This window comes from Trachypithecus francoisi, unplaced genomic scaffold, assembly GCF_009764315.1.
Source record: "Trachypithecus francoisi isolate TF-2019V2 unplaced genomic scaffold, Tfra_2.0 Contig01461, whole genome shotgun sequence".
In the NCBI taxonomy this organism is placed as follows: Eukaryota; Metazoa; Chordata; class Mammalia; order Primates; family Cercopithecidae; genus Trachypithecus; species Trachypithecus francoisi.
This window is the reverse complement of record NW_022681433.1, coordinates 1259461-1547818: the sequence shown is the minus strand read 5'-3', so window position 1 is coordinate 1547818 and position 288358 is coordinate 1259461. Positions and strand designations below refer to the sequence as shown.

The 288358-nt window shown below is 39.3% G+C and overlaps 1 protein-coding gene, 1 long non-coding RNA gene and 2 pseudogenes across 9 annotated transcripts; 1 reads left to right on the top strand and 3 right to left on the bottom strand.

Moving 5' to 3' along the window:
• Window positions 1–11101: 11101 nt before the first annotated feature.
• On the bottom strand, window positions 11102–25413 carry LOC117096424. The gene is made up of 4 exons (XR_004442481.1): window positions 25340–25413; window positions 22960–23225; window positions 20462–20629; window positions 11102–11320 (listed from the first exon to the last, which is right to left on the bottom strand). It is a non-coding gene; the product is annotated as an uncharacterized LOC117096424 (long non-coding RNA).
• Window positions 25414–48696: 23283 nt separating this feature from the next.
• On the top strand, window positions 48697–271074 carry DGKH (diacylglycerol kinase eta). Of its 7 annotated transcripts, XM_033234136.1 has the most exons (31): window positions 48697–49004; window positions 56870–57073; window positions 150377–150487; window positions 152464–152544; window positions 181425–181529; window positions 181801–181933; window positions 187999–188105; window positions 188730–188855; window positions 192655–192757; window positions 194153–194312; window positions 196383–196491; window positions 196620–196759; window positions 201877–201961; window positions 205922–206007; window positions 214149–214248; window positions 216149–216422; window positions 217512–217634; window positions 222756–222887; window positions 226722–226839; window positions 227823–227933; window positions 228069–228165; window positions 234248–234355; window positions 236957–237070; window positions 237329–237463; window positions 238634–238797; window positions 242865–242970; window positions 243930–244022; window positions 247536–247655; window positions 247997–248105; window positions 249572–249702; window positions 257312–271073. In XM_033234136.1, the coding sequence occupies exons 1-31, from the start codon at window positions 48945–48947 to the stop codon at window positions 257399–257401; spliced, it is 3735 nt and encodes a 1244-aa protein (XP_033090027.1). In that variant the 5' UTR covers window positions 48697–48944; the 3' UTR covers window positions 257402–271073. The 7 variants fall into 7 exon arrangements, with proteins under 7 accessions (XP_033090027.1, XP_033090040.1, XP_033090031.1 ...); XM_033234140.1 differs by lacking the exon at window positions 249572–249702 and having other exon boundaries at window positions 48699–49004; window positions 257312–271074; XM_033234142.1 differs by lacking the exons at window positions 48697–49004; window positions 56870–57073; window positions 150377–150487; window positions 152464–152544 and adding exons at window positions 171267–171520; window positions 179801–179966 and having other exon boundaries at window positions 257312–258424.
• LOC117096313 lies at window positions 76828–79490 on the bottom strand (annotated as a pseudogene).
• LOC117096787 lies at window positions 129840–131240 on the bottom strand (annotated as a pseudogene). Its single transcript, XR_004442639.1, has one exon. The product of XR_004442639.1 is annotated as a heterogeneous nuclear ribonucleoprotein A1-like (transcript).
• Window positions 271075–288358: the final 17284 nt, after the last annotated feature.

The window sequence follows — 288358 nt, the reverse complement described above, 5'->3', positions numbered from 1 at the left end:
CTGCTAAAGGAAAAAGGAAAGCTATCATTTAGTGGACTGAAAAACCCAGATTTCATTTTATTTCTGGGCGGAAACATTTTTTAAATACTTAAATGACTCAATTCATTTCCATTTTCCAATCTAACTTCTCCTCATCAGCTCCAGTTACCCTCCTGAAGCAGAATAAAGGGTTTTGTGTCCTACATGTGCTCTCCGGGGAGCTCCATTCAAGTAGAGAGAAGCCCACCCTCCTGCCAGAGCTGCTGTCAGTAGAGTTGGTAAACGTCATCAGATGCATAAGAAGGTCCTGTGTGTGTGTCAGCAAATAGACTAAGACAGGAAGCTTCCCTCTATCCCTCTCCTCCTCCCTCCTTTTTACTTGCATAAAATATTTAACAGCACCCAAAGTGAAATGTTGGAAGAAACAAGACAAAGAAGTCCTCCTTGTCTTCTTTTAGTCACTTGAATTCCCTACTTAGAAGCAAACCACTCTCTAGTATCCTTGACTCTCAGCTGCAAGCCTCAACCATCTTCTCTATTTATTCTCTTCTCCAAGAGCATCCTGGGTAGCTTATGTCCTGTGCTCCCACTTTAGTCAGGAGCAACTTCATATTTTCAACTCTACCTTTTCATCTGGGGCAAGCTCAGACTTGTGAGCCTTTTCTGCCTACACACAGCACGTAAGTGTGAGCAAGGTCTTCTATTCACTACAATTGTTGCTACCAGTGAATTTTTATTGAGTACTTACTATGTTTTAGGGATTCTGCTACATTATGTTAACCCTCAAACTACTTAGGAGCCAGGATCTGTTCGTATATCCATTTTACAGACATTAGCATGCAGCTTTTAAAGTTTATTTTTATTTTTATTTTGATACAGCATCCCGCTCTGTCATCCAGGCTGGAGTGCATTGGTGTGATCAAAGCTCACTGCAGCCTCAACCTCCCTGGCTCAAACGATGCTTCCAGCTCAGCCTCTCAAGTAGCTAGGACTACAGGTGCATGCCACCACACCCAGCTATTTTTTTTTGTATTTTTTTTGTAGAGACAGGGTCTTGCAATGTTGCCCAGGCTGCTCTTGAACTCCCAGGCTCAAGCAATCCACCCACCTCAGCTTCTCAAAGTGCTAGGATTACAGAGGTGAGCCACCACAGCCAGCCTATGCAGCTTTGATAAGGTTCTTCACATAGCTAGAAGATGGAAGGCCCTGGACCCAATTCTGTGTATTTCCACAGCCGTGGCTCATAGCTATCATATTATTATTGCTTTTACATGTTAGACATTTTGAAATGTTGAGTTCTGAACCAGTATTTCTGAGGGGTCTTAAAATATGGGCCAGGCGCAGTGGCTCATGCCTGTAATCCCAGCACTTTGGGAGGCTGAGGCGGGCAGATTGCCTGAGCTCAGCAGTTCACACCCAGCCTGGGCAACATGGTGAAACCCCATCTCTACTAAAATACAAAAAAATTAGCCAGGTCTGGCGGCGTGCACCTGTAGTCCCAGCTACTTGAGAGGCTGAGGCAGGAGAATTGCTTGAACCTGGGAGGCAGAGGTTGCAGTGAGCAGAGATTGCGCCACTGCACTCCAGCCTGGGCAACAGAGCAAGACTCTGTTAAAAAAAAAACAAAAAAATGCGTCACATAAAATTCACCATTTTAACCATTGTTAAGTGTATAATTCAGTGTCATAAGTACATTCACAATGTTGCATGATCATCACCACTATCCATTTCCAGAGTTTTCATTGTCCCAGACAGAAACTCTGTATCCATTAAACATTAACTTTCCATTTCCCCCTCACTCCAGCCCCTGGTAACCACTATGCCACTTTCTGTCTCGATTAATTTGCCTAGTCTCGGTAGCTCATATATGTGAAATTGTACAATATTTGTTCTCTCTTTAACCAATACATTCTTTGCGGAATAAAAATATGATTGATTCCACCCTGCTTAAGAGATCCCTGCCCTGCATTCAATGTCTAGCCTTCCTGAGTCTCAATATCCAGCTCATCCTTCCAATCCTGAGCATTTCTCTGACCTCAGCCGTGGTCTTTCTGATCATGATACCTGCCCAAATCACATAGCAGTACTCCAAATTCTGGCCTCTTCTATACGCTCTGCTCAGATGCTACCATAGTCTGCACATCTAACACAGGCAATGAACATCCACGCAGCACTTCACTGTTTACAAAGTGTTCTATTGTGCATATATCTTATTTGTTCCTCACAATATCTTTATGAAGTAGATAGTGCAGCATTTTGCAAATGAGGGAACAAAGAATTAAAGACAGGGTAACTTACCCACATTTAGGCAGCTGCCAAATGCAGGACCAAGAGTCTCAAGGCCCTGGGCTTCTCTTTATAGCTCTTGGTCTTCCTCACAAAGTCTGTCCCCCTCCCTCCTTTTAAAGAAGCTCATCTCCTGAGTTAGGCAGAGGAATGCTCAGGAATGGCTTCTGTGTGTGTGTGGAGTGGGGGCAGATAGGAGGAGGGATCAGAAGGAGGGAGAAATCAATTGCAGTTTTCCTCCCTTTAGATTCTGAGTTTATATTATTGTTTCCCCAATAATTTAGATTAGGTAAATCCGAATCCTGTCTATTGCTTATTGCTGTTATATGGTTTACAAGAAATAAAATGCATGGAGTTATTCTAGCCAAACACACACTCTCCTAGAGTTTCCTTCTTGCATCTTTATCTGCTTTTGTAACCTGTTGCACTGGACTGGAGAACACAGATACCTTCACAGGCAGTATATGTCTTCCTAAGCCTGTGGCCAGCTCTAAACAGCCAACATCTAAATCCCACCCTCTTTGGCCTTACTCTATTTCCTCTTAAAATTCTAGAATCAAAGATGCTGCCTAAGATGGCACATACAGCCTGTGCCCTATGCTGCAAGACAGAAAGTATAGAGAATGTACACGAGTGGAAGATGACTTCTGAAGTTCTGTCACTAGTCCAGCTAAGTGTTTTAGCTCTTAGCCCTGAAGATCCCTTCCCAGAGGACGCTGGTATGAAACGGCAAAAGCTGAGTGTGTGGCTAACAGTTCTGCACATTCTGTGTCGTAAATTACCATAGGCCTGTGGGTATCCATGGGGTTACGTTAATAGCAGTTACCCAACTCCTTTGCATAAATGAACTTCTGCCCCAACAAGCCTACCTATGAGTTCCCCCGCAAAGGTTCCTTCAGATACTTCCAGGAGTCCTTAGAGAACATCTTTTATGCCCTTGCTAACCTTTCTCCACTGGGTACCACCACCTCCCACTTGGCATCCACCAGCTTCCTGGGGCTTCAACACCTCCCAAGACAGCTGATGCACAGAGCTTTTGAGGTACCAAAAGTTTGTACCGTTCTGTTACAAAGCAGGGGCTTCTTATGTGGAACACTCTTAGAGGAGGTGGAAAGCTGACCTAGTCCTGTGAGTTATACAAAGTTAAGTATCTCCTTTAATATTTCCTTTACAGACCTCCTCTTCCCAATTACCCAATACAAGTCCAGTGGGTTCTGTCTGGGTCAGGAAACAAATCCGAACATTAGGACTTGACATTTCAGATTGATATCGATGTTGTTTCCATAGCATCCCCTCCTCCTCCAACTACCAACATTTTCTTACTGAGTCCAGCTCTTGTAACGTCTAGCATCCGCTTTCTCCAGAATGAGTTTTCCCCAAGAGGCTTTTCAGGGCTCAGGAAAATGTGCTTCTGGAAAGTTCATCCCACTGTTTTGCCAAAAAAATGTTTAGACACATCTGACTTCAGTCTACCTGCTACACAGGTGTGTTGTGTCCACAGTGGCCTTTTCTCAAGCAAGACAGAATGTTGATACAAACAGGAAGGTGTCCCAGCTGCAAACAGCATGAAGTCTGACTAATAGACTTTTAGGGTGTCCCCACCCCAAAATGAGCTACACATCTTCATGTCTCACCTGCCTTTATCTAAATAATGGCATGAAGGCCAGGCGTGGTGGCTCATACCTGCAATCCTAGTACTTTGGGAGGCCAAGGTGGGAGGATTGCTTGAGGCTAGGAGTTTGAGATTGTAGTGAGCTATGATCATGCCACTCCACTCCAGCCTGTTGCACTCCAGGACAATAGAGCAAGACCCTGTCTCTAAGAAATAAATAAATAAATAATGACATGAAGCTATCTAGTTAAACGGACAGTTTAGGACCTCAAGACTTTTTACAAAGTTTTTTAGCATGACCTCTAGAAAGCCACTAAAAAATTTTAGGAAATTGCATCAACTAATTTATACCATGTCAGACTATTCTCTAGGTCAAGAGTTCCTCTGGTGTTTCAGTATTTCTCCAAGTGTGTTTTAAAGAATACCAGTCCTATCAGATTTTCTGAAACACACACATACACTGGAGATGTTGCATGCTATATCTGACTCTTAGAGCTCCACGGTGCACATTGGCATGAAAGGTTCTTACAAGTCAAACTATAAATAAACTTGTTTACTTTAACTCACTACTTCCCAAATTTTTTGAATAAAAGAACATTGTGAGGCATAATGCCTATGAATGTCTTATGGAACTGGGGTTCTATGGCATTTATTTTGGGAAAGGTTGACTTACTCTATTTCTTTTTCTTTCTTTCTTTTTTTTTTTTTTAAGATGGAGTCTTGCTCTGTTGCCCAGGCTGGAGTGCAGATCTTGGCTAACTGCAACCTTCACCTCCCGGGTTCAAGCAATTCTTCTGCCTCAGCCTCCCGAGTAGCTGGGGCTACAGGCAAGCGTCACCACACCCGGCTAATTTTTGTATTTTTAGTAGAGATGGGGCTTCACCATGTTGGTGAGGCTTGTCTTGAACTCCTGACCTCGTGATCCACCCACCTCGGCCTCCCAAAGTGCTGGGATCACAAGCATGAGCCACCATACCTGGCCGACCTACTCTATTTCTTACGTTAAACTAGCTGGGTTATCCAACCAAGCTTATCAGGTTAAGTTGTCAAGCATGAACTGTTGATAACATAATACACATGATGCCATGCCAGCAGTTTAACATGCTTCCAAATGGTTCCTTTTACCTTTGAAATTCATTAATAGAAACACTTTCCCTTTTATAAGATCATAATATAATTTCTTATTCATATAGATTAATTAAGAAAAAATGTTTTAGTTTAATATATGGCAGAATTTTTTGAAATAAGTAACAGTTTGGTTACTTAAAACAGAAACATATCTAAGGAAAAAAATATTATTTAAAAAGTTAAACTTAGTAGCATATAGAAAGTATTAAAAAGAAGAATTTTGTTAAAAAAAAAAAAAGCATTCCATAACCAGGCAGGAAATAACTAGACTATAATATTATGGTTACCAATAAGAACTAAAATGAAATCAGTATCTTAGATATGCAACCAAGGAGGAAAAAATAAGAAAAAAAAAAAAAACCTATTGAATTGTAACTGCTAACAACCTTCACAAAGGTAAGCAATTCTGAGGAGTCAAATAATTGAACAGAACCCAAGTTCAGATTATATGCTTCATTAAAATTTGTGGTCAGTGAGCAGAACATTCTCAAGTGCCTCATGCCTGGACTAATTTTCTATCATGTCCACACAGACACATGCAGAGTCACGTTGATGAAACACCCAGCAGAGATAACAGCCAAATATGGCCAGCCTCATAATAACGTTGGAGAAGCAGTGCAGACTGTGGCCTGGAAACCCACAAGGTAGACCTGTGGGTGGTGACAAATTGGGCCTCAGGTAGTGCTGTTAGCATTTTGCAATTAACCACGTATCATACTTCACTCGTAGACGGGCAGTCTTTCTGACTTAAGGGTGGATAATCAGTAGCTTCTACAGCTACAGCAGGATTAGACATGAGCCTACATAAGTATCAGAAAATATATGTCTCTAAATGCCTGCCTCAGAAACAAACAAGTGTCATCGTTTATACATGTATTGGATCTTATGTAAACTTTTTATTTACTTTTAGTAGATATTTTAGATCTGGATTCCCCAGGGAAGAGTGCAAAATTTTACTTATGTCATTCTTGGATCTGCTCATGATTTGAAAAAAAAAAAAAAATACTGGTGCTATTTTGTTACTGTTATTAAAAAAAAACAGAGGTTATTGTAGAGCACATGTAACCCAGTGAAATGAGATTCTTGACTGAAAAACCTTTCAGAGTGTTGTAAAGATGAATGTGGGAAGCAGAGTAAAGGGAATCTCTGTATGTGTAATTTGATGGCTTCTGGTACTATGCTCGTATCAATTAAAAAGTTGCTTTGGAGATCGAAATCTTCAAAACTATCATTACCTCTGAGAATTTAACGAATAGGGTTTAGAAAAAGAAGAGATGAATCTACAGTTTAGAAATAGACTGTAACACAGAGGCTCTTCTAGAAGTGAAAAAATCACAGCATCGTAGGTGCAACAGTACTGGATTCCGATGATGTTTGACATTCAGCTCTTGCCACATTCTATATGTAGAACAAGGCAAATCCAGGGCCTACACATGAACATGGAGGTAGATGGAATTTGGCATTCTGATATTGATATTAATTTATTTGGACATTTATTTTAGGGGATGAAAGGATTCTATTACGGATAACCTATTATCACTCCGTGAAGACTTGCCTGTTGAAAACAAGTCCTGGTGGTTGTGTTTTCTTTCTGTATCACATTCTAGTGAAGTGGTTGTTTAATAATCTGTACCAAACAAATGAAATAAAATAAACACATTTATTAAAAGATGTTGTATTCTAAAAGCTAGGCTCATTTCCAGCATGTGGTCTATGGCTGAAGCTCTGAGTTCTTAAAATCATTGAGTTGAGAAATTTGTTTCTGTGAGAGTGCTTTAACTCTATGAGGACACAGTAGGACTCTCCAAGGAAAGAAACCTGCCAGGGAACTCTCGTACCTTTACATTGATACAATCTCCCTTTTAAAAATGGTTTTAATTGTGATAAGATACACTTAACATAAAATTGACCATCTTAACCATGTTTAAGTGTATTGTGTCAAAGGAATTAAATACATTCATATTAGTGTGCAACCATCACCAACACCCACCTCCAGAACTTTTCATCTTGCAAAACTGTAACTCTTCACCCATTAAACAACAACTCCACTTCTCCCTTCTCCCAGGCCCTGGCAGCCACCATTTCTGCTTTCTGTATCTGTGAATTTGACTACTCTAGGTACTTCATATAAATGGAATCATACAATATTTGTCCTTTTTTGACTGGCTTATTTCACTTAGCATGATGTCTTCAAGGTTCATTCCTGTTGTAGCATGAGTCTACAATCTCCCGTTTCAGTGGGTAAACAAAATAGTAGCCCTAGTCACTTTATCTTTTTATATCCATATAATATTTTATATCAACTTACTTCAAAGGGACTTTATAAAGTTTGCCTGAGTTGTGATTTGAGTTCCCTTTAAGAGAAACCCATAATAACAAAGCAGTGGTAATGAAGGCGATGGCAGCGGTGGTGGTAGGTTGACTACATAATAAACAGGAGGAGGGATGAAGAGAAGAGGCAGTTTTGACTCTACATTAAAGACCACCTGCTCTACTCCCAGAGATTCTGGATCCACAGATCTGGGTGAGGTGCAAGAATTAATATTAAAAAAACAACACAAAGAATGGGGAGAATTAAAATTCTTCTCTGTATTGCACTGTACTGGCTCTACTTGTGACTTCCACTCACCATCAGCTGCTACACAGATAAATCAAATCCATCCTCTTTGTCACTTTCAAAATTTGAATTTGTCTCCTTTGCTTGAGGTAAAACATCTCAGTTTTGCTTAAGTAACAGACTTCATTTTATGTAGTTTTTAGTCCTTTAACATATAGTTTTCTTTCTTGTAGATATTCATTAAGTGTCAACATCTATTCAAAACGAGGCATCCAAAACTGCTCCTTGTTCAGCATCATTATCCAAAAGTCTGCCTATGATAGGCAGAATTCTAAGATGGCATGTGGAATTAAGTTTGCTCATCAGTTGACGGTAAGAAAGGAAGATTATCCTGGTTAGCCTAACCTAATCACATGGGCCTCTTAAAACCAGAGAGTTTTCTCCTGCTGGTTGCAGAAGTCAAAGAGATTCAAATCGAGAGAGGGATCCACTGAAAGGACGCTTTTCTATTGCTGAACTCGGGGGAGCCACATGGCAAGGACCTGAGAGTGACCTCTCTGAGCTGGGAGTAGTTCCCTGCTGAGAGCCAGCAAGAAAACAAGACCTCAGTCCTAAAACCACAAGTCCTACAACTGCCAACAACCAATGGTGCTTGGAAACAGATTTCTCCCTAGCCGAGGCTCCAAGAAAGGATGCCAATATCTTGATTTTAGCCTTATGAGACCCTCAATGGAGGACCCAGTTAAAACATGCCAGGCTCCTCAGTCATAGAAACTGTGTTGTTTTAAGTCACTAAATATGTGGTAATTTGTTATACAAATATAGATAATGAATATACTGCCCCTTCTACTTTACATTTCAACAATACTTATCTATGTGCACTTTCTGAACTTAGTTGCTCTCTTGGTCTTGCACAGATAGCTTTGTTCATGACATTTCCTTGCCTGGAGTATTCCCTCTTATCTGATCAGATGTCAGATGGACAAACTCTCCACTCTTCATGTTCAAGATGCATCTCAGGCATTGCTGCACCAGAAAATGCCGTTGCCTTCCCCGGGCAGAATTCTTGTGTTTATTAGTCCCTTCTGCCTGTAGGAATTAGAGAGCCCTGAAAAACTACAGGCAGGAGAATTTTCAGTTAGCACCTTTACGATTTTACGGAAAAACTAAGATCATGAGGACTGAAATTGGGAATTAATGTAAGAAAGTCCTTATAGATATTTTTATATTCCTTTAAATAATACAAGCAGTTTGCCATGTAACGATAGGAACAATGACGTTCTATATATCACATTGGCAACAATTGGTGGTCTGCTTTTTGCATTTACCACTTTTTGCAAAATAGATACTTTTAAGGATTTCTTTCCTCTGAAGTTTCGGTGAGATGCTTGTGAATGCCTCCTGTTCTGGTCCAGAGGCATGTGACTGTGTCACTGGAGTTACTGGCATGAGGAACAGGAGCCAACCTCAGTATCTCAGAGTACCAAGAGGCTATAATAACCTTCCTGGTAGCTTCATACCAAACCTCAGACCCTCCTATACTCCATCCTCCACATCATTCAAGCTCTCCCTTTCCTTTGGCTCTGGTACTAGAAAGCAGCATGCAAATACCACGAATTTCATCTACTTGATCTTCAGAACTGCAGAAACTCTATCTCTGCACTCCCCTGTACTTCCTTTTTCTATCCTAATGCTTAATTCCATTTTCTAATTAAAGTATATTCTGCATGCACAAGGTCTACGTCCCCTAATCTTTGATAATTCCCAGATGCACAAGTACATCATGGCAAGATGCAAGCCCCTATCGTAAGACAGAGCCCGTAAGGCTACAAAGAAGAATAATGTGCAATTCTGTCTGTTTTCAAGAAGTTCATCTACAGATACAAGCAATCCAATTCAGCAGATAAAGTGCTATCCAGAAATTTAGGCAACAAATTGAAGTTGATATAGATGGTATCAATGAGATTCAGTATTTATTAACAGGTATCCAATATGTAAAGCATGGAAATTGGAATTTAGGTACAGAAATATTCCAATATGGAAGCAGACATCAGGGAAGTCTGTTAAGAGGTGACAAAGTAGAAAGCAGGGTACTTGGAAGGAGGTTCAGATGCAGGATTTTAGACTCTGGTAAGAAACTAACAAGAGCAAAGCCAAGTCTCAGTTCTTTGGGGATTGGAGTACTGATAAACAAAAGACCAGGACTCCCCCATGGAAAAGCTAAATCTGTGACCCAATTACCAGAAGGAGGCCACAAACCAGGGGCTTCTTCTTGAATACAGTTTTTAAAACTGGAGCAAGCCAGAAACTCCGTGTCATTCTAGAAATCTACTCGAACAAGTATGCAAACATAAACGTGCAAAGCTGTTCATTGCAGTGTTGTTGGTAATAGCAAAAAACTTAGAAACAATTGAATGCTCACCAGTGGAGTCCTGGTTACATAAATGATGGGATATCCAACCAGGTAAATACTTTGCATCCCTTAGAATCAATGAGGAAGCTAGCTCATATGAACTGATATGGAAAGATTTCCAATATGTACTATTAACTGAAAAAAACTGAGAGACAGGATAATATGAACACTCTGATATCACCAATGCAAAAAGGAAAGATACACAGTAGCTGGATAAGATACACTTACGTAAACACGTACACCCATGCACACGTACACCCATGCACACGTACACCCTTGCACACGTACACCCATGCACACGTACACCCATGCACACGTACACCCTTGCACACGTACACCCATGCACACGTACACCCATGCACACGTACACCCTTGCACACACACACACACCCCTGCACATATGTATTATCAGTGTTCATTCCAGAAAACAAAAACCATTCTAAGTATTTCAAACACAGAGAATTTAATACAAGGATTGGTTAAAAATTGTTGCTTATCCAAAGGGGAAAGGGAAGAGAAGTCTATCCAAAGGTGAACAATGTTAGGAAACCAATAACATCGAGTGGAGCAAAAGGGAACATTATTTGAGCAAGAATCCACAATTGCTGTGGTGCTGAAGCTGCCGGAGGAATGTCTAGGATCAGTCCTAAATACTCCACATTCCAACCATGACATCTCCTTTATGTGTTTTCTTTTGGGCCCTCATTAGACTGAGGGAAGGTCTTAAATGGCAGTCTACTGGTTATATTATTAGTCATTTTATAGAATTAATCAATTGTGTCAAGGGCAGGGATCTTATATTAATCCTTTTGGCTTTTTGTTTGTTACCAGATACACTCCTCCTGTTTTGTAAATGTGGAATGACTCAAGGCTTTGCTTAACTCGTTAGGGCAGAGCTGGTGGGAAGAACGGAGAGGAAGCCTGATATATTATTAAAGACAACTAAAGCCAAGGTATTTACAACAATAATCTACAAATTATTTTATTTTAGCCTCTCTGAAAAGAGCTTGTTTAAAACTGAGTGAGAAAAGTGTTGGGATTTTTTCGATTAACTCTCCAAACAAAAATGTGTATTATATTTTTAAAAGAGACAAGTGTATTACTTCTTTATGAGTCAGTTGAATCAATTTCATCATGAAGGTCTCCGTGTGTGATGTTTCTTGGGTACCTGTTGAAATCCTCCCAGCCTCACCTGTCTCTTATTCCAGCTCCTACTGCGGCAACCAGTTCTGTGTGGGCTCCAGTTTTCTGCAATCACAATCAGACAGTGCCTGGCATCTTTGCACATGGCCGTCTCCGGTGCTCCAGCCTGGGCTTCTCTGTGGACACTGAGGGCTGCTACAGTCTGCAAAGGCAGGGCCAAACCCTTGATGAGATAAATGCTTTTTCCACTTTCTCCCTGGTTGGGCAGCCCTGAGTTTCACAAGGCAGTCCAGCAGTCCAGTGAGAGGGAGTAAGCAAACAGGAGTACATCTTTGTATTAGCTCTCCCCCGTCATTCCTCCTTCCTGAATCACACTCCTCAGTAAAGTACTTCAAGTTAAGTACAGTATTTGTTTCAGGCTCTCCTTTAAGGGGAACTCAGGCTATGACAGTCTCCAATATACAATACTGTGGCTCTGATGATGGTCCAATTTGGTGATGGCTGGGAGAAAAATGCACTGAAAATATGATCACCGTATGTTACATAGCCAAGACCTGAGCCTGATGATTTTGTTATAATTTTCATGGAACATAGTAAAATGGAAAAAATCCACAGGCAGGAGGAACAACTGGAACCAGAGACTCAAATGCTATCAGGACTTTCTCTACATCTCTCATTTGCTTTGTTTCTCTCCCTTTCTGTTTCCCTGTCTCTACAGTTTCATCTGCTTCTCTGGTTCACATGGTAAGAAAGTACCAAGGTTGGGCAGAGGGGACTCTTCCCCTTTTTCCCCCTATTTCCAAGTGCAGGCACTTGTATCAAGGCCCACCTTCTACTTTCTCTGCAGCCCTACACCTAAACCTCTCCCCAGAGAAGGAGTGATCTGGCTGATTTGTGAGTTTGGAGAAAGAGATGGAATATATGTAACTGAGATGCATCCTTCCTTCTCTCTGTTTGTTTTTGTTTTGTTTTGTTTTGTTTGTTTGTTTGAGACAGGGTTTCGCTCTTGTTGCCCAGGCTGGAGTGCAATGGTGTGATCTCGGCTCACTGCACCCTCCACCTCTCGGGTTCAAGCGACTCTCCTGCCTGAGCCTCCTGAGTAGCTGGGATTACAGGCACCCACCACCGCGCCTGGCTAATTTTTGTATTTTTAGTAGAGACGGGGTTTCACCATGTTAGCCAGGCTGGTCTCAAACTCCTGACCTCAGATGATCCACCCGCTTTGGCCTCCCAAAGTGTTGGGATTACAGATGTGAACCACCGCACCCAGCCCATGCAGTGAGTTTTAAAGAGTCAGGTCCCTACTGGGAGAGCCAGCCCGAATGCAGCTGTGCCTATGACTGGGTAGTAATTCTCTTTAACTCAGGGGTGGAACATAAGTAGGTCCACATATCATATTCTCTGCTACCGTCTCCAGGCTTGTTGGCATTTATTAATGGACCAATGGACAAGATGACCAATGGACATCTTGATCTCCAATGGTCTGAGTCCTGCATCTATCTCTCAATTGGTTCTGAGCTTGGATATATATTAATATGTGTTATTATAATATATATTAATGTGAAATGTATTAGTATACATCAATAAATATAGCAGGGGTTTTATATATTGATCCTCCTAAGACCTTCCAGTCACCAACATCCTCCATCTTTATGTCTTACAATTTTTACACAAGAAGAGAGATGATTTATTTTCACTTCTACTTTTTCCTGGGTAGGGACTCTAGTTAGTGCAGAATAAACCCTGATTGGCAGGCAAGAAAATAGGATTGGCTAAGTTTGGATCAGGTGCCCACTGATGAACCAAACATCTATGATCAGAAGGGTAAGTCAATTTCTAACACAGCATCTCTGCCCGACCACAGCTGTGCTGCCACCATGGGCAGGACTCACTAGCAGGGACAGTGCACACAGGTGCATGTGGAATTCATGGACTTCCTGAGCTACTCCATAATCAAGAACATGAAAGGCCAGGTGGGAGGGAGATGTGCTCACCCTATTGGGGTCAGGGCTAGAGGCTTGCAGGCTACATAGAACCTGCTGCTTGGTCTTGGATAGGTCAACCACTTGGCCCACATGGAATATCTGTTGCTCTTAAATAAAGTGTTTATATTGTATGCAGAGAAAATTGGAACATGGGTGATCCAACTGCATCTGGGTAGATGGCATGGGAGGACAGACAGTTCTTAGAGGCAGACAAGCTTTGAGGCCCCAGATTTAGAGATGTCTTCTTCCCCCAGCAATTATTCTGAAATTTCACCTCTGCCCTCAGTTTCCCTATCATATCTTCACGTTGCCCTACTTTGCCTCAGAAAAGGAACTCAAAGGCCAGGCACAGTGGCTCATGCCTGTAATCCCAGCACTTTGGGAGGCTGAGGTGGGCACATCACTTGAGGCTGGGAGTTCAAGACCAGCCTGGCCAACATGGTGGCACCCCCAACTCTACTAAAAATTAGCTGGGCGTGGTAACACGTGCCTGTAATCTCAGCTACTCAGGATGCTGAGGGAGGAGAATCACTTCAACTCGGGAGGTGGAGGTTGCGGTGAGCTGAAATTGCACCACTACCCTCCAGCCTGGGCAACAGAGTGAGTGACACTTGTCTCAAACAAACAAACAAACAAACAAAGGAACAAACAAACACACAGAAAAGGAACTCAAAGTCTTAACAGAGAAAATGGAAGCTTACGTGAATTGCACAAATTTCGTCCACTCCCACACAGCCAATATTTGCCTTCACATGTCCCTTACCTTCTTCCCTCCTGTCTCCATGGAAAAGATATTCTTCCTCCTGGTGTGGCATCTATGAGGTATTATAGTTGCTATAGACTGAATGTTTAAGTCCCCTCCAACACTGTACCCCAAATTCATGTGCTGAAACGTAATCCCTAATGCAAAGGTATTTGAAGGTGGGGCCTTTGGGAGGTTATTAGGTCATGAGGGTGAAGCCCTCAGGAAATGGTTTTGTGTCCTTACTAAAGAGATCTAGCAACTTCTCTCACCCCTTCCACCACGTGAGAACATAGTGGAAAGTGGCCATACATAAACCAGAGAGCAGGCTCTTTTTTTTTTTTTTTTTTTTTTTTTTTTTTTTAGATGATGTCTTGCTCTGTCGCCCAGGCTGGAGTGCAGTGGCATGATCTCGGCTCACTGCAACCTCCGCCTCCTGGGTTCACGCCATTCTCCTGCCTCAGCCTCCTGAGTAGCTGGGACTACAGGTGCCCGCCACCACGCCCAGCTAATTTTTTTTTGTATTTTTAGTAGAGAAGGGGTTTCACCGTGTTAGCCAGGATGGTCTCGATCTCCTGACTTCATGATCCGCCCGCCTCGGCCTCCCAAAGTGCTGGGATTACAGGCGTGAGCCACCGCGCCCGGCCGTGACATAATCTTTCTGTGTCTTCCACCCCTCATGTGTCACACTCTGCATAGAATCGTGGCAACAACTCAGAGCGCTGGCTGGAGGATTCAGTGAAAGAGTGGACACAGAGCGCCTGGCCCAGGGCCTGGTGTGGCATGGCAGCAGCAACTCTCACTATGCTATGATCCCCAACCAATTCTCCATCACTAAACCCAAAAGATACTTTTCACTTTTCATTTCCTTGACCTCTGTATAGTGGCTGGCATTGTTGTCTTCTCTCCCCGGCATTCTCACTGCCCTTGGTTCCCATTTTATTACTTTCTCATGATTTTCCTTCTACTCCTTCAACCACAGGTTCTCAATATCCATCTTGGAGTTCTCTTTCTTTACCTGCCATTTAAACATCAAGGCTCTGTTCTCTACTCTCGTCTCTCCTCATTCTACATACTCTGCATAATCTCACTTACACCTACATCCTTGATAACCCCTTAGGATGGGTTTAGATACATCTGTGTTTCTAGATTTCACCTCTCCCCTGAGTTCAGAGACAGTTAATGCATGGCCAGATGCACCCAGTCCTTAAATAGGTTCAGAGTGCTTTTACAAATCGAATAAAGGCAGGTATCTAATGGATTCATGTTTCAGACATGTAATTATAAGATGTCACCACCTGTACATTCTATAGGCACCATAGACATTTAATGAGCAAAGCTGAACTTGCCATATTCCTCATCGTATAAACAAGTTTTCTATCCTTCCCTCTGTATCTGCCTACTCTGCTGCCATAACCAGAAACTTCTTTCTCCCCCTTTCTCCCATTAAAACACCATTTGCCTTTCACAAGTCTTGTCAGTCAACTTCCTGAATTTCTTTTGGATTCATCTCTTTCTCTCTATTCTTGCACATTATCCCTACCTAAACATTCGTGCTTCTCTTAGTGTGCTCCCTCTTTTGCTCAAGCTCCTCTGTATATTAGAACACCTTTTCTCCTTTGCCCATTCCTCTTCGAGGTTTAACTTCGGGCTTGTTTACTCTGGGAAACCTCCTCTCCCTTCTCCAAAATAAAATTAGGAGTCCCTTAATTTTATTTTTGTAGCCAGTGCTTGTGATGCTCTGTGCCACAGCTTCTTGGCCCTCCTGGGAAGGGGCTCATGTGCTTTGCCCACTCCCCACTTCAAATCCTCTCTGAAGCTTCCCTCTGCTTTGCTGCCTCTGGGCTCTCTCTGAATCCATACAAAGCTGCTCAGCTTGGTTACAGAAGCAATATGCAAGTGTGGAGGACACTAATACACCCCAGAGGCAACGGCCAATTAGTAGGGGGCTGGAATCAGTGGATCCTCCAGTGAGATGATCTGAGGTACGTTCTACCCAGTTCTTCAGAGGGACTCCAGTGGGATTGTGCCCCTGATGCCCACAGTGGCTCATTGACATCCTTTATCAACTTTTTTTTAATCCCCTCTCTCACTCTCCACACTTTCACCTCTGCTTCTTGGAATGATCAACTAAGTAAACACTCACACATCATATTTTTCTTAGACTCCAGTTTAGGTGTGCCCTAAACTAAGATATGCTCCAATAGCCTCTAGTTTATACAATGGGCATAGCATTTATTATATTGAATTATCATTGCTACTTTACTTTATTCATCTTTGAATATTTAATGCCCAGTGCTTTGATACAGGGCCTGGATTAAAACAGACATTATGTAAAATATGTAAAAGCAGGTAGAAAGAGAGAGAGAGAGAAAAAGACTTCTTCTTTTCTTTTCTTTTTTTTTTTTTTTTCAGATGGGGTCTCACTCTGTCACCCAGGCTGGAGTGGTGCAGTGGCACAATCAGAGCTCACTGCAGCCTCAGCCTTCAGGGCTCAAGCAATCCTCCCACCTCAGCCTCCCAAGTAGCTGGAACTACAGACATGTGTCACCCCACCTAGCTGATTTATTTTGTATTTTTAGTAGAGATGGGATTTTGCCGTGTTGCCCAGGATGGTCTCAACCTCCTGGGCTCAAGCCATCTGCCCGCCTTGGCCCCCCAAAGTGCTGGGATTACAGGCTTGAGCCACCACACCTGGCCAAGAAAGAGACTTTTGGCCAATATCACTTGTGCTTAGTGCTGGCTATTCCTACTGCTGTACTTTTCACTTTGTGAAAGTATAAAATGTAAATAATGCAATGCAAATAAGGAATATTATTGGAAAATCATCTCAAACACAGGCATAGGGTGGGTTTTTGCCTGATCATTCATGATAAGGGGACTATGAGACTGAGCCGCATCCCATTGTTACATCACTTTGTAAATTACATCACATCTTAATTGTATGCACAGTTACAGATTCGCTGTGAACATCTGATTGATAATTTAACACAACAATGGTTCATTGGGAGATGCCATTAGAACAAAATACCTGTGATGGAGACAATGATAAAGATGGAGTCAACAGAGGGACCGCCATTGAACTTCCAACTTCCTCAAGAAGTTTGGAAGCAAGATGGGGTATCAGAGATGGGGACTTGGGGGATATTAAAAAAGTGATACATCTTTTACTGGAATTTCACAGATGAGTTCTTTGCAACAACTTTAAAAGCAATATGTCTCATTAGTGAATAATAACAAAATCTAGCACATAATTATTTATGAAGTTATCATCCCAGTAGCACCTAAACACTTCAGAGATACTTGATGTGTAGCCTAGATTCACCCAGAGCTTTTTTAGACTCAGGGTACATTCATAAATGTAATAAAGGTAAATGTCTAATTGATTCATGGTGGAAAAAAGAGAGAGAGAGAAAGAAAATAGAAACAACGATTCTTTGCCAAGGCACTTGCAAACGTTCGATTGTTCCACACTACCCAAATACCAACCTCAGGAGAAATACTTGTAATGGAGCATAAATAAGTGAGATAAAATTTCTTGGCCTTGGAAGGAGATTAGTGCCAGGAAATAAAAAAGTAACTTAGCAGAAGTAAAAATTAGTCATAGTAGACTCTTATATCTCCCTTTTGATTTCTTTCTTTCTTTCTTCTTCCATTTTAATGATTTTTATTCTGCTGTTTTTCCCCAGAATTTCTTTTGTTTATATTCAGAAAATCCAGATAGCCAGGAATCCTTGGTGCAAATCATTTCCTTTTAAAGAGATTTGTGCAGTTACTGATATTCCTTTCCTAGTCTATTTCACTAAGGCCGAGACTGTCTATAGAGATGGATTTTCACACAAAATGGATGTTTCAAAAACTTAAAACACAGCTATATTTGGATCTATGAACTATAAACAGCAGGAAACCTACAAGATTCTAAAACCTGTTATTTCCCTCTTATTATCTCTATTTTACAAAGCTCTGTGTATTCCATCTTCAGAAGCTACCTCCATTCTTCCAGTTCAAGAAAATTTACCTTAACACATTGCTAAGGCTTTAGATTTTTCTGACTTTACCCCCAGATATCACCCCAGAAATGATGCATACCACTCGGTACAATTTGCATCATTACACAAAAGGGACTCTCCTTGGAAACCTTTTATGCACTTCTAAAACATAATAGCATTAAAAGAAATGTGTTCTTTTTAAGATAATAACTGCTGTTAACTCCCCCACTTGAGCTTGCTGAAGCATTTGACAATTAACCCAGCTTACTACTGGCTTGAAATGATTTGACAATGGTTTAACTCTTTTGGGAAATGCTTTTTCCAATTTTTTTCCTTTTTAGTGCATTTTAACACATTTAAATGTCATCTCTATTCTTCCTCTACACTTATCCCTTAACACATGAATACATTTTTGGTTATACGTGTTTGTGGTTATTAAAAACATATAGAATCATTGTGTTGCGGGGTGAATTATGTGTCCCGAAATTCATATGTTGAAGTGCTAACCTCTGAACCTGAGAATGCTACTGTATTTGGAGACAGAGCCTTGAAAAAGCTGATCAAGTTAAAATGAGCCTGTTAGGGTGGGCCCGCATCCAACATCATTGGTGTCCTTATAAGAAGAGCATATTTGGATATACAGAGACACACTAAGGATGCATGTGCACATGTGAGGGCACAGGAAGTAGGTGGCCATCTGCCAGCCACAGAGACCAATCCTGCTAGCAACCTAACCCCCAGAACTGTGAGAAAATCAATTTCTGTCATTTAAGCCACCCAGTCTACAGTATTCTATTATGGTGGTCCTGCCAGACAAATACACCTAGATTCTAGTTAGTGGGCTACTCCCACTAACTATTTCACTTAGGGCAGTCCTTTGCACAAGCATTTCCTTCTGAGTTACCAGGATTTCCTATAGTAATTCCACTGCCAGAAACGACATCACAATACATACAGAGATGTCCTTTGATTTTTATAGAAACCCAGTGCTTTCAAAATTGGCCGGGCATGGTGGCTCACACCTGTAATCCCAGCATTTTGGGAGGCCGACGTGGGCGGATCACTTGAGGTCAGGAGTTGAAGACCAGCCTGGCCAACATGGTGAAAACTCCATCTCCACTTAAAAAAAAAAAAAAGTTAGCCAGGCACAGTGGCATGCACCTGTAATCCCAGCTATTCAGGAGGCTGAGGCAAGAGAATCTCTTGAACCCAGGAGGCAGAGATTGCAGTGAGTTGAGATTGCACACTGCACTCCAGCCTGGATGACAGATCGAGACTTCATCTAAAAAAAAAAAAAAAAAAAAAAAAACCAAGCCAAGTGCTTTTGATTACAAATGTCCCTAAATGATTGAATGTCCAGGCAGTGCCACTGAACTCTGTTGCACTATCCACATACACTTAATTGTTAAACCCAGATTTTTCTGCCTCCATCACAATATTCAATACTGGCTGTTCCCTTCCTATTCTCTTAGTCAATGTGGTCTTAACTGTCATCTTGCTGGTTTTTCTGCCTCTAACTTTTGGTAGTTCCTACTAAAAAGAGAGAGTCTTATGAACACTGGAGGGGTAGAACATGCTATGGCTGATCACCCACTTTTCACCATCCTGTTTTTGTTTGATGAGATTGAACTATACTGAACAATAAAGCATGCCTTTGAAAAAGACACCCAGAGGCAGTATAGATGCCCCATATGAGGAACACAAACTCTTTGCCTTGTATACAGTGTGTGCTGCACCAGCTTCCTAACAAGGTTCCATGTTTCTGTCCTTGTACCACTACAATCCACTGAAATCTTATAGCCTAAGGATGATTTTAAATTCTAAATCACACCCTCACAGACCCCCCATGCCCCAGCTTTCCATCTCACTCAGGGTAAAACCTGAGTCCTCACGACAGCCTGTTAGAGTTTCATGCCTGGGCTCCCTGTGATGTCTCTGACACCTACCACTGACTTGGGCTCTGCTGTCGTCAAACACTCCTGACTCCCACACTGTGGCCTTTTCTCCTGTTATTCTCTCATCTTGGAATTCTTTTCCACCAGCTGCCTGTCAAATGACATTTTTCCTTTTTTCAGCCTCTCCCAATCCCACCAACAATAAGAATATTGATGACAATAACAGTAGTAATAGTAATAAAAACATGGTCTTTTCCACCATTGTTTAAAGTTTTTGCCAAGGGTCTCTCCACTCAGTTCTCTGGGAAGAGGCACAATTTAAAGAGTCTAAGTGCCAAAGATGAGGACATAGATATTCTCTACTATCTCACAGGTACCACCCTGGGAACTCACATGCTAAACAGTAATGTCAAGGATACTGATCAATATTGTGGTACTCATTTGCAAAGCTAGCTTTAATTAGATTTTTTAAAACTTACATTTGCAAGATTAATATAGTGAGTGAATTAATACAATTGTATTGCTCAATGTCCATTTCTTTTTTTCCTGCATCTAGGTCAAAAATTTAGTTCCTAGGTTTCTGGTTTCTTCCTAAAAAATGGTCATTTGTATTCCAGAATCAACCTCTCCTCACCAGCCAAGTCCTCAGGGGACATCTGAAATAATCCTAAAGGAGGGTGCTGTCAGCTGCCGCTGCACCTGCTAAATGTCTTGAGATCCACAAAGGCTCACCTGAATGCTTGCATAGTCGCCTCTGAGGAACATGTGTCTTGCCTCATTTGCACTTCTTTGGACATTTAATTGCAGTATGCATCACACTCCACTGCAAGTATTTCTTTAGCTGTCTGCCTGACTTCATATCCTCTGAGCTCTTTAAGGACAGGGTCTTTAGTAATCATGCTGAAAAATCCAAACAGTTCACAAGTGGAAAGTTACTCATGTCCCCAGTCCTTCACTTCTACTCCCAGAGAGGTCCCCTGTTAAATCTCTGAAATACCTTCCTGAATTTCCCTATGTATAAACAAGCATGTATCTATACATAGCAGGTGTGATTATTTTCAGAACATCGCATTCAGGAGTGGAAAATGTAACTTTTTAAAAATAACATTTTAATCCCTATTTTGAGCACCAGTTCTGTCAAGAAGCAGAACATGTTATGTTTGTCAATTCAGAGGAAACTCAGGCATTTCAGGAGTTCTCAGTCGCTGGAGGAGCTTCCTCTCTCTTCTTCCGCCCTGGATTATTGTCATTGTTGCTGTTGTTCTAGATTCTAGGGGTGGGGCATTTTGGAGGTGGCCAGCCATTGGTCAGATCGAAACACACTAGCATCTATTGTGGTGCCCACTGCCCACATCTGGCTCTGGGCTACTGCCGTCCATCTACCCTCGTGGCATCGGGTACAGACCAGGTGGCTGAAGCTGCATCTGCTAATGGGGTTGCCTAATGCCGACCCAGAGCTCCCAGCTGGCTGTGGATTCTTTTCATGAAACCAGAGTCTGCTTCCTGGACCGCAGCCAGTGAAGGTGCCCCAGGTCCATTGGCCTGGCACACCTTCTACCTGTCTCTCCCTATGCTCCTGTGTCACGACAGCAAAGAGAATGTCCTTGTTCTCTTGCTCCCCCACTCTCTCTGCGGCCAGCCCAAGGTGGGTGGGGCTCTGGTCCTCTGAGTGATGTTACTCCCACCAGCTCTCCTCTGTCCCCTGCTCCCTTCTCTCCTGGAGTATTTTTATCTTGTCTAAAGCAGGAAAATTGGCTTTTGGATCAACAGTCTTTCTTTCCAACACTATTTGTTTAACCCATTGTCTCCGCCAGTAGTTTCAAAAGTCTATTTTGCAATTAAAAAGCTGAGAATTAATTATTTTATTCTCTGTTCAGTTGTGGCCCTGCTTCCCTGAGGCCCAGAAGGCCCTCATTGCTTCCTGCAGTGGGTGTTGGGGTACAGAGGTAATAGCAATGATGGTGATGGTGGTGAGGAGGAGGACTCAGCAAACAATCCTACCACATTTATAGATTTTTTTTTTTTTGGTCCCAAAAGTGTAATCCTTCTGTACCTACTATTCTATAGCTTGCTTTTTTCACTTAATAAAATATCTGGGATATCTTTACAAATCAGTACTTATATGTCTAGCTCATTCCTTTTCACATTTGCATAATATATCTTTGTCTTGATACACTATTTTTATCAACCAGTCCACTGTTGATGGAAATTTAAGTAGTTTCAGGTTTGGCTTTCCAAACAAAGCAACAATGTGCATCTTTATAAACACATATTGGCTTATTTATAATGGGATATCCATAGTACAGTTTGCTAGAAATGGAATTGCCACATCACACAGTATATCCACTTTACATTTTGGTTCATACTGGCACACCATTTCTAAAAATATGTACCAGTTTACACACCCAGCAAAAGGATATAAGAACATCAGTTTCCCACAGCATTTACCAACACTAGACATTTGTCAAGCTAGAAATTGTTCTTGGTTCTTTTAGGGTTCTTATTTTTTATTATTTTATTTTTGAAAGAGGGTCTTGCTCTGTCACCCAGGCTGGAGTGCAGTGATGCAGTCTCAGTTCACTACAGCCTCAAACTCCTGGGCTCAAAGCCATCTTCTTACCTCAACCTCTCAAGTAGCTGGGACTACAGGCGTGTGCCACCACGCCTGGCCTGGGGGGCTTTTTTCATGTAAATTGATCACTCATTTTCTCAGACCAGTTTTTTTCTACTAAACATTTGTGTTTCTTATTGATTTACAAAAGGTCTTTATATGGGAAGGAAATTCTACCTTTGAGTACTTTTCTTAATTCGCTTTATTTTTAACTTAATGAATGCCTTTTTCCTGTGGAAAAGTTTAAATATGGAGTAAAATATGTGAAATATATTCCGCCTTTGCTAAGACACCCAGGAACAACTTACCTCATTTAAATAATAAATGAATATTAATGCATATTTTATTATCATGCTCTTTTGTTTTTCTATTTCACACCTCACTGAAATTTATTCAGGTGCAAAGTATAAGGTGGGGGATATAATGTTATATTTTTCCAAATATTTCAATACCTTTTATTGAATATTCTTTCTATGGAGTACTTTTAAAGCAAAAGAATTACATTTAGCTTTCTGATATAATTTTAACAAATTGGGGATTATCCAGGACAGGGGCTTTTCTACCTCCTATTTCCCCAGTCACTTCTTCCTTAAAGTAGGCCAGTGAGGCATATTTTTACCTTTAGGTGGATCTAGCCAAGAGAGGAGACCAAAGCAAATGACTCCAGTTGGCTCTTCTTCCTCCCAAAAGACAGGCGCTCCTGCGGAGGGATCCCGAAGAACGCTCCACAGAGAGGCTGAGCTTGTTAGAGGCACAGGATTTCCGCTAGTAGTGCTGGACTCCTTGCTGAAAGTAAGTCTAGGTGCTAGCGGTGACTCAGCAGGCTGTTATCTTGCAAGGTGACTTGCCCACGACCCTGAGCAAATGATAGCAACCATGCCCGCTCTGAAAATGCAGAAAATGAAGATTAGAGTCCTGAGCCTAATGCGTATTCCTTCTTTTGCTGACATTCTCTCTCTCTTTTTTTTAATTAGTTCTTTGTTTTTGTTTTACAGACAAGGTCTTGCTATGTTGTCCAGGCTGGAATGCAGTGGCAATTCACAGATGTAATCATGATGCCCTACAGTCTTGAACTCCTGGGCTCCAGGGATCCTCCTGCCTCAGCCTGTGTGAAGGTCCTAAGGTAGGGCGCGCTTGGCATGGTAAAGGTCCAGCGTGAAGTGAACGCTGGATGAGTGAAGGGAAGTAGAGGGTAAAAGGCCAGAGAAGTGAGTGGGGTGGGACCTCCAGGGCCTACTTGCAAATTAGTATGGAGCCATCATACCTCATTTTCACTGGCTTTTTTCTTCATAGTGCAAATGACTAAATACTAAAAGTTAATCCAAATAGCACCAAAATAACGCATTTAAGCAACTTATGCAGTCAATCAAATTGGCAGTTAATGTTTTCCAATGCAGAATAGGTTATATGTTTGCAGCAAAATAATTCAATGTTATATGGTAATAAAACATATATATACATTATGTAACATATAAGTTATATTATAAACTTAGTAAGTTAAAGTCACATTAATATGTTTGTTATATTATAAACATAATTCAAATGAATTTATATAAATAGAATTCAATACAGTAGAATTCCAATTAATAATTTTGTCATATGATAAATTCAGTAAATTAAACCTACTTAAATGAAAACTGCTTTTCAAATTCTAAACATGCTATTGGGATGGAGGACAGAAATGGACAAAATAGAAATATGCATGTTATATATGGCTTTTTCCTAACTTCTTTCTCACAAAACAAACAAACAAACAAGCAAATTAAACCAGAAACAAGGAAACAAGAAACAATGCCTACTGATATTCTGTCACTTCCCCGGGAATTTTTATTTGCCTATTATTCAAAGAGGCACTATTGTCTCAGACCAGCTCTCAGAACCAGGACTCAGAGTTGGGCTTATACAAATGCCACTGGATCTTTGATTTTAACTCACTGGGTAGCTTAAATGCAAGACTTCACTTCCAGTCCTAGGTTTCCTTTTCAGAAAAATAGAATAACAAAATTGAATGAACTCTCTGGGATAAAGTGCTTAAATATTGATAATATAAGGATTTTTTGGTGACAGATCAGAGAAAAATAAGAAAAATGATACTTTATGTCAAACTGCAAATCTTTCTGATAATTAATGCTAATGTAGTTTATTCAGTAAATATTTATCATGTGATAAGTTAGGTAGGAAAGCTTGCAAAGAGCCTACGACGCTATGTTTGGACAGGTAGGGAAATAATAAAGTCTCAGAGAAGCTTATCAGGGACAGATTCAGGAGGAAGCAAATGTCCAATGGCTTTAAATATCGCAAAGAAATTAGGTGTATCCAGTGCAGTTGGCATTTAGGAGTTCATTGGCAACTTTACTGACAATGGTTTCTATTGTGTGTGGTGTTTTAGAACATATCAAGCAGTCTCAGATGCATTTTATCCTTATATTAAGTTATGTCTGCTGAATTACGAGAGTTGTTTCTACGTTCCCTATTGGACCCTAACTAACACACAGGGCCTATCAGCTAGATCATGGCTGAAATTTAAATTTGTTGGGTAGATGGAGTTAGGTGGTACTTACTGTCCCTGCCCACTCCTACCTACATCACTGATACGTATGACAGCCAGGAGCCTCCTGGAGGAGAAAAATTTTACTTCCTCCGGGTTTGTAGACACAGATCAGCACATATGAAGAACTGACATGTGGGTGCGTTTTAAGGGTAGGAGTTGTGATGAGACGTGATAAATTACTAGAAGAATATGGACCCTCTGACAGACAGACCTCCATAAAAGGAGTCAAATACAATGATAAAGAGTTAAAAAATAGCCTGTGGTCACCATGTAGCAACCCCAATATGAACTAGTTGCAACCAAGACAGATAGTTTGTGCACTGAGGGGGAAAAAGTTCTGCGTGAACTGAAAGAACCTTAATAAGCTCTGGAACGCCTCTCCAACCAGATAATCTTGCTGTGGGATTCCTCTAACAGACCATGACTCAGATGGAACAGAGCCACTCACTTGTGTATGCCAATTTGTCACGATGCCCTGAGCTTCAAGAGGATCTGCACCTTGAAAGAGCAAGAGTATTGCCAGCAGCACGGCCTCAGCTCAGTAGAGGTGTGTGACCACCCTGGACACAAAACCTGGCAACAAGCAAAGGCCACAACAATTTGTACTAATTGTGACTTCACAGGAGTCCATTCTAGGAACCCCCAAAACTTTGAGAGAGCCGGGTAATACTTTGGCTGAAGTTTCTGACAGGTTGGATGAGGCCTCAGCGTAATTAACGTTACAAAGAGCAAACAATGTAATTGACTGTTGCTCAAACTTATAAGGAGTGAAAGATTTTCTGAGATTTGCAGCAATAGAATTCTCAAGTTTTGTTTCATGTTTCTGTGATGTCATATTTAAATTTTTCATTTAGGTGTAAAATTTAGTGTATAAATTGTACATGATCGTTTCTAATCACTTTTTCATATTAGTTATTACAGATCTTTCCTTATTTTGGATTTTTAAGTTTGATTTCTCCCTTTTGGCCCAGTTATGCTTGGGATGAAACAGTTTTGTTAACACATAAAGCCAGCTCTTGATCCAGTTTGACAATAAAACTGCTAAATTTCCAATATCTATCTGTCTTTTTTATATAAAGTCTAGTTTTTTCCATCTCTCCTTTATTTTTGATGTTTTTCCAAATTATTTTGATATAGAGAAGGAAGGAAATTAATGTTTATTGAGCTCTCTATTGAGTATAAAGTGTTAATATAAATTAAGATTTGTTTATCTTTTAGTATTATATTCAAACTTTAAATTTTGTTCAGAAACAATTTTCATAGTGTTAACTTTTTGTCTCCTACATTTCATGACAATAATATTTAAGGTACTTCTATGTCTTTGCTGTTATAGTCATATAAATCACGTAAACTTGTTGTCTCCCTCTACAGTTCCAATCTTTTGTAGTTCTTTTTGTAGATGTAGAGTGTATTGAAATATTCTTTTAGGTTCTGTATTTGCAAAAGACCCTTCTGCCTGAAACACAAACAAACAACCAAAACAAAACAAGTACTATCCAAAAAAACAGTGAAATGGCATTATGATGAGTTTGTAGTGAGAATCAAGTATTTTTAAAAGTTCTATGATAATTTTATCATCAGGACTTGCTTATGTTCCCTGTTGAATGAATTTAAAAATCTTATGGTAGGCTGAGTGCGGTGGCTCACGCCTATAATCCCAGAACTTTGGGAGGCCAAGGCGGATGGACCGTGAAGTCAAGAGATCGAGACTCTCTTGGCCAACAGGGTGAAACCCCATCTCTACTGGAAACACACAAATTAGTTGGGCGTGGTGGCGCACGCCTGTTGTCCCAGCTACTGGGGAGGGTGAGGCAGGAGAATTGCTTGAATCCAGGACACAGAGGTTGCAGTGAGCCGAAATTGCCCTCTGCACTCCAGCCTGGCAACAGAGTAAGACTCAGTCTCAAAAAAAACAAAAAACAAAACAAAACAAAAAAACCTTATAGTCATTGAATCTCTGAAGGATAGCTCTCTCTCTTCTCTTCATCTGTTTCCATTAAGTATCCCATGTCTTTATAGCTCAAGAATTTGACAAGTAGCTATTCAGAATAGCTACTTCAGAGTAGTCCTCTAGATAGTCAAGAAAGAAGACGAATGATTTTCAATGATTTCTTAACTGAAGACGAATGGTTTTCAATGATTTCTATCAGTGTGCTTTCTACTATATTTTTCTTCTTTTTCTCTGGCAACACAATTCACAGATAGAATTAGAGAGATCTGTTATTTTAGGTCTATAGGGGTATTTTTAGAAGAAAAATACTTTAAATTTTAAACCACCTCTCTTGGATTTAATTTTCTGTTCTGTTGAACTTTTAAAGATACATGCAACTCTCTCAGTGGGCTTAAGATAGAAGAGGCACCTCATATTGTTTATTTCTTCTTTAAAAGCTAATTCAGTAGAACTGAAAACGGCCAGGTGACAGTCTCAAATTTTACGTCACTAGAAGAAGCATTGTTACAGACTTCAGAGGAAGTATCACTGCCTTGAGAGCTATGGCCTTAAACCAGCGGAGACTCAAGCTGCAGGATGAGAAGCAAATATTTGTGAGTTCTTACATGTAGTAGTGAGAGGAGTGACTTCTGCTTCCATACCTCAATGTTATATATGGCTTTTTCCTAACTTCTTTCTCACAAAACAAACAAGCAAATTAAAATAGGAGGTAGCATTCTGGCTGTAGGAGAAACACCACTATATATTGGTGACTTTGGTCACTAGTTCAAAGAATGTATTTCTTATTCAACCACAAAATGTTGTTCAACCATTAAAAAAACAAGCAAATCCTGCCATCTGTGACAATATAGATGAACTAGGAAGAAAATATGATCAGTGAATAAGCCAGACACAGAAAGACAAATGCTGTATGATATTACTTATATGTGGAATCTAAAAAAGTCAAACTTATAGAAGTAGAGAGTAGAGAGAGGTTGTTGCCAGGGGCTGAGGAGGTGGGAGAAATGGGGAGATGGTCAAAGGACATAAATGTTAAGTTATAAGATGAATAATTTCTGAAGAGCTAATGTATAGTATGGTGACTATAGTTAATAACATTAAGCCTGGTGTGGCAACACACGCCTGTAATTCCTGCTACTCAGGAAACTGAGGCAGGAGAATCACTTGAGCTCAGGAGTTTCAGACCAGGTTAGGCAACATAGTGAGTCTGTCTCAAAAAACAATAATAATGCTAACATCATATTGTTTACTCGAAATTTGCTAAAAGAGTAGATCCTAAGTGTCTTCACCCCCAACCCCATCCCCACTACACACACAAAATGGTAACTGTGGGCTGGGCGCAGTGGCTCACGCCTGTAATCCCGGCAGTTTGCGAGGCTGAGGCAGGTGGATCACTCGCGGTTAGGAGCTCAAGACCAGCCTGGCCAATATGGTGAAACCCTGTCTCTACTAAAAATATGAAAATTAGCTGGGGGTGGTGGCACACATCTGTAGTCCCAGCTACTTGGGAGGCTGAGGCAGGAGGACTGCTTGAGCCCAGGAGGTGGAGGTTGTAGTGAGCAGAGATGGCACCATTGCACACCAGCCTGGGTGACAGGAGAGAAATCCTGTCTCAAAAAAAACCAAAACCAAAATCAAAATAGTAACCACACAATGTATATGTACAATACATGTACATGAGATTATCCCATCATAAACCTTGAATATATTTAATATTTTATAAATTATTCTGCAATAAAACTGGAAAAAAGTTTTTAAAATAAATGTTCACTTATGTCAGAGAAAATGCCCTAACTTATGCTCAGTCCTATTTCTGCTTTGTCTTCACATCAAAACAAAACAAAAATAATAAAGGAGATGACAAAGAAGATGATGCTCTGATTGTTTTTATCATCATGACAGTGATGGTCTTTTCTCCAATTAGTAGCCTAAAACTTACTTGTTTGCCTATAATGTATTAGATTAGCTAAATAATCCTCAAAATATTCAAAAAGTACAAACTTTAAAATACAAGAAATTCTTAAGCAGCTTCCACTTCATTATGTAATGACAATTGGATAAATTTGGGTACATAATATTTTGAATCAATATTTGGTTATATTGACAATTATATATGTGTATCATATAAATAGTTACATAGATTCTGTATAGATATATAGATGTGGTTCCATTGATTATATTGATAGATGTTATAATTATTTTCTTCAACTAATCAAACCCTGCAAATAGTTTACTGTGTAACCTTCCAAACCTTTTTATATACATGTATATATGAACGCACACATTTTTGTTGTTGTTTGTTTTTAATATGGCATCCTACTGCACATATTATCCTATAACTTGCTTTTAAAGATATTAGAGACATCTGTGGATGGATATAATCATTGCGGTTTTAGGAATTGCATTGATTTGATAGCTCAATTTGGGGAAATTTTATGTATGTATAATATTAAATCTTTCTATTTAGGAATAAGATACATATTTTGAATGTCCTTTAGCAAAGTTTTACAGTTTTCTTCATGTAGGCCTTATATTTCTATTTAACCAAGATATTTTATATTTTTGTTGCTATTATGAATGCATTTTTTAAAAGTACAGCTTGTTGCTATTGCTTCTTGTAAAAATAATCTGTAGCAGTAATAAAAGGCCTTTGTGTTGTCTCCTCAGCTTTAAATGTACAAATGTTAAGGATGATATTTGCTGTTGGTTCTGATTAATACTCCTTTTCAACTTGGGAAATTGTCTCCCTTTTCCTAGCTTATGCATAGTTTTTATTGAGAATAAATGCTGAACTTTATTACATGCTTTTTGAGGGTATCTATTGAACTGATTTTTGGACTGTTCCTCTGAAGGAAGTCCAAAATCAGATTCAATCATCATTTTCTGGATCTTCATACCTGGATTAGTGGCACGAAATTACCAGTTGTATAAAATTGTTATGTTTGTTGAAGACGGCCTTTAAAATCATTTCAATAAATCCTAAAATTAGAGTTAGTTATGTATCAATAACACGTGTTGGCAAACTGTACCTATTGAGTTAATTTATTGAATTGACATACGGAAGTCAAACAGAGAATAGAAAACATAGTAAAATTGAGTTAAGACAGATTGTTTCTGTGTTTCTTCCAACAACTGGTAAAGCCACTTGTACATTCACACACAAATTAAGAACAGTTTTCTTTTTTCTTTTTCTTTTTTGTTTTTTGAGACTAAGTCTTGCTCTGTCGCCCAGGCTGGGGTGCAGTGGTGCAATCTCAGTTCACTGCAAGCTCTGCCTCCTGGGTTCACGCCATTCTCCTGCCTCAGCCTCCCGAGTAACTGGTACTACAGGCACCCGCCACCATGCTCGGCTAATTTTTTGTATTTTTAGTAGAGACGAGGTTTCACCGTGTTAGCCCGGATGGTCTCCATCTCCTGACCTCGTGATCCACCCGCCTCGGCCTCCCAAAGTGCTGGGATTACAGGCGTGAGCCACCGCGCCTGGCCAAGAACAGTTTTATTATCTTTACAGAACCTCTGCCAAAGTAACTTATAAATACCTCAATTAAACTTTGAAATTTTACTGGAAAATATATTATGCACTATGGTTGACAAAGATCTATGCACTATGGTTGACAAAATCTTTAAGACTCTAAACTAGATATAAATAGAGTTCACACTCCTAACTGCAACCCCCAGGGGGATGGGACAAAAGGAGGTACAGCACATGTAGAGAACAGAACTGAATGAGGCGGTCTCAATTTCCTCTATAGACTAAAGCCGTTTCAACCCTCACCCACAGCATCCATCTGATACGGGTTTCTCTGAGTCCGGGAACCATGTTATTTATTCAAATAATAATCTAAAAAGTGATCACGGGCCGGGCATGGTGGCTCACGCCTGTAGTCCCAGCTACTCAGGAGGCTGAGGCAGGAGAATGGTGTGAACCCAGGAGGCGGAACTTGCAGTGAGCCGAGATTGCGCCACTGTACTCCAGCCTGGGAGACAGAGCGGGACTCCGTCTCAAAAAAAAAACAAAAAAAAGTGAGCATGTGAGAATGTGGGAGCTTAGATTATTGAGGACCTTGGATACCGTGTTGAAGAGTTTGAACTTGATTCTGTAGGCAATCCTGTGTTCCTAGAGGAACAGGGAACTATCATAGAAGTACATATTTATACCTAGAACCCTTCCACTGTGAAGATGGGGGAAACAATGCTATATATTTCCATAGAGAAAATTAAAACTCTATCCTCTAGTCATTCTTTTTCCTTCTCTATCTAAGTTTATTTGTCTTGCTTTCACTTTACCTACTGCTGGTCTTCTGCGATCGTGGTGAAGATCATGCTGGAAAGAGCACTGTGAATAAAACAGAAATAACAACAACAACAAAACAATGGTGACACGCAACATAGTTACTGTAGGCTATCCTGAGATAAACAGCATCATCATGTGTGAATTCTGTTTTTTTCATTCCTAGTGCCATATTCTTCTAGATTTGCTGCCCCAGATCACACTTACTTTCTTTCTTTTTTTTTGAGATTGTCTCACTCTCTGGCCCAGGCTGGAGTGCAGTGGCGCCATCTCAGCTCACTGCAAGCTCCGCCTCCCAGGTTCACGCCATTCTCCTGCCTCAGCCTCCTGAGTAGCTGGGACTATAGGCACCCGCCACCACACCTGGCTAATTTTTTGTATTTTTTTAAGTAGAGATGGGGTTTCACCATGTTAGCCAGGGTAGTCTCGATCTCCTAACCTCGTGATCCGCCCACCTCAGCCTTCCAAAGTATTGGGATTACAGGCGTGAGCCACCGCACCCAGCTGATCACACTCATTTTTAAAAATACTTCTTACTGTTTTCCTGTCTTTGCCAACATCTTAGAGCCAATCTGCAATCAAAAATGGATCCAAGGTAGTATTCCACTGTGAGAATGTCCATGGCCTGTTCACAGTCCCTCTGGACTCTCTGCCCCAGGCTCCCAGGTCGGTTCTAGTTACAGCCCTCTGTTGTCTGTAAGCCAGCAGGGAAGGTAGAGAGGTAAGCAAAAAGGCTAGTCATAGCGGTCTGTGAGGTTTGACAGCAGGCCTCATAGATGTCCCTGTGGATACTAGAGAAGCCTAGATTGTGGCTAGGGATGTCAGAGTCCCAGAGTAGTGAAGTCTGTCAGTGAACAGATACAAAGGCACAGGTGGATCTGCCGTAATTTCTGCTTGGGCAGAGGTAAGACTAAATTTAGATCATCCAGAAACCAAACATCAACAATACTGCTAAAGAAAAACTCTGTGCCAGAAAGGCCTTGGCTTATCAGGTTGGTACAGAAACAGGGGATATCTGGTTGGCCAGCAGAGCAACACAGGGCGTTACAAATGCAGACAGCAGTTGCCCAGGAAACAGTCTTAGCTTTAGACAGGACCACAGAAGCTCAAAGTGAGAGAGATGGTGGCTTGAGATCTTAGAGGTCAGGAAAGAGCCATGTGCATCCACATCTAATTGCTTTTCACAATGAGGACTGGAAACAGCAGGAGGGTTTAATGTTCTATGGTCAGGGCTAGGGACTGGAGTCAACGTGGTTAACAGAGGCAGAGGGAAGCGCTCCGATAATAAACTGTAATATCTGTTGACAATGTATCCTCGGTTTGGGGAAGGATGAAAAGGATTCCCTGAACACTGTGTGGCTAGAGGGACATAACAAAATCACGTGAGGACCTTAAGGCATTGAGCCTCCTTGCTATGGTCTGAATGTTTGTGTTCCTCTGAAATTCATATGCTTACATTCATTCACCAATGTGATGGTATTAGGAGATGGGGCTGTTGGGAGGTGATTAGGTCATGAAGGTGGAGCTCTCATGAATGAGATTAGTGCCCTTATAAACGAGGCCCGAGGGAGCTCTGTTGCTCCTTTGCCGTATGAAGAAGTGGGCTCTCACGAACACTGAATCTTCTGGTGCTTTGTTCTTGGACTTCCCATCCTCCACAGCTATGAGAAATAAATTTCTGTTGTTTAGAAGCCACCAAGTTTATGGTATTTTGTTACAGCAGCCCAAATGGACCAAGGCACCCCATGCCATTGGCCCTGAAAGGACCCTCAAGGGTTGAAGGTACTGCTAGGCCCCAGCCTCTTGAAAGCATAGGCAGGGTTCTTTGTATGTTGCACTGATCTCCTCCCTTCCAATTGACCATGTGGTGGCTAATCAAAAACCAGAGGAATGCTGGCCCTTGTTCTCCTTTCTTCCTCTGCTCCCTGGGGGTGTGGTGTGGTGTGGTGGGGATGAACACACACACACTCACATGCACTCAGGTTGTGTTATTAAAGCACAATCAGAGTGGCTGGAGCATTCTGCCAAGACAAGCAAAAGCCATAGGTCTAACTAACTAAACCCAGATAGGTTGTTCTTTAACACAGTCTTAGGCTCTTTCTGCTCCCCCTTGAGATTCTCTTTCTCTCGTTAGTATTCAGGTTGACAGGCCTGAGGATCCTTTCCTGACCCAAGAAGAACAAAGGTGGGCAACTCAAAGCAAGCAGTGTAATATAGTATTGAAAAGCATGGACTTCAGGGCTAGGCTGCCTGGGTTGAAATTCCAACTCTGCCATTTACTGAGTGTGTAACCTCTCAGTGCTGCATTTTCCTCATCTGTAAAATATACAGAAAATAATACCAAGCTCTAGGGTTACTTTGAGGTTTAAACAAAGGCAAATGTGTAAAGTTCTTATAACAGTCTTTGGCTTATGGCCGGTGTTACATAAATGTTAGCTTTTAGACATTGGGACAAAGTACTCATGCCACAATAATTTATTGAGCATCTACTATATTTCAGGCACTAAAGTCCTGGTAATAAAGCAGTGAATAAGATCAGGTCCCTACATATATGATGCTTACCTTCTATCAAGAAGGCGGTTAGTAAACCAATGAACAAGTAAAAAAAGAAGATAAGAGACAGTGATAAGTGCTATGAAGAGTATAAAACAGGTTGAAGTGATAGAGAATGACTGGGGGGCTACTGTAGTCGGAGTGCAGGGATAGCCTCTTTGGGGAGATGACACTGAGTGAAAAGGAGCCAGCCATGCAGAGATGCTGCCTGTGAAGGAGCATCACAGGCAAAGAGAACAGCTGTGCAAAGTCTCCAAGGCTGGAAGATGCTCGATATATTTGGGAACATAAAGGACAATGTGGCTGGAGTATAGAGAATGGAGAGTGGTATGACATGAGATCAAGGAAGTAGGCAGAGGACAGATCATAAAGGACCTTACGAATTTTAGAATGTCTGCAAGAATTTCAGATATCCTCCGAGTGGTATATGAAGCCATTAGTAAATGTTAAGCAGACAACTGACATGGTCTGATTTATGCTTTGCAAAAATCACTCGGTCTGCCATGGTGAACATGGATTGTACAGGAGGGGCGATAGTGGAAGCAGGAAGACCAGTTAGGAGATTGATGCAATAGTCTGGGTAAGAGATCATGGTGACTTGCACTAAGGTGGAAGTAGAAAGAGCTACAGGCAGATAGATACACTTTGGATGTAAAGTAGATGGATTTGATTTTGCTAATGAATGGGATATGGGGGTTGAGGATAAAAGGGAACTCATTCTAGGTCTTTGACTTGAGCTTCTGTGTAAATATTGATATTTTTACTGGCATAGGAAATAGAGAAGCAGGTTGTAGGGAAAATCTATTTAGAATATATTAAGCTTAAGATAAGTTTCAGTATGCAGGTGGATACATGAGAATGGAGTGTAAAGGAAGATTCGGGTTTGGAAATATAAATACAGATGTCATTGTGCAGGGCAGGAAAGCCCCAATATGGAACTTAGTCCATGAAGATTCTTAGCTTTGCCCAGGAAAGAATTCAAGGGCAAGCCAGAGGTAGAAGAAAACAGCTTTATTGAAGCAGCAGTGTTACTCCTTGGACATGTTACAGCTCTATGACTGCTCCTGGAGAACAGGGCTACCCCCAGACAGAAAGTAGCAGCTCAGGGAATGTTTGCAGTCATATATATACTAACTTTTAATTGCATGTACGTTAAGGGCTGGTTTATGCAGAAATTTCTAGGGAAGGGGTAGTGACTTTTGGGTCGTTGCCATGGAAAGGGGCAGTAACACTCAGGTGTTACCATGGCAATGGTAAATTGACACAGCACACTGATGGGCATGTCTGATTGAAAACTGCTTTTGCCCTGGTCCAGTTTTGGCTAGTTCTCAATCTGGTCCAGTGTCTGAGCCCTGCCTCTGGAGTCGAGTCCTGCTTTTTACCTCATCATCAGCATCTAGTTGGAAGGGAAAGCCGTGAAATTGACTGAGAGTACCTGGGAAGAAGGTATAGATAGAGAAGAAAAAAGGCCCTGAAATGGATCTCTGGGACACATCAACAGTCAGAGATTGGGCAGAAGAGGAGAGGCCAGCAAAGGAGTCTGAGGCACGGTCAGTGAGGTGGGAAGAAAACTCAAGGAGTGTAATGGCATGGCTCTTTGTAAACACAAAAGCCAAAAGAAGGAAGCATTTCAAAAAGTAGAGAATGGTCAACTGTGTTGAAAGGTAAACTGTTGTTGAAAGGTTAAGGTAGATGAGGACTGAAAATTGTCCATTGGATTTGGCAACATGGAGGATGCTAGTGATCTTGGCCAGACAGGTTTCTATGATGGGGGAAGAACAGAAGCTGGATTATAAGTGACTCCCACAGAGGGTGGGGAGTGGGGAAGTGGAGTCAGTGACTGTATTCTTTGGACTGCTCTTTCCTTACCATTCAATAGTAAGGAAAGAAGGCAAGGAAAGGCCAGTTTGTTTTTCAAGGGAAAATGGGCAAGAAAGGCCTGTCTCTGGCCCAGCTCAGCTCAGCAAGGGACTGCATCAGAGGCATACTGCTTCTTCTTTTTTTTTGTTTTTTTTTTGAGTTTAAACATTTAGGTTTATTCAGAAAATTTGCTAATCCACTCCCTAAAGACTGATCTATCATCAAATCTAAGTGAATTCATTCTTTATCATATTGCTAGAAATAAATCAACAATTCTAATTTCCATATAATCTTATATAGGGAGGAGCAAAACTGTTCTTGTTTAAATAATATTTGCATAAGAATCATACTTGAAGTTTGCAATTTCAAAACACTCATTTTTTAAATATTTTTTTTCCTATTCCTTCCTCCGAGTCCTTCACATTGCCTCTTTCTGCTTGCACTTTCTTTATCTCTGAAGAACCTTTGGGCAGGGCTGGCCATGGCAGGGTACCATCCAGGTATTTTGTCACAATCTGTTTTTCTCTCTACTCACTAAGAAAATCAAGTTATAGTTATCTTTCATACTGACAAGAAACCATTAGACTATTAATTTCATAAATCACTTCATTTCTTTTTTGGTATAGGTGTTTAATGCTAATGACCCTTTACCTTCAATCCTAGCTTTTGGAAAGCTTTTCATCTTGTTAATCATATGCTTAAACAAATTAAACAACATGACTAAGTCTGTGATCTAGTCACTGGCTGATTCCAACAGGAAATTCTCTTGAGGAAAGTTCACTCTGCAGGTACATTCATATGATGTCTGGTCATAGATAGCACGTGTTTCAGACTGTGAGGCAAGAGTATAATATTCTAATAATAGGCCAGCTGAACCTGTAAAATTGTTTATTCACTTTGATTTCTTTTCTTTTCTTTTTTTTTTTTTTTTTTTTTGGTGTGTGTGTGAGACAGGCTCTTGCTTCACTGCCCAGGCTGGAGTGCAGTGGTGTGATCGGGTCACTGCAGCCTCCACCTCCTGGCCTCAAGCAATCCTCCCACCTCAGCCTCCTGAGTAGCTGGGACCACAGGTGCACTCTACCACATCCAACTCATTTCTGTATTTTTAGTGGAGACAGAGTTTTGCCATGTTGCCCAGGCTGGTCTTGAACTCCTGAGTTCCAGCGATCTGCCCACCTCGGCCTCCCAAAGTGCTGGACTGCGGTGTGAGCCACCACTCCTGGCTCATTTTGATTTCTTTATCCAAAGCAGTGCTTTAAACATTAAATAGTTAAGAACGCTATGTTTGAAATAGGTTTCCAACCCACATCCCCACCCTGTCCTGAAGGCTAAAGCCTGCTCCAGCTTGTATTCTTTACTCCACCCTGGAGGAAACTGTTCATTTCTAGATCTTTTAAGATGCCAAACTGGTTAGTCAGAGGATTTCTAAGCTCATTCAAAATTCATCCTTCTATTCAATCATCGCTCTTAGGCTTACCCACTCCACTCAAAGAAAAAAAAAGAAAAGAAAAGAAAGAAAGAAAGAGGAGAAAAATCGATCTTTTAAAACGGCACCTGTGCTCTCTAGTTTTGAAGGCATAATATCAGGGTATTAACAATGAAAGATAATAAGTTGTTATAATCGAAACTCTCTTGCTTTTAGGAGTTATAAGGATTAATTAGTTAATCAATCAAGTGATGAGCTCACTGCTTGCTATTATTATTATGTTAAAAGATGTGAACACAGAAAGTCTTTGCTGCTGAATTAAGCCCTTCATGATCCATTCTTTGTTCATTTCTTCAGTCTCATCTCTTATTCCCCACGTCATACTGTAGTTAACAATTATATCACAATTCTTTTCAAAACCTGAAAGAACCAGCAGAGCTCCTTTGTTTCTTGGACTTAATAAAAAATTAGTTTTTTCCCCCCCTCTAGGAATACTTTTCTTCCTCCTTTCCTTTCCCTAGGCATCTTGGTCTAGTTAATGAATGAGAGTTAGGTCTCACTTTAGATGTCACTTCCTCCAGGAAGCCTTCCTAACTATCCAAGGTTGGATTAGACATCCCTCTTCCATGCCCTGGTACTCCCTGCATCACAGCACTTATAACACCCTATTAGAAAAGTACAGCTGCTGGTGCACATGTCTCCCTGGTACCAAACCTCAGGTATAGTAGTTACTCAACACATATTTATTGAATGAATACATTGAATAATATGATTTTGTAAATAGTAAATTAAAAACACACTTCCCTTTAACACATTTTTAAAAATTACAGTGATAGGTAAAACATTAAATGAACATTGAGTATTAAATAAAATATTAAATAAACTGAACTTTAACTTCAGTTTGACAATTTGTAAAGTTCTAAAAGTTCCATGCCTTGTGACCAGAGACACCAAGCTTATGAGGACTGTTTAATTTTCTGCACAAGTCAAAGTTAATGATTTACATGGAGTAGGTGTTCTTTTTATTGGTAAAGAAATTAAACTTTAAGATGTTGAGGTACTTTCTTGATGACAAGGCACACGTATGCTGAAATGGCTTTCACATCCAAGTTAGCAGCACCATAGCGTCCTCTGTGACACTGCAGTGCACTTTCTACCACGGAGATGAAACCCAAACAACCCCACCCCCCTAGCCCTCACATTCTTCACTGCCTTCTCCAGCAGTCACCGGTGGAACCCCAAGTCTGCCATCAGCCTCACTGGGTGCATGATCTGTGTGAGCACCCACAGGGTTGGGGGTTGCATAAGGGACAGGCAGGACTGGGCAGACAGAATGGCATGCAGTTTGTTCTGGGCTCAGGTACAGCTGGAACCCATTTGTGGCACAGGCATGACACAGGAGGTAACACCAGCCAGGCCAGGCCAAGCTCCTGAAGTCCTAGCCCATCATCTGCCTGTGGCTTCCCAGGCTCCTTCTGGGCTAAAAAGGCAGAGAGATGGAGGAGAGAAAGGGGCACCTCAGAATGATTTGCTGGGTCTCCGGTGGGTGAGAAGGTGCAGGAAGCAGGGTCAAAAGAAAGCAAATGAAGAAGTGTCTAGGAAAGGGGGTGTCATGTATGCAAGAGGCTGGTAAAAGGGAGGGACAGACTGGACCCAGCCTGTTTAAGACCTTTGTACTGAGGGCAGCTGCTGTATCCTGGGGCAACAGGAAAGAAAACACACTTTAGCACTGGATTCCAGTCCAGGTCATAACAACAGTTAACATTTGCTGTGCGTTTCTCTTCCTTGTGTCCTTTATTCTTGGCTCTGAAAAGACAGAGTTCTCCAAGTCTTATTCCTCAACCTGCACACCAGACCTTTCCCCATCGATCAGTCCTCTCTCTTTGGAATGTGTCTTTTTATTCCCCCCCTCCACAGTTGCCTAAACACATGTTTGTTTCCCTATGTTGCAAGACAGTAATAACCTCCCTCCACAACTTCACCACCCGAGTTCAAGTGTAGTCCATTCTCCTTCCCACTCCTCCCTTTACACGGTGATTTCCTGATTCGTCTTCTACTCCTTTTTATTGGTAAGGAAATTAATCTGTGAGGGGACTTCTGTGCGCTCAGAACTCCACATCTTAGCTCCATTTCCATAAGAGTGCTCCAACCTTGGACAAATTGCTTAATTCCTGACCCTTGGTCTCCTCATCTATAAAATGGGGATAATGATAATCTCCTCATATGGTTGTTCTGATGATTAAAACTAAAGTGTCACTCATTTAAAAGAGAGCTTTAAAAACCTGTTATGTGCAAAATTTTTTAAAACCTATGGTTTTCTAATTCTAATAGCCACTAAAAGTACATGAAAAGTACATGACTTCTTGCATTAATGATGAGAGGCAATGCTCCCCAAGTAATTTGTGTGACATAAAAGTAATAATCCTCCCATTTTTTTTCCTTTTCAGCTGGGACTTTTATGTGTGTAAAGAACTCTTATATCATGCCAGACATTTTTAGTACAGTCTTTCGTTTCGCCCTCCAAGGGTACCAAGAAATTGGTATTATAATGCTTGTTTTAAAATGGGAGAAACAGCTGGGTGCAGTGGCTCACGCCTGTGATCCCAGCACTTTGGGAGGCCAAGGTGGGTGGATCACCTGAGGTTAAGAGTTCGAGACCAGCCTGGCCAATATGGTGAAACCCCGTCTCTACTAAAAATACAAAAATTAGCCGGGCATGGTGGTGCACACCTGTAGTCCCAACTACTTGGGAGGCTGAGGCCGGAGAATCGCTTGAATCCAGGAGGTGGAGGTTGCAGTGAGCTGAGATTGCGCCACTGCACTCCAGCCTGGGTGACAGAGCGAGACTCTATCTCAAAAAATAAAAATAAAAATAAAATAAAATAAAATAAAATGGAAGAAGCAGCTTGCCCAAAGTCCCGAGGTTAATAAGCAGAAGAACAGGAGTTCTAGCTTTAACAGCAATTCCATGCTCTTTTCACTAAGCGCTAGTGTAGCTAGTGTACCTTGGTGACAAAGTGCCAACCCTCACTCTTCTTGCCATGATTCCTTCCTTGCATCGTTTTCCAAAAGAAAAGTGCTCCTTACCCTCTGAGAAAACCACTGCGTAAACATTGCTGCATTTCTTGCTTTAGGTTAGACCCTTAACCTGGCGTGCTTTTGCTGAAGTTCCCTGCCCCTGCTGTCGAAAGCCAAGAACTGGCCACTGCTCCCACTGTGCTCTCCAGCCTCCTTGACTCCTGATTCCTTTTCTGCTGATGGGCACCCAGCTTGGTCCTGAGCTGCTTGCCTTGGAGATTCCTTCATTCCCACTGCCTCATTTCTCCGCACTTCACCTGGGCTTGATTCATGCTGTTCAGTTCTTGGCAGCCCCCCAGCTACAATCTAGAACATAGTCCTTCAATGCGGCTGGGCTTCGCCACTGCCCAGATGATGTCTGCTGAATGTACTCTCAGGGATCACGAGAGCTACATTCCCCATCCTTTGCTCTGCTTGCTTGGTGGGAACCCCATTTTTTTTAGACGCGGCCTTGCTCTGTTGCCTAGGCTGGAGTGCAGTGGCACGATCCTGGCTCACTGCAGCCTCCGTCTCCTGGGGTCAAGCGATTTTCCTGTCTCAGCCTCCTGAATAGCTGGGATTACAGACGCCGACCATCACCCCAAGCTAATTTTTGTATTTTTAGTAGAGACGGGGTTTCACCATGTTACCCAGGCTGGTCTCAAACTCCTGACCTTGGGTGATCTACCTGCCTCGGGCTCCCAAAGTGCTGGGATTACAGGCGTGAGCCAATCGTGCCTGGCTGTAACCCCCTGCAGTAACCCAACATTTTGCTGTTGCTTGAATCACAATTAAACCTGTCACATCATATCTTAACTCTAGATCCAATTTTGCACCCTTGCCCAGCCTAGAACAGGGATCCCAAACCCCTGGGTTGCGGACGAGTACTGGTCCATAACCTATTAGAAACTGAGCTGCACAGCAGGAGGTGTGTGGAGTGGGTGGGTGTGCGATCATTACCACCTGAGCTCTTCCTCCTGTCAGATCAGCGGCAGCATTAGGTTCTCATAGGAGCGCAAACCCTATTGTGAACTGTGCATGTGAGGGATCTAGTTACACACTCCTTATGAGAACCTAATACTTGATGATCTGAGACAGAAGAGTTTCATCCCCAAACTATTCCCCACCCCATTGTCCGTGGAAAACTTGTGGAAAAACTGTCTTCCATGAAACTGGTCCCTGGTGCCAAAAAGATTGGGGACCGCTGCCCTAGCAGAGAGAACCCTACGCCCTGTTATTTTGCCTTCTCCTCTGCCCCATTGCTACCTCATTCTCAGGCCCCAAATACATTTTTTCTTTATTTAGGGATTTATATTTTCATAATTGTGTTCTACATTGATTTTTTGTTAACCTAGTTATGAGCATTTATTAATAATTTTCTTCTCTCATAAGCAAAAAATGTTTATTGTGGGAAAACAAAGAATATAAAAAAATCCTACATGTCAAACAAAAACAAGAAAGGAAAAAACACATGAGGATTATGGACTCCTACTGTCCATCACCAATCACTAACCACTTTCCCAGGCTGCAGTCACTGCAGCTTCAACCTGCTGGGCTTAAGTGATCCTCCTGCCTCAGCCTACCAAGTAGCTGGGACTGTAGCCACCTGCCACCACACTCCACTAATTTTTAAACATTTTTAGGAGACAGTAGTTTTCGCCACACTACCCAGACTGGTGATCTCCTGGCCTCAAGCAGTCCTCCCACCTTGGCCTCCCAAAGTGCTGGGATTACAAGTGTGAGCCACTGCCCAGGTGGCCAATATATTTTAAATAATTTTAAAGTTTTTTTCTCTTTATATTAAATGGGATGAGGGCAGGAGAGAAAGATAAGATCATTTGTAGAATTTGCACACCTGAATTGTGGTCTGTAAGAAATCGAGAATATCACTGCACACTTGGCTACACGAAGAACTATGAAGGCCATTCTCACTAAAGACAGCAGGGATAATCTAGCCAATGAGGCTAGAGAATAGTTTGGTTTGTTATGAATTCTCTTTTTGTGTGTTTCAGATTACTTTCATAAAGTAAAATGGGGACTAAAATGTCCACTCCTTGCTTCAGGTGCATTATTACTAAGATGCCATCTGCTTATGAACTTACTTCAAGTGTAATCCTCAATTAGAAAGTCTTTATCAGATTATTTCTATGAGAAGGTTTGTTAGACTCCAATATATGCTCCATAAAAGCTCTGGCTGGGCAGTGAAATGCTGCAGCTCTTTGCTTTTCCAGTATGAGGATTCTATGCCTGTATGTCAGTGGTTACATTCCCCATTGGAGAGAATCCATGGTCTTCAGGTGTTGTGTCAGAGGGAAGGAATATCCTTCTATGCTTGCAGACTGTGCTGATAATGGACCTCTGAGTCCCCAGGAGCATCAATACCAAAACCTACTGAGATACACCAGTGCTGTATTGGATTGTCCTAAAGACGACAGCACGAGCATACATAGCTCATTCCACATGTACTTCTTACAATGTTCCTGACTTCTCCCCCTGATAGGTGAGAGTCTATGTTCTATACTCTTCAATCTGGACTAGGTCGTTTTTTTGTTTGTTTGTTTGTTTTGTGTGTATGTGTGTTTTACAGTTCCAACCAATTCATTTGGTGGAAGTGATGCTATGTGATTTCTGAGGTGACTTTATAAAAAGGATAGAGCTTTCACCTAGCTCTCACTCTTGACATACACCATAGGAATCCTGATCCTACATGTAAGAAGTCAGTTCAGCTACTTCAAAGCTATGATGCTGGGAGGAGTTGTGGGGAGGGCTCTTGGAGATAGGGAGAGATACCCAAGGCTTCTCAGTTATGATAGCCCTCAGCTGTTTTGAGTCTTCCAGCATCAGCTGCCAGAATATGAGTGAGCCAAGTAAATCTATAGATTCCTGGCAGAGTCAAAAGTGAGACCCCTCTAGATAGGTGGCTCCATAGGGCATGCACTACTTCCATGTGGAAGAAGTCTCACTGAAGAGAAGCTCAAGGAAACAAGCCACCACAAATATGACTCAGCAAAGGCAACAAAGGCGAGAATTTACACACCAGCAACTCTAGATAATAGAACAACTTGAAACCCACTTCTAAATAAATGTGTTTAAAATGTTTAAAAAGACAAACAAAGACTAGACTCTAAACTAAAGTAAGATATTATGAAAAAAGAATGTGTAAATCTGAAAAATAATGAACATTCTAGAAATGTAAATAAATAAAAAGTCAATGGACATATTAAAGAGTAGACTGAATATAATTGCAAAGAGAATTAGAGAATCAGGTAATAAATATGAGGAAATTACCCAAGACTAGCAAAGAGAAGTAAAAAGATGGAAAATACCAAAGAAAAATGAAGACATGGAGGATAAAATGAGAAACTCCAGCCCACATCTAATAGGAACTCTAGAAGGATAAAACAGAGGAGAATGCATGGAGTAGGGGGTGGGGTAAGTAATATTTGAATACATAAGGGCTGACCAATTTCCAGAATTGAAGGATTTGGGTCTTCAGGTTAAAATGCACACCAAATCCTGAACAAGATATCCAAAAACAAAACCCACCTTGACACAATGCAATGATGCAAATATCAACTGAAAAAAGAAAACATTAACTAGAGAGAGAAAAAAATTTGTAAGTGATAATGAGACTGACTGCAGACTTCTAATCAACAGCAGCAGATGAACAAAGATAATGGAATAGTCACTTTGAAATGTTAGTGTCAATAATGTCAATTTAGAATTCCCTAGCTGATAAAATTATTACTCAACAGCATAAGGGAAATGGAGTGAGAGTGATATACAAATATGTAGAAAATTTTACCCACAGACCTTTGGTGAAAGAATTCCTAAAGAATGTGCTTCCTTAAGACAGAAATTGAGCCCAAAAGGAAAGCCTGGGATACAAAAAACAAGCAATAAGAGAAAACATTGGTAAAATATTTTGGTAAATTGAATTAGATAATAACTATAAAAGCAGTAACAATGATGACTAATCAGAGGAGAATTTAAAATAAGAGGGAATTTAAAAATGCTAGACAGTAATACATAGTTTATATGTGGGGAATTTGAGAGTTAAAATGTTTTGTTTGTTTAAGATCTTGAAAAGAAGGGGGAGATATTAACTAAGCTCTGATATTAAGTATAAATGTTAATATTTTAAGGGTAATCACTAAGAATTGAAACAGAAGGTATAAATTTTAAATCAGTAGAAGTGTTTAGAAAAGTGAGTAAACTAAAGAAAATTCAATCAATTCAATCAACAAAACGGAAGACAAGACAGGAGGAAAAAAAAGCAAAGAAAAAGAAAGTGAATACAAAATGAGAATGTGGTAATAAATCCAAAGATAGTCATCATAATGTAACAGAGAGTGCTAGTTTTCAGCAAAATCTGTTATGTCTTCCGTAGTAACAGAATTGTGGTTGGGATATGGCTGGCCAGCTAGTGAACTCATTTTCCTGCTGCTTTGCCGCTACCTAGTCATGAAACTAAGTTCTGGCCATTGGGATATGAGCAGGTGAGAAGTGGGGTCACTCACTTCTGGGTCTGGGCCTTAGGCAGTTGGGTTTCTGCTCCTTTGTGCTCTCTTCTTCCCTTCTTAAACAGGGTCTCCCTAATCAGCTTTCACCCTGTAGATAAGGGCAATGCTCTAGAAATTGGAACAGCAATGTGGAGCAAAGGAACCACCCTGAACAACCTGACCACTAATCCTGGCACTGTTCCATGAGAGCAAGCAACACTGTGTGTCTGGTGAGGCAGGAGGAAGGATCTTTCTTATAACAACTTTTTATTCTAATTAACAGACATGATAAATGAAAACAGATGAAAATAGACTACTAAAAGGCAGATGCTCAGAATGGGTCAATAATACAAAAATTCAAGTGTTATTTACAAGACACACTTAAAATGTAATGACTCAGACTGGTTTAAAATAAAGAGATGGAGAGATATTCTTGGCAACCACTAACAAAAATCTACAAAATAGAATCGTACAAAACAGAATTTAAGGGGAAAAACAATGGATAGCTGTTGTAGTCTGTTTCGGCTGCTGTAACAACATACCATAGACCGGGTGGCTAATAAACAACAGAAATGTATTTCTTACAGTTCTGGAGGCTGGGAAGTCCAAGATGCAGATGTGTTGTCTGGTGAGGTCCTATTTCCTCACAGTCAGCCATCTGCTCACTTTAACCTCACATGGCAGAAGGAGTGAAAAGTCTCTCTCTGGACCTCTTTTATAAGGGAACTAATCCCATTTATGAGGGTTCAACCCTTATGACCAAACAGTCTTCCAAAATCCTCACTTTCTAATGCCATCACCCTGGGAATGAGGATTTCAACATACGAATTTTGGGGAGACATAAACATTCAGACCATAGAAACAGGCAAATATATAATGACCTGAACTGGGCAAACTGAGTTCGAGTCCTGGCTCTGAAGTTTATACAGTAGAACCTTGGGCAGATTGCTTTATTCCTTTGTAGCTTCAGTTTCCATTTCTATAAAAGGTGATAATAATATATCTTTTGCAGAACTGTCAGAATGAAATGAGATAATGCATGGGAAAATGATTTTCTATAAGCCACAAAAATATAATAACTCAAGGTACATCACATAATTAATTCATTCCACAAACACTGAGCACCTACTAATGTCGGGAACTGTACTGGGAACTAAGAAGACAAAAGTAAGTCTGTCATAATACTTGCCATCAGAAGACTATACATAAAAACTGAGTTTAATAAATCTTCTAAAGCATTATAATTGGGGGAGAGAGAGACATTTAGTGTAGGGAAAGCGCAGTGAAATCAGTTCTAACCTGCAGCAGGGTCAGAAATGATTTCATAACGAATGTGACTCTCAGGGTGAATCTTGAAAGAGCAGGTAAACTTGACAGGCTGAGTAAGAGAAAGCACACTCCATGTGAGCGCACAGCATAAAAATAAGTGGCCCAATAGGGAATGGTGGCACAAGAAACTCAGTGTTTAAAGAGACTGGAGACTTAGGCCCTGACTAAGATATTGGGACTTTACCCTGCAGGCTATGGGGAGCCATTGGCAGGGCTGATGTGGGGAATGACTTGGTCAAAAATGTGTATTTTAGAAGGCTTACTTCAGTCACAACATGAGATGGCAAGGGTGGAGATGCCACAAACTTAGAGGCAGTGAGACTAATAAGGAGAGTAATGTAGTGTTTCAGGGTCTTGAAACAAGAGACCTGAAACTAGGCAAAAAGCAGTGGAATGGAGGGAAGGTGATAGACAGAAAGGATAGGTGCATGGATGGGCAGACAGCAGATGAGAGAAGGAAAAGCCTGGGATAATTTCCAGATTTCTCCTTTGGGTGACTAAGTGGATCGTGGTGACATTTACTGAGAATGAGACTAGAGAGAAAAGCCAGCTGGCAGGAAAGTTGAGTTCTGTTTTAGTCAATTTGAGTTTAAGACCGGTGGGACATTTGGGTAGAGATTTCTGGTAAAAAGTTCGTTTTATAGAACTGGAGATGTGGGACAGAAATGGAAATTTATGAGTTATCAGCACATGGTTGGTAACCGAAGCCATGTGAAGGTCTGGATAGACCACTTATTGTGCCTAGGCAGCATTAGAGACAGACTAAGGCAAGACCATTAAGACTCTCCAACATGTAAGAAGTGGCGTAGCAGGAAAAGGTTAGGAAACAGGGAGATCGAGGTGTCATAGAGCCAACGGAAGGGATAGTTTCAAGAATAAAAATCTGGGCCAGGCGCATCGGCTCACTCCTGTAATCCCAGCATTTTGGGAGGCCCAGACCAAAGGATCGCTTGAGGCCAACTTGGGTAACATAGTTAGTCCCCCCTCGTCTCTACTAACAATGAAACAATTAGCTGGACTTTGCGGCGCCCGTCTATAATCCCACTACTGGAGAGGCTGAGGCGGGAGGATGGCTTGAGCCCAGGAGGTCGAGGATACAGGGAGCCAGGATCGCGCCACTGTACTCCAGCTCGGGGGACAGAACGAGATCCTGTCTGAAAATAAATGCATAGAAAATGTGGCACATATACACCATGGAACACTATGCAGCCATCAAAAAGGATGAGTTTGCGTCCTTTGTAGGGACATGGATGCAGCTGGAAACCATCATTCTCAGCAAACTATCACAAGAACAGAAAACCAAACACCGTATGTTCTCACTCATAGGTGGGAACTGAACAATGAGATCACTTGGACTCGGGAAGGGGAACATCACACACCGGGGCCTATCATGGGGAGGGGGGAGGGGGGAGGGGGGAGGGGGGAGGGGAAGGGATTGCATTGAGAGTTATACCTGATATAAATGATGAATTGATGGGTGCTGACGAGTTGATCGGTGCAGCACACCAACATGGCACAAGTATACATATGTAACAAACCTGCACGTTATGCACATGTACCCTAGAACTTAAAGTATAATAAAAAATAAAATAAAATAAAAATAAATAAATAAATAAATAAATAAATAAATAAAAATCTGATCGACAATGCAAACGCCGCAAATAGGTCAAGTAAGACGGGCATTGGAAAATATCCAATGGTTTAGGGGATTTTCAAAACTATGAGGTGACTTTTGTCAGTGCAGTCCCCGTGGAACAGCAGGCACAGAAGTCGATTTGCAGGATCCTGAAGAATTAGTGGGCTGGGGACAGGTTATATCAGTTCAGTGTTTTTGACTTGCCGATTTGTTTTTAAAATTTGCGAATGCATTTGACATGATGGCATGATTGAGGGTCCTGAAAAGATGTTGAAAGAACGAACCTGAAAGCCCAGGAGGGGGAATAACCTGTGTAAAGCCAGTCACACTTGGACTGGAACTAGATGCAAATCGCTTTCAATGCCAAGATGATCCGAAACGCTATCTGAAACGCTTTTACAAAGGGCAGGAGGAGACTTGCTGTTTATTGAGCGCTCACTGAGAGCCACCCCATGTCCTAATTTGAGTCTAGGGATAAAACTGGAAGACAGATCAACTCCTTAGCCGGTTCTTTCCATGAAAACGTTGATAATGAATTTTAAAAGCACTACCTCAAGTTTAACCTCTCCTGTAGTTGGTAACCCATCTGCATTCTTTAAACGTCACAAGGAAGAAACCGTGCCCGGCGCAGCTTGCCCTGGAGCGCAGCTGGAGTGCGGCTGAGTCTTCGCTCAGCTGAAGCCGGTTACTGTCCAGTGGGATTTCGCTCAAGCTTCAGCACCCCCAGGAGGGGAGGCGCCTGCAGCGCGGGCCGCCAGCGTTTGGAGGGAGGCGGGCGCGGGCTGCAGGCACCGGGAGACTGCAAGAGCGAGAGACAGGGGCGTTGGGAGGCGTCTCCCGGGACCCGTGTGTGCTCCCGTCGCCAGCGCGGTGGCCAGCCTAACCCAGCCCAGCCCGGGCTTTCCTCGCCACTCTCCGCGCGTCCGGCCCCTGGGGAGGCCGCTCCTCTCCGCGCGGCCGCCCCGGTGCCCGTGACCACCCGGCGGCCGCTTTCGGTTCCGCGCCTTATAAGGCCTGACAGGGGGGGTCACGTGCGTCCCGGGCCGCCCGCCGGGAGGAGGGGGCGGCGGGGGGGGGGGAGGGGCGGGCAGCGGGGAGGAAAAGGGGAGGGCGCCGGGGGCGGAGGAAGGAGCGAGGGGCGGATTCTGCGCCCGTGGGAGGCGGCGGCGGCGGCGGGGAGCGGACCGTTCGGAGCCGCGCAGGGGAGCGGGACCGTGGAGAAGGAGGCGGCGGCGGAGGAGGAAGGGACCGGCGCGGGGGCGGGAGAGCGCGGCGGAAGCCGGAGTCGGCGGGTGGGCCGGTGGCTGGCCCTGGGCGGGGAGCCGGGGCGGCGGCGGCTGCCGAGAGGGACCGCGGCGAGGGAAGCGCATCCAGCAGCTCCGGCGCAGCGGCGGCGGCGGGGACCCGGGTCCGCGCGCCCGGGCGGCCGGCGGGCGCGGGCCGGCGCGATGGAGCCGCAGCACGTGCGCCCCGCGCCTGGCGCCCACAGCCCAGCGTGGGAGGAACCGGTGGGTACCGCGCCCGCGCCCACCCCCTCCTGCTTCTCCTCTGCTCCCCCCGCCCGGGCCGGGTTCCGTTCAGGAAATGGCCCGGGATGAGGTCCCCAGCTGCTTCCCAGCCGGGGCAGCGCTTCCTCCGCCGCCCGGGCTCCTCCTCGCGCGCCGCCTGGAGCGCCTTTGTCCGGCTGATCGAGGCTCTCCGCGAGCAACCGCTGGCGACGGCCCTGCGAGGACCGTTTCCCGGCTTCATCGACTCAACTTTTCACTTGCTTTGAGAGCGTGGAATGTAGGCGGGGGAGAGGAGAAGCCAGGCTGCGCGGTCGGCGTGGGGAGTCGGAAGAGCCCGGTTTTCCCTGCCGAGACCGCGCCCTGGTCGTCACCTGGGCGCGCAGGTTCCCCGGGACCCGCGCCGGGAGAGGGTGAGCGCGGCGCGGAGCCCAGAACCACGCCTCCGACTCCTGCCCGCCGCTAAAGCTTGGGCGTCTGGAGGGTGCAACGGGTTTTGCCGGGGACGAAGCTGAAAGCTGACTTCGCTTTCGCCTGAGATTTCGCTGCACACGCAACGCGGAGGTTGAGTAATTTTAGGAGCCAAGAGTAGTGTGTGTGCCTGTCTTATGTGTGCAAGGATAAGGAGGAAGAGACCGGGGGGCTTTGGATTTGTTCCCTCAAACTCCCTCAACTTTCTTCTTTCTTCCGATTCTAACAGAACCGTCTCACATCCCTCCAGGGATTCCACCCCGGAATCCCCCTCTCTCACTCAGAGCTCTGGAAGCCTGTGTGGGCTGCCTTTTCCCTGGCGTCGAATTTTGGCTCTCCACGCCCTGCCTCGATGTTTGCTACTCCTTCTTGGTTGACATTCTGAGCCAGTCTGAAAAGCCCCGTCCGAAATTTCTGGCCTCACCCGTGTTCCGGTCAACGTGTTCGGATGCTGGTTTCCCAGGGACTCTCCGAGTCTGCTCAGCTGGCCCTCTGCCTGTTGAGAGCCGCTAGGTCAGGTGCCAGGGTTGGCTGTCCTTTTTCTTTTCTAAGTATATACGCTGTCAGCTCCTTTGCTCAGAGTACGTTTCTCGGCTTGATTCCTGACCTTTCAGAAGCGTCCTTCGACTCTGAGCCCTCTGCATCTGCAGCTGTCTTTGCTTTCGTGAATTTGAACATGTCGTCAGGTTGCCCATCTGCTCATGTTTCTTCCATTGTGGTTATCACGGGCCTTAAGCTAGTCTCCAGATTAAAAATACAATCCAGTTTTGAAGTTTAAATCAAAGATCATTGAGAACTAAACTCAGTGACTTGACTTTTAAACTTTCCTGTAGGAACCTGGATACTTTAAGCCAACACCAATCACAATGGAAATATCCGGGTGTATGTTATTTTCCTTTAGGCTGCTGATGTCAGAACTACTTGACATTTAGAAGATTAGAGAAAGAAGTTTATTTTTTTGCGTCTCTAAAGTGACAAGTGAAATGCTCATTTATTTTCCACAGAAAATATTCAGTTCCCAGTCTTAGGCACTGGAGCTTTTAAAACTAGAGCCCTAACATAAATGTGTGAATGGACTGCAATACTTTATCCAGACTGCAGAACCATTTTTAAAAAATTAGGGTTATTTTCTTTAAACACTGAAGACCTTTTCATTTGCTCTGCACCTATTTTCATTCCGCACCTATTATGTTCCAGGACTGTTGGATAGCAGTTACCAACAACAGAGAGACAGATCCTTGACCTCAGAAAGCTGACGTTCTTAACTAAACAGAATGTCTTGTTTCATATATGTTAATGGTTTACAATCAGAAAGTCACAGAAAATACATTCAGAGATCATGGGTGTGAGGCTTCAAATAATACTTTTCACAAGCGACTTTATTCTAAACCCTGTGGTCACACAGATATGACCAAGTCCATCTAAGAACTAACGAGGGGAATTCTCATTTAACTTCTTTTAAAAAGACAATTTATCCAAATTACTAAAAAGTGGCATATAAAGATAAATGTGGGATACGTTAGGGAAAAAAGTGTTTAAATGTTAAATCTTCCAGGCATTTGGAGCAAGGGGAAGGGGGAGGGAGAGACAGTTTAATCTACATATGTTTTGAAGGGACACAAAATCCATCAGAATTGGGGATTTGTGACCTTTTTGGGGGTTAGCAATCCCTTTAAGAATCTAATCAAAGCTATGGACCCTCTTTCCCTCAAACATGCGCTAATGTGACATACATGTTACATACATATGTTTTATATATGTATTTGTGTGTATATATGTAAAACATTTTAATACAATTTCAAGAGTATCACAGATTTCTTTTAAGACCAGTCTGTGGATCCTCAAGGACCTCAGGTTAGAAACACCTGCTTTGACTTGGACTCCATTTCAAAGTTTTTTTTTAATTTAAAAACGTTTTTGTTTATTTTTTTTGAGACAGGGACTTGCTCTGTTGCCCGGGCTGGAGTGCAGTGCTGTGATCGTAGCTCACTGCAGCCAGGAACTCCTGGACTCGAGGGATCCTCCCGCCTCAGCCTCCTGAGTAGCTAGGACTACAGGCACATGCCACCACGCTGGGCTCATTTTGGATTTTTTTTGTAGAGGTGGGATCTACCCAGGCTGGTCTCAAACTTGTGGCCTTAAGGGATCCTCCTGACATGGCATCCCAAAGAGCTAGGATTACAGGTCAAGAGTTTATAAAATTTGCTTTTTAAATTCAAATATAGGCAACTTAATGCTTTACCATAAAAGTATGCTCATTTACATTTATGAAAAGAAATGTTCAATACTCAACAATATTGAATACGCTTAATATTCATTCTGTTCAATAATGAACAGATCCTGTTGCATTATCCCTTACAGGATAACATAAGGGCATGTACATATAACAACAGCATACGTGTAACCATTTACTCTCCTCATTGTTTGAGACAGTGTCTCACTGTGTCACCCAGGCTGGAGTGCAGGGGCCAGATTCTCAGCTCACTGCAACCTCTGCCTCCTGGGCTCAAGCAATTCTTCTACCTCAGCCTCCCAAGTAGCTGGGACTATAGGTGCTTGCCACCATGCCAGGCTAATTTTGGTATAGATGGGCATGGTGGTGCGCACTTATAGTCCCAGCTATGTTGCCCAGACTGGCCTTGAACTCCTGGGCTCAAGCAATCTGTCCACCTCAGCCTCCTAAAGTGTTGGGATTACTGGCATGAGCCACTTCACCTGGCCTGTTCTTACTCATTTTTGATGGAACCTAAAACGTGATCATGTGATTCTGCATGGAACTATTCATGCAGAAGAGCAAACACAGTATCAGGAATTGATGATGACAAACAGTAAAGAGAACAGCACTTTTCTTTCTTTTTTGTTTTTGAGACAGAGTGTCGCTCTGTTGCCCAGGCAGGAGTTCAGTGGTGCCATCTTGACTCACCGCAACCTCCGCCTCCTGGATTCAAGCGATTCTCCTGTCTCAGCCTCCCGAGTAGCTGGGATTATAGGCGCCTGCCACCATGCCCGGCTAATTTTTTGTATTTTTAGTAGAGACGGGGTTTCACCTTGTTAGCCAGGATGGTCCCCATCTCCTGACCTTGTGATCCACTCACCTCAGCCTCCCAAAATTTTGGGATTACAGGGGTGAGCCACCGCGCCCGGCCCAGCACTTCTTTCTTAAAATGCAGCCATGTTGAGCTGTTGCTGAACTTTACGACACGATTGGGAGATGAACTGAAGTTAGTTAAGTGAACCATTTAAATAAATGATCAGCCTTATTCTGGCTAAGTCATTGTCCTAAAGAAGATAAATTTTAGCATTCTAAGTTTCTGTGTATTTTCTTTAATGCTAGCTTTGAAATGCAATCAAATTTCAGTGGAAATAGAGGCATAACCTAAATTTCTAATCAATTAAAAATACTTTAGTGGTGGGCATGGGTGGGTAGAAAGATATGTAGCCAAACAAGCCTTACTGGGGGGAAAATAGGTAGTTAGAATTCTAGCCAACACTTCAAAAATGTGGAAGTACTTACAAAATAGTGCTTAGTGGGGCGATGCTAGAGTACACTTATAAAATTTGCTTTTGGTGCAGTGGCTCACGCCTGTAATCCCAACACTTTGGGAGGCCATAGTGGGAGGATCTCTTGAGGCCAGGAGTTTGAGACCAGCCTGGGGAAGATGACCAGACCATGTTTCTAAACAACAACAACAACAAAACTAACAACAACAACAACAACAAAACTAGCCAGGCCTGGTGATGCATGTCTGTAGTCCCAGCTATCCTGTGACTACCCTGGGAGGCTGATGCCAGAGGAGCCTTTGAGCCCAGAGTTTAAGGACGCAGTGAGCTGTGATTGGCCATTGCACTCCAGCCTGGGCAAGAGAGCAAGAACTTGTCGCTAAAAAAAGAAAAAAAAATTGCTTTATTTTGAAATGGTTTTATACTAGTTAGTGCTGATAAAACTATCCAGGTCTAAAGGAAAATTAGAAAGGAAAGAGTTTCAGAGGATAGGGCCAAAATATAAATGAGAGGTTTATAAACATCTTTGCATTGGGTCTAGATGATGAAAGGTTTTTGCCTCAGGTACAAGGATGACCATATGTATATGCAGTTACTATCATGATTAATCCCCAAATCTTTTTCATTCAGGTAACAACTAAGGAAATGGTAATAGGTTAAAAGTTTTGAATGTTAAATTCTGAATATGTAGCAAATAGCATGTTCTTAAGTTTTAATTAAGGCAGTTTCTCAATGCCTGTACTTGGTCAACCTGCAGTATTCTTTGATTGCATGGTTCCTTATTGATTAGGAACACAAGTCCTAGAACACGGCTATATTTTAAGTGCTGACTTGAGCTCTTCAGGATATAAGATGTAACATTCTGTGTATTTATGGTATAATATTTAAGATAAAACCATAGAACATATGAGATTTAAAAGTTGCCAATGGGTATAAACCCCTTTTGTTATGAATAGTGATCAGTAAAAATATAATTCAAAATACCTCTGTAGAAAATAATACACTAATATTCATAAAGTTGGTATCAGCATGAAATTTGGCAGTGACTTACACATCTTCAGTCTAATAGGTGTTCTTTATTTTAGTGGGCCAGGATCTCTATTAAGTAAAAACCTAATGTAGGGGTAACTACCACCTATTTCCATTTCATCCTAAATGCAGTGTCTACACAGCTTATGTTCAAGTCTTTAATAGTGTGTTTGTCATATGTTCTGAACAGAGATTTCAAAGTAACAATAAAAATGTAAGATGTATCTAAGCAATTATTGGAAAATCTGAAATCACTAAGTAAGGAAAAGATCAAGAATTCTTATAAATCAAATAAATAATGTAAGATACCTCATATTTGGAATTGTTTCAGTTGCTATTTTGAGCTACATGGTTGAAATGGTTGGAAAGATTGAGACCTTGATGTTGTAATACTTTTAAAGAAGGTGAAGTACATTGCAGGTACACAGTGCACAAATTAGATACTCATTCTAAAAACTTCTAATTTACAGATAAGACCGAGAAGAGGGTAGTAAGTCAGGTATCTTAAATAATGGATTGGTTGAAACTGGCTCTTCAGAAGAGGTGATTGCAGAAGTGCAAAGCTGGCTCTGAGGTTAAATCTTTATGAGAAGGGAATACCTTTACTCTGAGGTATTAATGGCTCAGCTCTGGGATATGAAACATTTTAAGTATCTTTAAGCAATCAGTGTCTGAATCAAAGGGTGAGGTGTGTAATCTGACCTCTTAAAATCACAAAATCAGCGTGGGCATGAGATAATGCCTTTCAGTTTTAATCACTCGCTGCCTGGATTCTGGAAAATGTTGCTGTATAAAACAAAGTATGAATAGAAGTATATGGTAACTGACAGACTGACTTTTGTTATACAGTGTGGTCAAGTGAATAGAACATTAGAATAGTAACCGCATGATTTTGACTTTGGTCAAAAGTCAAAATGACTTTGGTCAGTTTGTGATTTGGGGCCTCAGTTTCTTTACATTAAAAGAGAGGACTAAACTAAGTTTATTCTTTCAAAAGACCCTGTACTAGGTGTCCTTGTCTACGTTTCCAAAATATTGGGCTTGTCCATGACCAAACAGGTGGGGATGAAGGCCATTATTTTGATTATTTTTCTCTTTTAAGAATTTCCAGAAATACGTTCTTTGCAGATAGAGAATTACACATTTGTAGAGCTCTAAGCGCTCTTAAAATTCGTTTTGCCCAACTCCTTCCTTTCCTAAAGGAGTCAATATTAGCTGCAGAAATAGCTTCTCTGTTATTATTACATAGCAGCAGTCTGCTGTCTTTAAATATTTGAACTAAACACATTTTACATCTTAATGAATTTAATTTACAATGTGATGTCCAGTATTGGGATTGCATACTATTTCTTAAAACTTCTTAGAACTATTAGCTCTAATAAATCAAATTTCTTGTTGGGAGTAAGACTGCAAGTTAAAAAAAAAACCAAAACAGAATCTTAGCTTGGAGGAACCTTAAAGGTCATGTCAACTGAAAAAATACGAAAGGAATGGGTACTGAAAGGCATGAACATGATAACAGAAATTGACTGCTTTCTCCAGGTGGAGAGACTCCACAGTCTGGCAGGGACTTTTTGTCCTATTTAAAATATTTAAAAATACAGCTAACACCAGTTTGGTGTTCTCTTTGGATGACAAGAGGGATCTGTCGTTTTAGTGTCTTCTCCCGCAGCCCGCTCACACCTGTGAGGCTTCTTTGACGTTGAGCGTGCACAACCCGCTGCCAGTCCGCGGTTCCCAAGTGCTCGCGCAGCCAGCTCGCAGGGGAGTTGTGCGCGGTGGCCACAGCCTGTTGATCCCATTTCCTCTTGCTCTAGTGCGGGCTAGGGAGTGGCTCTGCCAGGACTTCCAAGGCTTTTTGTCTCGGGTACTGGTGTTCGCATGGCTCGAGTGCATTGTTTTCTTCCAGGCAATCTCGGTTAGCGCTTCAGCTTAGACAGTTCTTGTGCATTCTGTCGTCTTGGGCTGCGTGTAGTCTCTTGTTTCTGCGCTTTCTCCACGCCCTTCCCAGTTTCCTGTTAGCCGAAGGGGATCGCTCTTTCTGAACGAAAAGTTCTCAGAGCGGAGCTGAACCTCCCGGAAAATGCTCTTCTCTTCCGTGTGCGCCGGATGGGGGTGGGGGTGGGCCAGAAACTGAACGCCGCAGTCGGGAGAGCTGAGAGGGAGAGCTGAGAGGATCGGACGGCCCTGGCTGAGGCGGGAGAGGTACGGTCCTCGGAGTGGGGCTGGGGGTCGGGAGACCGACGAGGGGCAGCGCCCGACTGTCTTGGGGGCAGAGGGGACTTTTATTCAGCTGGAACCGCGCGGCGAGGCCCAAGTGTCTCTGGAGAGATTCGGGGTCCAGGAGGTGGCGGGTGCACCCAAGGGTGCCGGGAGGAAGCTGCAGGTTTCCATTCTTCCCCAGGGATTGGTGTTGCCCCTGCTGCACAGAAGTGAGAGGGGGTGTGCGGGCATCGCCACTGCGGGGTGGGCTGCAGAGGTTTCCTGCCTCCCCCACCCTCCTGTCCATCCTGGGGACCCCAGATCGTAGAGGGAGTGGAAGAGATGTTGTTCCAAACCCTGTCACCCCATCCTCTCTACCCGCGCTGGTCCTATCCAAGGCTGGGTGCGCAGGGGTCCCAGGCGGGCGGGGGTCAGCGACCCCTGTGCCCCACCGTGGCCGCCACTCCGGCGGGAACCGGGCGGAGGAGCCGGGTGGACTCCTGCCTGGAGGGCTCCTGTCCCGGGCGACCCTTCCCCCGCGGGAGTAGCTGGGGGAACGGAAGATGGCGGCGGCGGCCGGGCGCGGGGTTCCGGGCTCCGCTTGGGCAGAACCCACCCGCTGACCGCCGCCGCCGCCCCCGGCGGGCGGTGCTGTGTCCCTGCAGGAGTCGGAGAGGATGGCAGGGGCCAGAGGCCAGCACCACCCTCCGGGCGCCGCTGGAGGAGCGGCCGCCGCGGCCGGCGCCGCGGTCCCCTCCGCCGCTGCCTCGGCGGGGCCGGGAGAGGATTCGTCTGACAGCGAAGCGGAGCAAGAGGGACCCCAGAAACTGATCCGCAAAGTGTCCACCTCCGGACAGATCCGGACCAAGGTAGGGCGGAGGAGGCGGGCCTGAAGGCCGCGTGGAAAGCGGGAGGTGGAGAGGGTGCGGGGGCGCTGGAGCGCTGGAGCGCTGGAGCGCGCCGGGCGATCCCGGGAAGGCGGGGATGGTGGGGATGGTAAGGCGGGGCGGGGCCTGGGGCACGGGCGGGGCGGGGCGGGACGGGACGGGGCGGGGCCCGGGGGTCGCTGGACCGGGGTGCTGCGGCAAGGATTCCCGGCTGGCGTGCGGGAGGCTGCGAGCCTGGGCTCCCAGGGAATTCGGCTGGCAGAGGCGGGTGCAGGGAACCCGCGGCTCGGCGGGAGCGTGGGAAAAAGCTGACGCGCAGTCGCGAGTTCCCACTTAGGGAACTTAAAAGGAGAGTTTCAATTTTTCTTCCCTGCTGTTCGGGGGAGCGTGCGCGTGTGCTGGCCAACCAGCCCGCGCTGCAGTGAGCCCTGCTGCTTTCCCTCTTAGGCCCACTCAGAGGGTGGGTGGGAGGTGGCAGCGGTCAGCCTTTCCTGCCTCTCTGCCTCCTGCTGCATGCAGTCTGGGAGGCAGAAGCCCCGAGGCAGGCCAGTGGGACATGGTACTCGCGGCTTAACCGCACCCTGCGTGGCTCCAAGGGCTGGCCTGGCTCTCTTGTCGCAGGTTCCCGCCAAGTGCAGGGTTCAGAACCATGCGTCCGTGGTTCTTTTTAATAATGAAAAGTTATCTCTGTGCTATGTGGACATTAGAATGGTGTATTACTCTTGTTAATGGAGCTTGTGCTGTCGACCTGTGAGGTCTCAAAGTTAATTTTTAATTTGATCATGAACATACACAAAGCAAATGCTTATGGACAGTAAAGGATTTTTATATATTCTAATTTTTATCGTAGTTTAGAAATCTTCACAGAGTCTGTTATCAGTAGGGAACTTTAATGAGGAATTTGAAAAGGGAACCAATAAAATCACTGGCTTTGGGTACCGTCTTTAAAAATAAATTTGCAAAAAATTCATTCTACACCTATTTTTATGAAAAAATTTTCCCTAAAGTCAATGAACTCCTATTTGGAAAAATAATTTTTATTAAATGCCTGTGGAGGCAGGTCACGGTGGCTCATGCCTGTAATCCCAGCACTTTGGGAGGCTGAGGCAGGCGGATCACTTGAGGCCAGGAGTTCCACACCAGCCTGGCCAACATGGTGAAACCCCATCTCTATTAGCAATACAAAAATTAGCTGGGCTTTGGGGCACGCACCTGTGATCCCAGCTCCTCTGGAGGCTGAGGCAGGAGAATCGCTTAAACCTGGGAGGCAGAGGTTGCCGCGAGCAGAGATTGCACAACTGCACTCCAGCCTGAATGACAGTTAGACTGTCCAAAAAAGGCTAGTGGATTAATGTTTGTATTAACCTGCCTCCTTATTTTCTGAAATACATATGTGTAAGAACAACACACAAGAACAACCGTTGACAAGACACACTTATTAAATAGTTAGGGATTCAGTCCCCTTAGTTAAGAGTACATCTTGTAACTCCTTTTAATAGTGACTTTTTGAGTTTGTAGTAAATTAAGAATATGGCATTTAATGTGTTTTTATAAGATTAAGGCTAAAAAGTTAGGGACTTTTTCCTAAAAGTGTTTTAAACATTTCAAATCTTAATTCTGAAAAAAGTTCATAAAACTGTGTCAATGATGGGCAAAATGGCAGGTTAAGAAAAAAAAAAAAATTGTATGGAGGCCAGGCATGGTGGCTCACGCCTATAATCCCAGCACTTTGGGAAATCAAGGTACCTGAGGATGACTGGAGCCCCGGAGTTCAAGGCTGCAGTGAACTGAGATCGTGCCATTGCACTCCAACCTAGGCAATGAAATGAGACTCTGTCTCTTAAATAAACAAGCAAACAAACAAACATGTATGTTACATGTTTATATGAAATGGTCAAAATTCCATGCATACTTATATCAGGATTAACCAGTAGATTTATACTGTTCGAAAGAAAACTTAGAGATGACTCTAAATTGAATTGAATCATGTCAAACAACAAATTTGTTGGGAGTACCACTATATTTTATAGGTTTCATGAGCTCATTGTAATAGCTAAGATGATATGCTTATGGAGACTAAAAGTAAATTTAAAAAGCACATTATTTGTGATTTTCTGTCTTTCTAATAAAAACATTTAGCATATACATTTTGCCATCATGAGAGATAATTTTTGATTATGAAATGAAATATTGCTTGAATTTCAAAAGTGTATTGAATGTCAGAAATTCTGCATTTTACACTTTCTCATATGTTAGAGAGCATATAAGTTCATCAACATTTTCATATATGAGCACCTGAGATCAGGGTATAAGATTTCTGAGACCAGTGAACTTCAACCTCATACCCCATCTCCTGCAATTGGACTGTTCATGTATGTCACAGACTTCAGCATTTATGTCTTTTATCACATATACTGATATGTGAAGAAAGTGAGAGCAATAGGGGGAATTTATAGAATGAGAACTACTAAATTTAACGTTGGTTCCAAGTCTTCAGTTATGATTCAGATGAGAATTAAGGGAAGGATCTTTAGAAAAAGACAAATACTTTCTGTGTCCCTGCACAGGTGTGTAAGATAAGAGCTCCTGGAGGAGAGGTAGGCCCTAAGATTAGCTCAAAGCCCAGTCTTTCTTTTTTTTTTTTTTGAGATGGAGTTTCACTCTTGTTGCCCAGGCTAGAGTGCAATGGTATGATCTCTGTCACTGCAACCTCCACCTCCCAGGTTCAAACGATTCTCCTGCCCCTGCCTCAAGCCTCCCGGGTAGCTGGGATTACAGGCATGCGCCACCACGCCCAGCTAATTTTTTATTTTTAGTAAAGACAGGGTTTCTCCATGTTGGTCAGGCTGGTCTCGAACTCCCGACCTCAGGTGATCCGCCCACTTCTGCCTCCCAAAGTGCTGGGATTACAGGTGTGAGCCTCGGCGCTCAGCCCTGGTCATTTTTAAGACAGCACAAGCAGTTCTTGCTCGTCCATCCTGCTTTGTCAGTAGGTCAAAACTGCTCAAATATGGAATGCTTCGTATGGTTCAACCTAATATGTCATCATTTAACTAATCAGTTCTTTGCAGAAGTAAATATGGGTTGTTTTAGGACAGTGCACTAATCTAAACTTTTTCATAGTGGATTTGATGACTTTTTAAGTAAAGAATGGAACTGGTATTGCTTTTGAAATCAGTGTGGCTTAATAAAATCCTCATGTATATTTTAGCACCCTCATCATAACTCCATACAGTATACTTTTTGTTCCCCTTTTCATCTTCCATTTATTCCTGGTTTTGTTGTATGTCTATGCTGTCCTCTCTACTATTTTCCTCTTTCTCTGTTTTGAACTTTTTCCTTTCTCTGAATAACCTAAGTGGAATTTCAGGTGGTCTCATCTAGTCACTCAGGTGCTAAACACTGAATGATTTTATGGCTGCCTTTATTTCTCAAAGACAGAAAGTCACTTATGTACAAAAGTGAAAGTGGTACTGATGTAGGAAAGCCAAAATGGAGTCCCAACACTTGTCATATGTCTTCCTCCTCTTTACCTTCTTGAGTTTTTGGATTTGCATTCAGACATGCTGTTGTAGAGAATTTCACAGGTGTTTACTGAGAATAAGACATTTTTGAAACAATGCTAATACAGATTCAGACAAATTGGGTTTTGAGGATGAATGTGAAAGAAGCTTTGCGTGCTTTTTGTTGGCCCATGAATACTGCAACCTTTCATTTTATGGGAATGACTGGAAGAAACTTGGTCAGGCTTACAGCCTAGGATTGTTCAACAATCATAAACCGAACAGTATAAACAAATGGTAACCATCTCAATGACTTTTTCTGCCCTTAGGTCATCTCGGCTAAGGTTAAACTGCATGTGTCAAAAATACTTCCTGATGAGGTTTATTGTGTTCTCATTTATTTATTTTTTTGACATTCATATGTCTTCTTACAGCTAATGGCCACAAATGAGTCTCTAAATTTAGGAAAAACATACCTAAACACAAAAGATACTCAGAATTTTGCATCAACATTTTATCTAGGCTGAAGGCAGTGGCTCATGCCTGTAATCCTACCACTTTCAGAGGCCAAGGTAGGACAATCAGTTGAACCCAGGAATTCAAGACTAGCTTGGGCAACAGTGAGACTCCATCTCAAAGAAAAAAACAAACCCAAAACAAGACCAAAAAACACACCAGTATTCTATCTGGATTAAGATATATTTTTGGTGCAGCAAACCACTATGACACATGTATATCTATGTAACAAACCTGCAGGTTCTGCACATGCAACCCAGAATTTAAAGTAAAATAAAAGAAAGAACACAAATCTTACTGCTACTACTAATTATATGTATAACTGTGTGTGTATATATGTGTGTGTGTGTGTGTGTGTGTGTGTGTGTATATATATATATATTTTTTTTTTGAGACGGAGTCTCACTCTGTTGGCCAGGCTGGAGTGCAGTGGCACGATCTCGGCTCACTGCAACCTCTGCCTCCCGGGTTCAAGCGATTCTCCTGCCTCAGCCTCCCGAGTAACTGGGACTACAGGCACATGCCACCACGCCCAGCTAATTTTTTGTATTTTTAGTAGAGACGGGGTTTCACCATGTTGGCCATGGTGGTCTCGATCTCTTGACCTCGTGATCCACCTGCCTTGGCCTCCCAAAGTGTTGGTATTACAGGCGTCAGCCACCACACCCGGCCAAAAACATGTATTTTTAAGCCCAGTAAGGATAATGATCACATTCTTCAATTGATATCTTGGTTTCAATTTAATATGAAGGATGTATAAACAAACTCCTGTTCCTTTATGGTAAGGCAGTATATGAAAATATTGATTTGCATTTTTCACTGCCTTATACAATTTTAATTTGTGCCATTAAACATTATCTTTCATCACAAACGCTAGGTGAAGTATGCCGGGGAAGACTTGCTCTGTGTTTTTGAAATTGTAGGTGGCAGCCCATTACTGGGTCATGATGGTCCATGGCCAGCATTTAAAAGAGAAGCAGAATAAATTAGGAAATATTGTTTATTAGCTAGAGTTCTGAGTGGAAACATGGGAATCATAATGATCCAAATAGATGGGAAACAGAAACATGGCCAGAAGAATATTAGGAAATGAGAGTAAAGTGATACCGACAGGTTTATTGCTCTGAAACTCAATATGAAATCAGAAGCAAGTAGGAACTTTTACATTTTGATAGGTGGTGAGCAGAAAGATATCTCAAGCAATTAACACACATTCAGGCCAGAAGTTGGCTAACTTTTCCCATAAAGGGCCAGATAGTAAATAGTTTAAATTCTGTGGGCCGTAAGTTGTCTGCTGAAGTTATTTAGCTCAGAGAATGGAGGTTACTAAGAAGGGGAGGGTGCTGGGGAGAACTGGAGAACTCCAGAATGATTCTGGAGAATAAGTTCTTATTCTGGAGAATAGAAGAAATTCTTTAGTAGAACATGGTGACTGTAGTTAATAATAAAGCATTGTATACTTAAAAATTGCCAAGAATAGATCTTAAATGTTCTCACCCACAAAAAATTAAGTATGTGAGCTGATGGATATATTAATTTGCTTGATTTAATCATTTCATAATGTATACATACATGAAAAATCACTCCATGTACCAGAAATATATAAAATTTTTATTTGTCAGTTATACCTTAGTAAAAAAAAGAAAAAAATTACTCTACTTTGCCATTGTAGTATCAAACAGCCATAGACAATACTTTAAGTGTTGCTGTGTTCCAACAAAACTTTATTTAAGGACACTGAAATTTGAATTTCATATAATTTTCATGTGCTAAGAAATATTATTATTCCTCTTTTTAAGAAATCAATTTGAACATGTGAAAACCTTAGCTCGTTGACTGTATAAAATCAGGCGGCCGGCAGGATATGGCCCATGGATATAATCTGTGGGCTGTAGTTTGCTGGCACCTGTGTTAGAAAATGGAAGGTAGTATAGTTAGGTTTGCCAAGCATTGCAAAGTTAAGGTGCTGTTAAATCTGATCCACATTTAAGGGACCAAATAAAGCTAGATTTCAGTCCATTTAAAAAATCTCATCTTTGTAGAACATTTTATTTTTAGCTTGGTTTGCGTCTTTGCTTCCATTTTAATGTGAACTAAATATAGACTGGAAATTCTGACTCTCAGTACGGTAATATATGGTATAACAGCTTTCTTTCCATTTTGATTACAAGTTAAACATGATATCCCATTATTAAAGATAAGAGACATAATAAATAATTTGCTAAACCTTTACATATAACTTAAAGATGCCTTATTTTAAGGTATCTAAATTTAGAACTCTTTCATTTAGTTTAAGTTTGCTTGTTTGCTATTGTGGTAAAGAGGCAAAAGGTTATATGAAACTACCATTATAAAGGATGTGGGGCCCCTTTCTGTTTCCAGGGTACAATGTTTTTCACTCATATTGGATTTGTTAGGCTTTAATTACTCAGGAAATGTGTTTAATAGCAAAGGTTTTAATTAAAGAGAGTTTGTTTTACATCTAAGAATAGACCTTTGAAAAAGGCCATAACATGTTAGTAGGTTACAGTTTCCCTTGGCAAATTTGTTTGGTTTTGTTGGATATTGAGTATTTTACTCTATGACTATTTAGTCACTGGAAACACATTTGTAACTGGGCACCGTGGCTCGTGCCTGTAATTCTAGCAATTTGGGAGGCTGAGCTGGTAAGACTGCTTAATGCCAAGAGTCTGAGACAAACCTTAGCAAAACAGGGAGACCCCATCTCTATAAAACATTAAAAAAATAAGGAAGTTAGCTGGCCGTGGTGGCACCTGTGGTCCCAGCAACTTGGAACCACTGCACTCTAGCCTGGGTGACAGAGCAAGACCTTGCCTCTAAAATAAGAGAAATAAAGAAATATTTGTATTTTTGAGTTGGTTAAATGATTTTAAAATGATCAACAACTATTGGTGATAGTAGTTTTAAATTAGGAGTCAATGTGCATCATTCCTATTTTATATAGTTCCTTTTTTTTTTTTTTTTCAAATGATCATATATGGTAATAATTCTCTCCCTCCTGCTTTTTGTTGTGAGGCTATTTGGGAGACTGTTAGGCTTCTGTTTTATATGAGGAAGTACGGTTAACTTTATCATGTGTAGATCTGGAATCTCTGACCTTCTTACTGTGTCATTTGAGTATCAGTGCTTTTTCAGACCACCAGAATGTAATTTAGTATAATAGATCTTTTTAAATATAAGCTTGGTGCATTTAATTCAGAAATTTAAAAATACTTTTCTGTTTAGCATTTTCTTGGTTACACAGCAGTTTTCTATACATGATCTTATGAAACAGTTGTGTACAGTTACCTAAATTTTACAAATGGTTATACTGAGACCGAGTTTGAATATCTGCTGAGTAACGGACAAAGCTGGAACTCAAAAGCAGTTCCTTCTGATGATTGTACCCATATCCCTTTCACAGTGGATTAAAATGGGTGGGTTCCAGATGCCTTGCTTTCAGTAGCCTCATAGCTTCTTGGGCAGTGAAACGTTAATCTACAGCATGCAAGCATGTGTGTGTGCAGGCAGGCGGGCTCCTTACTTCTCTTGGTCTCTCTCTCCTTCTCCTTCCCTTCCCCCTTTTCTCTCTCCTTTAAATTCCTCTTTTCCTCTCCCTTATTTCCTCCTTCTTCCTGTTCCCGCCTTTATTCATTTGTTTAATCTGTGAGCATATCTCTCATCAATGCTTTAGGTTTCATCATGCCTTTTTGCATTTGGAGACTGTGTTTTTAGGGACAGATATATGACTGCACATTTGAAAAGTAAATTTTGAAATAAAAAATTCCAGCTGAAATTTATATTCATTTGAATTAAACTTAACAAAAATCATTGAGACATTTTTAATGTACTTTTAAAAGGATTATTTTAAAAGAAAATGCTTCTAGGTACCTAACTCTTCAAATAGGTTTTCAAAGAAAACTCTTAGTTTCACTTCTATAAGGTAAGATGCCATTTTTGAAAGGTCATGGTATAGTGTTAAAAAGAATCACGTGAAGTAATTTTCCACATGGCCTATTAAAACATATTTGAGGAAAAAATATGAGTGAAATTTATTTTTACCTAGCTAGGGAATGAAAATGACAGGATTTTTTCGGCCTACTTTTCTCCATCTCACTATTTTACTTAGGTAAGAAAAAGTGCAAGAGTTTATATCTGAGCAAGCATGGTGATTTGAGTTGTATTGTTCATCTACACTCTTGTAGTACTTCAAAATTAAGTGATAATATAATATTTGATATTTGTAAGAATATATAATATCTCTGTAGTTTGTGAATCTCAATGGTAAAATGAACACCTGTGAATCTAGCTTCAGAATGGGAACATTTTCAATATCATGCATCTTCCTGTGTGCTCCTTCTCAGTTTACTCCTTTGTTGCTCCTCAGTTCATGCATTCAAAGAAATATCTATGGTGTTCCAAGTACTGTTGTAGGTACCAGGGATAGAGCGATATGCAAAAAATATACAAAAACCTCTGCCCTCATGGAGCTCACATTTTAATGCAAGGAGAATTTATGAACTTGTAAATACATGAAATGCATAGTATATGAGAAGGTGAGAAGTGCTATAGAGAGAAATAAAGCATGGCTGTGAGTGGAGGTGCAGTGGGAAGGGATTTTTAGGCAATGAGCCATGTGGACCTCTAGGGGAAGAGCAGGCTAAGTAGAAGGAACAGCAGCTGCAAAGAGGGAGGTCAGTGGGGCTGAAGGGGGTTGGGGGGAACCGGGTAGAAAGTTGAAAGTGAGTTAACAGTGTCCAAAGTAAAGTACTATAGAGAAGGTTCTTAGCCTGGCATTCATGCATGCCTGATTTGGTTGGGTTTTAGAGGGCTCCCCCCAAAGTTTATGTCTATGTGTATGCCCCTCAGAAGGTTAAAACCATTGATTTGTGAAGGGGAACTGCAGGTCAGAAAATAGAGATAGATGAAAAAAATACATATATATATAGAGAGAGAGAGAGTAAGTCCTCACTCAACATCGTTGATAGATTCATGGAAACTGACTTTTAAGTGAAATGACGTATAACAAACCCAATTTTCTTTCTCCTTGATGTTATAATGAAATGATGTTGCATGAAAAAGTGTTATTCTAGGACCTACTGTACATCATTTTACTTAACATCACAGTTTCTGAGAACCTATTGATGTTGTTAAGTGAGGACTTACTGTATACACAATATAATTCCACAGTAATATTGAACTCTTGAATATAAACCAGCTGTTGTCATTTTCATTTGGAGAAAATGTTAAATTTGCTGGTGGGTTCAATGAAATGGAGTGAGCCAGCAGCATAGAATAGCAAGGTTCCTGGAGAAGTTAGATAGTGTTGGGTTTGATTCTCAGCTTTTCATGTACTATTAGATGGCCTCAGACATGTAACTTAAGGGGACAGAGAATGCTCTGCCCACTGATAACTGTGTTTTTCTGTTCTTCTTGGCCCACCATTAGACTTCCTTTTCCCGTTGCAGATAGATGGAGATATGTAACTAGCCAGTGAAGTACAGGTGAGAGTGATGTCTGTCACTTGGCCTCTCAAGCTGTTTGTGGGACTCTCCACACCCTGTGTTTTCCCTCACCTGCCAGGTAGATGTAGATTATCCAGTGGAAGGAGCCTGGATCCCTGAATGACTTCATGGAGCAGAGCCCTTTGTGCTCCTCCCTGAATCCCATTAGCCACATTGGATTGTAACATGAAGGGGACTCCCAGAGTGCTAGGATTATAGCACTTTGTGAGCCACCGCACCTGGTCTTCAAGTGTCTGTTGAAAAAATATTTTAATAAGAACGAATGACCACTTGGAGGTGGTAGTGGAAATAATTGGCCAGGTTGACTTTTAGGTGCTTCTATGGCCCATTCTACTTAATCTTGAAATATCTTTCTAAGAGCCTTCTTATCTGCCCTTCTTCAGCTTCTATTTACTCTTCATTCTACTGCAGCTATTTCATGAAACTTCTTTTGCAAAGGCCCTTAATAATTTTAATTGCTTAAATCGAGTGGTCTCTAGTTTTTTGTCAACTGCTTCTTGCCAGTTTGGATGCTATTGACCACATCTTCTCATATCTTCTCTTCTTTTGCTTTCAAAGTTTAAGTTCTCTTATCTTTATATATATATATATGTAGTCTTACTCTCTCATCCAGGCTGGACTACAGTGGCACAATCTTGGCTCACTGCAACCTCTGCCTCCCAGGTTTAAGTGATTCTCCTGCTTCAGCATTACAAGCAGTTGGGATTACAGGTGCATGCCACCACGCCTGGCTAATTTTTGTATTTTTAGTAGAGATGGGGTTTCACCGTGTTGGCCAGGCCGGTTGTGAACTCCTGACCTCAGGTGATCCACCCGTCTCGGCCTCCCAAAGTGCTGGGATTACAGGCATGAGCCACTGGGCCTGGCCAAGTTCTCTTATCTTTCTTACTATCTTTTCACTGCCTCTTAGCCTCTATCCCTGATTCCTTTATTGTCAAATGTTTTTGTTTCCTAGAAGTCTTAATTCTGTTTGCCCCTTTCTAAGTTAATTTGATCAATTAGATTAGGCTTTGGCCACCAGCAATATTGGCCTTTTTCTAGCCTGTATTTCTGAGATCTGGGCCTCTAGTTCCTTTACCTACCAGACACTTCCTGTAGGGGGTCCCCTAGCCATCTCAGTCTCCATGTTCTCAAACTGAACATATTTGTGCAGTCCACCCACTCCCAGCCAAATGTTACTCCACAGCTTTTATGTCATATAGAATAAATTGCCTTGTAGAGAAGAGATTGACTTTTTGTCTTGCTAATCACCATCATTAATTCATTTGCTTTCATCACATACCCGTTTAGTGCCTGCTATGGCCAGGCATAGTGTTAGGTGCTGGTGATTTAGAAGTGTATGAAAGAGACACGTCCCCACCCACGAGGACCTCACTCATTGTCAGCGGTCACCACATTTGGTCAATTCTATGTATCTTAGATCTTATTTAATCCTCACAGTAAAACTATGAGGTAGGTAAGTACAATTATTCTCTCCTTTTTAGAAATAAGGAAAGCAAGGATTAGATAAGTAACATGCCCCAGGTCGCACATGTCAAGTGACTTGTTTGATGCCTGATTTAACTGTTACTGAAGTGGCTACGTTGTCTGGGGTATATACTCTGGGGTTTGTTGTCACACTCCAGGAAAACTTAGGACATGGACACACAGGAGGAGTTTAGGAGTGAAGATTTAATAGGTAGAATAGAAGAGAAGGAGAAACAACTTCCTCCATAGAGGAAGGGGTGTCCGAGCAGAAAGGACTGGCTGGTGGCAAATGTACCGAGTTTTATAGTCCAGTTTGAGGAGGTGGTGTCTGATTTACACAGGGCTCACAGATTGGTTCGGTCAGGTATGATGTTTACATAGCACGTGTGGAAGGCTGGTTGCCCTACCCTAATCTTCTTATGCAACTGGGCTTTCCCATTGATCTGCGCCATCTTGTCTGCTCCTTACAATACACGTAGCTGGCAGAGAAGGGAAGATGGAACTGCCATCTTGAAAATGTCTAGTCCTTAGTTCCTGCGGGCATTCACCTATGCAGGCTCCCAGCTTGTAGGCTGCTCTTTGTTAGAAAATGATTTGGGGCTGCTTTTCATTAAAAAGAAAAGCCTTACCAAGGACTCCCATACCTTTGCTATCTGTCTAAGTAATTCCTTCTTAACTCCTATATCATTATGATATACTGTCCCTTTGATGCATGAATCTCTCATGAATTCATTTCTCCCTTTCCATTTGCTGCTTACCCTAACTTCATTTAACCTTTATTATCTGTCATTTGGATTTTTGCCATGTATTTCCTCTCTTCTCCATTCTCTACTCCAGTGCCAGAGTTATCTTTAGAAAAGAGAAGTATGATACATAATACATTTTGCATAAGCTCTTAGATGTTGCCCATTACTGGTGGGATAAAGTCTAAAGTAGTCTTTCCTAACTTGATAGTAAACGACCTTTCTATTCATTCAGCCAATTTTTATTGAGTTCTATTCTAGGTGCTGGGATGGTAAAAGAACATAAAAGCCCTGCTGTTACAGAGCTTATAGTCTATCAAGGGAGAAGTTAATTAACATATAAACAGACACGGTTCTATCATATAACTGGTGTTCATAAGCATAATGAAGGAAGATAAAGCAGGGTAAAGGGAGAAGGAGAGATGGAGAGGGTGTGTGTGTATGTGTGTGTGTGTGTGTGTGTGTGTGTGTGTGTGTGTGTGTAAAATATTTTGGTTCAATTAACCAGGATAGGCTTTCTTTGATAAGGTAATATTTGAACAGAGATCTTAGTGAAGTGACAGAAGCTATGTATGCAGATATCTGGGCTCCAAACACCCTAGGCAGAGCCAATGCCATGGTATTCCAGTTGTGTTTTCTGTCACTGTCATCCTCTGTCCAGTCATGCAAAACTCTTCTCTGTTTCCAAAGTAAGGCAGGCGTTTTTATCCATCCAAATGTTACAGGTGTCTCCCTTTTCCTATTTCTCTGTTTGATTTTTTATTTATATACCATTATTTCCACACATTTTTCAAAATATTCAAAATGGTTTATATTCCACACTATGTATTAAGCTTAGGTAAAATAGGACTAGAGGACTATGAGATCAGGAGGAAGGTTAGAAGGCTAATATATAGAGTGGGGTGTCTTGCACAGCTAGAGATGAGTTGTAAATTTGATCCCAGGTAGCCAGAGCAACAAGACCAGTTATAAAGTTGTATTACCAGTGGGAAAAAAAAGCCCTCTAGATTTTAAGGGGGAAAAGCTTTTCTAGCTTTTCTTGATAGAATAAAGAAATCTGTTCTATCAGTTTTTGATGTGGGTGGGAGTGAGGTCTGCAATGTGTTCCCCTCACCTACATCCACTTGGGAGGTGTCCTTATGATGTCCTCCCTTGTGAGGTCCGGACATAATCCAGACTTCAACTTTGTGTGACAGTAGTTCTGTAGGAGATTTAATTAAGGCAGTTTTAGTTACGGCCAACTCCAGGCATAAAATCCAAATTATTTTTGAAGACTGAATAAACGGCATGTACTTTAAACAGTTCTCGGGTTAAACCAGGCATCTACTGAAATACTTTCGAAGTGTAGAATCTCAAGTTATCTGCTGTTTTTACCTATTTATTCAGGTGTAGTTGATACAAGGGGATGGAGTGATGTTCTTAGCTATTATGGGAAGAAAAATCTGGTATTTCTTGGTGGCTCTCATAAAAACTGATAAAATGGTTCTACATTCAGGTTTAAAAAATGTTCTTTAGAGCTTTATGAGTGCATTGCAGAATATTAAAAGCTGTGTATGTTTTAGGATTATTGTGAAAATAGTGTTGACTTCATGGACCCTTGAAAAAGGTCTTGGGAACACTTGAAAATCCTGCTAGGGCAATGTATCTGGACCTATTTTTTTTTTTCTTGAAGAGAGTGCCATGAGGATATCTGGAAGAAGAGCAGAGCAAGCTGAAAGAACAGCAAATGCAAAGGTTTTGAGGAAGAGACACACCTGACACCGTTCCAGGGATGAGCATTCCCAAACAGCTGACACATTCCAGCTGAAGGGAAGGGAGTGAGGGGAAAGTGAGTAGCAGGAAAAAAGTCAGACATCAGGGGAGCAGTAGAGAGGTCGCTGTGACAATTTCCTTGACAATTTAGCACAGTGGTTAGCACATAATTAGCACTTAATAGATGCTAGTTATATTAATATTAAAAGAATATGATCCATTAGCAAGTTTGATATTTAAAATCAGCATCTAAAACAAACCCTTTAACGAGAGGAGGGAAAAATGTAGCAATGGTTGGAGAGGGATGTTGGGGTCAAGCTAGAGCTTTTTGTAAAAAGTGAAATGACTGTTTTAGGAGAAAGACTGTGGGCTGGCTGGGCGCAGTGGCTCACATCTGTAATCCCAGCACTTTGGGAAGCCGAGGGGACGGATCACCTGAGGTCGGGAGTTTGAGACCACCCTGACCAACATTAAGTAACCCTGTCTCTATTAAAAATACAAAATTAGCCGGGCTTGTTGGTGCATGCTAACAAGCCCAGCTACTCAGGAGGCTGAGGCAGGAGAATCGCTTGAACCCGGAAGGCGGAGGTTGCGGTGAGCTGGGATCGCGCCATTGCACTCCAGCCTGGGAAACGAGAGCAAAACTCCGTCTCAAAAAAAAAAAAAAAAAAAAAAAAAAAAACCACCATGGGCTGAGAATAATCCACTTGAGGGAAGAGATTAAATGATGCAAAAAAAGAAAGAATTACTGTCCTTGTATATGCAAGACGGGGTGGGATGACGTGAGGAGCTGGGTTTCCCTCCAAGCAGGTCAGTTTATCCATGAAATGCAGTGGGGGCAGAGGTTGGCACTTCTAGAAATTATTTTCTGATAATTTTGATTTTCTCAGTGGAATATGAAGTTAGGTCGTCAGCTGAGAATCAAGATGGGGGAGAGGGTATGGAGGTCTGAGGCTAGAGGAAAGGTATGGAATGCTTGAACAGAGGCATGGGAAAGGGAATGGGCTAGAGAAATGCAGCAGTGTAAATATCAAGTTGCATTGAGGGCACACCTGAGCCGGGTGACCAGGACTCGAAGCACTGTCAATCTGGTGTGGGATCATGTTCAGCTGCTTGGGTGCAGTAAGTGAAGTGGAGGACATGGTCAAGCCGCTGTTGCGGTTTGTCTGTGTGTGCCAGGGAAAGTGTGGGTGGATACAGTGATAAGCTCTGGAAATGATGTTGGATGAAGAGGGAGCGCTTGAGTCAGGTCCTAGGGAGTAACCATGGGACGGAGCAGTTGAGGTAGGAAGGAAGAGAAGACTGTTGGCAAAGGTTAAGTCCAAGAATTAAACTTTAATCATTAAAATTTAATAAAGGAAAGAAATAAAAGAGTACGAAAAGAAACTATATAATTTTAATGATTTTAAATATGCTTTAGAGATGCATTAATAACAGGTTTTCTCTAGATCGTGTATGCACAGCTGGGGGCCCTTTTTAGTAAAATACAAAGACCATTTTACTTAGAACATGAAAAGAAAGTTTCCTAAAGAAGGAAAGAAATCTGATTTGGAATTTTTTTTTTTTTTTAATATACAAATGAAACCCTGAAATGCATTAAAGAAAACGAGTCCCAGTTTGAGTTCCTATTGGCAAGCTACGTAACCTCTTCAAACCTTACTTTTCCTCATATGTAAATGCTCGTAAGGATATTCTGAGGATTAAGGAGATAAAGCCTTCAGCCTGGCATCCAGTAAGTGCTAGTAAATGCCAACTATGTATTCAGGAATCTTGACGTGAAGGGCACTTTTTCCAATAGGGCACCTCCGAACGTCAGAAGGATGTGAGTGAATGAGGAGCTAGTGAAATCTTCCAGTCACAGGGAAAGAATTCTCACGCTTGTTCTGCCTTGGACAAGCCAAAAACCAGAACTGTTTGTAAACCTTTTTGTAGATTGAGTATCATCTAAGTAGACAGAGCTTTTTATCATAGATCTAGTTAAGATTCCACAGTAGGAAGGGAAGAATGTTGAAGGAAATTCAACCTTCCCTTGGTAATAAACACTTCTACCTTATCATCATTCATAGATGTCACAACAATTCTAAATTATTACTGTTTGAGTATTTGTGGTCTTACTCTTTCTCTTCTTAACGAGGCAGCACTCTAGCCTGTTGGATCAACTCCTTCATTCACCTTTGCTGTGGAACAAGAGAGTGGATATAATGAAGGGAGAGGAGAGAATCACTTTATGGCATTGCCTTAAGGCCCCAGGGTTTGTGGAGTAGTTGAGGGTCTAGAGTGAACAGGTGAGTCACAGGAACTTTACTTTCCTGTACAGTGGTGGAGTGGGGGTAGTTGAAGGGAGAGGCGAATGTGAGCATATGTGAGATATTCTCTAGGAAATATCTGGGTGAGGAAGGAGGCCGGGGTTCCATCTGGGTAAGTAAGGGGAATGGTCAGTAGTAAAGTGTGGATTATTGTCATCATTGTAACCTGATGTTTATCTGTAGGATGATAAAGCTTGGGGAGCTTGATGTACTCTTTAATTAGCCATAAACAATGTGATCATATGATATAGAAAACATGAAAATTATTAGTTTTCGAGACAGAGTCTCCTTCTGTGACCCAGGCTGGAGTGCGGTGGTGTGATCTTGGCTCACTGCAATCTCTCCCTCCCAGGTTCAAGCAATTCTCCTGCCTCAGCCTTCTGAATAGCTGGGATTGCAGGCATGTATCACAATGCCCAGCTAATTTTCTTGTATTTTTACTGGAGACAGGGTTTCATCATGTTGGCCAGGCTGGTCACTTCTGAGCTCAAGTGATCTGCTCGTCTTGGCCTCCCAAAGTGCTGGGATTATAGGTGTGAGCCACCGGGCCCGGCCGAAAACAATGAAATTGTGAAGCAGTTCTACACCATGTTCATAGCAGCGTTATTCATAGGAGCCAAAAAGTGGAAGCAACCCAAGTGTTCATTGATAGAGGAATGGATAAACAAAATGTGGCACACACATATAATGGGACATTATTCAGCCTTGAACCGGAGGGAAATTCTGACAGGTCACTGTGAGGTGAAAGGTCGCATTTTCAGGTGTCAGGCAATCTTTTTTTTTTTTTTTTTTTGAGACAGAGTGTCGCTCTGTTGCTCAGGCTGGAGTGCAGTGGCCGGATCTCAGCTCACTGCAAGCTTTGCCTCCCGGGTTTATGCCATTCTCCTGCCTCAGACTCCCGAGTAGCTGGGACTACAGGTGCCTGCCACCTCGCCCGGCTAGTTTTTTGTATTTCTTTTAGTAGAGACGGGGTTTCACCGTGTTAGCCAGGATGGTCTCGATCTCCTGACCTCGTGATCTGCCCATCTCGGCCTCTCAAAGTGCTGGGATTACAGGCTTGAGCCACCGCGCCCGGCCGGTGTCAAGCAATCTTTACTGCAATTTTGCTGACACTATTGAACACAGCACCACATTGAGCATATTTTCACATAACAGAAAACACGACATGTACGTACTTAACATTTTATAGGGTCGATCTTCCTTATTCATGGTTTCAGTATTTGCTAATTTGCCTACTCACGAACGTTTATTTGTGACTTCAAAATCAATACTTGTATGTAATTTTTCACATGTGAACAGTTGGAGTTGCCCAGTGTGCACATTCGCACCCAAGGATGAACCTGGCTGTGCTCTGTTATCTTGTTTCAGCTCTCATGCAATAAACAAGTGCCCTTTCATGACATGGTTTTGCATGTTTGTACTTTTTGTTGATGATCTCACTGTTTACAGTGGCTCCCTGTGCGGAAGTGCTGTCTGGTTTTCCTAAAAGTAAAATGCTATGATGTGCATTATTGAAAAAAATATGTGTGTTAGACAGGCTTCCTTCAGGCATGAGCTGTAGTGCTGTTGGCCCTGAGTATAATGTTAATGAATCAAGTATACTTACATTCTGTTTAAAGAATGTATGTGTATGTTTTATTAAGAATATAACATATAACATGTGATGTTATATGTATCATATATATTCTGTTAATATATATGTATACACATATTCTTTAAACAGAAGCACACATAAAATGAAATTATATGTTGATTAATTGACGAAGATGTTGTGAGGTTTGCAGGAACCTAAACCTAGTATTTCCCATAGGGTCAGTGGTTCACTATCTGTTAATCCAGAGTTGTAGTGACTTTATTGAACATAACTGCTGTAAGTAATGAGAATCAAATGTGCGTTAAACTGTTTTAAAGGAAAAATAGTATTAATTTATGTGTTTTTCAAGGAAAACCAATATTTGAGTTGAAATCCATCACTTTAGAACCTGTCAAATGAGAATAGTATATCAAATCAGAATAGTATACCCAAAAATCTCTTCTGTAAAAATAGATACTAGTTTATGCTTTAATTTTCAACACATTTAAAAAAGAATTTTGAAGATAGAACACAGAATTACTCATTTCATTTAAGAAGACCATTTTTCTGTCCTCACCAAGCACGTATCTGGCTTTGAGATAATTTGTTCATGTCATAGAAAAATGTCTTTTATCCTAGAAAGATCATAAAAGTTTGAAATGACAAATAGATATCATTGTGTGTGCTAACGCCAACATTTTATATTACCTCTTAATCTTTAATTATTAATTATTGCCACAACCGATGTAGCAATTAATAGTGTATTTGTTGCTTTTATAGTTGGATTAATTAATTATTTTTTTTTTCGCTGGCCATGTTTTATTTGTCCTTTTACTTCAAACAGGATAACCGAAAATATAGACAATATTCAATAAAATAAAATAGATGAAACAAATTCTAAGAGACCGTGACGCCACATGCTACATTAATCTAATTTTATTTATGCTTGCCTTGCGATGGGGAATAGATCATTCAGTAAAAACAAAATGTCTTATCATGTATAGCTTTTAAACTATAATAATGATGTACCTTAATTACTTCCATGCACACAATTCTAACAGTCTTTTTTTTTTTTTGAGATGGAGTCTCGCTCTGTCTCCCAGGCTGGAGTGCAGTGGCCGGATCTCAGCTCACTGTAAGCTCCGCCTCCCGGGTTTATGCCATTCCCCTGCCTCAGCCTCCCGAGTAGCTGGGACTACAGGCGCCCGCCACCGCGCCCAGCTAATTTTTTGTATTTTTTAGTAGAGACGGGGTTTCACCGTGTTAGCGAGGATGGTCTGGATCTCCTGACCTCGTGATCCGCCCGTCTCGGCCTCCCAAAGTGCCGGGATTACAGGCTTGAGCCACCAGGCCCGGCCAGCCACCGCACCTGGCCCAGTCATTTTTTTTTTTTTTTAAGAAAAACACAATTAAGACTTCTAGAGCATTTTATAATAAAGTAATTCCTAATTAATTTTTCTTTGTGGCTAGATCAAGCACCTCCAAAATCCAAATTCCTATACACAGTGAGCAAGTTACTTAAAATGAGTATGGGGACAGCCTTAGGATAAACTGACATAGATTCAGCTAGGTAGGCAACAAACCATAGTGCCAAATGGAAAAAGTGTGTTTGCAAATAAATTTTTAAAACCAAGTTAATTTTTATAAGTAAATACAGAAAATATACTGATTGGCTAAAATAAATAAGATGTGGTGTATTAACACTTCACTATAAAGAGTGAATACCAGAACCTTTATAAACAGTGAATGAGTCTTATTAAGAATAGTTTAGTACAATAAACGCTGGCTAAATAGAAGTGCATTTTGTGAAGCACTATGGGTGGTATATGTTTTGCCACATATTTTTGTTACTTTGAGGTAGATAACACACGTATACCAAATTCCACATTCATTTTCGGTTGCTTCTGGTATCATGTGTTTTAAGAAATGTGTACAGTATGAAAAACTGGAAACTACTCATGAATGAAAAATGTCTTAGAAAAAAATAGATATTTTCATGCAATTGTGTACAGTCTCACTGTGTAAATTTCAGGCAAGATTTGCTTCCTGTAAAACAGATCATTGTTCTATGAGAGGATGTTCTTTACTTGTCTTAGTGCGTTTCTTTTGTCTCCTCCTGCATTGCATTATTTTGCTCTATTCGTTATTTTTGTGTGCAAATGACATGTCAGTTAAAATGAAAACTATCTCACATGTAGAAAAAGAAAGCCTGGATTTTAAAAACCAAGTACTGATAAAATCCTTACTAAATGACACCACCTGATTCAAGTAAAAAATGACTTAAACTCTAGCAATAAAAAAAGACAACATACATTTCATAAGAATACAAAGGTAAATGTCTGCTGAGTGTTTTAGTTCAGATGTTTCAGAATGCTGCTGTATGTTTTATGAAGAATTTGAGGGGAAAATGTCATAGTAGAAGGTGTTAATTGGCTTAAGTGGTGACCCAACTGGACTGTAAAACTGCGGGATACTATGGACTCCAGCTGCTTGTTAAAGAGGAACTCCCCATTGTTGTTCAGAAAGCCTTCCTCATTTCTCTCTCCCCAAGCTTCCCATCCTCTGCCAACTCAGTTTCTAGATTTCAGGATCTTCTTTCCTGCTAAAGAACTTGTCTAAGTAACTAGTGTGTTTTCCTTCTCCACTTGTTCATCCTTTCTTACTTCACAAAACCGATTTATGAGAAAACAGTTCTCCCCATCACTCACAAATGGGCTGTCCCAAGAAGATGGGTACAAAGTTTCTAATTGAGCCAGATTTGCCATTTCTTTTTGCTGTTTTTCTTGGCTTACTGACTTGGATATCAAACTTTTCAATTCTAGTTGGGACACTGAGCTATTCAAGTCATTTAATTTATCAACAACATCAGTAGGCTAATGTTGGAAACTAAATTAAATAGTTCCTGCAACAAAGGAATGAAAATCAAATCCCTGCTTCTTTTCCCTTTCTTTTCCAGCCAGTTGCTGTGATGCTTCCTCTAGCGCTGTCTGGGTTATAACCAATCCATTCCTTTCACATTTTGATATGCTTTTCTTAGCAGATTTTTCTTTGCTTTGTTCTTTCCAATTGGAAAGATCTGTAATAAGCTTGAGTTCATAGTAACGGTTAACTTCACTCTCTCTCCAAACTAAGTTATCTAAATATGATCATGACCTCGTTTTGTAATTACAAGTATGGCTACACTCCAGATCACAATATTTGTTTTCACGATGATCTGGGTACTGCCAACAAGCCTCCGTAGAGTAATTGGTATCAAAAGCAGGATCCCCCAGATACCTTTCCCAATCTCCATCCAGATATTTTCGGGGATCAACTTGTACTTCTTCATCAGTGACATCAGGCAGAGTTCTTGGATGTAGCGGTACTACAATATGAAAATTGTTATGTATAGGCCAATCATGCTCTGAAAACTGACAATCATGGTACCTTTCCCAGTTATAAATGTGACTGAGTTTCATCCATAAGCGAAATATCATGAGCTTCATCTTCCATATGAAAAGGATGGCTTGAAATTGGCTTATCCATTGGAAAAGAATATATGCTCATGTAAGGATGGGAGAGCGCTTCTTCTGCTGTTAACTGATCCATGGGGCTAAATGTCAAAATTTGTTCCAGGAAATTCAGTGCTTCTCGCCTAATTCCTGGAAGTGGCTGAGTTAAAGGTTTGTGTGGCTCAGTCATGTGATTTCTAATGTAAACTGGAATTACACTGAGAAGCTCCTGACGATCTTTTTCATGTACAACAGGAATAGATTCTAAAGTCAGCTATATCTGTTTAAGTTCATGTGCACCTGCAAAAAGGGTTTTACCAGTCAGCATTTCAGCAGAGATGCAGCCTGCAGCCCACATGTCAATGGCTTTAGTATAATTATTAGGAGAAAGTAAAAGACATGGAGATCTGTACCATTTAGTAACCAGTCCTTCAAAAGATGACCCTTATGGGAATAATGAGGATCCATGATCCATGCAAGACCAAAGTCACCTGTCTTCAGCACCAAGTCTTCAGTATTAATGAAAAGATTAGCTGTTTGAGATCTCTGTGCAGTACATTTGCAGAGTAAATACACTTGAGCCCCCCTAGCAGCTGATACATGAAAAACCTGGCATGCTCTTCCAGTAAAGGGCCCTGCTCCAGCACTTTAGACAAGTCTGTCTTCATGTACTCCTGAACAATGTAAACACTGTTTAGTTCCATAAGAGAGCCCATCCACATCATCTGTTAATTGGCTCCCACTGGGACCAGAAATTTCAAACACTTTCACAATGTTACCATGGTCAAGTCTTCTAATAATTTCGATTTCACGAAACAAGGAAGAAAACTGGCATCAAAAGGAAAGATCTTTCGAAAAGGGAGAAGAAAAATCATTATGTTTCCACAGCAAGATGGTTTCTTGATGTTCATTGCTTATGCCAAACAGGCCTGTTGAGTTCCCTGTAGATTTAAAGCTCAAAAAGCTCTACTCATGTTGAGAATTTAAAAGATTGCAGTACTCATAGTTCAAGAAAGGGGCAGCAACTCTGCAGACATTTAAAGAGAACACTCAAGAAACTCAAACAGAATAAAATGACATACTATGCGCTCAGATTACTGTGCTAAACGATTTAACATTTAACAAAAATGTGAATAAATATGCACCCAACAGGCTTCTATGAGCATTCTCCTCACGGTGCAGATACATTCAGTGTTGGACTGGTCCTGAGCAGCATCGTTCTAAGGTGCTGGTAAGCACTATTTGTGTTTGCTTCTTTTCTTCTTTTGTTGCTATATATTTCAACAGGAAGCCCTGGCGGCTGTTAGTTAACAGAAGATGTCCTTTGTTAATGATCTGGTGGCTCCAGCTCACCACAATTAAAATCAAAGCTACTGTCCATCTTACTCTGATACAACGGGACTTCTCTGAATCATCAAGAGGGTGCAGGCCCTGAGGACAGCCCCCAGTGTCAGCTCAGGTCTTCGGCTGTGCTGGTGGCAGTGGTGTCTCTGAGGCCTTCGCTTTGCTGCAGTCGCCGCCATGTGACACCGACCCATGAGAGAGGGCCCTGTTGGTTTAATTTATTTATTTTATTTTATTTTTTTATTTTTATTTTTCCTGTTGGTTTGATTTAAAAGGAACAACCCTGAGACTAGAGACATTCTTAGAGACAGAAGGATGTGGCTTACTTTTATCAGTACATTTTATTTTATTTTATTTTATTTTATTTTTTGAGACGGAGTCTCGCTCTGTCACCCAGGCTGGAGTGCTGTGGCCGGATCTCAGCTCACTGCAAGCTCCGCCTCCCGGGTTCACGCCATTCCCCTGCCTCAGCCTCCCGGGTAGCTGGAACTACAGGCGCCGCCACGTTGTCTGGCTAGTTTTTTTTGTATTTTTTTTTTTTTTTTAGTAGAGACGGGGTTTCACCGTGTTAGCCAGGATGGTCTCGATCTCCTGACCTCGTGATCCGCCCGTCTCGGCCTCCCAAAGTGCTGGGATTACAGGCTTGAGCCACCGCGCCCGGCCCGGTACATTTTATTTCCTTTTCTCTATCATAATGACCCCTGGCATCACTACTCAGTGTTTATATAATAGATTTCCAAAATGGTCTTTAAAAATAGGAGCTGTATTTTGCTTCTGAGTTCATATTGCTTAATGTTTGAATTAGAAGAAAAAACTTTTGTTACGAGGTCACTTTCTTATTAAGTTTATATTTGAACAGTTAGTAAGCAGGCTTATTGAAATGCTGTATGACATAACTGCTTTTATCTTTGAGGCAATGCAGTGTTGTGGTTAAGATCATGGACTTTGTTTTTTGAGAAAGGCCTGGTCTTAAATCTCAGTTGTCCTGTTTACCCTCTAAGTGACTTCAGGTAAATTACTTAATCTCTGTGACCCAGCCTTATCTCTAAAATCTGGACAATAAATGTACCTACCTGATAGAGTTGTTGTGATGATTTGCATGAGATAATTTGAGTATTCAGAACCGTGGCTGGAACATAATTGGTTCTTAAAAGAGGTAAATTATTGTATTGGTGTTAAGAGAATATAGATGATGTTCCACTGTAAGTAAATAAAATCAGCATCTAAATTTGAATTGCGATGATCAAGAAAAAAATGTTTACCTTGTAAAGAAATACAGATCTGCCCACTATCATGAGGCAGTGGCTTCTCATTAGCTCTGTTTTAGATCATTTCTAAATTTACTAGACTGTGAAATCTCATTATGAAAGCCTAGACAGGGTGATGTATGTGGAGTTCTGTTTATAATTAACACCTCATAGAATGTAATGTTTTTAACCAATGAGTTTTTAAACAAAAGAAAAAGGGATTTTCAACTAATAAAAGTCCCTCCCTCACCTCAGAGGTCACCTTCTCAGTGCGACCTGCCGTGGTGATGCTATCCAGCATCGCAGTCCCCACCCCCAACCTGGCATGCCCCAACTTCTTTTCCTTCTTAACTTCTCCCCTTAGCACTGATCACCATCGAATACACTAGAAAGTACCATTTTCTCTAAATCCATCTTCTAATATTAGAATATAAACTCCATGGGGGGCAGGGATATTGGTCTGTTGTATTCCTTGCCCTGTCTCCTGTGCCCAGATCACTGCCTGTTTTATATAGTAATTGCTTAAATGATATTTGTTGAATGAAAAAGGAATAGTTCTGGTTTTGAGAAATTCTTTTATATATTTTAGCTGTTATGATAATATTCATCCTTCTCTTTGCTATCTATTTGGTAAGAGGAATGAAATTTTAGAGCAGTGTCCTGCTCGATATACCCTCAAGATTTTAGAGCAGGGCATGCAGTGTATTAATTCCTTCTTTTCTTTGCCATTTATTAAAATAGTGTGTATTTTGTGCAGGAGATCAAAAATTAGTAGAATACAGTCCTTTCTTATAGTGGGGGAGACAGCTATATATACAGATATACAGATGGTCCTTGACTTTTGATGGTTTGACTAAAGATTTTTCAAATTTACGGTGGCAGAAGCAATACACATTTAGTAGAAATCATACTTCGAATGCCCACACAACTATTCTGTTTCTCACTTTCAGTACGGTACTCGATAAATTATATGAGATATCCAACACTGTATTATAAAATGGGCTTCGTGTTAGATGATTTTGTCCAATTGTAGGCAAAATGTGAGTGTTCTGAGCACATGTAAAGTAGGCTAAGGTAAGCTATGATATCTGGCAGGTTAGGTGTATTAAATGCATTTTCAGCTTATGATATTTTTAACTTTCTATTGGTTTAAGAGGATGTAACGCCATTGTAAGTTGAGCAGCATCTGTATATGGTATACAGCCATGCATGCAAATATATATGGTAATGGATACATGCTGTCACAGAAACAAACATAGTGGGTGTTCTTGAGCAGATATGGAAGGCTTCCAGAGAAGGTCACATTGAGCTGAGTCTTGAAGTGTGGTTAATGACAGTCGTGCACCAGGAAAAGAATAGCATTCTAGCAGGACTGAACTGCATGATGCCTTTGGCGTTTCCTGCGAGTACTCTGCTATGAAGCGTCCACTGAATTCATGGAACTTAGTTCTCATAGAAATTATCATGGTGTTTTTGTTAGACTGTCTACAACAGGAAAGATGAATTAGAAAATTTACTGAGTTCTGTTTATACTCTTATTATGATCAGATAAGTGTTTTGAATTAAATATATATGAAATTAGAGTCATTGTTGTCTTTTTTTTTTTTTTTTTTTTTTTTTTTTTTTTTGAGACGGAGTCTCGCTCTGTCGCCCAGGCTGGAGTGCAGTGGCGCAATCTCGGCTCACTGCAAGCTCCGCCTCCCGGGTTCACGCCATTCTCCTGCCTCAGCCTCCTGAGTAGCTGGGACTACAGGCGCCCGCCACCGCGCCCGGCTAATTTTTTGTATTTTTAGTAGAGACGGGGTTTCACCATGTTAGCCAGGATGGTCTCGATCTCCTGACCTTGTGATCCGCCCGTCTCGGCCTCCCAAAGTGCTGGGATTACAGGCGTGAGCCACCGTGCCCGGCCAGTGTTGTCTTAAGGTACATAGAAAACTCAATAATAGTTGAAGGTAGCTGATTTGTTTGCATTGCTGTGTTTTGGACATAGAGAATTATTACTGGGGTAATGTGTGTTTTGTTTTAAAGAGTAATTTGGCTTAGGTATTATTATTCTTCAGAATATGATTTTTGCCATTTTTAAACCCAGTTATTCTTACAGCTTCATGTCTTCTGTGAGGTCTTCACATCATTTATCAAAATTTCCATCCTGAGGATGATAAAAGTTCAGGTATCTCATTCCAAATTGGTTGTGTGAAAATCACCTAGATTTCATCTTCCTGTTTTCCTTTGAATAAATTAAAGGAAATATTTGCAAACTTTTTATTTATCAGTGACACAGTAAAATAACTATTAAGATATGATTTGAAAGAATCCACATGGAACGGCAAGAAAGACACCCTTGCCCTACCTTGGCACACAGGCTATAACCTACCTGTTTATTTCCTAACTCAGGCGATGTATCAGAACAAGTCACTGTCTGTATCCATCCATCCATCCATCCATCCATGCATGCATCCACTGATCCCCTAACAACTTGAATATAGATCCTATTTATGTGCTGGACTTACAAAGACTAATGAAACACATCTACATTTTAGCTGTTCATTCTCTAGTGTGGTTATCTACTGTTGAAGAAAAGCTAGAGACATGCTTCTAATAAATGCGTAATTTAATTTAGCAAAACAGTTTTTGGAAAAATAGAATTGGAATTTGAAAGTGTGTTCCACTCATGAAATAAGGGTTACGTGGGGCTTTTGTTTCACATGGAGCATGAGACTGGCAGTGTGTAGTAATGGAGATTAAGTTAGTACAGCAAACAGACCCTTATGCCTTTTATTCTTACTAATTGTGTGATAATAAAGGAGTTGTGTAACATATTAAAACCTCAGTTTCCTAATTTTGAAACTGAGATACATTCATGTGGTTGGATTGTTATTCAGATTAAATGAGATAACTACAAATGAGCTTTGATTTGCTGTTTTTTTCATACTTTTTCCTGCGTTAGTCATGTTTCTGCAGTTTGTTAAATTCATGTGTACATTTTCTAGTGGTGTTTGAAGGTGTCATAATCCTTCCAATTTTTGTTAATACATTTAGAGTAGTGCTTTGGGGCTAGAAGATTGGTGGTGACCATGCTGTCACATTGTTTCTCACTGTTCTAAAGTGAAATAACTTTATAATGAAAATACTTATTTCATCATGAAAGTGCATCTCTTGGGACCCAGGACGTCAGTGAACATGTGAGCTAAGTGTAAAAGTGCACTCAGGACTTGGCTCAACTTCCACTATCATTATTTTTGCACCATTGTTAATCTGTATATAAAATAACTTTTTCTTCCCTTAAATCTTTCAGATCCCCCTTTGAAACTTAGCTCTTAACAAATTTGTCAACTCATGCCTATTGCTGCTGCTAGCTTACTTAGTCTACTGAAAGGTTATTTATTAATGTCTACAGGTTGCTGGAGTCACTAACTGAAACTTAAGAAAGGTGCAGGTGGGGATTCTTTTAAGCCTCATGCCATGATGGATGTTCATCCAGTCAACATGGTTACCATGGCAAGCACTGGCTGCTACCTGTTTCAGCAGCTTCCTCCTACTCTTTCCTATTTTCAGACTGCTATCTACATTTTACAAGCTCATTGTCACCTTGGTTCTGCCAGTGTTACCTAATTCCATCCCTTGATTTCTATGCTTCTCATTGAACCTTCCTGTTTTTAAAGGCACCAAATCTCCAGAACAGTCTTAAAAAATGTTATAATACCATAAGTATCATATAAAAATAGCCTTTTCCTTTTTAACATAGTCCACTTTCAATGTGATTCTACTTTCCATTTGGGATTGTTGTGTGTAATCCTCTTACAGCCTTTTTCTGGAAATTCCAGATGGTGTTTGTAAATATTGTGCAAGTGTATTTTGTAAATAAATTCCTCAAAATTTAGTCTATTTTTTTTTAAAAAAACCCCAAGTCTCTAGGTGCCAACACACCAACTGAAGTTTTTAAAAATTACTTAACAAGTAAAATCATTTCTCATGTTGTGTGCAGCCTGCGTTAACAGACTGCTGTGTTTGTTGGATAGGAGACAGCGCAATTCTTTATTGGCTTAAAGAATAAAAGAATTATTATATATAGAGAAATTCCATGTATGCTATATTTGTATGTGCAGCCGATCTAAGGTAGTGATTCATTTTCTATTACCTGTCATATTCTTGTCATGCAAACTTTCTATACTGGCCTTTTGGATAATGACCAGTTGAAGAGAGAAAAGAAAATCAGTCCTCAACACAGAGCTGGAAGGAGAAAGATACAGTATTTATATCAGGAGACTGCTGTGTAAGAAAACATCGTAACCCTCTTTTTTATTGCCCATTTTCCAGAAATCTTACTGCTATTCAAGTTTAGGTTAACCACTTTTTATCTGCAGTTGGCTCTATTTTTACTTTGTTTCTATTTCTTGTGACCATAATGTTTTAACATATAATGTTGAGAACGTAATTATTTCATCACAAGTAATTTATGGCTCTTTTCCAAGAATATATAAGCAACAGAATATTGGTTTAAAAAACGTACTATTTAGATATTTTTTTTTTTCCTACAGATGTGACAGTGTAATTCATCCAAGGGAAGCTGCTTGAATCTGCTAATTAAAATGACTTGCTATAGCTCCACCAGTTTCTGTAGGATGAGAAAGAAGTTATGAGTTATTGGAAGTTATAGGTTCTTATTTTTTTTTTTTTTTTTGAGACGGAGTCTCGCTCTGTCACCCAGGCTGGAGTGCAGTGGCGCGATCTCGGCTCACTGCAAGCTCCGCCTCCCGGGTTCACGCCATTCTCCTGCCTCAGCCTCCTGAGTAACTGGGACTACAGGCGCCCGCCACTGCGCCCGGCTAATTTTTTTGTATTTTTAGCAGAGACGGGGTTTCACCGTGTTAGCCAGGATGGTCTCGATCTCCTGACCTTGTGATCCGCCCGCCTCGGCCTCCCAAAGTGCTGGGATTACAGGCGTGAGCCACCGTGCCCGGCAGGTTCTTATTTCTTAAACATGCCATAAAATGTGTCTGTCTGTAATTTTTTTCTTTCAGTAGTTCATAACTGAGATTTTTATCCTGTTAAATGAAAGCCCTCAAAGATTTTCTTCATCACCTTTTATAGAACACAGAATTATGCATCACTTTCTCTTCATAATGTGTTCTTACTACTTTCTTTTGGCAGTTCGATTTAGATATTCTTGGTGCTTTCAAATTGCTCATATTTGTAATAATTCTTCCACTAGACCATTAATAAATTCTGTAACATAGCCCCTGAGAGACTGGATAGTGTGTAGAAAGACTAAAAGCTGCTTTATTATTCTGCCCATATTATGAATTTAACAACATTTCTAAAAATAACAGTATGTTTTCCTGATGTGGTTTAGATCTCCACTATATTAATACTTAAAATACTTAAACATGAGTTGCAAACTTCAGAGCAGAAAAACATCATTAGAGAAAGTCTGGTATCAGAACCTTGGAAAGCTTCATGAAGCTTTACTATTGATTATTACTGGTGACACTACCTTAATGTTTCAATAGCAAGAAAGAATACAGTCATTTACCCAAGAAATAAAAAAAAGGATCAATAGTATGTTCATGTAAGGAATGATGAATACGGTTTTCTGAATATTATCCATCTGAAGCAGAATGGAAATTGGAAAATAACTTTTACTATCCTTGGCCCTGGCCTTGTATTTTTATCTGGTTAATGGAAAAGTTAGAGCAATTTAGGTCAGCCTATTTAGAAACATCTTAGACTGGTTTGTCTTTTGGTTGAAGGCATTCATATTCTCTTCTAGCTAAAGAAAATAAAAGAGACAGCTGACCATCCAGATTTAAAGGCTGTCTACTTCCATTTCAACCAAATAGAATTAGGATAAAAATATCCAGCTATAATGTGAGCTGCAAGGGTAGTTTGGGGTTATTTCATCAGGAATCTAAATGATTTTTCTGATTCCAGCCCTGCTTCCCCCTAGTTCTTTCTCTGCAGTTAAAGTGATCTGTTTATTTCTTTAAAGGAGAAATATTTTGGGGAAAATGAATGGAAAAGTAAAAAGAAGATAATAGTCTTTCATAGTTCCACCATCCAGAATTAAATAGCATGAACATCTTATTATAGTGGCTCCTATTCTTTTTTTTATTTTCTGGAACTAATATTACTCTGTTCTTTTTGCAAATATAAATATGATTCATGAAATTGTAAAGAATCAAAGGAAGTGTAGTAAGTACTGCATCAGTGAGCTTTCAATGCTGGAAGCAAAATATTTTAGACGTTTTAAGCAGAAAAGGATTCAATTCAGGGAATTGTGTTCTTAAAAAATTCCTGAGAGGTCGGGATGTGTGAAAATCAGAGACCGCCACTGGACTGGAAGTGTTAAGTTGCCATCTAGAGGTCAGGAGGCTGCTTCCATTACTGGTAGCTCTGCTGCCACTGCCATAGCTGTCTCAAACCTTCAGGGCTGGTGACTAGATGCTGGAATATGGATTCTCGTCACTGCAAACACATACTTCTGTTGGACCTTGTTTTCTGGCTACCTGTTAACAGCTAGAAGGTGGCCTTTGCTTCACTTTCACCTTCCAAATCTAGTGCATCTGATTGGCAGAACTCAAATCACATCCAGAACCTATGGGAGTCTGGGAAATGGAGTTTTTAGCTTTCCTGCCCATGTGCTCTGAGGGGTTGGGTGGAGGACACAGGGGATGCACATGGATGCCAGATGCCAACAGATAATACCAAACTGAAGCATAAAACTGAAAACTCTAAAAAACCTTGAAATTCCACTTGCCAGAAATAACTCTAATTAACATTAGGAGTACTTCATTCCAGACATACTTTCTATGCCTATAGACAGATAGATAAAAATACTTTAAAAAATAGGTTCATACAATAGATATTTTAAAAGTAATTCATTTTACTTTAACATACTGACAGAATGATTGAATTTCAAATACATTTATTTCCTCTCTTAGAGAGGTATATTCTTTTCTTTTCTTTTTTTTTTTTTTTTGAGATGGAGTCTGTCTCTGTTGCCCAGAGTACAGTGGCATGATCTCAGCTCACTGCAACCTCCACCTTCCGGGTTCAAGTGATTCTCCCGCCTTAGCCTCCCAAGTAGCTGGGATTACAGGCACCCACCATCAGGTCCAGCTAATTTTTTATATAATTTTTAGTAGAGATGGGGTTTTGCCATGTTGCCTAGGTTGTTCTTGAACTACTGACCTCAGGTGATCCACCTGCCTCGGCCTCCCAAAGTGCTGGGATTACAGGCGTGAGCCACCGTGCCTGGCCCAAGAGGTATATTCTTTAAAAAATACGTAGAGATTTATGGGGTATATGTACAAAGTTATTTGTATATTTTTTCAAAATATATACAAAGTTATGGGTATATATACAAAACTTGGGGTATATGTGCAATTTCACCACATGCACAGATTGCATAGTGATCAAGTCAGGGCTTTTAGGGTATCCATCACCCAGATAATGTACAGAATACCCACTAACCAATTTCTTATCATCCATCCCCCTCCTACCTTCTCGCCCTTCCAAGCCTCCATTGTCTCATTTCACGAAAAGAGGGATGTTCTTAAAGAACCCTCTAGGTTTAAGAAAAGAGTAAGAAAAGGATTTCAGTTGCTTTGGTCAGTGGGTTTTTGCTCATCACCCCCATTCCAGTTTAGGTGTGCTCCCTTGACCTCCTAGGAAAGATGAACTATTCTCACTCACAGAGTTCATCCCTGTCCCCTCCCACCACCTCCTAACTTTGTATGATCAGGTCGACCTTTTGTTTTGTAACCATAATGCTAACTTTAAAAATTATTTTTATTTGAATGCATTCAGCACTCATCATAAGTCATTTTACCACAGTTTGTGCACTTCTGAGTTCTTTATTTTTGACTCTGTTCTTAACTGCTTGTATTTCATTGTTAAGTAGTACTTCCAAGAATGGTGCGTGAGTGTTTTTTGAGTTCTCTGAGGTTTGAAAATGTCTGCTTGTTGTTTTTAATCCATGAATAACTTGACTAAATATGATACTCTTTGGTCCCATTTTCCTTCCACTTTCTTTTGACTTTTTTATCGTGGAAAAACCCAAGGTCAGCCTGATTTTCTCACATTGCTTTTTCTATCAGGATACCTGAAAAATTCTTTATCCTTGAAGTTCAATAATTTAATGTCTTTGTTTTCACTATACCCAAGTACAAAATTACTTAACATGGTAATTTTGATTTCTTCCTCATCTGTTGGTGCCCTTTTTACTTTATGCTTTTTGATGTGGTGCATTCTACAGAATAGTTAATGTTTATCAGATCAAATGTAAGAGTGTTAGAGAAGGCATTTAACTGCCCACTTCCAGATTCACTCTATACCTTATGAGGTGCTGAGTTTCGTACCATATAGGTGGATGAGCACTTGTGGTTATGAGATGGATTTCTGCCCCCTGGAATAGAAGTTCCTTCCCAGCTCTGGTATTCCTTAATGAGTATATTATGACTTCCAGTATAAGCTCATATCTAGGTAGTATTCTAGTGAAATCTTTTGAGTGGTCATTATGTTTAGTGTAATGACATGAATGAACTGTTTCCATTTCTTGATCATGATCTGTTAAAAACTAACTTCTGAATCCATTTTACAGAAATCTTCCTCTAAGAGTTTTAGATTTGGAAAAGGCTATTAAATATGACCATTGTAAATGAAGGAAAAATCAAGTCTACAATATTAAATTATAACAAATAATATTTGTGACTATTTATTTTTCTGTCCTACTTTTTTTTTTTTTTTTTTTCCTTGAAATCTGTAAGCTCCAGGTTTCTAAGCATTTTCTGGTAAGTACACCATTTTAACTGTTATTTAAGTTTTCCTCAGAAGATATTTATCTCATTATTTATCTGGGTTTTATATATTACACTTTTTATAAGATTTTATTTGAAAAAAAGAGGCTTTATTGAATTTAATAGTTTAGAACTATGAATCTAAGTTCATATCACTTTACAGGCGAGGAAACCAAGAATCAGAGAAGCAAGTGACCTACCCCAGCCCAGCTAGTAAGTCACAGAGCCTAACTCCTAGTTTTTATGCTTCTTTAGCCAAACAGTACTGGGAAATGAAAGCTTGGAGTGTTCTTTGTTCAAAATTTACCATGCTATATATGTATTTTTAAATACTAGAGATACATTTTATTTTGAAATAATTACTATCATGGTTGCCAAATGAATTTTCCAATTTTATCATTCTTTTCTTTATTTTCATCATTCTTTTCTATATTTAGGTTGCCATGCTACTAAGAAAAATCTTTCTCTCCTATTTTTTTTTTTTTTTTTTCCTGGAGATGGGTTCTCGCTCTGTTGCCCAGGCTGGAATGCAGCAGCCTGATCTTGGCTCACTGCAACTTCTGTCTCCCGGGTCCAGCGATTCTCCTACCTCAGCCTCCCAAGTAGCTGGGACTGTAGGTGTGCAGCACCATACCTAGCTAACTTTTGTGTTTTTAACAGAGACAGGGTTTCATCATGTAGGGCCAGGCTGGTCCTGAACTCCTGACCTCAAGTGATCTACCCGCCTTGGCTTCCCAAAGTGCTGAGATTATAGGTGTGAGCTACTGTGCCTGGCCTTTTTCTCCTGTTTTTAAAATTACCTTTGTATATATCAGTTTGGACTCACAGCTCCATGTTTTATTCAATGTATGTAAACCATTAGAATTATTATTTCTTTGGATGCCCGAATTGTCTCAGATTATAACAGTAGGAGCCAGCTCAGGCTGTTTTCTCAATTCTTCTGATATGTCCCCATCATTCTTAAGCACTTAATTTTCTGGTATAATGAGATATCCAGAGTTCATCTTGCTCTCTCTTTGCCCCAGCTTTGAAATCAGCTCTTTCTCTAAGGATTCCTGCTTCCTTTCAGTGAAGAATGGTATTTAGAAACCAAGATCTGAGCCTTACATGTGCTCATTGGTATTGAGGTGTCACTGTTCCCAGGCCCTCTCAGTGGACAGAGTTATATCTTATTTATTTTTGTATCAATTAATATTGAAAACAATGAGTTCACATAGGAACCTTTGATTCCAATCCACCCCACAAAGGTCATTCACGTTTTTTTCCTTAGACAATGAGAAACCTGGCTCTCATTGTCAATATATTTAATGTATCAGATCAATCCTCCTCATTGCTATCCTCATTCCATGTAGGTTCTTACACCTCCTTGTAGGTTGCACACATAGCCTTCTTGCTCTGCTTAGGCTCTGACACGGGCACTGGCCCATGAGGAGACCTGCATTGCCCTTCTTGGCATTTGACACCCCACACTTTCTACCTTGCTCAGTCTCACGTAATGGCTTTTGGATTGAGTTACTAAAGAAGGAGAAACATCTTTTTTTTTTTTTTTTTTTTTTTTTTGAGGCAGAGTCTCGCTCTGTCGCCTGGACTGGAGTGCAGTGGCCAGATCTCAGCTCACTGCAAGCTCCGCCTCCTGGGTTTCCGCCATTCTCCTGCCTCAGCCTCCCAAGTAGCTGGGACTACAGGCGCCCGCCACCTCCCCCGGCTAGTTTTTGTATTTTTAGTAGAGACGGGGTTTCACCGTATTAGCCAGGATGGTCTCGATCTCCTGACCTCGTGATCCGCCTGTCTCGGCCTCCCAAAGTGCTGGGATTACAGGCTTGAGCCACCGCGCCCGGCCCTAAGGAGAAACATCTTACATGTTTATTGATAGCAATAATAGCAAAAGTAAAGCTATTAAAAAAATTTTTCTAGACCTTACAATTGTATTTTTAATGACCTTCTTTATGTTCTTGTGATTTTCATATTCTTAGTGTTTATTCTCATGTTGTTTGCCTGATTATCCCAAATTATATTCAGCCATCAATTTCTATTATACGATTTTTCCCTCCCCAGAGTTAATACATTTCCAAGACAATGACCCATTTTTTTTTTTTTTTTTTTTTTTTTTTTTTTTTTTTTTTTTTTTGAGACGGAGTCTTGCTCTGCCGCCCAGGCTGGAGTGCAGTGGCCGGCTCTCAGCTCACTGCAAGCTCCGCCTCCCGGGTTCACGCCATTCTCCTGTCTCAGCCTCCCGAGTAGCTGGGACTACAGGCGCCCGCCTCGTCGCCCGGCTAGTTTTTTTTTTTTTGTATTTTTTAGTAGAGACGGGGTTTCGCCGTATTAGCCAGGATGGCCTCGATCTCCTGACCTCGTGATCCGCCCGTCTCGGTAACTTTAGTTTATGGTACAGTGATTTTGCTTGAGGTCATGGATGATTGGATCTCACTGCTTGTCCTGCAGTAGAAATAATGTTTTTAAAATAATGCTAGCTTGCTCCACGTAGTCAGTATTTTCAAGTCACCATTTTCACCAGGTTCTAGAGTGCTGTCTAAATTTATTAAGAGAAAGGCACTCCATATTGACATTTCTCATAGAAGGTTAGATGCCCCTTCTGTGGACATCAGTAATACTCTGTATTTCCCTTTTCTTTACATGTACAAATTAAATTGCCAATTCATATTTGTTTCCCCAGTAAAGCCTTCAAACCTTGCTTGTTTGGTTTAAGTATCTCTGGGGCTCATCATGGAGCCTGTTGAAGTTCTTTTGAAACGATTTGAAGAATGAGAATAATAGTTCTATTTCTTCGGGATAATGGAAACTAGGCTTTTATGCTGGGACTCTCTTCCTGTTTTTGGTTTTTAGGAAAAAGGCTAGAAAATCCAGCTTCAGCTAGAGTAACAGTAGTAATTGACTTGACAGTATATCAAAACAAAAACTGTTAAGGTCATGAGGATTTTAAAAGATTAGTGAATATAAATGAAGTTGTTTAAAGATGACACTGCTAGTAAATATGTTGTCAGTGGTCAGCATTTTAAAATGTGTGTGAAGCAAAAACACAAAAAAAGAGGGGGAGAGATTTGCTTCGTGCTTCAAGGAACTTGCAACTTAAATGATGAGAAATCCAGAGGGGTGGTGATGGAGGGTGTGCTGATACAATAAGTAGCCGTATGACATCGGAAGGTCATTGAAACTCTTTTTCCCGCTTGTAAAATGGTGACATGCCCTCCTCTCTTTCTATTTTATTCAGCTGTGAGACTCAAATGGAGAACTTTTAAAAACCATAGTTATACATATTCAAGGTTGGGTTATTTTACCGTTTGGTAATGCAGGAAGTTCTGGTGGGGTTCCTGACGCCATTTTATCTAGCGCTGCCGCTGTAGACAGAGGGCGCCGTGCGGAGGGAGCAGGGAGTGCATTGCTCTCCTGCCCAGGGATACAGCGGAAGTTGGGGTGCGGCCTGAACTGAGCTTACGGTTGGACTGGGCTTCGATGGCTTCCATGAGCAACTCATTGCTTCTTGAGGACCCATGTCTGACTCACTAACCCACCCACTAATCTTTTCCCTTTAGGGAGCCCAAGCTACTAGGACAGACAACTTAACCTTCTTTGTTTTTAAAAGCTTTAAAGAAATATTGAAAAAAAGGAAACAGGCTAAATAAAAAGCGAGAGAAAAGAAAAGGTACCCCTGGAAACCAACAATATTTTCTCAAGTATTGTACTTTGTAAGAAATAAAAGTGGAATTAGTGTTAAACCCACTTTTAAGAAGCATGAACGACACGGAGAGGGGCAGCATTCCGGCCTGTCTCTACCTACAGTCCAGGTAGAGACAGCGACCAAAATATGAGAGCAAATTATGGTGAAGCCATAACTAGAAATTGATCACTAACCTTTAATCACAATCTAGGCATAATTATTGATATAAAAGAACTCCTGGTCATCCATATTAATGTAAATATATTCAATATTTAATATAAAAGACAATAGACGTTTATACATATATGTCTTGCACCATAGTTTGTATACGCTTACAATGCTTGCACCATAAAGTTATTTTTAAAAATCACTTAATTTTTTTTTTTTTTTTGCCATGTTTATTCACAGGTATCTCTTAGAAGTGCTTTGCTGTTCATCTTATTGCTGTCCAAATAGAAATAGTACGATCTGTTTTTTTTTTTCTTTGATACTACATCTTAGGAAATTATCCCATCTGCTATTCAGTATTGTATATAAGAGTGCTTGCATGTTTTTAGTTTAGGTGTAAATATTTAAAACTACCAGATTTTTTAAAAGGAAGTTATTTACAGTAGATTCATTCATCTTAAAGAGTTTTATAATTAAAAATTGATACTAAGGTTAAATCTATATAAACATAAGATATAGTTACCTAAAAATGTATTTCAATGTATTGTGTATTTTTAAACAAATGTTAAAATAACTTTGATGGTTATGTTTTATTTAACCATTGTATTTTTAGAATATAATTTTACAGTTAACAATATTCTGTATAGGTTGCTACAGCTAAGGATTAGACTTTTTTTTTTTTTTAACCAGGCTAGTAGTATAAACGTGCTATACCCTTAATAATTTGGGTTGGTAGTGTCTGGCAAAATGAAAAGAACTTTAATGCCACCTAAGTTCTCACCATCATTAAGATGTATAGCAATTTGGAAAACAGATGTTAGTGGTTAATCTTGCTTTATTAACCTAGTGAAAAGTTTCATAATGATTGTTCTTAGTAAAAAAAAAAAAAGAAATATTTAATCTTATAAATAGATATGTATGCGTTCTGGATTTCTGTTTTTGCTCATGATACTTTACATTGCTATTTTTATTCCTACTTTTAAACATGAAGTAGTTATACATTTTGAGTTACCCATTTTATGAATTGGCATATGATACAACATAAGAAAAAAATTTAAATTTCGGTTATGTTAATGCAGATGATATAAAAACGTTAGCTGAGACATGCTAGATCATTACCTGAATTAATAGCTGGGGTGTACTGACCAACACAGTCTTTATAGGGCATGCGAAACCTCTTAGAATATAACCGAATATGTAAATCATAATGAATGTTACATTTCATGCTGGTGAAATGTAGGTGAGCAAAATAGTTTATGGATTTCCTTTCTCCCTCCCCCATGCCTCTCTCCTCACAAAATGGCCATCCTGCCTGTGAACCTCTCTAAAAGCTGCCCAGAAATGCCATGGTTCCTTGGAGTATGCTCTGAGATATATTGCTGTAAAGGGAAAAGCACAGTGATTGTGATTTGGAGTTTGTGGCAATAGGTAGTTTGAAGGTTCTGACCATTCTCAAAATATGAGCAATAAGGCTGCTATAATATGGCAGACCTACAATGTGAAATGCTATAATATGGCAGACCTACATGATTTAAGATGGTAGGTTTACAGCAGAGTAAGCCTATTATGTGGATGGAAAGGATTGTTTTTGGGGAAAAATGTAAAGTAGAAATAACATTTTCAAAGAGAACAAAAAAACGAGCCAGAGCGATTCTAAGACATAATCTTGTGCTTTTTACTTGAAGCTAATGTAGCCAGAATATTTAAGTTGCAATAATTGTTTTTAAAAAATTATTTGACTCTTGGAAAATCTAGGTATGTTTAAAGTCCATAGTCTGAGTGATCTCTTTCCTCTGTGAATTTCTGTAACACTTAAGAAATACTTTTCCAAAGATATTTACTACATACTGATGTGCATGCATGATGTCTATATTTTTATCTAACCTATTAAACTAAGTTTTTTTTTTTTTTTTTTTGATACAGTCTTACTCTGTTGCCTAGGCTGGAGTGCAGTGGTGCAGTCACGGCTCACTGCAACCTCTGCCTCCAGGTTCAAGCGATTCTCGTGCCTCAGCCCCTGAGTATTTGGGATTACAGGCATGCACCACCATGCCCAGCTAATTTTTGTATTTTTAGTAAAGATGGGTTTCATCATGTTGTCCGGGCTGGTCTTGAACTCCTGACCTCAAGTAATCCGCCCACCTTTGTTTCCCAAAGTGTTGGGATTACAGTTGTGAGCCCCCATGCCCAGCAAACCTTAAATTTCTTATAAAAGCAATAAAAACAGGGATCTTTCACTCATTTTTATATCAACCTTGTTGCCTCAAGCATTGCTTTAGATATAATCAGATTCAGTAAGTGTTTATTAATGAATGAAGAAGTGAACACATTTCCTTGCCATTTCTCTTACTTTACAGTCTTTGCAATATTGGTATAAGGACAAGCCTGAAAGCTATAACTTTATTGTTATATGGTCAACCTGAAAATTTTACATTTTTATGGTTTCATATACTGAGGAAAAAAACTACTCTGACATATATCTTTCCAACTATAATTTTTCTCAAGCAAACAACAAAAATCAGTTATAATATGTTCTTTTAAAATTTATTTTATACAATTGGATTTTTAGAGAAAGGAAAGTTTTAATTGATAACAAAATAATTTGTCTTTGGCAGTGATAGAGTAACAGGGACTTTCTGCCTTAAAGATCTATTCTAAACATTGGTCTGTTTTCAGACCACAGGCAACACATAACAGTGATAACTTAGAGAAGAAAGAAAACCAATGTAAGAAACAAACCTGGATGTGAGCCCTCTGATTGTCTCAACTTGCTGCCTAGAGAGTTTTCAGATCACAGTGCTGGAGGGGAAACCCAAAGAATGCCCTATGGTCTTGTTGAGTTGCAGCAGCAGAGTTCAGAGTTTGAGGAGGCTAGAATTTGTAGGGAAAAATATGAGAGAGGTGAGAACTACACAGAAAGAAAGCTCTAGAGATCTGCTGAGTTGGCCTGAGTCTGTGGCCAAGCACTATTCTATGCATTAATGGGAGAAAATTGTTGGAGGAAAGAAATGCCAGAAGGAACAAACAAACGAAAGAAACCACACACACACACACCAGAATGGAGTAGGCAAAACAATCCTTGGAGCTTATACAGAACTAAGAGTGCTTCATATTCCCACTGGACAGAGTGGAAAGGCCTCATAATACACAGAGATCCTGTAGAAGCCTCAGAAGCGCCTTGCCTCAGTAATGGGACAGATTAACCTTAGTCTGAAGGCTGCCCTGGATGTGCCATAACAGAACTTAAAAAGTAAGCCTGAAGTGAATTTAAGTGTATCGCACTACAAAGCCTGACAATATTTAAAGGAATACAACAAAATCCAGATCCCAACAGGATAACATTAATAATGTTGAATATTCATTAGAGAATTATCACACATACAAAAGCTGGAAAATTCAACCCAGAAATAGGAGAAAATGTAAGCAATAGAAAGTGAGTTACAAATGAAAAAGATGATAGAATTGGTTAACAAGTTCATTCAAACAACTACTATAAGTATACTTCATTTGTTCAAGGAGGTAGAAAAAACACGAACACAAGAAGAGCATTCATAAAGGACTCAGATTCAGCTTCTACTGATGAAAAGTGCAATATCTGAAATGAAAATACCCTGGATGGGATTAACAGATTAGATACTATAGAAGTAAAGAAAAGTCAATTTGAAGACACAGAATTTAAAAATACAGAATATAAAACAATAAAAAGTTGATGCACTGCTCATTTTTTTTTGCAATGAGCTGTGGGACAGTATCATGCTTCTTACATAAGCATATTTGGAGTTCTAGTAGGAGAAGAGAGAGAGACAGAAAAAGCATTTGAAGAAGTAATGGCCACAGTTTCCCTAAATTTGATGAAAATCATAAGTGCACAAAATCCAAGAAGCTCCCTCAGCTTCAATAGGAAGAATCATGAACAAAACAACCTGATAGCACATCAGAATCAACTTGCAGGAAACCAGTAGTAAGGAGAAAATCGTAAAAGCAGCCAGAGGAACAAAGACAGATTTTATATGGAACAAAGATTAAAAATTAACAGCAGATTTCTCAACACAAACTATGACAGATAGAAAACAATAGAGCGACAGTTTTAAATTGCGAAAGAAAAAAACTGTCAACCTAGAATTATATGCTCAGTGAAAAATATCTTTCAAAAGTGAAGGCAAAATAAAGAATTTTGGACAAACAAAAACTGAGAATTTATCAATCAGGAGACCTTCACTGGAAGAAATATTAAAGAAGTTATCTAGGCCAAATAAAAATAGTACCAGATGAAAATTTGCAAGTTCAGAGAGGAATGAAGAGCCCTAGAAATAATTAGAATATGGATAAATACGAAAGACATTTTCTGATTGTTTTCAAAATTAGAGGATAATCAGCTCTTTAAAGTAAAACTAATAATGTGTTCTGGGGCTTATAAACTTGTGAAATAAATAACAGTAGAACAAAAAAGGGGAGTGTGAGGAAATGGACATTTATCATTGTAACAGTCTCATACTGTAACCGAAGAGAAAGTGTTTTTTGAGTGCACGTTGTGATAAATTATAGATGGTTATAGTAAACCTTAGAGAAACCACTTTAAAAAATTGAAACACTAAATAAAAAAAAAAAGAGGCATGTCTAATAAGCCAATAATGTTGATAATTTGAATCCTAGAAAATAATGAGTTTATCAGTATTTTATATAAAAATAAGACAAGAAAAAAAAGAATAGATGAGACCAATATTAAACAGCAAAATTATAGATTTAAACGTAATTATATTGATAATCACATTAATTGTGAGTGTTCTAAACACTTCCTTTTGAATGACTTGTTGGGTTGGATAAATCAATACAATCCAATTATTTGCTCTACAAGAATCTCACTTTAAATACAAAGATACAGATGTTTTAAAAGTAAAATGATGGGAAAAGATATACCATGCAAATGTAAATCAAAAGGAAAAACGAGTTGTTATATTAGTATCAGACAAAATAGACATCAGAACAAGAACCATTATTAGGGATAGTGAGGGATATTACATATGACAAAGGGATAAATTCATCAAGAAGATCTAATAATCCTAAATGTGCATGCAGCTGATAACAGCTTTAAAATGCATGAAGCAAGGATGGCTGGATCTGAAAGGAGAAATGGACAAATTCCCAATTATATTTGGGAATTTCAGCACTCGTTTTTCAATAACTAATAGAACAAGTAGACAAAAATCAGTAGGGATATTAAGACTAGAACATCATTAAGTAACTTGACCCAATTAATATTTGCAGAGCATACATTCTTTTCAAATATATTTCTATATATTAGAAAAGAAGCAGACTATACATTCTTTTCAAATATATTTCCTAATATAGGCCATATTCTGGATAATAAAGTCTTAATAAATTTAATGTTTTCATTTTTTATGGGTATGGTGACAAATGACCACAGACTTACTGGCCTAATACAATACAAATTTATTATCTTATAGTTCTGGAGGTCTGAAGTCCAGAATGGGTCTCAGCTAAAATCAAGGTATTAGCAAAGCTGTGTTCTTTCTGGAGGTTCTGGGAAGAGAATCTATTTCCTTGCCTTTTCCAAGTGCTAGAGACCACTAACATTCTTGGCTTGCTGTTCCATTCTTCTATCTCCAACGGCAGCAATATCTAGCTGAGTTTTTCCTCACACCACCATCTCTGCTTCTCTGCCTTCTGCTGCCTTCTTCTACTTATAAGGATCCTTGTGATTTCATTGGGCCTCCTTGGGTAATCCAGAATAACCTCCATCTCTCAAGATAAGCTGATTAGCAAACTTAACTTCATCTGCAAACTTAATCCCCCTTTGCCACATAAAGTAATGTATGCACAGGTTCTGGGGATTAGGACATGGACTCTTTGTGGAGGGACATTATTCTGCCTATTACATTTTAAATAGTTGAAATCATGTCAAATATATTCTCATATTACAAAAAAAAATTAGAAAAAACAAAACAAACCCCAGAATGGTATTTGGAAAATCCTCAAATATTTGGAAACCAAGTAATACACTTCCAAATAACCCATGGATCAAAGAATAAATCACAACCCTAATTATAATATATTTGGAAAAGTAGGGTAAAATCCCAGAGGAGCCAATTGGAAAAAAGGTGAAGATGTGGCTACTGGAGTGGGACACTCTGATTTTGTAGAGCAACAGTCCTGGCATCTGAAGAGAGAAAACTGCACTTAAATTAGTATAAAAGAAGGGCACGCCCAAGATGACTGAATAAGAACAGCTCCAGCCTCCAGCTCCCAGCGTAAGCGACACAGAAGACGGATGATTTCTGCATTTTCAACTGAGGTACTGGGTTCATCTCACTGGGGCATGTCAGACAGTTGGCGCTGGTTCGCAGGTGCACCCCAACCAGTGAGAGCTGAAGCAGGGCGAGGCATCGCCTCACCTGGGAAGCGCAAGGGGGAAGGGAATTCCTTTTCCTAGCCCAAGGAAATTGAGACACACAACACCTGGAAAATCAGGTAACTCCCACCCTAATACTACACTTTACCAAGGGTCTTAGCAAACGGCACACCAGGAGATTATATCCCACGCCTGGCCCAGAGGATCCCACGCCCATGGAGCCTCCCTCATTGCTAGCACAGCAGTCTGAGATCTAACTGCAAGGTGGCAGTGAGGCTGGGGGAGGGGCGCCTGCCATTGCTGAGGCTTAAGTAGGTAAACAAAGCCGCTGGGAAGCTCGAATTGGATGGAGCCCACCACAGCTCAAGGAGGCCGGCCTGCCTCTGTAGACTCCTTCTCTGGGGACAGGACATAGCTAAACAAAAAGCAACAGAAACCTTGGCAGAGGTAAATGCCCCCGTCTGACAGCTTTGAAGACAGCAGTGGATCTCCCAGCACGGAGATTGAGATCTGAGAACAGACAGACTGCCTGCTTAAGTGGGTCCCTGACCCCTGAGTAGCTTAACTGGGAGACATCCCCCACTAGGTGCAGACCGACACCTCACACCTCACACAGCAGGGTACACCCCAGAGACGAAGCTTCCAGAGCAAGAATCAGACAGCAACACTCGTTGTTCAGCAAGTGTTTCTATCTTCTGCAGAATAGAATACAAGATATTCTATCTTCTGCAGCCTCTACTGCTGATACCCAGGCAAACAGGGTCTGGAGTGGACCTCAAGCAAACTCCAACAGACCTACAGCTGAGGGTCCTTACTGTTAGAAGGAAAACTAACAAACAGAAAGGACACCCACTCCAAAACCCCATCAGTACATCACCATCATCAAAGACCAATGGCAGATAAAACCACAAAGATGGGAAAAAGCAGTGCAGAAGACCTGGAAATTCAAAAAATCAGAGCGCATTTCCCCCTCCAAAGGAACGCAGCTCATCGCCAGCAACGGAACAAAGCTGGACGGAAAATGACTTTGACGAGTTGAGAGAAGAAGGCTTCAGTTGATCAAACTTCTGAGAGCTAAAGGAGGAACTACGTAATGAGCGCAAAGAAACTAAAAACCTTGAAAAAAGAATGGATGAATGGATAACTAGAATAATCAATGCAGAGAAGACCTTAAAAGAACTGATAGAGATGAAAACCATAACATGAGAACTATGTGACAGACGCACAAGCTTCAGTAACCGACTCGATCAGCTGGAAGAAAGAGTATCAGCAATTGAAGATCAAATGAATGAGGTGAAGCGAGAAGAGAAGTGTAGAGAAAAAAGAGTAAAAAGAAATATGGGATTATGTGAAAAGACCAAATCTACGTCTGGTGTGCCTGAAAGTGACGGGGAAAATGGAACCAAGTTGGAAAACACTCTGCAGGATATCATCCAGGAGATCTTCCCCAACCTAGTAAGGCAGGCCAACATTCAAATTCAGGAAATACAGAGAATACCACAAAGATACTCCTGGAGAAGGGCAATTCCAAGACACATAATTGTCAGATTCACCAAAGTTGAAACAAAGGAAAAAATGTTAAGGGCAGCCAGAGAGAAAGGTCGAGTTACACACAAAAGGAATCCCATCAGACTAACAGCAGGTCTCCAAGCCAGAAGAGAGTGGGGACCAATATTCAACATTCTTAAAGAAAAGAATTTTCAACCCAGAATTTCATATCCAGCCAAACTAAGTTTCATAAGTGAAGGAGAAATAAAATCCTTTATAGACAAGCAAATGCTTAGAGATTTTGTCACCACCAGGCCTGCCCTACAAGAGATCCTGAAGGAAGCACTGAATATGGAAAGGAACACCAGGTACCAGCCATTGAAAAAACATGTCAAAACGTAAAGTCCATTGATGCTAGGAAGAAACTGCATCAACTAGCGAGCAAAATAACCAGCTAATATCTTAATGAAATGATCAAGTTCACACATAACAATATTAACCTTAAATGTAAATGGACTAAATGGTCCAATTAAAAGACACAGACTGGCAAATTGGATAAAGAGTCAAGACCCATCAGTTTGCTGTATTCAGGAGACCCATCTCATGTGCAGAGACACACATAGGCTCAAAATAAAGGGATGGAAGAAGATCTACCAAGCAAATGGGAAACAAAAAAAGCAGGGTTTGCAATCCTAGTCTCTGATAAAACAGACTTTAAACCATCAAAGATCAAAAGAGACAAAGAAGGCCATTACATAATGGTAAAGGCATCAATTCAACAGGAAGAGCTAACTATCCTAAATATATATGCACCCAATACAGGAGCACCCAGATTCATAAAGCAAGTCCTTAGAGACTTACAAAGGGACTTAGACTCCCATACAATAATACTGGGAGACTTTAACACCCCACTGTCAACATTAGACAGATCAACGAGACAGAAAGTTAACAAGGATATCCAGGAATTGAACTCAACTCCACACCAAGCGGACCTAATAGACATCTACAGAACTCTCCACCCCAAAGCAACAGAATATACATTCTTCTCAGCACCACATCGCACTTATTCCAAAATTGACCACATAGTTGGAAGTAAAGCACTCCTCAGCAAATGTCAAAGAACAGAAATTATAACAAACTGTCTCTCAGACCACAGTGCAATCAAACTAGAACTCAGGATTAAGAAACTCACTCAAAACCGCTCAACTGCATGGAAACTGAACAACCTGCTCCTGAATGACTACTGGGTACATAACGAAATGAAGGCTGAAAAAAAGATGTTCTTTGAAACCAGTGAGAACAAAGATACAACATACCAGAATCTCTGGGACACATTGAAAGCAGTGTGTAGAGGGAAATTTATAGCACTAAATGCCCACAAGAGAAAGCAGGAAAGATCTAAAATTGACTCCCTAACATCACAATTAAAAGAACTAGAGAAGCAAGAGCAGACACATTCAAAAGCTAACAGAAGGCAAGAAATAACTAAGATCAGAGCAGAACTGAAGGAGATAGAGACACACAAAACCCTCCAAAAAATCAATGAATCCAGGAACTGGTTTTTTGAAAAGATCAACAAAATTGATAGACTGCTAGCAAGATTAATAAAGAAGAAAAGAGAGAAGAATCAAATCAATGCAGTAAAAAATGATAAAGGAGATATCACCACCGACACCACAGAAATAGAAACTACCATCAGAGAATACTATAAACACCTTTATGCAAATCAACTAGAAAACCTAGAAGAAATGGATAATTTCCTGGACACTTACACTCTCCCAAGACTAAACCAGGAAGAAGTTGAATCCCTGAATAGACCAATAGCAAGCTCTGAAGTTGAGGCAATAATTAATAGCCTACCAACCAAAAAAAAGTCCAAGACCAGACGGATTCACAGCTGAATTCTACCGGAGGTACAAGGAGGAGTTGGTACCATTCCTTCTGAAACTATTCCAATCAATAGAAAAAGAGGGAATCCTCCCTAACTCATTTTACGAGGCCAATATCATCCTGATACCAAAGCCTGACAGAGATACAACAAAAAAAGAGAATTTTAGACCAATGTCCCTGATGAACATCCATGCAAAAATCCTCAATAAAATACTGGCAAACTGAATCCAGCAGCACATCAAAAAGCTTATCCACCATGATCAAGTGGGTTTCATCCCTGGGATGCAAAGCTGGTTCAACATACGCAAATCAATAAATGTAATCCAGCATATAAACAGAACCAAAGACAAAAACCACATGATTATCTCAATAGATGCAGAAAAGGCCTTTGACAAAATTCAACACCCCTTCATGCTAAAAAGTCTCAATACATTCAGTATTGATGGAACGTATCTCAAAATAATAAGAGCTATTTATGGCAAACCCACAACCAATATCATACTGAATGGGCCAAAATTCGAAGCATTCCCTTTGAAAACTGGCACGAGATAGGCATGCCCTCTCTCATCACTCCTATTCAACATAGTGTTGGAAGTCCTGGCTAGGGGAGTCAGGCAAGAGAAAGAGAAAGAAATTGAGGGTATTCAGTTAGGAAAAGAAGAAGTCAAATTGTCCATGTTTGCAGATGACATGATTGTATATTTAGAAAACCCCATTGTCTCAGCCCAAAATCTCCTTAAGCTGATAAGCAACTTCAGCAAAGTCTCAGGATACAAAATCAATGTGCAAAAATCACAAGCATTCTTATACACCAGTAACAGACAAACAGAGAGCCAAATCATGAATGAGCTCCCATTCACAATTGCTTCAAAGAGAATAAAATACCTAGGAATCCAACTTACAAAGGGATGTAAAGGACCTCTTCAAAGAGAACTACAAACCACTGCTCAGTGAAATAAAAGAGGATATGAACAAATGGAAGAACATACCATGCTCATGGATAGGAAGAATCAATATCGTGAAAATGGCCATACTGCCCAAGGTAATCTATAGATTCAATGCCATCCCCATTAAACTACCAATGACTTTCTTCACAGAATTGGAAAAAACGGCTTTAAAGTTCATATGGAACCAAAAAAGACCCCGCATTGCCAAGACAATCCTAAGCCAAAAGAACAAAGCTGGAGGCATCATGCTACCTGACTTCAAACTATACTACAAGGCTACAGTAACCAAAACAGCATGGTACTGGTACCAAAACAGAGATATAGACCAATGGAACAGAACAGAGCCCTCAGAAATGATACCACACATCTACAGCCATCTGTTCTTTGACAAACCTGACAAAAACAAGAAATGGGGAAAGGATTCCCTATTTAATAAATGGTGCTGGGAAAATTGGCTAGCCATAAGTAGAAAGCTGAAAGTGAATCCTTTCCTTACTCCTTATATGAAAATTAATTCAAGATGGATTAGAGACTTAAATGTTAGACCTAAAACCATAAAAACCCTAGAAGAAAACTTAGGTAATACCATTCAGGACATAGGCATGGGCAAGGACTTCATGTCTAAAACACCAAAAGCAACGGCAACAAAAGCCAAAATTGACAAATGGGATCTAATTAAACTAAAGAGCTTCTGCACAGCAAAAGAAACTACCATCAGAGTGAACAGGCAACCTACAGAATGGGAGAAAATTTTTGCAATCTACTCATCTGACAAAGGGCTAATATCCAGAACCTATAAAGAACTCCATCAAATTTACAAGAAAAAAACAACCCCATCAAAACGTGAGCAAAGGATATGAACAGACATTTCTCAAAAGAAGACATTCATACAGCCAACAGACACGTGAAAAAATGCTCATCATCACTTGCCATCAGAGAGATGCAAATCAAAACCACAATGAGATACCATCTCATACCAGTTAGAATGGCAATCATTAAAAAATCAGGAAACAACAGGTGTTGGAGAGGATGTGGAGAAATAGGAACACTTTTACACTGTTGGTGGGACTGTAAACTAGTTCAACCATTGTGAAAAACAATTCCTCAAGGATCTAGAACTAGAAATACCATTCAACCCAGCCATCCCATTACTGGGGATATACCCAAAGGATTATAAGTCATGCTGCTATAAAGACACATGCACAGGTATATTTATTGCGGCACTATTCATAATAACAAAGACTTGGAATCAACCCAAATGTCCATCAGTGACAGACTGGATTAAGAAAATGTGGCACATATACACCATGGAATACTATGCAGCCATAAAAAAGGATGAATTCGTGTCCTTTGTAGGGACATGGATGCAGCTGGAAACCATCATTCTTAGCAAACTATCGCAAGAACAGAAAACCAAATACCGCATGTTCTCACTCATAGGTGGGAATTGAACAATGAGATCACTTGGACACAGGAAGGGAATCATCACACACCGGGTCCTATTGTGGGGTGGTGGGGGTGGGAGGGATAGCATTAGGAGATATACCTAATGTAAATGGCGGGTTAATGGGTGCAGCACACCAACATGGCACATGTATACATATGTAACAAACCTGCACATTGTGCAGATTTACCCTAGAACTTAAAGTATAATAAAAAAAAAAATTAGTATAAAAATGAAATATCTACGAATAAATTTTAAAAACCTGTATGCAAAATTGTGAACTAAATATTATAAGACATACATAAAATAGAAAGATATCTTGGGTTTATATATTAGGAGGAATTAATATTGTTAAAATGTCAGTACTCTCCAAAGTGACCTACAGATTCAATATAATCCCTATGAAAATCCCAGTGGCATTTTTTTCATAAATAGAAAAACACATTCTAAATTTCATAGAGAATCTCAAGGGACCCCAAATAGACAAAACAAATCTTGGAAAAGAACAAAGTTGGATGTCTCACACTGCCTGGTTTCAAAACTTAAAATCTACAGTAATGCAAAGAGTGGTACTGGTATAAAGACAGACATATAGATGAGTAGAATAGAATAGAGAGCCTAGAAATCAACCCATACACCTATTTTCTAATGATTTTCCATGACGATGCTAAGATCTTTCACTAGGGAAAGGACAATGTTTTAACACATTGTTTTGGGAGAACTAGATATCTGTATTGCAAAAGCATGAAGTTGGACCCTTACTGCTATGATCTGAATGTTTTCATCTCCTTCAAAATTCATGTTGAAACTTAATTGCCAGTGTGAAGGTATTAAGAGGTAGGGCTTTGAAGAGGTGATTGAGCCATGGGGACAGAGCCCCTGTGGATGGATAGCATTGGGGTGCTTATGATAGGGTTTGAGGGAATGGGTGTGCTTCTCTTCCACTCTTCTGCCAGTAAGGAGACAGCGTTCCTCCTCTCTGGAGGGTGCGGCAACAAGGAGCCACCTTGTTGCCGCAGAGAGAGCAGCCCTCACCAACACTGAACCTGCAGGTGACTTGATCATGGACTTCCCAGCCTTCAGAACTGTGAGAAATACATTTCTGTTATTTATAAATTACTAATTTCATGGAATTTTGTTATAGCAGCACAAACAGACTAAGACATTTATCTTAAATTATATGCAAAAATTATCTCAAAAGTGAACAAAGACCTAAACATAAGAGCTAAAACTAGAAGAACATAGATATGCTCATAGAAGAAAACAGAAGAAAAGTTTCATGAAGAGTTTCATTGGATTTAGCAATGACTTCTTGGATATGACACCAAAACATAGATAATAAAAGAAAAAATAAATAAATTGAACCACATTAAAATTAAAAACTTGTGTGCATCAAAGGACACTATCAAGGTTGAAAAGTTGTCCTAAGAATGGATGAAAATATTTGCAAATCATATATCTGATAAGCAGTTAATATCCAGAAAATGAAAAGAACTCCTGCAATTCAACAAAAATACAAACAACCCAATTAAAAAAATGGGCAAAGAACTTGAATAGACATTTCTCCCAAGATATACAAATCATTTTGTATAAGGTACAAGCAACAAAAGCATAAATAGATAAATGGTATTACATCAAGCCAGAAAGCCCTGCACAGCAAAGGAAACAAATGAAATGAAGAGACAACCTACAGAATGGGAGGAAATATTTGCAAACTATTCATCTGACAAGGGATTAATAACCAGAATATAGAGGGAACTCAACTCAATAACAACAACAAAAACTGATTTAAAACTGGGCAAAATACTTGAATAGACATTTCTTAAAAGAAGACATAGAAATGGCCAACAGGTATATGAAAAAATGCTCAACATCACTAATCATCAGGGAAATGCAAATCAAAACCACAATGAGCTATCATTTTACACCTGTTAGAATGGCTATTATCAAAAAGGCAAAAATTAATAAATGCTGGGATTGTTGGATCATATAGTAGTTCTTTTTTAGTTTTTTGAGGAACCTCCACACTGTTTTCTATAATTGGCTCTACTACTTTATAGTCTCGCCAGCACTGTATGAGTGTTCATTTCACTTCAGTCAGAATGGCTATTATCAAAAGACAAAAGATAACAAGTTTTGGCAAGGATGTAAGGGGATCCCTTACACAATATTGGTAGGAATATAAAGTAGTAAAGTAGTGCAGCCATTATGGAAAGTAGTATGAAGGTTCCTCTACAAACCAAAAATACATCTACTATATGATCCAACAATCCCACTGCCAGCTATATATCCAAAATAAAGGGTATCAGTATACTGAAGAAATATCTGCACTTCCATATTTATTGCCCACTGTTCACAATAGTCAATATGTGGAATCAACCTAAGTATTCATCAGTGGATGGGTGGATAACAAATGTGGTATATATACAAAATATTATTCAGCCATAAAAAGAATGAAATTCTGTGATTTTCTGCAACATGGATGGAATTGGAGGTCATTATATGAAGGGAAATAAAACAAGCACAGAAAGACAAATATTGCATGTTCTCACTCATATGTGAGAGCTTACAAAAAGGTGAATCTATCATAGAGATAGAGTGGAATAGTGGTTACTAGAGGCTAGGAAGGAAAATGGGGAGGGAGAGGATGAAAGAGGCTTGTTAAAGGGTACAAAAATATAGTTAGAAGGAATAAGTTGTAGTGTTTGATAGTATCAAATGGAAATTATAGTTAATAATTTATTGTGTATTTCAAGAAAGCTAGAAAAAAGAATTGTAATGTTACAAGCATAAAGAAAAGGTAAATGTTAAAGGTGTGATGGATATCCCAATTAACCTGATTTTATCATTACACGTTGTATATGAGTATCAAAAACAGCGCATGTACACCCAAAATGTTACAATTATGGTGTAACAATGCAAAAGTACAAAAAAAATTTAAAAAGAAGATATACAAATCATCAGCAAGCACACAAAAAATGCTCAACATTGGCCAGGCACAGTGGCTCACACCTAAAATCCCAACACCTTTGGGAGGCCGAGGTGGGCAGATCGCTTGAGTCCAGGAGTTCAAGACCAGCCAGGGCAACATGGTGAAGCCCTATCTCTACTAAAAATGCAACTATTAGCCAGGTATTGTGGCACTCACCTGTAGTCCTAGCTACTTGTTAGGCTGAGGTGGGAGGATTACCTGAGCCCCAGAAGATGGAGGTTGCAGTGAACTGAGATTATGCCACTGCACTACAGCCTGGGTGTCAGAGTGAGACTCTGTCTCCAAAAAAAAAAGAAAAAAAAGATGTTCAACGTCAGTAATCGTTTGGGAAATGCATTCACAACTACAATGAGATACCACCTTACACTCACTAGGATGGCTGCTCTTAAAAAAAAAATGATGAAAAGAAAATAGCAATGTTGACAAGAATGTAGAGAAAGTGGGACCCTTGTGCATTGATGTATAATTGTGTAGCCATGGTGGAAACAGTATGATGGCTCTTTAAAAAAATTAAAATAGAATAATTACCTTATGATCCAGCAATTTCACTTCTGGTAATATTCTCAAAATAATTGAAAGCAGGATCTCACAGTGGTATTTGTATATCCATGTCCATAGCAGTATTATTCTTAATAGCCAAAAGGTGTAAACAACCCAGGTGCCAATAAACAGACGAATACGTAAAGAAAATGTGCTGTATACATGCAATGGAATATTTTTCAGCCTTAAACAGGAAGGGAATTCTGACATGTTCCACAACGTGGATGAGCCTTGAGGGCATTATGCTAAGTGAAATAAGCCAGTCACAAAGGGATATTTCTGTATGATTCCACTTGTATGAGGTACCTCGAGTAGTCAAACTTATAAAGACAGAAAGTAGAATGGTAGTTGCCAGGGGCTGAGAAGCCAGGGAGTGGGGAGTTGTTCAATGGGTATAGAATTTTGGTTTTGCAAAGTGAAGCATTCTAGAGATTGGTTGCACACACAGTACTGTGAATATACTTAACAGCACTCAACTGTACACTTAAAAATGGTTAAGATGGTAAATTTTGTCATGTGTATCTTCCCTCAATAAAAACTTGCAGAAATTGTATAAAAATGATATCAAAATAGTGTTTCTGATCTAACAATTGATCAGCTCTGATAATACTTTTAAATCTTAAGCAGCTTTAAAAGGCAAACTTTGGCTCAAACTTGTTAGTACAGTTTTCATCTTTATATATACTTTTTTTCCAATCATAAATTAGAGTTGGGCTTGGGGTAAATATTAGAATTTAGTGTGCGTCTTTGAGAAGCATCACGAAGTTCAAAGAGGTCTGTCTGGGTATCTCTGTGGTAATGCTTTGTTTGAATGTTGATGTTTCACAAAGAGTTTACATTGTATCTTCCTATTTCTCACAGGCCTAGGTCTGTGTTATGAATTGAGCGTCCTCAGTTGGATGGAGTTAAGAGCCAAACGTACAACACTGTACCATTTACAAGTTTTATTTGGAAAGGAGATTCAAATTTTTATACAGTCAAATTTCTGCCAAAAGAGAGATTCCAAATTAATTTTTGTTTATGCAAAGCCCATATGTTGTTTTCCACAGTCTCAAAAAGAGTGCAAATTGACAGATTCCTACATCTGTATCTCACAGGATACATATGTATCATCGCTACCACTCACTTATTTCCTGCCAGATTTTTAGCAATTGTGTTTTAAAAGAAAATCTGTAGAAAGGTAGCGGAAAACAAATGGGTAGTGGGATGTGTGTCAGCTAGTTCCCTAACTGTAGAAACCCTTGAAATAAGGCAAAAAACCTGTATTAGCCTGGGAGGGGAAGGAAAGATTGGGCAGCAGGATATGAAGGGGCCATGGAAGGAGCAGTGGGCCCTCCTGAGATGCTTTCCTGCTTTATAATTTTTTCCATTCTGACTGTGGGAGATACTACTGTAATACTTTCCTAGATACAGCAGCTGCTCAATAAATATTGACTACTTTTTTTTTTTTTTTTTTTTGTGAGGCAGTCTCCCTCTGTTGCCTAGACTGGAGTGCAGTGGTGCGATCTTGGCTCACTGCAGCCTCTGCCTCCCAGGTTCAAGTGATTCTCCTCCCTCAGCCTCCTGAGTAACTGGGATTACAAGCACCTGCCACCATGCCTGGCTAATTTTTGTATTTTTCATAGAGATGGGATTTCACCATGTTGGCCAGGCTGGTCTTGAACAACTGACCTCAAGTGATCCCCCTGCCTCAGCCTCCTGAAGTGCTGGGATTACAGGCATGAGCCACTGCACCCGGCCAAATATTGACTACTTTTAATGAGTGCTTAATACCTATTGGTAGAAGAAATTGCATGTTGGAGTTAGGAGTTGTGTTTTTAGCCTTTTAACTTGAATTAGACACTGATGATTAGTAATTTTTTGTTCCTCCCAATGTTCTTCTGTATTTCCTCTCCTTCAAAGAAAAGCAAAAGAAACTTGTTCTTCCCGTTTTTCTTAAAATGAATTTAAAATTTTACCATCTCTATATATCCATCTGAATATATATTTATATACCCCACTTCTATAAAGCAGTATTTGGTTTGGTACCTATGGATGACCATTAGCCTAATACTGCCATAATTACAATTCAATTAAGTTTATAACCTGACTTGTTCACTAGTTGGGAAGTAACTATGCATTTGTTGGTATTCTGGTGTAAAAACTTTACATTTGCTGGAACCAATCTGTCTAAATGTATAGAACAGAGTACTTACAAATGTCTGTTTTAAAGTTATCTTGTTTCTGTGTCATTGCTTGTTATTTTCTTAATAGAATTGAAAACTTTTTGATTTTATGACTACTTATGTTTTGATTTTTGTAAATTCAATAGTTTTGGGTCACAACAAGTAATATTTTGTCTTTCAAATTTAATTTTTCATTTTATTTTAAACTTTTATTTTCAGGGGGTCCGTGTGCAGGTTTGTTACCTGGATATATTGTGGGATGCTGAGGTTTGGAGTATGAGTGATCCTGTCACCCAGGTACTGAACACAGTACCCAACAGTTAATTTTCTAACCCCTCCCCCACCCGCCCATCTAGTAGTCCTTAGTGTCTGTTGTTCCCATCTTTATGTCCATGTGTACCCAGTGTTTAGCTCCCACTTATAAATGAGAACAGGCAGTATTTGGTTTTCTGTTTCCGTGTTAATTTGCTTAGGATAATGGCCTCCATCTGCATCCATGTTGCTGCAAAGGACATGATTTCATTCTTGTTTATGGCTGCATAGTATTCCATGGTGTATATGTACCACATTTTCTTTATCTAATCCACCATTGGTAGGCACCTGGGATGATTCCATGTTTTTGCCATATGACAAGTAATTTTCGAGAGACTTTAAATTTAATTCAGATCCCGTTTATGTGATAAGCTTTTCAGTCACTCCAGACTTGCCTGTTCTCTCCTGGCTATGAATTTCAGTGATTCATTATTATTACTCAATAATGTCAAGCATTGCACATTCTTCAAGGTTTAGTGGAATTGGCAAAGATTCATAAAATTGCTACCCTATTGGAAGCTAATGTTCCTGTTACCTGACTGAGGACCCTTTCAAGATGGAGGTATCATAATTTGAGGTGGGGTTGAGGGAACCACATGAGAAAGGGAAATGTACAAAGATTTATTCAGGGATCAATGAGTTTGATCATATGGGAAGAAAGAGTCCTGCACACATGGGTTTCCATGTCTGAAGGTGGTTCCATTTTTCTTTAACACAAGATTAGTGGTTCATCTGGGTTTAGAATTCTAGGTGGGAAACCATTGATCTCTCAGAACATTGATGGCATTGTTCCACTGCCTTCTAGCCTCCAGAACTGGGAAATCCTTTACAAGCTGGATCTTTGTATAATAGCTTTCCCCCAGCCTTTCCCTCTAGGGCTTTCAGGATCCTCCCTTTTCCTCGGGAATCTGAAACTTCACAGTGAAATTCGTGTGGGTTTATTTTCATCCATTGTGTGGGCTTTTTGTATCCCCTTTCAGTCTTCAGTTCTGGGAAATCGTCCTGAATTAGCTCTTCCTTCTGTTTTCTCTGGTCTTTCTTTTCGGAATCGTTATTATTTAGATGTTGGACCTCTTCTACTTCTTGTGTAATTTTCCTATCTCCCTATCTCCCCCATTTTTAATCTTTTTGTCTTTTCATTTACACACACACAGACAAGAGAACACGAATACCCTTGAAGCCGACTGGAATCTCTGTGTTAGTTCAGTGGGGGGTCTTGTCAGCTGTGTCCGTCACTGTTTAATCAAACTAGTCATTATGTTGGTAGCCCCTGTTACCAGCATTTTTTAAAGTCTTTTCTCTCAACTTTGTCAGATCCCCAAAGAAACCTCATCCAGTGGAAAGTTGTAGCCCCCGATGCCAGCAACTGCAAGCCCAATAAACAGGAAGTCCAGGGAACTCTCAATATTTAATATGTAAACTTTTGTATAACCCTCCTGTTTTCAATAATATATTCTTGCCCTTAGTTATTTTTGGGTCTTCTATTCCAGACATTCTCTGCTGGACCCTCTCCAGAATAAACCTCCAGCCTTATTCCTGGGTTGGGGGAGTCAGTTGCAGCTATCCAGAGGTGAAGAAATTGGGAGTGAGGTGCAGGGGGTGTGTAGGGGGAGGAAGGAGCACTTAGTGATTCTGGAATACATTTTCACCCATCCTTGTTAGCTTCATCTTTATCCTGGCATCCAGAGGTACATGGTACTGCCAGTTTTTGAGCCATTTGGGGATTGTTTGTTCAAGCAAGTTGATTTTCAACCCTATATCTGTCTTCTGGTTGTGCTAAGTCAATTCTCAGCCGTCTGTCTGCTTTATGTCTTACAAAAGTCTTCCAGTTCTTGTCTTCTCTCCCATTTTGTTTTCCTTATAGTTTTACACATTTTTAGAAATCTCGTTTCTATTGGGAATGAATAGAGCTAAAAGCATACGCTCATTAAGGTGTTTTTAATTAGGAATTTGAGAAATTAAAACTTTACACAGGTGATAAAAGAATTAGTATTATAAATTGAAAATTAGGCCAGGGCGTGGTGCCTCATGCCTGTAATCCCAGTACTTTGGGAGGCCAAAGTGGGCGGATCACTGGAGGCCAGAAGTTCAAGACCAGCCTGGCCAATACGGCAAAACCCTGTCTCTACTAAAAATACAAAAATTAGCTGGGCATGGTGGCGCATGCCTGTGGTCACAGCTACTCGGGAGGCTGAGGCATGAGAATTGCTTGAACGTGGGAGGCAGAGGTTCCAACGAGCCAAGATCATGCCACTACACTTCAGCCCGGGCAACAGAGCGAGACTCTGTCTCAAAAAAAATAATAAATTAATACTTAAAAGTTTGTTAATGTGTACTGGCACCTGTATAATATTTTAAGAGCCATTCCTTTTGATGACACTTCCTAAATCAATCAGAAGATTCTTAAGTATATGATTCCTCAAGTTTTTATTTTCTTTATGTTCTTAATGTAATGCTGGTCTCTTTGTGATCTAAATGATGCAGTGAATATTTCATAAATACAAATAATTTAGTCTTAAAGTTGTTAGTAGTATGTATTTATAAAGCGAATTATATTAAAAATCCACTAACAACTGTTTGAGTACATCTTTGTGCTAATGCTATGAGGTCATTATATTCTTAAGCTAAAGTCAGCACTTTCGAGTTACTCTTAGTTGAGAAAAATAACTTTTAATATAAAAGGGCACATTCCAGAAGTATACTGGAGTGCATAAGGAGTTACCAAAGGGTTTTCTTGTTGGAAAAATTAGAAATTCATAGGAAACATGATTAAATGCCAAATTCTATATTAGACTTAATTGTGATAGAAGGTCACAGAGAGAGAAATCAGCGTGGGCCAGGATAGCAAGAGGATGCTTCATCCCTGCTTGTGTAGCCTTTTGTCAAAAATGCACCGTTAGAAGTGGACTCCTCATCTTCTCGCCTATACTAATTCATAGAGTCAGGTTTGCGAGTCACCTTAGGTTCACTGGCAGTTTCCGGCTGATTTCATCCCGTCCTGCTTGTGTTTCTTTGCCTTATCCCACATTATCAATGCTTGTTGATTCTTCCTTTGTAAGAGGCCTCAGTTTGTCCATTCAACTCTAGTGCCTCAACGTGTTTAAGCATCTACTGTGTACCAGATGTTGTGCAGAGTGCAGAGCCGAATAAGGGCCCTGAGGGAGCCTGCATTCCTTCATGTGTGCAGTGGACACAGAAAATTTCAGGAAAAATGTGGGGTGTGTTAGGAAAGTGTTCATACTGGGTCTGTGGCAGCATGGAGGATTGATGCTGAAGCTACCTGGGGAGAAGACCTGAGAGAGCAGGGAGTATTTGGGCATAGTTCAGTGTCTCTGAAGTGTGAATGGCAGGGCTGAGGCCATCTTCACTGCAGGTGAAGCAGCACTGGTAGTAAGCAAGGGTAAAGGCTTGAAAGGTGTGTTACCCATTCAGCAAATACTTACTGTGTGCCAACTACGAGCTAGGCAACTATTTTGCAACCAAATGCAACAGTGAAGAAAACATATGAAAATCGTAAGTATGATAAATAAGTTGACTGGGTAGCACGTGTGAAGGTGAAATGTGTTGTCGAAAACGATAAAGCAAGATGATGGAGTTGGGGACTTTGGGCCCTAAGCTGGGGTTGAAGGATGTTTACACTGTATTCCACAGAACCCTGGGGCTGCAGAGGTACTTCTGGGGTCTATAAGAATTGTTCTAAATTTTGTTTTAAAATATGCCTTTAAACATTACAAAAACAGTAATGAAAAACAACATGAGCAAACAAATACATTATTGTGAAAATATACACATTAGATCGGGGTCCCCATCCCCTGGGCCACCAGTCTGTGGCCTCTTAGGAACCAGTCCACACAGTAGGAGGTGAATGGGGGACAAGTGAGGGAAGCTTCATCTGTATTTGCAGTTGCTACCCATTACCCACATTACCACCTGAGCTCCGCCTCCTGTCAGGTCTGCCGCGGCATTAGATTCTCATAGGAGTGCAAACCCTGTTGGGAACAGTGCATGCAAGGGATCTAGGTTGCGCGCTCCTTATGAGAATCTCACTAATGCCTGATGATCTGTCACTGTCTCCCATCAGCCCCAGATGGGACTGTCTAGTTGCAAGAAAACAAGCTCAGGGCTCCCACTGATTCTACATTATGGGGAGTTGAATTATTTTGTTATATATTACAATGTAGTAATAATAAAAATAAAGTGCACAATAAATGTAATGTGCTTAAATCATCCCGAAAGCACCCCCCAACCCCCGGTCCATGGAAAAAGTGTTTTTCATGAAACCGGTACCTGGTGCTAAAAAGGTTGGGGACTGCTGTGTTAGATACCACCAGCGCATTAACTGGTGCCGCCATGGTAGCTCATGTTTGGAAAAATGCATGAATTTTTAAACAACTTCGTTTTATTAATTGACTTCATAATATATAATTTTGCCCATTTAAACCTCAAGTTGCATTTACATTAATAAAACATCTCATTTACATATTTTGTATGTAGAGAATCTGCTGCTGAAATTATTGGATTCACCTTATAGGAATTCAACCCGCCTTACTCTTGGATTGTGATAGTTGCCCTCAGCATCTTCAAATTTTCTCCCTTCTCATCTTTTTTGCATACTATTGCTAGAGTTAATTTTCTTAAATCACTAAATCTTTTAATTAAATGCTTGAAACTCAAACTCTGTGGTGGGGCAAGTAGACTTATTAGTTACAGTTCTGCCACCAAATGCTCTGTGACCTTAAGCAAGTCTTTGTTTTCTCGTCTGTAAGAATCTTTTTTTGCTCTCAGTTTTTAACTCCCATAACTCGCCTCGCTAGCTGTTGATGATTTTTGTGACCTGTCTCTAGCTTATCCATCCAGCACCCCCTCCCCAACTAATCTCTGCCTTTATCCTGTGTTCTAGTATGGCCGTTCTCTTCACTCCTGTCTCTTTCCTTCCACAATGCACACACCACTTGCTGGTTAATTATGCCTCGCATATATTCATGTTATTTCCCCAGCCCAGACTGGTCTCTTTAGCTCACTGACTTACATTCTGCATATCCTTTAAAAATAGTCTTCTAGAACTTATGGTTAAAGAAAATGTATTGGAAGAACAATAGCAGCACCAAATGATACAGTATTAAGGCAGATTGAGAACTAGGAATAAACCGTTTGATTTGTTGAAAGCTGTGCTGTCTAGTACAGTAGCCACTAGCTACATGTGGCTATTTAAATTAAAATCAATTAAAATATCATGCAATGAAAAACCCAGTTTCTCAGTCTTACCAGTCACAGGTCAATGGTTCCATATGGCTACTGGCTATGCTATCGGACAGTGCAGATAGTGAACATTTCCATCATTGCAGAAAGGTTTGTTGGACAGTGTTGGTCACAGGTGACTTGAAAGTTTTGTTTCCGGGACTTCTGGAGGAGAAATAATATATTTACAGATGGTCCAGAAGGAAATGTTTGATAAATTAATGGAGGTGAGGAGTATAGACAGTTGATTCTAGAGGTCTGACAGTGGCAAGAAAGAGGGATGGGGAAAAGGTAACGTCCAAGTTAAAAGAAGGGTGTGTGTGTGTGTGTGTGTGTGCACGCGTGTGAGACAGAGAGACAGAACATTTTTAAAGGCAAAGAAAGTTGTGGCAATGGAAAGACTGGATCTGTTGTAGACATGGGAAGAAGAGTGTGTAGGAGGAGGTAAGCATATTGGATGTCAGGAAAACAAGTGAAACAGGATGTTGAGATAGGTTTCATTCTGTCTCAGTTTTGGCTGAGGCCCCAAAACATTACCAAGAAAACAATAAGTGGCAATGACATCACATTCCTTAGGGAAGGTTTCTAACCCTTAGCCCAGCATGTTGATGGTGTGATTGAAGTCCAAGAGACCAAGACGGGGGCTGGGAAGGCAGGAAGGAAGGGGATGATTCTGTCTCACCTCAAGCTGAGTGAGGGAGTTGCAAGGAGACTGCTTGGCTCTCTTGACTTGCTCTGTGTCTTCTGGAGGCTGTGGAGACACTAAACCTACTAACCCTGAACTAGAGAAGTTTAGAGGTCAAACACCTGCTGGAGCTACACCTGCCTGGCTGACTGTAGAGCAAAGAGGCAGCTGCATTGGGAGCCAGCTGTGCTTTTGCTAATAAAGCAGCAGGATCTGCTGTCCAGGGGCCAGGAGAAGCCTGGTGGCCTTTTAAAAAGTGGCTCCACCCAAGAGCCCTTCCTACCAACAGACAATGTGGCCTTGGCAGTGGAGGCTGGAGGTGTGCCCAGCAGACGCAGATGTTGGAGTGTGGGCAGCATTCTAAGTGACCACCTGCTTGGCCCCTGGGAGCTGCAGAAGACTTCTTCCAGCACGAACATCTCTGCAGAATGAATGAAGAAGCCCCACTTGAGGAGCAGACACTCTGCCTAGTGAATTAAAGGAAGGAGCTGAGTGATTCAGGAGAATCCTGCTGTGTGTGGAATAGCCCAGATAGGGGAGAGGAGAGGCCTAACTTTGAGTAGAGTTTGGAATTGGGGCCTGGTCATTTTCCCTACTGAAATGTAACATGTTTTTGTGACTAGAGGTGACCAGAGAACTTCAAATTTTTTATGAATGACTGGGAAAACCTTAGAACAGAGTTCATTCAGGACACGAAATGAATAGGCTTCTGAATGACTTTAGGTGCCTGGAGAAAGCATAGCTTCTTGCTGCCTGCACTTTGTGGGGTTCTGCTTATTTGGGACAATGACTATACTAATTTGGTGTTTGATGAGAGTACAGAATGTTTAGAAAAGCTCTGAAAGATGTGTTGAGAATTAAGAAGTAAGTGAATAATAACCTGCAAGAGGCCTGATTGAAGAGAAGCAGCAGGAATTAAGTGGACTGCTCAAATGAGATTTTTTGCCTCCCTTTGCAGGAGAAGTCTGCAGCCTGGGATCACGAGATTGTTGTGTATTTATTTGGGGTTATAGTGTGGGTAATTGGAAGCCTCGTGGTTTTGTGGAGTGTCTTTTTGAAGAAAGCGTAAGGTAAATGGAGAATGCTACTTTAATGCGGCTGGGTTTTCTGCCGCATGTTGTGCAGGAGCCCTTTGATGTTATTAGGGTTAAACACGTTTCTTCCATATGAAGTGAGTGGGATGGGGAGTAGTATAATATTTCTGTTTCACTTCTAGCATGGTTTACTTATTATCTACATTATATGGGGACTCTTGTTATATTTTATTTGTTAGGATGCTGCAGTTAACAAAAAACCCCACATCATGTTGGCAAAGCACCTGGAGACAGGGCCGGCTCTGACTCACTCCTCTCTGCAGTTCCCAAGTCTCTGCTCTCCTGCATGAGTGGTATCCTTAGCAAAGTGCCTGAATCAATTCCAGGTGTCACATCCAGACAGCCGACAGAAAAAGGGTTCTCTCTTGCTGTGCACCGAATGAAGCCCCCATGACACCTCCACTCACCTCTGATTGGCTGGAACTGGGTCACATCTCACCTCCGAACTAATTACTAATGGCAAGGGGAAAGGAATCCTCATAAGCAATGTATTAAACTAATTAGTATGTACTTGCTAGAGCCAGGAATAGAGTCAGCATTCCCTAAGCACATGACTTAGAGAGAAGGAGTGGATACCTAAACCGAATCGGGGTTTGGATAGGAAGGAGGAAAGGGGAAATGGATGTTGGGTAATCTTGCACCTCTTCCTAGAATTATGTAGAATGATTAATGTAACTAATTAAAAATGAGTGATTACAGATTAGATGGTAGGAACACATTAATAGTATATATAGACTAACAAGCTGTGGCAAACGTCGGAAATGCAGTGGCTCAAATAACATAAAACTTTATTTCTCTCTCACCAGTAACAGTTCAGAAGTATGTGGTCCTAAGCTGGTGGGATGCCTCTAATTATAGCTTAAATATTAGAGTTGTAAAGTTGTAATAAAAAGTAAATCCCCAAAATTCAGGAACTTAGAGAACAAAGACATTTCTGTCTTACATCCCAGTCCAAGGAAGACTGCTGAAGTATCTCTGTTGCATGGGACCATTCAAGGGCCCAGGTTCCTCCCATGTTGTTTCTCTGACATCTCTCCCCAGGGAATTGTCCTTGCTCTGGGGCTAAAACTGGGTCACCATTTCCAGGTTCCAGCTGGAAAGTGGAAAAGGAGAACATGAAGGAGATAGATCAGTTTATAAAGGCCTAGGCCAAAGTGGCACCCGTGACGATTGCTCGCATTTCATTGGCAAGATCTTAGTGACATGGGGGCTTCAAACTTCAAATAGCCTGGGATATGTAGTCTCACAGGGCAGTTTTCAATGTTGCTTGAGTCATCCCTATTTCTGGCCAGCAGGAAGCAATAGAACCAGGTGCCCTTAAGACAATGGATCTTAAGTTGCACCCCTCATTTCCACTCATGTCCTGTTGGCCTAAAGTTATTCACATGGTCAGATACAAGGGAAGTCAGGAAATGGAGTTTGTAGCTGAGAGGGTAAGTACTGGGAGAAAGAATGGATTATGGTAGACCATTAGCTGTTTTTCTCACACAAAAATTTCTCTCTGCTCTACATAGGATCTTTCTATCTGGAGACCTGGCTTATTAAGCATTAAAGGAAGTTTTATCTAATGCCTAAAGCTGGTAATTACTCATCAGTTGTTTGGCTGAATTTGGTAACTTGCCATTCTTCTACCATAGGAAAGACTAATATTAATAGTAAAGCAATATTAGTAGACATTACATAAAATTTTTTCCAAAACGCTTTTTGTAAAATATGTGAACTTGGCCTTCTAAAACAACCTGTATAGTTGTATCATGTATTTATGTACATATGTATGTATGTATGTATGTGTAATTTTAAACTTTTATGACTGTCTTAGTCTGTTTAGTGTTGCTCTAATAGAATACCTGAGATTGGGTAATTTATAATGCACAGAAATTGACTGGCTCACAGTTCCGGAGGCTGGGAAGTCCAGTATCAAGGGTCTGGCATCTTGTAAGGACCTCTTGCTGTGACATCCCATGGCTGACGGCAGAAGGGCAAGAGAGGGCCAGAGAGAGAGAGAGAGAAAGAGAGGGGCAATGAGAGCAAGTGCACAGGGGGTTAAACTCATCCTTTCATAAGGAACCCCCCCTATGATAACATTAATCCATTCATGAGGGCAGAGCCCCCATGACCCAAACACCTCTCATTAGTCCCCACCTCCCAACACCACCACACTGGGGATCAAGTGGAGTGTGGGTACGATGAAGAAATAAAGTAATGTGGATGCTGGAATGACTTTTGGGGGTTAAGGAGATAAAGTTAGACTATCTTCTAAAGATTGAGTGGATAAACTTGACCTGTTTTATGATTTACCTTCTCCTCATACTGTAATACAGATTTCAGAATTCATTTACCACTGAAAATAATTGAAAATGAGAGGCTGGGCGCAGTGGCTCATGTCTATAATCTCAGCACTTTGGGAGGCCGAGGCGGGTGGATCACAAGGTCAGGAGTTCAAGACCAGCCTGGCTAAAATGGTGAAAGCCCATCTCTACTAAAAATAAAAAAAAAATTAGCCAGGCACAGTGGCAGGTGCCTGTAACCACAGCTACTTGGGAGGTTGAGGCAGGAGAATCACTTGAACTCGAGCAGCAGAGGTTGCAGTGAACTGAAATCACACCACCGCACTCCAGCCTGGCAACAGAGTGAGTCTGTCTCAAAAAAAAAAAAAATAATAATAATATAAAAAATAAAAAAGAAAGAAAAATGAGAGAGAGAAAAGATAATTTTGTGTATCACACTCCTGTGTGAGACTATTGCATTTTACAAATATGGCTCTGTGAGGACTGGGAACATAGAATTACAAATGAGTGAGCTTTGCTTGAGTGACATTTGGAGGAGCGGGTATTTAAGTCCAGCATTTAAGGGTGAGTCATGAGAGGAGAGGTTTGGGGAGGGGGTGCGCATTCTGCACCTGCAGAAAGCCACCTGTATGAAGAACCCAAGGTGGGAGGAAGATGAGTGTTCTGTTTGGCCAATGGCAGGTAGACCAGAATGCCAGGAGCAGACACTGCAGGGGGTGGGGAGTGGGGATGGAAGTGACATTTCAAGAGCAGGCTGCAAAATCTGTGAAGATGAAACCAGTCAGAGGCCTTCCTTGTAGAATTAAAGCGCTTTGCCCTGTTCTGTGGTTGATGAACAACCAACAAAGATTTCGAGCAGGGAAGTGACCAGATGAGATCTGCCTTAAGGAAATAATTCTGGAGGGAGGGAGTATGGAGGATTAATTAGACAGGGGGCTAGTTCAGTATAAGGAAATACATCTGTTTTTCATGTTTCTGTCCATATGATTGCCTTGTGAACAGTGGGGGACTTTTGTGGGACTGTGGTGTTCAGTGGAGGCCTGCCCCAGTGAGTACAGGAACAAGAACTGCAAAGACAGATTGTAGATGGGCGAGCAGGAGGGCTCGGCTTCTTAGCTTTGATGTGGAGACCTTGAGTGTGCTGTCTCTCTGAGCTTGTGCTTCTTGGCCTTAGGGGACCCCTGGTATGCCCCTGATGGGGGAGCTGAAACAGAAGGGCCCTAGAGTCTCTCTTTGGGCTCAGAGGCATGGAGGACAAAAGGGATTTTGTCCTATTGTCTGAAATGGTACTTTTTGTCTACTTTCCTTTGATTAGTGCCAACATTTAGAAAAGTCTTGTTTGAGTGTTCTGTGTCTCCTCTGCTTTATTATGGGTCCTTAAAAGAAGAGTCATTTTTCATTTTCACCCTCGGGCCAAACTTCAAGGGGAACCAAATGAAGGGTTAGTGTTGTGACAGGCAGGTGGTGGTTCCAGCACTGCTCACCATCAGGAGGTTCGCCTGGCGTGCTGGTCTTGGAAGCATTTATTCATAGGGGGTCATTGCTGTAGTCTAGGCGAGAAATAATAGAATCACGAGCATTAGGGCACTGGGCGCAGGAGCAAAAAGGAAGACCGGTTTTTAGAAACCTTTTAATGGCAGATTAATTTAAGGGTGAGGGAAAATAAAAGATAGGTTGGAAGTTGTGGGGTTGTGTGCTTAGGAAAATGACACTGCTGCTAACAGATGAGGTCATAGGAGGAGGGGCAGAATTGCCACGGGAAGGTGCTGAATTCATTTGGAATTCCGTATAGAGTGACTTTTTACCCAGTGCCATGTAGTTAGCTGCTGGCAATTTTGGAATTAGAATTTAGGTGTTCTGAAGCCGGGCCAGTGTCTTTTCTATTATACTAATACATGTGTTACATGAAATAAAATGTACTTGAGTTTCAGGTGGTGATGGCATCTCTAAGTAGAGGTGTCAGGCAGGCAGTTGTAAATGGAGCTGGAGTGAAAATGAGAATAAATATAGAAATTTATTTTAGGAGTTATGTATATATTTAGAGGAGATAATTGGAACTATGGGAAGAAGTTCATTCAGAGAGATTTGGCACATAGGCTGTAATTGGAAATAGCCAAGGGGTAGATTTCCTGAAAAGGAGGGAGTGGAAGCTATAATGCATGCAGTAAGGCTGAAGGAAAGGAAAAGGCAGAGTCAGCGAGAGGATTCTAATTTTTTAAAGCAGTTTTGTAGTAATGGAGAGGAAGGCATAGCTTGGAAGCTGAGACATAATCAAGAGGTGGAAAAAGTTGTTACTTTTTAAAATCAGATATGCCAACGGGAAGGAAAGGATGGAGAGAGAATGATTAGAGATGAAAGACAGAGGGAATAGAATAGTTCAATTTAGTTTAACAAACAAATTGTAAGTACCACTGAGGTGATAGGCATAGTGCCAGGTGCTAAGGAGACAAAGATGAAGTAAATATGAACTTGACTTGGGGACATTTACCGTCTAATAAAGGACAGAAGCGAGAGTAATACAAGACCAGCTGGTATTTACTGAGCACCGTGTGTCGGGAACTGCTGCAGATACTTTACATGCATTGACTCACTGAGTCCTCACAACACCCCTATGGCTTAGTTATTGTTATTATCTGTGAAGAAGCAGAAACTCAGGCACAGAAACGTTAAGTAATTTGCTCAAAATCTTTAACAACTAGTCAGCCGTGGAGCCAAGGTTTGAACCTAGGCCGTACCTCTGCACCTCTGTGCATGATGGACACAGACGATTACACCACAATGCAAAGGTGGAAGCAAGAACAATATACAGAAGTAGCCTAAGGGAGGGAGGGCTTATATTGTTTTGGCAAATGATAGAGAAATATAGAAAGATCTCAGAGGAGGAATAATGGAAGATGGGATGGATCCGGGTGAAGGGACACAGGAAAATGCTGTTGTGACCAAAGTAGAGAACCCGCGTGCAGCCGTGTGTGTGTGCGTGCATGTGCATGCGTGCGTGTGCGTCTGTGTGCGTGCCCGTGCGTGTGTGTGTTGCTGTTTTTTCTAGTCGTTTGCACAGCCTTCATCTCTGACCATTTCTTGGTTCCATGCTAATCACAGCAGACACTCACATTTGATTCTCTTCTTTTCTGTGAACGATTATTAATAAGATATTTTTTAAAAATCTTCTAGAACTGGGTTATCCTTTTTAGGGGTAGCAATCTTGTCCATCAAAACCATCATTGGAGTGGAGTTTATGATATTAAATATAACATGTATATGTCTATCTACTATCTATCTATCTATCTATCTATCTATCTATCTATCTATCTAATCTGTCTATCCATGTGGAGAACTGGCAGATTTCTAACTAATTTCTAATTTCCTATGTAGTTGGGACTCAGATATTCTTTGGGGAAAGAACTAGAGAATTTCAGAGGCAGATTATTGAAAATGCAATTGAAATTCCAGAAAATAAGCAGATCTTTTGCATGAAATGCTGAGTAGCTCTTTCTGAGATAGCTGTACGTGGTAGATGTGAGACTCCTGATTGTGTATGGCTCAGCAATCAGATGCCTGCACTTCACCCTGTTTCCCATCCTACCCTTGACCTTTCCACTGACCCCCCAGCTCCTCCTGCAGCCACGAACTGCATTCCAGGATAGGGGACATGGTAAGCGCAGCAGTCTTGTGAGCCTCAGGTATGCTGTGAGGCTCTCTAATTTGCACATTAGTTATTAGTTAAAAAAACAAACATGATGTCTAGTGGTTTATCTTAGGCCACATCAAAATGCCCTCACATCAAAATAGTTGTATCATTGTGGCCATGGGGGAAAGTGGTTACATCAAAATGTCATATGTGGGCAAAGGGGTTATTCTTGGATATGAATAGGGCATTTGATAAGGAATACGTAAATTCAGAATTTGAATGATAATATTCATTCATTCATTCATTCATTCACCCATTTACAACATAGTTACACATATGGCATTCAGGCATTCACCAGTTACAGGGAAGGATTTGTGCAACTGACAAAAAGCCCATCTGTGTTCACATTTGCGAAAGAAAATCCTGATCATTAGCATAGCACTACTGCCATCTTGTGGTAATGCCTGGTAGTTCATTATATTTTATGAAAAAACTATGTCTGGTATTATACAGCATGTACATTTTGTGTCTTCTCTGTGTAACAGTACATTATAAAGCCATATACTTTTACCTAATATTAACTAAAAATACACTCAGTGGGGGGGGGGAAGAGCATTAGGAAAAATAGCTAATGCATGCTGGCTTAACACCTAGGTTGACAGGTGTAGCAAACCACTAAGGCACATGTTTACCTGTGTAACAAACCTGCACATCCTGCATATGTACTCTGGAACTTAAAATAAAAATAAAAATTAAAAAAGAAAAATACATTCAGAAACTGCTCTAAAGAAGGTACATATTAAAAAAGGAGAGAGAGCTTAATTTTAGAAATTAATAAATAAATGTTCACAAAATACAGTCTCAAGAAGGTAATTATATCATTATAGATATTCTCAAGAAAATTATAAGCCATTGCGAGGACAAAGTACATTAGTAATCACTAGATGGTTTACTGATACGGAGGGTAACTAGAATATGTTGGATAGGCCGGGCGCAGTGGCTCACGCCTGTAATCCCAGTACTTTGGGAGGCGAGGTGGGCAGATCTCTTGAGGTCAGGATTTCGAGACCAGCCTGAGCAACATGGTGAAACCCCATGTCTACTAAAAATGCAAAAGTTAGCCAGGCGTGGTGGCGTGCGCCTGTAGTCCCAGCTACTTGGGAGGTTGAGGTGCAAGTATTGCTTGAACCCGGGAGGCGGAGGTTGCAGTGAGCTGAGAGCGCATCACTGCACTCCAGCCTGGCAACAGAGTGAGACTCCATCTCAAAAAAAAATATAGGCTGGGCGCGGTGGCTCACGCCTGTAATCCCAGCACTTTGGGAGGCCGAGACGGGCGGATCACGAGGTCAGGAGATCGAGACCATCCTGGCTAATATGGTGAAACCCTGTCTCTACTAACAATACAAAAAATTAGCTGGACGTGGTGGCGGATGCCTGTAGTCCTAGCAACTCGGGAGGCTGAGGCAAAAAAATGGCGTGAACCCGGGAGGTGGAGCTTGCAGTGAGCCAAGATTGCGCCACTGCACTCCAGCCTGGACGAAAGAGTGAGACTCCGTCTCAAGGAAAAAAAAAATATGTTGGATAATCTTCATTATTTTGCTTTAGAATGCATTGATTTATATTTAAATGTAAATATCCCAAATATTAGAGTTTATAGTATTTCAAACAGGGGGATGCTTGCTTCTTTACATTCCTTGGGCATACATTCCCTCAGTTAGGTCTTGAGGGGCAGACATAACCACTTGTCAGGTTTGCACAGGCTGCAGCATAACTGGCTTTTGACAGGTTGAATTTCTTCCTTCCTGGACAGGGAAAAGGGCAGAGGAATTGTGGTGGGAAGCCATTTTTTATCCCTGGGTTGAGCATGGCAGGATGGAATACTGCAGACAGACCCACTGAAGAACAAGCGCGTCACTGGGCTTCACCCTGGCACGCCCTGCACAGAGAGTAAATGTTGCCAGCAGACACCACACTGTGGCCAGACTACAGCTGTCTGTCACATGGACGTCTCAGACAACCAGAATCAGAACATGTGTGTTTTATATGTAAAAGTAAACAATTACTTCTAGTAAAATTAAAAACAAAAACAATAGTCATGTATGGTTTTTGAGAATAAAAACAAAGACTATTGTACAAACCTCTAGAATATTAAATGTCAAGGTTTTATGTCATGTTAAATGTCATTATAGTCAATGCATACCATCTAGCCTTGTGGCTTTTTATTTTTTTCTGACTTATTCTCGTTTTGTTGCCCAGGCTGGAGTGCAGTGATGCAATCCTAGCTCACTGCAGCCTTGACGTCCTGGGCTCAAGCGATCCTCTGGCCTTGGCCTCCTGAGTAGGTGGGACTACAGGAGTGAACCACCATGTCTGGCCCTGCGTGGCTTTGGAACTCTGTTTCACAGCTGTAGAATTCCTCAGAGTCATCCCGGAATGGGGAGGCTGAGCTGCTTAGGTTCTGGATGGCCGATTCAAAGTGCCTGGTCACATGTATTTGGGAAAAGCTCAGATGATCCTGCTACACCAAACTGCTTGAGGACAACTGCTCCTGGTGGCAGTTTATAAAAAGGGAAATGTTTTGTGATATTGTAAATGACAAATCACCCTCATCATCTGATTGCATTGTCATTAAACGTTGGTCCCAGAAACATCCCTCACCACCATTCCCCTGTAAGCGGGGACATCATTCTCCAAAGCTCCCATTGTACCCGCTGCAGTTCTTCCACCAGCATTTGCTTTCCTGGCGAGATCAGCCTGACAGTGCGGGGATGGACATGTCACAAAAGGGAGCGTACAGCAGCTGGGGCCATTCTTCTCCGCCACCGTCCAGAAATTTCCCAGCACACAGGTTTGAGTCCAGTACCCATGTAGCTCTTACTCCCTCACTGGAGGTCGCATCCCAGTCTTCATCTGCAGTTGGATCTGGCTTTTGTTCGGATCATAATTGAGTGTAGCTTGGTTTCTTGTGGGTGGTTGGCCCTGAAGAAGGGAGAGCTACAGTGAGCATGCTCAGTCATTAAACCTAAATTAGCTTCTCCCCCTACTCCTGGGTGGGGGCAGAGCTTCCTAAATATGTGTTTTAGGAAGATTTTGACACCAGATTTTTAAAATGCACAGAGCCAGATAAAAGTAAGTGGCTACACTTAATGATATTAGTTAAAGGTGCGTGGGAAAAGAAACAAAAGTGCTGAATTATACCTTTTTAAAGGGTTTGTGCAAATTATTATATGTATAAGAGTCTTTTAAGCCTGATAATTCCAATCACCAAAAGAGATTTTAGTATGTGTAGGTCCCTATGCCCTACTCTAAACCAATTGAATCAAGGTGCATTAATGTTTATAAAGGTCTCCGTGCAATGATCAGCCGGACTTTAGAGCAACTGGCGTTATTTAATAGAGCTTAGTATCATGCGTGTGTCCTTATTTAAATACAGAGGCTTACATTCACTTTTAAGAAAGTAGGAAATTCATGGTGGGACAAAATTCACACGGGGAAAGGAGGATATCAGCACAAAGCCAAGAGTCTGGAGTCAAAAGGAGCCGACGGGCAAGTTTGGAGGCTGATAGGAAAGCCAGCCTTGAAGCAGTTTCACAGGTGGCCGATGGAGGAGGTTGACAGGCTGAATCAGAGCAAGATCAAATGACTTCCCTTCCAGACCCATGAGAGGAGGAGCAGTTGTTGCTCAGATACGAGTTCCAGCATGGCTGTGGGGAAACATAGTTCTCATTTTATAATCACACAAAAATATTTAGAAGGACAAATACAAGGAAAAAGCAGTGTTACGATAGGAGACACAGTCTATTGAAGGGCAAACCTGTGGTGAAGATAGGCTTTAGGATGGGGTCAAACGTGGGTCTGTGTGGTTTGTGTTTGGCCACCTTTCACACTCAATTATGTTAAGTTTAACTGTTGGATAAAATATGGAAGGATAGAAAATGTACTATCTTTTAATGTCACTATCTACAAATAGTAGTTCATTTACACATTTTGTGGGTATATCTCTTCTGTATACCCGTCCCCTCCACGAAGATAATATTAATGCGGACAAGATAGATGGCTTCCCCTAATAACAGTGAAGTGGTAGTGGATAAAAGCAGAATGGCTTTCAATTGGGGGGAAAAAGCCCAGAATAGACAACAGCTAATTGCTTATATTTCCCACAGGGACATTTGCAAGTGAGGAGATGACCCGCCACAAAATAGGCACCTGTGGCTGGAGTTGTCACAGTGCTGCTGGGTTCCTGCCGAGGGTCTGCCTGAAGAGCTCCTAAAGAGAGGCTTCTGTGCAAGTTTCCCCCAAAAGCCATCTCAGCTACTTTATCTGAATGTCAGTGTTCATTCATTCATTTGTTCAGTGCATCATTACTAAGTGCTATTATCTGTGCCAGGAACTCTGGTTAGTGCCAGGGCTCCAGTGGTGACTGAGGTGGACGTGGCCTCTGCTCTCACTGAGCATGCAGGCTACTCGGGGAGACAGATGTATTAGTTTGGGGCTTATTGAATTTTGAAGAGTCGGTGGCATCCAAGTGGAGTTATCCAGCAGCAATTCTAATCCTTTCCTAATTTTCACTGGTAAACAAGATAAGATCGGTGTTCTAAGAATTAAAATAATATTACATAGCGTGTTATAAACCATGCTCCATTATTATATTAAATACAATTTCGTCATTGATTTTTACTTTTATGTTTAAGATTTAGAAAACTTTAGACATTTTCTTTATGTGGTTAAATTAGGGTTTTGTGCAATAATGGATCCAAATAGAAGCATTAGGCCCTTGTTCAGGATGGTCTCTTTATGTACTTTGTATCAGTCCCACTAAAAACACCTGTTTCCCCAAAGTATGAGCTACTCAAACAGTACCTTACTTCTTTTTTTTTTTCTCAAGAGAATTAAATCGTTTATTGATTACACATGATAATGGATGATACACAAGCTTCATTCCCATCTATAATTTTATCTGGTACCATTATTCAATTTAGATATATTGCGTAGGATGTGCCAACAATCACTTTTATAACCAGTAATTCCATGATTTTGCTTGGGTAATCCCTTTTAATGGTGAACTTCAGGTCACAACAGTAACTATCAGTTTAACTACACCAAGGTTTCCGAAGACAATGGCTTCTCCACCCAAGCAGGTTATATATAAATTCCAGCCGGGCGCGGTGGCTCAAGCCTGTAATCCCAGCACTTTGGGAGGCCGAGACGGGCGGATCACGAGGTCAGGAGATCGAGACCATCCTGGCTAATACGGTGAAACCCTGTCTCTACTTAAAAATACAAAAAACTAGCCGGGCGACGAGGCGGGCGCCTGTAGTCCCAGCTACTCGGGAGGCTGAGGCAGGAGAATGGCGTAAACCCGGGAGGCGGAGCTTGCAGTGAGCTGAGATCCGGCCACTGCACTCCAGCCTGGGTGGCAGAGCAAGACTCCGTCTCAAAAAAAAATAAATAAATAAATTCCAAATAGAACCTGGCATCACCCTGAAGGAATTCTAACTTCACACTGTTGGGGAAATTTACCAAGATGGCTTCAGAGTAGACTAACTTTACACAGCACATTAAAAAAGAGACATTTTTTCAGCGTCACGATCAGACTATTACATTTAGCAATCAACAGCATGGGTGCAAAAAAAAAAAATCTACATTAAAACCCTTTGTTGGAATGCTTTACACTTTCCACAGAGCAGAAACTAAAATAACCTGTTATACAATTAGTCACAAATACAGTCCTCGAGTTTTTTGGCCGTACACATGAGTATTTGTCTAAAACATGTCTTCTTTGTAGCAGCTAGGCCCTGCCACCACTGTGCTTGGCTGAGTTCACAAATCTGTTGTAACCTGTAGCTTCCCTGTCACTTCTCCGGCTCTCCTCTCCTGCTAAGCTTTGTTTCCTAATTAAAATCTTCTGCCACGGCCATAGCTACTGCTGCTGCTGGAACCGCCATGGCCACCTTGGTTTCGTGGTCTTGCAAAGTATTGGCCTCCATCACCACAGGCGCCAGAGCTTCTGCCTCCAAAATTTCCTCCCTTCATGGGTCCAACATTTGAAGACTGATTGTTGTAATTGCCAAAATCATTGTAGCTTCCACCACCTCCAAAATTGCTTCCATCATGACCAAATCCATTATAGCCATCCCCACTGCCACCATATCCACCACCACCACGGCTGCCACCAAAGCCACCACGACCACGGAAGTCTCCTCCACGACCGAAGTTGTCATTCCCACCGAAACCACCTCCACGACCACCACCAAAGTTTCCAGAACCACTTCGACCTCTTTGGCTGGATGAAGCACTCGCCATCTCTTGCTTTGACAGGGCTTTCCTAACTTCACAGTCGTGGCCATTCACAGTATGGTATTTCTGAATGACAGTCTGACCCACGGAGTCATGGTCGTCCAAGGTTACAAAGGCAAAGACCCTTTTCTTGCCACGGCCTCGGTCGGTCATGATTTCAATCACTTCAGTTTTCCATACTGTTCAAAATAATCTCTTAGGTGATGTTCTTCAGTGTCTTCTTTAATGCCACCAACAAATATCTTTGTCACAGTTAAGTGGGCACCTGGTCTTTGAGAATCTTCTCTTGAGACAGCTCTCTTTGGTTCCACAACTCTTCCGTCCACCTTGGGTGGCCTTGCATTCATAGCTGCATCCACCTCCACAGTGGCATAGGTGACAAACCCACAGCCCCTGGAACGCTTGGTGTTTGGATCTCTCATGACCACACAGTCGGTGAGCGTTCCCCATTGCTCAAAATGGCTCCTCAGGCTCTCATCGGTTGTTTCAAAGCTCAACCCTCCAATGAAGAGCTTCCTCAGCTGTTCGGGCTCTTTAGGAGACTCTGACTTAGACATGACAGCAGGGAGAAGAGAGACTTTAACGATGCCTCTTCGGCGGCGTCCACGGGCAGAAAGGAGTACCTTACTTCTGATACTTCGTAGCATTTGGGAGTTTACAGGAGATATTTGCTCATCATTTTGTTTCTTCCTGACAACTCTGAGGAATACAGGGCAGGTAATGTTTATTTATTTACAGATAGGGAAACTTAGGTTCATAGATATGATTACTTACTTGAAGTCACAGAGCTAGCAAATGGTGGAGGCAGAAGTGGAACCCAGCCTGGGACTCTTTTTCAGGAGTCAGGTCTATTTTTGTTGTATGCTTCCTGTCAATGTATTGACTTACTGGAAAGATAAATTGAATTGTCTTTTTCCACTGAATTCCTCCAGTGGGTATCATTCAAAGAAAAAAAGTTTTAATCCTTTAATTTCTTACTTTTTGTTTCCTGATTCTTCAACAAATTAGTTAATATGTATTAATTATTTTCTATGTATAAATGAGATATAGTTTTTGTCACAAGAAACTCAGTCCTATAGGAGAGGCCCAGGCATTAAAAAAAATCCCTATGCAGCATGATTAATGCTATCAATAATGCATGAGCATAGAGCTTTGGATGTGATACCAAGGATGTGATAGTGGCCTGAGCTTTGAAAGAGGATGGGATGGGGTGGGAGGTTTAGAAGAGGCAGTGGAGGATGATACTGAGTAGAAGGGAGAGCTGGTGAAAAAGCTTGGACACAGGGAAGCATGGTGTATTTGGGGATTACCAAGTACTTCTCTTTTACTTTACTATTAGGGGAACTTAGGGGGATTGCTGAAGATGGGGCTGTTAAGGAAAGTGGGACACTTGTGGACAGAAGAGTATTTGTATGCCCAGCTAAGAGGTCTGGAATATGCGGGTGATGGTCACACCTTGAACATACTGAACCAGAGTTTGGCAGGATTTCAGAGATAATTTTGTCCACAGTGGAAAGAATGGACTAGTGGTGGGAAAAATTCATGGCACGGAGAGCACCTAGTAAACTATTGAGTCCAAGAGAATTAGAGGAGCCCAAAGTGAGGCAATAGCAGGAGGGGTGGAAAGGGATGGATTTAAGGAACAAAAACTTTTCCATAACAAATAATGCATAGGATGAGGACTATTATGATGATAATATCTTGACATATCATGTTTTTAAAGAATTATATATTCTTTTGGGCCGGGCGCGGTGGCTCAAGCCTGTAATCCCAGCACTTTGGGAGGCCGAGACGGGCGGATCACGAGGTCAGGAGATCGAGACCATCCTGGCTAACACGGTGAAACCCCGTCTCTACTAAAAAAATACGAAAAAACGAGCCGGGCGAGGTGGCGGGCGCCTGTAGTCCCAGCTACTCAGGAGGCTGAGGCCGGAGAATGGCATAAACCCGGGGGGGCGGAGCTTGCAGTGAGCTGAGATCCGGCCACTGCACTCCAGCCCGAGCGACAGAGCTAGACTCCATCTTGAAAAAAAAAGAATTATATATTCTTTTGAATCCATTGCCTCACATACCATCGTAGCACATAGTGATATGCAGGCATTATTTCCACTTCAGAGGTGAAAGTCTGTTAGCTATAGAGGCTAAGTTTGACCATTAAAGATGGTCAGGTAGATTCATGATGTTACAGGTTTTGTACAGACATCCAAGAAAGCCTAACACAGCTTTCCTGGAATTTATATGACAAATGAATAAGGAAATATATAGGCCAAAGAAAAATTCTTTGTATGAGAGGACAGAATAGATAGTAGTTAGGATAGGAAAGAAGTGACACAAATAAAATGTAGAGTATTGAAATCTCCCTTGATCCATCTCTCCCATTACAGCAAATTCCATTCCCTAGATGAGAAATGGAGGTCATGCTGGGACATGACTGGTAGAAGCTAGAGGTTCTTCTAGAACTCTTGAAGGCATCTGTAAAAGACATGCACTTTGCACTTTGCACTTTACACACCTGTTTAATGCTTCTCTAAAAGTCAGCATTGCATATGAAAGTGTATACTTACTGGATAAATCAGGTAGTGCCTGATTTTTCAAGGACTCTTAGCTTTACAAAAGGCTCATCGAAGAGCTATATTTAAAGTTGCATTCTCCTTGGGGCATTAAAGTGGCTTTCCATCTAAGCAGCTTCAACTTGTGACACAAAGGCGTTTCTGAAAATTTAGGTGAAATCCTGGAGCATCCATGTATGTATATAATTTAAAAGAGAAATTATTTTCTTTAAGCAAAGGGCATGAAATGAGCAATTCTGCAGCTTTAGGACATTGGACTAAAAACCGTCTCAGAAAGCCAGCTAGATAAGAATTTATTCAACTTGTAATGCTTTTATTTTTTGAAAATGATTTTTCAAATCAGGTTCATTGATCTTTTTGCTGTTAATTTTTTTAAACTAGGTTATTAGATTCCAGTTGGAGTCTATGTGGCTTTACTGATTTTTCATGAGGGGCAGGTAGTACTAAACCTATTAACTGACAGATTATATAACTAAATGGCAGTTAATATAAATGTTTCTAAGCCCTTTTTGGGACGAGGGGGGAGTTTATGCCTCATCCTAGAATTTGTGAACAAAATAAAACGAAAGCATACTTGTTTTTAACAGATTCTTAACCATAACTCTGATTATAACTATTTCTTATATTTGTTACTAACTTTATTATTTTGGTTGAACATTAACATCGAATATAATAGCATGATTTTTAAAAATGAATCTTTGTTTCTTCACTTGGTATACTCATTATTTTGAAATATCTGGAGCCATGTGTTTTTTTCTTAACCACACTTTGATTATATAATTATATTTGCTAGAGCTGTTACAAATTAATCACTTTTTGGTTATGCTTGTTCTTTTATAAGAAGTGTTTGTTTAGCCATACATAAACAGAAGTTTATTTTGAGGATTAACTTTCATGTGAATAACTGCCTCCCAGCTAAATCTTTTTAATCACATCTTTTAGAGGACAGCAATAATGTGTTTGTCTTTTTTTTTCTTCAAGAATTTCAAATTAACTGTTTGTATATTGTAACATGGAGAGGTTTGTAGCTTCATGAAGGCAAAGACTACATCTTATACATCTTTATATATACACCACCGCCTCACACATCCCAGGAGATTAATCCGTGCTTATATAAGATTTGAAGAATGTAATAATTCTGTAGAAAAAACATAAATTATTTGCTTTGAAAATGACTCTATAAGGAACATCTCTAAATGCACAATATTCTCATAAAAAATCCGGGTAGACATTTTCTGCCCCTCTAGATGTATGCCTTTGCGCATTGTGTCCATTTTCATACACGTGAAAAGAAACAGCCTCACGGGAGGCTGAGGCAGGAGAATGGCGTAAACCCGGGAGGCGGAGCTTGCAGTGAGCTGAGATCTGGCCACTGCACTCCAGTCCGGGCGACAGAGCGAGACTCCGCCTCAAAAAAAAAAAAAAAGAAAAAGAAACAGCCTCAAATCTACTGAACCCTGGAAACCATAAAAGCATTTCCAGCCTGTGTTTCTTGTTTACTTATTGATACCATTTCCCCTCAATCAGGGGCCCAGGGCTTTCCCGTTTTCTAATGTTTTTCTTTGTTTTATAATGCACAGTTACCTTACGTACTATTTTATACTGTCGCTAAAAGTTGTTTAGGTCAAGTCAACCAACATTTGTTTATGGAGGCCCTCTGATGTGTTACCTAACACCACAGACGGTGATGTTACAAAAATGGGGAGGATGCAGTCTTTGCCCTCTTAAAGGCCGTGACCTGGTGGGACCATAAACATGTGGATGGACACTGTTCAGCGTCATAGATGCTGTTACACAGACAGGATAAGGATGTGTTAGCGACCCAAAGATGGGAGTGGTGGCTTCTTCCTTCCCCTGCAGGGTCAAGGAAGCCTTCCCAGGGCTAATGGTGCTGGATGAATGTTGAGATGAATAGATTTCAAGACAGACAAATGGAGCAGAGGATATGGAGGGCAGAGGAAGGAGCTTGGGAGGGGCAGGCCATACGTTTGGAGGGCTACGTAGGGGCCTTCTATGGTACATGTAGGAGCTTGGACTTTATATGGAAGGCAGAAGAGAGCTAATGAAGGGCTTCAAGCGGTGGCGTAATTTAACTAGATTTTCATTTTAGGAAATTACCCACATAACCATGGGAGAATGAAGTAGGGTATTTACATTTCCTTAAAACCGTGCTTTTAGGACATAAATAGACCAAACATTAACTTTTCTTCCCCATTGCCTTAAACAGAACTTTACAAAAATCCGAATACACCCACTTCTGCCATTTGAATTTCCAAATGATTTATTCTTTGGCCAAGATATATTTTTATAGCACTTTAATGTTCTGTGTTTGGGTTTAAGAATTACGGGCTGCCTACCTTGGGTGACACCAGATGCTACAGTGATGCAGCTCACCATATAACTCTCCCTAATCCCCCTTGGCAGTGACAACAGGCTTCCCGTATTTCTCCTCAAAGCGTCTTGAAATAGGACTGTATTGAATGGGCATGACTGGGCTGCATATTTTAGGCATTTTCAGGAAAAGAAATAAAGAATTCGTATGCGAATGAATCTGACCAAGCATCTGAAAGAAGAGGAAAGGATTTACAGTAACAGAAAAGTAACATGATGTCACATGACAAAGTTCAGAGACCTCCTCTTAGCTGAGGTGGCTTCCCATGGTGTTACTGGTCATCTGCAGTCTGGTCCAAAAAGCAGTCCTGTGGTCAGTGCTAGGCCATAAGTCTTGAGTTCTGAACACGATGAGATGGCTTTTCCATGATATTCAATGTAGTTTCTTTCTCCTTCTCTCACTAACTTTGTTAGACTAGAAGCTACATTACCCTCTTAAAAGTTTTTAGCTCTTATCCCAAGGACTTTCTGGACATTTAACAGTGTTGTAGGGGCGGAGCAAGATGGCCGAATAGGAACAGCTCCAGTCTCCAACTCCCAGCGCGAGTGACACAGAAGACCAGTGATTTCTGCATTTTCAACTGAGGTACTGGGGTCATCTCTCTAGGGAGTGCCGGACAATCGGTGCTGGTCAGCTGCTGCAGCCTGACCAGCGTGAGCTGAAGCAGGGCGAGGCATCGCCTCACCTGGAAGCGCAAGGGGGAAGGAAATCCGTTTTCCTAGCCAGGGGAACTGAGACACATAACACCTGGAAAATCGGGTAACTCCCACCCCAATACTGCGCTTTAAGGAAACAGGCACACCAGGAGAATATATCCCACACCTGGCCGGGAGGGTCCCACGCCCACGGAGCCTCCCTCACTGCTAACACAGCAGTCTGCCGCGATCTATCCGCAAGGTAGCAGCGAGGCTGGGGGAGGGGCGCCCGCCATTGCTGAGGCTTAAGTAGGTAAACAAAGCCGCTGGGAAGCTCGAACTGGGTGGAGCTCACAGCAGCTCAAGGAAACCTGCCTGTCTCTGTAGACTCCACCTCTGGGGACAGCCCACAGCTGAGGTCCAATAGGGAAAGCAGCCGGGGCCAGTGCAGAGGCGAACGACTCTGTCTGACAGCTTTGGGGAGAGCCGTGGATCTCCCAACGCGGAGGTTGAGCTCCGAGAACGGACAGACTGCCTGCTCAGGTGGGTCCCTGACCCCTGAGTAGCCTAGCTGGGAGACATCCCCCACTAGGGGCAGTCTGACACCCCACACCTCACAGGGTGGAGTCATCCCTGAGAGGAAACTTCCAAAGGAAGAATCAGACAGGTACACTCGCTGTTCAGCAATATTCTATCTTCGGCAACCTCTGCTGCTGATACCCAGGCAAACAGGGTCTGGAGTGGACCTCAAGCAATCTCCAACAGACCAACAGACAGTCCTTCTGACTGTCAGACGGAAAACTATCAAACAGGAAGGACACTATACCAAAACCCCATCAGTACGTCACCGTCATCAAAGACCAGAGACAGATAAAACCACAAAGATGGGGAAGAAGCAGGGCAGAAAAGCTGGAAATTCAAAAAATAAGAGCGCATCTCCCCCTGCAAAGGAGTGCAGCCCATCGCCAGCAACGGATCAAAGCTGGTCAGAGAATGACTTTGACGAGATGAGAGAAGAAGGCTTCAGCCCATCAAACTTCTCAGAGCTAAAGGAGAATTACGTACCCAGTGCAAAGAAACTAAAAATCTTGAAAAAAGAGTGGAAGAATTGACAGCTAGACTAATTAATGCAGAGAAGATCATAAACGAAATGACAGAGATGAAAACCATGACACGAGAAATACGTGACAAATGCACAAGCTTCAGTAACCGACTCGATCAACTGGAAGAAAGAGTATCAGCGATTGAGGATCAAATGAATGAAATGAAGCGAGAAGAGAAACCAAAAGAAAAAAGAAGAAAAAGAAATGAACAAAGCCTGCAAGAAGTATGGGATTATGTAAAAAGACCAAATCTACGTCTGATTGGGGTGCCTGAAAGTGAGGGGGAAAATGGAACCAAGTTGGAAAACACTCTTCAGGATATCATCCAGGAGAACTTCCCCAACCTAGTAGGGCAGGCCAACATTCAAATTCAGGAAATACAGAGAACGCCACAAAGATACTCCTCCAGAAGAGCAACTCCAAGACACATAATTGCCAGATTCACCAAAGTTGAAATGAAGGAAAAAATCTTAAGGGCAGCCAGAGAGAAAGGTCGGGTTACCCACAAAGGGAAGCCCATCAGACTAACAGCAGATCTCTCGGCAGAAACTCTACAAGCCAGAAGAGAGTGGGGGCCAATATTCAACGTTCTTAAAGAAAAGAATTTTCAACCCAGAATTTCATATCCAGCCAAACTAAGTTTCATCAGTGAAGGAGAAATAAAATCCTTTACAGATAAGCAAATGCTTAGAGATTTTGTCACCACCAGGCCTGCCTTACAAGAGACCCTGAAGGAAGCCCTAAACATGGAAAGGAACAAGCGGTACCAGCCATTGCAAAAACATGCCAAAATGTAAAGACCATCGAGGCTAGGAAGAAACCGCATCAACTAACGAGCAAAATAACCAGTTAATATCATAATGACAGGATCAAGTTCACACATAACATATTAACCTTAAATGTTAATGGACTAAATGCTCCAATTAAAAGACACAGACTGGCAAACTGGATAAAGAGTCAAGACCCATCAGTCTGCTGTATTCAGGAGACCCATCTCACATGCAGAGACATACATAGGCTCAAAATAAAGGGATGGAGGAAGATCTACCAAGCAAATGGAGAACAAAAAAAAGCAGGGGTTGCAATCCTAGTCTCTGATAAAACAGACTTTAAACCATCAAAGATCAAAAGAGACAAAGAAGGCCATTACATAATGGTAAAGGGATCAATTCAACAGGAAGAGCTAACTCTCCTAAATATATATGCACCCAATACAGGAGCACCCAGATTCATAAAGCAAGTCCTTAGAGACCTACAAAGAGACTTAGACTCCCATACAATAATAATGGGAGACTTCAACACTCCACTGTCAACATTAGACAGATCAACGAGACAGAAAGTTAACAAGGATATCCAGGAATTGAACTCATCTCTGCACCAAGCGGACCTAATAGACATCTATAGAACTCTCCACCCCAAATCAACAGAATATACATTCTTCTCAGCACCACATCGCACTTATTCCAAAATTGACCACATAATTGGAAGTAAAGCACGCCTCAGCAAATGTACAAGAACAGAAATTATAACAAACTGTCTCTCAGACCACAGTGCAATCAAACTAGAACTCAGGACTAAGAAACTCAATCAAAACCGCTCAACTACATGGAAACTGAATAACCTGCTCCTGAATGACTACTGGGTACATAACGAAATGAAAGCAGAAATAAAGATGTTCTTTGAAACCAATGAGAACAAAGATACAACATACCAGAATCTCTGGGACACATTTAAAGCAGTGTGTAGGAAATTTATAGCACTAAATGCCCACAAGAGAAAGCAGGAAAGATCTAAAATTGACACTTTAACATCACAATTAAAAGAACTAGAGAGGCAAGAGCAAACACATTCAAAAGCTAGCAGAAGGCAAGAAATAACTAAGATCAGAGCAGAACTGAAGGAGATAGAGTCAAAAAAACCTCCAAAAAATCAATGAATCCAGGAGTTGGTTTTTTGAAAAGATCAACAAAATTGACAGACCGCTAGCAAGACTAATAAAGAAGAAAAGAGAGAGGAATCAAATAGACGCAATAAAAAATGATAAAGGGGATATCACCACCGACCCCACAGAAATACAAACAACCATCAGAGAATACTATAAATGCCTCTACGCAAATCAACTAGAAAATCTAGAAGAAATGGATAATTTCCTGGACACTTACACTCTCCCAAGACTGAACCAGGAAGAAGTTGAATCCCTGAATAGACCAATAACAGGCTGTGAAATCGAGGCAACAATTAATAGCCTATCCACGAAAAAAAGTCCAGGACCAGATGGATTCACAGCTGAATTCTACCAGAGGTACAAGGAGGAGCTGGTACCATTCCTTCTGAAACTATTCCAATCAATAGAAAAAGAGGGAATCCTCCCTAACTCTTTTTATGAGGCCAACATCATCCTGATACCAAAGCCTGGCAGAGACACAACAAAAAAAGAGAATTTTAGACCAATATCCCTGATGAACATCGATGCAAAAATCCTCAATAAAATACTGGCAAACGGATTCAGCAGCACATCAAAAAGCTTATCCACCATGATCAAGTGGGCTTCATCCCTGGGATGCAAGGCTGGTTCAACATTCGCAAATCAATAAACGTAATCCAGCATATAAACAGAACCAAAGACAAGAACCACATGATTATCTCAATAGATGCAGAAAAGGCTTTTGACAAAATTCAACAGCCCTTTATGCTAAAAACGCTCATAAATTCGGTATTGATGGAACGTACCTCAACATAATAAGAGCTATTTACGACAAACCCACAGCTAATATCATACTGAATGGGCAAAAACTGGAAAAATTCCCTTTGAAAACTGGCACAAGACAGGGATGCCCTCTCTCACCACTCCTATTCAACATAGTGTTGGAAGTTCTGGCTAGGGCAATCAGGCAAGAGAAAGAAATCAAGGGTATCCAGTTAGGAAAAGAAGAAGTCAAATTGTCCCTGTTTGCAGATGACATGATGGTATATTTAGAAAACCCCATCATCTCAGCCCAAAATCTCCTTAAGCTGATAAGCAACTTCAGCAAAGTCTCAGGATACAAAATTAATGTGCAAAAATCCAAGCATTCTTATACACCAGTAACAGACAAGCAGAGAGCCAAATCAGGAATGAACTTCCATTCACAATTGCTTCAAAGAGAATAAAATACCTAGGAATCCACTTACAAGGGATGTAAAGGACCTCTTCAAGGAGAACTACAAACCACTGCTCAGTGAAATCAAAGAGGACACAAACAAATGGAAGAACATAGCATGCTCATGGATAGGAAGAATCAATATCGTGAAAATGGCCATACTGCCCAAGGTGATTTATAGACTCAATGCCATCCCCATCAAGCTACCAATGACTTTCTTCACAGAATTGGAAAAACCTGCTTTAAAGTTCATATGGAACCAAAAAAGAGCCCGCATTGCCAAGACAATCCTAAGTCAAAAGGACAAAGCTGGAGGCGTCACGCTACCTGACTTCAAACTATACTACAAGGCTACAGTAACCAAAACAGCATGGTACTGGTACCACAACAGAGAAATGGACCAATGGAACAGAACAGAGTCCTCAGAAATAATACCACACATCTACAGCCATCTGATCTTTGACAAACCTGAGAGAAACAAGAATTGGGGAAAGGATTCCCTATTTAATAAATGGTGCTGGGAAAATTGGCTAGCCATAAGTAGAAAGCTGAAACTGGATCCTTTCCTTACCCCTTATACGAAAATTAATTCAAGATGGATTAGAGACTTAAATGTTAGACTTAATACCATAAAAACCCTAGAAGAAAATCTAGGTAGTACCATTCAGGACATAGGCATGGGCAAGGACTTCATGTCTAAAACCAAAAGCAACGGCAGCAAAAGCCAAAATTGACAAATGGGATCTCATTAAACTAAAGAGCTTTTGCACAGCAAAAGAAACTACCATCACAGTGAACAGGCAACCTACAGAATGGGAGAAAATTTTTGCAACCTACTCATCTGACAAAGGGCTAATATCCAGAATCTACAAAGAACTCAAACAGATATACAAGAAAAAAACAAACAACCCCATCAAAAAGTGGGGAAAGGATATGAACAGACATTTCTCAAAAGAAGACATCCATACAGCCAACAGACACATGAAAAAATGCTCGTCATCACTTGCCATCAGAGAAATGCAAATCAAAACCACAATGAGATACCATCTCACACCAGTTAGAATGGCAATCATTAAGAAGTCAGGAAACAATAGATGTTGGAGAGGATGTGGAGAAATAGGAACACTTTTACACTGTTGGTGGGATTGTAAACTAGTTCAACCATTATGGAAAACAGTATGGCGATTCCTCAAGGATCTAGAACTAGATGTACCATATGACCCAGCCATCCCACTACTGGGTATATACCCAAAGGATTATAAATTACTCTACTACAAAGACACATGCACACATATGTTTATTGTGGCACTATTCACAATAGCAAAGACTTGGAATCAACCCAAATGTCCATCTGTGACAGACTGGATTAAGAAAATGTGGCACATATACACCATGGAATACTATGCAGCCATAAAAAAGGATGAGTTTGCGTCCTTTGTAGGGACATGGATGCAGCTGGAAACCATCATTCTTAGCAAACTATCACAAGAACAGAAAACCAAACACCGCATGTTCTCACTCATAGGTGGGAACTGAACAATGAGATCACTTGGACTCAGGAAGGGGAACATCACACACTGGGGCCTATCATGGGGAGGGGGGAGGAGGGAGGGATTGCATTGGGGAGTTATACATGATATAAACGTTATGCACATGTACCCTAGAACTTAAAGTATAATAAAAAATAAAAAAAAAGAAGAAAGAATTGTAAAATTGGTGTATTCGTTGAAAAGTAAAGTACACCAACCTTTTCATTCAAATATAATAAGTGTATCTACGTAAACTATTTAAAACTTTTCAACAGATGCAGAAAAAAAAAAAAAAAACAGTGTTGTAATCTCTTCTTTTCAAAAAAAGTATTTATATTATGGTAAAAATTTTGTAACCTAAAATTTACCATCTTAATCATTTCTAAATGTGCATTCCAGTAGCTTTAAGTATATTCACATTGTGCCATGTAATCTGTATATTTTTAGATGAACACTTCATATTTCTTTCTGATCAGGTTAATTATTTAACATACTATTAAGTCTTGATTTTTATATCTCTTATTTTTTGCACATTCTCTTTTTAATCATAAATGATGAATGAATTTTTTTTGAAGAATAACTCACTAAAATATTGATAATACAACCTTTGATACTTCCTTTCCACTGTGGTTATATTTTCCTCATATTATATTTTGATCTCTCTGTATGGTAGTGTCCTTTTATGAGTCACAAGTGCACACTTTATGAAGCAGTGAGCTATGAAACTGGATAGGACATTAAAGACTCTGAACCGTTGTTTGATTATTTCAGGTTATTGAGGTGTGGGTGCTAATTGATCTTTCCTAGTCTAAAGTGAAAATAATGTGTTACCCAGAGATTCTACATCTCCAATCTTGTTTTGAAAAAAAATCTAGGACTGAAAACATGGAATGAAAATGTATTCTTTTGTGTTTTGAAGGGATGAACATTTGAGTTCAAATTAATTTTTCTTAGGGTAAGCTTTTCATTTTTATAAAATAATGTTTAATGATCTTGGGAAGAATAACTGTGTAGTATATCTTCAAAAGTAAAATTTTCAAATTGAATAAATAAGTATATTTCAAACTTTTGAATTAGGAAATGCCTGTATATTTTAGGATATGTTTGGTTATATAATTATTAACTACTGCTGAAAATGCAACAGAAAATTGGAACTCAAAATTTTTTAGTTATTGCTCTCTAACCTCAAGTAATATCAAATTACACTGTTTCAAATGGTATAGGAGACCATTAAGCTAACTGAAGAGAAAGTTTAAAAGAATTAATATTTGTTACTCATAACCATATTAAGGACTGATTTATTTACAAAACAACAACCAAAAAAACTAATCGAATTATTTAAAGAACAACCACCAAAACACTAATCCAATTTATTGTTATATGGAGGCCATCATTTTTAGTTACAGTGGATCTCGAAAGTTCATGAACCCTCTAAAATTGTATGTAATTTTCAGTGTGTGTATTATGTATGTGTGTGCGTGCACGCACGCATGTTTCTGGAGAGATAGTATTAACAACTTTCAACAGATTCTGAAAAGGCATCTTGATCCAACTAAGTTATGAACCACTGTCACAGATATTAGTTTGCCCATTTTCCTTTTTATGTGCAGACCCCAATTCACAGCTAGACTTTGTTCCAGAAGTAGTTTGTTTATGAACTGGTTGTTTGGAACGTAGACCACATTTTTCTATGAAAGTAATAATATGTATTAAACACACACATATACACACACACACACGTACACAGATGCAACACACACACTAGACATTCCCTGACTTACAGTGGTTCAACTCAATGATTTTCCAATTTTCTGATGGTGTGAAATCAGTACAAACTGTACTTTGAGTACTCATACAACCATTCTGTTTTTACTTTCAGTACAGTATTCAATTACATGAGACAATCAATACTTTATTAGAAAATAGGCTTTGTATTAAATGATTTTGCCCAACTGTGGGCTAACATAAGTGTTTTGAGCACGTTTAAGGTAGACTAGGCCAAGCTGTGATGTTCAGTAGGCTAGGTGTATTAAATGCATTTTTGACTGACAATATTTTCAACTTACGATGAGTTTATTAGTATGTTCATTGTAACTTGAGGAGCATCTGTACTTACATAAATTATAGAACCTTCACAGTAGTGATACAAAGACAAATGAGATAGACCTCCTGGACTGCAAGTAGTTTATAATCCAGGCTAAGGCAAAAGGCAGGTAAAACCTATCCTCAGTTGAGATTGACCTCCTAATTTACCGGTGACCTTCCTGTTGATTTTTTTGCAGCTGTGTCAGGATTCATTCCTTCTCACCACTATACCCATAGAAGTATTAGGCAACTGGTATCCTTGGGATTTAGACACATGAGAGAATAGCATGGGGACTTAAGCATTAAGGCAAATTTATGACATGGTTTCTATGGAAAGATGTACTCCTAGTTCTAACTTGGAACCCAAGTTCCTGGGACACAGAGAGTCCTTCACTTGGAGCTTCATTAGTGGATACTGTCTGTGTGATGAATGAAGAATGTACATCTCCTCGCCATGGAGTCTCTCCCTCAAGAGTCCTTTACACAGTTAGCCAGAATAAGGACCTTCTCATTACTAATGACCATTTGTGTTTGAAATATTCATAAGTTGCCGGGCGCGGTGGCTCAAGCCTGTAATCCCAGCACTTTGGGAGGTCGAGACGGGTGGATCACGAGGTCAGGAGATCGAGACCATCCTGGCTAACACGGTGAAACCCCGTCTCTACTAAAAAATACAAAAACCTAGCCGGGCGACGTGGCGGGCGCCTGTAGTCCCAGCTACTTGGGAGGCTGAGGCAGGAGAATGGCGTGAACCCGGGAGGCGGAGCTTGCAGTGAGCTGAGATCCGGCCACTGCACTCCAGCCTGGGTGATAGTGAGACTCCGTCTCAAAAAAAAAAAGAAATATTCATAAGTCAGACTTTTCTTTCTGAAGTGCAGCATGAAAAATTTTCCTCACTACCCCAGTTAGGTTCTTGATGAGGGATATGATAGTTCTTTGTAGCTAGACTACATAATATCTGGCGAACTTTTATACTATATGTTGGTTGTTGACCAAAGGGGGAAGCTAAAGGGTGAAAGAAGGCAGAAAGGAAAGTGGAAGGAGAGGGCATGAGTGCTTCATGATGTCATCACAAGATTTAGCATCTCATTATGCCACATAAAGAGTGGCAGTCTCTTAGTTCATTTTTTGTTGCTTAGAACACCTGAGACAGGGTGATTTATAAGAAAAATGAATTTATTTCTTACAGTTCTGAGGGCTGGGAAGTCCAAGGGCATAGCTGGGCATCTGATGAGAGCCTTCTTCCTAGCAGGGATTCTCTGCAGAGTCCCAAGGTAACACAGAGTATCACACAGTGAGGGAGCTGAGCATGCTTTTGTGTTAGCTCAGATCTTTCTTCCTCCTCTTGTAAAGCCATCAGTTCCACTCTCATGTCAGCCTATTGATCCATTAACCATTACTCTATGTATGGATTAATCCATTCATGTACACAGAGCACTCATGACCTAATAGCTTCTTCAAGGCTGTAGGTCTCAACACTGCTATATTGAGGATTGTATTTCAAGGTAAGTTTCACAGGGGACATCAAATTATAACAGACAGTGTCAGTCTTTCGTCATAATTCTTAATGTTTTCTACAGGTCCTGGGAAAGCTTTTTAGATTAGACTTTTAGCATATCATGTCATTGCATATGATATGTGCACATATTTTGAAACATGGATCAAGAAGACATGCTCCACCTATGTAGATGAATAGGAGGAAATTTTGTCTTCAGAGAATGTAATAAAGAGTGGGCATGTTTTGGAGTTAAACATGAATTTTCACTAAGAATTATAATTACTTTAGCCAAATAATTTTGCAAGGCATTCTTTGATTTGACTAAAAAATGTATATGATCCAAGACCACAATATTTTTTAGCCTTATAAAAAGATGTGACTAACTTTAGAAAAGACAGAGATTTGGATTAGCTTGTACTTTCACCATTTGCTACCAAAAAGCCAACGCAGAGAACTGTGGTCTGTTCCTTAGTTACATACTAGCTACATTAAGTCACTAATTCCGCAGATATGGAGGTGCCTCTTTACAGATATGCAAAATGTATATTATAAATTTCAAAAAGTTATACATTTTATGATGTTCCTCAGTGTCTATCTACAGAGTAATTGCTACAAACCAATATTTTAGATAATTATACCTGTTCATATTTTCTGAAAAAAAAAAAAAAAAAGCAATGTAGACAGGAAATTAGTAACAGAGCAGCTGAAAATTAGAATGACTAGATTCTGTGTTGAGGTTAATAGTCATGCATGTACAAATAATGTTTTTCCATAGAAGATAATCTTTGTGACTTTGGGTTACACAAAGCTTTCTTAGATTTGACGTGATTCATAAAAGAAAAAAATGGATAAATAGGACTTCATCAAATTCAGGATCCCTCTGATCTTCAAAAGATCCCATGAATATAAGGAAAAGACAAGTCACAGACTGGGAAGAAATATTTGCAAATCACATGTTAGATAAATACGTTGCATCTAGAATATGTAAAGGTTATTTAAGATGCAAAAATAGGGAAACAGACAATTCCATTATAAAAATGGACTGAAGATTCAAACAGACAGTTCATCAGTGAAGATGTGCAAGTGAAAAATAAGCACAGGAAAATGCTCAAAATCAGTAGTCATTAGGGAAATGCACATTAAAACCACAATGAGATACTATATACCTATTAGAATGCCTAAAATTAAAGTGACTGACTGAATGTGGGTGAGGATGTGAAGCAGCTGTTGGCAGCAGACCAGTGGCTGCCTGGGGACAGGCAGCGATTATAAAGGGATACAAGGAAAGTTTTGATTGTGGCGAGTATGTTCAGTATCTTGACTATGGTAGTGGTTTCATGGCCATATTTGTATGTCAAAACATATCAAATTGTACACTTTAAGCATGTGCAGTTTCTAATACGATCATGATATCTCAGTAAAGCTGTACATTTTCTTTCCTGTAATGTTGCTTCCTTTGGTTTGTATTTCTGACTTAATTGGTGATAACATAGATTTTATTTCAGGGGTGCATTCTTAAGATGTGTGACTATTTAAAAGATACAAAATAATTAGATGATAAATATGGATTTTTAGTCTTTCTGGTATAAATGTCACATAATAAATCTGAATATTTCCGATAATTTTGACATGCAGCTAATACTGATATGCACTTACTATTAATACTCTCAACCTCAATAGATTTAAATTATATTAATTTGACTTATTTAAAAATTTATATTGTTATTTATGTTTTTCCCCTTTTTAAAAATACCTTTGTTAGGAATATGTTTTAATTTTTATTGTTATAAGCAAAAGTTTAGTGTGATTTATGGAATAAAAAGGTAGTTATAGAATATAAGTCAGTGTGAATTGCTGTACGTGTTGTTTCCTTTCTGTATTGGGATTCCATGTTATGAAATATTGCTAACAGTAAGTAGGCTTTGGAGTGAGACTTGGGGACCTCTTAATTCCTGCTACAGTGAGTGGTGGTAACAGTGTATTTGGTGATAGGGTTTGCCCTGTGTTTACATGGGTCCTGGGCTCTGGTGATGGGAGAGATGATAGAAGATGACCTATCCCCACCCGTATATATTAAGCTGGCGCCATGTGGTAGGACATTGAAATGGTGGTTTACACTATAAAAAATGAGTTGCAATTATAAAAAAAAAAAAAAAAGACAGGGGAGGGAGGCCTTAGAATGCTGGCATTGAATCTTATTTTTCTTAAGAGTTTGTGCAAAATGGGGCCTGGAGTTTCACTCCAGGAGCACTTTTAGCTGCTGCCACATGAAGCTTATTAAGGGCAAGATTTCTCCCGACATCTGGCCTTTCTCACTGCTTCCTCTCAGGAGGCCTCTCTCACCATTGCTTCTGTGTGGACTCCAACAGCTGTAATTGGTTTAGATGTGCAGCTAGACCCTACCCTAGTCTAAGGCAGTGGCTTTCCACCGTGGCTGCCATTCGAGTCACCACCTCCTTTCTCACCCGTTTCCCATTGTCACTTTTCTGCCTTAAACATTTCACTAGCTTTTTGCACTTAGAAGAAAAAGCACACTCCCTGTTGTGTCCAGCATATTCTGACTCTTGTCTCCTGTAACCTCCTCTCTTGATACAGTCCTACTCCAGCTGTTATTTGTCCTGACAGTGGCTGCAAACACTTATTTACTTCTTACAAAAAGCTCTTATAATTTGATGCCTGGCAAACACTCCCTGGACTTAATAGCATAATGATATCATAATAATAACACTTTCTGCCATCTATTGAATGTTTTCTCTAACCCAGACAGTGTACTAAGTGCTCTACAGGCATTATCTTATAATTAAGTTAGATGCAACAAACTTGTGAAGTTGGTATTGTTATTTCCGATTTTTAGGAGAGAAAACTGAGGTGTAGAGTTGAAGTAATTTGTCCAGGTTCACACTGTTATTGTATGCTGGAGCCTGGCTTGAAATCTGTCTGTCTGACTCTCAATTGGCTCTTTGGTACTGACTTTCAAAAGTGTTTTGTTACGATTACATTGTAATGATTCCACAACAGTTCCAGGAAGACAGTCTTAGAGCAAGCTGTAGAGTAAAATTCTTACTGAAATTCAAAGTAAATATTAATGCAACTTAACTGTCTTACTGGAGACAACAAACTTTTCTCAATATATTATGTCTTTATGGTAGTAAGTAAGAAATAATGTTGTGTAAAAGTTGGAAATGAACGGTGGAATCAAACAGAGATATGATCTCAGCACCTGCCATTTATTCGTATAGATCTCATTATCATATGAACCAGATAGTGTTCTAGGCGCTGGAGATGTTGTCAGTGTGCAATCCAGTGGGATGATTTAAAATTTTGGTTCTACAAGCTGTTTTTGTCTTGGAGGCTCACTATAGCACTGTAACTCTTTATTGAATGCTGTATAAATGTGATCCATCTTGGACCCTATCCTAAGGGGGTCTATTTGAGCCAGTGTTGTGACATGGCCTCTAAGGTAATCCTATAGGAAGGCTCTAGTGCAGTTTGCTTTCTTTTTTCCTTTCTTTCCATCCAATTAAAATGAAACATTAAATTTAACTGTTTTAGATATAATAAACTCAGGGACCTTATATTCTAATAGGGGTAGCACAATAAGCATAGTAAATGACATTATGTGTCGGAAGATGGAAAGTACTTCGTGGGGTGAGTAATAAGATCAGGATGGGGGAAAATATGGTGAGCAAGCACAAGTTTCACTGTGAAACACGCAGTCACTCAGGTGGGTCTCATTGAGATGGTCAAGACCTGAAGTGGGTGAAGGGGACAGGACAGCCAGAGGGATATCTGAGGGAGGAGAGGGGAGGTAGTGCCAGCCTACAGCAGGAGTATGTAGGCCCACTGCAGAAGAAAGCAGCCATTGTGATGGAGGAAATCAAGAGAGGGAAACGCTAGATGAGGTCAAAGAGGTTCAAAGTATTTTGCTGCCGAAAACGAAATGAGCTAGCATACCTAAGGCATTTAACCAGAGCCTGGCCCAGGGCCACAGCGTCCCTGCCTACCTCCTCCAGCTGCATCTCCCTCTGCTCCCTCTTGCAAACTCTTCACTGCATTTATAGCAGAAAACTCTTTGCAGATGCCCCAAATATCCATGTTTTAACCTTTCTACTTTTGCACATACCTAAAATGTCCTTCCCCCATCTCTGATAAACTCCTTCAAGACCCACCTTGGGACCTTGTCTGGGAACACTGCTTTGACTCCCTCTGAGGTGAGCTAATGCTTCCTTCTCTGGACCACCTGCACAGTACTGTGTATATGTTAGAAATAACACCTGGCTAATAGTAGCTAACATTTAATGAGCACATACTATACACCATGCCCTAAGTCCTTTAACGTGTTTTTTATTTATTTCTCACAACAACCCTATAAGGTGTGTCGTATTGTCATTCCCATTTTACAGATGAATAAATAAAGCCATGAAGAAGTTTAGTAACTTGCCTGAGATCATCCAGCTACTAAGTGGTGGCACCAGGAGGTGAACCCAAGGTCTCTGGCTCCAGGACCTATGCTCTTTCGTAATCATATTATACTGCACCTCCACCGTACTTACTATATACAAGGCAGTGTGCGCATAACACTGTATTGCAAGTATTAGTGTATGTGCATGTGTCTTGCCTATTACTCATGAATTCTTTGTGGGCAGGGAACCATGTCAAATTCACTTTTGCTCTTTGGGGCTTTGCACATATGCAAAGCTGTGATGAGAGTAACATATTCTCTTGTAATTTGTAAGGCATGAGAAATATTATTCCAAATGTTAATGAAAATGCACCATTGGCTCTGCATTTCATTTGGGTTTGAATTTCATTGTAACTGTGTCATTGTGCTTCTGCTTTTCTCTAGACCAGTATTAAAGAGGGACCGCTATTGAAGCAAACCAGTTCTTTCCAAAGGTGGAAAAAGCGATACTTCAAACTTCGAGGCCGCACCCTTTACTACGCAAAGGACTCAAAGGTAATTCAAGATAATACTAGTTTAAGCATTTGAGACTGTGGATGGATGTAAAATTTTGGTTCTGTAAGCTGTTTTTGTTTTGGAAGCGCACTGTAGCATTGTGCTCTTACATGAATTCAATGTAAATGTGATCCATCGTGGACCCCATCCCAAGCGGGTCTATTTGAGTCAGTTCCATAACATGTCCCTAAGAATAATCTTTTAAGTAGGCCCTAGTATAGTTTCATTTCTTTTTTCCTTTCTTCTTTCTTGACAATTAAAATAAAGCATTAAATGTAACCTTATTAGATGTAATAAATGCAACGTTTTTGGTTTCCACCTTGTACCTTGTAAATCTTTCCCTGACCATGAGAGAAAGAGAGAGCTGCTGTAGTTGCTAAGAATTCATGCTCTGTGTTCAGACGAGAGCTCATATCCCACTTCCAGCATATTCCAGTGGAGGGGCTGTGGACAGCACGTGTTGCTGAGAGGAGGCTTAAAGGAGAAAATACACATCAAGAGCTTACATGGTACCCGACATAAACTAATCACTCCAGTATGCTGGTAATTAGGAATAAAAATCATATGGAAATCAAATCAAGACTTAAAATATTTTTTACGTAACAGTTGAATCAAATAATAATAATACAGTTTTGGGAGAAGCCATTTGTAAAAACTCATATTTTAATATTCAAAAATAAACATTAGGATTTCTGGCTACTGTGCCAGTTGAATAATCAATTATTTTCATTTTTATAAATGTATGCTCCTGATATAATTGGTAGAATTGTACACCAGGAGGTAAAAACAAGCAAACAAACCTAATTCTGAGTTTATGTATCTATAGAAGTAATAACCATGTAAAATAATCTTATTTTACAAGTCATTATGTTCAGAATTGTCCCTGATCTGGCTCCATCCTGATTTTTCACATTTATCTCTAGACAGCATTGGCTATTTGACAGCCTCCAGTTTGGGCTCATGCTACCATCATTATGATGACTTTGCCTTTTCCATCTGCACTTAACAAAGTTCCCTGTTCAGGATCCCCTCAAATACTCCTTATTCCATGATTCACAAGAGAGAGAGAGTTCAGTTCTCTGCTGAATTAATCATCTGTGACCTTCTATAGCATTTCATTGTATTTCTTCTCTTTTACTCTTGTCTATCTTACCGTAAAGTTAGTTGTGTCTATTTAATCTCCTGTGCTAGACTGTAGATTCCTTCTAGTCAATGAACAAGTCTTACAGTCAGATTGGTTGAACTGAAGTAGGCTAGTTCTACAGTCTACTTCAGTGTCAAGTCCAACTGTCAACTACTTCAAGTTCTAGTTTCCGCAGTTCTGGTGGTGCACCATTATGCCTGCCTTGCTGGAAGAACGATGAATGAGTGTGAACAATGAGTGACTAAAAGTGGGAAGCCTACATTTATTGACTAGGACTTCCTACTTGCTACCTTGCGTGTTAAGAGTATACAGAAAAGGTCATCTGCTACTTGCAAAGCAAATTCATTACCTCATTTGAACACATAGTTACAGATGAGGAAAATAAGGTTCACAAGGTTCAGTTACTCGTAGTGAGCTAAGCCAGGACTAGTTCTCAGCTCTCACCCTGCAAGCCTGGAAACAATGATATTGCCTCTGCCTCCCTGGTAGAGCTGTTACAAGCTTCAGAGAGATTGCATTGTGCATGTGTATGCCACACACTCAGCAGGTTCCCCATAAGTGGTAGCTGTTATGCTTCCAGAGAGCACAGAACATTTGCATTGAAATAGTGTTTCCAGGAGGTCTTTCAAGTCCTTTTCAGTTGGGGTTTTTTGAATTAGTTGTACTTTATGCTTTTATTTTTCCTTTCTAGGAAGAAATTGCAGAGAGTACCACCAACTTAACTTTTTTTCCCCCCATTTTCTATTCCTAATTCCTGTATTGAAAGAATGTATTGAAGAGCATTGAGTTAGGTTTTCTTCTAATGTCTTTATATGTTTTTTTTCATTAACAGTCTCTGATATTTGATGAAGTTGACCTCTCAGATGCTAGTGTAGCTGAAGCAAGCACGAAAAATGCTAACAACAGCTTCACGGTATGGTTATATTCTGCTAACTCCCTTCTTAAAAGTTATAGAATGACCTTTCTTAAGCATGTACAGAATGCCCTGTTCAGTTGCAAACTGTTGTTAACTTATGCATGTTGGAGTTCCTACCAACACAATCAACTTTAAATACACTGTATATTCTAACACCCAGTACCAGTTATGACTCATTTAAGCTGGAGTTAAATATACTTTTTAAAAATTTTATAATTTTTCCCTTTTAATTTTAATGCTTTAACTTTTTCACCTCCTTTAAATTAATACTTCAATTAATTCCATTGTTCTTGAATATTTAAAAAGCGTATTTACCTTCAGTCTTAAAAATAATATTTTCTCTATGTAGTCTGCTTTCACTCCATTTCACCCCAGTTGCCATCGTTCAGGCAGTTGCTGTAGTTCAGGGCTTCACTTCTCACTTAGGTAATTCATTCGGCAGCTCTGTTCCGGTTTCTTCTTTTCTGATCACAGATCACATTGCTTAAAAAGGCGTCACTGGTTCCACATTGCCTGCGAATGGCATCCCCAACTCAGTCTTCAGATCTTGTAAGATCATGCCTCAGCATTCTAGTATTACCGGACAATTAATTTGTCCTTCTCTGTCCCACCAGTGCAGCAATTCTACCTGTGCCTGTGCTTTTCCTCTTCCCTCTGACTTCAGTGATTCGTCCCCCATCTATCGTTGTGAGAATCCTACCAATTCTTCAAAGCTTATTATAACCCATTTTTTTCCCAACTTCTTTCATTCACAAAGTATGGATTGAGTTCCCAACATGTGTTAAGCACAAGAAATTCAGAGGTGAATGTGTATGTATATAATTTCCCTCAAGATATTCCTGGCATTGTTCAGCCCATTTTCCTGTGGCTACTTTTTATAACTACATACTCCCTAGGTCCTCAAAGGTGCATTGTTCTTGCTCTGTTGTCACTCCCATCCACACCCCCAGTCCTCCCGGGAAAAGTACTACTCCTGACAGCAGTGTGCAGTGTCCATCCCCTAGGCATGCCAGGGCAGGGGAGACAGACTGCTAAACAGGTGTACAGCAGTGCCATGATAGAGGTGAGCACTTGTAAGGGTGGGGGAAACAGAGGACACAGATGAATTCAGATGTTGCCTTATTGATTTATGGGCATGTGGGATAATTCATAGTGTAAATATTCCTTCCCATCTCCCCCAATCCCCAGGGAGAGTTTAGTTTGAGAAGAGGAAAGCCAAGAATAGAGTCCTGGGAAAATGTTAAAATTCAAGGTTTAACCAATAAAGACTCAGAGCATTCTTAAGTAAAGGAGACTCAGGAGTCAGTGATGTTATAAAAACCAAGCAGAAGAGAGTTTCAAAATAGATGCTTTGACATGTCATATACTGTAGAGAGGTCAAGTCAAAGAATTGAAAAGTGATGGTTGAATTTGTTAATTTGGAGGTCATTTGGTCCCATTGATGTGAGTAGTTTCAGTGTGGGGTTGGCCTGGGGGCAGGCATTAGGTTGCACTGTGAATGCAAGTGAAAGGCAGGCAGAGATAAGGTAGGTAACTGTTTTCTAAAAGCTTGGCTGTTAAAAGGAGAACAAAGATAGCTAGTAAAATGTTTCGCCCAGAAGAGAATTTTAGTTTTGTTGTTGTTCTTTTGTTGTGTTTTAAAAATGATTTTGAATGCATTTATATGAAGAGATGAGGCATAGTTAGAACCAAAAGTTGAAGACTCAGGAGAGAGAGGGAATGACTGATGAAGCATGATTGCTGAGTAAGCTGATGGGCGTAGGAATCAGAGCGCAGGTTAAGACATCAGCGTTGAACGGGAGACAGAAAGCTTACAGAGGCAGGCGTGGCCAGAAAGTTTATATATTTCAAAACCAAATACTGTTTTCTCAGTGAAATTGAAGGATAAGGTTATCTGCTGTGAGTGAAAGTTGAGGATGGTTAATAGTTGCTTCTGTAGAAAAAGAGAATCAAAACTGAGCAGGGACCTATAGATGATTACTAAGTAGTGAGTGATGTCTACCAAAGATTGGAGATCAGGTTTAGTAATGTTGTTACTCCCTGTGCTTATAACATTTTCTTTAAGTGGGAGTAGAGAACAAACAAATGAATTGATCCAGGGTTGATGGTTTATAGGGCATATTGAACAGAAATAGAAAGGGATTGCTAGATATTTGACGGATTGATAAATCATACATCTCTCTGCTCTTCTCAGTCTTTGAGACTACAATACAGAGTAGGGGACAGCTTTGGCTGAACAGGATTCAACAACCACTAAATACAGAGCTTCTGATGAATTGTTGGAGACCTAAGGCCAAAACGTTGCTTATTCCTTCTTTTTCCCACTTGAAGATGGGGTAGGGTGAGGTAGAAAGAACTTCACCAGTCCTACTAGTAGGATTAGCCACTTGCTTTTCCCTGGGCAGTGAAGAATAATCCTCTCGCTGCTGGAGCCTCATGGAGAGGGAATAAGGGTTCCCCCCAATCAACATTTATTTGTTTGTTTTTTAATCCTCTTTATTTTTTAATGACACATAGTGATTGTATATATTTATAGGATACATAGTGATGTTTCAATGCATGTAATGTACAGTGATCAGATCAAGGTAATTAGGATAGATATCTGTCATCTCAAACATTGACCATTTCTTTGTGTTGCACACATTCAATATTCTCCTTTAGCTATTTGAAGCTATATAATATATTACTGTTAACTGTAGTCATCTTACGGTGCTATAGAACACTGGAAATTATTCCTCCTATTTAGCTAGAATTTTGTATCCTTTAAGAGTTTAATCTGAAAGAGGGTTTCAAAATTTAAGCTTTGAAGCATGCGTTAATTTAAGGTGAAGACAAGGTCTAGGGTTTTGGAGTAGGAAATTATTCAAATACTTATACAGGTCTTTCTTGGCCCTTCAACTGGGCACATGATCTTTCTTATAGCATTTCTTACAGAATTTAGCATATGCTGCCTTATACTTAGTTAAGTATTTATTTTTGGCCAGGCATAGTGGCTCACTCCTGTAATCCCAACACTTTGAGAGGCTAAGGCAGGAGGATTACTTGAGGCCAGGAGTTTGAGACCAGCCTGGGGAACATAGTGAGATTCCCATCTCTACAACAAATACAAAAATTAGCTGGGTATGGTGGCATGCACTTATAGTCCCAGCCACTCAGGAGGTTGATTGCTTGAGGAGTTCGAGGCTCTAGTGAGCTATGATCCCAGCCTGGGCAACAGAGTGAGACCCTGTCTAAGAAAAATTTTTTCTTTTTGCCAGGCTTGATGACTCACGCCTGTAATCCCAGCACTTTGGGAGGCTGAGGCGGGAGGATCATGAGGTCAGGAGATCGAGACCATCCTGGCTAACATGGTGAAACCCTGTCTCTACTAAAAAAAATACAAAAAATTAGCCAGGTGTGGTGGCACATGCCTGTAGTCCCAGCTACTCAGGTGACTGAGGCAGGAGAATCGCTTGAACCGGGGAGGTGGAGGTTGCAGTGAGCTGAGATTGCGCCACTGCACTCCAGCCTAGGTGATAGAGCAAGACTCTGTCTCAAAAAAAAAAAAAAAATTTTTTTTTTACTACTTATTTTTATTATAATCTCCTTGAGGATAGGGACTCTGTCATACCTTTTTATCTCATGGTGCCTTATCCATAAGTATTTGTTGATTTTAACTAATAAGATGAAAGTTTATTTTAGCCATGAGAAGACTTTTTGTTGAAATATTTTCAAGAAATTTATTCATTCAACCGAATACTATTTTTTTAGTTTATTGGACTAGAAATATAGGGACTGGTTGGGCACCGTGGCTCAAGCCTTTAATGCCAGCATTTTGGGAGGCTGGTGGTAGGATCTCATGAAGCCAGGAGTTTGAGACCAGCCTGGGGAACATAGTGAGACACCCCCTTCTCTACAAAAAAATATACAAAAATTAGCTAGGTGTAGTGGTGCGTGCCTGTAGTGCTAGTTATTCCAGAGGCTGAGATGGGAGGATCGCTTGAGCTCTGGAGTTCGAGGTTGCAGTGAGCTATGATTGCATCACTGCTTTCCAGCCTGGACAACAAAGTGATTCCCTGTCTCTAAAACAAAACAAAGCAAAATGAAAGAACAAAGAAACAAAAACAAATGTAGGGACTAAAAAGTTAGGCAGATTGCTTAGGGTTTTAGAGCAAATGAAATTGGTAGAACTTTCCAGGGTATAAAATGGAGCAAGAGACATGTTTTCAACCAGTAATTGACAAACCTTCCTCTCTTTAAATATTTAAATATCTTACCTTCCTCAATTATTGTGACTGCTACTGTTGCTGTTATTGTGGCTGGTCTGTGTCAGAGGTTAATGGTGTAGTTTGGTGTATTATGGGTGGAGGATCCAGGAATGGCCACATTCTACTTCATTTCAGCCATCCCTCCTCTTGCTGAAGTTTCTAAGGGTGATATATTGACAAAGTACAATAGTGGATGGAAACTACATAAATAGTAAACGGAAAATGGAAAACCTGTGCTTTGCCTGAAAATCCAGTGCTGAACTCTCTGGTCAAATGGGTTCTAGAGATCAGGGCAGTGACTGACCTAGCCTGGGAAGTTCCTCAGTGTCATTTCTGTGACGTTCAGTTGGGTATGAGTGAGTCACTAAGGCCGGCCAGGCTTGGAGGGGGCCACAGACATTAAGACAGTCATGTCAGAGGATCGGGGACATGATTTAAAACCTACGCACAGTATGATTACTCCTCCTTTCTTGTGCAGTCTCTCACTCTCAACTCTGGAGTTAATAACTGTTTTTTTTGTTATCTAAATTGTCTCAGGTACTCTATTAGTTTTCTACTGCTGTAGAACAACCAACCACAAACTTAGTGGCTTAAAAAAACGTCCATTTATCTCAGTTTTTATAGGCCACACAGTATTGCTAGATTCTTCTGCTCCAGGTCTTACAATATGAATAAATAGATATAGGTTGGCAGGGTGGCTTATGTCTGTAATCCCTGCACTTTGGGAGGCTGAGGTTGGTGGGTCACTTGAGGTCAGGAGTTTGAAACCAGCCTGGCCAACATGGTGAAACCCTGTCTCTACTAAATACAAAAATTTGCTGGGTGTGGTGGCTCATGCCTGTAATCCCAGCACTTTGGGAGGCCCAGGCAGGTGGATCGCTTGAGGCTAGGCAAAGCCCCCATCTCTACTAAATATGCAAAAAATAGCTGGATGTATTGGTGCATGCCAGTAGTCCCAGCTACTTGGGAGGCTGAGGTGGGAGAATTGCTTGAACCCGGGAAGCGGAGGTTGCAGTGAGCCGAGATTGTGCCACTGCACTCCAGCCTGGGCAACAGAGCAAGACTCTGTCTCAAAAAAAGGAAAGAAACAGATATGACAAATTTGTGTACATACTTTTATTGACTCAAATTGAGCTAATCTTAGCCATGGTTTGAGTTTATGATTTCATAAGTGTCTTCTGCCATAATAAAACTTACTAACACTGAAAGTATGTTTTTTGGGATTTTAGGTGACAGTGATGTGATCAGGGAATGGAAAAGGACAATTTTTGACATCATTTAGGTTAATGTTTATTAATATATTTATAGTTCAAGCCCGGCATGATCACTTATGCCTGTAATCCCAATACTTTGGGAAGCCGAGGTGGGAGAATCACTTGAGCCCAAGAGTTGAAGACCAGCCTGGGCAATATGGCGAAACCCCATCTCTACAAAAAATGAAAAAATTAACTGAGTGTCGTGGTGCATGCCTGTAGTCAAAGCTACTCAGGAGGCTGAGGTGGGAGGATTGCTTGAGTGGAGGTTGCAGTGAGTCAAGATCGCACCACTGCACTCCAGTCTGGGCAACAGAGAAAGACCCAGTCTCTAAAAAAAAAAAGAGAGAGAGAGAAAGAAAAAGAAAAAATGATAATTTATTTGTAGTTTAAGTTCTACCATGGCATTTTCTATGATGGTTAAATCAATAAAATGTTCTTTTTTGTTGTTCATTTAAAAAAATTCATTTAAAAAATTTGATTACTATCTGCATGGTGTTTTGGAAGTTTCATTTTTATCTTTAACATAACCCTATGCTGTATGTGAATGTATTCCTCCCAGATGAGGCTAGAGAGAATTGATCTCTTTTTGGTCACACTAGTGCTACCCTGGGAAAGGGCTCCCACACCTCCTGATGTTTAATCCAAGACTCTTTCCAGACAAAATACTTTCTATCTGGGTAGTCTCTGCCTCTGCTGTTCTCTTTCTTCCTCAAACACCGCTGTCTTTTCTCACTAATCAGGATATGTCTATCCCCAGAATTTTTTTTTTTTTTTCCCCCATTTGTAGAGGATAGGAGCTTAGACCATGAAAGTCAAACAGCCTGGGTTTGGGTCCTGACTTGGCTACATCCAGTTAATGTGACCTTGGACAAATTGGTTAACCTTTCTAAATCCCAGTTTCCTCACCAGTCATTGAGAATAACAAGAGTACCTGCCTCATAGGATTATAAGGATTAAACAAGTTTCCTCACCAGTCATTGAGAATAACAAGAGTACCTGCCTCATAGGAATATAAGGATTACATTAAATGTGCTAGTACACCACAATACCTGCAGTTTAATAAAAGTGGCAGTTATTCTCCCGAGTCTGTCATCTCCCTATTTCCAAGTGGCAGTGTGTTGCCAATTCCTAAAAGTTTGGGAATTTGGAAGAATGTGGATGAACTTTATCTTGAGAAAACATTCCATGCTGCTTATCTTTCAGAGGTATAGCAAAGATTTATTTCCACTTTTATCTAATATTAATAACTATGATTGGGAATAATAAATGTAATTATAATCTCACCTTGTTAGGTAAATGTTATTTGCAAAAGAAGAGCTATTTAATGATACAAAAGTCATCACAATCACATGGTACATGTTAAGCCTTCAAAGAATGCTGTTCAAATGACTGTTTTCCTTAAATTTCAATGAAGGTGAAGCTAAATCTTTAATGAGTCACAATTTTAATGAAATTATTGTACTGGCATTGTTAAAACTTCTTATGGAAGTTTGCTAGGGAAAGTAGCATGTGTTTTTTGTTGGTTTGTTTGAAGTAGAAAGAAACACAAAGGTAATTTATTTCATGTATTTAACCACCTGTAATGTTTTCGGGGACGGTCTATAGGTGTGTGTGAAACTTCACGGGTACTGCACATCCGCACGGGTTTACTCAGTTGATGAAACACAGGCACCCTCTGGTAGCACTCATATTTAGAACTAAATGATCACTAGAACAAAGAGGGATTTTAGTTCAGGGGTCACTTGCCACAGCAGATGTGACTAAAATGTATTAGCTTCAGATTATGATTCTTTCTACGAGGGTTTAAAAAGTCTACATAAAAAGACACCGATAAACATGAGAACATACTCTTATGGCACATCAAATAGCAGAAATTATGCATTCATAATATAATTGAATGAGCAGGCTGGGTTTTAGTGGTACAGAACAAAATGTTCTTAAGAATTCCTTTAATGTTTCCTTTCTATTTATTCCGCTTTTCCTTTAGCTTCCTCTCAGTTAATATAGTTTACTTCATCTCTCTCTTAGAGGGACATCACATCCTTTGAACTTAAAAAGCTGTCAGTTTGTTTTTCTCCATTAATCTATCAATATTTACTTACAAAGGAAATAACTAAAAGCTAATTTCTTTTCATATCACTTGTGAATGCACACACACAAAAGGTATTTAGATTATCACCTGAATAATCACTGACAAGTTGCCTACCTTATTTGATATTTGTTGTAACTATTGTATTTCTGTTCTGAATGCTTTATGTCTGATAACTCATTCAATTCTTTATATGAATCCTACAGTGTAAGAATCATTATGATTCCCACTTGATAGATGAGGAATCTGAAACAGAGAGGCTAACATCTAATAACGTAATGACTAGAATCTGAACCTGTCCACATGATCTGGCCTCAGTTTGTGTCTTCATGACTTTGCTATGCTGCGTCTTTATTATGGCGTTTTAAATAAATGTGGTTCAGATAGTATTCCTCTAACTGGTTATTACGTGTTCGGTTGTTTTATCTACAAGTCAAGCAGAGTTTTATGCTGCATCACCAGATGTATAGCAAGCACTTGCTGGTCAGACTACAAATTTAGAATATTTCATTGTATTTTGGCACGGTACTTTAAAGAGAAAGGATGGTAACCAATATTATAAAAAAGATCCGGGAATCCTGGGATTGATTGGCATTTAAGGGCACTCTTTTATTTTAAAAAATTGGAAAAATGTGACAGATGTCTTTTTAATGAGGCATTACCATGTAGTAGAGGCTGTAGATAGGTTTTGTGTTACTGTAGTGTGCAAGACCCGTGAATGAATTTGTGGAGGAATAATTCGAGCTCAGTATAACAGAGAACTTTCTAACTTGAGTCATCTGATAGAACAGGCCCTTTGTGAGGTAATAGCTCTTCCCATTATTAGAAATCTTTAGTCATCTCATTCCCTGTGAGCTGAAAGGGGCCTTCAAGAAGAGAGTTCTCAGAGCAGATTCAGCTTCAAGTGCTGAAATGAATTTCTCAAGGTTAGATGACTAATAGCAGGGCACAGCTAATATGGAATTCAGGGCTCTCAGCTCTTGATGTTTGTTGGGAATAGTCAAAGAAGAGTGAATTTAGAGACTGCTGGGCACTGTGCTAGACACTACACATGGAGGCTCATTATACCATACAGCAAGAGCTAAATGACAATCTTTCTATAATGCAGTTGGGGAGATCTTTGCATGGTATGTGCATGTGAGAGGGGGTGAGGAGAGATGGTGGAAACACATTTCCTTGCAGATGCAAAGACTGTGTCTTCTTTACGACTGAATCCTCAAGGCTAGCACAGTGCCTGGCACAGAGGGAAAGCTAATAAGTATTTGTTGAATAAGTGAAGGGATATATCCTTGTTGAATGAATGAATGAGTGACATTTGTAAACTGTAGTGGATTTTTTTGGACAAAAAGTATTAGGTCATGTTTTGGCTTAGAGAACAGTTTTCTAATCCCTCCCTGTGCTATTGGTTTATATATATTATACCCATAAATTCTTGCATCCTCATTGAAATATTTATGTAATGACTTAAGACTCTTTTATACCATGTTTACAAACATGATTCTTGCCTTTCATTAATCATTGAAGTGGTCCCACCTTGGCTTACATAATTATTAGATGACTGATAGCAGCAAACCTCATATTTTAACATTTATATTAGTTAAAGTATTTTATAGCACTCTAAAATGATGCCATATTAATGCAATTTAAGTGGTTGTGTTTTTTGCCTTTTAAAACTGATTTATGTGCAATTTAGATGGCTTTATACTCTGAAAGCTGATAATTTATCTTAACTTTAAAATTCTTCTTCCTTTTTCTATATCTTAGAAATTAGGGGCTTTTAGAAAGGAAATATCTTTGTTTCTGTGGGTGTTTCGTATTTATCTTTCCATGTAGTGATAATGGCATCTTTTCCAAGACTAACCCAGAGAAATAGCTCTTAAGGTTATTATGGGCTTCCTCACGCCAAAGTGTAAGAAACCACTGGTCCTTTTGTAGCTAGACGAAAATTTTGGGGTGAAGATAAGGTGTGGCAGAAGAACAGAACCTGTATCTCCACCTTCACTAGTAGCCTTCCAGAAATCTTTCAAATGGGCTTTCTAAAGGAAGGCAAGACCCAGTGAGCATGTCCTTGGTTCTTCTGCCAACTCGGGAGCTCTGGGAACCTAGGGCTTGCTTGCAAAATCAGACCATGGGAGTCCCAGGACATAGATCAGTTTCCTCAAAGGGTCTGAAGTGGTTAATAGACACTATCAGTAGGTTGGGAGAGGGCACTTGTCATCCAAAGAGCTGTGTCAGACATTCAGTCAGGGTGTCATGATCATTTGCCGTGCCTGGTGTTGCCATTTTCCCCTTACTGAAGATCCACGGCTCAGGGAAAATATAGAGCTCCTGATCAGTAACCTTCAACTTGCTGCCTCCAGTACTTTTTCTGTCCTAGTCTGTTGCACAGCAGCCCCCTGCCCATCTATCTGTCCGCTTCTAGGACTGCCCTTAGAATTCATTCATTCGTTTATTTAACAAATATTTATCGAGAGTTCCTTATATATATGAGACATTTGTGCTAGATTCTGGGTATACAGTGCTAAATTAAAAAAAATTGGCCACTGAGTACCAAATTTTTAAAAAGTTTTTACTCAAATTTAAACAAATGTAAAGGGTGTGTTGCTTGTCTTCAGGAGTAGGTCCCTGTCTTTAAAGTATGTGACCTTGTGAATAGGATTATTTGGATACCAAAAACAAGGAACTCGCCTCCCTACTGAGACTGGAAACTGTGCCATCACAGCGGCCCAAGTTATAGGAAAGAGGGGGGCGGGGGAAATTACAATCTCCTTAGAACTTGAGGCGCAGACCATTCAGGATTCCATAAACAAACTTCTGTGAGACTAGTTCATCTGCTCTTCTCCACAAACATGCCCCCCTCCCAGTATTTCTGAGGCCAAACCCTGGCCACCATGTTGAACTTTTTATCCCTGAGTCTGCATATCTGTGTTTCATGAAGCTGGCTTCCTAGGTGGCCTTTAGCCTTTGGCACCTTGTGGATTGCCAGTGGCAGACTGCTGTCACATGAAAAGCTTGGCCAGTTATAACCTTGTATCATGGAGGACTGACCTTCCCAGTGTGTGTGCCATGTTGTAGCTCCCAGTGCATGGCCATGTGCTGTACTGCCTCCTGGTCTTGGGGCTGGTTATAAATCCGCAATTCACTCATGTGTTCCTATACAAGGCCTTTTACAGACTCCAAAGAGAGGGTCCTGAGCTGACACTGTCATTGTCACCATGATCCTGAAGACATAGCTTGTAGCTGTGTGGAGGTAAACTTCTAAAACCTCTCTCTTCTGAGAGTTACTGCATGAAAACAGGCAAGGGTGGGTCAAGTTTTGGACCAGCAGCCCAAGTTCCACCAACTGCCCGGTTATACAGAGGCTTCTAAGCTATGCAGACTGCTGTGAAAGGTTTATTCTTCTTTTGCCCACCTGACTGATATATTCATGTACTTTTTGAAGAAGGGCTATGGAATTTACCTAGACTTCATCGTGGTCTTGATGTGGCTGAAGTGTTTCGTTGAAGGCTCTTTAGTCCTGTACTCATTTAGATTGACTCTCACTTCTGGTACCTATTTGTGGTGCAGACTAAAGCCTCAAACTCTGTAAAAGACAGTGGCTTATCTCATGTAAGTACCTGGAATAGGGGCCTAACATGGGAAAATAAGCTACTGGTAATAAAAAAGATTTTTTTGATTCCCACTATTAATATCTGGATATTAGCAAAAGAGAGTCTGATACATAATAACCATCTCATTGAAACAGCAGAGCTCTGAAGAGTTTTAATATCTTGACAGTTCTGTCCTGGCTAGCGTGATGGAGTTCTGTTTGCTAAATTTTTTATGTTCCATAACCTCCTTGAAAGCCAGAATCTTTGGTGTTAACTATAGTTTCATAACTATACCTGTTAAGAAATAAGGTATAGTAGGGAGGCATGGTACTCACACTCTCCAGAAAATCCCCGAGATGTTTGCAACCCTATGCCTTGTGAACAACCCAAGCCTAGTGGAGTCCTGAATCACCCTGAAGAGGTCCCCAGTGATGTGCACCTAGAAAGGGGTTCAATGGGACTGACACGGTGGCTCATGCCTGTAATCCTAGCACACTGGGAGACTGAGGTGGGTGGATCACCTGAGGTCTAGAGTTAGAGACCAGCCTGGCCAACATGGTGAAACCCCGTCTCTACTAAAAATACAAAAATGGGCTGGGCGTGGTGGCGCATGCCTGCAATTCCAGCTACTCAGGAGGCGGAGACAGGAGAATTGCTTGAACTCTGGAGACAGACATTGCATTAAGCTGAGATCGTGCCACTGCACTCCAGCTTGGGTGACAAAGCGAGACTGTCTCAAAAAAAAATAAAAGGGGGGTGGAGTTCCATGTCCATCACACCTGGTCTTATTAACAACTCCAGAATTGAGCTTTACATCCTATATGAAATGCTTTAAAAATATGAACACATTGTTATGCCTCACAGATTTTGACTCCATTAGACAGTTTAAAGCATCAACCTTTTATTTAAAAAAAATTAAAATAATTAAATATTAAAATAACATTAAGGAAAGCCTATTATTTCTATAAGACTTTAATAATATAAGGTGCTTTCAATATAGATAAAAAATGATTATTCATTTGTTTCTGAAATCTTTTTGGTGTGTCCTATAATCCATAAGAAGTAATGGGCACATAGGTAATTTTCATATGATATTAATATCTCACTTCATTATCTCAGTAAGTCCATGGGGTATTCTTCCTCCCATTCAACCAATGGAGGAGGTGAAGGGTGAGTCTCAGATAACTTAATTTCTGTAAATTTATATAGTTAAGTAGCATAATTAATATTTGAAGCCTATGCTCTTTCCATGAGAATGAGAGCATATGAGAAATTTGAAGCACCTATAATTAGAGTAAAATCACAGTAACCAAGTGAAAGCCCACACTTTTAAATAGGATTTAGTCTAGTCTGGCCATTCCTAGTGAATCCTTATTACCTTCAAGTGAGAAGAAAGCTCACCTAGAACAGTATACCAGCTAGCAGTGATTAGAGTGCTTGTGTCATGGCATTGATTCTGGTGGTCACTAGGGGCTGATATGTCTTTAGAGGATGAGAGAGGATTAGCAATTTTGATTCCCCTTTGCATTTTAGTCTTACATAAGGATTTAATCTCCAACAAGAAAATCATGAAATTAGTTTCTGGCTAAAAGAGATTTTCTATTTACTGGTTTCGGCCTTGCACATTTTTGTGGTCTCTGGATTCAGTTTAAGCTTTGCTGAGCCCAAATCTCAATTTATGAAGGCAAAGGTAGGTTTGTACTTATGAGAGACAAATGACAGTCTAGTCAGCAACAGACAAGGGAAGTCAGAAGCAAGATCTTCCTGTTGAGAACAGGTAGGTTGAGTGCTATCTAGTGGGAAATTTTATTTTTTAGTTGTTTATTTTGTTGGTTGCCACAGGTTGAGACTTGCTGGTAGCACATCTTAGGACTTTGGGACAGTCCTGGAACTCAGGTCGTATTAGCTGATCAGGCTTGGAGTGGAGGGTTGGCCAGCTGTCAGCATACTCTTGGAACCTTCTGGTAGGCTGCTCCCACTGACATGGAACTCAAGGCAGAAGTTAGTCTTTATATCTTGGAGATAAACAGATTAGTAGTAAGAAACTGTTAAAGAGAGCTGACGTCTTAGAAGGTGTGGCTACCCTGGCCCTTGACATCAAGAGTTGGTAAGGCCCCTTCCAGCAAGACTCAGCAATGTCTTCCATTGATCCAAACACCAGGCAATGCCCAGAGATGTAGTCTGTTGGAATCAGTTGGTAGGGTTTCTTGTTGGTAGGGGATGCTTTGACATACTTCATTAATGCTTTGTAGTAATCTAGCACAATAATATTTAGTATGAAATGTCTGACAGCAGTTAGCTGCTAGGGGAGTAACCAGCAGCCACATAGGCCTAATATTTCAAGTGGCAAGAGTCACAGCATTCTGTGTTATAGATCTCATGTTTGTAAAAGCAGTGGGCTATTTGGCCTTTGTGGTCTGGTTTCTGCACAAATTTTGATCATTGTATTTTTCAGAATTCCATCCATAAAGGGTGCTAACAATCATTTCTCCTGGTTACTCAACAATATTATTAGAGCTGCCCCGTTTGTCAGAACCGTAATGTGAGAAAAGCTGTCAGTACAAAGCAGTTCATCCTTCTCCCTTTGGAGCCTTTGTAAGAGTTCAGATTTGGGGGAGGTTTTTTTTTTTTTTTTTTTTTTTGTACAGGTAAAGTATTCGTATGAATATATTTTAGGTTACATGTGCCTTTTTAGGAAAATGTAGAATTATGTCTACCAGCCAGGACAGAGGTGCCTATCCTCAAAATGACTGTAGATAAGCTTCTAAAAGGCTTTAGCCTGACGTTTAACACAATATCAAGATACACACTTTACAGGACAGAGTGTAAAGAAAGGTTTTCAAGTCTTTAGATTCATCAGTGCCTTCACTGCTATCATTATCTGGAATCAGCAGGGGTAGTGAAGTGTGCCACTTATGTGTACAAAGACGTGTTCACAAGGATATGGTTGCACATTGTAATAGCAAAAGATTGGAAACAACCCAAATGCGCAAGTTAGAGGCTGCTTGGAGTAAATTGTGAAATATATCATGCAGTGGAATGTTACGCAGCCATTAACAAGATGAATGAGTTCTGTCTATAACAATACATACCAAACTTCAAGTTTTATTCAGTGGGAAAAGCCAGATGGGAAACAGTGTGAATTGTAAGATGTTACTGTGTGTGTGTTTGTGTGTGTGCACACATGCATGCATTTAAACCTCAAAAGAGCATATAGTTGTTGTATATGGATAGAATATCCCTGGAGAGAAGCACAAGAAGATAAATATTTACCTTCAGTAAAGGTAGTCAGTAGCTGGGGGCAGGCTTAGGAGGGATATGTGCTTTTCATTCTAAATACATTTTGAATTTTGTATCATAAATGTTTATTGCCTATTCAGAACTTTTTAAAATGCTACATGGGACCCACCTTCTGGAATGCATTTTATAGAGTAATGGATTCAGCAGGAAGACCACCTTGGACACTGTCGGGATATTCAGGGAAACCAGGATAAGGACATAGATGAGCTTGTCTGCGCTGGGAAGGAAGGAAGGGCTAGATGAGAGACTTTGTGCAGAAGGACTGGAGAGCTATGTGGCCAAAGCGAGGGGAGAAGGAGAGGAGGAAGTGAATGTGGAGTTACTGATTTGGGGAGGATTGGTATATAAATGATGCCTTTGATTAAGGGTTGAAAATGGGAATAAAAGCAGGTTGGTGGTGGGGGTTGTGAAAAAGACTTCAGGTCCGGACATTGTGAATTCGAAGTGATGTGAGATACCCTGGTGATGTCTTGCAGGCAGTTCAGCGAACAGCTTTAAACACTATTAAAATGGCTTAAAGTACTTTTTTGGTATCATTTTTCATAGTTCTTTCGAAGTTTTTTTTTTTTTGAGACAGAGTCTCGCCCTGCCGCCCAGGCTGGAATGCAGTGGCGCGATCTCGGCTCACTGCAAGCTTTGCCTCTTGGGTTCACACCATTCTCCTGCCTCAGCCTCCCGAGTAGCTGGGACTACAGGCACATGCCAGCACGCCTGGCTAATTTTTGTATTTTTAGTAGAGACGGGGTTTCACCATGTTCCAGGATGGTCTCAATCTCCTGACCTTGTGATCCGCCCGCCTCGGCCTCTCAAAATCTTTTGAAGTTTTTGGCATACTCAAATATCTTTTCCATTCCTTAAGTATGATTATGGTGTAATGGAAAATTTAGGTTTTAAAAATATTTTAGTTTTGTGGTGACCAATACAAAACAATTATTTTGTTTTGAAATTTCCCATTACATATGTGTCTTGTACAAAGCCATTTACCGTTATAAACTAAAAGAGCTTGTGCCAAGGGACTGAGACTAATGGATTGTTCCAGTCTCTGGTACAGTCTGAAAATATTAAATGAATGGTAACACATTTAATGTGTCCATTAACTAATACTGCTAATTTGCAGTGGGAGTGTGTGTGAAAGCCTACATAAATAATTTCTGAAGTCACTGTGATCCCTGTAATTACAATTAATACTGAAAAAACTTCTCAATTTCCCATGTGCGTTGTAATAGTTCCAAAACAATGCCCTGTGTTAATATATATCTTGTAAATATTTTGTTCTGAGAAGGTGCCTGGTTTACATAGACTTGCCTATGTTCGTGGATGAAGTCATTATTACTGTTATTGTTATTAACCAGCACTTTTGCATTTCCTTTCTTGCTTACCATTTAAACATGCACAGTAAGGTATAAGGTTGAGATGCAACTTTGTGCAGCAGCCCTGATTATTGTTCTTAAGGGGAGAAAAAGTGAGCAGCACATGCAGTCTTTTTTGCCTGTCCTTTCAGGATAATGTCAGTAAATTCTTTGCCATTCCTTCATTCTCTCGCAGATGGCTAGGGAGGAAGGCAGATATAGTTTCAAATCTTACCTACACATAGTGACCTTGGACAAGTTGCAAACCTTTCTAAGACTTAGGGTCCTCCCAGCAAAGGACTGCTTGCCACTCTTTGAATTATGTGGATGAAATGAGATGATATACCTGGCCTGTTATAATTACTCCATAAATGGTAAATCTTAGTATTTTGGACTTGTGAAATGATTTTAACTCCAAACATGAATAATGGAGTCATCCAAACCCTCCCTCACAGTCACTCCTCACAATGAGTTAGCAAGTCCCATTAATTCTACCTCCTAAAAATCTATGGAATCCTTTTCATCTCTGTCAGCTGCTGAAATCTTCATGGAGTGCTCCTATGCACAGCAGCCTCACTGCACGCCTAATTCATGTCCTGCCATGTGTTTCCTGCTGTTTAATAAGTGTCTCCCACCACGGCTTTCCACCACCAAGTGGACCATCTACACTGCTGCCCTGCCAGTTATCTTCCTAAAATGAGTATCTGGTTTGTGTCTCTTCCAGGCTTAAAGCCCTTTAGTAGCAGTGCTGTGTCACTTTTAGGATCAAATCTGTACTCTTTAGTGTGGTTAAAAGGTTCCTCATAATTACTCATCTGATTTTATTTTCCATTTGCGGCCCATGGTTGTCATATCACACTATTCACAATATCCACCCCCTGCCTGATCTCTCTTCAATGTGTTCGTATATCCCTCGACTTACAGTACCCATGCCTTCTCCTTCTCCCTCCTTGTGGCTTTTTCCCCACAGACATACACAGGAAACTTTACTTGGCCTTCCTACCCACAACCCTGCCCGACTTTTTTTTTTTTTTTTTTTTTTTTGAGACAAGTCTCACTCTTGCCTAGGCTGGAGTGCAGTGGCATGATTATAGCTCACTGCAGCCTCAATCTCCTGGGCTCAGGTGATCCTTCTGCTTCAGCTTTCCCAGGCATACACCACCATGCCAGGCTAATTTTTAAGTTTTTGTAGAGATGGGGACTTGTGAGGTTGCCCAGACTGGTCTCAAACTTCTGGCCTCACGTGATCTTCCCACGTTGGCCTCCTAAATTGCTGGAATTACAGACATGAGGCATCGCTCCTGACCTCTTCCTGCCTTCTTATCTGAGTATCTTCTTCCCCAACAAAGCATTCTCAGACCCTTTAGTCTTATTTAGTTTCCCCTTCACTGTGTTCTTATTGCACCCCAGGGATTGAAAGCATAGATACAGTTCAGATCACAAAGGGTCTAGTAAGCCATGCCAAGTGGTTTAGAAGATGACAGGAACCTATTCCATTGAAATTAGCTTCACTTATCTGTGTTGCCCCATTGGACTGTGAGCTCTCTGAGTGAAAGGACTGGGTATTTCGTTTCTGTTTCCTGGAGGCTGCAACATTGTTTGGCAGAAAATAGGAATGCTTTGTATTTTCTAATGAATAAATGGATGGATTCAAATGGAGAGTGTGAGTTTTAAACTATCACAACAGGTGACCTTCCGCTCTTTGCTCTTATAACTTATCTTATATAACAACCTTATAGCTTATCTAACCCTTCACCTTTGCCCATCACTGAAAACATTAACGTACTCTGTTGTTGGATTGTCTTTTAGAATAAAATCACAAAACAGACATAAAGTGGTGCAGTCAGAAAATAATCAAATGTTAATTTGTAAGTGGAGAAAGGTGCTATAAAGATAAGAATAGCATGTCGTGATGGAGAATAAAAGGACAGACCTTCTTAGATAAAGTTATAAGGGAGAACCAGAAAACTCTAATTTTTCAAACACTTGGATATTGAACTCACAGGGAGCTCACAAATTTGCAAATACTAGGCAAACTAAATAGAATTATGCTGCAGATTTGTGTGGCTTGCCTATCAGTTTTGAATTCTTTTATTTACCTTGTAAAATATGCTTGCTTTATATTGGCATTGTAATATTAATTGACTTTAGTCTGTTCTTAGAGTACTCAGTACTTTTTAGATTTTTAAAACCAATTTTAGTAATAAGACATAGCTATGTATTATATAGCTAAATGAAATTATGCTTAATTATTTTAAAAATTATGATAGGAAAAATAATTTTGTTATTGGTAATCTGAAACTTTCTTTCCATATCTTAACCCTTTTATCTCTGTCGAACAGTTTTTTATGACCTTTGAAATCTTAGAGCTCCATATAACAAAATATGACAAAATGGGTTGTGCCCTAGACACAGTTCTGTGGACCATATGAAGGAGCCTGAGAAATAGGCCCCATTTGTCTGGTATAACAGGAGAAAGAGGTTGTGATTTAAAGCTGAAAGACCTGACTATATCTTCTGCCTCTGTGACTTACCATGTTTGCAATTTCATAAAAGTTACATTTCTTTTTACCTCTTATATAGAGCAGTTATGTGGAAGATTAAATGAAATGGTGAATATGATCATATTGATAGCAAAGCACTTTGAAAATGTAAGATGCTGTAGAAGTAATCTTTCTGTTTATTTATCAAAATCAGAGCCCCATAAGTGTCCTATGTTTAATGAGCTTAATTATTAGTTCCTTTGGTTGTTGGTATCCATAGATATTAACTGATATTATTGAAATTATGAATATAATAAGAAAATAGATTTCAGGTGCTATGGATTTACTGGTTTATTGTTACAATACCAAAATTTATAATTATGTATTATTGTTTTTTAATGGGTGTGGTAGGCTGAATAATGGACCCCCAAAGATGTTCACATCCTAATCCCTGGAACTTATGGAATGAATGGCACATTACCTGGCAAAAGAAACTTTGTAATTGTGATCATGTGATCTTCATATGAGATGATCCTGGATTATCTAGGTGGGCCCGGTGCAATAAGAGGGAAGCAAGAGGAATCAGAGAGTCAGAGAAGATGTGACTGGGGAGGCAAGAGGTTGGAGAGAAGCAAGGAAGGGGCTGCAAGCTAAGGAAGGTAGGCAGACCCTAGAAGCTGAGAGAGGCAAAGACATGGATTCTCCTCTAGAGTCTAGAGTCTCTGGAAGGAATGGAGCCCTCCCAACATCTTTATTTTATTTTATTCATTTTTAGAAATAGATTTAGAGGGTACAGGAGCAGCTTTGTTCCATGGATATATTGCATAGTGGTGAAGTCTGGGTTTTAGGGTAACCAGCACCTGAATAGTGCACAATTGTACAAATTAAGTATTTATCATCTGTCACCCCTCTTCCACCCTTTAGAGTCTCCAATGTCCATTATTCCACACTATGTCCATGTGTACACATTAATTTAACTCCCACGTATAAGTGAGAACATGTGGTACTTCAGATTCTGAGTTATTTCACTTAAGATTAATGGCCTCTAGTTCCATCCATTATTCTGCAGAAGATATGATTTTATTCTTTTTTTATGACTGAGTAGTATTCCATGGTGTATGTGTGTGTGTGTGTGTGTGTGTGTGTATACACTTATATATATATATAGTTTCATATATATGTAGTTTCACTTATATATATATATATATGCAGTTTCACTTATATACACACACACACCATGGAATACTACTCAGTCATAAAAAAGAATTATATATACGTATGTCACAGTTTCTTTATACAATCATTTGTGATGGATACTGGATACTTAGGTTAATGGACACTTAGGTTGATTCCTCATCTTTGCTATTGTTAATAGTGCTGCAATAAACATACGAGTGCAGGTATCTTTTTAATATAGTGATTTCTTTTCCTGTAGGTAGATACCCAGTAGTGAGATTGCTGGGTCAAATGATAGTACAATTTTTAGTTCTTTGAGAAATCTCTATACTGTTTTCCATAGATGTTGTACTAATTTACATTCACACCAACAGTGTACAAGCATTCCCTTTGCTCCACATTCTTGCTAATACCTGTTGTTTTTTTGACTTTTTAATAATAGCCATTCTGACTGCCCTAAGATGGTGTCTCATGGTGGTTTTTGTTTGCATTTCTCTGATGATGAGTGATGTTGAGCATTTTTTTATATGCTTCTTGGCCATTTGTATGTCTTTTGAAAAATGTCTGCTCCTTTGCCCACTTTTTAATGGGGTTATTTATCGTTGTCATATTGTTCAACATCTTGATTTTAAACTTCTGAAACCTACAACTTTAAGAGAGTACATTTCTGTTGTTTTAAGCCACTAAAATTGTGATCATTTGTTACAACGGCAATAGGAAACTAGTACAATGTGGATTGACTAAACATTAATAACTATAATTTCTTTGAATTATAAGAAATTAAATTCTAGCTTTGTCCAATAGTCTTCAAAAGAAATGGTGGTGAAATTAAATTCTAGCTTTGACCAATAGTCTTCAAAAGAAATGGTAGTGAAATTAAATTCTAGCTTTGACCAATAGTCTTCAAAAGAAATGGTGGTGAAATTAAATTCTAACTTTGACCAATAGTCTTCAAAAGAAATGGGGGTTTATTATTGATCATATGATTATACATGTGTGTGTATATATGTATATACACACGCACATATATACACACACATACACACACAAACACATATGTGTATATATAGATCCCATAGTAAGATACCCCAACAAGTAACACATGAAGCCTTTCTTGGTGATTCCTCAAGGCCAAGTCCTTTGTCATGTCCTTTTCCTAGGGAAGGCAGGGCAGGAGGGCACAGCTAGCTGCACAGGGACCTCTTTATTCTTGATGGTTTCACTCTCATCTTCCATTTTTGATGCTCTGGTGAACCAGATTCTTCTGTGAAGTAACAGTTAGAACCATGACTCTGAAATACAGGCTTAAAGACATTAAGAGGGGGCAGTTCCCTGGACCCCTCTGCAGGACCTGTGACGAGTGGGAGGGATGGCTGGTTTTCCTTGGCCAAGTTCAAACCCATTGTGGGAGGGGGAGCACATGGGGGAGCAGGTGCTGGGGCAGGGGTGAGCGCTTTTGGGCTCCAGCCCTATGGTAGCGTCTGGGGGTGTGTTACAATTAATACTCTTTCAGCAGTTGCTGTCCATAGATAGCTAAATATCAACCAGCTCAGTGGAGAGTCAGGGTGACAGCCTTTTACACCCTGCCTTCTTGGTACCCAGGTCCTTGTCTGGCATCCAGGAAGAATCAGGTCCCAGAGACTTGAAGGATGGTGAGTGCAGAGGTTTTACTGAGTGATGGAAGTGGCCGTCAGTGGCATGGGGAGCTGGAAAGTGGATGGAGTGGGAAGATAATCTTCCCCTGGCCGGCCCAAACTCCTTTCCGAGTGTCCAGCTGCCTCTTTGATGTTCAGGTGCTGCTTCTCTCCTTCTCTGCTGTGCTGCTCTGCCCTTCTGCAAGTGGAGTTTAAGGGTTTTTATGGGTACAGGATGGGTGCGGGGGGAGGGGGCGTGGTGGGCCAGGGTGGTTTTGGTAAAAGCAACATTCAAATGGGAAAACAGGGATAACTGTTCTCATTTAAGGTCATGGTTTCCAGGCTTGAGAGTAGGGCCTTTGCTGGGAAACCACCCTCTTCTATCCAGTATTTCCCTGTCTCCTGTCCATATCAACATGATAGTCCCAGAAAGATGTTAAGTAGCTTGCTTTCCTTTAAAATCTTTGTATAGCTTCTAAGACTATATAAATTGTGTGATGAATTCATTGCTAATTTGAAAAATGTTTGACTTCTGCTGCCTTACATATCTTTATTTTATTAAAGTGTAATGTTTTATTAAATGCTTTTCAAGAAAAGTTTGATTTTGTAGTACTTTGGATTTTTAAATTTAGATAAAGAAAAATTTTGCTTTTGAGCATTTAGTTCCTGTGGACATTCTATGTATGCAGTGAAAACACTGGTATTGACAGCATTAAAATATGTGGTTCCTTATTTATAGAAACAGATATTTGAATTTATGTTTCACTTATATTTTATACTTTAAGGCAATAAAAATCTAAGATTAGGTTATAGAAGGATGTCAAATTAACCTGGAAAATGACATCATTATGATTTCATGATTCCTTACTCAAGAAGTAGATTTTTTGTTTAGGGAGTCGAACTGACCTAAACTTAAGCAGAGTCATTGAAGTCCAAGAATTATGAAAGTAAGATTTGATAGCTATCTTCAGCTCAGTCCATCCCCCCTCATCTCAATCAGCGATCGGAAGTCTTAATTCATTACCTTCTGTGGTCATTTTAGGTCATTTGAGCAAGGGAGCCACATTACTCATCGAATTTGAGTTTGCTATGGTGGAGGGGGTGGGAGGCCAGAGACAGGTCCTGGTGGATGTGGTCTGCCAGGTGAGCTCAGAGGCAAGAGCTGAATAGGGTCTGTGTGTATATAAGGAGGCTGACATCCATGTCCTTCGCCTTCTTAGTTCCTTGGAGATTTTCTTGGAGTCGTCAAATACTCAGGTACTTTTTTTTAATTAACGAAAATTTCAAATGTATACAAACTCAGGATAACTGGATAATGACCCCACATCCCCATTGCCCAGCTCCTGGCATTATCTAGCTCTTGTCCTACTTGCTTCATCTGTTTTCTCTTTCCTATTTTTATCTCAAGTGTTTTAAAGCCAATCTTTCACATCATTGCACTTTATCCCTCATTCTTTAATAGGCATCCCTAAAATGTGGTTGCTGGATTTCAACTCTCCCTCTTTTCCATCTTCTCTGATGCTGCTTGGATATGCAGAATCTGTAACAGGGAAAGGTTTACTGAACTGAACATGGTTATGCAGTTCAGTACTGTACAATGAAGGAATAATATTTTTAATTTTTCTTGCTCTCTTATGCTGTTACTTTTGTGTTAACTCCTCGTATAAGAAATGTGTTACTTGTGGACAACTCATTTAGTGTCTGCATTTGTTTCTTCTTTTCAATAGGTTGTAATAAAATTAGCTCATACTTAATTTGCATGGATATTTGAAGGATCCATGATATAATGCCTCTTTTTTTTTCTTTTGCCATAAGTCAGTAGTCAACAGAATAACAGCATTTCAGGTTAAGAAGAGACCTTATGCTGGTGCAATATGGAGAAAGACACAGTCTTGGCAAAGGCGTTCCACTCTTGTCCAGAGGTCTTTATCTTTTCTCTGATTCATTGATTTCTCAGAATAATTATGTAATATATTTACAGAAATTTTCCATTAGAGTTTGTTTTTTAGTACTTGTATTTTTTTTGTAGAATCTCGTCACAGTGAGTTTTATTTCATATCTATGCTCCAGAATTCTCTGTTGATTATGTGTGTCATTGTATAGGTAATTCCTTGATGTGTAGCTTGGTTTTTGAAATAAATATTACATCCAGAAGATACACAGCTTGTTAGAGAGATACATCAGCAGCCTTGGTGCTAATTTTTTCAAGTTCATGACAAATGCCACCCTCTTTATTTTGAATATCTTCAGGAATGTTTCAAAGTTTGATACCTTCGAAATACCTCACTGATACCCTAAGATCTGTAAGTTGTTATTCTGCTGAAATCTGAAATAACCAGTTAGAATGATGTCAGTCAGCCAGAACTGAAAGTGTAAAGCGACTCTCAAAGATCTTTGACTGTCAGTAGAGAGAGAAGGTGTGCATCTGTTTATAAATCTAAACATGGTTCTAAGCAGACATCTGAAAAGATTTTTAGGTAATTCTGAAAGGGAATAGGGAAGACCTTAGTTGAACTAGCACACAATTTGATTTAGGATTCTGTTTACATAGTGCACTGCCTGCAGAGCAGAATTTCTTTATAAGTTTCAGCTGTAGATTAATAATAATGTGTGTGAATTGCCTGTCTAGCTTAGTCCTATTATTATTCCATTATATCTTTATAACTTATTTTACATCATTTTAGATGTTATGAAATTTGTGTTCTGGGATTCCGTGGAACTAATATTGTTCAAGAATTTTTGAGCACTTAATGCAGATTCCACAGTGTTCACATCTATAAAATGAACATGTATAGTATTGCACCAGCATGATAAGGTCTCTTCTTACTCTAAAATGCTGTTATTCTGTTGGTTAAAATGACACTAGCTGTTGAAAATTCCGATGGCACTTTCTTTGGTCATGGTGCCAGAATTACATTTGTTGTGACATTTTACTTCACTTAGTCTTCCATTAAAATTCAAGCACCCTTGGGAGAAAATATGCATTAAACCTTTATCATCTATTAACACCTCGGGAAAATTGCTTTTTAGGTTAGTTGTCATATTAGAAAACAGATGGGACTTGAGACAACTGGATCATAAAATGGAGAAGCATTGACCACAGAAAAACAAAGGAATTGGAAGAGACTTTGTGACTTGCAACTCAAAATGCCTCCAGGGACCACTGGGTCATATAAGAGTATGCAGTGGTCAACAGAAGAAAATAGGCCACACTGTTTGTACTTGTACTTCTCTAATTATGGTGAATTTTAGCCTGTTTTTTAAAAAAAATTTTTTTAATAAAACAACAATTCAGGGTTTAAACAGAATGGACAAAAAAAAAAAATCAGAAATCATAATTTTGTGGCCTCTGTTATATTACATGGGATGCCATAAATGAAAGACTATTTCAGACTGATCCCCCAAAAGGAACACTATTGAGGGCAGATGAAAACACTGGGAATTTTGGGAGCAGAAGGATACTAGAAAGAAAGAGATCCATAAAGATTAAGAGCACTTTCTTGACATTACTTATACCAGACTCCGCCTTTACAAAAAGGCAAATTGGATACCTTCACTCCCCTTCATGGTTGATAAACAGGGGAGTACATCAGTATCACCTGTGTAGCTTTGCCAACCTACATCTAAGACTATCCACACCCGCCGGGCGTGGTGGCTCACGCCTGTAATCCCAACACTTTCGGAGGCTTAGGCGGGCGGATCACGATGTCAGGAGTTCAAGACCAGCCTGGCCAACATGGTGAAACCCCGTCTCTACTAAAAATACAAAAATTAGCTGGGCATGGTGGTGCGTGACTGTAATCCCAGCTACTCTGGAGGCTGAGACAGGAGAATTGCTTGAACTGGGACCCAGGAGGCAGAGCTTGCAGTGAGCCAAGATCTTGCCACTGCACTCCAGCCTGGGTGACAGAGCAAGACCCTATCTCAAAAAAACAAAAACAAAAACAAAACCAAAGAACTCTTCACAACCTCACCACAAACCAAGATTTAGATTCAGCAAGTCTGCTTTGGAGCTTGGTTGGGTAATTTGGAAAAAAAAAAACCCTCATTTTGGTTCAAGTGTACATGTGCAATTGCAGAACTGTGCTCTTGGAAGTAGAGGTTTCCAGTTTACTGTTTGAAATATAAGAGTATCTCTGCTCTCAAAATAATTGCTTCAGGGCTGGGCACGCGGTGGCTCACACCTGTAATCCTAGCACTTTGGGAAGCCAACGTGGGAGGATTGCTTGAGCTCAGTAGTTTGAGACCAGCCTGGGCAACATGGTGAAACCCCGTCTCTACTAAAATACAAAAAATTAGCCAGGCATGGCGGTGCACCCCTGTAGTCCCAGCTACTCGGGAGGCTGAGGCAGGAACATTGCTTGAACCTGGGAGGTGGAGGTTGCAGTGAGCTGAGATTGCGCCACTGCACTCCAGCCTGGGCAACAGAGCGAGACTCCATCTCTAAATAATAATAATAATTTCTTCAGATGCACAACTACATTGCAGTTTGGCACATTTAAGTTTCCAAAGTGAATTATTTTATTCCATAAAAGACTATAAAAAAGCAACATACATAATTAAAGAGTTGGAAGTAGATTTCATGAGGAAAGATGGAATGGATGAACAGACAGGCAGATGTACCCCAGAATCTGATGTGGGACTGGTGGTTATAGTTTGAAAAAATTACTGAAGTAAGTTCAGATATGTCTGAAAAAAATGATTGGTAAATAAGATGGTGGTAGGAGAGGCAGTTAGAGTGGGGTTGAGGTAAGCACAAGGACGCGGAGACATTTTAGGATAGGTGAGCTTCAGCTCTTCCAGGAAAAGTAAAACGTCTTCTAGTTCCAGAAACGTCCTGGACCTGTCCTCCCCACCAGGCCTGGTTTTCGCTGGTGAATAACCGCCCCCCCCCAAGTATGGTAGAGGGATTTCGTTCTATCCTTCCATCTCCCCTGTCCTACTCACTTGTAGGACATCTTCTTCTCAAAATAAGGACATAATAATACATTTTGGAGTTTGCTCCTCCCCGGGTATCTTCCCAATAAAGATTTCGATGAGAAGCTGCTGCAGTGTAATGCATTTCAGCTGGGGATAACCAGAGCCTGTTGGTCAACAGTTGCATCTATCCCATCCTTTCCTAGGAAGGTCTGGGATGAGGAAGAATTTAAATAAAAGGTGGGAGGGGACTAGAGCATTGAAGGACTGCCGAGGGATTACCCCAGGAAGGAAAAGGTCCATCTGGGAGGCGTTAGCCGGTTTGTTGGTAAGCCAGGCTCGTCTAGTAAGCCCAGACAACTCTGGGCTGCTCACTGAGGTATTTGTGGCACTGTGGCCACAAAGCCAGTGTGATTTCTTTTTCATACTGACTTCTTATAATGTCACTTTATAATCAGTAGATTTCTTAATCACAAGGGCTATAAATCAAAATAACTTTCCAACTTTTTTTGCCTCTGGAAAACTTAACTGTATTAAATGTGTTATGATCTTTCCTTGCTTATAACTGTTCACTTTAAAACAAGTTTTTATTGAAAAGGAGAAATTGCAAATGTGTACATTTTACTTTATTAGTACATAAGCACACATGATTTATATTGCTGAAATCATTTAGAATTGAGGCATTTGTGTAATTCCAAATATGCAAAGAAAAATTAGAAGCTATTCTTTATCCTTCTTTCTCCCCTTTTTCTTGAATTTACAATGACTTTACAAGACATTTAATGTAAAGGCACTAAAGACAGTTAAAACCATTAGTCATTATGCTTTACTTAGAATTCAGCAAAGAACAAAGTTAAAGAACAAAATAGCAAGCCTGGTTTATTTGTCTGAATAATGCTTGTCTCATGATACTTATCTCATATAAGGGAAGGAGAGGGAATCCTTAGAGTTACATCATACAAGGTAGCAAAAAATAAATACAATAAATGCTAGAGACAATATTTATTCAGAAAACATCAGCGAGTCCAATGAAACTTGGAGACTCTGAAATGCTGTGCCAGTCATTAGAGAGCCAGGAGTGTATTATGATTTAATGGTACCTCTCTGCTGCATCTCATGAGCTGTCCTAGAAAAACGTTTTGAAGCAATAAAGCATCCATTTGGCTCTTAAGTAATGAGAGGCATTGTTCTTTGCATTAACTATTTATTCAGGAAGAGAAGTGACCAACTGTTAATAAGCTTTATCCAAAGAGGGTCGTGGAAAACAAGAAAATGCAAAAGTGAGGTTCTCTTCAATTTCATATGCAATTAACAAATATCCAGAGCTGACTGATTGGTGCTCCTCTTCCATGTGACTTTTGGCTGGCTGTATTTAAGGGTGAGTGCCTGTTAGATGTATTTAAAGCTTCTGGGTTTAAGGAAGGACTCTGTAGCCTGAACCCATGACAAATGAGAGACGGCAATGACTCGTGAGTAGCTAAGACTGGATTGATCTCTCTATTGTTTTGAATAATGGACTTATTTTCTAAGATGAATAGTAACGACTTAGGCTTACTAGTTTACTCCTTTTGGGAAGGATTCATTTTTTCTTTTTGTTTGTTTTAGAAGATTATTGCTTTTTCATTATTTGTGAAATCTGCTCAATAATCCGATGTAACGTTTAGACTTATCACTTGATCAAGAGGCTTTTAACTTGAGAAAAATTCTTATTTGCTATATAAATAGATATGTGCTTTATTCTTTGGAAATAGTTTCCAGGTAGGAATGCAATGTTTTTCTCTTGTTCTGCAAGTAAATAAATGATCTCTTCTTGACAGTGAATGTGTAGAATTTAGTAACTTCAAGATTACAGCCAGAATATTGTATTCACAAATAAATAGGGGCTTCTTTCAAGTCATTTCAGAATCTTACTTTGAAGCACTTTGATCCTATGACAGTGTGAAGTTTTCATTCCACTTGCTTTAAGGTCCTTAATGTAATTAAGTTGACTTTTTAATGACATGAAAAAAGATAAAAATCGCAATTCTTTTCTTCCCTAGAGCCAACAAAAGGATGTTTATGTTAATTCTTTGTCCCTGCTCTCACTAAATACTAGTACAGTGGAGTTCTACACAATGGGGGAAGAATCTTCATAAATCATTAAAATAGACAGTGGAAGTGATATGTAAACTCAATATTATTTAAATATTAACAGAATATTGTTGATACCATAATAAATCAATTAGGTAGCCGAGCGCAGTGGCTCACAGCTGTAATCCCAGCACTTTGGGAGGCCGAGGTGGGCAGATCATGAGGTCAAGAGATCCAGACCATTCTGGCCAACATGGTGAAACCCTGCCTCTACTAAAAAAAAAAAAAAATTAAGAAATCATTTAATATTGTATTCCTTTGATTTTTAATTTAGAAATATTTTCCATACTGAAAACTAAAATAATTGAGAAATCGTTTAATATTACATTTCTTTGATTTTTAATTTAAAAATATTTTCCATATTGAAAACTATGTATTCCTGCTAAGCTTACTATGAATTATTTTGAAGTATATTTAAAATCAGTTTGCAAGATATATTTCATGGAATAAGAATGCATTGTGTCTTTGGGTTTATAGCCTTAGAAAAAAGGGCTAAAGAGCCCAAGTAAGTAGCAAAAGGGTCAAAGATAGAAAAACTCCTTAGGCTTTTTCTTTCCTAGACAACATTATTTTTATCATACAGAGGACAAAAACATAAGAAATAAAGACTCAGGTTAGAAATGGAATTACCTCAGAAGATGTTAGGTTTTGCAACAATCTTTCTGTTTGGGTGTTAACAATCATTAGATTGAATTATCCCTTTCAGATCATCACTCCATTCAGAAGGCTAATGCTGTGTGCTGAGAACAGAAAGGAGATGGAGGATTGGATCAGCTCCCTGAAGTCTGTACAGACCAGAGAACCCTACGAGGTAAAATAGCATCTTTACTTTCGTCTCGTGTTCTTAGGAAATAAATGTTAACCAAAGGGCTAGAGCTCTACTGTGCAAACATAAGTATGTGTACACTCATTCAGCAACTTGTTTAAACCAGATTTTGAAATTCTTATCTTAAAGCAAAGGGCTTTGGTTTTAAAAATGATGGATTTGAAAATTTGACCATGACTATATGCATTCCAAACAGTTCAGCATCTGTAGCCTTGTTCACTGGCTTGGCAAATCTGTCCTCACATCTCTTTTCTAGGTGGCCCAGTTTAATGTGGAACATTTCTCAGGGATGCACAACTGGTACGCCTGCTCCCACGCCCGACCCACCTTCTGTAACGTGTGCAGAGAGAGTCTTTCTGGAGTCACCTCCCATGGGCTGTCCTGCGAAGGTACTGTAGCACCTAGCATGTGTTTTCTACCATACTGTAGACATGCCGCCACTGGTTTCACTGTAGCTTTAAATTGAGCTTGCCACACATAGGACTAGCTTGGGAAATATTTTTGCTCAGGAAAAAAATAACATAGTCATTTAAAGGAAACATAAATCAAAATACAGCATTTCACCCCCAAGAAACTAGGAACTACTGTCTAAAAAAAAAAAAAAAAAAATCTTTGGACCTTGTGTAATCATTTTGGTATTCTTTATTCTGGTTGATTATGGAGAGCAAAAGTTTTTGTGAGGACAGTATATACTCTTTGGCAGAATTTCTGATTGTTAATTATATTGGACTGTTTTAAATATTATTTTCTTTCCTTTTGTTTGTTTCATCTAAATAGGTATCATCCTTTCTAATTTCCTTAAAATTTTCTGAAAATAAGGCCTATGCTGTTGTTGTTTTGTTTGTTTTGAGAAAGGGTCTCACCCTGTCACCCAGCCTGGAATGCAGTGACATGATCAAGTCTCTGTGCAGCCTCAGCCTCCTGGGCTCAAACGATCCTCCTACCTCAGTCTCCCTAGTAGCTGGGACTACAGTCAAGCACCATCACAACCTGGCTAATCTTTTTTTTTTTTTTTTTTTTTTAAGTTTCTAGCGACGGGGGTCTCACTATGTTGCCTAGGCTGGTCTTAAACTCCTGGGCTCAAGCAGTCCTCCTGCATTGGCCTCCCAAAGTGCTGGATTAGAAGCATGAGCAGATTTATGAGTTATTTTCAGTGTGAGAGCAGTGACCACCAAAAGCAAATACATTAATAATCGCCCACAGAAAATTCATAATTTCTTTAGAGTTATTTTATTTCATACTTCAGTGATTACGCTATTGTATACTACTTTTTGAACTATATATGATAATAGTAATACCAGCATTTTTTCTCTAATCCAAAAATTTCTTAAGTAATTTGGAATATCACTTATTTATAATTAAGTAATAAAGTAGTAATAGAGTCACAGCCTTAATTGATTTTAAACTATAAAATCTGTGATATATCATTGTTTCAACTATTTAATATGATACAGCATAGCGGTTAAGAATAGAGCTCTTCAGTCAAACCCTCTTCACTTCCACCATTACAAACTATAACCAGGAGAAGTTGTTTAACTCACTTAGGCTTTCTTCTCCTCATCGATAAGATGGGGATAATAGTCATTTATGCCTCATAGAATCACTATAAAAACTAAATGAGAGAATACATACAATAAAACTACTTTTCTAGTTCAATAAATTGCAAGAAGTTTGTAACTGTTTTGTAAAAAACTTATTCCAAATTTGCGTCATGGGCTTGATGCATTAAAATTCATGAAGGAGAAAATTTGGAGAAGGCATTAAAGCTTTCTTTTTTGACTTAAAGAATGATCGCAAAAGAGATCTGATTGGCGTTTATTATGACTTTAGTAATCTAAAAGGGTTCACATAGAGCTGAATAACTCCTACCAGATCTGTAATATTATATGGTATTATTTTAAAGATTTTACTAAAATCTTTATTCCAAAAATGCTAAAAAGACACCACATCTGAAACAGTCTGTGGTACCCTTCTGGTTTGAGGGTTATACATTATTAAATATATGTATTTAAAAATTGAGTCAATAGTGGAATGACTGAATTTTTTCTAAGCATTTTAAAAGAAAAATGAAAATTACATTATTTGGTGAGAATAAGAAACTTAAAAGTCTTTATATTTGTTATATTCGGCTGGGCGCGGTGGCTCATGCCTGTAATCCCAGCACTTCGGGAGGCCGAGGCGGGTGGATCACCTGGGGTTGGGAGTTCGAGACCAGCCTGAACAACGTGGAGAAACCCCGTGTCTACTAAAAATATACAATTAGCCAGGTGTGGTGGCACATGCCTGTAATCCCAGCTACATGGGAGACTGAGGCAGGAGAATTGCCTGAACTCAGGAGTTGAAAGTTGCAGTGAGTGGAGATTGCGCCATTGCACTCCAGCCTGGGCAACACGAGTGAAGCTCTATCTCCAAAAAACCAAAACAAAACAAATAAATTTGTTATATTCTTCTATAAATAATATAATTTTCAAGACTTTTTAAAAAGTCTCAATTATCGGATTAAACCATTTTTTAATGAAAATTATATATTAGTATTCATTTCCTTTGTTGGTAAAAATTTTTAAATCTGCAGTGTCTTGCCTATTAGTATTTTCAGAACCATAGCAGAAGATTTTAAAAATCCCAAGGGTTTAATAAATATTAAAAAGTTGCCTTTTTATATTTTATGAGAATATGGTTATTCTGGATATTTTCATCATAATCAAAGTCATACTTACACTTTTGAAAACCCCCTAAAATCTGAATAAGCAGCTTGCTTGATAAAACTGAAAACATTAGATACAGAGGCTTTAAATATTGTAAGAGATGCAAATATTATGATATGTTCCACAGTGAATATGAATAACTTTGTATTAGCATAGAATTCAGCTTCCAATCTGTGAAGCCTTCACTACATTTACTAGCCTTTCTACCCTCATTTCCACAATAAAATGAAGCCATACTGATTGGTTTCCTAGTTGTATATTGAACAACTAAAGTTATTATTTTAAAGCTTTGCATATATAAAATATTATATGAATGAAAAATAGCAGACAGAAAAATAGAATTTAATAATCCCCTAAGTCAATTAAGAATATTAATTGTAATTTCAGGGCATAATTGTCCATTACAATTATTTAAACAGTAATTTAACCAAAAAAGATAAATTAAAAAAAATCAATAGCATCAAATATGTCATCATGGGTACTTATGAATTTTGATCTTAAATGATTATTTTTTTTCTTTTTTGCAATGGGGGGACTCATTTTGTTGCTCAGGCTGGAGTGCAGTGGCACAATCACGGCTCATTGCAGCCTTAATTGCCCAGGCTCAAGCAATTCTCCCACCTTGGCCTCCCGAGTAGCTGGCACCACAGGCATGCACCACCCATGCCTGGCTAATTTTTTTTATTTATTACTTGTAGAGACTAGGTCTCACTATCTTGCCCAGGCTAGTCTCAAACTCTTGGGCTCAAGCTATCCTCCCCACTTGGCCTTCCAAAATGCGGGGATTACCACCACACTTAACTGATTTTTAACACTTACAGAGATTTAGTATAGTAAATACTGAATATTGTAATAAAAAATCATAATCTTATTACGTCTGCATTTTTTTTTTTTTTTTTTTTTGAGATGGAGTCTTGCTCCGTTGCCAGGCTGGAGTGCAGTGCCGCGATCTCAGCTCACTGCAACCTCTGCCTTATGGGTTCAAGTGATTCTCATGCCTCGGCCTCCCAAATAGCTGGGACTACAGGTGTGCTCCCACCACGCCCAGCTAATTTCTGTATTTTTAGTAGAGATGAGGTTTCACCGTGTTGGCCAGGATGGTCTCAAACTCCTGACCTCAGGTGATCTGCTCGCCTTGGCCTCCCAAAGTGCTGGAATTACAGGCATGAGTCACCACCTATTTTTTAAGTTCTCTCATTTTAAACAATAAGTTTACAGGTCAGGGGAAGGTGCTTTAACTTGTTTGGAGAAATGTGTTAACTAACAAAATTTGGGTGCATGCTGATCACTTTCATTTCTTAGTTACCATAATTACAGTCTGATTTGTTTTATTATTAGTATTATGTTATATTAAGCAACTTGGTAATTTTCAAGGCTCATTACATGAAGCACTTTATTATTATAAAAGTGTGATTTTTTTATTTTTAGTGGGCTGTTCGGTTTTTAATGGCAAAATTTTCAAAAAGCTATGAAATTATACCATTACTCTCTTTTATGTCCTGCTTTTCCCCTTAGAAGCCAGATACTGACTGTGAATATCAAGTACTTATTTGTACTTATAAAGCATCCTGGGAAATATGTCGCAGATAGTTTTAGGACTCCATTTTTGACAAAGACCACAATAGATGAAAAGGCCTAGAGATGCTAACCAATCAGTTTAAAGTTGTCACTTATGTTAGAGCAAAAGAGAATAAGACATTGTAAAAATTTTCACCAAGCTAAGCTTCCTTCTGATGGTGCTGTGTCTTCACACTTAGGATTCATCAGCAACAAAATTCAAGTGAAGTATTATTATTATTATTATTATTATTTTGAGATGGAGTCTCACTCTGTCACCAGGCTGGAGTGCAGTGGCATGATCTCGGCTCACTGCACCTCCACCTCCCAGGTTCAAGCTATTCTCCTGCCTCAGCCTCCCGGGTAGCTGGGACTATAGGCGCACACCACCACCCTCAGCTAATTTTTGTATTTTTAGTAGACATGGGGTTTCATCATGTTGGCCAGACTTGTCTTGAACTCTGGAATTCAGGTGATCCACCCACCTCGGCCTCCCAAAGTGCTGGGATTACAGGTGTGAGCCACCACGCCCAACCTCAAGTGAAGTATTATTTTCTATATGAAGTCTGTGTTTGAGTTACACACTCATTTATAACAAAAATGGTGGAAGGAAAAGAATTTTTCAAAGTACACAAAAGAGAAGTTAAAACATTTCCAATTTGTATGAATTATCATTATTATTGTTATTATTATTTTTTTTTGAGACAGAGTGTTACTCTGTCTCCCAGGCTGGAGTGCAGTGGCATGATCTCGGCTCACTGCAACCTCTGCTTCCTGGGCTCAAGCAATTCTTATGTCTCATAAGAATCCCATGTAACTGGGATTACAGGCATGCACCATCACACCTGGCTAATTTTTAAATTTTTAGTAGAGACAGGGTTTCACATTTTTGACCAGGCTCGTCTCACACTCCTGACCTCAGGTGATCTGCCACCTCGGCCTCCCAGAGTGCTGGGATTACAGGCATGAGCCACTGTACCTGGCCTAGACTAATATTTTTCAAGGATAAACCAGCTCAGTTTAACAATCCATTTGTACATAGATTAGTCATGATACCTGAAGCATTTTGAACATTTGGCTAAAGACATCTCAGTTACCTGAAACTTTTGTGTTCATGTTATATCAAATTAAGACAGTTTCAAGAGAATGGTGTGTAATACAAAATTTGTTAATGATTGACTTAGAAATCCAGAAAATCACATGAAAAGGAGATACCTTGCATTTAAATTTAGCAACACTTACCTTAGTATGTTTGCACTGAAATGATTTCTACTTTTAGCTTTTTAGCTAGAAGTCGGGAACTGACTTAATATCAGTATCTACTAATATTTGAATCATTTCCTTAGAGAGATAAACGTGTTTAATAATAGTCAAATTCCGGTTTTCATAAGTATGGTTAATTTTTCAGATAATCTATAGTTCACTTGTTTTTCCATATATGGGCTGCTTTTTCCCCCCTAGTTATTTCCTCCAATTTCTCTTTTATAAGTTCCTTTTGATCATATGGCTGGGGAGATTTAGTGAAACCTATAGTGACAGCATCACTTCATCATACCTTCTTTCTACATTTGTCATTTGGTCATCTCAACATAATACTTTCCAAAGATAGGGCCTTGTTTGTGACCCTCACCAACCTGTTTTCCATGATGCCTGGCTGTCTTGTTGGTATACTTGTACTTTACAGCCCCTCTGGATCAACTTTATCTTACTGACATTTTCAGACTTATAATCAGTATTTTATATGTATGGAAAAATACAAATATCAGAAATGTACAGCTTGATGAATTTTTGCAAATTGAACACATTCGTATAATCAGCACCTACATTTAAAAATAGGATATCACCAGCAGACCTGCTACCAAATTTTATTTGCTTCCCTCTCTCCCTCTCTCCTATGTGTGTGTTGTCTGCCTTCTACAGCAGTAATTCTTTTGCATTTATTTCTTTTCTGTTCCTCTAAGTAGCAATCTACTTATAGCTTGATAAAAGTACTTCATAAATACATAGCCATATTTGTTTTCTAGAATACCATTACTATTGTTGCAGAATAATTTAATCTTTTAAATATATTTGTTTTCTTCTACTTCCTCCCTCCCTTTTAAAATTTTATGCTGTGATTTCCTTTAATCATTGGTCCAAAAGTTCTTGTCTACTTAATAGCAGTTGCTCTTTTTTTTTTTTTTTTTTTTTAGTGTGTAAATTCAAGGCTCACAAAAGATGTGCAGTGAGAGCAACAAATAACTGTAAATGGACTACCTTGGCCTCCATTGGGAAGGACATTATAGAAGATGAAGATGGCGTAAGCTGCTGCTCTGTCTCTGCTTTCTTCCCAGTAACTCCTCTTTTATGTTCTGCTCTTGTGGAGGCTGAGAAAGATAAGTAGGAATGCTTATTATTAGGATTTAACAGAAGGTTTGGTTGATTCCGAGTTTTTATTTTTAATTCAATCCTTCATAGCTTCCTTTAGTTCTTAGATTTTGAAGGAAATCTGTTTTGAATACGGCTTAGAAGTGGCCGTTGTGCTGGGCTGTTGTTGTCGACCTCTGATGAACTCTGAGATGCCTAGGCTCAGCTGAGATGTTCAGTCTTCAGACTTTGGGGTTGCCTCTCAACAGTACACCTCCGCTTTCAAAACCTTGCCTCCATTGCACCATGCATATGGATTTCTGGTAATGCTTAGTAATCACTTTATTGTCATCCCTTTACATGCCTCAGCTAAACCCTGAGGGGCAAGCCTTTACCTTACTTTTATATTGCTTGAACGTTCATAGTAGATGCTCAATACATGTGGGGTAAATGAGTGAATGCTATGCATGAAATATACTACTGATCCCCTAGAGTGAGAAATGATTCAGAATCTCCCCTGGGGTAAGGTTGGTGTCCACCAGTCTTCACCTGGCTGCCCTTTCTTCCTTCTCCACAGGTGGCAATGCCTCACCAGTGGCTCGAGGGCAACCTGCCTGTAAGTGCCAAGTGTGCTGTCTGCGACAAAACGTGTGGCAGTGTTCTCCGTCTACAGGATTGGAAATGCCTGTGGTGTAAGACAATGGTGAGGGTTTTGGAATCAGTTCATCCTTGTTAATTAGCTTCTTTCCCTAACTTTGTCATCCGCCTGGCTTAGAGGCAAGGCGAAGAATTTATGACAGAGCTGAGCCTGGTAGCATATGCACCCCATGGTGACATTCTTCTGTCCTTACAGTATAGTCCTCCTAGTCTGGTCGTTGTTTCAAATGCCCTGTAAAACTTACTCTTTTTCTTCCATATCCTGTGCCTCAAGATCTCCTATTCATAGTTTTATTGTTTTTTCATTTTGCTTTATCAACAAAGTGGTTTGCTATATTCGGGCCTATTTTACTACCTGAAAGCCCTTCTCTGGTGTGTCACCAAATTTTGGTTGATGTGCAAAATGTAAATTTGCTAAAACGTATTAGTGCTCCCTGACAGAGGTGAACAACATATGCAGCTGAACATGAAGCCAACAGCTGATTGTTTATGCCAGATACAGTGAGGACAGGGCCTCTGGACTGAGGACAGTCAGAGTAGGAAAGAGGTCACGCAGACAGTGGCATGGGACTGAAAAACTGCAGGATGAGGAGGTCGTGGGTGTGAGTGTTCATCTTAGTACTGGGCGATGCTGTTCTACGATGATAGTGATTGCCTTGCACTGAGGCTGACTTATTTGGTGGTTTTGAGTCTTGTCTTTTAACATTGCTGGCTGAAATTTGGAAGCCAGCCTCAAATTTTAACATGTGGAAAAACTATTGTTTTGGGTATGTATAGTGTAGATCAGCAAATGTAAGAGATGTGTGATGTATTGCTTTCCTAATCAATGAGATTGTCTGATAGGCCACAAAGGAAAATAAGTCCTACAACTTTTTAGTTAGGCCTGATAGGTGAATCTGTGTTTCTTCTCTTTGTCCTCATGCTTTTGTTATTCTTCACTGATTGCCTCTTTTACTAGCCTTAGATATGTTATTAATACTTTTTCTCTTATCTCATTTAATCTAATATATAGACTGTAACAGGTGTCTCGCTTTAGAATCTTAGTGCAAGCCTAGCCCCTGAAACCTTCTTTTGCCACTTTTTTATTTTAAAGGAATTCATTCTTCCCATAAACAAGATTGAAAATCATCATCCCACCTCAGATTTGTTTTTGAGAGGACAACCACTGATAGCAAATTTTCCTGCTATTTTTATTGGCCTGTACATTTAGTAAAGTCGATTTCTTTACTTCTAGAGCTTCAACTGTTCACTTCCAATGTATTGGCCAGGCGCGGTGGCTCACGCCTGTAATCCCAGCACTTTGGGAGGCCGTGGTGGGCGGATCACGAGGTCAGGAGATCGAGACCATCCTGGCTAACAGAGTGAAACCCTGTCTCTACTAAAAATACAAAAAATTAGCTGGGCGTGGTGGCACGCGCCTATAATCCCAGCTACTCAGGAGGCTGAGGCAGGAGAATTGCTTGAATCTGGGAGGCAGAGGTTGCAGTGAGCTGAGATTGTGCCACTGCACTCCAGCCTGGGTGACAGAGCAAGACTCTGTCTCTCAAGAAAAAAAAAAAGAAAGAAAGAAAACACATCATGTGTGATGAATTATTTTTGAAAGATTTTATGTAAATTTTCTTTACATGCAATATGTATATCTTTACTTTAAAAAAAGTCAGTAATTTTTAAACTCTGTTAACTTTAACAGCAGGAGTTAATTAGGTTTATTACTTGCTCATTCTATTCACCCCTAACGTTTAAACATTTCTTAACTAGAACAGCAGTGGTATTGCAGGTGGTAGAAGGTAGGATGCCTTTTCTCTCTTTTTTCCTGGCAAACTCAAATATCACCTTGTGACATCATTCCTGCCCCACCCTGTGTAAATTCGACATGCTGGTTTCTGAGCTACCATCACCTTATAGCACCTCCCCTAGTCTTGCACTTCCTATACACAACCATTTGCCTGTTTACATATTATTTTGCCTTTAAAACATGAGTTTCTGGCCTGGCACAGTGGCTCATGCCTGTAATCCCAGCACATTGGGAGTCTGAGGCAGGCTGACTCCTGAGGTTAGGAGTTCGAGACCAGCTTGACCAATGTGGTGGAACCCCGTCTCTACTAAAAATACAAAAAAATTAGTTGGATGCAGTGGTGCATACCTGTAATCCCAGCTACTTGGGATGCTGAGACAGGAGAATTGCCTGAACCTGGGAGTTGGAGGTTGCAGTTAGCCGAGATTGCGCCGTTCCACTCCAGCCTGGGCAACAAGAGCGAAACATCATCTTAAAAAATAAAAAATAAAAAAACATGACCGCCTGTAATTCCAGCACTTTGGGAGGCCGAGGCGGGTGGATCACCTGAGGTCTGGAGTTCAAGACCAGCCTGGCTAACATGGTGAAACCCTGTTTTTACTAAAAATACAAAAATTAGCTGGAAGTGATGGCAGGTGTCTGTAATCCCAGCTACTCGGGAGGCTGAGGCAGGAGAATCGCTTGAACCCGGGAGGCGGAGGTTGCAGTGAGCTGAGATCACACCATTGCACTCCAGCTTGGGCAACAAGAGTGAAACTCCATGTCAAACAAACAAACAAAGAAACAAACACATGAGTTTCTAATAGCAGGATATCTAGTGCCTAAAACATAGTCTGTGTAGTAAAAAAAAAAACAAACAAAATGAAAAAGCCTATAGCCCTACAAGCCTAATGAATCAACTTATAATTTTTCCTACTGTCATCCAGGTCTGTGGACATAGTTTTACCTTTTCTGTAAAAATTGTAAAGACATAAATTGATCATGTGCTTTTCTTATTTAGCATTATTATAAATATCTTTCTGTTTTGCTCCATGGTTCTCATACATTTTAAAATTACTTTAAAAGCTATCTGTGTGTGCTAATTTTTCTAAAATGCATTTGGATTGTTAATTATTGTAAAGCATAATAGTAAACTGTCTAAAAACAGGTCATCACCAGAATTAGAATTACTATTAAATTTTAGTTATTCTCCAAAAAGTTTGATAAATACAGGTTTAATTATGCCAGTTTTCTAAAAGGGCTAATAAAATAAAGTCATATTAAATAAGAACTTGATGAAAAGTGTCTGCTTTTACTGGTTAAAACATTTAGAAGGCTCTCCAGACAAGTACACAAAGTATCCTAAGTTGCCTGGGTCCTGCTTAATAAGTTATCCTTGTTTTTGTTCTCAATAGAGAACAAAACATATCCTTGCATGACCATGAAACTCATTTCTACTGAAAGCACATTTACTGGGTGCCTGTGATAGGCATCACTTTCCTTTACCTTACAGAGCAGCAGTCCAGCTGAGAAAGTAAGCATGGGTGTACTTGTAACTTTAATGATAGGGAAATGTGAATAGAAAGTTATAGGATTACTGCAGAAAAAGCAGGCACTTTACAGATTTTATCGTTGTTAAATTTTGTAAGAATTTTTATTAAAACAAAATAAATATTCTGTCATCAATTTATTTTATGGGCAATGATATTAACATGCTGGTTAGTTTCCCTCCTTCTTCTTCCTTTTCCCCTTCTTTTTCTCTTCTCTGCCTCCCTTCCTCTGCACTTGGCCTCTTCTCTTCCTCTCTCCTTGCCTTCACCAATTATTCATTAACTATATATTCTTCTCTGAGATAATTACAAGAATTGGTCGCATGGACCAAAATCAAATATCCATTTCTAAAATGTTTAGTCATTTCCTTAAGTATAAATATTATACCATTTAAAGTAGTTTATGAATTACTGAACATTTTGTGGTATAGTTGATTCTAGATTATCAGTTCCTTAGATGTGATTTGTAATGGCAAAACATTATTTTTATGATTCTTGAAGGTATATTTGTTTGTTATTAGGTACACACTGCCTGCAAAGATTTATACCATCCAATATGTCCACTTGGTCAATGTAAAGTATCTATCATACCTCCAATTGCGCTAAACAGCACTGATTCCGATGGTATGTAGCAGTAGTGTAAGTATGTATATTTCTGGTATATTTAATATTGATATATATTTCTTTTCCTAGAATAACTATACCTATCATTGACTCTTGTAGTCAGTTTTTCTAAAATAATTCCATTTCAATTGCTGAAATTACATTCCATTTTTAAAAGAATATATTTAAGTGAAAGTTGTAGAATACCTATTAACACGTTGGCGAAATTACTGTATATAAGACTTTTAGATTTTATGTTTTAGTAAATAAAATAAGATCATTACTCTGTACTGCAATACAATCTGAAAAGGTTAATTTTTATAAGTGTTTTTTTCTCTATAATTGAAACTGCCTATTAGCATGGCTGTTATTAAAATCTGTTTTCCTGTAATTTCATTGTAGGAATTTATATTCCTATAAATGCACTTTTCCCAAAATCTTACAACTTAACTGTAAAGTGCTGAGGAGCCCCTCTACAACACTGGTTTTGGGATTACATACTAATTACTTCCTTCTTTTTTTTTTTTTTTTTTTTTTTGAGGCGGAGTCTCGCTCTGTCGCCCGGACTGGAGTGCAGTGGCCAGATCTCAGCTCACTGCAAGCTCCGCCTCCTGGGTTTACGCCATTCTCCTGCCTCAGCCTCCCTAGTAGCTGGGACTACAGGCGCCTGCCACCTCGCCCGGCTAGTTTTTATATTTTTAGTAGAGACGGGGTTTCACCGTGTTAGCCAGGATGGTCTCGATCTCCTGACCTCGTGATCTGCCCGTCTCGGCCTCCCAAAGTGCTGGGATTACAGGCTTGAGCCACCGCGCCCGGCCTAATTACTTCCTTCTAAGCAAACCATATTACAGCAGGTTTTACCGTGTATAATACTATACTGTTTATATAACAGACTTGAGCAACTGTGGATTTTGATATTCGTGGGACTCCTGAGCCAATTCCCCAAGAATACATAGGGAGAACTGTGCTGTTATTACTGTCTTGCATTGATATCGTGCTTTTTGCTTTTCAAACTTTTCATTTAATTTATGCCAATAGATATCTTAAGTATAAGTTTATAAACCTGAAGATGTAAGTTTATAAACCTCAAAATATGTGACTTTTTTTTAAACCTATGCTATTAACAGCCCTCTCCCCCAACCTAAGCCCTGATTTTGTTTACTATAAATTTTAAAATATCCTCTCAGACTGCAGAAAGGAGCACTTAAAATACTTTGAAATATTGAATATAAACATAAGAATTACATACAAATATTTAGGTTTGTATATAAATAGTTAACCTATCTCTATTTGGAGAGCTAAATTATAACTTAATGCTCTAGTTTTTATAAATTTATTTTCTTTTGTCTGAAAGTTTGCTAATAATTTAAAAGAGAAAGCCGTATGTATTGATCTTGTATTGTGTTTTTTTCACAGGTTTCTGTAGAGCAACATTTTCGTTCTGTGTTAGTCCTCTATTGGTTTTTGTCAATTCTAAGAGTGGAGATAATCAGGGAGTAAAGTTCCTTCGTCGCTTTAAACAGTTGCTAAATCCGGCTCAGGTGTTTGATTTAATGAATGGAGGTCCTCATTTAGGGTAACTGCTTATTGATAAATCTTGTTTGAATACAATGTAGGACTAGGTGTTAAATGTGTCTGGTTTTTCAGCTCATGAAAATTATAGATTCCTCTAGATCCCTCCCTCGTTTTTAAAGCTCTAATTATAAGTTTTAACACAACCTCTTGGATAGTTATACAACTGTCTTGTATAAATTCCAAAACTCTATTGAAATTTCTCAATTCCAAAATTTGTTTAGAAAATGTTTTACAATATATTCTACATCAAACAATACTAACAATTTCTTTAGCTCCAAGAAAGATCAACTTACATAAATACAGAAATATAAAGTAATATTAGAAAGTGATTTGCGGCCGGGCGCGGTGGCTCAAGCCTGTAATCCCAGCACTTTGGGAGGCCAAGATGGGCGGATCACGAGGTCAGGAGATCGAGACCATCCTGGCTAACATGGTGAAACCCCTTCTCTACTAAAAAATACAAAAAACTAGCCGGGCGAGGTGGTGGGCGCCTGTAGTCCCAGCTACTCGAGAGGCTGAGGCCGGAGAATGGTGTAAACCCGGGAGGCGGAGCTTGCAGTGAGCTGAGATCTGGCCACTGCACTCCAGCCTGGGCGACAGAGCAAGACTCTGTCTCAAAAAAAAAGAAAGTGATTTGCATAGAAGGCTGATATTGATTTATATGTAATATAAATAATCAATTATTAAACCAAAGTAGAGGGACTGTCATGGCTGTCAAGGGCAGTTCTTCAAGGATCTCAGACTCAGTTCATGTAAATGATAAAGAAATACTTTTGTTGATGATTCCTTTCAGCTTTCTGGATGTCATATAACTTACAATCTGTAAGATAAAATGAACTAAGTAGTATTTTCACTGAGGGAAAAGATATCTTTTGGCACTTTCAATACATTTTTAGGGTATGCATATGATTTTTCTTAAGAGGCGATATTATGTCTTCTGAACCAGGGGCCTTCAAACCTCTATGTGATTTACTTATGGCAACTCAGCTTTTCTCTTGGATTCCACTGTTACCTTAAAGCATGAACGCAGAAGTAGAAATGGGATTTTCGATACCAGTGCCTGAAAAGGCATTTTGTGTTTTGTAATGTGACACTTTCGTCTGTCTTCTCTGTTTGTCTCCTTCCTTCTCTCTTGGTGCCTCTGTTTACTTTTGCCCCCTGAGTTTTCCTTCCCGCTTCCATTGCCTTTATCTTGCTAAGTCTCAGGCCCTTCTGGTCACATGGATGTCGGTCTTGTTCATTTATACCCAGCTTCCTCCTTATCTACGTGTACTGCTCTTCCTTTCCTCTGCTGAGGTGCTACAGTGTCCTCTTCTCACCTTCTTTGTCTCTGCCATGCTAGGGTAGTTTTGTCCCCCTTTCTAACACATCCATTTTATAATCCTTTATAGTTCCATTATCTTATCGTCTTGATTTATTTTTCCCATTTGTCCTCGAAGGCTCCAAGGACCTCTCTTGGTGAAACTTCCTGAGGTTGTCCCTCTAATATTTTTCTGATTTTCCATAATACGTGAAGTAAGTGTGCAAAGGTACATTTAGGAGATGGGATGTGTCAAAAGTTGAGATGAGGTAAAATAGAAGGATGGACCTGAGAATAGGAGAAGAAGAGGAGAAAAAGCCAGTTGGGAGTCCTGAGAGCAATACATTGATTGGTGTCTTTAGGAACTGCCGAAGTGTCACTCATTAGCTTCAGCACCGTAGATTCCTTACCCATGGTTTGTAATTCTTAAGGAAAGAATTTATTCTTGTAATAGAAAGAGAGGAACCACTACTTCCACCATCTTGTGTTACTTTATCTTTCCTGGTCTCTGCTTCTTTTTTGTTTTCTCATTTCTCACCCCCACTCCTCCTAATTTTATCTTCATTTCTACTTATCATTCCCTTTCCTCCTTATGATTCAGAAGTTTTCTTGAGTTAAAATTACACTTCAATGAATGTTTATGGTATAATTAACATGTGAGTAGGAGTTCTTATATTTAATCTGAATATGAATACCAATACAGAATAACAAAGAATTGAGGAAAGTGGTTTTTATTTCTTTATACTAAAATAAAATCCTTTTTGCTTTCAGTTTAAGATTATTTCAGAAGTTTGACAATTTCCGGATTCTTGTTTGTGGAGGCGATGGAAGTGTTGGTTGGGTTTTGTCAGAAATCGATAAGCTCAACTTGAATAAACAGGCAAGTGCTAATTCTTTTACTTGCTAGTTAACATGAACGCATACTAACATACTTACAAGAGGTGCAGAAATGCAGTTGTCCCTATTTCTCAACTTGTCTGAAAGTCACCCTGTTGCACTCTCTTTCAGTGTCAGCTGGGAGTGTTGCCTTTGGGTACAGGAAATGACCTTGCCCGAGTTCTTGGCTGGGGAGGTTCGTATGACGACGACACCCAGCTTCCTCAGATCCTAGAGAAACTGGAACGAGCCAGTACCAAAATGTTGGACAGGTAAAAGTGAATTCTTTTCTACAACTAGATGGAAAATGGCATGCTGAAATCATTTTTCGATGATTTATTAATAAATATGTATTAATAAATTGTACTGACTAGAAGCTCCACAAAGGCAGAGCCTTTCTGATCTCGTCCACTGGTTAATACCTGAGATGGAGAGCAGGGCCTATCACAGAGAAGACACTCAATAAAGATGTTTTATAGTGAATGAATGAATTATAAAAAACTAGTCTGAGGAACTCATTATTTTAAATATAGAAGGCTTTGTTACTACTATTTACTTTTAATTACAATTCAGGTCAGAAAACTGAAATAGTTCATTTTGTAGGCGACCTTTTGATGAGTATATTAGGTAGCCTCCTGTCATCATGTGGTTTCCAAAAAGCCAAAGAGGACATATAAACGTTAGATTTGTTAGAATATCTCCTCTTAAACATATATATTAAGAATGCATTGATCCAATAAGAACTACATATGTTAAAATATAAGCAGTCCTTTCCCAGAGACAGGGAAGTGTTAGAAAGATAGCTTCAAATGAAGGGACTATCATTGTGTTTATGCTGTTCTTGATTACATCTCTTAATTGCTTTCTCTCTGAATGTCCATGTATAAAAAGGAAACCACAATGTGTACCCTGAGTGTTATGGAGGAGGTGTTTAGAGTTTGGGTATAAGAAACAACAGGACTCAGTAACCAGTGACTCCTCATCCCCCAATGTCAGTAGAAGACAGATGTCAAAATATGATCAACTTGAGGTAGCATAAATCAAAACAACTTTGATAGAATTAGTCATCTGTGGAACTCTTCCCGAAAATAACAAAATTTCATCAGGGAGCCACCAATCTGAAATATAATTACTCTAAGATGGGCTATAACCTAATTAATTGTAACCTTTAAAATAATCTGGAGGTTAAAAGAAGAAAAGGAACGAAAAGGAGAAATGGTACCTATGGATATGCCAATTACCTTGATTGTGGTGTATATATATCCAGACATCAAGTTGTACATCTTAAATATATACAGTTTTTTATTTGTCAACTATACCTAACTCTGGGGAAAAAAGATTGGAAATAAATAAAAAAATCACCATTATTTGTAAATGAGCCTGGAGGTGACTTCCCAGGCAACCGTCAAATTCTGTGATTACCAAACAAAAGGGGTTATTTAAATACTTTCTTTGTTGCACATGTAAAGACCACTTCCCCTGCTGTTAGGCATTTCATCTACCCTGGGTATGTGCTTTCCCCTTGTGTGCTATGGAAATTCACTTCTCAGGTGGGGGAGGTGGCTCACGCCTGTAATCCCAATACTTTGGAAGGCCTACGTGGGAGGATCACTTGAGCCCAGGAGGTGGAGGTTGCAGTGAGCTGCAATTGCACCACTGCCCTACAATCTGGGCGACAGAGTGAGACCCTGTCTCAAAACAGTTTTAAAAAGATAAAAATAAAAAGTCACTTCTCCAGGTGGTTAGCCAAGAAACAGCACCTCCATGGTGAAATTCCTTGAATACCTACTGGTATGCAAAATCAAAACAAAAGAAAATACACATACACACAAATCAAAGTGGATTCAGAAACTTAAGACCTTTATTAGAAACATAGGAATATTTTATTCCTATGTTTCCTTTATTAATTTACTGTTTATAAAGAACAAGTGGGTCGGATGTAGTGGCTCACGCCCGTAATCCCAGCACTTTAGGAGGCCAAGGTGGGAGGATTACCCGAGGTCAGGAGTTCGAGACCAGCCTGGCCAACATGGTGAAACCACATCTCTACTAAAAATACAAAAATTAGCTGGGCATGGTGGTGGGCCCCTGTAATCCCAGCTACTTGGGAGGCTGAGGCAGGAGAATCACTTGATCCCGGGAGGCGGAGGTTGCAGTGAGCCGAGATCGTGCCAATGCACTGAAGCCTGGCCAACAGAGTGAGCTTCTGTCTCAAAAAAAAAAAAAAGTTAAAAAGTCATTGTTTAATATTCTAAATTACATGAGTTTTTCAAATATATTTATTTGATCCTCAAAACAACACTGTGGGTTGGATCAGAAAAGCATTATTTTACAAAGATGAAAATTTAGTCTTCTGGATATAGTGGGAATAAAAAAAACTAATGTTTTGTCTGCCTAGCACTTTCTAGTTGTTTTAAATCATGTAGCGTCTCATTTAATTATCGCCCTTCTCCTAGAGATAGCTAATATTGCTATCTCCATTTTACTGGTGAAAAGGTTTAGGGGGTTTTTATATTATCTAAGTTAAATAGCTAATAAGTAATAGAACCGGCACGGTAAACCGCAGTCACTGTTCTGTCTAGTTTCCAGGGTCCTTTCTCAACTCTGCACTCTCTCCCCTTTATGTATTTGGCCAGATGGTTCCTTTCCTTCTGGCCTCTGCCTCTCCTTAGCTGTACTCATATGCATCTCTTCCTCACTTTTTTATCTCTTGCTGCCACTCTCTCCCTTTTCTTTAGCTCCAACCATTTCCTATCAAGTGGGGAGGTATAGCGTGGAAGGTGCGAGGAACTCAGACATTTGGATGGATTTATTTACCATTTATTTAACTGTCTTTGACCAGTAAAGTATTTCCAGCTATAAGGAACTTGACTTTTATGTTTTTACTCGTGGTTTTCCCTGTTTGGATATTTACAAAGTTTAATTGTTTTGTTTGCTTGCATCATACATGTTTTCTGCACTAGAATGTAAGCTTCTTTGGGGGAGCCTATTCACCCTTGTGTTTCCTGTGACTTTGAGATGCTCAGTGTAGTTTATTATGCTTTGTTTCTGTATCTACCTCATGGATAAATGAATGACTTTGGTTTTCAAATATAAATTTCTTTTCTTTTTTTTTATTTTTTTTTGTTTTTTTTCATTTTCGAGACGGAGTCTCGCTCTGTAGCCCAGGCTGGAGTGCAGTGGTGTGATCTCTGCTCACTGAAAGCTCCGCCTCCCAGGTTCACGCCTTTTTCCTGCCTCAGCCTCCCAAGTAACTGGGACTACAGGCACCCGCCACCACGCCCTGCTAATTTTCTGTATTTTTAGTAGAGACGGGGTTTCACCATGTTAGCCGGGATGGTCTCCATCTTCTGACCTCGTGATCTGCCCACCTCAGCCTCCCAAAGTGCTGGGATTATATGTGTGAGCCACTGTGCCCAGCCTCTTAGTTGTTGTTGTTGTTGTTGTTGAGACAGAGTTTCACTCTGTTGCCAGGCTGGAGTGCAGTGGCACGATCTCAGCTCACTGTGACCTCCGCCTCCTGGGTTCAAGCGATTCTCCTGCCTCAGCCTCCCAAGTAGCTGGGACTACAGGTGTGTGCCACCATGCCCAGCTGATTTTTGTATTTTTAGTAGGGACAGGGTTTCACCATGTTGGTCAGGATGTTCTTGATCTCTTGACCTCGTGATCCGCCTGCCTTGGCCTCCCAAAATAAATTTCTTTTAAAGTATTTTCATGTCAAGAGTTGAATAGTAGCCAAAAGTAACTAGTTTACATATCCCAAAATATAATGTATGCCTAATGGGGGCTTTCTGGGAATTTGAATTTTTATGCAAACATTTATTCTCATAGGCTGAATGATACACTAGACTCTGTTTAAATATTGATCTTGGAATTTTCCTCTGGGTTCTGTCAATAGCTTCAGCTGTGTTATGCTTTTCTTAAAATTCATGTGTTATGGTACTGCTTTTATTATGCTTTTTTTCTGTGTTAAAATCTTTATTTCACATCTTTTTTTTTTCTTTTATTTTGAGATGGCGTTTTGCTCTTGGCATTCAGGCTGGAGTGCAGTGGCATGATCTTGGCTCACTGAAACCTTCACCTCGAGGGTTCAAGTGGTTCTCCTGCCTCAGCCTCCCGAGTAGCTGGGATTACAGGCACCTGCCACCACACACGGCTAATTTTTTGTATTTTTAGTAGAGATGGGGTTTCACCATGTTGGCCAGGCTGGTCTTGAACTCCTGACCTCAGGTGATCTGCCTGCCTCGGCCTCCCAAAGTGCTGGGATTACAGGCATGAGCCACCGCACCTGGCCTTTTTCCTTTCTTTTCTTTTCTTTTTTTTTTTTTTTTGAGACAAGGTCTGGCTCTGTCACCGAGGCTGGAGTGCAGCGGCGTGATCTCAGCTCACTGCAACCTCCACCTCCCAGGCTCAAGTGATCCTACCTCCTCAGCTTCCCAAGTAACTGGGACTATAGGTGTGCAGCCCCATGCCAGGCTATTTTTAATTTTTTTTCGTAGAGACGAGGTTTCACCATGTTGCCCAGGCTGGTCTGGAACTCCTGAGCCCCAGTGGTTCATTCACTTTAGCCTCCCAAAGTGCTGGGATTACAGGCATGAGCCACCATACCTGGCCTTCATTTCATATTTTGTTAGTCTACAATAATGTCCTGGCCTAACTGTTGTTCCCAAATTTTGAAATTATTATTTTAGATAGAAAATTGGACTTGAGTTGATTGCTTTTCTCTAACACCAAATGATTTTGTGTTTGCTTTGAAATTAATACTTACAGCTAATTGAAATACATTTACTTCAGTTAAGTATTATTAATCTTTTCCCCCTACTCCCATGGTTACATTCATTCTTTCTTAATTTAAGAAGGGGTATTTCAGTAATTTTCATTTTATGTATATATAAGCTGATTTGGCAAGTTGAGTAACAGTTGAGTAACAGTTTATAGGTAGTATGTATTTATTTAATTTAAGATATTGCTTTACAACTTTGGGGTTATGACTCGTTAGTAGTTTATAACCTAGTTAGTGAACTGCAATGAGCATCATTTTTAAAATAGAACAGAAAAGAATGGAAAAGTCAGAATGCATTGTACCTGTGAAGAAGTGGGGGCGTTGTAACCAGTGTGGATTTCTTATTGTGGGCTATGGGTCTTAAAACATTTGGAAGCCACTAATTGGAGAAGTGGTAAGATGTGGAAATCATAAATTATGAATTCAGCATTTTATGAGATTACCAAAATGTGATCTCTTTTCCCATTTTTGGTTGTTTTAAGATAAAATAAACCATAGTTCATGAATGTGTGTGTGTGTGTGTGTGTGTGTGTGTGTGTGTGATGGTAACAGTTAGTTTATCCAATTTTAAGGAAATCTTAGACCAAAGAGTTTTTCTCCCTTTAGGTGGAGTATAATGACATATGAACTCAAATTGCCACCAAAAGCTTCCCTACTTCCAGGACCTCCAGAAGCATCTGAAGAATTTTATGTAAGACTTAACCCTTTACCTATCATTTGAAATGGGGGTGGGTATCTTGGGGAAAAAAAATGCGAAAATGTACTCCTAATATATGGTAGCATGTTAACTTAATTTTATTTTGGGGGTATGGTCTCATTGACTACCTCTAGTCCTCTCCCCCAGAAAGAAGAATCCTGAATCTAGGTTAGAGTCCTTCCATGACCACCCACACTGGGAGTGCCCAGTCACTCCCATTCCTGGACCTCTTCTTGTGTAAAGTGAGGCTACAAAGTCTTGGGAGTTAAATGATATAACGGATGTGTAAAGCCCTATCTCTTCTCCTGCCCAGATAATCCTCCCTGCATGTTCTACCTGCCTGTTTCCTTTTTGTCAGGAGAGCTCCAGGAAGGTCAGCTGGTGTTTCCTGTTAGTGTTTATTCATCTTCTACTTTGGCCATTAGATTGTTTGGTTATAAGATGTTAGCTTCTTTAAACAGTCTCCAAACACACCAATACTCATGGCCAAAATATTATACAGTTAGTTTCTCTCTTACTACTTGCTTTGCGTATTCTTTTTCTTTTCTTTTTGAGACAGGGTCTTGCTCTGTGGCCCAGGCTGTCTGGAATGCAGTGATCCAAACACAGCTCACTGCGGCCTTGAATTCCTGGTCTCAAGAGATCCTCCTGCCTTAGCCTCCCAAAGTGCTAGGATTACAGGCATGAGACACTGTGGCTGGCCCCTACTCTTTTGAAGGGACAACAAGACAGGTCTCTGGGTTAAGCCTGTTGATATAGTTAAAGGAAGAAAGACCACTTAATTCCATCTCGACTACAGACCATAAATGACTAATGTTTTTAAAGATGCAATGTTCTGATTAAACCTCAAAGCGATGTAGATTTAAAACAGAACCTGACCTTCAGAGGATTATTCTCTGACACATTAAGACCATTTGATCTATGCTAACTTGTTTTTCCCTCCAGGAAAATTCATCTGTTTATTTCACAGTTGAAATCTTTGTTTTGTCATTAAGAAAATTATGATCTTGTCAAAACTAAGGCAAGGAATGGGGCTGTTTCTTAGAGAAGCTAATTGTATTTTTAAAACATTTTCTGACATAAAAACTGCTGATAGCCAAACTGCTTCTAAAAAAAATCGGGAAATACCAAATTATATGAAAAAGAAAATAAAATCACCTGTAGTCCTACCACCCAGAGATAATCACTATTAAAGATTGATATATTTACCGCTTTATTTTCAGCAGCATTTTTAGTTATGTGATTCCATAAACATAACGCATTTTTATAGAAACCTGTCCTTTATCTTAACAGTATATTTGTAAATGTTATTAATTTTCTTTCCAAAAAAGACGAAAAGGAGAATTTTTTTCTTCCATTTACTTCAGAAATGTCTATTTTCTAGCATATAAAATAACAGTAAATAATTTACTTTTATCATTTATATAGAATCACTAAATATGAGGTACAATTCTAAAGATATGAAGGAAATCTCTTTTTTTGTACAAAAGGGTTTTAAATGAAACTTTGCTTTTTAAAAATAAACTTATTTTTGTAACAAAGGGATAGCATACTTCAAGATAACAGATTAAATGAGTGTTCTGAATGGCTCTGGTTAGACCCTGAACTAGGCTGGCACCAGGAATGCATTTTACTGTGTGTGACTTTTTTACCTTGAAAACTGAGATAAAAGTAGACTAAATCTTTCTTCTTAGCTTTTCTGTATTTCATTAGCTGTGGGTCTTAGGCACATTTCTCAACAAGCCTCAAGTTCTTTGGCTATAAAACAGGACAAAGGGGTAAATGTATACAGAGTGCTTAATTACAGTGCCTGCTACACATACAAAATGTTAACTCTTATTATTACTTACCTTTCTGACCCAGCTAAGTGACTGCATAATAGGTTAATAAGTTATATCTATAATTTTATCTTTGGACATAGAGGCTATTTTATTTTCATCTGAGAGAGGTTGTATTTTTTGATCTTCGAATATTTTTAATGGACAAAAACTTGGATTTTTTGAACGTAAATTTCAAATGGCATTAATCAAATGTTACTAATTAATTCATTAATCAACTGGCATTAATAAATTTGTTAATAGCATTAATGATCATGTAAAATATTTTCTACCCTGCAGGGAAGAAAAATAAAACCAACCTCTGGAGAACATTTTATTTTTTCAAATTTTAAAGTTTATTTTTAGATGATATATTTTCATTTTTCTGATCCTAGCTGTAAAGATATAATTTTTAGTGTTTAAGAGATCAATAAAGTGGATCTGTGGGTCAATACAACATCATGTGTAACTTTGGAGCTCCTGGCCTGCCTTCCTTTCTTTAATGTAAAATTGCTTTCCTGTAGTGGTCTGCCTTTGAAGGAGGGAAGGTAGAAATTTAAAAGAGTAACATACTTTTGAAAGAGTAACATACTCACTGGTGGAATGAAGGTAAATTAGGAATGTGGACCTTTTGGGAAGAGGCTAATCAGGAAGGCTTTGTGGGGAAGGCTTATTCAGACTTAATTGAAGATTCTGAACTGAGGCTGATTGGTAAAAGTAATGAAAAGATACGTGAGTCAGGCAGAAGAGCATAGGTGGCCAGCTTGCCTAAAGCAGATCATTTATACTAGAAAATTTTGAGCTGTGTGAAATGGAATATTATTTGAGGCATACATTTGATGTAAGGCTCTGAATATGAGGCTGTTTAAATATTGTATACATTTTTACATATTAGGAAAATGTGTGTATTCTTTCAAAAGGATGTTAAAGTTTTAGTCAAATAGAAAAGGGATTATGGATGCTTTTGGCATTTTGACTATTGTTTAAAAGAGATATTTATTTACATGATTATATGAAAGTGCATTCAGCATTTTTAAAAACTTTTTTTATTGAATTATACATACAGAAAAGTGCACAGGTCATAAATGTATAGCTTGGTAAATTTTCACAAACTAAACAAATCTTTGCCAGGCCACCCGACAGTGTTCAAGTTCCCCATAAGCCCCCTCATGCCCCCTTTCAGTCAAGACCCCCGCCTCCTATCCCAATAATTGCTATGCTAACTTCTAATAGCATAGATTGGTATCTGTTTTGTACTTTATAAAATATAATCATTTTGTGTGCTTTCATTTGTTTCTGGATTCTTTCACTCAATGTTATGTTTATCAGATTCATCTATACTGAGGCTTGGCTATAAATCATTCATTCTCATTCTCCTATGGTCTTCCATTGCATAAATACACTGCAATTTGTCATCCATTCTACTATTAGATGAATGCTGCTGTGAACATCCTAGTGCATGTCTTTTGGTGAACACACTTCTGCATTTCTTTTGGGTGTAGATGTAGAAGTTGAATTTCTGAGTCCTGTGATATCATTGCATATGTTCAGCTTTAAGAGACACTACCAAATCGTTTGTGAGAGTGTATCAGTTTGCATTCCCATCAGCAGCATATGAGAATTCTGTAGCTCCATAGCCTTGCTAGCACTTGCCATTTTCTAGTTGTTTTCATTTTAGCCATTTTGGAGCTGTATGGTGGTACTGCATTGTGGTTTTAGTTTCCATTTGCCTGATGGCTGAGATTGGATATGTTTTCATCTGTTTATGGGCCATTTGGATATTTTTATATTTAAATGTCTAGTCTTTTGCCCAATTTTTACTAGATTTTTTTGGCTTTTATTGTACTACTTTGTAGGAATTATTTTTATATAGAGATATTTTTACATTAAAAAATTTTGTAAAGGGGTTTTTATGGATTTCCATAAGAATATAAATTAAAGAATTCTAGAAACTGAAAGCCTTTTGCCAAAAGGAAATATCTATTTTGCATAATGACTCTTTCATATATTTCATTATAGCCATTGCTCTGCCTAACACATGTCACGAAGGGCTCCATGTCTGGAGCAGCAATAAGTGAGTTGTGTAAATGCCAGCAACAATAATACAGTGTAGAGTTTTCTTTTTTCCTTTTTTCAGATGACGATTTATGAAGACTCAGTTGCAACGCATCTTACAAAAATCCTCAATTCTGATGAACATGCAGTGGTCATATCATCTGCCAAGTGAGTTGTGGGTTTTAAGTCTTTAAATATGGTGAAAATGAAATGATAGCTGGTTCCTACCATTTAGGTCATTTCTTTGTGAGTTTTCTTCTCAAAAAATATCTTGGAAGTAGCTTATAAAATTAGATATACTAAATTTGGATTGATTTTTAAAAATCATGTTAGCATCTTATTTGCAGTGGCGTATAGAGGGTATTTTTTTATGTTTAATTTGAAATATTTTTGTCAAAAAGGTGTAAGAAGCATTTAGAGTTTAATTAACCTAAATATTTAAGGAAATGTTTATGATTACTTATAATATGGAAAACATTTCATTGTAATTCATGATTTCCATAAACATTACTATTTAGGAACTGTTTACATCACATTAGAAAAAGGAAAATGATGAGATTTTTCAAAATGATGTTTCTCAGCATGTTTAAATTGAATAATTAGATTTTAATTCAAAGTTATCAGATTTTAGTGAAGTTGATTTTGTGCATGGAGCCAAAGCTACTTGATGTTATTATCCCAAATGTTGCCTGGCTGGAATTTAGAATTTAGTTTTGAAGCATCCTGTGCTAATGTCAAGAGACTGGAAAGTCGACTAGAAGAAGGGATGACACCAGCTGAAATTTTCAAGCAAAAGAATGCATTCAAACTCTGGCTTAGCAAGCATGGGTTACTATTACACATGAAGAGAGGAGAAAAGGTGAAGAAGGAAAGAAAAGGAGTGGGAAATGGTGGTAGTAAAGAAAAAATACACAAATTTTGGTATATTATGTACTTAATTCGCAGTGAAGTTGAGGAAAGACAAGATGAATCATTATAAACAAATTTGCTTGTGAAAAAAGTACAAATATAGTAACAGTTGCTTTTGACAACATATCCCCCAGAAATAGGAAGCAACACTGCACAACAGGAAAAGAATTGAATGGCTTACGGTAAAGGAAGCACACTAGTTGGCCCAGGAGAGGTGGGCTGCAGACTCTATTTGGCGGGCAGTGCTGCAGTTTTCTGTTTTGTGCAAATATTGGACTAAAGCGTCTTCTGCCATTTTTACTTAATTGAAAACAATTTCTTTACAATCATGTCATTAAAATAAAATACAGAAATAATTGGAAACTGCGTCGAATAGAAGACTATAACTGTCATCTGTAACTTTATGGCTTAATTTTTCTTGTAAAGGAGAAAATTTAATTCTAACTTATTAATGTCAACAAAACAGAGTTTTAATATTTTAATATTGGAATTCTGTGTAAGATTGTATTTGAACCAGGTACAGTGGCTCATGCCTGTAATTCCAACACTTTGGGAGGCCAAAGTGGGCAGATTACTTGACACCCGGGAGTTCAAGACCAGCCTGGGCAATATGACAAAACGTTGTCTCTACTAAAAATATATACACTAAAATTAGCCAGGTGTGGTGGTGCCTACTTGTAGTCCCAGCTGCTCAGGAGGCTGAGGTAGGAGGATCACTTGAGCCTGGGAGGTGGAGCTTGTACTAGAGCTAAGATGGCACCTCTGCACTCCAATCTGGGTGACAGAGTGAGACCTTGTCTCAAAAAAAAAAAAGATTTTATTAGAGAAAATGTTTCCACTGCCAAAAATGTTGTACTGCAAAGGTGTTGAGATTAAGAATGATAGGGAGAGAAAGAGGTGGCTACTATAATTATCCTATTTGCATCTGTGGAAATTTCTTAACAAGAATTCCTCTTAATTAAAAATATGTAAAATATATGAAAGGTAGTGATCAAACACATGAAAGTAAATATAAAGGTTTTGCTGACATCCAGACAATAAAAAGTGGCCAGTTAAAATATTTACTTAACTATATTAAACAAAAAATAATTATCTTACGACTTGCTATACCTTAAAAAGGCTTCCATTATAGCTTTCCACCTTTTCTAGCAGTGTCCTCTGAAATGTCATATCAAAATACATTTGATTCACAGGGCAAGGGCCAGGCAAACACTTAGGTGTATGAACTGGGCCTGGAATGAGAAAGACAACAGGGAGTGCTAAGGCCTGGGACAAACTGGAGATTTATCCATTCCACCATCAAGCAATATAATTAATTGAAAACCCCAGCAACACCGCCCACCAAACAGAGTGTGTAGCCCACCTCTCCTGGGCCAGCCATTGTGCTTCCATTCAGCTCTTTTTCTAGTGTTCAGTCCTGTTTTCTATTTGTGGGGGATATGGAAAGAAGGCCTGTTATTTCTCCCTCATGGAACTGTTAGGATAATTAAGCTGAGTAATATAATAAGTACAGAGCTTATAAATGACAGAGGGCTATATTAAATTATGGTATCATCACCTCACGTTTTACCCAGTTACATTTCAGATGTTTTCTTTGACCTTGGCCTGACTCTTTGTCTAAGGCTCTGCTCTTAGCCCTAGCTTTGGGTTTCTCCCTAACCAGCTTGCCTGCCCTTAAGCAGATTCCATTCCATTCCGGGTCCCCTCTTGTCACTCACTTGTCTGTGCTTCCAGGCCTTTACAACCCCAGATACAATTCTAGGGAATTTGCCATAAAGAGGCTGAAGAGAAAAAAGAGGAGACAATATGTAATTATTTGGTACTAGTAATACAATATATGTTAAATTTTATTTTTTATTATTGTTTTTGGAGGAAAATCACTTTATTCCAGTTATCTCACAAACAATAAAATAACAATAGCTGGTTTAAAGAGGCCATGCAACCATTTACCCAGCCCCCAAATTTATGCCATCTTAATGAAATTCTGCACAGTAAGAATATCCTCTTCCACTGCAATTCTGAAGCAAGGAAGCTGTGAATGACAGAGGAGAGGCTTAACTGCTGGTTTCACACTTTATACCTTCACCATCAGTTACATTTTTATGCTAAATTAACTTGATCGTGAAAGCCGATTTTCTGTGTCTTCAGTTGAACTTCTTGATTAGGCCAGTACATGTGCACATCTGCGCTGTTTCAGCACCTCATTGGAACCCTCACCGAGCTTGACGTCACCCTAGTTCTGGGCACGCTCCAGAAACTGTTCTGTCTTATACAAGCAAGGCTGCTGCTGCTGCTGTGCAGCTAGTCTCCCAGAGGCTCCTGGTAAGTGATGTCAGGCCTTGTGAGCCCAGCCTTAACCTCCTCTGTCAAAGGCCCCCATTCCCATGATAGTTGACTCAGTGTGTGCCCCACAGCAGGGCCCACAGCCACACCAGCTGCAGTGGTTGCCATCTGGACCATCAGACCTGGCTGCCAGGGTGCAGCAGTAGGAGACTCAACTGCAGAGGGTGGGGCCACTGCTGGCAGCTGAGCTGCTGGTGCTGGCCTGGGTGCAGGTCTCGTTGGAGGTGCCTGGCTGGCCGGAGGGGCCATGCTGGAGGTGCAGCTTTGACTTCCATGCGCCATTGCAAATGGGCAGTGGCTCAGCATCTCTAAATTTCATTTTTATGGACATTTTCAAAGAAAAGTGGTATAATTTCTTCCCACCATACCCATCATTCAGTTTCAGTATTTATCAACATTTTGCCATCTGCTTCCTACTTTATTTTGCTACAGTATCTCTAAGAACATCCTGAAAATTATTCTACTACACTTTTGGCATATAGTCATCCCTCTCTATCCGTGGGGCGTTGGCTCCAGGACCCCCTTGGTTACCAGTATTCATAGGTACTCAAGTCCTTTGTAGAAAATGCCATAGTATTTGCATGTAACCTACACACATCCTTCCACATACTTTAAATCATCTCTAGGTTACTTATAATAACGAATGTATTTGCTATGTAAATAGTTGTTATACTGTATTGTTTAGGGAATGATGACAAAAAAATGTCTGCACATATTCAGTGTAGAAACAACCATCTGTTTTCTTTTTCAAATGTTTTCAATCCATGGTCAGTTGAATCCGTAGATAATGGAACCCATGAATATAGAGGGCTGACTGTATGTGTGTGTGTGAATGCATATAATCTTTTAAAAAATCTAAAAATCAATCATAATTCTCTAATACCATCAATATTACTTAAGCCATATCCCGTTTCCCCTAGTTTTCTCAGAGGTTTTTTTTTGTGAACCTTGTCTGAATTTTGACAAGGTCTTTAAAAAACACACACACACAAACACACACACACTTTATTTGTTCAAAATTCAGACAAAGTTCACACACTACATTTGAGTGATATCTCTTTAAGACTTTAAAAATCTTGACCAGGCATGGTGGTCCATGCCTATAATCTCAACACTTTGGGAGGCCAAGATGGGAGGATTACTTGAGCCCAGGAGTTCAAGACCAGCCTGGGCAACATAGTGGAATCCCCTCTCTACAAAAAAAATTTAAAATTAGCTGGGTGTGGTGGTATGTGCCTGTAGTCCTAGCTACTAAGGAGACTGAGGTGAGAGGATCGCTTGAGCATGAGAGTTCGAGGCTGCAGTGAGCTGTGATCGGAGACCCAGTCTTAAAAAAAAAAAAAAAATCTTAAAAAATCTATAATGGTTCCCCTTTAAAAAACAATTCTTACTGAGGCATGTCATGTACAGTAAGCACCTAAATTACAAGAGCAGAACTCAATGATTAAAAAAATACTGCGTGTACACACAGTCTCTCTCTCTCTCACACACACACAGACACACACTTGTAATTACCACCTAGATAAAGAATTCCCTTATTTTGTGAATGTCATTTATTTATTCAGTGATACAACAGTAAGGCAAAATGTTTTAACCCTCTTGTGTATGTTTGTATTTATTTCATACAATAATAATTCCTGGTAGCCTTAACTGTTTTCAGTTATTTTTAAAGTGTTGAAATGCTAGTGGAAAAGTTGTATCCCACTAACATAGCTAACATATGGGTTAACCTAAAACAACATTTCTTTGACCTTAGTACTTCATCAATTTGATATGGTAATAGGAGTTATCTTCTGAGAATCACAGCTCTAATTAGCAATCATAGATACCATTTATTAATAAAAATGAAAACCAGTTATTAAATAAGTTGTCTTTAGCTGCAATATATGGCTCTCCTTTTATTTAGTCAATAGTTTTAAAACTTTTTTAGCTTTAACAGTTGGAGTTACTTAGGATTTTTACTTATGTACTCTACTCACCCCCCCAAGTTTTAAAATAAAGGCAATTTGTTCAGTATACAAAAGTTTCAGAAAATGGGACAACTAACTAGCAGGAATATTGATGCCATTGTCATAGAACCATAGAATTTAGATTTGGAACCTGCTTTAAGGATAATTTAGGCCCACCTGCCTCATTTAATTGGTGAAGGGAGGTAGTTGTTAAAAATATTTCCTCAGAGCACAATCTAGCTAGAGACAAAGATAGCTAGAGATTTTTATGTGTTATGCGCTGATACTTCTAAATCATCTTCAGTTGCAAATTGGAACTTTTTATTAGATGAAAAATGAATTTTTCAGATTCCCAAACGATGACCCTGCCTGCCAATCTATGATTCTGTCTGGGTACCATTGCCATATTTATCTTAGTGTAGTATGTGCATATTTTATTGTCATTTGCCCATACTTTCAGAAATTAAGTGGAAAGCTGGTAAATGAGGGTACTAATACTAGTGATGAGAAGTGTGGGTCTAACATATGTAATATAGTGGGGATGATGGTGGAAATCATCAGGTATGTGAAATGTGGACTGTTGTTAGCCTCAACTGAGTATTTGGTTCACACAGTTGACTATGTTCGATTTTGAAGGAAGAGAACAAAATTAAAGAAATAAAATGTTGGGAATACCAAAAGTTCTGTCTAGGCCTTACGCAGTGGCTCACCTCTGTAATCTCATTGCTTTGGGAGTCCAAGGCAGGAGGATTGCTTGAGGCCAGGAGTTAGAGATCAGCCAGGGTGACACAGAGAGACTACATCTCTACAAACATTTCTTTTTTAATTAGCTCAACGTGGTGACACGTACCTGTAGTCCTAGCTACTCAGGAGGCTAAGCTGGGAGGATCAGTTGAGTCCAGGAGTTCAGGGCTGCAGTCACCTATGATCACACCATTGCATTCCAGCCTAGGCAACTGAGCAAGATCCCCGTCTCTAAACATTTTATTATTTTTTTAAAGTTCTAACATTGATTAAAGATATAATTGGGAATTTAGCATTTTTTAATCTCTATGGGAAAATCTGTGTTCTACTTTCATTTATTTGACTTTTGCACATCTTTTCTGGAAGTCTTATGCATAAAGTAGAAAACTGTGTGTATAGTTGGAGAATATCTTTTGTCTTCCTATAGTAAATACATCTTAAGATTGTCTTTTCTCCAATTTGCAAGTTTCTGGTTGGTAGGACTTTGCAATCGTACTATTTTTAAGAATATATTTTATTTCTGTTTTAATAACTCTACATTCACTATTTAGGTATAATAAAAGGTTACTTCATTCCCCCAGAATATAAATATCCTATATTCCTTCTAGCATATGGAACTTAATGAGCCATAAGATAGAGCATGTCTTCTGATTCTTTCCACACTTGTGTGGCGAGCACTGTCCTTTCACTTGCCCCTTCCTCAGCTCCTTTGGCCACCACTGTCACAGGATCATAGTGTCTCTGTCAGTCTCTGTTGGCTCAGTAACGTGGCACACTGAGGAGGGGCACTCCTGCTGCCCTTTTCATTTCTAGGCCGATGGGCTGAAGGGCTCTGTCTCTAGGAGTGAGTAAAATACCAACAAAAGTATTATGATAATGATATGACATACGCAGTTTCACAAACCAAGAGAAAATTATGTCAAGACGATGTTAGAATAATGGCAAGAAAAACCTCTATTTTGGAGTTACAGAAAGAGGCGTCAATGCTTCTCTCAAAGCAGCGCATCTTACAGCCGCTTTCAGTAAAATGCATAGAACAGATTTCGTGATAGTGTCATATTTCAAGAAATCCCATGAAGTATTGTTCATGATCAAAGAAGACAAAACTTGACACGAAGTACTTGAATGCATGTCTAGTAAATGATAAGCTAGATTCCCTGTAGAAATTTGAGTTTAAAAAGCCAACGAGGAAGTTTCAGGATTAGAAAATACTACCTTTTGTTCAAATAAAATCTACAAATGTTTGCTAAAAAAGAAAAACAAACAAAAATTATTAGAAGTAATACAATTTACAAGATGATAAATCTGAAGGTTGGTAGTGTGTGTGTCTGTTGGGGGAGGGGTGGTGGTGGTGATGGTGGTGTGTGTGTGTCCTGCATCTGTTGAATTGCTTAAGTTCATAATACTGAAGTATATGGAAATTACCATTTTGCCACTCAACTACCAGAGAAAGTTGTGAGTATAATAGAAAAGATAACTGCTGGAACCTTTTTTTAATTTAAATTTCTCAATTTATATCAATGATAGAGAGCAATACTATGATTTAAAAAATAGCCTGATTCTATCAGCATAAGCCTTTGCTTTAAAAAAGCAGGTCATATACCATTCTGTTGATTGTTGTTTTTAATCCAACACCAGATCCAGATCCAGATCCAAAGCCTTTCAAAGGCAGATTTTGTTAGTGTTTCAAGTTATTTTGTCTTTTAGCTTATTTCTATTGCAGAGAAACCAAATGTAATTAAAATAAACAAACAAGTAAACCATATACTGCTGACACTAACAAGAACTAAATTAGTCTCGTAGTTATTGCATTGGTTATCTCAAGGAAGAAATGAATAGATTTACAGAGAATATAACTCAAGTGGCAGATTTGTTTTCAGCTTAATGCACAATCTCTTTCTCTTCAGTAATAATATATTGTAACTGTAACAATCAAAATATCCATATGATGAGTAGTGGCTTGACAGTGACAAGTGATAATCTTATCTTTGTTCGACACTGCAATTTCTGTTATGAAAATATATAAGCTTTAGCATTACAATGGAGAAAGCAAGATAATGCTTTATCATTTTTAAATGGGATCTACAAATACTTAATTTAAATATTTGAGGATAGCTTGTTATAACATTAATTACTATAATTTAAGTAATATACAGCAAGGCGTATTCATGTGTGCATTTGTCACTTAGAATGTCTTGAACTTGTGTGAGATAAACTGCACAGCAGATAGAAGTGTAGATTTATATACAGATGACCCAGATATTTGACAGTTTGCTTAATTGTGTTTCTTTTTAAATATATTCATAAATCAAAGCAAATCAATTCATGAAGCTTACTAAGTTGTACAACTTCTTTTCCTCAAAGGACACTATGTGAAACTGTAAAGGACTTCGTTGCCAAAGTAGAGAAGACGTATGACAAAACCTTGGAAAATGCCGTTGTAGCTGACGCCATAGCCAGTAAAGTAAGAGGGGACCCTTCAGGGCATGAGAGTTGTTTACAGACAATGCTCACATTCAACTGTGTTTCAGGGCTAAATTGATTAAGTGGTTTTCCTGCCAAAACATCTTACATTGAAAGAAAAATTACTTTGGATGAGATCTGAGGATTTAAAAAAATATTCTATTTTATTGTTACACTTTAATATGTAGGAAAACTGCATTGCTGAAAACCTAACTCAAATCCCTGTCCCAGGGATTGACTTTTTTTGGAGACAGTCTTCCTCTGTCACCCAGGTTGGAGTGCAGTGATGATCTCTCTACTCTCTGCAACCTTCACCTCCCAGGTTCAAGCAATTCTCCTGTCTCAGCCTCCCAAGTAGCTGGATTACAGGTGCTTGCCACCACACTCAAATAATTTTTGTATTTCTAGTTGAGACAGGGTTTCACCATGTTGGCCAGGCTGGTCTCGAACTCCTGACCTCAGGTGATCCATCTGTCTCAGCCTCCCAAAATGCTGGGATTACAAGTGTGAGCCAGCACACCTGGCCATGACTGACTGAAGGGCAGATGCATAGCATTCAGACCACAGGGGATCCCATGCAGCTGGGTTCCAGTGGGGAAAGCAAGGCTTTCCGTTTCCAAGCAGATTTGGGCCAGTTCAGCTCTCTTCCAGCATGGTTCTTTGGATTTCCTAGACATTACAATTCTTGGTCTCTTTCAGAGTGCTGCTTCTTGCATTGCCTTTTTCTTTAGAGATTTCTTTCCCCTTTTATAAACTAAAATAAGAACAGTTTACTGAACCTTAAAAACTACTACCTTTGCTTTCATAAGTTCACAACAGGGACCTTCTTACAAAAGGCTTGAGTATCTCGGACTTGCAAAGGAATCAGCTTCCCCAAATCCGTGCTGGAGATGGCAGTTCAATTGAGTGGAAGACAAAGAAAATAGAAATAAATATATATTTGAAGTTTTCTGCCTTTTTCTCTTGTCTTTCTGCTCTGTGGAGAGTTTCAGAAAATAGAAACCCTTTCTGGCCATACTTCTGTTTCTAAACTATTTCTGCTGTAATCTTGTCTCAGCATGTCCTCAAAGACAAATAGATGAGGAGGAAAGGGACTGGAAATTTTATGGAGATGAAAAATATATTGGGGGTAGCATCAACAGCTTCAGTCCTAAATGTTTCTTCACCTCTCGTAATACAAGAAAAGCAGAAAGAAACAAGGGCTTGCCTAGTGCATGCTTTTCTTTCTGTACCCCTCTTCTTTTCCCTCCTTATCCTTGTGCATTTTCCTTCCTGCACTTTCTCTGAGCCAATAATCCCTTAGGCATTGTTCACTCCTTTGCAAACCAAAGCTTTGAAGGGGAGTTTGCTGCGGCTCAGCCAGACATGCTGTTTGTGATGCTCAGAATGGTGCATTAAGTCAATTACTTTTTTTAAAAAGCTGATCCAGTGTTTTGTTATAATCTATAGCAAATTTTGTGTAATTTTTTATATAAAGCATCACTTTGTATAAAGTGTCTGTTGTGTTATTTTAAGAAAAATAGCTGTGTACACATTGTAAAGATTTTTTTCCCCATGAAATGGAGTCTGAGTGACTCTGAAATTACAAATCAATGAAATTCTGTAATAATTGTGCCAACTTAAAAAATTATAAATTATTCCATGTAGTAAACATCAATAAAGACATCGTCCCTCGAAATCAAAAACCATAATTTAAATTATCATTGTCTATCTCTACTAAATGGAGGTTTTAAAATTAGCAGCTTCCAGAACCAAAGCATCTACAAAATTAAAGGTGGGAATTTTAGTGTTTTTCTCTCTAGGAATTACACTTTCAAAACATCTCTATAAAAATTTCTTGTACTTTGTCTGCTGATCTTGATTATTTTTGAATATTTTCTCTTGCCGTATTTTCCTCTCAGTGTTCAGTCCTAAACGAGAAGCTCGAACAACTGCTGCAGGCTTTGCACACAGATTCCCAGGCTGCGCCTGTTCTCCCTGGCCTCAGCCCTCTCATTGTGGAGGAAGATGCTGTGGAATCGTCCAGTGAAGAGTCCCTGGGTGAAAGCAAAGAACAGCTCGTGGATGACGTTACCAAACCTTCCTCCCAGAAAGCCGTGAAACCAAGAGAAATCATGTTGCGGGCAAATAGCTTAAAGAAAGCAGTGAGGCAAGTCATTGAGGAAGCCGGAAAAGGTACACATTAACAAACTTTGGAAGAAGTTGGCAGCATTTCTACTGCAAGCATAACAGAGTTTTCATAGTGGTCAGATTGGACACACTTTTTAAAAACAAAATTTTTAAGGCAAGATAGAAGATAAAGTCATTATAAGAAAACTTGTACATAGTCTTATATATTATAATAGTAGTAGTAAGAATCAGCATATTAGTGAGGAATAAAATAAAATATCAGAAATAAGTTAAATTGAAACATTTCTATCTAAAATATAAAACTAGTTTAAATGACATTGAAAACATTTTAGATGTAGTTTACTTAATTGGAATCTGTTGAATTCTTGAAGAAAGTCAAACCTGTAAACCCACTTTGAAAATATAGAAAACAAAATTTTTTTTGAGACAGGGTCTCACTCTGTTGCCCAGACTGGAGTACAGTGGCATGATCTCAGCTCACTGCAACCTCCACCTCCCAGGCTCAAGCTATCCTCCTCCCTCAGCCTCCTGAGTAGCTGGGACCACAGGTGTGCACCACCATACCCAGCTAATTTTTTGTATTTTTGGTGGAGATGGGATTTCACCATGTTGGCCAGGCTGATCTCAAACTCCTGGGTTCAAGTGATTCACCCACCTCAGCCTCCCAAAGTGCTGGGATTACAGGCGTGAACCACTACACCCTGCCAGAAAATATTTTCTTAACATTAATTTCCCAGATGTTTATGTTGCTTTATTAAGAGCTTATAAAAGCTCTGCCTTGTTTTAATTAATATGTATATCAATACTTCTCAGAATTTTAGCTATGGTCTGAATGTTAATGTTAATAGGAATAATTAATGTTCAAAAACCCCTTTATAGGTTGTAACTTGTATTTCATTCTCTAAAATTCTTATACTTCACTTTTTTATTGTGATAAAAATATCATTTTAGCAACTTTAGTTTTTAATCTTTAGTTCTTCAGACCTCAACCCCAAGTTCATTGCTAAATAGTGTTATTTGTGAATCTGGAATTTCTTTTAGCATATGTTTCAATTTTCCTTTCCTGAGCATATCTTAATGTTAATGGACTTTATTTTTACTTATCCAAACTATTTATCTTCTTACTACCTGAAGTTATGGATGACCCGACAGTTCACCCCTGTGAACCAGCTAATCAGTCCTCTGATTATGACAGCACAGAAACAGATGAGTCTAAGGAGGAAGCTAAAGACGATGGTGCCAAAGAATCACTAACTGGTGAGGAAATGGGAAAAAATTATTTTGGAATGAAATAAAATGTCATTTTGCTTTTAGTTTTCAAAAGGCCGATCAGTTTGAAAAAAACTATTTGTATTTTTATTTTCGAAAAGGTTTTTTGGAAGTTAACACTTAGATAGATATTCATAAATATTAAAATAATAAAGATTAGACTATTGTCCAGTACTCTCACATCCCTCTCTTATCATGTAATCTAGAGATTGTAACAGTAAACTAAGCATTATACGACTAAGGATGACTAAATATGTTGGTTTTCCCGAGGAAAGAGGAAAGAAACACTTAAATCATCTGATTTGAACCCATTATAGCTCATAGATTTCTTTGAGAATTGTAAGAAAGCTACAGCTCTCCTAACGCTCCAAAGGCACAAAATTGGGTATTTAAGTGATTCAGCAGTCCCTTCAGTTCCATCAACCAACCTTCTGGCTTGATAGTCCTTATTAAGCTTCAAAATCATAGGACTTTAAAGCAAGCTTTAAAATCACAGGACTTCCAATTACAGGCCTTGCTTTGTTGAAATTATTTTTGTAAGGAAAGGAATATGTAATTGCCTGAAGAATGTTAAATATTTTTCTACCTTTTAGATTTTAATTGAAAATGAATTTATACTTTTAATATTTTATATTGCCTCAGGGAAAAGTTTCTAACTTACTGGAATAAAAGCAGAAATTAAAATATTAATGAAGATGAGGCAACACGAAAATAAATACATGGCTCTTAGAAGAGTCAGCACCATTATATCAGAACTGTTTGTAGTCACAATGGGCATTGGGGACTCTAGAAGTGGGAGGGTGGGAATGGTGGAAAAGCAAACTATTGGGTGCTATGCTCTGTACCTGGGTGATGATATCAATCATACCCCAAACCTCAGCATCACTTAGTATACTCAGACAGTAAACCTGCACACGTCCCCCTGAATCTAAAATAAAAATTGAAATTATAAAAAAAGAAACGTCTTCATACAATGAAAAAAATCAAATTTATGGAGAGCTGACCATATCAGATTAACATTTTCTGCCTGAGCTGTGGCACGATGAAGACCTTTCATTCTCCATGTTTATGGCTGATTTCCTACAGGACTAGTAGTAGTGAGTACATTTTAAATTGTACGTGTTTGAAACATTACTTGTTAACTTTGAAAAAAATTAGATGGTAGGTTTATTAATATGTTGTTGCTAAATTCTATCTTTTTTTTTTTTTTTTTTTTTGAGGCAGAGTCTCGCTCTGTCGCCCAGGCTGGAGTGCAGTGGCGCGATCTCGGCTCACTGCAAGCTCCGCCTCCCGGGTTCACGCCATTCTCCTGCCTCAGCCTCCTGAGTAGCTGGGACTACAGGCGCCCGCCACCGCGCCCGGCTAATTTTTTTGTATTTTTGGTAGAGACGGGGTTTCACCATGGTCTCGATCTCCTGACCTTGTGATCCGCCCGCCTCGGCCTCCCAAAGAATTCTATCTTTAATATGAAGCTAAATAAGTAGAATGTAAACTTAATAAGTAAAAGGAAAGATAATTGATAAAATTATTTGAAATTTAAATACCTGTTTTTATCTTATTTTCAAAAAAATTTTTAAAATGTTTGCAATCATTAAATTTTTGCTTTTACTTTCACTACATATAAACTTGGGCGGCCGGGTGCGGTGGCTCAAGCCTGTAATCCCAGCACTTTGGGAGGCCGAGACGGGCGGATCACAAGGTCAGGAGATCGAGACCATCCTGGCTAACATGGTGAAACCCCGTCTCTATTAAAAAATACAAGATACTAGCCGGGCGAGGTGGCGGGCGTCTGTAGTCCCAGCTACTCAGGAGGCTGAGGCAGGAGAATGGTGTAAACCCGGGAGGTGGAGCTTGCAGTGAGCTGAGATCTGGCCACTGCACTCCAGCCTGGGTGACAGAGCGAGACTCCGTCTCAAAAAAAAATAAATAAAATAAAATAAACTTGGGCAAATTTCTTAACCTCCCTGTGGTTTTCTCATCTCTAATGTGAGGATAATAATCTACCTACTTCATTGGGTTGTTGCGAAGGTTGAAAAGTTACTGTACGTAAAGTACCTAGAATAGTGTCTGGTAGATAGTGCTGTCTGCGTGTTCACTGTCATCTTTATTGTTGTTATTTTTATTGCTACTGCTGCTGCTGCTGCTGCCACTAATTACATTAACTGTGAGAGAATATTTCGTTGTACCTGAGACTCTTAAAGACTTTGAAATCAGACCTCATGGACCTCACATGTGAGGTTCAGCATACAACCCAATGCAGGCATGTTCTAGGACCCTTGAAGCAGATGGCCACGAGCCTTAGGACCACTCACTTTCAATACACCCCACTCTTATGGTCAGCTCTAATTGTTAGAAAGTCATTTTTTATATTGAGCTTTCTATTTTCTCCCTTAAATTTCTACCCATGATTACAGTCATGATTAGGTTTTATGAATGATAGTTTGACAGTAACAACTACTGGCCTTTATGTAGTGCTTATGGTTAGTTTAAGGAGCAATTACATATACATTTCACTATATCAAAGAGGACTCTGCCTTTGGAGTTATTTCTCCTCTTCCTCCTCCTCCTCCCTTCTTTCTTTTTCCTCTTCCTCTTTTCTTTCTTCTTTATTCTTCTTCTTTCTTTTTCTTCTTCATGTGGCCACCCTTAAATGATACCAAAAACAGCTTTGGTGGCATCAGACCTTCTGTCACCTTACATCTTCTTTTCCAGATGATCGGCCCTAAAATTTCTCTACCAGTTTTTAAATTGATGATTTTAAACCTTTTGTTTTTCTGGTTGCACCCATTTGATCAATGTTTATCTTAAAATGTGATGCACTCTTTTAAACAAAATTCTTCAGATATTTTCTGTGGTGTATTAGCACATTGGTACTCGTACACTACTCATTCAGGACATTTTTGATGTTACAAAGATGACCCAAGACTTCTCTTTTTTAAAACCTGATTATAGTAGTCTATACTCATCCCAATGAACTTTTATCTTTTTTATTTAGATCTATTATTTCATCCTGTGAAGTCTTGTGAAGCTTGATTCTATCATCTTAAGTTTATTCCATCTGTGAATTTGATAAGCAGGGCTTAGATGTTTTCATCTATTAGGAAGCATTGATTAAAGCAGAGCTGACAATGGCATCCTTACTATACACTGATAATTCCTCCTAAGATGATGGCTGTTAGGATTGGTTTGTCAAAGCTTATTTAATGGTTTTCCAACTGGTTATCATCCCACCTTACCATACTCTTAAACTTGACACTCCCATTGTGGCCTATAAAGGAAACTCAAAAATACAAATGTAGTGCTGTAAATGTTAATACTGAAATAGACGCAGATTTAGAAAAGTCTTTAATGGTACAGTATTTGGTCTTTATTTTGGCTAGTAATCTGACTTGTTGGAAATCAGTAGCAATAGTGGAAGTAGAAGTATATGAAATACTACTTTTTGAGGCACATTTATTGTGTCATGTAATAATTCATATGTCTGAGATGTGAGACAGTATATTAATATGATTGATGAGATTATTTATTTAAGAAGAACCAGAAAACATTAATTTAGTTACCTGTAATGGAACATCAGTCTTAGTCATTAGTACACTCCCTGCTTTTTGTCAGAGTAGAACATCAAAAAGTTGTTTTTATGAGAAATTAGCCCAGGAGTCCTATCTATTTTAAAAAGGGGTGGCTGTTCTGTTACTTTACTGCAATGGGACTGGTTTTGAATGAGAGAATAGAGTGTAAAATTAATATAGTTAGCTTGTAATTAGTTTTAAGGAGAGTGAAGATAATTAAGTTTTAGAGTATTTTAAAATTGAGTTTGAGAATTACTGTTTCTTTTTTTTTTGAGATGGAGTCTCGCTGTCGCCCGGGCTGGAGTGCAGTGGCCGGATCTCAGCTCACTGCAAGCTCCGCCTCCCGGGTTTACGCCATTCTCCTGCCTCAGCCTTCTGAGTAGCTGGGACTACAGGCGCCCACCACCTCGCCCGGCTAGTTTTTTTTTTTTTTGTACTTTTTTAGTAGAGATGGGGTATCACCATGTTAGCCAGGATGGTCTAGATCTCCTGACCTCGTGATCCGCCCGTCTCGGCCTCCCGAGAATTACTGTTTCTTAAAAATACCTACCAGTAACTCCAAAATTGGTTAAAGGTACCATTTACTCTGCATTAACTTGCCTCAGTTTAGAGTTAAATCTTTCTTTTTGGTGTTTACTTTGAGAGTAATTATATTTTAGAATAATTTTTTACATGTATTGAGCTTTTGCAGGAATATGATAGAACTGTTTGGGCAAATCATCATTTTGAATAAATAATTGAGAAGTACAGGAAAAACATGTTCATTTCACTTGAAGATAGATGCTATTTTTCTTCCATTTATTTGTTTATTTATGAGACAGAGTCTTATTCTGTCACCCAGGCTGGAGTACAGTGGTGTGATCATAGCTCACTGCAACCTCAAACTTCTGGGCTCATGTGATCACTCCAGCCTCAGCCTCACAGGTAACAGGGACTACAGGTGCATGCCACCATGCCTGGCTAATATTTTTGTAGAGACAGGGTCTTGCTTTGTTGCCCAGTCTGGTCTTCAATTCCTGACCTCAAGCGATCCTCCCGCCTCAGCCTCTCAAAGCTGTGGGATTACAGGCATGAGCCACCACACCTGGCCTCTTCCATTTATTGAAGACAATGTTAAATCATGTTTCATGTGTTTGCTCTGGGAATTACATTAATTAAATTTGATCATTCACTTGATATTTATGAGAAAAGGATTACATGGGTAGGGTTCATTATAACACATGTTTCAATTTCAAAAATAATCAGACTTCAAAAGTTTCATTTATCTTTAAGTGTGAGTTGATCATATTCAAATTATGAGTATTAGTTACCTTTAATTGTGGTAGACATCTATTTCTACTGATTTTCTATTTGAGATGAGGAATCAAGACTTCTGATTCCCTCCATTTAAGTCTCAAGAAAATGTAAACAACAGCTATGCATAATATTTTCATTTCTACTGATTGATTTAAACATAATTTTATGTTTTAAATTTATAGGAACTTGCTTATTTTTATAGCTTTATCATTATCTCTTTTTAATCTGGACTTTTTGCCAACAGTTAAGACTACACCTCGGTCTCCAGATGCCCGGGCAAGTCATGGCCATTCCCAAACTGATTCTGTCTCTGGTCCAGCTGTGGCAGCCAGCAAAGAAAACCTCCCTGTGCTCAATACCAGAATAATCTGCCCAGGTAGTACAGATTCTGAAACATTGTGTATTTTTCAGTATTTCTGTGAAAATGTTAAGTATTTATTTCCATTACTGTGGAAACATGTTCTTAAAGATAAATGTTCTTTTAGTAGACTGTTCTTGTTATACTTTCAGTCAGAATCTAGGTCCTTAGATTCTTCCCTGTATAACAGTTGCCTAGAAAGTATTAAAACACATGTTTTGGCCGGGCGCAGTGGCTCACGCCTATAATCATAGCACTTTGGGAGGCCAAGATGGGGAGATCACAAGGTCAGGAGTTTGAGACAAGCCTGGCCAACATGGTGAAACCCTGTCTCTACTAAAAATACAAAAAAATTAGCTGGGTGTGGTGGTACACCCCTGTAATCCTAGCTACTCAAGAGGCTGAGGCAGGAGAATTGCTTGAACTCAGGAGGTGGAGGTTGCAGTGAGCTGAGATCACACGACTGCACTCCAGGCTGGGAGACAGAGTGGGACTCCATCTCAGAAAACAAACAAACAACAAAAAAACCACACATGTTTCTGGGTCCTGCCCTGAGAAATTATGATTTGGTAGTTATGGAGTGGAGTCCAGGAATCTGCATTTACTAAGTTCCCAAAGTAAGTCTGAAGTTATGTTCTACTACTTCTTAAGCTTTCCTTTTGGTGTTTTTTAGTCAGTATTCTGTGGAATCCTTTTGGTTTTAAGCCGTAAGACTCTCTGTAGTCATTTTTAGACAACGTTGATGTAAATTATTCATAATTTTGGATTAGGCAATGATTTCTTCAATATGATAAGCACACACCACAAAAGACAAATGAATTGGACTTTACCAAAATTAATAGTTTTGTGATTCAAAGGACACTATTGAGAAAGTGAAATGACAACTTAAGAATTTACAAATAATATATCTGATAAAGGTCTAGTATCTAGAACATATAAAGAACTCTTAAAATTCAACAATAAAAAGGTAAATATCTCACTTTTAAAATGGGAAAGGAATATAAATAGGCATTTTCCCAAAGAAGATACACAAATAGCCAATAAATACACGAAAGGATGCTCAACATCATTAGTCACCAGGGGAATGCAAATTAAAACCATAACGAGGTGCCCCTTTATGCCACTAGGATAACTGTGATCAAAATAGACAGATGATAACAAATATTGGCAAAGAAGTGAAGAAATTAGAACTTTCATACATTGGTGGTAGGAATGTAAGATGGTGCAGCTGTTTTAAGAATAGTTTCACAGTCCCACCAAAAGTTAAACATAGAGTTTACATGTAACCCAGCAATTTTACTACTAGGTATACACCCAAGAGAATTGAAAATACATGTCTACACAAAAACTTGTACATGACTATTTATAGCAGGATTCACAATCGTCCCAAAGTAGAAGCAACCCAAACATCCATCAGTTGAATGGATAAACAAAAGTGATATATTCATACCATGGAATATTACCTACCCATTAGAAAGAATGGAGCACTGATACATGCTATATAGAAACACTATGGAAAGTGAACATAGAAGCCAAATGTAATATGACTGCATTTGTATGAAATGGGCAGAATAGGCATAACCCATAGAGACAGAAAGTAGATCGTGGTTCCCAAGGAACTGGAGGTGGGGTGATCGATGGAATGGAAAATAACAGCTAGTGGGTGCACCATTACTTTGCAGGGAAATGAAAAGGTTTTAGAATTAATAGTGATGGTTGCACAACTGTGTGTATATATTACAAACAGCGGAATTAGCTAAAAACTTTAAAAGGGTTAATTTTATAATATATCAGTTGTATCAGAATGGAAATATTAAAAGAATAAAAGAAAGATCAGTCTGGAACAAACTGGTTCTGGAAAGGCCTTCAGATTTAGAAGCTGTGTTCCTATTCCAACTAGGAACCTTGGCATAACCCCTCTGGAATAAAGTTGAAAGGAATATGGCTAACCCTGAAACATCTTAGAAAATATTAACACTTGGCTTGGCTGGGCACTCACGGCTGTAATCCCAGTACTTTGGGAGGCCAAGGCAGGCGGATCACCTGAGGTCAGGAATTTGAGACCTGGCTAACATGGTGAAACCCCGTCTCTACTAAAAATACAAAAATTAGCCAGGCATGCTGGCACACCCCTTTAATCCTAGCTACTTGGGAGGCTGAGGCAGGAGAATCCCTCGAACCCGGGAGGCAGAGGTTGCAGTGATCCAAGATCATGCTACTATACTACAGCCTGGGCAACAGAGTGAGACTCTGTCAAAAAACAAAACAAAGCAAAACAAAACAAAACAAAAAACAAGAAAGAGAGGGAGGGAAGGAGGAAGGAAGGAAGATGTTATTAACACTTTCCTCTGGGGCAGCTGGAGTGTGGCTCTCACCTCTCCAAACTGTTCTTTATGCTTACTAAATGTATTGTTTTCTTCATTCATTTCCTTGTTTAGACATAAAGGAAATTGGCATAAAGAAATATGCCACAGTATATTCAAAACTATGTCATTAAACAAAAGAACAAAATTCATTGTATTTGATAATTGCCTAAACATTAAAATAATGAATGATAATAATTCCCTAAGAAGAGCATAGTGCTGAGGAAAGAAATGTTTGCTAAAGAAAGGACTTGCTGGGCGTGGTGGCACATGCCTGTAGTCCCAGCTACTTGGGAGACTGAGGTGGGAGGATCGCTTGAACCCCAGGAGATCGAGGCTGCAGTGAGCTGTGATCACACCATTGCACTCCAGCCTAGGTAACAGAGTGAGACTCATCTCTAAAAAAAAGAAAAAGAAAAAGAAAGAACTTGTTTTTCCAATTTCCTAGTGTTTCCCTTGTTCTTGTAGGTCCCTATTAGTTTGTCTCCTCTCCAGACTTTAGTGCTTCTAGCTTTCATATTGGGTTGAGTAGATCATAAAAATCATTAGCTTTGAATACTATAACAGTTAGAAAACTAGTTGGAAAGCATGGTGAAATAAATTTGAAGTAAGATAGAGGCTTCCTTTTTTATATTTAATACTATATTCTTCTAAAATGCACAGATACCTACTTTAATACTTTACTACTTATTCTTAAAACTAACAGTGAGTCTTCACCTTAATACATCTCTTAATATTTTAAATTGAGTATCATTATCTATGATTTGAGAATATTGAAGTGATAACTCCATGACTTTTTGGGTAATTCCACCTTTATTGTAAATTCCTTACAGACTTAATACCATCTTTGCTATAACAAAGGAAGTCAAATGTATTTGTTATAGAATTATTTGTTATAGAATTATTGGGATGGTAAATGGGAAAGTGTCAAAAAGCCATTCCTATCTAGGTCCTCCTCTCCTTAATTCTTTATGATGGGCCGGGCGCGGTGGCTCAAGCCTGTAATCCCAGCACTTTGGGAGGCCGAGACGGGCGGATCACGAGGTCAGGAGATCGAGACCATCCCGGCTAACACGGTGAAACTCCGTCTCTACTAAAAATACAAAAACTAGCCGGGCGAGGTGGCCGGCGCCTGTAGTCCCAGCTACTCGGGAGGCTGAGGCAGGAGAATGGCGTAAACCCGGGAGGCAGAGCTTGCAGTGAGCTGAGATCTGGCCACTGCACTCCAGTCCGGGCGACAGAGCGAGACTCTGCCTCAAAAAAAAAAAAAAAAAAAAAAAAAAAATTCTTTATGATGACATATAGATCCTTGGAAGTGTCAAAAGCCTTGTATTCACAAATGTCTTTGTTCTTAATTTTGATTAATGAGAAGAGTAGGCACTGAAAACCATGCTTTTAAAAGGTATTTGACATTAGGCCTGGATGGACTGGTTCTTTCTCTGTTTTTTTCTTAACACGTGATCCCATCTGTATTTATTTTTCTGTCCAGGTTTAAGAGCAGGACTGGCTGCCTCTATTGCTGGGAGTTCAATTATCAACAAAATGTTACTAGCAAACATTGATCCTTTTGGTGCCACGCCATTTATTGACCCGGATCCAGATTCCGTGTAAGAAAATGCTTTTGCAAATATTTTGTTTGGGTTCTTCTTGTTTCTTTTCAACATGAATTGTAACATTTTACACGTATTACAATAAATATGGTCCCATGTAAAAAAAGGATGATCGGAAAATTACAAAAGTTGATCATGCCGAGCACATTGAGACCTTTAAAATTCAGTGGTCTCCATGATCTGTCCCTGAGGTAGGTCCTTTTCCAGCTGGCCCGTTCTCTCTGAGAGCAACCCTCTGGCAAAGGAAGGGACCAATAAATAGAACTGATGCTATTCCCTTTACCTCCCTTTCTTCTCGGTCTTGCCAGATCTGTCATCTTTCCACATCAGCTTCTAGGTTTACTTATTTTGGGAATCTTTTGGCCCACACTGATCTCTTCCCTTCTTAAGACTCCTACAATTTTTTGGCAGTTCAAGATATACTTTCTTTTACTTCCTTTTTAAATTTTGCGTTTGTTATATCATTTCTGTAATGACATTCCTCAAGGACAGTACCATATTTTAAATGTTCCAAAACACCTAGAAGAATGGATTGGATCTAGTACTTTTTTGCTCAATAAATATTTGTCCATCGTTAAGCGTAGAAGTGGAGGAGACTTTCTAACGATAAGCAAAAAAAAGAGAGAGAGAATTGGCACCTGACTGTGAGGCCTTCCCATAATCATCTGCATTTTTCTGTGTAGTGAGGAACTTATGTAGAAATAGAACCAAGATTTTGTTACAGTTAGAGAAAATCACACCATAATTGTGTGTCTGTTTTGCCTTGCTCACCATCCCTTTATGTCACATGTACCAGAAATTGTACACATGTCCTGTGGTTGTAGACGTGACGTAGGAATAGGAAGTGATTAGTGCTAAGTTTTACAATCTGCTATAAGGAATGGAAACTTAAATGGTTTTAAGTACTGTCTTGTGTATAAATTGTAACTGTTGTAATGAATCTGAAATTGACTTTGATGTACTTTTCCCTATGATCATAGAGATGGATATTCAGAAAAATGTGTCATGAACAATTACTTTGGGATTGGATTAGATGCAAAAATTTCATTAGAATTTAATAATAAAAGAGAGGAGCACCCTGAAAAATGCAGGTAATTTTAGTAAAAGTAATAATGCTATTACATAAAGGTACTTTTTTCTTCATTTATTATCTCTTTTGCTTGCTCTGCCTTTAAGGAGTAAATAAATAAAATGTCCTGAAATTGCCTGCCAATATTTATTTTCAGGAGCCGAACTAAAAACTTGATGTGGTATGGAGTCCTTGGAACCCGGGAGTTATTACAGAGGTCGTACAAGAATTTAGAACAAAGGGTTCAACTTGAGGTAAGTTCATCTTCAAGTAAAGATATTTCATATTAGCTAACTTAAAAAAAATCATCTTGGAGCTAATTTGACCTAAATGCATTTTGATTAGTGATTAAATAAATACACAAGGGAAAAATGAATGTGATTATCAACTTTGTACTAAAGGAAGTATATACACAGGATATGAATGACACACTTAATTATCATCATCATTAGTCCCTGAAATTGGGGCTACTCTGGAGTTGTGGTGCCCCATGTAAAAGTGGAGCCAAGGGAGCACATTTATAGCAGAGGGTTTTTAATGGATTTAAGCTTCCAAATTCTGACCCAATTCTGTAATAACCAAAGTTTTGCAAATCCCTGAAAATAACATTTGAAGTAAATAGAATCTTTTAATTTAAATGTACATTTATTTTTTGCTCCAATTATTGCTAACAACAAGTAAAATTAAAAGAGATTTTGAGCATTTAAATGTTTTACTGTTTTTTACTAATAGGAAATTAAGGACAGAAAAAGTTATTTTATCTCTTCCAACAACAGAAACAACAAGGCTGGGGATATGGCTCTGAAAAGAATATTAATTTTTGTGAATTTTATTTTCTTTTACCTTTGATCCAGTACTCACTGTTGATGCTGATGGACATGTCTTCCCTATCTTGTATCTTTTTATAACTATATATTTTTAATTAAAGCATATCATACATATACAGAATTATAAAATCTTAAGTCTACAACTCAACAAAATAAACAGAGCATTATTATTTGGGGTATTATCCAAACACTGCAGTGTTGACTAATGAGGTGTCTGTAGCTCATTCTTTATCAACTATATTTCCTAGTCAAGATGAGCCTGTTATACTTTTCACTCTAAACATACAGCTGTATGATCAGCTGGTTTGATTTATTATTGCTTCTAAGATTAAGATAGACTTACTGAATAAAAAGCTACAAAATCAGGAAGGTTCACATTTTGTAAATGCTATCCTTGACACCCCATGCCCAGGCCAGCTTAGGTGCCCTACTAATCATGTAATCATTCCTTTTCTTCTTCATATACCCTGGTTGGCCACACTCTTTTTTTTTTTTTTTTGACGGAGTCTCGCTCTGTTGCCCAAGCTGCAGTGTAGTGGCGTGATCTTGGCTCACTGCAACCTCCGCCTCCTGGGTTCAAGTGATTCTCCTGCCTCAGCCTTCCAAGTAGCTGGAACTACAGGCATGTGCTACCACTCCCAGCTAATTTTTGTATTTTTAGTGTAGATGGGGTTTCACCGTGTTTGCCAGGATGGTTTTCATCTCTTGACCTCGTGGTCCACCCACCTCAGCCTTCCAAAGTGCTGGGATTACAGGTGTGCCCCACCGTGCACAGCCTGGCCACACTCAAGGACACACAGGAGGTTGTTTTTATCTTTGTTATCCCCAGTGTTTAGCACAGTACTGGCCCTGTTTTGAGGGGGAAATGGATGGCTAAGTGATCACTTTAGCATAATTCATTAAGTGCTGTGATCAAGCATAGCCAGCTGTCTTTAAGGGTTGAAAAACTAGCTGGATCTGAATGGCTGGATGGTCTTAGTTCCTGGAAGAGCCTCAGCTCTTCAGAAATAGGATTAGTAACCTCTTCTACTGGTGGTCTAAATTTTGAACAAGATACCTTATTTACACAGCTGTTTTGTACTCTCCTTTTTAAAAGGTTCTTAATCTTTTTTGAGTTGTAGATACCTTTGGCATTCTGGTGAAAATAAAGACCTCTTCTCAGAATATTGTTTTCAAATGCATTATATGAAATATAGACTTACAAAAGAAGATTTACCAATAATATTAAAATAAATTAACAACATATTTTTATGTTTCTAAAGAATAATATATGTGTTTCATCGTTACTGTATCAAACAAAAATCTAATGGCATGTCTAATATATACCATAACTTCAAAGTAATGATGAACTTATATTACAAGGTATCTGAAACATCTATAATGTAATATAAAAATGTCTCATTTCTATTGATGATGGAATCACATGTGTTACTAATGCCTTTTTTCCCCTACATTTATAATTGAGGGCAATGCTAAACTTCAGAGGTTAGTGAACATAAAGATACGGATTTTTACCAGGAAGTTAATAAATCGCCTGAATCTATCCATGGACTCCTGGTTTCTGAACCTTAAGTTAAGAACACTTAATGTAGATGTATATGTTAAATGATAAAAAAGGTAAATAAAATGAGTAAAACAAGATAAATTAAAACATGTTAATATACATAAAAATAAAGTAGACAAAGTAGAGCATTCTTTGCCATAGTTAACAAAAAACAATAATAATAAAGTAAATCGAAAAGATACGTTCTACTTCTAAGGACGGTGGAAGGCCTGTTGTCTAAAAATTCACGTATCTGATGATGGTTCACTCGGGATAAAGGTGGAAAAGGGAGACCCACACTTTGGGAGGCTCTTTTCGGAGAGATGCCTTCACCAGTGGCCCTTCTTTTTGCTTTTTACTCTTACCTTTTTCCTCAGCTAAGTTTTCCTTTCCATATTATGTTGTGGATACGGAACAAGACTGACTTCATGTCCTAACTTTAAATTTGTGCAGAACAAAGACTTTGACCTTGGTTTCCCTATACATGAAATTGATAAAATAATGATTTTGTGCAAATCATAAATAAGTGAGCCTAAGGTACTGTAAATCACAGTGTAAATAGAAACGAACTGTACAAATACAAACTTTGTTTCCCAAGCCACATTATCAGTGATTCTGATATATACCCAACTTTGAGAAATCTGGAGTGAGATTCAGAATCCTTTTGACAATGCTGGGAATTCCAGAAATGTGAAATAACATTGCAGTATCATATTTTGCTACTTTTAGAGTAGAAACACCTTTCACATGTAAATGGAAGAATTGTATTAAAATTTCAAACATTTTTCGTAAGAAGGATGACTTTTTTGCCCATAATATACCTAATTTACATGGGTCAAGCAACCTGTTGTATTTGTTAACTGAAATAATAATTATATATTGTTTCAAATCCTGTAAGTACTAAGATACGTGAAGAAAAACAAATAACTTTAAAAAATAGTCTTCATCTGTAGGCTATAATGAAATATGTGATTGAGAACAAATAGTTGTCTAATTCACATATTTAGTTATTTCAAATCTTCCCATAATCTGTATCTTTTTAAAAACCAAAATAAATTTAGTTTATTATATTAACAGTAAGTTCTATCTTTGTTTAATTCATTTCAGTAATAACTAGTTGTAACTACTTTTTAAATCATTTTGAATGAAGTTTACTATATGCCTTCTACATATCACCTTTAATTCTTAACAACTCATGAGGTAGATATTATTCAGTTCAAAGAGTAAAGGCATTGCTTAAGTTCAAACAGCTGATAACTGGAAGAGCCAACATTTCAAATCGTGTTTTTTCCATAAGACAATTTGTAATTATAACTGCAGAAGGAAATTTACTGACTTCCCACGTGTGTTCTTAGGTGCTTTTCTTAACCTTATCTCATTGGCCTCACTGTGTGCTAAGAATTGTTAGCCCATTTTACAGATGAGCAAAGCAAAGCTCTGAAAGCTTAAGGGACTTACCCAAATACTAAGTGACAGAATTCAATCCAGCTCCACCATCTTCCCTCCGTATGATTGTCCAGTGAAAGGAGCAGAGAAAACAGACACTAATAAGAAAAAATATGTAGCTGCAGTTTTGTAGCATTTTGCAACATCATGAACCACAAATAGAAACATGGGATGGCTAGAGGGCCAGCTCTGGTGGTGTGCACCTGTAATCCCAGCTACTTGGAAGCCTGAGGCAGGAGGATTGTTTGAGCCCAGGAGTTCATGACTGCAGTAAGCTGTGATGGCACCACTACTTGCCAGCCTGGGCGACAGAGCAAGACCCCATCTCTCAAAAAGAATAAATAAAAATAAAGGATATTTGGGGCTCTTGGAAATATTTTTTAAAAGTTTAACACTCCTGAAGTTTTTCCTGGATTTAAGAAACTTTTGAATCATGTGAATTTGTTAATTTGTTGAATCTGTATTCCTCATATTTTTCCTATGAGACTCTATGAAATGGACATTAATCAGTTAGATTTAGGTGTGTTGCTTAATATATGTATGTTCAGTTCAGCACTACACTTGGTACTTCCTTCTGAAAATGTTCATTGTTTTCCATACCATGTTTGCAAATAAAGTGCATCCATTTGGAAAATCTTTTTAAAATATTTCTTTTATATTTACAGATAGTATTTTTCCCCATTTTCTTTGTTAGTCATGATTTAAAGCAGCTTTTTCTAAAGCACAAAAAGATATATGTTTAATGTATTGAGTTGAGAAAAAGTTATTATTCTGTTAAGTATTTCATATTTATTCATTGAACAAATATACATTGAGCACCAATTATGTGCCAGACACACCCGCAGGTGCATGGAGCTTTGAATGTGAAAAGCTAAACCTGCTAATGGTCAACACTGTGTTTTCATGAAAAAGAAAAAAAGGAATTGTGAAAAATGCCCGTGAAGGTAAATCAGCCAATCCTGGCCTTCATCCATTACACCATTCCAATAAGCCAGTAACCCTGAGGTCTTCCCAAGAACTGACTTTGGCTGAATTATCAAATACAATTTGTGTTCTGTGTGATTCTGATGGTGAATTTTTTTTGCAGTACTTTGGGATGAGATTAACCTCCTATACGCCCCCATTACACTCTTATTCTTCCCCATCCTCAGATTCACAGAGCAGAGAAGTCTCTTACGAGGTCATCTTGGACCAGCTGTAACAATTTCCAGATGTTTGCTGGTCTCTGCCCTGGATTTTCACCAGTTTACGTGGGGAATCAGAACCTCACTACTGAATAGACATTAAAGAAAATATTGGTACTCTTGACATTGAGACCTTTTCCTTCCATCTTCCCTAAACCCAAACCATCCCAGACCAGTGGGACTTAATGCTCTTTTTAATGAGATGTCCCGTTACAGAAATTCTTCCCCTCACCTTGGTTTCTACCCTAGAACAAATTATTCTCTCACAGTCTCAGAAATACAGTTAATTTCTTTCTGTTGGGAAATCATTTTTACTGGGCGTTAAAATGTAATTTTTAAGAAGCTATGTTAATTATTTTTAATATAAGAAGTATTTAATGAAAATATAGCATCCATTGTAGGTGTGACATCTACAAGCTCTTCTCTTTTAAAATGAAGGCTTAAACATTTCCACTGGATTTAAATGTTCACTTAAAAAAATGTCAAGTGGTTTGGTTTAAATGTTAATTAAAATAATAAGTATGATCCTCATAAAATGTATGTAACATAATTATGATCATTTTCTTGAGTAATGTTTAAAAAATTAGTTTCATAACTGATTGTCTCCTTAATAGCCAACTAGGCTTTATTTAAGAGTTAATAGAATAAACAGCATTAATTGAAATTAATTTAAGAAACAATGTTTATGAGAGAAGGTAACAGTTCTGCTTCTACTCAGTAAGAATGTGTTCACATCCCTTCACCAGCCATATCCTTGTTTATCATTTACATGGTAATTTACTTTTCATTAAAGTGATTAATGAGAAAGTAAGGACTGTAAGGAGCTTTCCGAGATGCATATATTTTTGCTTGACTTTGGCTCTGACTACTTGAAGTACTCAGCTTTGAGTTTCACCATTCCCCAGGTGGTTGTAGAGCCCCAGCAATGTATGAGGGACTGTGAGAAGGGCTAAGTGAGATGGTTAGGATCAACTTGCTCTTACCCAGCCTGCTTTCAAAACGGTGCTTAAAATACGTCCATAGAGGACCACAATGCAGGTGAAAGTATATAAGAGGCCTGAAAATGACTTGAGAAAAGGACTGCCTGGTTTTGGAGGAAAGAGGTAAAACATTTTTTTAAAAATCAGTTTTTTGTGATAACTTCTGCTATAGTTATTTATACTTCAAATGTTTTTAAATTAAAAAATAAGATAAATGATTTGGTAACGTGTAGAGAGCAGACATTACCAACACACTCTGCTCCATTGTCCTTCATCTTTAGTGTTTTAGTATCTTCCAAACTAGTGGTTCTGCTCTTTTTATCAAATCTCTACTTTTTTTTTTGTTTACCTTACAGTGTGATGGGCAGTATATTCCTCTTCCCAGCTTGCAAGGCATAGCCGTGTTGAACATTCCCAGCTATGCTGGAGGCACTAACTTTTGGGGTGGAACTAAAGAGGATGATGTAAGTAATGGGAATAAATAGTTGGTTTCCTCAAAAATAATTATATCACTGGAATAATTGGCTTTTTTAAATGTGCTATTGAATAGTAATTTAATTTCATGTTAAGTATTTTGCATTGGGAAAGTGAGGCATGGAATAGATTTATTTAGGATTTTATTGTAACAGTCTCTTGTGGATGTCCTCTAACTTTTCTCATGTTGAAGATACAGATATCCGTGTCTTGGGATGGATGTCACCATTTTCTGGAAGAACATTAAATGATGTGCTTTTGGAAAGTAGATTTATGAAATAAGGAAGGGAAGATTTTACTTTTTAATTTTATACCTGCATCTGTTTTCTATCGCTGCTATAACAAGTTAACACAAATTTAGCCACCTCACACACATTTATCATCTTACGGTTGTATATGATGGGAGACTGGCACAGTCTTACTGGGCTAAAATCAAGGTGTCAGCTGGGCTGTTGCCTTCCGGAGGCTCTAGGGGAGACTCTATTTCCCTGTCTTTGGAGCATCTAGAGGCTGCCCACATTCCCCTCCATCTTCAAAGCCAGCAAAGGCAGGTTGAATCCTTCTCACATGGCATCTCTCTGATCTCTGCTGCTCCCTCTTCCACTTTTAATGACCACTGTGATTACATTGGGCCCACCTAGATCACCCAGGATCATCCCCATCTCAAGGCTGTTTATTTAATCCCAGCTGCAGAGTTCCTTTTGCTATGTAAGATAACAGATTCACGGGTTTGGGGAATTAGGACATGGACATTTTAGGGGGCAGAGAGGGGGCATTATTCTGTCTACAACAATACCTTTTGGTACTTTTAATTTTCTTTCTTTTTTTTTTTTTGAGACAGATTCTCACTCTGTCGCTCAGGCTGGAGTGCAGTGGCACAATCTCGGGTCACTGCAACGTCAGCCTCCTGGGCAGCTGGGACTATAGGCATGCACCACTACACCTGGCTAATTTTTGCATTTAGTTTCACTGTGTTAGCCAGGGTGGTCTCGAACTCCTGACCTCAGGTGATCCACCCACCTCGGCCTCCCAAAGTGCTAGGATTACAGGGATGAGGCACTGCATCCAGCCTCAGTACTTTTAATTTTCTAAACTTGTGTGTGTATATATTTTTTTATTTTCAGAAATAGCAAGAGGACTAATTTGGCCAGTCGGGTTTAGGGCTATTTTTGTTTTTCTTTTCATACTTTTCTATATTAAAAAAAGAAGAAAACACAACCTTACAAATCTAATTGTTGTGAAAAGAATGAAAGAGAGGGCACAATTATTAAAGTATATATATATCAGTAAAAATGAGAAGTGTTATCACAGTCTTTATTTGAAGAGTCACATCCATTGATTTTCAGTTTATGATACAACGATATAATGGTTCCTACTGATCTGTTTTTCTCAAAGATCTTAAATGGACACGTAGGGATTAAAGTATAAGATCAATTGCAAAGTATTTGTAATTTTCATAACATAAATATATTCCAGTCCTATTTGAGTATAAAAACATCTTTTGTCTGCTTGTCACTATTCAGTATTTTGAAGAAATATTGTGAGGAGAAATCAGTGAGATTAAGATAAATAAAGCCAACATTCCTTGAACACCTACTAGGTAGTCCGACAACGTTCTAAGAGCTTCACATTCATTATTTAATATCCACATTGCTTATTTGATTTTTACCACTGAAGAGTCTAAGGCAAAGTTTCCAGTTAGTACTAGCAGAGACAGGGTTTAAATTCAGGCAGTATAATAAAAAAATTACAAGAAATCATCAATGTTAGCAATTTTGTGTCCTGATATTTTCAGTGAAAGTTTTAATTAGCTTACTACTTCATACTGAAAATTGTTTCAGATGCATATTATTTATGATATGGTAAAAGAGAGAGTAAAAATGATAAGGTAATACAGCCTACATATAAAATTTTAGAGTAAATTAATTTTGTGAAAATACATCTAATGTAAAGACAAAATAAGTCTACATAATTTTTATCCTCTGAGGTTTCTATTTGCATACTCTCAAGTTCCCTCAAAAGTTTTGTATTAAAATATAAAGCACATATGTATATTGCTTGTAAAACCTTGAAAGATTTCCCTTAGAACATATCAAGTGAACTGGATCATAATTTGCATCTTCATTAACTTTAACCTCATGAAACTATATCACCTTTTCTATGAAACTGTATCAGCTGTCTAGTTTTTTTTCGATTTCCAAAACTTACATGTATCATCTTATTAACACATTTGAATTACGTATGAACATGTATTTAACATGTTTTATTCCAAGATGACTCATTTAGAAATATATTAGTTAACTGGTCTAAAGAGTAGCTTAATGAGAGATATGAGTAGTATATCCATGTATGTTTGAAAACCCTTTTTAAAGTTATGTTTATTGTAAGTCATCTTGGGGGATTTTTTTTATTGGATTATTTCCTAATAATATTTACTTAAATATATTATTAAAGATATTAAAATTACTAAAATAAATATATATATGTGTGTGTGTGTGTGTATATATATATATATATATAGCAGTTTACATTGCTTGATGTGCTCTTCCCCTAAACATTCAGTAGAAGTGCAATGTAGTTTTTCCTTTCAGATATTTGCTGCACCGTCATTTGATGACAAGATCCTGGAAGTTGTAGCAATATTTGATAGCATGCAAATGGCAGTTTCAAGGGTCATTAAACTGCAGCATCATCGAATAGCCCAGGTTGGTTTCTCTCATCAAACCTGACTGCACTTCTTGGGCTAAGGAGGGTTGAGGGAATCTATTCTAAATGACTCCTACACTGGATATTCATCTATAATATTCAGACTTCGTTGTCATATCAGTTTTTACCATGTCATTTATAAGTGATGAAGCATAATATTCTATTCTGTAGAATAGTCTAATACTCAAGCCTACATATAGATTTAGTGTCATTTTCTCCGAATGATTCATACTCTAAAATAATTTGTTTTATTTCAGTGCCGTACAGTAAAAATCACTATATTTGGTGATGAAGGAGTCCCAGTGCAAGTGGATGGTGAAGCATGGGTTCAGCCTCCAGGGATTATCAAAATTGTGCACAAAAACAGAGCACAAATGCTAACAAGGGACCGAGTATGTAACAAAAACATTCTTCTAGAATAATGTCAGGTTTTTAAAGACTCTGAAATTGTTATGAAAAAATAGAAAACTAAAACATTTCAATTGTCTGTTAAATCTGACATTTAAGTCTTGGTGGTTTGAAATATGAACAAATATTTATTTCATTAGGAGTTTATTTTTTAGAGCCATTTTAGATTTACAGAAACACTGGGCAGAAAGTAAAGAGAATTCGAATTATGTTCCTATCTACTTCCTCCTCCCCCTTCTTCCCTACACATGTAAACTCCCCTACTAACATCTTGCGTAAGTGTGGCACATCTGTTACAACTGCTGAGTCAATACCAATTGGTTATTATTAACTAAAGTCCATAGTTTCCATCACTCTTTGAGTTGTACATCTGTGGGTTTGGACAAAGATATAATCACTTGTATTCACCATTGCAGTATCATACAAAATTATTTCACTGCCCTAAAAATTCCTTGTGGTTTACCTATTCATCCCTCCCTCCCTTACCCTTACTCCGGGCAATCATTGATTTTTTTTTTTTTTTTTTTTTTTTACTGTCTCTATTATTTTCTTTTTCGCAGAATGTGTGTTTTTAATTAAGGTCAATCTTTATCAAAGAAGACTGCTAATATTTGCCCCATCTAGTATATATAAAATAGTAAAGATTAAAGAATAAATTGAAGCAATAGTAAAGATTGAAGCATGAAATCTTTTTTTTGTTTGTTTTTGTTTTTTTGCTTTTGTTTTGAAACAGTCCTGCTTCATTGCACATGCTGAAGTCCAGTGGTACGATCATAGCTCACCACAACCTTAAACTCCTGGGCTCAAGCAATCCTTCTACCTCAGCCCAGCTAATTTTTTTTAAAAAAATTCTTTTTTGTAGAGATGAGGTCTCAGTATGTTGCCCAGGCTGGTCTCCAACTCCAGGCCTGAAGTGATCATCCCGCCTTGACCTAATCTCTTCTTTAACTTTTAAATGATGTATTCATGATCATGGACTGCACTACTTTTCATGTGTTGCAGTACATTGGAAAAGTTTGAAATGTCTTTTTTATACTTGTGATTTATTTGAGGAGTCATTAGAGAAAAAGCAATTGTAGTTTTATTAAAGTACACATTTACTTGGACCTCTGAGTTCAAAACTAACAATTCATTACAATATTGATTTTAAATAGGCCTTTGAGAGCACTCTGAAATCTTGGGAAGATAAGCAGAAGTGTGATTCTGGTAAACCAGTTCTCCGAACCCATTTGTACATCCATCACGCCATTGACTTAGCAACGGAAGAGGTGTCGCAGATGCAGCTGTGCTCCCAGGCTGCAGAGGAGCTCATTACTAGGTAGGGGGCTCTGCTGGCTTTTCAGGCTGCGGGAACTCTGGTCTCAGCCAATTTTTGTTTTTTTAATCTTAACACATTGTTTTAGTGAGGGTATCAAAAAGAGATGCAATTACTCTTCTTCGCATACCACTCTTTCCATTATTGCTTATTTCTCCATTTTATATAGAGTCTTTATACTGCCCACTTACATGTTGCCTTCTAATTACTAATTAAATGTTTATGGAATGGAGAGGGAAGTCTAAATATTAATCCTGTTCCAGAGGAGAATCAGGAGCAAAAAGAATAAACAGACTTCAAAAAGCAGTTTCAGACAAGATATTAGAGAGATTTTGAGACCACACATAAATTAATTTCAATAGACAGAAAGGAGATAAAACACAAGTCCTATGAGTATTAAACAAATAAAAATCACTATGACCAGGGAAAACTTCAGAGGGGAGGAGGGACCATAGGCCTGTATCTTATTTCCTCTTCACTTGAGTCTTATCTACCAAATGGGGTTAATAAGAGCTGTTTCACAAGGGTGTGTGAGGATTAAATGAGACTCTAGGAGTGAGTGCTATAAGCACATTGTATTAGTCCATTTTCATATGGCTATGAAGAAGTACCTGAGACTGGGTAATTTATAAAGAAAAACGGGTTTAAACCCAGGCACAGTGGCTCACTCCTATAATCCCAACACTTTGGGAGGCTGAGGCAGGTGGATCACTTGAGGTCAGAAGTTCGAGGCCAGCCTAGCCAACATGGTGAAACCCTGTCTCTACTAAAAATATAAAAATTTGCTGGCTGTGGTGGTGGGCACCTACAGTCCCAGCTTCTTGGGAGGCTGAGGCAGGAGGATCACTTGAACCTGAGTGGTGGAAGTTGCAGTGAGCCAAGATCATGCCACTGCACTGCAGCCTGGATGACAGAGTGAGATTCCATCTCCAAAAAAAGAAAAAATAAAAAGAGGTGTAGTAGACTCACAGTTCCACATGTCTGGGGAGGCCTCATAATCATGGCAGCAGGCAAAGGAGGAGCAAAGGCACGTCTTACATGGCAGCAGGCAAGAGAGTGTGTGCAAGGGAACTGCCCTTTATAGAGCCATCAGATCTTGTGAGACTTAGTCACTATCACGAGAACAGTACAGAAAAAACTCACCCCCATAATTCAGTTACCTCCCACTGGTCTCTCCCACGACATGTAGGGATTATGGGAGCTACAATGCAAGATGAGATTTGGGTGGGGACACAGCCAAATGACATCACACATCATGTCTGGCATATTGAGTGCTCTGTACACAGTAACTTTAGATTCTTCCCAATGTTCATCTGGTCACTGATAAAAAGGTTGAAAAAGAAAAGAAGGAAAGCAAAGTTCAATGGTTTCAGGGGCTAACTCACATCTTTCCTCCTCTCTACTATTTGCTATCTGCTCCCCTCCCATTCCTTACTCTACTCTTCTAATATTTATTAGATAGCTAGAATGTATGAGATGTTAGAGACAGAAGAGAAAAGGCACACATCCCCTACTGCTAGACCAACAATCAGAATTAGAATCAAGTCTTATAACTGCAAAATGTTGGGTAACTCAGAAGAAAGGGAAGAGAAAATGAATATTTACTCAGCTATACCCACACAGCTGCATTATTGTACATCTCAGCTTCTTATCCATAGGGTTGTTAGTTTTAGAGTAAATACATCTCTTTTAGATCCTACAGACAACTTCTGTGGCCTCTAATTTACAGTGTTTTTTTGAAACCAAAATATACTTCCATGTTTTCATCCTGTGAACCATCCAAATAATCTTATCGTAAAAAGGAAGCAAAGGTTGACTAGTCTTGCTTCTGGTCAACATAGTTGGCTCCCCATCTGTTTTTAAATTTTGCAGATGAAATCAGGCTTACTTGGCCAGGCGCGGTGGCTCAAGCCTGTAATCCCAGCACTTTGGGAGGCCGAGACGGGTGGATCACGAGGTCAGGAGATCAAGACCATCCTGGCTAACACGGTGAAACCCCGTCTCTACTAAAAAATACAAAAAACTAGCTGGGCGAGGTGGCGGGTGCCTGTAGTCCCAGCTACTTGGGAGGCTGAGGCAGGAGAATGGCGTGAACCCGGGAGGCGGAGCTTGCAGTGAGCTGAGATCCGGCCACTGCACTCCAACCCGGGCGACAGAGCGAGACTCCGTCTCAAAAAAAAAAAAAAAAGAAAGAAATCAGGCTTACTTGTCTATTTTCAGAATTTATTCATTGACTATGCAAACATACTCAATTTTTGAGCCTCTTCTGTGGGCCAAGCACTGTTTTAGGCTGGGGATACAAGATGATTATTTGACAGCACTACTTAATTGGCTCACAGATTAGTAGGAGGGAGAAATGTTGCCAAAGTATTGACATGAGGCACACAGTAGACTCTCTAGATACACAGAGGAAGTCAGAGGTAGTGAAGGAGGGCTGCCTGGAAGAAGTGACCTTTCAACCGAGTCTTGAGGGAAGAGTAAGAAAAGGAGCAATTTAAGCATGGGAACCAGCCTAGGAAGAGGCCCAGAGGAGTGTGAGTGCATGCTACTTTTAGGAAATCTCAGAGAGTTTGGGGTGACTGAAAGGTTGGCATAGTGTATGCAAGAGTGTGTGGAATGTAGGTGAAGAGGTGAGGAGGAGCCAGATCTTTACTGGGCTGTTCTAGAAGTAGTGTGGAGGGGTTTTTTGGGAAGACAGCAAAGCTGGGGCAAGGTGAACACTGAGGATGCTGTAGAAGTTGTCCCTGTAAAAAATGATAGACTAAAGCAGTAGAGATAGAAAGGACAAGTGAGATTAAGACAGTTTAGGATTTCAATTTGGTAAATGGGCATGAATTAGGAGACAGGCTGACCTTAATGTTCTAATGAGTGGCTGGATGATTGTGGGGTGCCTTTGATGGAGCCATAGGGTTCAGGAAGAGGAGTAAGTGTTAGAAGGAAAATGATGGGTTCCGTGTTGGACTTTAGAATTTAAATTACATTAAAAATACCTAGGAGATTCAGTAGGCAGTTAGAAATGTTGATCTGAAGTTGATTTATGTCTTTCCTTTTCTCTGAAAATTGGAATAACCTTTATCCATCTCTGCTCTGAAAAATAGCCCATTCTTCATGATTTCTCAATGTTGCTGATAGTAGTGCTGAGGTGACATTTGTAAGCCTCTTTGTACCTTAGATATCCATTGTATAATCCTTAAGAATTAAATTATTTTTCTTTACTCTTGGTTCAGTTATATAGGGCTTCGGTCCCTTTTCTTGTTCTACCCTTTCCAGATAGAAAATATTTCTCTATGAAGCTGTCAGAAGCAAAAAAAACATTTGAACAGCCCTGCCTTCTTGCTCATCTGCAAGGCTTACAACATTTTCTAGCAATTGGAGGAACTTTTTCTCCTTTCGTGTCCTTGGCCTTAGTGCCTTCCAGAATTTGGTCTTTTCAGGACTATTCTTAGAGGTTCGGATACCAGTGGAGTATGGCACAACAGGCTTAGAGTTAGATAGACATAGATTCTGATCCTGCTCTACAACTGACTAGCTCTGTATACATACCACATCTCTCTGAGCCCCAATGTCATCATCAATAATATGGAGATAATAAATCATAGCTACATTTAAAGGCTATGAATATTAACTTACATACTGCTTGTGATCACTTTGTGTATCCATGACAAATACGATAATGCTCTTCCCTAATCTGTTGCATTTGCAGTTTCAGTGAATGAAAGAGAAGTTTCTAGTCTTTATATCTGTGATTCCTCTCACTTTCCAAGGATACTGCAAAATGAAGTATTGCTATATTTCATTCTTCAAAATAGCACTTCAATGTGTCTCCCTCTGATTTTAAGCCTAACTTTTTATACAAAGATTTTTTTATTTCATATTTTTTGTTGCAGTGGGGTCTGGATTTGTAGATCTACCTGTGTCATTCATAATTCAGCAGCCATTAAAAATGTTCTTCCTTACTGATCTTCATATATTTTTTACTTGTTTTATCCTAACACTTCTTTACTTCAAAAAAAAAAAATGACCAATACTCAGAAAAGTTTTTTATTCATTTGTTTCGTTTTTGCTTTTAGGATCTGTGACGCAGCCACAATTCACTGTCTTTTGGAGCAAGAACTGGCCCATGCTGTGAATGCCTGCTCGCATGCCCTGAATAAAGCCAACCCAAGGTGCCCGGAGGTGAGGATCTAATGGTAAATTCTCATTCCACAGATTCTTTTGGGTGTTACACATGTATTTTCATTCGTAAAATATGCCCTGCCCTGCGAAAGAAAGTTATGTTGTCTGTATGAGTCTTTACAAACTTGCAGTAAAATTGTGGCCAGCTGTTTCTTTATTTTCCTTTTCCTGTTATTTTTTTCATTCCTGCTGTTAAATTCTCTCATTTTTTATGTTTCACTTTCAATCACTTGTCACCTTCCATCTGCCTTTACTCTTTTTTTTAACTTTTATCATCCTTTCTTACTCCTTTTACCTGACCTTCTGCCCTGTGCCTTGTTAAAGGGCAAGCCTAGATATCATCAGTGTGCATTTCTTAGAGATGTTCATTCATTTCTGAAGTTGTGCACTGAAATTATTGCTACTTCGTTTTGTTTTGCTAAATTGGAAATTGATGCTTCTGTAAAATTTTTAATGTAGAAGTTAATAATAGAATTGATAGAATATAACTATTAAAATGTGATACATGGTATAATGCTATAGTATAGAGAAAACTGATAGCTTTTTTTTATTATTATTTGATTGAAGTTACTTAAATTAATATACAACTAAGTACTTGTTCTCAAGATTATAGTCTAAAAAGCAATATGGTTAGTGCTACTGAGAGGAAAAGTTTTATTTGACTGAACTTTTTAATGGAAATACGTATATGCTGGTACTAGCATATACATATTCATTAGGTAGGAGATGTGATCCTGAGTGTATTCACTGTAGCTGGTGCATTCTTTTGGTTCTATAATATAATAATAATGAGATAGTCATACTAACAAATGTATGAAATTTTGCAATTATAGAATTTTGGTAGATTAAAAAAATGTGTGCTGTGAATTTAAATTATAAGAATAAAATTTAAAGTATTTACTGGTAATGAAATCCTATTTTAAAACAGATCACATGTCTTTGATGTTCTTCTTTTCTAGAGTCTTACAAGAGACACTGCCACTGAAATAGCCATCAATGTGAAGGCGCTGTATAATGAAACAGAATCTTTGCTAGTTGGCAGGGTTCCTTTGGTAAGGAGAAGAATGATTGATAACGTAAGAGTGATGAATTAAATGTCTGGGTCTTACCTTCTTTGGGGAACAGGCATTCGGCAGATTCTAAGGCAGAAGCAGCCTTCTGGCTTCCACCCTGAGAGCTGCCTCTTCACCTGGCTTTTGTCTTCAAGAAAATAAATGGCTGAAGTTAGGAGTCATGATTCAGGCTAACAAGAGTGGAGATTTCCCCTCATATATGCCATCCTGTTTTTAGGCAGCCCTGCTCTGTCCCATTCAGCTTCCAGAGACGTGAGCTTTATAAAGTGTCGTAGACATTCCTCAGGTACTTACTATTGCACACAAGTAGAGGAACTCATGGAGTTTTTCCCTGAATTAACATTTGAATGTGATTGGTATGGTCCTCCAGGTTTGCTTAAAAGAGGACATTTTCTAGACACAGTGTTTCAAGAACTAAATTTCAAAAACTCTGCCTTGTTTAATCCAGATTGATCCTGGAAATCAAGTTCAGGCCAAATCTGAATCTGACCACAGTCCACGGATCTCAAGCATAAATGCTGGAAGCTTGTGGATGTCTTGTTAGTTAGCCTTTCTTTACAAATACCTCACCATTTTCAAGTGTTCTAGCATCTTGGCTCTTCCCGCCACTTAGAGTTCGATTGTGGCTCATTCCCACATTCTGTTACCACTGTGTGGGAGGCCTAATTCATTTGCTGTTTTTTATTCCTTTTTACAATTCTGTTTAATTGGTAGTTGATGATCTTAAAATTTTCTTTTGACAGTAATTTTCTCTCTTGGTTGGGCAAATCTACACCTAAATAAAAGTGATACTAAGAGTCACAGTATCTGGCACAGCGGGTGAATGAATGGGTGGTGCGTCCCACAGCCTTGCTATTAAGTGCCCGAGCTTAGGGTTTCTGTTTTCGCCTGTGGTCCAGAAAAGTGCCACCTTTGGGGCATCCTTTGCTCTTAGAAGAGAAGCTGAAAGACTGCATGAAGGCCATCACCCTTACCTACCTCCAAAGGTGAAACCGAAACACAGCTTCCTTGGGACAAGAGGTGGCTGGCTCTACTATGGCCGTGAAGAGAACCTTTTACGAAGAAACATTGGTTATCTCTTTTGATAAAACCAATGGGACCCCTTCTTGGCTTTTTTTTGGCACTACTGTTTTTAACCAGAATCTTCCGCTAGTCCTATAGGAAATCCAGTGACCTGTGAAGATCATTTCTTACAACTAAAAGCATAACTTACTCTGTACTTATTTTCTCTACATGAAAAGTACCTGCTGAGTGCTACCTTGCTAATATTTATTATTTGTATTATGTTAATATGGACTGACTTTCCTTCTCCACTTTTAATTTTCTCCCATTGTTAAATATGAATTTTGGTTTAAAATGTGCACTGGTGAATTTTACCAAAACCTTTGACAATAGTGATATCACAATAAGGAGTTGATTGTATTTGAGAGCAACTAAGATTTACTCTATATTTTAGTGCCAGAACGAATTTGTAATAACCATTTTATAAGTTTTATAAGACATATTCTTAGACTAAAAGAAAATTAATAAATTTTAAACACAGCAGGGTAGAGAACCTCCTTTTTTTTTGAGACAGGGACGCACTCTGTCGCAGTGGTGTAATCTCGGCTCACTGCAACCTCAGCCTTTCTGCTTCCAAGTGATTCTCCTGCCTCAGCTGCCATGCGTGGCTTTTTATTTTTTTCTTTTCAATAGAGACAGAATTTCACCATGTTGGCCAGGCTGGTCTCAAACTCCTGTCTTCAAGTGATCCACCTGTCTCAGCCTCCCAGAGTGCTGGGATTACAGGCATGAACCACCGCGCCTAGCCAAGAATCTCCATATTTTTAATCACTACTAGAAGTGGTAGATACCGTAAATAACAAGGGGAAACAAACACACAAAACAGTTCATCGTAACAGTAATATTATCTCTGAACTTTTATTTCTAAAATTCTATAAACATATTTATAAGAACTCTATAATTTTAAAGTAATTTATAACTATATTGATCAGCTAGCAGAGACCTCAAAAATAATCTAGTCGGCCAGACTCCGTGGCTCACGCCTGTAATTCCAGCACTTTGGGAGGCTGAGGCAGGCGGCTCATTGTAGGCCAGGAGTTTGAGACCAGCCTGGCCAACATGATGACCCCATCTCTACTAAAAATACAAAAATTAGCCGGGCCTGGTGGTGTGCGCCTGTAATCCCAGCTACTTTAGTGGCTGAGGCACGAGAATTGCTGGAACCCAGAAGGCTAAGGTTACAGTGAGCTGAGATTGCGCCATTGCACTTCCAGCCTGGCCAACAGAACAAGACTGTGTCTCAAATAATCATCATCATCATCATCACCTTGTGCTATTTCCAGAGGAAGAAACAAAGTCTTCTGAAGTCAGTTAACCTTCTTTTGGTTACATAGTTAATTACAAGGCCAGGAGTAGAATCCAATCTACGGCCTTCCAGTTCTGTGCAGAGGAATGTTTAGTTAATCTTTGTTCATTTATTGAACTTGTAAGTGCATTTTAATACCTACTTTCAATGAGTTAATGCAGATAATAGGTGAGCAGTTAAATTCTCCTTAAAATATCCAAACCCAGTTTCAGATGATAAGCCATTGAGCTTTTTGCTTTGCCCCAATTTTTACAACAGTTTTTCATCATAAATTTTTCTAAGATTCATGGTTTTTTTCCCTTAAGCTTATTCTTTAAATTTTCAAGGAGATTTTTCTGCAATTCTTTTTATATGATAAGTTTTTAACCAGTTTAAAAAGTATTATGTGTTCATGTGGTAACTTTTTTTTTTTTTTTTTGAGTCAGAGTCTCTGGCTCTGTCACCCAGGCTGGAGTGCAGTGGTACTATCTCTGCACACTGCAATCATCACTTCCCAGGCTCAAACAATTCTCCTGCCTCAGCCTCCTAAGGAGCTGGGATTACAGGGACCCAAACCACGCCCAGCTAATTTTTGTATTTTTAGTAGAGACGGGGGTTTCACCATGTTGGCCAGGTTGGTTTCGAACTCCTGACCTCAAATGATCCACCCGCATCGGCCTCCCAATGCTGGGATTATGGGCGTGAGCTATCATGCCCAGCCTGGTGACCTATTTAAATCAGAAGGATTTTTGGCACAAATAAGTAGAATAGTAAGACTGCCCACCTATGCCACCAGGAAGAATTGGTAGATAAATGCTTGGAAAGCATGGAGGGAGATAGGAAAGAAGACATTTACACAGAAAAAAACACCAAAAGAATACTTCTTCTATGAAGTTATTAAAGTTACACTAGCTACTCATGTGATCTTTGGGAAGTAATGATTAGAGTAAATCTATTCAGATTTTTAAAAATGAAGTCAATATAAGAGAATTTATTCTTAACATTCCTTAATTTAAAAAAATACTCGCTTAATAAGGATTGAGGCCGTTCACTGTCAAAATACAATGATGTATTCTACTTGAGGCTGGCCACCGAGTCTTGTTTTGTTTTGGTAAATAGCAGCTTGTTTTGTTTCTGGTAAATAGCAGCTGGAATCGCCACATGAAGAGCGGGTATCCAATGCCTTACACTCTGTGGAGGTGGAATTACAGAAATTGACAGAGATTCCTTGGCTTTATTATATCTTACACCCAAATGAGAATGAGGTATGTAAAATTGAGCCTGTTTCTCTAGAAATGTAGACCATATCACTAGAGAATTTGAACTCATCTTTGAAAAAGAGATATTTAGGGAAAAATGGATTTTGAATACTATTTTCAAATGTTCTGTTCTTGAACAAATGAGAAAAGGCATTTATGTGAACAAAGACATTTTAGGGGAATTGGGACATTTTCAGTAGTACATTATGAACTTTTTTTGAAGAAGTTAATCACTGTTCTATAATGTTTAGTGTTTATAACTTATTCCTGTGTTATCCCTATTATCAGAGTAGGTGTTTCTCCTTTTCATATCCCAAAAAAGTTATTTTCTTGCTCGATTTGAACAGGAACCTCCTATGGATTGCACCAAAAGAAACAGCAGAAGCACCGTATTTCGAATAGTGCCAAAGTTTAAAAAGGAAAAGGGTCAGAAGCAGAAGACAAGTTCACAGCCTGGTAGGTGGTCCATATGGGAAGGGGAAATATAACGTTACGAAAAAAGAATTGACTAAAGTGACGTCATGGAGGTCATGAAAATGTTCTGGAGCTAGACGGTGGTTGAGCCTTGCGCAATATGATGAACATACTGTCAGTGAATTCTACGCTTTAAAATGATTAAAATAGGGAATTTCATGCTTTATGAATTTTGCCATAAAAGAATCCTCTCATACCTAAAACACATCTGAATATCACTGGGATTCTCTAGTAAGGAAGCACAAAAAAATGAAGTGGTTGCTAATTTGCTTCTACTTTGTTTAGTGGATGTCAGCATTTCTGTTCAAATGGTTCTTTCTCAACAGCAATTCAAAGCATCAGTGTATAATTTTTCTTCTTATAAGTACAGTTTTTAGATTACTTTGATAAATGGAACATAGAAACTTTCATTTACTCACTTAACCTGCCGAATATATTTTCCACCGAAAGTTACATATTCTCTTTCTCCTGTTTTGAGGACACTGTTTCAACCCCTCAACAATGACAATATGCTGTGATACTTGCATTCTCAAGCAGAGATTAAGCCCCCTCTTTGCTGCTATTTCTTTCCTTCCTTTTTCACTTTTCCTTAGAGTTTAAATGTACAAGTATGCTAGTACTAAAGCACCTTCAAAATCTGTTTGTACAATGGTAGCTGCCTTTCATAACCAAATAAGTTTATAAATTCCTCTGAGTGCACTATCTCTTTTAAAAAGTGATGTAAAGCCTTATTTTTGATATTCATAAAGCAGCTATTGAAAGCCATTTAAAAACCAAATATAGCAAATAAGTAGGCTTTTATTAAGCTAATCAGTGTTGAATAAAATGTATAAGCAAATGATACACACCAAAAAATAACATAATCCAACTAATCTCAGAAAGCAGTGCTATGGAATTTTTAAATGACATTAAATTGGGATTTAACAGCACATTGATTGCCATTATTCTCAGTAGTAGGAGAATCAATCAAGACTACACTTGAAATCAGCAAGACCTTAAGCAGAAAAGTTTGTGTAAAATTGAATACCCCATATTAGATTTTAAATTGTAATTAGCATTTGTAGCTCATTTCAGTCTATAGCCATTTTCATACAGAGTCTGAAGGAAATCATCAGAGCTTATTTAGAGCTTGCACCATTAATCCTAAAGATGTGAAATACATTTTGTATGCATATTGTATAGGTTGGGTGGCTTTAATGAGGAAACCGGACTAAAGCTAAGCATGGGTGCACGGCAGCAAATTGTTTTGTACAGTCGGATCGTTGTGTTGATAGTGTATAACTTGCATGGGAAAAAGTGGAACTACAGTTTTGTTGAAACAACACCTTTAACCTTTCTTTTGCTAGCACTGCCGCTGCACTCTGTTTTGCATCTTCTTTGGCCAACCCTTGCTTTGTAATGCATTGAGCATGTAGAAATTAAGGGGGTTTTGCTCTTAACTTTGGTAGTTCAGAAATGGGGCACAGAGGAAGTTGCTGCTTGGCTGGATCTGCTCAATTTGGGAGAGTACAAAGATATCTTCATCCGTCATGACATCAGAGGGGCTGAACTTTTGCATCTGGAAAGGCGAGATCTTAAGGTATTTCCTTTGTGCTCTTCTGTTCTTGAAAATTTTATTGCAAAATGGAATCCTTTCTCCTGTGCCTCTTCTGATATGTGCTTTTAGCTTCGCTTATATTATGCAAATGTGTAGTAATCTAACATTCACTGTCCTGTGGTCTGAGTTTCTTGTATGCTTTTTAACAAGCATGTCAGCAGTATTTTCCTGGCAGAATCACTCTATTATAGCTACAGCTTAGCATGAACTTAGTAATTTTTCTCTGCATCCAGTGATATGACTGTTCCTGTGCTAATATTTCCAAATGGATCATGTTTCCATCAGCTCATTTTATTGCATCAGCATGGAAGGTGATAATTTGGCTGAAAATGACTAAAATCTAATATATGGTTAACAACTAAAAATTAATTCAAAATACCAATAACAAAGCCTTTCTAATATATGGAATGAGAAGAGAGACTTACAGCAATGGCTACTTAGAGTCTTACAATTTGTTGTGTTTTTAAATCAGCCTTTTTTAGGTCACATGAATAACCAGACTGAGAAATTCAAATTTCCTTTCTATGACATATTGTTAAAATTCTATTATTCTCGAAAAGAATTTTTTTTCTTTAGTAAATGAGGTAAAAATTTTGCCTAGCTTTTACTAGAAAACAGCTCAGAGCCTATTAGTTATTTATGACGAGAGAGAAAATTATTCCTTCACCGTCTGTAGCATTTCCCTTTTATTCTTTGGGTGAAGTCTCGGTAGTGGTGGAAACAGCTGAAGTAGGTTCTCTGGCCAAGGTTTAGGAGTAGGATTTTGTCATGTTGTATTTTCTTAGACCACATACTGCCATTTTAAATTTCCAATAAGTAGTAACATTTGTTGGAGTGATTCCTTTCCTGTAGACCAAGTTCTAAAATGCATTACATTTTATCATAATACAGAGAATTCCTAACAAATTAATGAACTGTTGCACCTTTATCTACAAATATGTTAGCAAAAATCTTTGAACAGATAATAGGTAGTATAAAGATCTTTAGTAAACAGATTCACAAAGAGTTTTAGCACATCAAAAAGTGAGCACCACTTATACCTAAACAACTTTAGCCATAATAAAATAAAGTAATTAATTAATTACCTTAATTGAGAGTCCTAAATCTGGAACATAGCAAAATATGTAGTATTAGAGTTCATAAAGCAAAAGTTGGCTTCCAAGCTTGAAATGAGTCCACAAAAAAGTAAATGTAGGGGGGATCATGATATCCAACATGTTTGTGTAACTTCTGATATCCTTGGCAGATACCAATATTTATTAATGACTGCTTAATATATTATGCTAGCTTCTCTGCATGATACCTGCCCTCTGGAAGCATGCATCGCATTTGCTGTGAATAAGCACACATTCAAGGAAAAGACTTGTGTGTATGTATAAAAAATATACATACATAAATGCATATATGTATACGTGTTATATATACACATACAAACCTATAGAAATATACAGGTAGACACACAATGATTGAAGCAGAATGCATGTGTAGAATGGAAAAACATACACTAAGGCAAAGTTGGAAAAGAATAGAAAGGAGATGGTTAAGAATTAATGTTAGAAAACATTCTTTTGCTTTTCATGGGACTTTTTTGTCTGTTTTGTTTTTATTTTTAATGCAAATTACATTCTCTCTCTTAAAACTTTTAGAAATTTGTATTGACATGGATTTTAAAAACTGTATTGGGTCTGAAACAAGATGTCGGGGGGTGGATGAGAACAGGAACATTTCACAGAGAGAGTCTTCTATAGCACAAGACCATGAAGCTAGGGAAGAGCTGCCCTTGTTCTCTGCGGTTGTAGCTGTCAGCAGCGGCAAGTCCTTCGGACCGAAGCCTCTAAATGCTGGTGAGGGATCACTCACTCCTTAGGTTCTCCGTTGCTTCCGGTACTACTTGTGAATCTGTCAGTGGCACACAGGTTCTTTCTCAGCCCTGCCTGACCTGATTTGTGAACTTTTGGATTACAGCACCAACCGGCTGCTTGGTACTCAGGTATTATACAGGGATATCAATCTCTATTTTTGCTTTTTAAAAATTAATTTATTTTTATTTATACAAAAATATGTGGGTACAGCTGAGCACGGTGGCTCACACCTGTAATCCCAGCACTTTGGGAGGCTGAGGTGGGTGGATCACGAGGTCAGGAGATCGAGACCATCCTGGCTAACACAATGAAACCCCATCTCTACTAAAACTACAAAAAAACTAGCCAAGTATGGTGGCACGCTCCTGTAGTCTCAGCTACTCAGGAGGCTGAGGCAGGAGACTCGCTTCAACCCGGAAGGCAGAGGTTGCAGTAAAATGAGATCATGCCACTGCACTCCAGTCTGGGCGACAGAGCAAGACTCTGTCTCCAAAAATGAATACATACATATGGATACAAGTGCAATTTTATTACCTTTATAGTGGTTAAGTCAGGGCTTTTAGGGAATCCATTGCCTGAATAATATATATTGTACCCAATAAGAAATTTCTTATCCACTCCCTCCCACTCCCTTATCCCTCCAAGTCTCCATTGTCTATCATTCCACTAGGTCCGTGTATATACCTATTTAACACCCACTAATGAGTGAGAACATGCAATGTTTGTCTTCCCGTGTCTTCTTGTTTCATTTAAGATAATGACCTCAAGTTCCATCCAAGTTGCTGCAAAAGACATGTTTTCATTCTTTTTTAAAAAATTATTTTCTATGGCTGAATAATATTCCAGTGTATATATGTGCCACATTATCTTTATGCAGTCATCCATTGATGGAAACTTAAGTTAGAGATTTTCAGTCTTAACATGTCCAAAAGCAACTCTTGAGCTCCTGTTACACTCCTGTTCTGCCCCTTCTCCAGTGCTCTGCATTTTATAAATCAGACCTCTGGCTCTTCAGGTAGTCTAGGCAGAGAAATGAGGGTCATACTTAGCACATTCCTCTTTTTTGTCAGTCTTCCCCTAACCCATCAAGCCCATCACCAAGTCATATTGATTCTAATCTCCATTCACTTCTCTTTATCTCCTGTCCACAATCCTGCTCCATGCTACTATCCAGTTTTGCTTGTGTAGGGTCAATAGCTTCCTAACTGGTCTTTCCACTGCTGCTCTTTGTCTTTGCAGTCCATTATCCACATGGCAAACAGAGTGTTATTTTAGCATCATCAATCAGGTGTACACTTTTCTGCTTAAAACTTTTCAGTAGCTTCCCATTTCTAGGGAATAAAAACCCACATCTTATTGCAGGCCTACAAGGTTCTGCCTATGTATTCAACCTCCTGTGAAGTCTCTGGCTCCTCCCTGGGCCTTATTTCAGTTGCTTAAAAATACTACACTTTTTCTCACCTTAGGGATGTACTCTCTTTTGCTGTGCTTCTTCCCCTATGCTTCACCTGGTTAACTCCTGCTCAGAGATTAGCTCAAGTGTTACTCCCATATCACCAAAACAACTAGACATAGCGACATGACAGTCTAAAGTTGGGAAAAGGAAAATATATATATATAGAGAGAGAGAGAGAGAGAGAGAGACTCTCATTCTGTCACCCAGGGTGAAGTGCAGTAATGCAAACATGGCTCACTGCAGCCTCAGCCTCCTGGGCTCAGGTGATCCTCCCACCTCAACCTCCTGAATAGCTAGGACTACAGGTGCATGCCACTACACCCAACTAATTTCTTTTATTTTTTGTAGAGACAGGGTCTTGCTATGTTGTGCAGGCTGGTCTTGAACTCCTGGCCTCAAGCGATCAGCCTGCCTTGGCTTCCCAAAATGCTGGGATTACCAGTGTGAGCCACCATGCCCAGCCAGGAAAGTATTTCCAATGTGCTTTAGCAGATAAGGAAACAAACTGATTGCATCATTTTCTCTGCTAGAACACAGTAGGAGAAAGAAGAGACACCCAAGAGAATGGTAAACATATGGTGAGGTTTTTTGTTTTTTTTCTATTTGGAAAGTTGTGTATGTATGGCTGGAAGGATAACTGAGTATCTACAAAGCATGCTTTGTCAAAATTTGGACTGTTTATCCAAGGAAAGAGAAAGCTACTCATATGATAAAAATTGGCCAGGCATGGTGGCTCATCCCTGTAATTCCAGCACTTTGGGAGGCCAAGGCAGGCGGATCATGAGGTCAAGAGTTCAAGACTAGCCTGGCCAACATGGTGAAACCCCATCTCTACTGAAAATACAAAAATTAGCTGGATGTGGTGGTGCATGCCTGTAGTCCCAGCTACTCGGGAGGCTGAGGCAGGAGGATCACTTGAACCCAGAAGGCAGAGGTTGCAGTGAGCCGAGATTGTGCCACTGCACTCCAGCCTGAGTGACAGAGTAAGACTGTGTCTCAAAATAAATAAATAAATAAGAATATGGTAAATATTAATATATAATGTCGTGTGATAAAAATAAGGATATAACAAATGTCACAGCATAGCTTTATTACAGCCTATACCCTAGAAGGCATAAAAATATTGAACTCAAACTAAAACGTCAAAAGCAATTACAACAACAGCCAAAATTGACAAATGGGATCTAATTAAAGAGCTTCTGCACAGCAAAAGAAACTATCATCAGAGCGAACAGACAACCTACAGAATGGGAGAAAATTTTTGCAGTCTATCCATCTGAACAAAGGTCTCATATCCAAAATCTACAAGGAACTTAAACAAATTTACGAGAAAAACCAGCCCTCATTAAAAAGTGAGCAAAGGACATGAACAGACATTTCTCAAAAGAAGACATGTGGCCAATAAACATATGAAAAAAAAGTTCAACATCAGTGATTATTAGAGAAGTGCAAATCAAAACCACAGTGAGATACCATCTCACACTAGTCAGAATGGCAATTATTAAAAAGTCAAGAAGCAACAGATGCTGGTGAGGCTGTGGAGAAATAGGAATGCTTTTACACTGTTAGTGGGAATATAAATTAGTTCAATCATTACAAAAAACAGTGTGGCAAATCCCTCAAAGACCTAGAGCCAGAAATACCATTTGACCCAGCAATCCCATTAATGGGTATATACCCACAGAAATATAAATCATTCTATTTTAAAGATACAGGCACACATATGTTCGTTGCAGCACTATTCACAATAGCAAAGACATGGAATCAACCCAAATGCCCATCAATGGTAGACTGGATAGGCCGGGCACGGTGGCTCACGCCTGTAATCCCAGCACTTTGGGAGGCCAAGGCAGGTGGATCACGAGGTCAGGTGTTCGAGATCAGCCTGGGCAACATAGTGAAACCCTGTCTCTACTAAAAATAGAAAAAAAATTAGCCGGGCATGGTGGCGGGCACCTGTAATCCCAGGTACTTGGGAGGCTGAGGCAGGAGAATTGTTTGAACCTGGGAAGCGGAGGTTGCAGTGAGCCGAGATCACGCCATTGCACTCCAGCCCGGGCGACAGTGCGAGACTCTGTCTCAAAAAAAAAAAAAAAAAAATGGTAGACTGGAACAAGAAAATGTGGTATATATACACCATGGAATACTATGCAGCCATAAAAAGGAACTGGATCATGTCCTTTGCAAGGAACATGGATGGAGCTGGAAGTCATTATCCTCAGTAAACTAACACAGGAACAGAAAACCAAACACTGCATGTTCTTATAAATGGGAGCTAAGCAATGAGAACACATAGATACAAGGAGGGGAACAACATACACTGGGGCCTATTGGGGGCGCAGAGGGAGGGGAGAACATCAGGATAAATAGCTAATGCATGTGGGGCTTACTACCTAGGTGAAGGGTTGGTAGGTGCAGCAAACCACCATGGCACACTTTTACCTATGTGACAAACCTGCACATCCTGCACATGTATCCTGGAACTTAAAATTAAGTAAAATTAATTTTTAAAAAAGTATAGCTAGTAAGTTATTGTAATTCTATGGAAAACATTCTTCTCATTTTATACCCAAATAGTAATTCTAAGTAGATTCTACCTTCCCCAAAGAAGATTTAGTCTTGAGAATATAATGTATTTATGGCCTAAAATAAAATATTTAATATTTAAATATATTTTGTAATTGGATACCTATGTTTTCACAAAGAGGTAAAGATATTTAAATATTCCACTCAAAAAATCTAAATGTGACTGTAAATGTATGTACATTTCAAATTTAGGTAGCAAGCATCGGTATGGCCTTGCTTTTAAGCTTGATACTTTAGCAGATATTCAGTAAATGTATAGTTGCCTTAGGACTAATTTTGGATGCCCTGTGCCATGGGAGAAAATATTTTTCTGAGTCAGTTAAATATTTATGAAATATCTTGAAATTATCTCGTTTGACACTAGCATTGGCTATGAAAACAGTATTTTCCAGAAGGATTCATTACTGCTGAAGAACTCCAAGAGTTCTTAAAGGGTAAAGGGGAGAAAGAGAGAGACAGTGACAGAAGACTTCGACCAGTTTGATCTATTTCATTTAAAAGTTGAAAAATAAATAAATGACCAAACAGGGTGGATATTTGCATCTTTATCTTTTCAAGACAAGTTACGTTATTTTATAACCCTGTTTTTTTTTAGGCCATTTTGGAAGTCATCTTTTTAATAATTTTCAAATATTTCAATTTTTTTTTGAAGAAGTTGTTCGTCTTCACATATTAGCAAACTGACTATGCCCTTTCACTTAAAGAAACTAGGATTTGGAGGCTATAACTCTTTGCTTTAGTTTTTCAGAGAGTGAATAACTGGCGGTTATTCGCCCTTGGTTAGTTTTAATTTATTCCTGCAACAAATATTTGCAAAGTACTTGCTGTGCACACTCTGCAGTCATCATCTATTTCTGAAAGTTTAATATTGAATTCTTGGCACTTACAGGAAGAAGTTTCTTTAAGAAACAAGAATAATAATTTTGAGAGAAAAGAGCCAATAGTGTTTTGAGGGAAAGCATCAACTAACAGATAATTATGTTTAAGTAATTTTTTACACACATACGTTACAAAGTATAAAGACTATTTAAATTAAATATTCCTCTCAAATCAAAGACTGGTAATGCAACTGCAAATGCATATAGAGTCCAAATTTATTTAGCAGGTACTGGTATCTTTCTCTAGAATTAGGTATCACTTTTAAATTTATTATCTTAGCACAAGAAATGTTGCCTTAGGACTAATTGTCGGTGCCCTGCTGTCCCACATCATTTTTTTCTCAGAGATCCCAAAAGAGCCTTTCTAAGAGCACAGAGAGAAGAGAGAGGGGGGAAAAGAAAGAGAGAGAGAGAGAGAGAGAAGAAAGGAAAGAAAAGAAAGGAAAGAAGAAAGAAAATTTAGGTTTTGACTCTTGAAGTCAAAAGCCACTGTGTATAATTATGAGAATGTCATAGTTAAGAGTTTATGTAGAATGTGATTTCTTTTTTTTGTACCAGTTGGGAATTCTTCAGTGTCAGGTTATTTTTGTTTTATGAACTTATTTTTCTAGCTTTCACTTCCTGAATCACTGAATATAAACTAAAATGAATGAACTGAATGCTAATTATGTTTCTTACTGGTTAAATATTTAATCCCCAGTTTTCTATTATCAATACACTTTTTTCTTTTCTTTCATTTTTAAAATTTTCTTTCTGCCTTTTTTCTTTCATTTTTAATTTTTCTACCTTTTTCTGTTCATTTATTTTAGGACCTGGGGATACCGAAGGTGGGCCATGTGAAGCGAATTCTCCAGGGAATTAAAGAGCTTGGAAGGAGCACTCCACAGTCAGAGGTGTAATCATATTAGTGCTATTCTTTGGAAGAGAAGTTATTGCCACTTAATACAAAGTCCTTGGAAGCAAGTGGTGGTTCTTGTAGTTTTCTGCATAGATAAGTAAGCACCACTGAAGCACCTTTATGGCTTGATATTTTGCTGTGGGTGAAATTTTGATTGAGGTATTAGAAAATATTTTTGTGCCAACAAATACATTCCACAAAGCCATTTTCTTTTTGTACAAACCTGACATGTTCAAATATATTCACAATAGTAATAAGGTAGGAGGAATCTGAGATGACTGCATTGTCTAAAAGGTGGAATTGCAAAATGTTTACTTTCCATAGATCTGGTGTGATGGAATGTTCCTACTGTGCAACTGCATAACAACGTGTGGTTAAAACTTCCTGGGTTTCAGTATTGGAGGCATTGACCATTTTCTTAAAATCGTAGGTTAGGAGACTAAAATATAGATTAAGTTGTGTTTTGAATGTAGATTGGTATCACCTCCAACTCCTAGTGCTTAGTGGTCAAGAATATGTTGAAAACCTGCCTAATACTATGAATGAATGCAAATCTTAATGCACGATGTTCCTGCCTGAAATGTCTTTCTTTTTCTTGCATGTCACATCTAATATTGTAACACTTTAAATAGCTTTCATGTCAATTTTAATGTTAATGGGATTTAATTTATTACTAAAGTATATTTTTGTTGGCTAAGGGCACTGCACTTTTCTGTTTTTTAATGTGGAATTTTGCGTAAATATTCTGTACCTAAGACTTTGTGAATGTGTGTCTGTGCCATAATCAACAAATGATATACATTGTATGCAAGTCAATTTTATTTCAATCTATCATAAGCAGTAGGCGTGCACGTTAAGAAAATTCTCTGGGTATTTTCATAAAATTACCTGCTCCCTTACCTGACAAAACTTGTTACAGCTTTCCAAACTAAAATTTCCACATTTCGTTTCTAATTTTTAATTTCAATTTTATAATTATTTAATATTCTGTTTGAATTTATGATACAGTGAAGTGTTGATATCCGAGAATTCCCTAAGGTCCCAACTGAGATTTATATACTGAAAGATTACCCAGACTCACCCACTCTCTATAGTGACTTCTGACACAAACTTTCCAACAGAAGAGATTTAAATTTTTTCTTAAGGGCTTTATGTTGTTATTATTATTATCTCACTTAATTCTTAATTCCTGTCAGGTGGATATTGTTTTCCTTTTTCTAAACCACTCTACTTCAGTGTAGCTTATTAGAAGTCAACATTACAATGGTCAAATCTTTGAAAGCCAAAGGCATACATATCAAAAAGTCACAAAAATATCCTTAAATAAGCTTTCTTTAGCCATTATATACCAAAACATTATAATATTTTAAAATATTGTATATAAGAGAAATAAACAGGGTACTGACTCAGTGGTGATAATTTTTATGAAGCAGCCTGCTAGGTTCTTAATAGATATATGCACACACAGATATACACATATATGTGTATATATATACACATACACATATACATTTATATGTATATATATATACCTACATACATATAATCTTGTGATATAGCATCACTGATAATTTTCTAGACAATTATTTCCCAGTGTTTAAAGAGAAATACTAATAGGCGAGCATTTAAAATAAACTATTGTCAGGCATATTATTTAATTATATCAAAGGAGTTTAACTGTTTGACACTTTACTCTTGTTTATAACTTGGGTATTTAACTACTAGTAAAAATCACAAAATTTTGATGTCTTTAAAATAAATGACCCTGAGGGATTCCTGACCAAGTATGTCTGACTATATATTTTACCTAAGTTGTAAATAAATGGAAATTTTCCAAAGACAGTTATATCAAGTAGTTTAAAAAGAGTCATGAGGCTGGGCGCTGTGGCTCATGCATGTAATCCCACTACTTTGGGAGGCTGAGGTGGGTAGATCACCTGAGGTCAGGAGTTCAAGACCAGCCTGACCAGTATAGTGAGACCCCATCTCTACTGAAAATACAAAAAATAGCCGGGTGTGGTGGCGGGCACCTGTAATCCCAGCTACTCAGGAGGCTGAGGCAGGAGAATTGCTTGAACCCAGGAGATGGAGATTGCAGTGAGCTGAGATCACACCACTGCTCTCTAGCCTGGGTGACAGAGCAAGACTCCATCTCAAAAAAAAAAAAAAAAAAGTCACGAATTACTCAATTATTCTAATTGTATCTGCACTTACGAAGTCAGAGGTCTCCTTTTTCAGCCCCTCTGATAGTCCCACCTAAGTGCTGTTCTGTAAATAGTTTCCTGTGCAACCTAACAGAGGTACCAGGTTCCCAGAACTCTCTGACATTACAGATCTCTGTCCATCTCTACTAAAAAAAGGAAAAGTGAGGGCAAGAAGGGGAAGAACTCTAGCATAAAGAATGTATTAATATAAATAGCTATATTGATTTTCACCCCTCATCCCCCTTTGCTAATAGAAAAGCTTGTGACGTGTCCCAAATTTAAGAGCGTGATGTGAAGGATTGAATTTGGTTTGTTTGGTGGTCTTTTCACTTGCAGGTAACATCTTTTGTATATGCTGTAAAGTCTCAGTTAATGGAATCCTACAGTGCCTTTCTGGCTAGCTCAGTTGGTAGAGCCTGAGTCTCTTAATGGAATCCTTAATTAGCCAGAATTTTCCTGCAAATGGCTTTGGATGGGGGAAATTCTATAAAATGACAATTTGGAAATACTTTTTGTTAAATGAGAGCAATTTTCTCTATATGCTTTGCCTCTGCGTGGCTGTGCAGGGTCCAAATGACTTCACTGACACCTGTTTCCAGGAGGGGGTCTTCAGAGCCTCCTTAGGCCCCCGTCAGTATCATAAATAATTCCTCTTCTTGTAGTAGATGCGATTACCAAAAAAAAAAAAAAAAAAAGTAGGGAAGAGCTTCTCCATGGGATTGGATCACAGCTTTGGGGAGTGGAATGGGGCCTCTGTGCTTTGATCCATGCATGAGCTGGGGTCAGAAGTTCCCACCTGCACCTGACTGCAGTGACTGTAATGGCTGGAATTGTCAGCTCTTCTCCCTGATAGGCTCTCCTTCACCTGGAGGATGGGGGCTGGTGGGAGGTCAGGGAAGGGGAGGGTGTCAGCCAGAATATATTTTCTTTCAGTTCCATTTCCTGAGGAAGAACTTGCTTTTAAAGGAGGTAAAGGGACAGAATCAGACCTAAACAAAATTCCTGAGTATGCAGTATTTCTCTTTAGGGTCTCTTCACCTCCCTTTCTGAGTTTCTTTCCTACATTCTGGCTCTTCATTTTCGCAATGCCCAATGCAGTCATGGTTGCTGAAATTCTCACTGCTTTCTGCTTTCCTTTCTTCATCAATTAATCCACTACAAAATGACCTCTTTAATTTCTCGCTTAAGCATACATGGTGGGTCATTTAAGTGTTAGGAAGAAAACAATTTAAAGACACTAATTTTACAGCTTGCATTGTATAAAAGGATACTTGCTAGATAATCTAAATGAATTGATGGATGAGATCATTTGGGACTGTGATGTATATTGTTCTTACTGACAAGAAATGACCCATGAATATCGAGATCTATCCTGTCTGATATTGTAGCTACATGTGGCTATCTAAATTTAAATGGAATTTCATTAAGCCAGGCACAGTGGCACAAGCCTGTAATCCCAGTGACTCAGGAGGCTGAGGCGGGAGGATGGCTTGAGGCCAGGAGTTTGAGACCAGACTGGGCAACATAGTGAGACCCTGTCTCTGAAAAAAAAATTTGCTACGCATGATGGCATGTGCCTATAGTCCCAGCTACTCTGAAGGCTGAGGTGGGAGGATTGCTGGAGCCCAGGAGTTCAAGGCTGCAGTGAGCCATGGTTATACTACTGCCCTCCAGCCTGGGCAGCACAGCAAGACCCCTACTCTTTTAAAAAAAATTAATTTAATTAGAAATTCCATTTCTCAGTGGCACCAACTACATTTCAAGTGTTCAGTAACCAAAGTGGACAGTACAGATGTAGAAAATTTCCATCCCTGCAGAAATTCTATTGGACAGCTCTGGTGTAGATCATTGCTACTCAAAATGTGATCCATGGGGCAGCAGCCTGAGAGCTTACAGAAATGCAGAATTTCAGGTCCGCTTCAGATCTACTGAATCAAAATCTTCCTTTAGCAAAATTTCTCAAATGATGAGCACTGGCCTACATCCATTTTATCCTTCCTTAGCTATAAGGGACGTGAGGTCCAAGGGCTTCGAAAGGTCCCTGGAATAGCTTGTTCCTTCATCCACTGTTTCCTATTCATCCTTCAGCTAATCCCAGCAATGAGCTGAAACTCATTCATCATCCTTGCTGAGTTGTCTTCTCAATCCTTATTCCTTATTCTGGTTCTAGATGAGCCCTACCTACCAGTGGTTGTATTTTGGTAGCCAAAGTGGGACACAGGAGATTGGCGGACCAACACAGCTGGCCTTTCTCTAGCCCTCCCTCCACCACTAAGTCACTAACAATCCACGTTTGCTCAGTTTGTTGACATATGGCATGTTCATTTGTTCACAACTTAATCACAGGGAACATTTCAGAAAAATACATACTGAGATAAAACAATGTTAGTCTCCTACAACTTGTACATTTTCATTTTCTCTTATCAGTAGATTGTTGTTGTTGACATAGCTCATGCATGAGGACACATAGCAGCACACACAGTGAATGAATTGTTAGGCATGCAAAAAAAGCAAGAAAAAGGAATGAACCAAAATGATTCCAAGTAAAGTGAATGCCATTTAAGCCCTTTAAAAAGTCTTGCTTCGCTAGATTTAGATCTGTTTTCCTTATGCTCACTTATCTTGATGGTCACATGGTTAGTAATTCCTTAAAATAGTGCCTGAAAAACAATATTTCATATTCTTGACCCCCAAATAACAATTTATTTAATTCTATAATAAGATTTTTCCCAATGAGACTTATTGTCAGGAATCCTTCACTTAGTAACTTTTACATATTGATATAATGTACCAAAACACAATTGCCTAGAGATGCTTTAGCTAATTTTTATTAATAATGAGGACAATATTTTTGTCTTCATGGAACTTATTTTTAACAGGATTCAAGGAAGAAAATATTCATGCAGGGCTATAACTTAGAAAATTATAGGGGCTGCCACTATGCGGCACTTCTAAAGTAGAACATCTTTTATCTCCAACTGGGCTGTCAACATAGTGGACTTTCATGCTCTGTGGATATGAATTCTTTAAGGATATAGCCCTTAATTAAGCTATAAGAACAATGCATCTCTTGACCCTGACATTTAGGATCTCTCCTGTCCGCCACCTCTACGCCCCACTCCAATTAACTCATCCTGCGTCTCTCAGATGTAAGTTGGATAAGACAGTGGGTTTGAAGTTTGATAATACAAATGGCAGTTTTAAAACACCAAATTCTTTAGATCAGCTGAAATGAAGAGTGAGAAGTGAAAATTCCTCCACTAGTAATTGTTAGCCAATAGAGTAGCCTCCCAGAGCAGTCCCCACAGCACTTGATTACCATAGCTTTCTCTCCTCTCACTGCCTGCCCCAGTGCCATGACGCCTGGGGCTTGTCTCTTCTATGGCATCCCCTGATTGACTTTTGTATAGCAATCTCTGTGTCAAGTCAGTAATATGATGCCTTTGTAATAGGAGGCCTTCCTAAAGAAGTAACTGCAATTTTTAAAACGTGATGATTATTGGTTTTTATAATACACAAAGTGTTGATTTTTTCCTATCTTATTTTCTCCTTATTATTTTTTTCCAAGTTTTGTTTGGAGATATTTATGTTAGAAGAAAAACTATAACGTTTTATCATTGTAGAGAACAGAGATCAAAGACAGCTGGACTGTACCTATTTGTAGAATTATTTCTGATATTTTTAGGAAAAGAAGTTTAACAGAGTAACTCAGACTGAGACTGTTAAACTCTGTTCATGATAAACTCCATGTTGCATAATATAGGTGAACAGATTAATTCCCTCCATGTAACTAAGATAGTCTATTTACATTGTTTATATACTCTCTTAGTTGTTTATGCACTTCCAAGTTTTGGAAAAATGAAAACCAAGCTACTACTTAAAAGTTATTAAAAACTTCACATAAAATATTTCATTTTAGCTACAAGTTATTCATTGCATAGGATTTTATAAATAGTCTGGGTATTTCATAGGAACTGCATTTCAAAAGTAAATCAACCAAACCTTAAAAAAAGGGTTACTTTTAAAATGCGTTAAAATAAAGAAGTTTCATACTCAGTTGATAATGCCATTAAGGTAGGATAATGCAGTTATATATACAAACTCAAAAGGAAAAAGAATATATTTTGTGGTCCTTAATGTTTGATTGCACTATTGTTTCCCACAGCTTAGCCATATCTATTTCTGTATACCAAGTATTAAGCTGATATGTAGCTAAATATTTCTTACAGTTCTGGTAACTGGTAACTAGTGCTGTGAAAGGTTTTGGTATTGTAACATTCCCAGTTTTGTGAGTTATATATTGTATATTGAAGATGACTAGTAAATTCAAGTAATATATTTATCTAGAGCTGGGAAATATAATTATTTTCAAATCTTCAAGTAAATTGTATCGAATGTTTCTCTTCCTCTTAAGTGAGCTAAGTCTCACTTTTATGTTAAAATGTGTATTTATACAACAGGTTTCTCCTTTTGCTGTTATTAATTTTCATATTAAAATTTTTCTTATCTTTTTATATCAAAATAATTATGCTGGCTATTCAAACTGCCAAGATGTATTTTAGTTTGCAGGAATTTTGGCAGACAAAATATTTAATAACAAATATAAAAGCTTTGTATATTTTATGGCATTAGGGACAAGAATTTTACCTTTGAATTTCTCTATGTGAGGCAGTGCTGGTATCAGCAAAGTCAGTAACAGACAGTATTACTTGTAATCATCAGAAGGTTTTCACAAGTTGTATAAATCAGTGCATTTATTTATTATGTTGTGAAATTTAATCTTTATCTGAAATACGTATTCTAGCTCTTTTCCTTTTTACTGCTGTTGCTTAGAGTGTATAGTTCTGTTGATGATTTACTTATATACTTGAAGTACTCATTTCTGTCAAACAGATGCCCAACTATTTTCCTTTTAAAAAACTGTATTCTTTATCATCATAGATAGCGGAAGAGTAATAGACACCTTATTAAAAAAAATAAGTTTCATGTTTAAAATAAATGTTTTTTAAAAATATAAAGCCTAAATGAAATCACCCAATATTAAGGATTTAATGTGGCCAAGGGATTCAGTGTGTTATATTTTGCCAATATGTATTTTATCTTCATGTCACAACTTATTTTCTGTAGCCAGTTCTCAGGTTTAGTTGAAAAGAGATCTTAGTGATTGTACTGCCAATATGACATTCAGATGAACGTTAGGAATCTTGAACCCCGGCCAAGCGCCGTGGCTCAGGCTTGTAATCCCAGCACTTTGGGTAGCTGAGGGAGGTAGATCACCTGAGGTCAGGAGTTCGAGACCAGCCTGGCCAACATAATACAAAAATTAGCCAGGCGTGGTGGTGGGTGCCTGTAATCCCAGCTACTCAGGAGGCTGAGGCAGGAGAATCGCTTGAACCCAGGAGGTGGAGGTTGCATTGAGTCATGATCTCACCACTGTACTCCAGCCTGAGCGACAGAGCGAGACTCTGTCTTGGGGAAAAAAAAAAAGAATTTTGAACCCCCCAAAATATCACATATCTAGCAGTTCTCGGTTCCAAGGTGGATATTTTTAACTTATGTTTGCATTTGGTTCTGGGATAGTAACCATTATGGATAATTGTTTCTGTCAAGTCAGTGAGACTTTAATTGTTTGAATTATTTCTACTTAAAATTACTCTCAGTTTAACTGTTTAAAAAACTAAAAATTTAAGACATAATGGCACAACATACCACACAGAATAAAACACATATTTTCAAGGAAGGAAAAAAATACCTGTTTTGATTTAATGTGAAGCATGGGTTTACCAAAGAAAATTGCTTTAACAAGCCCTAACTTTGTTTTCTTCTATGTTACAGTGTTAGCAGTTGATGTATTGTGTGCTATTTAAGAACTCATAGGAGACTAATAATTAATTTACTCTAATTTTAAAGGCAAAGAGTTTTATATTAATTTTACTGTTGCACAAGCAGTTACTGGAGGTGGGAAAAAATTACCGGTGAGAGAAATTACATGGAAATTACAGGAAAAAGGAACTTGAGTTGGTAATTTTTGGCAAAGATTTGGGAACAAATAGTTTGAACATAGATATCTTTCACCTTATATGATAGAAACACAAAGCACACGTGAGCTATATAGTGTGCTGAGCACACCCCCACAAAACAAAAAATAACACATTGATGAAGTCCGAGACTGTATCTAGATCTTAGCATAACTAGTGAATTCAGGAAGCACATCCTACTGTTGAAATTTAGAAGTCAGTAAGAAGGTAGTTCAGATGATCTAATCATTCAGGACATTTGATGGAGTCCACACAAGGGTTTGTGATAGGAGGCAAATATCTGTGCTTTCTCATCTCAGTGACTGACATCTGGTGAACTAGTCAGACACGCTTAGCTGGTTCTATAGAAAAACACCAGTAAATGTGGATCAGACCACACCCTGCAGACCAAGGAGATTTTCTTAAACTTGCTAAGCCTTGAAGTGCATTAGCAATGACAATTGCTAAATGGGTTTTTTCCTTTCACTGAAACAACAAAACAATTATTAAAATTCACAATACCTAGAGATGGGAATACGGTTTAGGTTTATCAAGTTCTGTAACTGATGGCATTGGCTCATTGTGTCCTTTCTACAGGTTATGTTTTGGTGACTTGGTGTTCCCAGTTAGAAATGGCACACAATATTATCAGTTGTTAGTACTTGGTAACGTTTCTTTTACAAAAGTAATTATATATAAGTATGAATCACACCTAATTTTACAATTTCTTTCCCATTGTCATTTTAGATATAAATAAAGGCTTCCCAGACTATGGCACGGAAATTAGAAGTTCAAATTGATATCGCTGATGTTCAATTTAAAAATGAAAGTAAAGTTAAAATTAATAAATAGCATTTGTACCCGAGTAGATTGTGAGTATTTTCCTCTGTTGTATTATATGTTCCTATTAATCATTTTAGGATAGGCCAAAACTCACTTCCAAAATCTTCAAACATTTTTCTGTACATACGCCAAACAACAATTCTATAGATGTGAATATATTTTTTAAGTTAAATCCTTCATATCTTTTCTTAGTTTAACTCCCCAATGAGGAAAATGTCTCTTTAAACCAGTAGTTAAAAAGATGGAGTATGTGATATTCCTTTCTCTGTGCTGAGTTCTGAATGTTTGATCCAGAGCATGGATCACTGACTGCGTTCTCTGACTGTGGAATGGTATTCTTTCATGCAAGGTACTTTCAAACCTTCCCAGAAAGAAACTCAACTAGAGATTGTCTTTATTAATTAATGGAACTCTGGGTATGATTAAGGGAATTAAATTAGAAAGTAGAATAACCTAGTTAAAATCATTATATTAGTTATACATGAGAGTAAAGGAACGATGGCTTGATTTTTACATGACATTGGAATTCCATCACTATCTGATTCTTGACCTAAAGATTTCTTTGCTAAATCTAGTATTTATTATAGTATAATATGATAATTTGGAGTTCCTGTTGCATCTCACTGCCCCAAAAATGTTGGAATGCCATATGATACAGGGAAAAGATTGGAGTTCATCACCATGGAATTTTGATTTGTCTTAATGACACAACTTAATTTTCGTGATGATAGATCTCTAAATGATGAATCCAGAATGATTTGGTACAGTGACTGGAAGAAATTGTTTTTCTGGGAATTTGCTTCCCATAATGACCTGACATACAGGTGACCTCAGTATAATTGAAATTAATTATAATTTTAATTAGAACATGCTCTGTTTACAGATTATAATTGTGCAGCATTTTAAAAAAAATACATAATTATGAGAATGAGAGAATTGCAAACTTGAACAGTTCTTTTGTTTTCTCTCCTTTTACTTGAAAAGCTTTCAGAAAGCTTTTGAAAGATGACACAGTTTTCCTAGCAACACTATGCAAATTAGGTTCTTCTGCCAAGAAACTCAAACTAAAGTATGGAATAACACAAACGCTTAATCTTAATCTTGGCTTTGGATTTTGTAAGCAAAAGCATTTTCTGTATCAGTTTTTTTTTCAGTATTTATGCAGTTGCATATTTCATTTTTTGGTTATGTCAAAAGCTGAATTCTCATTTTATGCTGTGTTTCTCATTAGTTTCAGTAAAGTGCTGATTTCATTGCTGCCTTTCAGGCCTTCATCATACAAACCCTCACCATTTTTCACTCCTTTGCTTTGGCCATAGGTTTTTTTTCTGTTTTTTGTTTTTTGTTTTTTTCAACAACTAGTTTTTCTACTTTCACTCTTTCCCACCAGAGTGGTCTCTCTAAAACAAATTTGCTAAAAGTTCTTAAGTAGGCTCTCTTTTCTATAAATTACAGAATAGCAAGAGGTCCTAAGCAAGAGGACCTATGACCTTACCTCTTTCTTCCTCTTTAGTATCCTCACCAACCTTCCCTCTGTTGACTTTTGTAATCCAGGAATTTGGAACTACTTATAACTTAGTGCCTTGGCATAATCCCATGCCATAGATGAACATATTCAAGACTCAATTCAAATTTAACTTTTTGTGAAGCCCTACCTGACTTCCCTAGGCAGATATTTCTTCCATGTCTATAGCAGATTGAAACTTTTTCTGTTAAAATAACATAACATTTCAATTACACATACACACACACACACACACACACACACACACCTGTCTCCTCCACTGAATTTCTCTCTTCCCATTTGTATTCTCAGTGTCTAGCTACACATAGTAGGACTTTGATAAATATTTTTGAATGAAGGTAATATAAAACCCAAACTTCTCTATATTTGTGTACTTTCACAAACAAAGGCTTAAAATTCCACATGAAAGTCCACGTGAGGTAAGTGTGCATTCATGAGCATGTGTGCACTCTGGGCAAACCAACAGAAGATAAACAGCAAGGAAGAGCAGTTGTTTTGTGAAAAATAATCATCTGTTAGCTGTAAATCAGAAATATTGGCAAATCTGAATTCTTGTTTCTCAAAATGAGGCTTCTAAAATTTTCACGTAACTGCCAAACTCTTATTTGTAATTTGTTAATATGCCCTAAAGATCATCTTTCTCTTTTATAGACATTTAGTGTATACAGTCCACATAAATACATATACTGGTTACCTACAGACAATAATGAGACTTCAGAAAGAATCAAAAGCAATAGTGATGGTGGAATTTGTAAATAATATTCAGCTGGGGGGAAATAGACTGAGTTTGTGTGATTTCAGGTTATTTAGAGTTACTATTTTAATGTAAATGTAAGAAGGCTTGTGACTATTATCACCCTCTATAGAATATAAAGACTAAAAATAAAAACTATTACCTATGGGCCTGTTTTTCTTTGGGATTAGATAAAGCCTTTCTGCCATATCACCAAATACTCATAAAGGCTAACAGAAAGCTTTTCCAAGTTAATAATTTCTAAAATTAAATATCAGGGCTGGGCGCGGTGGCTCACGCCTGTAATCCCAGCACTTTGAGAGGCTAAAGCGGGTGGATTACCTGAGGTCAGGAGTTTGAGACCAGTCAACATGGTGAAACCTTGTCTCTGCTAAAAATGCAAAAACTAACCAGGCATGGCGATGCGTACCTGTAATCCCAGCTGCTCGGGAGGCTGAGGCAGGAGAATCGCTTGAACCCAGGAGGTGGAGGTTGCAGTGGGCCGCGATCGCACCACTGCACTCTAGCCTGGGCAACAGAGCGACATTCTGTCTCAAAAAAAAAAAAAAAAAAAAATTAGTTAAAATGTTTGTAATTAACTGAAATGCCCTGTTCCTTCATTCACTTGATAGACTTTTCTACCTGCTGTATACTTGACACTCAATTAGATTCCGGGGATACAAATAAAGTAAGACATAGCTCCTGTCTGGTAGAGTCCAAGTTTGTTTTCACAGTTATTTTTCCACAGTCTGTTTAAGGTATTAGGAGAACTATTATAAACCAAGTGTTTTTTCAGGTTACTTCAGGGGAGTCTCCTTCCACCCAAAAAAACTAACCAAATTATTTTATCATAAAGAGGTAATCCCATTTTTATGGCTACAGTTTTTATATTTTTGTGTCAGCCACCAATAATTTTGACTGTTTTGTAAAGTACATATTTCATCAATCCTCTTTCCACAGCCATACATGTGATCCCAGTGACTTATAGGTCTGTAGAATGTGAACTCACATTTAAAGTTGATTTTAGGAAGGCATATAACCCTATTGATCAAACACACACCAAAATATATAAGAGTTGTGCATGGTAAACCCACAGTAGAAGGGAAAAAGTAATGCTTTCTGGTATACTTCAGAGGCTCCATTTGAAGATGTGGGTTGATGTTTCCTTGGTTATTTTGAATGAGGAGTAGACGGTAATAATGTTTAACAGGTAGCGTACGTATCTAAGCATATAGTAAATATTACTAGTACTTGTCTGCCATGAGGCACTAATATATAGATGAAACAAAAATATTTTTAGTTATAAGAAATTCTGTAGATATTTATGGATGGTTAGGCCATAGGGTTCCTTCATGAGAAGGAAAAAGCTGTATCTAAATTATTGTCAGTAAGTATGGAAAAAGCCGACTTGTATGTATATTCACAGTTTGATAGGCATATTTTGAAGTCATTGTTTCCCATCAATATTAAGTATCATCCATTTCTGTGTTCTCTAGCAAAAGAAAATTCTTAGTGTGATACAGCTTTACTCTTTGTTCGACTTTGTACAAAGTGCACAAAAGGAGGAGGCTCAAAAGATTGGACACTTTACCCTGACATTCAGCACATTCATTTTATCTTTCGATAAAGATAACCAGAAATCATTTGCCTCCTGTTTATCATCATGCTGAAAACAAAACAGTATAGTTCCTTTCGTCCCTTACATTGGAAAAGGTATTTTAAATTTAGCCTTGCCGTATTATTTATGGTTAGGAATTTACTACATTTTGGTAGTCTGTTTTGAAACTAAGCACTTGTGTCTGAAAGATGCAGATAATATCTATCTATTTATTACACAGTGGGCTCTGTTTGCTGCAGAAAAGAGTGAAACTTTCAACTGCTTAGCACACTTGCCAGTGAAATATACCTGACAGAGCAGAGGTTATAACTTTGGCTCTCATTACTTTTAATAATGGTAAGACAACGTGAGTTTTGTTTGTTTACATGCTGTTTACAATGGCATAATTTTTAAAATATATACAAATGAGATATTTATTGCCTACTATTTTAAAGATGTTTTATGTGTTTTCACCTTTGGAATATATTGTTACATTTCCTTGTACAGATAATTTGGGTGGCTTTGTTAATGTAGCTAGTAATTTTTATGACTACTAAGTGATCAGTTTTCAGTGCCTTTGATTGTGGGATGCATGATTATGTATTTATTGTACGGAAGTCACTGATGTGTGTATTTTTGTACTTTGCTGAAAGTAATGGTTGGTCCTGATGTACGTGATGATGAAAGACATCTTTCCCAAAGGGCACTGCCTTGAGATCGTCCTTCTCAAATAAAAAGAATGCATTTGAAGAAAGTAGGAAGTCTGTGTTGTTTCTGGTGGGAAATCTTTTTTAAAATTAAACTTTTAATTTTGAGATAATTGTAGATCCACATGCAGTTGTAAAAAAATAATACAGAGAGAGCTTGTATACCCTTTACCCATTTACCCCCGAAAGGTAACATCTTGCAAACCTGTAATACAGTATCACAACCAGGACATTGAGATGCATAAGGGCGCGATGCTGAACAGTTCTATCATCACAAGGACCCAAAATACAGATCCCTTATGTTTCCCTTTTATAGGCACACCTACTTGCCTGTTGCCCTCACACGCTTCTTAACCCCGGGCAACCACGTCTATACTTTTATCATTTCAAGAATATTACGTTAATGAAATCATACAGTATGTGATTTTTTTTTCACTCCAGAATAATTCCCTGGAGATTCATCTAAATTGTGTGTATTGCTAGTTCATTTCTTCTTATTGCTGAGTAATCTTGCATCTGGTGAAGGAATTCTTGATCGTAAGCACATAATTTGGTTTACGTTTATAGTAATGATTCCTTAACGTTCACCTTCCCCAAAAAACCACTTGTTAAAAGCCCAGTGCGTGACAAGTGTTGTCTCTAGTGGTAATGATCTGTGAATAGCCCTTTAAAATCACTGTCTGGTGAGGAAGAAAGAGTATTGTAACACAGAGTGTTACATGCAGTAATAAAATATGCCACCAAGTATAGGGGAGGACAAAGAAAGTGTGGAGGTAGAGAAAGTTCAGGGGCACCTTCGGATAGGGGGACATTAAGTCGAATCTTATATCAGTTAGCCAGGTGAAGTATGTGTGTGAGAAAGGCAGAGAGGACAGTGCAAGTAAAGACAGGCAAGCAGCATGGAGGGTAAAACATGCTGTTGCTGAAACATAAGGGAGAGACAGAAGATGGAACTGGAGTAGGCGAGGGTGGAACTAAACAATCGGGTTTGAGCCCTGGCCAAATCCGTGACCTCTGTTGGTGGGGTTGACGTGAAGAGAGCAGAGGACAGGGAGATCAGTTAGAGGTTATGAAAGAAGTTTGGGTGAGAAATAGCAAGGGACTTCTTTAGTGCAGTTTTTGTGGAAATGGAAAGGAGGGAACAGATCTCAGAAATACTCAAGTGTAAATGGCCTGCACTTGAGATTGGCTGTGGATGGGTGAGGAGGAGAGAAGAAACCTAACAAATCCCAGGTTTCTAATGACTGAAGAGGTAAGCATGAAATTCAAGTTCAGACTCAGCCATCATGGTTTCAAGGTGACTGTCTATGGGATACATCATGTTGGAGAGAGGTATGGGAGGGAAATACAGATCTGAGAGTCATTGCCATATGGGCTGAAGCCTTTAGAGAAGATGAAGTTATCCAGAAAGATCCTTAGGAACTTAGAAAAAGAACCCCACAGAACTGGGATTCAGACCTCTGAGAAGGGGGCGCTCTCCCGATGGTGGTTCTAGGAATGCTAGAGGAAGAAACCAGTGAATGAATGAAGCCAGCTGCCTCTGCCAGGGTGAGAACCAGTGCCCCGGGACACCTTCAGCAACAGTGAGCAAAACAGGAAGAGCAAGTCCTCTTTCCTTCTGCAGGAAAGCAGCTGGCAAAGCAGCAGTGCCAATCGCAGAGCCCAATGCCAGCATCACTGAGCAGAGTGTCAGGTATGTATCTGGCACTGAGAAACGATCCAGTAGGTTGGCACTAAGTCTAACAAGGCACTCTTAAGAACAACATACACAATCTTACCACCTTTAGAGGAAAGTGCAGCAAGAAGCTGACCCAGAAGGAATGCTTGAGGGACTGGAGGATTCTTGACTTGGAAAAGAGAACATCCAGGGGCAGGGATTGGGGATAGAAGTGGGAAACGAAGTTGGACCTAAGAACTGCCTTCAGATATCTGAGGGACAGTCATGGAGAAGTGGGCTTGCATTAATTCCAAATGAGACAAGCAAGTGAAATTGACAACAAAACCTGATATCTAAAGATGTACTGGATTATCTCGTAAAATGAGATCTCCTTTGATAGAGAGGTTCACACAGAGGCTACTAACCCTTGACAGTTGTTGACCCTTGAGAATGTGAATTCCATGAGGGAAAGGATTTTTTTCATGACTATCCCAATGCAAGGAATAGAGCTTAGTGTGTGGTATGTGCATATTATCTATTTGTTGAATAAATCAGAAGTAATTTAAGCATCAGATCAGAGGACCAGATCACCCTGAGGTCTCTTTCAACTATACATTGAATGCAATTGATCGTATGTAAAGGCCAAATAAATGAACCAGAATTTAAACTCCAAGTAAGCTGGTTATCCAGCATCCCTTTAAAAGCAGGTCACTACTAACCAATGCCCTTTTTTTTTTTTTTTTTTTTTTTGAGACGGAGTCTCACTCTGTTGCCCAGGCTGGAGTGCAGTGGTGTGATCTTGGCTCACTGCAACCTCCATCTCCCAGGTTCGAGGGATTCTCCTGCCTCAGCCTCCCAAGTAGCTAGGCCTACAGGCGTGCGCCAACATACCCAGCTAATTTTTAAATTGTAGTAGAGACAGGGTTTCACCATATTGGCCAGGCTGGTCTCGAATCCCTGACCTCATGATCCCTCTGCCTTAGCCTCCCAAAGTGCTGGGATTACAGGCATGAGCCATCTACATCATGACCCTGAGGCACTGCCTGATTCTGAAGGGCTAGCTGAATCATCATATTCAATTACTTTTGTTTTAAAATGCTAATTGTATTATATATCCTAATTCTTTAAAAAGTAGCAGTGTGTTTACGTAGTCATAACTCTTGGCAGCTAATGGGTTATTGTACTAGCAAGTTAGAATTTTCACCAGGAAACCTAAATACAATCGATTTTTCTGATGTGGAAATCAAGAGCCACCCAAGCACTCCAAGGATCTGAGCTCCATCTTTCCTGTCCTACGGTGGCCTTGGTGTTCGTTTCCTTTAGTTCTTGTGCCACCACCAGTACATTCACAAAATGTAACAATTAGTGGTATGGTTGGCAACATAATGGAGCTTGTCCCAAAGCAAGCCTGGGATACCAGCCACAAGAATGAGAGACTACAAGGCTGGGCGTGGTGGCTCACACCTGTAATCTCTGCAGTTTGGGAGGCCAAGGGAGAAGGATCGCTTGAACCCAGGAGTAGTTTGAGACCAACCCAGGCAACATAGCGAGTCCTCATCTCTATTAAAAAGAGAGAGAGAGAGAGAGAGAATACAGACAAAAAGACAGTGTCACAGCAGTGTATAACACTTCTTAGTTTGAGGTACTGTATCTACATTGGATCCTTATACCAACCCTGTGAGTTTGTTATTAGCCCCATTTGAAACACCCTCACGCCCTTGGAGTTGGTTCGACTTCTGGCAATGACATTTTGGATGAATGTGGACATTGGAGCACTGCCCTTTCTTAGAGGAGTGATACTGACTTATCAAGTAAAAGGCAGCCCAAGAACCACAGTGAGTCAGGTAAAGCATGCTCTCGGCATAGTTTCTCTCCCACACAGGCCTCCCTCGCACCCTAATCCATGCTGCTGTAGCACCCCCACAACTTAGAGGAAGGCCACAAATGAAAGCGATCTGAGATCTCATTTAATTTGTTTTAAGCTCTTTTTTTGACTGCTCCCCATGGTGAGAAATACATTTTCCCCCATATACATAAATATATATGAATGTGTGTGTATATATACACACATGCAGTCATGTGCTTCGTAATGGTGTTTCAGATAACAGTGGACCACGTATGTCACCACATAGATATCAGAGGTCCCACAAGATTGTAATGGAGCTGAAAACTTCCTGTCACCTAGTTACCTCATAGCCAACACAACATTGTAATACAACACATTACTCTCATGTTTGTGGTGTAAACAGACCTACTCTGCTCCCAGTCATATTAAAGTACCATATAACACACACAATTACATACAATACGTAATACTTAATAATGATAGCAAATGACTATGTTACTGATTGGTTTATATATTTCCTACACTACGTATACTTTTTTTTTTTTTTTTGAGACAGAGTCCTGCTCTGTTGTCCAGGCTGGAATACAATGGCACGATCTCGACTCACTGCAACCTCTGCCTCCTGGGTTCAAACAATCCTCCTGCCTCAGCCTCCCGAGTAGCTGGGACTACAAGCGTGCGCCACCATGCCCTGCTAATTTTTGTATTTTTAGTAGAGATGGGGTTTCACCATGTTTGCCAGGCTGGTCTCAAACTCCTAATCTCAAGCAATCCGCCCGTCTTGGCCTCCCAAAGTGCTGGGATTACAGGCATGAGCCACTGTGCCCGGCTCCACACTTTTTATCATTATGTTAGAGTGTACTCCTTCTACTTATTGAAAGAAAAAGAAGTTAACTGTAAAATAGCCTCAGGCAAGTCCTTCAGGAGGCATTGTTATCATAGGAGACGACAGCTTCGTGCATGTTTTTGTTCTGAAGACCTTCCAGTGGGACAAAATGTGGAGGTGGAAGACAGTGATACTGATGATCCTGAAACTGTGTAGGCCTAGGTTAATGTGTTTTGTGGTTTAGGTTTTTCAAAAAAAGTTTAAAAAGTAAAAAAGTTAAAAAAAATTTTTAATAGAAAAGTGCTTATGGATTAAGGATATAAAGAAAGAAAAAGCTTTTGTATAACTATGTTTGTGTTTTAATCTAAGTGTTAGTACAAAAGTCAAAAAGTTAAAAGAAGTTTACAAAGTAAAAATGTTTCAGTAAGCTAACATTTATTGAAGAAAGAAAAATATTTTAATAAATTCAATGTAGCCTGTGTACAGTGTTTATAAAGACTACAGTAGTGTAAAGTAATGCCCTAAGCCTTCACATTCACTCACCATCACTCACTGACTCACCCAGGGCAACTTCCAGTCCCATAAGCTCCATTCGTACGTGTCCTATACAGATGTACCTTTAGCCTGTAATCCCAGCACTTTGGGAGGCCGAGGTGGGCATATCACTTGAGGCCAGGAGTTCGAGACCAGCCTGGCCAATACAGTGAAGCCTTGTCTCTACCAAAAATACAAAAATTAGCTGGACTTGGTGGCACATGCCTGTAATCCCAGCTACTCGGGAGGCTGAGGCAGGAGAATCACCTGAACCCAGGAGGCAGAGGTTGCAGTGACCTGAGATTGTGCAACTGCACTCCAGCCTGGGTGACAGAGCGAGACTCTGTCTAAAAAAATATATATATAATATATATTATGTTATATTATATATTATATATATAATATATGTTATATTATATACATATACATATAGTATATCTAATTTATATATAATTTCTAATTAAACAATACAAATATATTTATGTAAACAATTATTTAATAGGTATTTAAATTATATTATTGAACTATTTAATATAAATATAAAAAATTATAATTTTAATATGATTTATATGATCTATATTTATATAATATTTATAATATATAATATATTTATATTATATAATGTTTTTACTGTAGGTATCTTTTATATATTTACTGTACCTTTTCTCTGTTTAGATATGTTTAGATACACAAATACCATTTTATTACAATTGCCTGCAGTATTCAGTACACTAACATGCTATACAGGTTTGTAGTCTACAAGCAACAGGCTATATCATATAGCCTAAGTGTGTAGTAGGCTACCCCGTCTAGGTTTGTGTAAGTACGCTGTGATGTTCGCACAACGAAAAAACCACCTAGCAATGCATATCTGAGAATATGTCCCTGTTAGGTGATGTGTGACTGTGCATACACACACTTGTATACATGATGTATAAACAGATACGTTTATATATCACAAGTTTAACAAAATAGCACTTATGTACATGCAGTATAGTTTAATATTTTCTATTCTATTTTGTTTTTAAAAAATTACTGATTGTGGCAGGTGCAGTGGCTCATGCCTGTAATCCCAGCATGTTGAGACGCAAAAGTAGGCAGATGGCTTGAGCCCAAGAGTTCCAGACCAGCCTGGGCAACTTGTAGAAACTCAGTTTCTACAAAAAATACAAAACTTAGCTGTGCTTGGTGGCGCATGCCTATAGTCCCAGCTACTAGGGAGGCTGAGGTGGGAGGATCGATTGAGCCTGGGAGGACCAATTGAGCCTGGGAGGATGGAGTGAGCCCGGCCCCCTTGGTTGCGGTGAGCCAAGATCATGCCACTGCACTCCTGCCTGGGCGCCAAAGTGAGACTCTGTCTCAAAACAAACAAACAAACAAAAATACTGACTGTACACAAAAATACGGATTGCAACCTGTTAAACTGATTTCGTAACCCACTAACGAGAAGGCCAGCAAACTTTTTAGGTAAAGGGCCAGAGAGTAATATTTTCAGCTTTGCAGGACACGTGGTTTCTGTCAGAAACTATTCCACTCTGGCGATGTGGCAGGAAAGCAGCCACAAACGATATGTAAATGAATGGGCATGGTTGGGTCTCAGTAAAACATTATTTACAAAAACAGATGTTGACACATCCCTACGCTAATAGGTCATAGCCTACAGTATTAATTTTTAAAACCACAGAGCTAGTTCAAGTTTCCAATGATTATCTGAATGTCTAAGAATCATTTGCAGATTATGTTAAAAAAAAAAAAAAAGTTTTCAGGAACCACCCTGGACCTACACAACTAGAATCTCTTGGGAAGGGGTTTGGGACCCCACCATTTGAATCACTCTCCTTCCGTGCTTCTTACCTGTGGCCAGGATTAGAGATCACTGATTTGATCCAGCCTCCTCATTCACTCCAGCTCCAATTTTCTTTTTTTTTTTTTTTAAGATGGAGTCTCGCTCTGTTGCCCACGATCTCGGCTCACTGCAAACTCTGCCTCTCAGGTTCAAGCGATTCTCCTGCCTCAGCCTTCCAAGTAGCTGGGACTACAGGCGCCCACCACCACGCCAGGCTAATTTTTTGTATTTTTAATAGAGATGGGGCCTCACCGTGTTAGGCAGGATGGTCTCGATCTCCTGACCTCGTGATCCACCCGCCTCAGCCTCCCAAAGTGCTGGGATTATAGGCATTAGCCATCACGACTGGCCACTCCAGTTCCTATTTGAAAAAAAAAAAAAGTGTGTAATTGACACATAATTGTGCATTTATAGGGTACGATGTGATACTTCAATACCTGTATACATTGTATAATGATCAAATCAGGGTAGTTAACATGTCCATCACCTCGAACCTTTATCATTTCTTGATGGTAATGACTTTCAAGATGACTAGAAAAGAGGATCTTGAACACTATCACCAGCCCCTATTTTACAAGTAATAAACTGAAGCCTTGAAAAGCTGTGTTCTGGGCTACAAACAATTGTCAACAATTTTGAAGAACCTGGATCAAACTGGGGACTTACTACAGTGCAGTCACATTAGAAATTAATTTTAAAAATCTGAAACAGAACATAATACTCACTCTTATAACTTGTTCAATACATATCCCTGCAGCACTTCAGCAGAAAGTGACAACCAATTAAAGGACAGAAGCCGGTGTCCATTAAAGTGATAATAAGAATATTAAGCATCTCATGGCTACTATAAAAGGTTGTTCAGCCTAAAGGCATGAATGTCTAGAAGCTCATTATTGCATGATAACAAATTTTCAACCAACAAAAAACACTAATATGTAGCACTCTAATTAGCTTAATTATGATTTGATGAACTATGCAATTTCAATGGGAAATGATACTATTAAAGCATATTGGCTGATTTGAAAGTGATTACAGCATGCTGGCAATATGTTTAATGCTGTTTTGGCCTGCAGTAATCTTAATTTTAAAAGTAAAATTTGGTGTCTATTTTCATCAAGATAGAAATGATCTTGATACAGACTTTATATATGAACTTTAATATACTGAAAGAATAAAATGGGTAAAAACAGGTACAAATAAAAATTAAAAGTTAAAAACCAAGATTCGTGAAAAATTTATTGTAAAACTCTGTGAACTTAAATATTTGTATAGCCAGGCACAGTGGCTCACACCTGTAATCTCAACACTTTGCGAGGCTGTGGTGGGCATATTGCTTGAGCCCAGGAGTTCAAGACCAGCCTGGGCAACATGACGAAACACCGTCTCTACTGAAAATACAAAAATTACCTGGGCATGGTGACATGTGCCTGTAGTCCCAGCTACTTGGGAGGCTGAGGTGGGAGGATCAATTGAGTCCCTGTCTCAAAATATATATATATATTTGTATTTATTTTATATCTGTATTCCTTTTATACCCACTCATGTCTGTTCTGCAGTCTCTGATAACTTCAACCCTTTGGTATTAACTGAAATCACTTCTTCCCTCTGTGTATTGAGTCAAAATGAAAGGAATGCTTCCAAACTCTCCTCTGATTTCTCATCCTAGTCCATTTTTCATCCTCCACACACTACATACAGATATACACACCTGTGAACACATGCATCACCCTGCATTATGTCCCTCCCATCCTCTCTACCTCCACTACCACCTTGTATTCATCTGTGAACCTCTGCTCATCCATAAAGTCTCGTGGGGACCCTCAACAGAACCTTTCAAAACTCACCAAGAGTGTATAATACTTAGATATTTTCATCTCTATTCCCATTACAGCTTGTTCCCATTACATACCCCCACTAAAGCAATTATATTGCATCATAATTATTAACACAGTTATCTTTCCACTTAATTAGCTTTTGCTTGAGAACCGAGAGCATATATTATTCATCCTGTCCTCATCACGCTGCACAAAGCTTCGTTCTTAGCTGGTCTTCAAAAAATGGCCTTTGAATGGGTGAAGAGAGTATTTCACTTGGAATATTTTGTTGAAAACTCTTAACCTCTGCGGTCACAAGTGATATTACGCTGCCTTTGTCTAGTTTGGGAGCCAAGGTTACAGTAGGTCATAAAATGAAAGAGCTTTTCCTTTTTTTTTTCCCCCCAATCTGTGAAAGAATTTGTGTAAGAATAGAATTACCTGTTCTTTGAATGTATGGTAGAATTGGCTGTAAAACTGTCCAGTAATAGTGGTAATCTTTTCTTTGGGTGTGTGTTTTATTTTTCTGACTTCTTGGGTTGGATGTTTAATATAGTGTCTTTATTTACTAATAAAAGCATGTAAAATTGCCTATTTTTCTGTAAGTACTACTTTAGCTGCATCCCATCAGCTTTCTTTAAACATTTTTAAAAATAGAATTTTATTCTATTTTTTTAGAGGATATATATGGGTTCAAGATGGTCATCTGCTTGTCTAGGAGACCGAGGACCACTTCAATTCCTTTAGGAAGCAAGTGGACTGAGACTCCACACAGCCTATATCCCAAGCGAATGAATTGGTACTTAGGAAGTCCAGGCAGAATGTCAGTGAGATATCCTAGACCAGCATGGTGGAAGCAGGAAAGAGCCACAGAATAGGGATCCCATGGATACTCAGGTTTGAAGGTAAGCTCCCCAGACACTAGGCCTGTAATTGCACGCTAATTCCATGTGCTAACTTCCACTGCGCAGAGACCTGTGGCAACTGAGTCGGCTGGGGAAGGTGTCACGCATCCTACAACTTTTTTTTTTTTTGAGACAGAGTCTTGATCTGTTGCCCAGGCTAGAGTGCAGTGGTGCGATCTCGCCTCACTGCAACTTCCACCTCCCGGGTTCAAGCAATTCTCCTGCCTCAGCCTCCCAAGGAGCTGAGATTACAGGCGCCCACCACCTCGCCCAGCTAATTTTTGTATTTTTAGTAGAGACAGGGTTTCACTCTGTTGGCCAGGTTGGTCTTGACCGGCCTCCTACAACTTTTAATAGGTACTCTCATTATTATCCAATTTCAAGCACGTTGTAATTGACTTTATAATTTCTGTGATTCACAAGATTTTAATAAATGTGTTAAAGGCAGCTTTCTACCCTGAAGGCGAAAGTGTGGCATGGGTTAATTTCTGGTTCAGCTTTATGCTGAGTGCTATAGTCTAGTTTGTGTCCCCCTAAAATTCACATGTTGAAACCTAATCCCCAAGGTAATGGTATTGGCAGGGGGTCTTTGGGAAGTGATTACGTCATAAGAGTGCAGCCCTCATGAATGGGATTAATGCCCTTATAATAGAGGATTCAGAGCGCTCCCTTAACCCTTCCACCATGTGAGGACACAGCAAGAAGAGGCCATCCAGGAACCAGGAAGCAGAACCTCACCAGACACTGAATCAGCCATTGCCTTGATCTTGGACTTCCCGGCTTCCAGAGCTGAAAGTGAAATAAATATTTCGTATTTATTTTATGAAAGAAATGTTTATTTATTTCATAAAATAAATGTTTCTTTTTTATAAACTAGCTAGTCGATGGTATTTTGCTATAGCAGCCTAAATGAACTAAGACAGGGTGCTGCCCTTTGGTGTTTTAGCTTAGTGAGGAGATTTCCTGTGAAACTCCCCACTTAGAGTTGGTACTAGCTTGACTGTCTTTCTCCTAAGCTCCTAGGAATAATAAAAATAACCCTTGAATTTAGCCATTTTGGTAAATGCCTTCAGATAAAATCTGATTCTGTGATAAGTTAAACTTTCTAGGTTCTTGCCTTCATTTTCTTTTATCCAGCGTTTGCAGTTATTTACAAAGGAAGATTGGTACAAACCTGCACTGTTCGATATGGTAGCCACTGGCTACATGTGGCTATTGAATTATGAAATGTAGCTCCATTGAATTTTCTAAATATCCATTGGATTTTGCAACTTAGTATGAAAAAAAGAATGTAAAATGCCCCCATAATGATGTTATGTTGTTCACATAGGCAGCCTCAAAATTGGGAGTGGATTACCAAAAAAAAAAGTATATTAATTGCTTAAAGCCCAGACTTTATTACCTCTTAAGAAGTTTCTGGTTGGAGAGTATATTGGTGTAGCATTTTGGGGGAAAAAATTTGGCAATATAAATTAAAATTATCTTTCCACCCTAATAAGATTCAGTAATTCCACTCTTAGAATTTATCCCTTGAAAATAAACAGAGAAATGTTCAAAATGTATGCATAAGTATGCTAATCACAAATGTGGCATGAGATAGTGAAATACTAAGAACAATCTAAATGCCAGATGATAGGGCCATGTTCATACAAATCATGATGCATTTATTTCGTGGAATACAAAGCAGCTTTTAAAAATGGTTATATGGCTGGGCTTGGTGGCTCATGCCTGTAATCCCAGCACTTTGGGAGGCTAAAGCAGATCACCTGAGGTCAGGAGTTCAAGACCAGCCTGGCCAACATGGTGATGCCCTGTCTCTACTAAAAATACAAAAAAATTAGCCAGGCGTGGTGGCAGGTGCCTGTAATCCCAGCTACTCAGGAGGCTGAGGCAGGAGAATCGCTTGAACCCAGGAGGCAGAGGTTGCAGTGAGCCCAGTTCATGCCATTGCACTCCAGCCTGGGCGACAAGAGCAAGGCTCCATCTAAAAATAAAAATAAAAAAAGAAGGTTATATAGTTATACCTTCCTTGTGTCTGGCATGTGAACAACAGAACGTATTAAGTAATAAACTAAATTGAACGCAGTATATATGCTTTATAATCTTATTTTGAATTATACATATGTGTATGTATGTGTGTATATACTAATATCAATTCTGGATGAATGTTCAATGAAATGTTTCGTGATGATTTCTACATAGAATTAGAGATAATTTTCAAATGATTTTGCCATCTTTATGCATTTCTTATTTTAAAATAATGAAGGTGATGCTTTCATAGTCAGAAAAAGCATTGATGTTATTTTTGGCATTTTTGTTAATAAAAGATTCTTACATTGCTAGACAAAAATTTTTCTATTGATTTAATTGTTAAAATGAAAATATATTGTATATATTGGGGTAAATAAAATCTATTATTTTTGCATGTTTCTTTTAACATTTTTACTGAGAGTACTAGAAAATTTAATATTATATAACAGCATACATTATATTTCTATTAGACTGTGGTAGTCTAAATAATCTAGTGTGTAGTATTGTTTAGGGAACATATCTTTTAACCATGGTATTAAGCTTTTGTACATTATGAATGCTCAACATAGGTTGCAGAATACTTGATAGATTGTTCATATTTTATGAGAATGGAGATTTCTTTTTAACTGTATAAGAATTTTTTTTAAACCCAACTTAGATGGGGAGCTTTCAGTTCTAGTTATTTCCTGGAATTTTTACTTTAAAAGAGAACATATAATAAATATTTAATTTGCTGTCAGTGCTATCTCTTGGAAGACAAATGAAACAATGAATTCCAACACAGCACCTAATCTGTTTGAATGTTCTGAGATATAGAAATAACAAGGTTTTTGGCTTGTGAAATGTCATTATATTACTGCAGAGGACAAAATGTGAAGGCAGAAAAATTTGGGCAATGTCAGCCATGCTCCTTAAACTTTAAGACAGTTGATGGTTAAAAATTAAGAAAAACGTTATTCAGCAAATGGTGTTGGAATAATTGATGCTCATATGGAAAAAGAAAAAAATATTAAGTCCCATCCTTCTTTATACCATATTCTAAATGAGTTCCTAATAAATAAATAACATGTGGAAAGCAAAACTGCAAACTTCTCAGAAGAAAATATAAGGGAATATTTTCTCCGTCACTGGGTTAGAGAAAGGTTATTTTAAGTAATATATAAAAAGGGCAGCCCCTTTTTATCTTAAAAAAAGAGACTGACAGAAAAGGTTGCTGCAAAAGTGACTGCACGTACAGGCTTGCCTTTTGTCACTGCTCCAAATAAATTTGAAGTTCTGGCTGCTCATGACGCTCTGGTTGAGCTCAGTGGATTCATGAACACTACTGCCTGCAGTCTGATGACGATAGCAAATAATATTCGTTTTCTGGGTTCTGGTCCTTGGTCAGGTCTGGGAGAGCTGATCATGCCTGAAAATGAACCAGGAAGTAGTATCATGCCAGGCAAGGTGAACCCTACTCAGTGTGAAGCAATGACCGTGGTTGCAGCCCAAGTCATGGGGAATCATGTTGCTGTAACAGTTGGAGGCAGCAATGGACATTTTGAGTTGAATGTTTTCAAGCCAATGATGATTTAAAATGTGTTACACTCAGCCAGGCTGCTGAGGGATGCTTCAGTTTCCTTAACAGAAAACTGCATGGTGGGAATCCAGGCCATTACAGAAAGGATCAACAAGCTGATGAATGAGTCTCAAATGTTGGTGACAGCTCTCAATCCTCATATAGGGTATGACAAGGCAGCAAAGATTGCTAAGACAGCACACAAACATGGATCAACCTTCAAGGAAACTGCTATTGAACTTGGCTATCTCACAGCAGAACAGTTTGATGAAGGGGTAAAAACTAAGGACGTGCTGAGTCCAAAATGATATAAATAAACTTGTAATGAAAATAAATGTGTATAAAATTTTAAAAAACTGATAAATCTGACTAATAAAAATACAAAAGCTTTATTCAATAATAAACAACACATACAAGTTAAAAAGACAGGCCGTGGACTGTAAATTTTTTTTTAAACATATAAGCTATGAAGGATTAGCATCCAATATGCATACATAGCTCCTAAATCACTTACTTTATGTTTTAAGTCAAGCTGATTGAGGTGTAATTTACAAGCAAGAAAACTCATCCTTTTTACAACAGCTGTATGAATTTTAAATACATGCATTCAATTTTGCAACCATCACTATAGTTAATGCATATAACATTTGTTTTATCTTACAGAGAAAGGTCTGTAGGGCCTCTAGGTGATCAACTCCCTCTCACACCTCAGCCCTTGGCAATCACTGATCTATTTTCTATTCCTGCATTTTTGCCTTTTCAAAATGTCATTTAAATGGAATCACATGTAATGTAGCTTTTATAGTCTGGCTTCTTTAACTTAACATACAAATATTGATTATATCTGTAGTTTTTCCTCTTTGTTGCTAAATTGCATTCCATTATATGGATATACCGGTTTGTTTATCCATTCACCAGGTGAAAGACACTGGAATGTTCCCAGTTTGGCGTGATTACAAATAAAAACACAATAAAAATTTGTATACATTTTTATATGAACATGTGTTTTCCTTTCAGGAAAACACCACAGGACTGCTGGGTCATATGGGAGGTAGAAACTGCCAAACTATTTTCCAAAGTGACTGTGCCGTTTTCATGACCACCATCGATGTATGCATATTTGTTTTCATTGCTCCCATTCTAGCCAACACTTGGTATTGTCATTTTTATGGCAGCTCTAATAGGAGAGTGGTGGCATCTCACATGGTTTTATTTTGCATTTCCTGAATGACTAATGATATTGAGCATCTTTTTTGTGTGCCACTTTGCTCTTTGTATATATTCATACAAATAAATTTTTAGAAAATCAAACAATCCATTTGAAAAATGGACAATTGTATGAACAAGGAATTCCCAGAAAAGAAATTTAGGAATCAATAAACATCAAACACTATGTTCAGTAGTACTAGCAGTCAGAGAAATGCAGGGAAATGAGATATCATTTTAGGTCTGTTGGACTGGCAAAACTGTGTAATTTTGGAAGGGATGAGTAGAAATGGGAATTTGTACACAGTGTAGTTAGGAGTTTAAATCAGTACAACTACCTGGAGACCTATTTTGTAATACCTAATAAGTTGAAGATGCGTCTGGTTTGTGACGCAGCAGTCCTGCTACTAGTACATATATATGGGCACAAAGAGGTACTTGCAAGAATTCTTATTGTAAGATTGTGAATACGAGAGGCACTGAATAATAGGAGAATGAATAAACTCATTTACTAATTCAACTAAGTGAATGAAATCAACTTGACCAATCAGTATGAATAAATTCCAAGAATAATATTGAGTGAAAAAGTAAGCAGGCTGCAAAACTATATTCTACATAATACAATTTGTGTAAAAATTGTAAACACTCAAACAATAGTACGTCTTGTTTATGGATTCATATACATGTAGTAAAAGTATAAAAACACTCATGGTAATGATATGCATCAATTTCAGGATGGTGGGTTCCTATGAAGAGAAAGGAAGAGAAAAGGGACTCTGAGAAAGGGGTTTTAGCTCTCCCTGGAACGGTTTACTTCTTAAAATAAAACACCTGTTTTATTTATTTATTTATTTATTTATTTGAGATGGAGTCTCTGTGACCCGGGCTGGAGTGCAGTGGCGTGATCTTGGCTCACTGCAGCCTCCGCCTCCTGGGTTCAAGCGATTCTCCTGCCTCAGCCTCCCAGGTAGCTGGGATTACACGCACATGCCAAGAAGCCTGGCTAGTTTTTGTATTTTTAGTAGAGACAAGGTTTCACCATGTCGGTCAGGCTGGTCTCGAACTCCTGACCTCAGGTGATCCACCTGCCTTGGCCTCCCAAAGTGTTGGGATTACAAGCGTGAGCCACCATGCCTGGCCTATTTTCCATTTATTTTAAATATTTTATAATTTAAAACAATATCCTAACTAGTTCCAACCTCTACCTTCTTTTTCTCCCTGCAGAACAACCTGAGCCAGATTCTAGGCTCAAAACCTCTTTCGAATACACAAAATATCCTACTGTTGCCTCTAGCTTTAATCTTATGCCTCCATTCTGAAAACATGGTTTCCTAATTCATCAGACGTGAGTCCTCTCTTTTCATTGAACATGAAGTCCTTGGTAACTAAGGAGTTGACTGAGTACTGGTCACTGGTATTGATAGATGCAGGAAGCAGGTAAGAGGGAGAATCCCTGGAGAATCTGCAGCCCACCTGCCATTGGACGAATGGGGTAGAGCCAGTGAGAAGTTACTGCCTTGTGCAAGGCAGAGGAGCCTGGGCTCTTCAGCTCGTTTGTGGTGGCCTGGTATTCAATCTGTGAGATGGGAGCCGTTGGCAGGAACCCCCCTCACTTTGCTGAGAGTGTTTTTTTCTTTTTTCCTTTTCACCCAATAAATTCCATTGCCCACCCTTCAATGTGTCTGCATGCCTAAGTTTTCCTAGCTGTGAGATAAGAACCCGGATTTAGCTGAACTAAGGGGCAAAAATTCTGCAACAGTAGTATATATACCGAGTATTTGCCCTAGCCATCCCTGTCCCCTGTGGTGTCCTGCTCCCACACCCACATGGATAGAGGCCATTTTATTTGTTGATAAACTTTCTTAGTGCCTGCCCATTGTCAGGCTGGATTTCTGAGTATCTCCTGATTCTCTGATGCTATATTTTGTCAGTTTTTTGGATCATCTCTTATACTTGGTGTTGCATCCTTTGACACCTGGTGCATTCATGAACTGTCTCTGAAACATGGAACTCTGAGCTCCAGACTGAATTTCCACCTAGCTCTCTTGCCTAAAACCTGTTCCAATCTAGTAGATGAATGTAATAGAGGGTCTAAGCCAAGATGAAAATTTACAGCTTTCAGCACTTGCTAAGCTTCCTTATTTCCTTCCTAACCTGTATCAGACTGATCAAATTAAGCACTGGAGATCCAGGCTCTTGAAATAGAAAATTTGTTAGGACACAGCTGTCTTTCATCACCTTTCCTCACTCAGACCTAGAGATAAAGTATTTCTTGGAACTATAACCCTCTGTTTTGGAGATGATAGTGGCCTCCTGAGTCTTTCAAGTGAGCACACAGGAAGTCATGTCCTCAAGCTACTTGCCTTATAAAATGCAACACCTCTTAGTAATTCTTTTGTCTTAGGTTACCTGAATAGTTCTACTTTGAACAGCTTGGCCCTCCTGCTATCTGAAGATTTTCCTCTGGTTCTATGCTAGCTTGGCTTCTTGCTTGTTTCTGGGACCCCTCTATTTATTTCCCTATTAGAGACCACAGCTCATGCTTGATTTAGACTCTTTAGTAACTGGATCGTACCCAACCTAAGCACCCCATTGTTTTCAAGGCTACTGACTCCAAGCCAGACCTTCAATGCTATTTTGTCCCCATTCCTCAGGCCAAGCCTCAAGACACCATATAAAAAGAAAGAATTAAAAGATATTGTGGAACAGCAGAAATGGGCCTGTTGATAATAATTGATAACAATTATTTGATTTTGTGAAAGACCCTTGGGAATCAATAAGGCACAGTCGCTACCTGCCTTCAAGTGGCACATTGCTCAAGTTGGTTATGAAGAACCAAAGATTCTTTGGTAAAACAGGAGTAATGTGTATGGCCAGAGTCAGAGACTAGGGAAACGTGTCCCATGTAGGCTTCCTGACAAATGTCTTTTCAAGAATTCTCAAGGAGAGTCAGATCCTTGGGACAGGAGGTGATGCTACCCCCTCCAACTGGACTAATGAGTTTTCTAGGGACCAAATGGCAGTAGAAATCCCAGCACTATGGGTCTCTGCATCTTCCCTGTAGGGCAGTGGCCAAAGATCCCAATGGCAGGCAGAGATAAGGCGGCAG

Excerpts from the sequence above, each read along its gene's own strand:
- DGKH (XM_033234136.1), top strand. The coding sequence starts at position 48,945 with ATGGAGCCGCAGCACGTGCGCCCCGCGCCTGGCGCCCACAGCCCAGCG. Across the intron at positions 238,798-242,864 it reads GCAGAGGAGCTCATTACTAG|GATCTGTGACGCAGCCACAA; the intron begins GTAGGGGGCTCT and ends TTTTGCTTTTAG. Across the intron at positions 248,106-249,571 it reads GAAGACAAGTTCACAGCCTG|TTCAGAAATGGGGCACAGAG; the intron begins GTAGGTGGTCCA and ends TAACTTTGGTAG.